The sequence below is a fragment of the Loxodonta africana genome, chromosome 26 (genome assembly GCF_030014295.1).
Source record: "Loxodonta africana isolate mLoxAfr1 chromosome 26, mLoxAfr1.hap2, whole genome shotgun sequence".
Lineage (NCBI taxonomy): Eukaryota > Metazoa > Chordata > Mammalia > Proboscidea > Elephantidae > Loxodonta > Loxodonta africana.
The window spans coordinates 7,683,792-7,972,149 of NC_087367.1; the positions used below are offsets into that span (position 1 = coordinate 7,683,792).

General features: G+C 41.6%; 2 protein-coding genes across 2 annotated transcripts; both read right to left on the reverse strand.

Annotated features, from left to right (window-relative positions):
* Positions 1-460: 460 nt before the first annotated feature.
* On the reverse strand, positions 461-32,811 carry C26H2orf73 (chromosome 26 C2orf73 homolog). The gene is made up of 5 exons (XM_064276969.1): positions 32,695-32,811; positions 26,380-26,610; positions 16,726-16,879; positions 1,919-2,034; positions 461-1,098 (listed from the first exon to the last, which is right to left on the reverse strand). Exons 1-5 carry the CDS (start codon positions 32,809-32,811, stop codon positions 733-735), a joined length of 984 nt encoding a protein of 327 aa, XP_064133039.1. The 3' UTR covers positions 461-732.
* Positions 32,812-62,391: 29,580 nt separating this feature from the next.
* ACYP2 (acylphosphatase 2) lies at positions 62,392-208,380 on the reverse strand. The gene is made up of 4 exons (XM_064277087.1): positions 208,095-208,380; positions 198,866-198,882; positions 196,915-197,024; positions 62,392-62,940 (listed from the first exon to the last, which is right to left on the reverse strand). The coding sequence occupies exons 1-4, from the start codon at positions 208,150-208,152 to the stop codon at positions 62,826-62,828; spliced, it is 300 nt and encodes a 99-aa protein (XP_064133157.1). The 5' UTR covers positions 208,153-208,380; the 3' UTR covers positions 62,392-62,825.
* Between the last annotated feature and the right edge of the window lie 79,978 nt (positions 208,381-288,358).

The window sequence follows — 288,358 nt, forward strand, 5'->3', positions numbered from 1 at the left end:
TAATAGGACAGAGGAGAACTGCCCCACAGAGTTTTCAAGGAATGCCTGGTGGATTCGAACTTCTGATCTTTTGGTTAGCACTGTAGCACTTAACCATTATGCCACCAGGGTTTCCGAATTAGATATAGAGGGGTTCAAAGTTTTTAGAATAAGGAGGAAAATTTAAGGTTATAGAACACTATCCTTAAATTGAAATTTTAATTACAGTGATAGTGGAGATGCGATTACACCCGTCATTGGTTGAATAATCATAATACGGCCAGTATTACACTAATCGCTCTAGATGCATAGTCTCACATTCAGTAACCTTATGAAGTTGCCATTACTCTAAGTTTACAGATGAGGACATTAAAGTCTCGAGAGGTTAAGCAACTTACCCAAGGTCACACAGCTCATATGTGATGGAGCCAAAATTCAAACTCCAGTTTGTTTGAGTACAGACTTTGTAATATGACCTCTCCTCTAAAAGTTTTACGATATTTATTTTGTTCATTATTCTTCAGAAGAAAGCAGCTTTGTTTATAAATATTATGACATAGAAATAATCCCTGATAATCCATCACTCACTGGAGACCGCTGTTAATATTTTGGTGTATTTTAATTGTCTTTTTTTCAGTTTTCGTAATGGTATGTTCTGAGATTATCAATAAAAAAGCAAACCCAGCGCTCTGTGTGGAGATTCTGAGATATCTCTATGTTCCAGGGACTCTGTTTTTATCTGAAGAAGGTAATTTATCCTGACTTATCCTGATTCTTCATTGGTGGGTTTAAAGGCTCCTGTCCACTGAGAAGGACACCCACTGCCGTTGTCTGGAAGACGCCTGCGACCTCCTCTCTCTCCGGACTTCTGGGGCGTGCCCTGGCTGCCTCTCTGGCGTCTGTTTCTGGTAAGTAAGCTGTAGACTCTAACGGCTCTTGTGAGTTTTGTGGGCAGAGACCTGGTGAGACCATCCTGCTTTCCGCTGAGTTTCCTTTCTCTGTTTTTCTGGACTGTTCTGACGAGCGTGACCCAGGAGCTTTTAGTACTACCTCTGTTCCCTTAGGCACTGTTGGCCTACTCCCTGGTTTTATCTGTGTCTGTACAAAAGCTCCATGTCGCTGGAAAGGAAAACAGAGTTGATGTTAACCAGGGGAACGTGAGCCGTCGGAAGATGCCGCTATGAGCTGAGGTCATGGATTAGCTCAAGTTCTGGTGATGCGGGCACTTAATTCCCTGCCTCTTCCCTGGTTGTCACCTTAGCCCAAAGCTAGGCAGTCACATGATAACTTACTCGGGGAGCCTTTCAATAAATTATAAAACGGGGTGCAACAGGAAATGAGCTGGACAGAAAAGCAGGAAGTCAAAGGAAAAGCATCTTATCGCCTGTTCTCAACTTTTCCATCACTTGGGTTGTGCAAGACCATTCATCTCAAATTTCATTCCTTCCTCTGTAGGTTGCTATGGATACAGTAGAAACTACAGTTTATAGACCTAACGAGGTATGATTGCATCCCAAATGTCTATTAGTTCCAACAAAAGGCTTAGTGATAATGAAATGTGAAAACAAACATCTGTGGTTGGAAAAAACCCAGTGGTTGTCAACATTTCTCTTTGGCTTTATACGCCTTACATGTATCCTCCCCACAGACACACGTTAAGCATGTCAGAAGGTTTGTCACACTGCTTTGACATTACCTTAAGTGAGTGATTTCAATAATTTAAGTAAACCAAATTCCAAGGACTGTGAGGCAAAATTATGACATCACTCCTTAGTTTTCACTATGGCATGTGGTTGAGATTTTCTTACTAATAACCATCCTGGTTTTATTTTAAAACAGACTTTTAGGAAGATGAATATAACTTGAAAAAGCTTAAAGTTCAACCATAAATCTATCTAGTCCTCAAATACTAAATAATTAATTCTAAATACTGTTTCACCTTTCCCCGGAGGGGTTCGCTGGGAGTTTTCCTGGCATCGTATTGATGTATAAAAGAGATGCGTTCTATAAAATTGCTTTGAGGTTCTGCTGATGCATCAGGAGAGGCAAGTGGAACTAAAAAAAAAAAAGATCTAGTGAAGTCAGGACAAAAATTAGGTTTGTGAATGGAAATATAAGCAGTATTCATAATAGTCATGTTTTATCAAAAATGCTAATGAAGCTAAACTCTTTAAGCACGTAAGGCTCACATACATGTAAAGATTAAATATAATGGATTCACCATTCTTTCTCTATGAAAAGAACCAAATCAAAATGACCAAATTAGGCCCACATGTGGAAATACTATTAACTTTAAAAACTAATATTAATGCAACAACGACTTAAAAATTCTACTGCTTAGGTATGTTTCTTACACAGACACCAACCAGTTTTAGGAAAAGCAAAAGTACAATTTATTATTTGACAACTTATTCTAGTAGTGAAACTAAAACCAAACCCATTGCCATCGAGTCAATTCCGACTCATAGAGACCTTACAGGACAGAGTAGAAATCCCCCATAAGGTTTCCAAGGAGCAGCTGGTAGATCTGAACTGCCAACATTTTGGTTAGCAGTCGAATACTTAACCACTGCACCACCAGGGCTACAATATAAATAGACCTAAAATAAACCTTCCTGGGATGGTTTGATTTTATTTACTTAAATTTTATTTACTTTATCATCTTTATGTTTAATCTCAAACCATCCTGGTAAAATTTGGGATTAAACATAGAGATGACAATGTAAATAAAATCAATGTTATAATGTGCTATTTAATATATCAGAAGCAAACCTGATATAATAGTTTGTTAGTGTTACCCTGATAATTTTAGGAAAATATGATCAAGTATACAGTGTTAGAATGTTTAAGATAACTGGATTTAGTATATTTATAAATTTAATTTGTTAGATTTAAAAGAATTGCTTAAGTGTTTGGGAAGGTTTGATTGCTAAAGTTTGAAGTTTTCCTTGTCAAGTATTCGAAGTGCTTAAGAGGAAAACAGACTATAATTAAATCAATGAAGTTGCAGTTTAAAATGTTCATAGAATTGAATTGACTTCCTTGTAAATGAGTCATTGTTAAAACGTATTTCATTTGTTCAACTTGAATTAATTAAACATCAAATACTAAGTGAAAATTACTATTTTTATTTTATATAATATTTAAAAAATTAAAGGCTTAAGGAAAGAACTTTTTTATTTATAAAGTTAAAACTGGAATATTAATTTAAATTGTAGGTAATTGTAAATCATTATACACAAAGGCCCCCTACAAAAAATCTTTCCTGAAACAGATTATTCTCAAAGACTTAACAACTGGACTACCTGCAGACTTGACAAAACAGTAGAATTCAGAGGACAATGGAATAATATCTTCAAAATATAAATAACTGAATGCAGCATTCTATAACCAACTATACTCTCATTGAAGAGTGCGGGCAATTTAAACACATTTGCAGACAAAGAAAAGTGGAGAGTTGGCCACTCCTAAACTTTCCCTGGAAGAATTATTTAAGGGCATTGTGGCAGTCTGTTACATTGTTGGCCCTGATGGATCAAGTCTCCTGGTATTCACATCCTTGCTGTCTTAGGCTGGGTTCTCAAGAGAAGCAAAACCAGTGAAGTATACACACACACACACACACACACACACGCACACGCACACGCACACACACACACATACACGCAGGGAGAGAGATTTATTTCCAGGAAATGGCTCACACAATTGTGGAAGCTGGCAAGTCCCAAATCTGTGGATCACGCATCAGGCTGGAGGCTTCTCCTGGCTCACATGGTTGCAGGGGCTAACGAACCCAAAATTGGCAGGTCAGATGGAAGGCTGCTGGCTCTTGGGGCTATGGGAGCTGGCAAATCCCCAGATCTGAAGGTCAGGTGTCAGGCTGCTGGCTCATGTCCCAAGAACCAGAGATCAGAGGATGACGAGTCAGAAGCAGGATCAAGAGAGGGTGAGCTTTGTCAGAACATCCATATATTGGATGCAGGCCACACCCCCAAGGAAACGCCCCTTTCAACTGATTGGCTGCTCACATCAGATCACAAAATGGAGGATGATTACATAATATCTGCCAGACCATTGAGAATCATGGCCTAGCCACATTGACATATAACCTTAACCATCACCGACCACCCTTTGTCAACTTGGTACCTGTACATATCTCCTAAAACCATATATAATGTCTAAATAAAGACAATTATAAAGTCATACTTATTCCTAAAACAATACAACTAACATGCATACAACCAAAAATGCACTAGCCCCATTTACATCTTATACTTTATAATAACTAATGGAATAAGGGAGGGAAGAAAACAAAGATATTTGACACACTCACACATATACACGTATAATAAAACAAGGAAGAAATATGCATAACAATTACAGTCCTCATTTCTGAAACTAGTCATGTGGTCATAGCTGGTATTTAGAACTACTTCCACCACCTATTCTGTATTCCCTTTGCCCTGAGCAAGCACCTCAGCTGGTCGCGGTTCTCTACCTAGTGGGGCGACCCAAACCTTCATTCCTGAAGGGTCTGGGCATTAGTAGTCATATCAGAATTGGGTTGCTGTAGTTTTCTATTGACTTATTCACAGGGTATGGTAGTACTAAGAGATGCCCTAAGGGATTTCCTGTATTCCAGAATACTCTTCTTTACCTCTATTATTTAATACCAATCTGACTTTCCCTTGGTAATCAGGATCAATCACACCAGCCAATATGGTAACTCCCTTCTTTGCCCGTTGATCCGGAGGCATGAGGAGCCCAAAGTGGCCAGGTGGCATTGTTAACTTCCAGTTCAATGGAATCACTGTTGTGTCCCTGGTGGGAGCATTCCTCCTTTGGAACTAAGACTTCTAGACCTGCAGAGCATAGTGCCACAGAAAAGGAAGCAAAAATTTTGCATGTGGGTCATGAGGGGTAATAGTGAATGGTGCCACTCTCATTTCCACCCTTGACTCCTGGGCCCATGAATCCTGGCTGTGGGAGAAATAGCACCATATATTAGATGTCAGTTTAGAGCATATACAGCCTCCTGGAGAACATTTCCCAGTATTGCCACCTAACTGGCCCTGTAACTGTGTCTTTAGAAGGCCATTCCATTGTTCTATCAAGCCAGTTGCTTCAGGACTACGGGGAGCATAGTAAGACCAGTGAATTTCATGAACATGGGCCCATTACTGCACTTCATTTGCTGTGAAGTGAGCCCTTTGTTCCAAGGCAATGCTGTATGGGATACCATGATGGTTGATAAGGCATTCAGTAAGTCCGCAGATGGTAGTTTTGGTAGAAGCATCACATACAGAGAAGGCAAATCTGTATCCAGAGTAAGTGCCTATCCCAGTAAAAACAAAATGCTGCCCTTTCCATGATGGAAGTGGTCCAGTGTAATCAACCTGTCACCAGGTTGCTGGCTGATTGCAACCAGCAATGGTGCCATATCGGGGACTCAGTATTGGTCTCTGCTGCTGGCAGATTGGGCACTCAGCAGTGGCTGTAGCTAAGTCAGCCTTGTTGAGTGGAAGTCCATGTTGCTGAGCCCATGCATAACCTCCATCCCTGCCACCATGGCCACTTTGTTCATGAGCCCATTGGGCAATGACAGGAGTCGCTGGGGAAAGAAGCTGACTGGTATCGGTAGGATGTGTCATCCTATCCGCTTGATTGTTAAAATCCTCCTCTGATGAGATTACCCTTTGGTAAGCATTCATGTGAGACACAAGTATCTTCACTTCTTTGGCCCATTCAGAGAGGCTTATCCATGTACCTCTTCCCCATACCTCCTTGTCACCAATTTTCCAATCATGTTCTAAGTCTCTGACCATGACCATGAATGTAGCCCATGAATCAGTATAAAATTGCACATCTGGCCATCTCTTCTTCCAAGTAAAATAAACAACCAGGTGCACTGCTTGAAGTTCTGCCCACTGGGAAGATTTCCCTTCATGACTGTCCTTCAGGGAGGTCCCTAAAAGGGGCTGCAGTGCTGCTGCTGTCCACTACTGAGTGGTGATATTTTTTTTATTTCTATTGTCACCTTATGCCATGGATCAGAGTGACCTCTTTATTACTGGAGGCAGAGTCATTAGCACCTTTAAGAATAATCAGACTTGAGAACCAATTTAGAAAACTCATCCTTACAATTTTGTTCTTCTAGAACCATTCTTGGTACCAAATGTCTTAGGCCAGGTTCTCTGGAGGAGCTCAACCAGTGAAGTGTATATATTATAAATATATATATAGAGAGAGAGGTTTATTTCCAGGAAAGGCTTATGCAGTTGTAGAGGCTGGCAAGTCCCAAATCCATGGGACAGGCATCAGGCTGGAGGCTTCTCCTCACTCATGTGGTTACAGGGGCTGATGAACTCCAAATCTGCAGGTCAGGTGGCAAGCTGCTGACTCATGTCCCAAGAACTGGAGGTCAGAGGATGACGAGTCAGATGCAGGATTGAAAGAGAGCGAGCTTTGCCAGAACATCCATATATATTGGATGCAGGCCACACCCCCAAGGAAATGCCCCTTTCAACAGATTGGCTGCTCACATCAGATCACAAAATGGGGGATGATTACATGATATCTACCAAGCCATTGAGAATCATGGCCTAGCCAAGTTGACACATACCTTAATCATCACACTTTCTTAGTCCCCTCAGTGTGAATCTAGACTGCCTTGTGATTAGCTTTTACCAGTAGAATGTGGCAGAAGGGATTCTGTGTCATTACAGTCATAAACCTTAAGAAAGCCTGGCAACTTCTGCTTTTGCATTCTTGGGATCCCTGAGCTGCCATGAAAGACGTCCAGCTACCTGCCAGAAGAACCACATGGAGAGACCACATGCGGAGGTAGAGGCCCGTTCATTCTAGCACCCCAGCTGAGTCCAGGCCTCAGACTACCAGCCAACTGAATGAACCCATGCAAGTCACCACCAGCGAGACCAGCTGATGATATACTCAGCTGAGCCCAGCACAGATTGCAGAGTCGTGTGCAAATAAAATGGCTCTTGTTTTAGGCAATTAAGTTTTGGGGTGGTTCGTTAATCAGACAGCTGAAACACAAATACTTCAGAAGGAAGTCAATTAAATCAATTAACATGAATCTTTTAAATAATGGCCTAGAATCTCAAAAAATAACAACTTAAAAAAAAGGTTCATTTCTTTGTGATGACTAATAAAGGGAGAAGAAAGATAACCTTAGCTATTATAGAGGAAAATTCCTTACCCAGACTTTATATGTATTGAAATTAGAAATAACAACTATATTCATTTATGCAAACATATGAGGCTTTTAAGGAAGTCCACAATAGTGAAACACCTCTAAGTGTAAAAACACCAAAGAAGATATTCAGGTTCTTGGCAGGTACTCTACTCAATAATTCAAATTAGACCCAATATAATTACTTGAAAGAAGCCTCGTTAGAAGAGAAATACAAAAAATAAGGCAAAGTCCGTGAAGAATGTCTAAAATCCACTCTCTGTCTCTTGGAAACTTGATCTAATTAAAATAAGAATTTTCTAAACAAGGACACACCAAACAAGTTGATGTCTAGCCGTCTATATTTTATCAACAAAGCCAGGATTTATTCAAGCACAGGACTCACTCCTCATAGTGGCAGGAACACAGCAGCTTTTACTTTGAGAAATTTTCTTGACTAACTTTTTGTTTGTGTCTGCTTAAAAAACATTCAACAATAACAATCTATTAGAAACTCCATGCTTCTCAGTAGTACTTGGGTGTTATATAAAAAGACTATTCATGTAAAAATAGTACATACTTTCAAAATACAGTTTAAAAAAAAAGAAAAGAAACTTGACTATAACAAGGAATCACTGTTACGTTATGCTTTGGTGTAAAAGCAGCAACACAAATGAAAACCTATTAGAAAATTAGTTCCCCGACTGCAGCTGAATTCGCAATTCCAAAGAACATTCACGTAACAAGCAGTTGATAAACAGCCCAGGTTTCATTTAAGGGTGAAATACGTCACCAATTAAATCAACCTCTCCGATTTGTAGTTTTATTTTATAAAATGAAAAGTGAACACTTTTTCTTTCGGGGACCCAGACGTGGAACACAGACATTTGTTGAACTGGTCGTGGATGGCAGCCAGGAAATCGTGTGGTGGCGCAGATATAAAGGGTGCTTTCACTGTCAGCACAGGACAACATTGCTGAAATGCCAAAGCCTGGGTGTGACGAAGTGGCTCATGGAACAGACTGGCTATGAGATGACCCTTAATTGGTGTTAATGGGCGTTTACAGCCGCATTTTTCTATGTTTATGTATATATATACACAAATATAAAATCTGGCATATAGAAACTTTTTGTTGTATACCATTGAGTCAATTCTGACTCACAGAGACCCTGCGTGACAGAGTAGAACTACCCCATAGGGTTTCCTAGGCTGAAATCTTTACTGGAGCAGATTGCTAGGTTTTTTCCCCTGCGGAGCTGCTGGTGGGTTCAAACTGCCAACCTTTCAGTTAGCAGCCGAGCACTTAAGCACCGTGCCACAAGGTCTCCGTGACAGACTGTGTGTATGTATACATATATACGGATATGAAGAATGTCTGAAATATATACATGTATGTTACATTAAAATACTTAAATTATTTTTATCATTTTCATCTAGAACCCAGATACTGTCTAAAATATGAATAAATGACAGGCCTAGATTGTGCTGTGTGTTAGTTTAGATCATACTATGACTTTAAATTAATCATTCAATACAACTCAGTACTCAGTGCCATCGAGTCGATTACACAATCATTCAATAGTGTGTAATTATTCATTAAATAAATCTGTAAAGTATTTATTGAGCTCCTGTTATATGCCTAGATGTTCTACTGGATCCTGGGGATACAACAGAGAACAAGACAGGCAAGATTCCACCGGGTACTTGATATTAAATCTGTGGAGAACAGCATAAGGAAAGACCAATAATAGGAGAGACGGACAGACGGGCAGACAGATACACTATGCCAGGTATTTAAAGCCAAATTGCAACCCAACACCTAACTTAGGACAATGCTACGATTAATAAAAAATCCAAAAAACCCATTGCCGATTCCGATTCATAGCGACCGTAAAGGATAGAGTAGAACTGTCCCATATGGCTTCCAAGGATTGGCTGGTGGATTCAAACTGCCAACCTTTTGGTTAGCAGCCGAAGCTCTTAACCACTGCGCCACCAGGACTCCAATAATAAGAATAGCTACCATTTATTGTCTACTACGTACCAAGCACTGTGGTAGGCACTTTACATGTTATTTCATTTATTCCTCATAACAATTCTGCAAAGCAGTTATTATTATACACATTTCATCAATTCAGTAGAACAGGATGATAAAATTTAAGTAATGGGCACAGGCTCAAACAGCTACAAGTGCTGAACTAATATTAAATTCTGAGGGGAGCAAGTTTGGTGGTGACAAGGTTACTGTGATTTCCAGTTTAAAGTGACAAATTAAACATGTTCTTTTTTCTCTATTCCCTCCCAGAACTCCACTAAAATGACAGTCAATAAAAGGGCTTGCATTCTTAAGGAAAAAAAAAAAAGAATAAAATGAGAGTGGAGGCATTAACAAATTTGGGAGCCAGGAAGCAGATGGATGAGTGGGACTGGCTTGAGTAGACTACAGAAAACTGGAAGCTGTAAGTGGCACAGGCCTGAGTAGACCACAGAAAACTGGAAGCTGTAAGTGGCACAGGCCTGAGTAGACTACAGAAAACTGGAAGCTGTAAGTGGCACAGGCCTGAGTAGACCACAGAAAACTGGAAGCTGTAAGTGGCACAGGCCTGAGTAGACTACAGAAAACTGGAAGCTGTAAGTGGCACAGGCCTGAGTAGACCACAGAAAACTGGAAGCTGTAAGTGGCACAGGCCTGAGTAGACTACAGAAAACTGGAAGCTGTAAGTGGCACAGGCCTGAGTAGACTACAGAAAACTGGAAGCTGTAAGTGGCACAGGCCTGAGTAGACTACAGAAAACTGGAAGCTGTAAGTGGCACAGGCCTGAGTAGACTACAGAAAACTGGAAGCTGTAAGTGGCATAGGCCTGAGTAGACTACAGAAAACTGGAAGCTGTAAGTGGCACAGGCCTGAGTAGACTACAGAAAACTGGAAGCTGTAAGTGGCACAGGCCTGAGTAGACTACAGAAAACTGGAAGCTGTAAGTGGCACAGGCCTGAGTAGACCACAGAAAACTGGAAGCTGTAAGTGGCACAGGCCTGAGTAGACCACAGAAAACTGGAAGCTGTAAGTGGCATAGGCCTGAGTAGACTACAGAAAACTGGAAGCTGTAAGTGGCACAGGCCTGAGTAGACTACAGAAAACTGGAAGCTGTAAGTGGCACAGGCCTGAGTAGACTACAGAAAACTGGAAGCTGTAAGTGGCACAGGCCTGAGTAGACCACAGAAAACTGGAAGCTGTAAGTGGCACAGGCCTGAGTAGACTACAGAAAACTGGAAGCTGTAAGTGGCACAGGCCTGAGTAGACCACAGAAAACTGGAAGCTGTAAGTGGCACAGGCCTGAGTAGACCACAGAAAACTGGAAGCTGTAAGTGGCACAGGCCTGAGTAGACTACAGAAAACTGGAAGCTGTAAGTGGCACAGGCCTGAGTAGACCACAGAAAACTGGAAGCTGTAAGTGGCACAGGCCTGAGTAGACTACAGAAAACTGGAAGCTGTAAGTGGCACAGGCCTGAGTAGACTACAGAAAACTGGAAGCTGTAAGTGGCACAGGCCTGAGTAGACTACAGAAAACTGGAAGCTGTAAGTGGCACAGGCCTGAGTAGACTACAGAAAACTGGAAGCTGTAAGTGGCACAGGCCTGAGTAGACCACAGAAAACTGGAAGCTGTAAGTGGCATAGGCCTGAGTAGACTACAGAAAACTGGAAGCTGTAAGTGGCATAGGCCTGAGTAGACCACAGAAAACTGGAAGCTGTAAGTGGCACAGGCCTGAGTAGACTACAGAAAACTGGAAGCTGTAAGTGGCACAGGCCTGAGTAGACCACAGAAAACTGGAAGCTGTAAGTGGCACAGGCCTGAGTAGACTACAGAAAACTGGAAGCTGTAAGTGGCACAGGCCTGAGTAGACCACAGAAAACTGGAAGCTGTAAGTGGCACAGGCCTGAGTAGACCACAGAAAACTGGAAGCTGTAAGTGGCACAGGCCTGAGTAGACTACAGAAAACCGGAAGCTGTAAGTGGCATAGGCCTGAGTAGACTACAGAAAACTGGAAGCTGTAAGTGGCATAGGCCTGAGTAGACTACAGAAAACTGGAAGCTGTAAGTGGCATACGCCTGAGTAGACCACAGAAAACTGGAAGCTAAGTGCTTGTGAGGAAGAAGGCACTGGTGAGAGAGCCAATAAGGGATTGAAGACAAAGCCATGCCCTCAGAAAAAGCAACTGATTTACTGCCACAGGATTCCAGGAAGGCTGGGAACTGGAGGCATCAGGTGCCTCTGAAGCAGGAGGCAAGGGGCAGGGGTAAAAGGTGGGGTTGAAAACGGGATTGTTTGAGGGTCTTCAAAAGGAGCAGTGGGACTCTCAGATTTCCCACCCCTATCCCAGGCAGTGGTCTGGAGGACGCTGACATTCTGAAATGCTTGGTCCCCTGCCTGGTCGCCCTAGAACAAAGCCTCCCTCCCTGGTCTCATCTCCCACCTCTATTTCCGCATCCCTTGTTGAACTAGAGAGGAAGCAGCTGCTCCTCATGCCAAGGGATTAGAACCTGATGGGTCAGTTAATCAAAATAAGTCAGTTAAAACAAAGAGAGAAAATGATCTACATCATACTTAGATATCTATTTTAACCAACTCATTCACCAAATTTTTGTTGGAGGACCAAGGTATTATTTTTGCAGAAGTGTCCGTTAATTGGAATTCCACTTTGTGTTTCTTGCACAAACCACACTCCTAATGCATCCTTCCCAGGTTTCATTTAACAAGGAATGAAAACTTAATGACACGTGTGAAGCAAAAGGAGTGCAGAATCCTTCAAGACCTTAAAAATTCATCCCCAGTTCATCTTCTATAGTTATTTTGCCCACACCTGTCAGTTTTTTTTTTTTTTTTTTTTAGTGATTGTCCTTTTATCAAGTCTTTCCAAACATTCAACTTTGGATATTTTATAGAAACAACTGTTTTCATATGCAGATTTTAGTTTATAAGAAGATGTAATTAAATTCTGAAATTACAATAAAAAGTACAGCAGGCATAAATTAGTTTGGAAACACGCATTTCCTACCTCCTTGGTCTGAGTTACACACCCCTTTTGTAAATCTCTACATCATGGTAGATTGAACAAAAGGAGGAGCAAAAGGAAACGAGGTGGATAGATTTCACCAATCAAATAGGGTCATGCAGGCAACGGGGAAGAATTTGAAATGTATCTTATAAGCAACGAGACATAACTGCAGAACCTAAAGAGTGTTATCATTTACGTTTTAAAAAGATCATTCTACCCATACATCTGGAAACCTTGGTGGCATAGTGGTTAAGCACTATGGCTATTAACCAAAAGGTCTGCAGTTCAAATCCACCAGGTGCTCCTGGGAAATTCTATGGGGCAGATCTACTCTGTCCTGTAGGGTCACTATGAGTCAGAATCAACTCGACGGCGAGAGGTTTTTTCTTTTTTTTTTTTTTTTTGGTTCACCTATATATCTATAGCTAGCTGATTTCTGACAAGGGCACTAAGTCCATCCAGTGGGTTAAGAACAGTCCCTTCAGTAAATGGTGCTGAAACAACTGGACCTCCATATGCAAAAGAATGAAGTTGGGCCCATAACCTCACACCATATATGAACATTAACTCAAACTGATCAAAGACCTAAATGTAAGAACTAAAGCCGTAAAACTCTTAGAACAAAACATAGGAGTAATGCTTCAGGACCTAGTTTTTGACAATGGATTCTTAGATGTGACACCAAAAGCACAAGCAACAAGAGAAACATAGATAAACTGGGCCTCATTAAAATTAAAAATTATATGCTTCAAAGGGCTTTATTAATAAGTCAAAGAGATGATCTACAGAATGGAAGGATCTGGTAACCACATATCAGGTAGCAGTTTAATATTCAAAATATATAAAGAACTCCTACAACTTAACAACAAAAAGACAAACAACCCAATCAAAAAATGGGCAGAAAACTTGGACAGACGTTTCACCACAGAAGGTAAACAAAGGCCAATAAGTACACGTAAAGATACTCAACATCATTAAACCAAACCAAACCCACTGCCATCAAGCTGATCCTAACTCAGAGCAACCCTACAGGACAGAGTAGAACTGCCCCACAGGCTTTCCAAGAAGCAGTTGGTAAATGTGAACCACTGTCCTTTGGGTTAGCGGCCAAGCACTTAACCACTGGGCCACCGGGGCTCCCCTCAATATCATTAGTCATTACCGCATCAGCTGCTGTTGAGTAGACTCTGAATTATGGCAACTCCGTGTGTGCCAGAGTACAACTGTGCCCCACGGGATTTTCAGTGGCTGATTTTTTGGAAGTAGATCACCAGGCCTTTTTTTCTGACGTGCCTCTAGGTGGACTCAAACTGCCAACCATTTGGTTAGCAGCCAGGCAAGTTAACTGTTGGCACCACCTAGGCACTTCCATTGGTCATTAGAGAAATCCAAATCAAAACCACAATGACATACCACTTTACCCTCACTAGGATGGCTATGATCAGAAAAATAGGAAAATAACAAGTGCTGACAAGGATATGGAGAAATGTGAACCTCATCCATTGTTGGTGGGGTTGTAAAATGGTACAGCTGGTATGGGAAAGAGTTTGGTGGTTCCTGAAAAAGTTAACTACAGAATTACCATATGACCCAGCAATTCCACCCCTAGGTATATACTCAAAAGAATTGAAAGCAGGGACTCAGAGACTTACACCAATGTTCACTGCAGCATGATTCACAATAGCCAAAAGGTGGAAACAACCCAAGTGTCTACCAATAGACGAATGGATAAATAAAATGCAGCATATACATACAATGGAATATTATTTAGTCATAAAGATAAATGAAGTCCTGATTCATGCTACAACATGGATAAACCTTGAAAACATTGAGTAGAATAAGTCAGACGCAAAAGGACAAATATTATATGATCCCACTTATATGAAATATCTGTAATAGGCAAATGAATAGAGATCAAAGTTTATTAGCGACAAGGGAGGTGGATAAAGGAAACAGGGAAGTATTCTTAAGGAGCACTGAGTTTCTGTGAAGGGTGATGAAAACATTTAGAAATGGATATTGGTGATGGCTGTACAATATGGTGAATGGGGTTAACGTCACTGAACTGTACACAGAAAACTGCTTATATATATTTCACTACAAAGTTTTTAAAAAGGATCCTTTTGACTATGATGTTATGGAGAAGAAAGAAATAGGATAATAGTGTCTACACTACCTTGGTAACAAAAACAAAACCCGTTGCCATGGAGTTGATTCCAACTCACAGTGACCCTATAAGACAGAGTAGAAGTGCCCCATAGGGTTTCCAAGGAGTGGCTGGTGGATTTGAACTGCCATCCTCTCGGTTAGCAACTGTAGCTCTTAACCACTGCGCCACCAAGTAACAGCAGAGATGGAAAAGAAGGAGATATGGATAGACATCAAGATTTGCTAATGGATTGGTTATAGATGAGGAGGGAAAGGGGGTTACGAATAACTTCTGGGTTACCAAAACTTGAACACTTGGGGGGCTGGAGGTGGCATTCACTGAGATGGGGAAGACAGGTGGAGGGACGGGTTTTCTAACCATATAGAGTTTGAAAACCCAACTAGATATCCAAGGAGCTGCTAAGTAGGTTGTTGGATCTGTGAGCTTGAAGCTCAGTGAGGAGGCCAGAGCTAGAGAGATAAATCGGGTTTTGAAACTGGTTCCTTTGACCTTTGGAGTCCTGGTGGCACAGTGGTTAAGAGCTCAGGTTGTTAACTAAAAAGTCAGCAGTTGGAATTCACCAGGAGCTCCTTGGAAACTCTATGGGGCAGTTCTACTCTGTCCTACAGGGTTGCTGTCAGTCGGAATTGACTTGACGGCAACGGGGTACCCTCTTCTACCTCCCATCTTCTGTCAACTCTTGTTTGCTTTTTTATGTTAAGGCTTATAACATATACTCCCTGTTCTGTAATCATATGTAAACTTTTTGTATTTTTTCTATAGATTAATCCCCAAATTTGAAAATTCCTAAATAGCATTTGTAATAAATACTGTTCACTGACGGGACATTGTGCTAGGATTACATTTCCTTTCAGTGGGTCCAAAGTCCCAGTGCCACTTGAAGGAAAATGATTCTAGTTTCCACGTCAAATAAATTCTCTTTTTTGGTTAAAAATTATTTCCTCTGAGAACCCTGAAGTCATCATCCCGTTGAGCCTTTGCATCAATGCTGTTGGCAAAAAGTCTGCTTCCAGATGGGCAGTTATTCCTTAGATGGTGACTTATTTTTCTTTCTCTCTCTGGAAGCTTTTAGATTCTTCTCTTTATGACTGGTGCTTGCAATTGCATGATGATGTGTAGGTGTGTGCCTTTTTTTTCCTTCATATTTGGAAGCACTCGGTGGGCCCTTCCAACGCCTCTCTTTGACATTGGGAAGCTTTCTTTTTATTATTCTTCTAGAAATGTAGGGTAGTGGTTATAAGTACAGGCATTGAGTCAGACTATCTGCGTTCAAGTATCAATTGTTCCCTGTATAGGACTGGGTAAGTTATTTAAATTCTGTGCTTGAAAAATGAGCATATTAATACTACTATACCTCATGAGGTTGGTGTGAAAATTAAACGAGTTAATGTTTAAAAAGCACCAGATAGTGTTGGTAAGTAGTATGTGCCATAGCACAGTGGCAAACAGTATGTACTCAGTAAATTTTATTTTATCTTCGTTTTCACTCTTTTTTGGGGCTCTGGAAAAGCTGCTCCTCCCAGACGGATTGTCCATGTTGCATTTCTTCTCTCATATTTTCTAGGTTTTTCTAGTTTGTTGTTTTGTGGCCTTGGATATTTCCTTGACTTTATCTTCCTAACATTAATAATAATAAATAATAATAATGTGGCATAATTCAGATCTTTGGTTGTCCATTCATAATTACAAACAGGATGCAGGACTGGCTTGATTTATTAAAATAAGTGGCGTAGCAGTTGATATCTAGCTAAGTTTGCCAGCGGATAACACACTGGGCCTCAGTGGTCTTCATGCTGGGATGGGTGGTAGGCTTATGACGAGAGGAGTTGTTTATGAGACAAAAGTTACCCTCTGATTTCCAGCCCCACCCTCATCCCTTTCCATTCCTGCCTTCTGCTGTGCCTGTGGACGGAGCCTGCAGCTACCCCAGGGTTTTATCGGGCAGACTGGCCTCTCCTTGCTACATCCCCTTCCAGGTATTCTCCCAGACCAGGTATTCTCCCAGACCAGGTATTCTCCCAGACCAGCTGCCATGGAGTCAGCTCCAACTCATGGCGGCCCCAGGAGTGTCAGAGTAGAACTATGCTCCACAGGGTTTTCAGTGGCTGATTTTTCCGAAGTAGATCGCCAGGCCTCTCTTCTGAGGTGTCTCTGGGTGGACTGGAACCCACAACGTTTCAGTTAGCAGCTGAGTCTGTTACTGCTTGTGCCACCCAGGGACTCCTCTAGGTGTTCTAGGCTACCGCTTCTCTGCTCTCTTTTATCTATGAACAGGCTTCCAATCTTTTCCACATTCCAGAGAAAGAGCTTAACCCCTGCTAACCTTACCTATTCCAGAAGAAGGCTTTTGCATCCTGCTGTGTTTCACTGGCAAAACCAAGGGGCATGTTGGTTTTTGGAAGTCACTCCTCTGTGTGCTCTTGGTGTCATACGGTGGTTGAAAGGAATGTTCCAGTACTTTACCATGTGACCACCAGTCACCCTTTATAGAAAAAAAGCGGAAACACAAAATTGGATACTGGGGACATTTTCATGTGTTGCTTGATATCTATAGGAGAATATACAGTAGGTATGTGCATAATCTAGTGCTAAAATGGAGTTCTGAAATAAAGAAATAAATACCTTTTTACAAGTCTTCTTTACAAAGATATTTATTCCTTGATTTTATATATTTTAAGGTACCTAAAATGAATTGTCATATATTTTTAGCTAACCTACAGCTGCTAGATTCTTAAACCACCTTCCAGCAACAGATAGAGTGGTAAAAATCAACAAAACAGTTATAATCCCATGTTTTGTATTCTAATTTTACAATATATATGTGCAAATGTGTATCTATATATACGTATATATTGTTCGGTACCGTAGAGTCAATTCCAACTCCTAGAGACTCCATATGACAAAGCAGAGCTGCCCCATAGGGTTTTCTAGGCTGTCATCTTTACTGTAGCAGATTGTTAGGTTTTCCTCCTTAGGAGCAGCTGGGTGGATTCGAACCACCAGCCTTTCGGTTAGCAGCCAAGCACTTAACCACTGCATCCTTGTGTATGTATTAAACATGATTTAATATAAAAAATTATGTTCTATATTTTTCATTACGGCAATACAAATGACTTTGTTATCATCTAATGTGTTTTTTGAAGTTTTTAGCTCTCACCATGAATACATGACATGTATTGTCATGCCTAGAGCACACAATGTATACACATACATAGAACTGAAACAACAGTTCACAAAACTATACTCTTACTACATGCAGGGCACTCTATTTTCATATTCTATTTGTTTTATTGCTTTTCTCTTCAATTTCATTTGACAAGGCTGATTGCAACCCACTAAACTGATTTATAACGTATTTAATGACTTTTGGAGCCCTGGGGGTGCACCGGTCAAGAGCTCAGGCTACTAACCAAAAGCTCACCAGTTCGAGTGCACCAGCCGCTCCTTGGAAGCCCCGTGGGGCAGTTCTACTCTGTCCTATAGGGTTGCTATGAGTCGGAATCGACTTGATGGCGATGGGTTTGGGTTTTGGGTTTAATGACTGTCAGAAAAGCTTTGTTCTAAGGGAAAGCATCCTCTCTGTGCCCGAATATTTTGGTCCTAAAGCTTGACCTAGGTACACAGGATAGGGAGAACTAACAGACTCTTCATCGGGAAGTATGAAAGTTTGTTGTCAATTCTGACTGAAAATTAAAAAAAGAACTGCCTGGTCATTTACAAGTAGGGAACCTTTGGAAAAGGCAACTGTGACATGAAGGAGCTCTTATGAAAGTCACATTGGGTATAACCCAAGGCCTACCTTGGGCTTTAATGAAACGAACAAGAAAACAGCGGCCGTCCAGTCAGCTCTGACTCAGGCTACCTCACGTGCGTCCGGGCAGAACTGTGCTGCACGGGGTTTTCAATCTCTCAGAAGTAGGTTGCCAGGCCTTTCTTCTGGGGCACCTCTGAGTGGATTAGAACCTCCAACCTTCCAGCTAGTAGCTGAGCACTTGTAAAATAAAATAAAATAAACCATGATTCCATAATCCACTGCTTTAAAAACATGATTTGGTGGGATGACTATGAGATTGTAATAGATTCTAAATAAACATGAGAATATAATTGAGGCTACATTGGTACAGAAGAGGCATCTAAAGAAACCTATGTGGCTGCAGAAAGAGTCAGCTCTCAAATGAGCTTAGGTTTAAAAAAGAGAGGCATCTATAAAAGATAACAGGTGCACACTGTCAAATCCAAAAAAAAAAACAATGTGAGTCAGCTTATCGGAACGTTGTCAAGAAGCTCAAAAACAAGAAATTGATGAGATATGCCAATGGCAACAAAAATAGTGCTTCCTAAACAACACCAGCAAAAAAATTAAAACATTCTTGTGTTTGTAAGCAAAAAATCAAGGAAAGGCTAAGAGTTCGGAGAAGGCAGTACACTGTTCATAGCTGAAAGTCAGAATGACTCAACTACTGTTTTGCTGTAGGCTCTGGGGTAAGGGAAACTATGGCCAAGCTGAAAAAGATGGGATGAGCATACAGAAGAGGGAAATAAGCCCTGAAGACGGAGTACTGCTGGTGCAGTGGGTAAGAGCTCAGGCTACTAACCAAAAGGTCGGCAGTTCAAATCCACCAGCCACTCCTTGGAAATGCTATGGGGCAGTTCTACTCTGTCCTGTAGGGTCGCTATGAGTTGGAATTGACTCCACAGCAATGGGTTTGGTTTTTATTTTATTTTTTTTAGTCAAGTAGAGTGTTAGACCTGACTTTGTTACTTTCAGTCAGCGCCCGCTTTTCAGGCCGAGGACAAAATCGTAACCAGGAGTAATGAATAAGTTTGCAGGTAGAATCAGGGTTTTGGAGACCAGAAGAGCTCAGCTAATGGGTCCCTTTAATTTTTGTAATTCAGTAAGAGGTGACGTACACAAATGAAGAGTACTTGATACAGATCCAGGAAAAGTCTAGAACAGATTACTAAGCAGATGGTGGCTTCTCACTATCTCGCTGAAAATAGTCTCGTCTTAACTGTTGTCAGAGTGCCTACTTCCTGCAGCTCTCCTTCGCTCTGCAGTTATAACAGGGCTTATCGTGCCCCAACTGCTAGGGTGGGCAGACCACATCTGGCTTTTTCTTGCCACCATTCTCCAAGGTTGGCACATCCATTTTGCAGATGAGAAAACTGCTGGGAGGTTAAGGAGCTTGCCCGATGCATTTGACTGGCAGGCAGCAGAGCTGTGGCAGGTCACACCCTGGCCTCTCTGTGTGAACCCCTCATTTCTGGGCTACGCTGCTATCTCAAACCTGCTGTGGACATCAAACCAGATAAGCCCAAGTTTAAATTACTCCAAAAGTAAAAATAAGGACGCCCCAAGTGTCCTGAGAAAGTGCTTTTAAACATATGAATATGACCATACACTTATATCACCAAATGCTTTATACGATCTACTTTTGTTGGTCAGAAACTTTTCTTTTGCTTGCACCCAGGCTACCGGAGAAGTAGCCCTGGGACAAGGATCGCTAGGAAATGCCTGGCGCATTTAATTTCTTCTGAAAGTGTAATGCAACTATTAGAAGTCTGCCATCGTGAAGGTGGAATCATCAATTCCCCTTTCAAACAGACTTATTTTGAATGGAGAAATTTAGGAAAACAGTTCCACAAATATAAAGGAAATACGGAACAATTTTTCCTAAAGAAAAGTGCCACTGATGGCTTGAAAGCCCTGTCGTCAGTCCAAGTGTTCTGTGTAGTGTAAACTGGGTGCATCCCCACTTCACCAGGACACGACCCTACAGCAGCTGGGAAAATCTTGTTTTAATTTTCCCTGTTTCTTAACTGACCACCCTGCCTGGAAAGGGAGCTTTGTCCCTGGAATAGTAAGAATGTACATAGCTCACGCACACATGCTTGCTCTCTGGGTCCGAGCATTTGCCCATTAAGAGATTACGAGATTAAAGAGACAGAGAGGGAGGCCTGTTTTTCTTCACTTTGCAGTGAAGGGAAAGGCTAAAAAAAAAAAAAAAAAAAAAAAGGACTGCTTTGCCTAACACCTTTTACACGGGGCTATAGGGTTTTACGTCACAGTTGTTTATGACTAAAGTCCTCTTTAAAGTATTAAAAAGCAAAGATGTCACCGTGAAGACTAAGGTGACCCAAACACATGAGGTGTTTTCAATCACCTCATATGCTTGCGAAATCTGGACAATGAATAAGCAAGACCGAAGACGAACTGGTACCTCTGAACCGTGGCGCTGGCGAAGAATATTGAATACGCCATGCATGGACTGCCAGAAGAGTGAAAAAATCCGTCTTGGAAAGAGTACAGTCAGAATGCTCATTAGAAGCAAGGATGGTGAGACTTTGTCTCATATACTTTGGACATGTTATCAGGAGGGACCAGTCCCTGGAGAAGAACATCATGCTCGGGTCAGTGAAAACGAAGAAGGTGCTCAACAAGACAGAATGACACGGTGGCTGCAATAATGGGCTCAAGCCTAATGATTGTTAGGATGGCACAGGACTGGGCAATATTTTGTTCTGTTGTACACAGGGTCCCTGTGAGTCAGAACTGACTCGAGGGCACCTAACAACAACAAGCCAGACTGGGGGTTGTCATCTACTGTGATTGCTTTGTTCAGGCTTTGGGGCTCAGATCACATCTTGTAGACTGTGGAGGGGGTTTTGTCTGAACAGAGAGTTGTCCCTAACTCACAACTTTGGACTCAGGGCAAGGACGAAGTCCTCTTTCCCAGCCCGAGTCCTGGCTCCTTTCAGGTTGACCATTGGCAGGCTGCTCCATGGTGGGAAGATGCCTCACGATGTGGCTCCCGCTAACCCTGCCGTGGGAAGGCATAAGGCTGAAGCACTATGAGCCCCTCGGCCATGCCTGGAAGCCAGTGTAAGGCATTCTGTATTATCCTTACGCCTTCAGACATTTGTTTCTTCAGTAAACATTTCTGTTTTTCCCTTCTTTGGGGAATTAAAGAGAATTTCCTGGGGAGAAGTGATGAAAGCAAAAGAGACGTCCTTGAGAAGGAGGAGGTTAAGAGAATGCAAGAGGTGTAAGCCAAGCTCCCGCACAGCAGCTGCAGGGACCTGGCTGCAACGGCTGGGGTGGTGTCACGTGTGGGGCATGAAACCAACCTTTAGGATTACCAAGAACATGCAGACTTTTGGCAACACCTTACACATAATCACATTTGATTACTGGCGCTCAATGGCTTTAAAAAATGGAAGTGCTGTCACAAACAGTAGGGTGATCAGGGTCCTATCAGGCGCGTCACGCCTAAGCTCATCCCTGTTTTGCTGTAAATATTTCAAGGAGCGCTGGAAAAAAAAATCTTTTTAGGAAATTCGCAATGTCCCTAAAAAAACCAAACCTTTGCCATCGAGGGGACTCCAACTCATGTGTTCTGTGCGACACGAGTTTCACAGCATATTCATAAGTGAAGGTTTCCAAATTAAATACATTTGGGAAATACCGAGATAAGCAAAGTTAAACGAATTTTTTTATCTCAGGATTTCTCAGAACTTTTACAAACTAATGCAAATTGTGAAGCTCTGGGAAAGGTATGCAAAAACGCAGCTGTTCCAAAACTCACTTCATTTTGAAACTTCATTTTATTGTGAAAAATATGTTTTGGAAAATGCTGACCTAGTATAATCTCTTTTGAAGTAAAATATTTAAAAATACAAAACAATCAAACTATTTTTCTTTGGAAGTGACCAAGCTCAAAGCTCATTCTTCCTTTTTTCTAGCACCTCCAATTTTAGGTAGAACTCTAAGCCCTGGCGGTATAACGGGTTAAGCGGTTGGGTGTCATCCCAAGGGCTGGTGGTTCGAAGCCACCCAGCAGCCCAGAAAGAGAAAGACCTGGAGATCTGCTTCCATAAAGATCACAGCCTAGAAAGCCCAAAAGGGCAGTTCTACTGTCACATGGGGTCGCTATCGGTCGGAATCGACTCGACAGCACCCAACAAGAACAGGTAATACTGTGCAAGTTATCATTTCATTTTAAAATCTTGTAAATAAATAAAACAAACCAATCTGGTGTTGGGTTCTAAAGATACTATCTTAGCAAAATACATAAAACAACAGGTATGTCATTTTAAATATTTAGGCAACTTTCTTTTCCTTACTCTTATTTTCAAAGCCAGCATTACTATAAACCAGTTAAATCTATTTAAACAAAAAACCTACCGTCTTAAGTAAAAGTACAAAGTTTACAAATATGTGAAATAAGCATTCTTTATTACCCCTTGTTGTTGTTGTTTTGTGCCATCAAGTCGATTATTACTCATAGCGACCCTACAGGACACAGTAGAACTGCCCCATAGGGTTTCCAAGGGGCGGCTGGTGGATTTGAACTGCTGACCTTTTGGTTCGCAACCTGAGCTCTAAACCACTTCGCCAGCAGAGCTGCACTTATTACTCCTGAAGTACTTGGAAATGGGTACACTTAATGTGGTTTTTGTTTTTTCAAATAAACACTCTCCTCCTTCCATCCCAAATGAAATACCGTTTTAACTGTGAGGCATCTTGGGTCCTTCTCTCTGCTAACTTCCTTCTTCCAATCTACTGCCAGCTTCTCCTTATCTGACCTCTGACTTGATTTCACACTTCCTTTCTTTATCTCTTAAAGGCCTCTGGCTCCTTTAGCCCTTAGCATAAGCAAACAACAACAATCTGCTGCTCCTGCCATCCAGTCTTGCTGACAGCAGCACCTAACACCTTTGTTCATTTCTTTTCTTAAATCGTTTATTTTTTAGTAGAAAATTAGTTGGGGCTAATTCTTGAAATCTGTATGTTTCACATTTCTATTCTCAAACCTGGAGCCCTGTGGCGCAGTGGTTAAGGGTTCGGCTACTAACCTTTTAAAAAGGCTGGGCAGTTCAACTCCACCAGCCGCTCTCTGGGAATGCTATGGGGCAGTTCTACTCTGTCCTCTAGGGTCGCTGAGTCAGAATCGACTGGATGGCAATAGGTTTGGTTTGGGTTTTATTCTCAAACCAGCTTCTTTTCCTTAGAGGAAGGGATGGGTTTCCCTCAAGGTAGGGATGGGTTTGGTTAACAGTTCGTTTTAGATTCAGCCCTGAACTAGAGCTAAGGAGGGTCGCTCTTAGCTTTTTTAAGAACGCTGAGAACTTTACTAACCTGGATTTCTGTGCTAGATTTTTTACCCAGTGTAGGCTTGGTCTAACAGTAAGGACGAATTTCTTTTAAATCACAAATAACTGATGCAAGAGCACCGGCAAGGGCAAGTTCAAGAAACAAAGGAGCCTTAAAACTGCTCTTGTAAAGGTTTAATATCACTAATTCCTGCCCCTGGGGAGATCTCACAGTCTCGCACAGTGCCCCAGTGCACTGTTTTATGACAGCCGATGTCATCAGTGTAAAGAGAGCTCACTGAAAGCAATCTCTATTTACATGTTGAATTAAAGCACAACTATACCTAACTGGGAGCCCTGGTGGTTCAGTGGTTAAGAGCTCAGCTGCTAACCAAAAGGCCCTGGGAAACCCAATTGGGCAGTTCTACTCTGTCTTACAGGGTTGCTGAGTCAGAATCAACCCTATGGCAATGGGTTTGGTTTGGCTTATATCTATCTCAGCTCATTGGCAGGGAGGAGAAAAGAAGGGGAGTAGGGCAAGGCCCACATTCCTGTGATTGTCTGAGGCCATCTAGATGGTATTGCAGGTTTCCTTTTCCAAATGTCAGGCTGAAAAATTATTCTCTCTGCTGTGGAATAATGTGAACCCATCCATGGAATACATACTGGGCCCAGCACTGCACTAGGCCTCTACCAGGGAATTCTGCTCTCAGCTGAAGATGGTGGTCCATCTGGTCACTGGGGTTATGAACTGTGCAGAGAGCAGTAGACCAGGATCCTACCGAGGCTAGGAGTTAATGTGGACTAGGGCTTCCTTTCACACATAACGAACCCTCTTCTCCCAGGTCACAACGTGGTCTCTCCCTCACCCTGTCAGGTCTTTACTCAAATGTCAGCTTCTTGCTGGACCCTCTCTGACCACCTATTTAAGACTGTCACTGTGCCTCCTTTATTCCTTATCCCTCCATTCCATGCTAGCATTTACTACCATCTAACATTCTATATGGAAACCCTGGTTGCACAGTGGTTAAGTGCCGCAGCTGCTAAACAAAAGGTCAGCAGTTTGAATCCACCAGGTGCTCCTTGGAAACTCTATGGGGCAGTTCTACTCTGTCCTATAGGGTTGCTATGAGTCGGAATCGACTTGTTGGCAAGGTTTTTTTTTTAACATTCTATATACATTTTACTTATTTATTCTAGCTATTCCCCCACTAAAATGTAAGCTACATGAGAAAAGGATTTTTTTTCCATTAGTTTTGCTCATCGTTCTATCCCTAGTGCCTAGAACAGTACCTGACATAGCTGTTTTATTTATTTTAATCCTTACAAAAATCCTATGAAGAAGACTGCTACTATCCTTACTCTACAGATAAGGAAACTGAAGCTTAGAAAGAGAAGTGGCTTGCCCAAGGTCACATAGCTTGCGTGTGTATCAACAAAAAAGAATGAACTAGGGTTACATGCAACAGCATGGATGGATCTCAAATGCTCCTGAGAGAAAGAAGCCAGAGTCAAAAAGCAACATACAGCCTGACTCAGTTTATGCGACTTTCTGGAAAAGGCAAGATTAAAGAAAACGGATGGTTTCCAGGGACTGGAGTGGAGGAGGGAATGACTACAAGAGGCACAGGGAAACTTTCTGGGGTGATGGAAATGTTCTCTGTCTTGATTGTGGTGGGGTGACATGACTGTATGCATTTGCCAAAACTCACAGAATTACACAGTAAAAACTGAATCTTACTGTATGTAAATGCGGTAGCAGAAGAATGCCTACCTCAAAGATGTTCACATCTGTGAAGATGCTACTTTACATAGCAAATGCGACTAAGGTCATGGAGATGGGAAGATTACCCTGGACTATCTGGGTGGGCCCAACGTAATCACAGTGGTCCTTGTAAGAGGAAGGCAGGAGGATGAGTCAGAGAGAGATCTGAAGATGCTACTCTCCCGGCTTTGAAGATGGAGCATGGGGCCACGAGCCAAGGAATGCAAGCAGCCTCTAGCAGCTGAAAAGGCACGGAAACGGACTAGAGCCTCCACAAGGCACTCAGCCCCTGCCAGCACCTAGATTTTAGCCAAGTGAGACAGATCTTGGGCTTCTGACCTTCTGAACTCTAAGCGAATCAATTTGTGTTGTTTTAAGCCACTATTTGCTGTAATTTGTAACAGAGGCAAGGAGAAACTAACACTGTAAATTATACCTCCACAAACCTGACTTAAAAGAAAAAAACAAATGACACACATTTTAGCATGACATAGTGAATGAGAGTGTGGCTGGACTAAACCAACAGCTCTCGGTTGGACACGTGGTCCCTCACTTGCTTACTAAGTAACCTTGGATAAGGTTGCTTAGTAAGTTTGTGTTACCATCTGTAAAATATTTCCAATAATACCTCCCAGAAGTCATTGTACAGGTTAAAGAATATACTTTATATAAGGCATTTAGCTCATTTCTTGCACTTTGTACGCTTTCAGTAAATGGTAGCTATTATTTTACAAAATGTATCTGAATATCATAGGAAGAACTACTGAGTACCATGGGAAATTTTAATATTAGAATGTGTCAGAAATACAATATTATAGAGGAAATTACTTCAATAACTCCCCAAGCACTACTTGGTGGCTATAAACTGACTCTGTCTAAGAAAGGAATTATTTGGTTTGGCTATATATATGGTTTGGCTATATATATGGTTTGGCTATATATATATGGCTTAGATGTACAAATTATCTTGAAGAATAGTTACAGATCACTGCTTTCAACTATTGGTTTATGAAGGTACTACTCTGGGATGTGTCACACCCTTTAAATAAGCTGTGACCAATTTACCCAGCAGAACAGCTTCTAAATCTAAATCTATATTTGTATATAATGAACATCCATCCAACCTGCTTTTCTGGCCCTCTTTTGGGATCTATGTAGGGAACTGGCTCATTGCATGTTCTTGCATTTGTGTGAATGAATTTAGCATAATATATACGTCCCCTCTTGACGCATGGTTTTGAACGCTGTAAGATTTTTCCAGGTTCTTTTTCATGTTTGATTTCTTCTTTTTGTTCAGTAATGTGGACAATAGTCGCATCTTCTATTTTACATTGTCTGAAAAATATAATTAAATACTAAATCATTTATCCCAATAAGCACTTCAGTACTGAGAGAGTCATAATTACATAAGATAAGATTTAAATATGTTTCACGCATCAGTCAGGACAATTTAGGCTTTATAAATAGCTAGAAGGAGCTTGTGTATTTTCTCATTCTAAATCATACAAACAATAAAGGGATCTTTGGCAACATCGTATCTGATAAGGGTCTCATCTCTGAAGCATACAGAAAACTTCAACAACAAAAAGACAAACAATCCAAATAAAAAAATGGGCAAAAGATATGAGCAGAACCCTCACCAAAGAGGACATTCAGTTGGCTAATAAACATATGAAAAGGTGCTCTGGGTCATTAGCCATCAGACAGATGCAAATCAAAACTATGAGATACCATCTCAGCCCTGCAAAAATGGCACTGATCAAAAAAAAAAAAAAAAAAAAACAAATGCTGAGGTTGTGGGGAGATTGGAACTCTTAATACAACGCTGGTGGGATTATAAAATGGTACAACCACTATGGAAAATGGTATGGCACTTTCTGAAAAGGCTAGAAATAGAAATCTCATGATCCAGCAATCCCACCCCTAGGAATATATCCTAAAGGTATACGGGCAGTGACATGAATAGACATTTGCATACCCATGTTCATTGCAGCATTATTCACAATAGCAAAAAGATGGAAACAACCAAAATGCCCATCAACGGATTAATGGATAAACAAATTGTGATACTTACATACGATGAAATACTACGCAACTATAAAGAATACTGATGAGCCCACGAAGCATTTTATAATAAGGATGAATCTCGAGGACATTATGCTGAATGAAATAAGTCAATCACAAAAAGACAAATATTGTATGGTCTAATTTTTATAAAAAGTCAAGAATAGGTGTTAAGGATTGAATTGTGTCCCCCCAAAATGTGTGCTAACTTGGCTAGGCTGTGATTCCCAGTATGTGCGACTGTCCACCATCGTGTCATCTGATGTAATTTTCCTATGCGCTGTAAATCCTACCTCTATGATGCTAATGAGGTGGGGTTAGAGGCAGTTATATGTTAATGAGGCAGGACTCAATCTACAAGATCAGGCTGTACCTTGAGTCAATCTTTTTTGAGATATAAAAGAGGGAAGTGAACAGAGAGAGGGGACCTTATACCACCAAGAAACAAGAGCCAAGAGAATAGCGTGTCCCTGGGCCCCCGATGTCCCTGTGCTGAGAAGCTCCTCAACCAGGAAAGATTGATGACAAAGACCTTCCTCCACAGCCAACAGAGAGACAAAGCTTTCCTCTGGAGCCAGCACCCTGAATTCGGACTTCTAGCCTCGTAGACTACGAGAGAATAAATTTCTCTTTGTTAAAGTCATCTACTTGTGGTATTTCTGTTACAGCAGCAGCAGATGACTAAGACAATAGGTATGCACACAGAAAAGCAACGTTCTTGGATGGTTACCAGAGATGGGAGGGGGACGGACAGGAAATCACTTTCTAGATAGTAGACACTCGTTATTATTAGTGCTAAGAAAGGCAATACCCAATATGGGTGAAGTCTGCACAACTTGTCCAAGGTAAATGAAGGCACCAAGGTACGCAAAAATAAGGGACAATTTTGGTAAATGCTATAACATACAACTTTGCAACAACAGTAATAACAACCAAAAAATGTGTGTGGTTACACAGAAAGACATGGATGTATAAATGTGTATAGGAAGGCATATGTGAGTACGTGCGTGTGCACGTATAGGTATATCTGTAGGCATATGAATATACATGTTTGTGTGTGCTGCATATATATTCATATATACTATAAAGCACATAGGGGACACAGTTATGGCGACTTCCTAGACATATCCAAACAACTTGCAGGATTGGTTTACTGGGTTAAAAGGCTTAGCACCATAGTCTTATGGTACAACTTGGTCAATTGGCATAACATAGTTCATGAAGATAATGTTCTACATCCTATTTTGGTGAGTAGCGCCTGGGGTCTTAAAAGCTTGTGGGCGGCCATCTAAGATACAACTATTAGTCTCTACTCTCCCGGAACAAAACAGAATGAAGGAAACCAAAGACTCAGAGAAGAAGCTAGTCTACAGGACTAACAGCCCACATGAGTCACAGCCTCATCTACCCTGAGACCAGAAAAACCAGATGGTGCCCAGCTACCACTACCGACCGTTCTGACCAGTGACATACTAGAAGGCCCTTGATAAGAGTTGGAGAAAAATGTGAACAAAACTCAAATTCCTAAAAAAGGCCAGACTTATTAGACTGATGGAGACTAGAGAAACCTCTGAGACTATCACCCTAAAAGCCCCTTTGAACTTGGAACTGAAGCCATTCCTGGAGGTCACCTTTCATCCGCATAATAGACTGGCTTATAAAATAGACAATATCACCCATGAGTACTGTGCTTCCTTAAATAATCAGCTATGTGAGACCAAATGGTCAACACTTACCCTAAAGCAAAGATAAGGAGGGGCAGGGAAGCTAGGTTGATGGAAACAGAACAAACAGAATAGAAAGGAGAATGCTGACACATTGTGAAAAATGTAACCAATGTCACAGAACAATTTGTGTAAAAATTGTTAAATGGGAACCTAATTCGCTGTGTAAACTTTCACCTAGAACACAATAAAGTTTTTTTTTTTTTTTAAAGGCACAAGGGGACTTGTGTTAACAGTGATGACTCATTACAATATATCAGTGCACTGTCAGTACAGTGTATAGACTGCCATTCACTTAAAATAATAGAAAGAGTAATGATTTGATCATATTATAAATCATGCTTGCAGTGGCTAAATCACAAAGCTAATTTCATCTCATCTTCTTTACGTTTTATTACCAAGACACTCCTCCCACTCCTTACCTAGTATGCTCAGCCATCTGGAAAAGGATAACTATTTAATATTAAAAGCTCATCTAAACTTATAAAACCTACGAAATGACCACCATTATTTATTTTTTAAGAAAAGACCACAATGTGGGCATTAGAACCAATTCAATCTCTTATCATTTATTGCTTCTAACAACTACACTTATGTAAAGATTATTAAAATGAAATGAACACTAAAGAAATGTTTAGAAAGAAATAGGTTAAACATTTTTTCTCCTTTTAAATAAGGAGTAATAGACATTATAAAAAATAGTATTTGAAATTTCATTTACTTGAAAAATAAAGAATATATGAATTTGAATACTTTTTACATAGAAGTTTTAAAAATCAAAGTTCTGACCCCAAGGAAAGTGAGTCAGTAAGATTCCAAATTTAGTGAGAAAGTGGGTAGTTCTGTTTAGCTGTTGTTATGGATTGAATTGTGTTCCCTAAAAATATGTGTTGTAAATCCTAACCTCTGTTTTTTTTATGCCTGTGGTTATAATCCTATTTGGGAATGGACTGTCTTTGTTATGTTAATGAGACAAGACTAGCGTAGGGTGTATCTTGAGTGAATCTCTTTTGAGATATAAAAGAGATTAAACAAGCCTGCAGGAGAGGCAGAGATGGGGGAAGAGAGGCGCCAAGTCACATGAAAGTCACCCAGGAGCAGAAGTTCAGAGAGACAAGTACCTTCCTGCAAGCCCACAGAATCAGAAGGCGTTCCCCCATAAGCAGCACCCTGAATTCAGACTTCTAGCTCCCTAAATTCTGAGAAAAGAAGCTTCTGTTTGTTAAAGCCACCCAACTGTGGTATTTCTGTTATAGCAGCACTAGATAACTAAGACAGAATTTGGTACCGGAAGAGTGGTGTGCTGCTTTAACAGATACATAAAATGTGGAAGCAGTTTTGGAATTGGGTAAAGAAGAGAGGCTGGAAGAGTTTTAGGGTGCCTAGTAGTCAGAGCCAAAAGGTTGGCAATTCAACTCCAACAGCCACGCCTTGGAAACCCTATGGAGCAGTTCTCCTCTGTCCTATAGGGTCACTATGAGGTCGAACTGACTCGACAGCACCTAACAACAACAGTAAAAGCCCAGATTGCCTTGAAGAGACTGATAGTAGAATTACGGACTTCAAATGCAATTCTAGTGAAGGCTCAGAAAGAAGTGAGAATTACAGAGGAAGTCCCTATTGTCTTAGAGAACACACGCGGCACCAGCCACAGAATGTCGTTAGAAATGCAGATGTTCAGTTTGCCTCTGGTGAGGCTTTAAAACAAAATGATGAACACGTGATTAGACAATGGAGAAAGGGCGATACTTTTTATGCAGTGGTAAAGAACTTGTTTGAATTATGTTCAAATGCTCGGTCAAAGGTAGAACTTGTAAGTGATTAACTTGAGTATTTGGCTGAGGAGACCTCTAAGCAAGATTAAACAGGTCGTGTGGCTTCTCCTTGCCACTGATACTAAAATGCAAGAGAAAAGAGATGGACTTAAAAATGAATTGTGTGATATAAAAACAAAACTTAAAAGATTTGGAAAATTCTGTTGTACAAACTAAGGACACGTGTCCTAGAATTTACACCAAGGACATGGACACACAATCTTTTGTTAAAGAAATTAAGCCTGTGACTTACAGATCTAACCAACTACCATAGCAGAAAACTCATCTGCTTGGACTGAAGGGGCCAGAGAAAGAACAAAAGGAAAGACACTGTCTGCCTCTTGGAACTCTAAAGGAAGAAAACAGGCCAAAGGAGCCACATCTGTTGTCCTCTAAGAAAAGGACTACCCCTGGAGCAGTTCGGAAATCAGCAGAGCTGTTGGAAGGAGCATGGCAAGCAGGGCCTTCTTGGTTTCAAAGGGTGGTGCCACGGTTTCCTGGATCTCAAAGGGTGGGGCCAGAGTCTCCTAGGTTTCAAAGAGTTAGATCTTTGCCAACTGCTGTTAAGGTGTGCCGGGAGATGGGGCTGCTGTCCAAAGCTGAGGGGCAGGGCTACCATGCCCAAGGGGTAGAGGAACAAGGCCTGCTGGGGTGGACAGCGTGGGGTTGTGATACAGATGGACAAGGAGAATGGGTTGCCTAAAGCTGAGGGAGCAGAGCTGCCATCCCAGTGGGCCTGGAAGACAGAGCTGAAGCCCAGGACTAAGGGGCTTCCACCCAGAATCCAGAGGGTGTGGTCAACACACAGTCTGGAGGGTGGGGCCATTGCCCAGATGGTCTCAGAGAACAGAGGATTATTTTCAAGCCTAGAGAACTAATTTAATTTGTTCTTTTGGGTTTTGGGATTGCTTGATGCCCATTATTCCCTTTTTCCCTCCGATTTCTCTCATTTGTAATGGAAATGTCTACCTTGTGCCTGTTCCACCCCCGTACTTTGGAAACAGATAACTTGTAGGCTAGATTTCACAAGTTCACAGAAGAACAGGAAATTTGCCCCAGGACGGAATATGCCTAAAGTCTCAACCATATTTGATTTAGATGATTCAGAAGATGAGATTTTAGACTTGGAGAGGATTTAAGACTTTTGGGATGACGTGATGGGGTGAATGTGTTTTGCGTGTGGCAAGGACAAGCATTTTAGAGGACCAAAGGGTGGGATATTATGGATTAAATTATGTTCCCTAAAAATGTGTTGTAAATTCTAACCACTATGCCTGTGGTTATAATCCCATTTGGAAATGGATTGTCTTTGTTATGTTAATGACACAAGATTAGTATAGGGTGTATCCTGAGTCAATCTCTTTTGAGATATAAAAGAGATCAAACAAGCTAGCATAAGGATAGATGTGGAAAAGAGATGCCAAACGACATGAAGATCACCCAGGGGCAGAAGCCTGAAGAGACAAGAACCTTCCTCCAATCCCACAGAGAGAGAAAGCCTTCCCCTAGATTCGGCATCCTGAATTCAGACATCTAGTCTCCTCAACTGTGAGAAAATAAACTTGTTTGTTAAAGCCACCAATTTGTGATATTTCTATTATAGCATCACTAGATAACTAAGACAGCAATGTACTCAGGCCTTAGAATATGACCCCTCCCCTACTGCAAACCAGAGCCATGTCTATCTCTTCCACGGTGCCATTTTTCAATTAAAACCTTCAAATGGCTTTCCATTGCATTTTCTGTAAAATACTGCCTCTTTACTGTAGCTCTAAGGCCCTACGTGATCCTGCTCCAGCTAACTTCTTCAGCCTTACTCAAGCCACTTTTCCCTCACTTCTCCAGCCGCTCCACCTCCTTTCAGTTCCATGAACATGTCAATCTCAGTGCTTTTGCACATGCTGTGCCCTCTGCCTGTAAGTCTCATCCCCAGCTCCTTATACAGCTGGCTCATTGTCATTTAAGTCTGAGCTGAAAGATCCTTTTCTTAGAAGATTTTCCTACATTTCCTTCTCCTTACCTATGTATGGGGCCCTGGTGGCCCAGTTGTTAAGAGCTTGGCTGCTAACCAAAAGGCTGGCAGTTCAAACCCACCAGCTGCTCCTTGGAAACCCTATGGGGCAGTTCTACTCTGTCCTATAGGGTCACTATGAGTCAGAATCAACTCGATGGCAATGGGTTTGGTTTTTGATTACCCCATGCATTCTCTATTATAGCACTTTGTTTCTCTTGTAACACTTACCACAATTTATAATTAAGTAGTTTTTGTTTACTTGTTTTTAGTAAGCACTATACACATCCCTTTTTGTCAATAAGGTCTATGAAGGTGGTGATTGTGTTGGATTCACTACTATGTACCCAACATCCAGACAACTGTCCTGTGCATCGTAGGTAGATGGACTGTCGTTATAATAGCGACACATTTCTGGCGAATCTGCTGGAACAGTTTTTTATTACGGCTTTGTTTTGGCGGTATACTTCTACTCCAACACACATACACATAACACTCAGCATCCTTGGATTCTAATTCCCTGTTTCACAGCAAAGTTTGCTTTTTCTAATGGATTTGAAAGAACCAATTAATAATAAAAGTAAGGGTTTTCCTACACCTTTCCATAGATGTTTAAGGGGTATGACTTTCTGGTCAATTATCATTGTAGACTTCTGCCATCTTTTTTCTCCACCTGCTTCTCAGAGTTGTGACCTAGCAATACACTTGTATAGGAATCAAGTCCTTGAAGGAAAGGACAGTAACTATTTGCTTACTGACTGATGCATTCATTTGATTCATTTCCTGTGGTGTGAATTAACTACCTATTGATACACAAATGTGAACGTGTAGTTTGGAATAATCTCTTACTAGAAGGAAAACACAGTGATGACTCTGACGTAAGCCAGACCTGGTTCAGAACCCCAGTTCTGCCCCTTAATATCTGTGCCTTGGTTTCCTCATTTGCATGAAAGGGACAATAATACCTATTGGGACAGATGTGAGAATTATATTTAATAATTCATTTTTTTCAATAAATATTTATTAAGAATCTATGTGGACTAGCCACTGTTCTAGGCCCTGAGGATACAACAGTGAGAAAACAAGCAAAAAATTCCTGCCCTCACAGAGCTTACATTCTATTGGGGTGAAGGAGATGAGAAACAAGGTAGGTAAAATACATAATCTATGTTGTTGTTGTTAGGTGCTGTCAAGTCAGTTCTGATTCATAGCGACCTTATGTACCACAGAACAAAACACCGCCCGGTCCTGTGCCATGCTCATAATCATTGTTATGCTTGAGCCCATTGTTGGAGCCACTGTGTCAATCCACCTCGTTCAGGGTCTTCCTCTTTTCCACTGATCCTGTACTTTACCAAGCATGATGTCCTTCTTCAGGGACTGAGCCCTCCTGACAACAGGTCCAAAGTACGCCAGGTGCAAACTCGCCATCCTTGCTTCTAAGGAACATTCTGGTTGTACTTCTTCTAAGACAGAGTTGTTCATTCTTTTGGCAGTCCACCATATATTCAATATTCTTCGCCGACACCACAATTCAAAGGCGCCAATTCTTCTTCGGTCTTCCTTATTCATTGTCCAGCTTTCACATGCATAGGATGTGACTGAAAATACCACGGCTTGGTTCAGGTGCACCTTAGTCTTCAGAGTGACATCTTTGCTTTTCAACATACAGTCTGTGAGATGGTGTTAAGTGTTAAGGGAAACCATTAAGCAGGGGATGGGGAAAGGAGTGTATGTATGGGAGGTAAGCTGCAATTTAGACAGGATTGAGGCTGCATTGTGGAGGTGGCATTTGAAGACAGACAGGGAAGAGGAAGAGAGAGGCAAATAGATAAATGTAAGGGAAGAGCACTCCAGCAGGGTGCATGGTAACTGCCAGAACTTTGCAGCACAAGTGTATCCATCCTTATTTAGAGCAGTGGTTTTCAAAGTGTGATACCTGGAGTGGCTGCCTTGGTATTTTTTGTGAGCTTGTTAGAAATACATATGCACAGCCCCATCCCAACCTATGACATCCTAATTTCTCTAGCTGGTTCCCAGGAAAATGTTTTAACCAGCTCTCAAGGTGACTCTTATGCACGTTAAACTTTGACAACCACTGTTACAGTGGAAAAAGTGGAGGCTTTGGAAGTAGATACCCTGGCTCCATTCTACTCTTAACTAGCTGTAATACTTTGAATTCAGTGGTTCTCAAACTTTAGGGGGCATCAGAGTCACCTGGAGGGTTTGTTTAAACCCCAAGTATTGGGCCCCACCCCCAGAGTTTCTGACTCAGTATGCCTGGGGTTGGGCCCTGGGAATCTGCATTTCTAACAAGTTCCCAGGTAGAGCTGGTGCTGGTCTGCGGACCACATGTTGAGAATCACTGGAGATAGAGTCCCTGGGAGGTACAAAGAGTTAAGCAACTACTAGCCAAAAGATTGGCAGTTCAAACCCACCCAGAGCACCTCAAAAGAAAGGCCTGGGCCTGTTGATCTACTTCCAAAAGGTCACAGCCATGAAAACTCTATGGAGTGTGTGATGGCAACTGGTTTTTTTTTTGTGTTTTGATTTGCAGACAGTGTGGGTAGAACGGAGTCCTCTGAGCCACAGGGAGGCAACCAGTAGCTAAGGCCAAGTAAGGGCAAAAAGCCACATGGTATTGGCCTCACAGGCTATCAGGGAAGCCTTGGCTTTCACTTACCTTTTTTTTTTTTTTTTTAACAATTTTATTGTGTTTTTGGTGAAAGTTTACACAGGAAATTAGGTTCTCACTTAACAATTTCTATACATATTGTTCAGTGACATTGGTTACATTCTTCACAAGGTATCAGCATTCTCCTTATTTCCATTTTGGTTGTTGTGTTTCCATTCATCTAGCTTCCCTGTCCCCACCTGCCTTCTCATCTTTGGTCTAGGGTAAATGTTTACCTTTTGGCTTCATCTAGATGATTATTTTGAAGACCACAGTACTCACAGGTGATATTATTTACTTTATGGGCCAGTTTGGCATTTGGCTGAAAGGTGACCTCTGGGAGTGGTCTGAGTTCCATGTTTAAAGAGTATTTCAGGGCGACAGTCTCAGGGGTTCATCTAGTCTCCACTGGTCCAGTAAGTCAGATTTACAGTTTAAAGACTCCTCCTCCTCCTCCGACAGACAGACAGACAGCTCTGTGGAGGAGGCTACAATGGGCAAGGTGTGCAGCAAAGACACCAGCTAGAAGGCTATTCCAAGCACCAGGAGAGAGAAGCTGGTAGTTGGGGCCAAGGTGAGGATGGTGGTGGAGATGACGGGTAGTGGTGGCCTGTGGATACATTTTAAAGGTAAAGCGTTCAGGGTTTGCTAATGGATTAAATATGGGGTGTGAGAAAGGGTGGATAATTTCAAGACGACTTCAAGATTTGGGGGCCAGGCAACGCATGAAGAGCGTCTGACGCCCAGTGTGTGCTCAGCTAACGGTGTTTAAACGACGGCTACTATTAGCGCTCAACCACCAGAAGGAAGAGGTGGGAAAAGGGGAGGAAGAGGCGAAGCCCTGAGGTCTGCCCGGCCCCGGCCTAAGGGTCCACCCCCACGCCCCGGGTGCCCCTGAACCCGCTCCCTGAAGAAGGAAGTTTTGTTCTGTTTTTTTGCAAGGGGAAATAATCGTCCAAAGCCCCGCACTTACTGCTGCTTTTCCTCCTTTTGCTCCATGAGGCCGCTGAGGCCCGACGCGAGGCAACGAGGTGCCTCCGGGAGGAGCAGGGAAGAAGCCCCGCCAGGCGGGGGGCGCGGGAGCGCGGCCACTGTGACTCCTGCGTTGCTAAGCGACGGCGGGCCCCGGGCGCATGGCCCGGCGTGAGGCGTGGGGGCGGGGCCGGGGCGCGCAGGCGCAGTGACGCCGCGGGGCTCCGCGGCTGCGCAGTGGGGCCGAGAGGGGGCGGCGGGCCGGGCTGCGCGCGTCTGGCTCTGTCTCGCCCCCGGCCCCTCGGCCTGCCTTTGACCTTGCCCTTCCCCCTTCCCCGGCCGGGCCGGTATCAGCGCGCCTCTGCCCTTGGCCGTTTCCGGAGCCTCCCCCGCGGGCCTCGGCTCCGGAGCCCGGGCAGCGCCGGCCACAGCCGCCCGAGCTGGCTGCAGAAAGGCGGGCGGGCGGGCAGGAGGGAAGCCTGTTGTTTCCCGTGACCCAGCAGATCCTGCCCAAGTCCCGGTTCTCCGCTCCCGGGTCGCCGAGCCTTGGCGTGGGAAAGCCTGGCTGTCGCTGTTCCCCACGGTTTCCGACCAGCCCTCCTTCCCGGCCCGGGGCGCCCATTAGCCGAGAGCAGGGGCGCGCTCATGCCCTGCCAACGAGGCTCCCCGCCGTGGGTGCATCTGCAGGCGAGCAGGGCGCAGCGTCGGGTGCAGGGGCTCAGGCAGAGGGCAGGGGCTCGGAGGGGAAGCACTGAGCCAAAATCAGCAAGCCCCGGCCAAAAGCCGTGGAGGCTTTATGTCCATCTTCTGGCCCTGGAATTTCTCACCTCGTTTCACCACCGCCTCCCAATTTCCACTGCCGGAGCCAAATGTTTTTGGCATCTGTCATGGTCATTTTTGTGCATTTCACTGGATAATGAGGGGGGGGGGCAGTCCTTATTGAGCTGAATTCTGGCTATGTGTGTGCATATGTTTTGTAACCGAGTCAGTATTAATAAGTCTGTATGTTCACATAGACCTTGAAGGAATATGGGGCGGCTGAGATTGGTCCTAGGGCTCGTTTTGCATATGTGAGCCTGTGCATAGAAATTTGGTATGTAGTTGCGCAGATACCGTAGTGTGGAAGTTGTAGATAAAAACACTGGGGGGTGTGTGTGTGTGGTTGTGTGTGTGTTTGGAGAGTGAGGAGTGGGTAAAAAAAAATATGGGGAAAGGAACCCATTGCCATGGAGACCATTGAAAACCCCAAAGCAGGGAAAACTAACATTTTTGGATCTGCAGCTTGAGAGCCCAGCATTTGCTAGGCACCGTATTAAACACCCTGGCAGCGCAGGGGTTAAGATTTCGGATGCTAACCGAAAGGTCAGCAGGCACTTCGAATCTACCAGGTGCTCCTTGGAAACCCTATGGGGGCAGTTCTACTCAGTCCTAATGGGTCACTAAGAGTCGGAATCTACTTGATGGCTACAGATATTAAACACCGTGTACGTACCTGTTTTTTTCCTAAGCATCAAGCTGTGTTAGGAGCGCCCACCTAGGAGCAGTCTGGATTTGAATCCTGGCTGCGCCACTCACTAACTGGCTCTTGGATAAATGATCCTCAATGTCTTCGTCTACAAGATGGGAAAAATACCTAATTCACAGAGTTGTTGTGAGATGTAAATAATTTAATACAGGCAGAATATTGAGAGTAGTGTCTGGGCTCGGTCATTGTTAGCTATTATTTTTTATTCAGCAATTTGATCTTTGTATGCTGCCCCGTGTCCTTAAGGCTTCGTCAACTCCTTCCTCATTCCCTCTAATTTTTATTTCAAGCCTTCATCAATCTCTTCAGGCTTTGAAACCCATTCACCTTCAGGGATAATCCCAAATGCTTGATTAAAAAGAAATAATTTTCTAAACTTTTTCCCTCTCAAACTTACAAAGTCACCTGCATCCATACAGAATGACAGTTGTCTGGCTCTATTTTAAGGAATATACTATTTGTCTAAAATATAAATAAATGTATGCCAGTCTCTTTACAACTGCTAAGCAGTTCGTGTATGTCTAAGAATTAAGGGCTGTGGGAAACAATAAAAAACAATTTAGTTGGGAACACAAACACAGGAAGAAATTGTGAACTAAACTACGATGATGCATAACCATATTATATAACTCAGTCACAAGGGTTAAGTTTCAGTGCGGATAACAATGGGTCAGTTACATATTCTTGATTACAACCTCTGCAGGCACTGCAAAATAATGTGGATTTTTAATAATTATTAACTTTTTATATGGAAAAAACACTGGACTTGTTATTAGTCTTTTCCTTTATTAGGTAAGCTATCTGAGCTAGCAGAGACACGTAAACCTCTCTGTGCCATAAATTTCTTGCTTGTAAAAAGAGGTAGCCAGAGAAGACAGTCTTTTAACATCCCCTCAGCTGTAAAATACAGTGATTCTATTGGAAAATGTGTGTCTGAAAATCAGTGAATGCACTAGCCTAAATAATAAAGTCATTTTCTCATTTGTGGTGGGTAGTTTGGGTAATCGTCTACGAAGACTATCTCGAAGTGATTTACTGATGTGGTCACCCAGTGATGTGGTACCAGTTAAAAATACCTGTGCTGTTTGAACGAGAACACCATATGTGAGGGAACACCAAAAAAACAGCAGAGTGGAAATTGCCCATCCAAAACGTTACAGATGTAGAAAATCGCCAACACTTCTTTTTGAACCACAGGAAAATGCCCAAAATAACTAACTGCGCAGTTGTTTAACCTGATAGGGAAGCAGGGCTCTGGAGATCCAGCTTCCTTTCCCTTCTTTTCTCACTGACGTACCTACGCAGGTGAGAGTCAAATTGTAGGGCATAAACCAAGCTATCCCGAATTCTGTTTTGTTTTGTTTTTTAAAAACAGGTAATTTATTTGCCTCATATATATGGGTTGTAAGGATTAAATGATGATACCTGTAGAGAATTTATCCTCACATAGTAAGCACTCATTAAAAGTTAAAATTGAATTGTGTCCCCCAAAATAGGTGTCGTCTTGGTTAGGCCATGATTCCCAGTATATTGTGTGGTTGTCCTCCATTTTGTGATTGTAATTTTATGTTAAAGAGAATTAGGGTGGGATCCTAACACCCTTACTAAGGTCACATTCCTGATCCAATGTAAAGGGAGTTTCCCTGGGGTGTGGCCTGTACCACCTTTTATCTTACACAAGATAAAAGGAAAGGGAAGGCAGCAGAGAGTGGAGGACCTCAAACCACCAAGGAAGTAGTGCTGGGAGCAGAGCACGGCCTTTGGACCCGAGGTCCCTGCTCGGAGACGATCCAAGACAAGGGGAAGATTGATGACAAGGACCTTCCACAGAACCGACATAGAAGAGAAAGCCCCCTCCCCTGGAGCTGATGCCCTGAATTTGGACTTGTAGACTACTAGACTGCGCGAGACTAAATTTCTGTTAAAGCCATCCACCTGTATTTCTGTTATAGCAGCACTAGGTGACTAAGACACTAACATTCCCACATTTATAATTAGTAAGGTAGAAGGTACAGCATGTACTGCATCATCTTTGTTTCATTATCTTAGATGAAAAGAATTTTATCAACCAAAAATATACATTAATTCCAGGGCAGTGGGAATGAGAAATGTCAGTGTTAACGTTTGTCTTTGAGGATGGTTATGTTCAAATGAAGCACAGATATAAAAGGGACCATGACCTAGCTCTTGAGCATCTAAGTTCAAAGCTAATAGATTTATATCTCACTTTTCGGAAAGAGAGATTACAAACTAAAACCAGAAGGCTGAAAAGCTCTAGTATAAATCATGTGGCTCACTTCTGATATAAATACCGCACTAGCTGCCATCGAGTCGATTCCACTTTATAGTGACCCTGTGGCTGGTAACCAAAAGATCAGCAGTTCGAATCCACCAGGCACTCCTTGGAAACCCTATAAGGCAGTTCTACTCTGTCCTACAGGGTTGTTATGAGTTGGAATCGACTCGACCACAACAGTTTTTTGTTTTTTTTAAATAGGGCAGAGTAGAACTGGCCCCTAAGGTTTCCGAGGGGCAGCTGGTGATTCCAACTGCCGACCTTTTGGCTAGCTGCCTAGCTCTTAATCATTACGCCACCAGGGCTCCAATATGAATGATCGGATCTGATATAAATGATCCTGGATGTATGCATGGGTATATTTATATTTATTCATGCAGATGTGTAAATAAAGATCTTGAGAAATTTATGAAATCTCTTGAAATAACAATTACAAACAGCCTGGACTACTGCAAAATCGTTGTTAGAAATCACGAGTTTGAAAATTCACCTCACTGAAGGAAAAGGCTGTATTTTAGGAATTTGGAGGTTTCTACCCACTTCTATGATTTAATGATTCAAGGTTTTTGAAATAATTCCAATGGCGCTTGCCCATACAGAAGCTGTATAACCAAAGGATGAATGGAAAGCTGAGTTTACGTAGGGAGAAAAGTAAAGGAAAAACAGTTGCTGTTAATTCTAACTCATGGTGACCCTATGTGTTGCAGAGTAGAACTGCACTCCATAGGGTTTTCAAGGCTGTGACCTTTCAGGAGTAGATTGCCGGGTCTTTCTTCCAAGGCAACCCAGGTAGGCTCAAGCCCCCGACCCATCAGTTAGTAATTGAGCCTTTAACCATTTGCACCACCCAGGGACTCCTTTGGTACCACTACAATGTCTTAAATAGAGTAATCATGCAGTAAAGATTGAATGGCTACAGGCACGTAGCCTTTTGAGGAAGGAACATTGCAAAATGAAATATGATTAAGGTGTTACCATAGCAAAAGGCTGGAGCTCTGGTGGCACAGTGGTTAAGAGCAACGGCCCGTGCTACAGCTGCTAACTAAAAAAAAAAGGTCGGCAATTTGAATCCACCAGCTGCTCCTTGGAAACCCTATGGGGCAGTTCTACTCTGTCCTATAGGGTCGCTATGAGTCAGAATTGACTTGACAGCCACAGGTTGGTTGGTTTATATATATGAAAACATAGAAAAAGAATAAAAATGGGCAGAAGGCAATAATCATAACATATAATATTCATCAGCATGTACTTTGGTAATAGCTTCCCCCAGAAAACTTTCACTTTCTTTTGTTTTGTGGACCCACTATTAATCCTCATCTTTAACTATATTTCATCTGTGTAAGACTCTGACGAGTCCACCCACCAGATAATCTGCTCCAAACTCGTATTTCTTTCACTAAAGATGGGCCTACATCGTGTACAAGATATGACCAAACATCTAATTTTCGACGTTTGCTTTAACTTGAGTATGAATTGATTTGCTTGAGTGAGAACAGAAAGCCTCATTAATGGGAAAATATAACGATTCTAACATGTTCTTTTCCTAATGAATGGTTGAGGTTACCTATAATAAAATATAGAGATAATGCTTAGTTTTGTCTTGGGCATACTTCATGGGATTATATTCCAAACGAATTATTCTCTTTATGTCACCTTCAATGTGAAGCTTATGGTTACTTCTGGCTCACTCGGTCCTCTAGGGTCGCTATGAGTCAGAATCGACTCGACAGCAACAGGTTTGGGCTTTGGTCTGGTTTCTCTGAACACTTTTTACAATTTTTTTTTTACCTATCATCGCCGTCTTTTTTTCTGAACTGAACATAGATCGAACTGAAATTTCACTTCCTACTTTAATATACTCTTTGCTTCTCATTCCAAAGTTCAGTATTTGAAGGAATACAGCATAATAATGGTTCAGAGCTGGGCTCTGGAGTCAGAGCCCCTTCCCAGTGGCATGACTTGGGGCGAATTTATCTTTCTGAACCTTAGTTTTCTCTTCTGTAAAACGGTAATAATTATAGTGCCTGCCTTCTGCATGGTGTTTTTGTGAGGATAAAGTAAGATGGTCCATAGTATACTGCCTGGCATATGCTAAGTGCTCAGTAACTTATTATCTATCTATTAGCATTATCAACATCAGAATATAAACGTCTTGAAAACTGAGGTAGGCTCATAGCTCTCTGTGAACCCAGCACCTGTGTACCCCTGGCAGATCCTCAGGAGGTGTTTCCTAAATGAATAAATGGCAAAAATATTCAGTAAGTTTTATACAGTCCTGTCTTTTCTCCAGCCTACTGGTTTCTCCCTGCTTCTGAAAGTTTTCACTGGTCGCTCAGGACACCCCTTGGCTGTACAGGCAAGAAAGTCTAGATTTTTGTTCAGACTGCATCTTTTTTCTCAGGTAGCTTTTCAATCCTCTTCTGGCTTTGGACTTTATACTCTCAAAAGGCACAGATCTCTGTCCTTCTAACCCTGGCCCTGTTTGTCTCACAGCCCCCAATTTGGATGCTTTGATCCATTCACTGTGTTTTTTCGCCACGAACCATCCTCATTTCTGCTTTATCCTGTTTGCTGACATAATTATACTTTTCCGGAAAGCTCTCCTATTTGGGGAAAGGAACTTATTTTCACCTGGGTTAATGGGTTAGAAAGGATGATTGCTACATTTTTGTTGTCCCTCTCTCCAACCGCTTTCACCCCACTGGAGAAAAAAGTTGCTAATCAGATTCTCAGAATTGGATGTTGATTGGGACTATTTTGCTAGGGAGTATGATTAAAGGTCAGTGCTCAGACACCGGGGACACACCCTTGGCCTTTCTTGCGCTTCCTCACTCCAGGATTGGACAAACCAGGCAGGACCCGCCATCTTATCTCTGTTCTACCTTCAGCTGTATGGAGCTGATGGACCATGCCATTGTTTGAACAGAGGGTATGGAATTCAAGTGAGAGGGGGCGGGAAGTAAGAGGCTTCACTCTGGCCTCCTAGCCTAAAGAAATTTCTGTCATCTAGCTTTTTACTTGAATTGTGCATTGTTGAGCTATGTCTTTGTCCAGTTAATGAAATCTGTGCTTTGCTCACTATTTGGCTCTCGTTTCTTAACTAGATGCTTCTTCAGCAGAGAACCCCAGAAGTAGGACCAAAGTCACATGCAGGACTGAACCCCTAACAGTGTTCTTCATCCGAACAAACTCAATTCACAAATCATTTTAGACAGCTGTTATAATGGTCTTTTTCTAAACCTGTACTTCTTACAGCATTGAGAGATACAGACTATTCATTGTTTATTACCTTAGAATTTTACTCTTGATGTGTGCTTGTGACTGTCTCGGTTTCCAGTCAAATTGTGGGCTCTTCAGGGACATCTTACACTTAACCAAAAAAATGCAGGTTATGGTTTGGAAAAACAGGATTGGCATTAGAATGGTCTGTGTTGTTACATCCCAAAGCAATGTTTCCACATTTGATTATTGGGACACCATTCAATATACCCCAATTTTGTGTTTGCAGATGGTTACTCACAAAAATGTAGTGAAATTTTTATTATTGAAAGATATGCTAGGTAGAGTTTAAACTTGTATCAGTACAAGTGTGCACAAGGCTGACAGCAAGCAATGCCCACGTATACACGTACTATTGAAGTAAAGCCTTATGATGTGCCAGGAATAGACCACTGTACACGCTTAGAGCTACTCCCGTCTGCTGACATTCGAAAACTGCTAATGTTTTCTTTTCTTTTTCTCATGCTGTTTTCAAATAATGGGTGGAACAATAAAATGAATGGGATGTTGGGCATTCTTTTCAAAATTAGAGTTAAGCTACAGTCTAAATACTGGAATGCTGATGCCTCAAATCTATTATTCAGATTGCATATCGTAAGCAATGGGGCTCACTAAGAGAAATCTTACCATTGCTGAATTCAAAGAAGTTGGTATGGGTGAGAGATGGTAAGGAGGTCATAGAAGGATTGGAAGAATTTACAACACATCTATTCCCCCGGTTTCTGAAAATCTAATATTAAATCTTTTCTTAATCTCAGTTTAGGTCCATTAAGCTGATTTGATTTTCTACTTTGTTAAAGTACTTGTTAAATTGTATGTAACCATAACTCAAATCTCTTTCCCTTTTCAAATTATGATATAAAATTACTCTATGAAAGAGAGAAAGTTTCAACATTTAACTTATTTTTATACTTTCAGAGTAATCCATTGTGTCTCTGAGATGAAATGTCTTTCCTCATTTACAAATAATCCTACCCCGATCCCCTCACAGTGCAAACAAAATACTGTTGTTGTAAAGAAACAACTGATCTCATTTTAACATGAAAACTGATTTATTTGAGTTAAAATGAGGTTCCATTGCCAGGCTCTTTGTTGGCATAGAAATTTCTATCCAGAGTTAAACCATACTTTTAAAGAAAAGAGGAAGAGCTAATTCAGTTTCTAAACTACTAGAATTTATTCTAGTAAGTTCCTGGTGGAATACCATTGATCATTCCAAATGAGATATAAGGATTTTAATGTATAAGTTTTATTCAAAAAGATTTCCCCCCCATTGTGTAAGAGGAACACATGCTTATTAGAGAAAACTTTAGTATAAAAAAGCAAACGTCTACCAAAAAGCAATAACCATTACTCAAGTTTAGTGTGTTTGGTTCCATTTTTCCTCCATCAGTCTAGAGCTGTGCTGTCTGTCCAATTTGGTAGCCATTTGCCACATGTCACTATTTTAATTTTAATTAATTAAAATGAAATGATACCAAAAATTTCGTTCATTGGTTGCATTAGCCACATTTCAAGTGCTCAATAACTACATGTGGCCAGTGCCTATGGTATTAGCACAAATATAGAATATTCCTATCATCACAGAAGTTCTAATGGACAGAGCTGTTTAGAGGTATAATTATACCTATACACAAAACTTAATTGGAACTATATATTTATACAGTATATAGGTATATATATATTTACCTACACACATCAGGCTTGGTAGAGTGTCAGCAAAAAAAGAGGAAGACCCTCAACGAGATGGATTAACACAGTGGCTGCAACAATGGGCTTAAGCATAACAACAATTGTGAGGATGGCGCAGCACTGGGCAGTGTTTTGTTCTACTGTACACAGGGTTGCTATGGTTGGAACCAACTCGACATCACCTTACAACAACAACATACATATACACACGCATACACACAAAACTACATATACATATAAAACTACATGGAGTGAAACTATATATACTTTTGTATCTATATAGTATAATACAAAACTATATATATACAAAAAAATTGAATATACAAAATTACATACAGAAAAACCATATATATGTGCATTTATGTGTATATATCTATAAAACAACCAACCAGTTGCCATCAAACTCTAAAAAAAAAAATGGTGTATAGTTTTCCGAAACTTGTTTTTCCACTCAACATTATGTTTCTAAGATTTATATAGCTATAGTTCATTCATTTTTATGCATAATATTCTACCTTTTTCATTCTCCAACTGATGGATATTTGGGGTGTTTCCATTCATTATTATTATTAGCAATGCTGCTAACAGTATCTTTACACGTCTCCTGGTGCAACATGTTAAAAGTTGCTCACAATGTTTTTTACATTTGTTTAATTGGAACCCTCAGTAATAAATGCATTTTATATGATGGTCCATAAATATATCCTTATGTATGTAGCCAAATGCATAAAATGATGTCCTTACCATATACAGTGTTCTCTAATAGTTTTCTTTTCTAATTAATTGTATTTTATTTAAAAAAAAAATGCTAGTCACAACCCATTACACTGAATTCACTATGAACTACGGGGTTGTGATTAGCAGTTTGAGAATCAGTACTCTAGAGAAAGTGTTTAGATTGCAGAGTACGCCAATATTCAGCTTTATGAGATAATGCCCATTATTTTTCAAAGTGGTGGTACCATTCTCCACCAGTGGTATGTAAGAGCTCCAATTGTGTGACTCCCCATCATCCCCATTGCTTGGTATTATCAGATATCTTAAGTCTTGCCAGTCTGATGGGTACAAAATGAAATGCATTCATGGTGTTAACCTCCATATCCCTGATGAATAACAAGATTGAGTTTTTTTTTTTTTTAATATTTATTCACTATTCATTTTCTTTATCTCTGAAACACCATATGCTTTGCCCATTTTTCTCTTGGGTTGTGTTTTTCTATTCGTAGGGTCACTGTGAGTTGGAATGAACTTGACGGCAACAGGAGGTTTTCCCTGTTTATTTGTAGGACATTTTAAAAGAATGCTTCCCGATTAATAATCCTTTTTCAATTATGTTTTGCAAATACACCTACCCTTCATTTATCAGCTAGCCCATTATCTGACATTTCCCATTTATGACAATGGTAAAAATATCTACTATCGAAGTGTTTTGCACACTAGTGACGGACAACTGGCAGTAACAAACACTGTGGTAGGAGGTGAGAGTAACACTGGCTGTGATGGTGAAGGTTATGTGTCAACCTCACAGGGCCCTGATTCTCAGTGATTTGGCAGTTATGTAATGATGTAATTTGGCATTTATGCAATGATGTAGTCATCCTCAATTTGTGATCTGATATCATCATCTTCTATTTTCGCATAATGCCTATTTTCACATTACAACCTGGTCTTTGGAACCTAGCCATGTTTGTAAGTGAGGAGTGGGTATCTTCTTCCAGTTTGTTTGACTTTTTCCTTTTTGAGGTCTTTTGAGCCTGAAGTTCACAATTTTAAAGAAGGCAAATAGATTTTTTTTTAGGGCTGTACCTTTTGTATCTTGTTTAAAAAATTCTTTTGTAAATATATTTTCGTATTTTTTTCTAACAGTTTTAATGTTTTACCTTTGTATTTTCTTGCTTTCTCCCCCTTCCTGTTCTCTGTAGTTAGCAATCTTTAAATTTTTAAAAATGGAAGTATCTTTTCAGTTTACTCACAAATTTCCATTTCCAGCACTCTTTATTTTTTTATGTAGATAGTTTGCATCTGGTATCAATTTCCTTCTTCTGGAAGAACTTCATTTAACATTTCTTATGGTACAGGTCTGCTGATGATGAATTCTCTCATCTTTGGTCTATCTGAAAAAATTTTTTGAATTTCACTGGATATACAATTCTAAGTGGACAGTTTTTTCCTTCAACTTTCATCTTTTAAATGCTGGACATTTTGAAAGTTAAGTCCTTTTGAGAATTTGGATATTTTGCTCTTTTCTTGAAGAGTATTATACTTTGTTTTGATCAAGTTATTTGCCAATCAGCTTGATCTCTTTGAGTGCTATTATTAAATCTTGCTAGGGTTGGTCATTGAACCCTTCCAATGCCTCATATGATTACTAAGAATTCTCCATCTTGAGTTGGTGGCTTGAACTTCTCCTAGCTCTGTGTGAGCTCCGGGGATTTCTCGTTTGTACAGAACTCTAGATGTTCCTTGCACAGCCCTGTAGGTTTTCACTCTACACGTGCATGACCTAGACCCAAGAAAAACTATACAGATTTCCGGAGTTTTTTTTTTCTTCTGTATAGCTCCCTCTTTCCAGAACTCTGCCCTCCGAGTCCAGCTGCCTTAAACCAAAAAAAACCAAACCCAGTGCCATCAATTCCGACTCATAGTGACCCTATAGGACAGAGTAAAACTGCCCCATAGAGTTTCCAAGGAGCGCCTGGTGGATTTGAACTGCTGACCCTTTGGTTAGCAGCCATAGCACTTAACCACTATACCACCAGGGTTTCCAGCTGCCCTAACCTCTCTAAACTCTATCTTCTGTCTCTTCACTTCAGCAAGGCCCCAGATATTGTTTGGATTCCTCTTTCCTGCTTGTGCCGTCTGGACATTGTCTGGAAATTGTCTCTAGGCAGGAAACTGGGACAGTTGTAGAGCTCGTCTAATTTGTTTACTTTCTCTCAGGGATCAAGGGTATCTCAGGCTTAAAGGCCCTTTGCATGTCTGGAAACAGCTTTCCATTTTTTTGTCCAGTTTTCTAGTTGTTTACCATGGGATGTTAGGCCTGGCCCTTGTCATTCCATCATGGCTGAGAGTGGAAGTTTTTGTCACTTTATTTTATGTGTCTCTTGTAATCAGCACATGGTTGGATTACATGAGGAATTTTTATAGGGAAGTTTAAGCCGTTTTTTATTTCTTGTCATAAATAAGTGGTTTTACTTCTGTCATCTTTGTTCAAGCTCTTGGGAGAGTTTCTTTTTTTTTTTTGTTATATTTAATTCCACAAATACGACTCAGCAATTACTATAGCCCTGCACTGTTTTAGGTGCTATGGATACACCAAACAAAACCAAACCTGCTGCCATTAAGTCAATTCCAACTCATAGCAACCCTAAAGGACAGAGTAGAACTGCCCCAAAGGGTTTCCAAGGAGTGGCTGGTGGATTCGAACTGCCGACCTTCTTGGTTAGCAGCCAAGCTCTTAACCACTCTTTTTTTTTAGCAGGGTATAAATTTACAAAAATCCCTAATGTAGCTTACATTCAGGTGAAAGACAATAAGTAAATATGTAAAATATAGAATGCTAGTTAGATGGTGGTAGGCAGCATGCGAAAAATAAAGGAGAGAAGTAGATAGGAAGTTTGAGGAGTGAGCGTTTGGGAATTTAAATAGGGTGATTAGGGAAGGACTCATTGATAAAGTGACTTTAGTGCAAAGACCAGAAGGAAGTGAGGGAGTGATATGAATGAACATCCAGAAGAATATCTGAGTCAGAGAAAATGGTAAGTGGAAAGGCCTGGGTACAGAGCATGCCTGGGGTATTCAGGAAGCAACAAGGAGTTTTCTGTGGTTGGAGCAGAATGAGAAGGATAACAGGAGAATGAGATCAAAACCTAAAGAGGGCAGATGGTATAGGGTGTATTAAGCCATGGTAATGATTCTGGCTTTTACTCTGAGTAAAATCGATTCCAATCAGGAGACTTTGAGCTGAGGAGTGACGTGATCTGACTTCCGTTTTAACAGTATTACACGGGATGCTGTGTTGAGAATGGCCTAAAGAAGGGCAAAGGCAGAAGCAGGAAGTCCAGATATGAAGCTGTGATAGTAACGATGGTGACTTGGATCAGGGCTGTGGCTTTAGAGGTAGTGAGATATGGTTGGATCCTGGGCATATCTTTTAAAATTTTTTATTATGGAAAATAAAAAACATATACAAGAGAATAATAAACTCTTACATATCCATTTCAGTGGTTGTCATTTTATGTTCAATCTTATTTCATCTATACCACTTTCTGTTCTCAAGCCATCCCTTCCTCTAAAGGATTATTTTGAAGCAAGTTCTGGATATTTTGAATATAAGGACAACAGAGACTTGAAATCAAGAGCCAAGTCAAAGATGACTCCAAGCCTTTTGACCTGAGCATCTCAAAGGCTGATGCTGCCATTTTCCAAAGTGGAGAATCTGTGGAAGGAGCCATCAGCTGAGATGATGAGGTGTTGATGGAAGAAGTAAGTTAGCAATGAGGCAGCACAGGAGGTCAGTTTGAGGCATTAAAATCTGAGATGCCTTTTAGATATACAATGGGGAGATGTCAAGTAGGCTGTTGGTTATATGGATCTATAGTTGAGGTAATAAGTCTGAGGGGGAGGTGTGAATTTTGGAGTTGTCAACAACAAACAAAAAAACCAAATCCATAGCCATCCTGTCGATTCCGACTTACAGCAACCCTATAGTACACAGTAGTACTGCCCCATAAATTTCCAGGGAGTGGCTAGTGGATTCGAACTGCTGAACTTTTGGTTAGCAGCCGAGCACTTAACCACTGCATCACCAGGGCTGGAGCTGTCAACATGTATGTGGTATTTAAAGTTACGTTTGGGAAGTAGATGGGTATAGAATTAGAAAGAGCAGATGTCCGAAGGCCTGAGCTCTGGGGCCCTCCAAAGTTAGGAGGTTGGGGAGATGAAAAGAAATCAGCAAAGGGAACTGAAAACACGTGAATAATGAGGTAAGAGGAAAACCAAGGAACTGTAATCTCCTGGAAGCCAAGTGAAAAAAGGTTTCAGTAAGATGAGGATAGAGAATTGGCCAGGGAACTTCACATTGAAATCATTACAACTAGGAAAAGCAGTGTTGGTAGACTGGTGGAATGATGGAGCAAAAGATGATGGGAAAAGGTTCGAGAAGAATGGGGAGACTGGATTACAGCAAGAATAGGCAACATTTTTTTTTTTTTTTTAGAAATTTAGCTGTAAAAGGAAGAAAGATGTGGCAGTAGCTGGAAGAGTCAAGAAAAGGAGAAATAATGTTTGTAAGCTGACGAAAAGATTCATTCAATAGAAAAGAAAAATCGACGCAGGACTGAGGGGAAAGAATAAAAAATCTAGGCATTGCCTTAGCTGGGATCATAGATGGTTCGTCTATGGTCATAGGCAAGAAGGCAGAGCAAGTGCTTGGGCTGATGACAGCCTGAACTGGGACATTAACCTCCAGAACTCTGAGACAACAAATTTCTATTCTCACAAGCCACACAGTTTGTGGTAATTTTTTTACCACAGCTCTAGACAACTGATTGGATTTTTTTGCTGGGTAGATGGGGGCTCGTGGGAGTTTTCTTTTGACACCATTTGTTTTCTCAGGGAAACAGAAGCAAGGTCACTGCTGCGAGTAGGGGAGGAGATATGGAGGCTTAAGGACCAAGGAGAAAGTATGGGATGGTTGTCTAGGAGGGTCATGGAGTGAACGGACTGGGATACAGAACAATCGCTGGGCAGCAGTTAGGATCCTCTTGAGGTTAGCAATCACCAATGCTAGTGGTTTTTGGTTTATCATTAAAATTATTTGTTGGGGGGGGAGGCTGTATGTATGGACCTCTTCTCAATAATTTTTGCTTAAAACCTACGTTTTTAGTAGTTGTATACCTAGATACTTTGCCTCAGGAAAGTTTTCTTCTATTATAACTTTGATTTTTCCTTCTGTTTCAATTATCATGGCTTACCCCACCGCCATGAACTCCTAAGATTGATTTATTGGTAAGTTGGGTATGTAATCTCTTTACTTCAAATTAATCATTCTCTCTCACGTTTCTTTCTTTCTTTCTTTTTGTTCTTCTTTCCCAATGAACTTTTCAGATTTGTTTTCCATAGCAGTGTTTTCTTAGTCTACCTAATTGCCAAAATCACCCAGAGACATTTCAAACATGCAGATTTAAGTACAAAAACCATGGAAGATTCTGATTCATCTTATGGAATGGAGCCTGGTAATCAGTATATTTAAAATCCTCCTCAGGTAATTTGAATAATCAGCAGAGTTTGGCAACCACAGTGATTGATGATAATTTGATAACGATAATTAAAATTTTTTTTTGTTGTGCTGTAGGTGAAAGTTAACAGTGCAGTTTAGTTTCTCATTCAAAAATTTATACACGAATTGTTTTGTAACATTGGTTGCAATCCCCACAGTGTGTCAGCACCCTCCCCCTTTCCCTGCCCATCCAGTGTTCCTGTCCCTTCCTGCCTTCTCCTCTTTGCTTTTGGACAGGTGTTGCCCATTTGCTCTCGAACACTTAATTGAACTAAGAAGCACATTTGTTCCTCACGTGTGTTATTGTTTGTTTAATAGGCTTGTCTAATCTTTGGCTGAAAGGTGGACTTCAGAGGTGGCTTCGGTACTGAGTTAGCAGGATTTCTGGGGGGTTATAATGATAACTTGCCAGTCACTCTCTCTAAAGCAGATCATAATTCACTTCCAGTTTTGCTTTTTGGGTTTCCTACAGTCTGTCCGTGTTTTAAGTATGTGTGTGTTTATGTGTGCATGATTTTCAAACTCTGCTCTTTACATCTCAGCTAATGTTCCTTAATTCACTTATTGTATTTTAATCTGCACGTATTCTTTCCGAAGGCCCCCGGCTTTTCTTTTACAGAGGTCAGCTTTCATTGTATGATACTGAGGACATCAGCAGATGTTTCCTGATTTTTTATTTTTCCCTACAACAAATAGTTTTTAGAGGAATGCCCTTCCCCTGATTATAAAGGATAATGCACGCTGTACCATGGACTGTAGTGTTTGTTGTGAACTCTGGGGCTGATTTTTTTTTCCTGTTTATTCATCTTCTCATGAGGAGAGTTTGGTTATATACTGGTATTTGCCAACAGACAAAGGGGACCCTTCTTGGGTCTAAAGCCTTAAAATCGTTGATGTGCCCTGTTGTTGTTTTGCTATGAGATTTCTAAGAGCCTTAAATTTTGTATTTGTGAACTATATCTTAAATATAAAAGGATGTGTAAAATATTCTATAGAGTTTAAATAATTAAAAAGTGAACACTTATGAAGTTACCACTCAAATTAAGAAATAAAACATCAGGAGCTGTCTCCGTATTCCTGTCCTGGATCACAACCCCATTCTTCTAACTTGGAGGTAACCACCGTCCGTGTTTTGTGGTAATCATTCCCTTGCTTTTGTTAATAGTTTTGTTATCTATATTAGTGTCACCGAACAATATGTTGTTCTGTTTGGCCTATTTCTGAATTTTATGCGGATGGAATTGTACCGCACATATTTTTTGTGACTTACTTTGCTTAATATTATGTAAGTGAAATTTACCCATGTTTATGTGTATATAACAGTATTTAGAACATTTTCACTTCTGTAGAAATTTTCTATTAAATGTATATATTAAAAACTTTTTATCCAGACTATTGTTGATAAACATTTCAGTTACTTTGAATATTTGAGTTGTTTCCAGTTTTTCACTATTATGAACAACACTGCTCAGAGCATGTGCACAAGAGTTTCTCTAGAGAATACACCCAGGAATAAAATCTCTAGGTTGTAGGGTCTGTGCGTGGCCACTAGGCAATGCCAAATTACCTTCCACTGATTTGCTGGAGAAACTAGGTTATTTGTCCTATATTCTATAGTCTATTCCGCAATCTGAATTTAATGTATTACTTCCTTTTGGTATTATTTAACTATTCCCGATATTTTCTGTAAACTAATAGGTGCGTGAAGGAGCCCTGGTGGCACAGTGGTTAAGCACTCAACTGCTAACTGAAAGGTCAGTGGTTTGAACCCACCAGTTGCTCCTCAAGAGAAAGATTATGGCAGTCTGTTTCCATAAAGATTTACTGCCTTGGAAACCCTATGGGGCAGCTCTACTCTGTCCTGTAGGGTCGCTAGGAGTTGGAATTGACTGGACAGCAATGCATTTGGTTTGGTTTGGGCTTAATACGTACATGCAGTGGCTCGATGAGATTCGAGTTCATTTTATAGAAAGAATATGTCATAGTTGGTACTGTGTATTTCCTAGTGCATCACGTAATGATGCTGGTGGTAAATTTTGTCAGTTTTTGTTTGTCGAAAATGTTTTTATTTTACTCTCATTTTGAAAAAAGATTTATGCTGAGTTTATTTTCTTTCATTACATTGAGGCTATCCACTGACTTTTCATTTCCATTGTGGCTGCTGAAAAGTCAGGAGTAAATCTGACCCTTCCTCTTTGAAGGTTTTTCTTTTCTTTTTCTCTGGCTGCTTTAAAGATTTTCTCCTTGTCTTTGAAGTTCTTCAGTTTCATTCTGATACGCCTTCACGTGTATTTCCCTTTATTTCTACTAATTTTAGACTGGACTTCTTGAATCAGTAAATTACTGTCTTCCATCAATTCTGGGAAGTTCCCATCCGTTATCTTTTCAAATATTACCTCTGATCCATTCTTTCTCCTCTGTCTTTTTGGAAGTCTAATTAGGTAGGCTAGAACATCTCACTATGTCCTTTGTATTTCTTAACCTCTTTAAAAATATATATATATTTCCATCTCATTGTCTCCATGCTGCATTTTAGATACTTTTTGTCTGACCTGGTTTTCAATTTACTTTAGCATGCTGTTCAACCTATTGATTAAGTTGTTTTTTAACTGTTTTGTTTTTGCATTTTTAGAAGTTCTATTTGGTCGTGTTTCATGTCTATTTAGTTAGTCTCTTTACTTTTTTATTCCCTGCACTTATTTTCAAGCTTATATTTTAGTTATTTAAACAAAATAAGCATAGTTGTTTTATATTCTATGTTACAGATTGAATTGTGTCCCTCCAAAATATGTGTTGTAAATCCTAACCTCTATGCCAGTGGTTATAATCCCATTCGGGGATGGGTTGTCTTTGTTAATGAGACAGAATTAGTGTAGCATGTGTCTTAAGTCAATCTCTTTTGAGATATAAAAGAGATTTAAAAACTAAGCAAAAGCAGCAGAGATGGGGGAAGACAGATGCCCAGCCACAGGAAGATTGCCCATGAGCAGAAGCTCAAAGAGACAAAGACCTTCCTCCAGAGCCAACAGAGAAAGAAAGCCTTCCTCTAGAGCTGGCACCATGAATTCAGACTCCTACTCTCCTAAACTGTGAGAAATAAATTTGTGTGTTAAAGCCGTCCACTTGTGGTATTTCTGTTATAGCAGCACTAGATAACTAAGACATTCTGTGTGTGATAATATCAATTTCTGATGTATCTGTCCTTTTGCTGTTTCTTCATGCTACTTCAGTTAGCAACTGAGCACTTAACCACCGCACCACCAGGGCTCTCTTATTCTTAAAACTTTGCTTACGTGTGTTTCATGGTTTTTAACTGTGAGCTGCTCTCTTTTCTTGGAAAGCAATTTTTAGGACTCTGAATCCTAGGATAAAGGTATTTTCTTCAAGAGACAATACCTTCAAATAAAAGATATTTACTACGAACTGATGTCTGGGAGCATTACTAGTCTAGGACCTCTCTAAATTAGTGTTTTGAAACTTTTGGACTTTCCAGATAACTGGGATTTGAGTTGCAAAGCCACAAGAGAATCAGTTTGTTGTTACAACTTCTTGGCGAAGAAATAACTTATTTCACCAATTATAATGTAAACCACAGCGTTTAGCATGCTTTGCTGCTAGAGCTCTTTTCTCTGCATTTACTTACGTGCATTATGGAGACTAGCCAGTGTGCTACCCCATTCCTTCTCTTTCCCATGCGCTGTGTTATCCCAACAGACGGAGAAGGGGATGTAGTTAGGATCAGACAAGAGAGAGAAGGGCTGGTTCTTCCTTTGCTGTCTCTGAAAATAGTACCTGAGAGACAGCAGAATTTCTCCTCCATTTTTGTTACCTGATGTAGATGCTACATCTCAGAATTAGTGGTGATCGTCGTCTACCCACTTCACGTCGTTTCCTGACGAAGCACGTGCCCCACTTTACGTCGTTTCCTGACGAAGCACGTGCCCCACTTCACGTCCACTTCCCGATGAAGCAGGTGCCCCACTTCACGTCCACTTCCCGACGAAGCACGTGCCCCACTTCACGTCCCTTTCCCGACGAAGCACGTGCCCCACTTCACGTCCCTTTCCCGAAGAAGCACGTGCCCCACTTCACGTCCGTTTCCCGACGAAGCACGTGCCCCACTTCACGTCCGTTTCCCGACGAAGCACGTGCCCCACTTCACGTCCCTTTCCCGACGAAGCACGTGCCCCACTTCACGTCCCTTTCCCGACGAAGCACGTGCCCCACTTCACGTCCCTTTCCCGACGAAGCACGTGCCCCACTTCACGTCCGTTTCCCGACGAAGCACGTGCCCCACTTCACGTCCGTTTCCCGACGAAGCACGTGCCCCACTTCACGTCCGTTTCCCGACGAAGCACGTGCCCCACTTCACGTCCGTTTCCCGACGAAGCACGTGCCCCACTTCACGTCCGTTTCCCGACGAAGCACGTGCCCCACTTCACGTCCGTTTCCCGACGAAGCACGTGCCCCACTTCACGTCCGTTTCCCGACGAAGCACGTGCCCCACTTCACGTCCGTTTCCCGACGAAGCACGTGCCCCACTTCACGTCCGTTTCCCGACGAAGCACGTGCCCCACTTCACGTCCACTTCCCGATGAAGCACGTGCCCCACTTCACGTCCGTTTCCCGATGAAGCACGTGCCCCACTTCACGTCCGTTTCCCGATGAAGCACGTGCCCCACTTCACGTCCGTTTCCCGACGAAGCACGTGCCCCACTTCACGTCCACTTCCCGATGAAGCACGTGCCCCACTTCACGTCCGTTTCCTGATGAAGCACCTGCATGCTGTGTTCTTAACCCAGATTGATCTGCACTGAATTCAGTATCATCAGTTTCTCTTGGATGCTTGCAAATCACTGACTATGATCCCTGCTTTTTAGAATTTTTTTGAAAGAGAAACTGGCATTTCCAACTCAACAAATTCCTTGCATCTTCTTACTCTTTGTGTCTTCTAGTATCTGAAAAATGAGAAAGGAATGAAAAGAAGAAGCCATATGTAGTTGGAGACCTAAAGAAGAATCTTGGAGACCCAACCAGATATATACTTATTTTCCAGCAGAGGAGAAAGCATAAATACTGCTTTCTGTCTAGCAGGGGAGAAAAACCACTTCCTATGGAAAAATCTGCTGATAACCCAGTAACTAGACTTTCTAATTAAAAAATTAATTTTTTTTTTATTAAACTTCAGTTTTATTCAAAATCATTTGAAACAGTGAAGAAAAGGAAAATCACCTCTGTGATTCTAAATGTTAGGTTAAAGTCTCCAAGATATGCTTAGAAAACGTTTTTTAATTAAGCCACTAATTGTATATTCCTATTTCCTCTTGCATATTTTTTTCATACTGGTAAAATAAAAATGGAAACAAAAGACAAACAAAAAATCAAATTTCAGAAATATTTTAACTGCTGTGGATCTTTACAGAAGTCACTACGAAAAATCAGAACCTGTTTCTGGTAGCACCAGAAGCGTAACTAGGGTATGGCAGGTCTGGCAGGTATTGCACTAGCCCTTGGTACGCGGCGCCACTGAGCAGTTTCTATTAACTCGGAATGGCCAGCGGTGTACCTATGTAAAATGGCACCCATGGCAAGTACTGAAACTCTGCCCCTGTCCGAACACCTGACACCCCTCTTTTACATAACTTTACCATAATATCAGTTCAAAAATACAAGTCAAGCTCATTAATCTTTCAACTAACACATTACCATGCTTGAGGAAGGACGTTCGGTGTACCGGGTTAACAGAAACTGCTCACTGTCGCCATGCACCCAGGGACAGTGCAATACCCTAGATACACCACCTTTCACGAATTGTGCACATTCTAATAGAATTGACTTAAAGTATCTATACCACGCTGGCTTGACAGAGGTAATTAAGAGAAGAGGAACTTGTGTTTGAATTAGCATTTATAGAAATTTAGAAGATCCCAGATAATACTTTTTTTTTTTTTTTTTTGCAGAATTCTTCACAAAAGATAATTACGGAGCATCCTAATATATGAAAGAGATGAGGGTAGGGCTGCTTTTATTGGGATGGGCATTCGGGTCCTGGGCCGAGATCAAACTTCCCATCTCTCTCTGCCTTTCTACTCTCCCTCTGTGGCTCTCCTGGTACCACTTCCTGGAAGTCCTCTGGCTCATGGAATCTTTTGAAAAGCTCTGACCCAGTCTAACTTGTTGACCTTGCAGCTGAAAATGCTGAGGTACACAGGTAATTCATGGGTGGACTGGGCCCAGGACGCAGGTCTTCTGATGCTTGAAGCACAGTATTCTCTACCATGTCATGCTGCCTATTTTTAGTGCCTGAAATTAGTTCCAGGGGTGAAAATCTCTTCCTGTTAACCAAGTTAAAAAATATATATATATATATATATATCCACACACACATAAACATATGCACACACGCATATATATATTTTTATGCACATACACACATATTTTTTTATGCACACACATATATCCACACACACACACATATATCCACACACACATATATATATTTTATATCTGTATCAACAGAGTTCAGGGAGGGCAACTGTATAAAATATATTGGTGGATTATATGCTTTCAAGTATATACATTCAAAAGGCATATACTTTGAAGTGAATTCTGTTTTTATATTGACTCTAATTATGAGTTTAGAAGTATATGGTTCTGAAAAATTGGTCAGTAGACGAAGTTGGAAATGTTTAGTCAGAAAGATGGTGACCAGCCTCCAGCCAAGTCAAACTACTGGGTGCCGTTGCCCTCTCCACCCCCACCCTGTGGTTCCTTCCTTCAGTGTTCCTCTGCCCTTTGCCACCGCAAGTCTCTACCCTGCATTCTTCAGGCCACAGAGTACTCCTCTATACTCAGAGATTCCCAGTCTCAGATAAAATTTGGATTGCTTCTTCTCAAGCTTAGAAGCCTTTACCCTTCTTGATAAATATAAAGATTTCATTAAAGGACCTAGTTTTACCCCAAGTGAGGTAGCCTTTGTCCTTGGGTCTGGAGAAATAACCGTTGGAGTAATTGGGATGCCTTGGTCTGGGACTTCCAGACCATACCTAAGGATTTGCTATAGCTTTTGGGTGCTGGCCAGACCAGAAAAGCCCATATCAACCAGCTTCAGGAGGCATGATTTAGCTTATCATGCAGGACTGGCCAATAAAAGCCCAGAACACCAAGGCTCTGGAGAGCTTCCTAGTCAGCCAAGGGAAGGTGTCTTAGGCTGGGTTCTCTATAGGAGCAAAATTGGTAAAGTGTATAAATAGAGAGAGATATATATGAAGGAAATGGCTCACGGTTGTAGAGGCTGGGAACGTCCTAAGTCTGTGTGTCAGGATAAAGGTGTCTCCTGATTCAAGTAGCCGCAGGGGCTGGTGAATCCAAGATTGGCAGGTCAGAGAGCAGGGTTCTTGCTCACAGGCTGTGAAGACCAACTAATCCCAAGATCGGCAGGTAAGATGGCAGGTAAACTGCTAGCTCAAGTTACCAAAAGTGAGGTCAGATGAGCAGGAGCCAGCTGCAGGATCCAGAGCAAGCAAAAGTCCACGAGCCTTGCCAGAATGTTCACTCATATTCGATGTAGGCCACACCCCGAAGGAAACTTTCTTTCAACTGACTGGCTACTCCCAGCAGATTCCATCATGGAGGTGATCACCTTGTATCAAACCTCCTCATGGAAGTGATCAGATCATATGCCCACCAAGCCACTGAGAATCAATACCCAGCCAAGTTGACACACAACCTTAATGATCACAGAGAGTGACAAGCCCTCTCTGAGATGGCAGCTCTGAGTTGAGAACCTTCTCAGACCTCTCCCGTGCATCTCTTCCTTATGATGACCTTGATTTACATCCTTTTACTATAATAAAACCAGTAGTTGCAAATATGATATCTTCCGTAAGTTCTGTGGGTCATTCCAGTGAATTACTGAACCCAAGGAAGATTCCCTTTGACTTGTAAGGTCTAACCTAGCCTGGGGTGACTAGGGACAGGGAAAGGGGGAGACTGCTGAGTGGGCGGTTGATGTCAGAAATGATGAAGAAATGGGAAAGTGAGGATATGTTTGATCTCCACCTTCTGAGAATTGACTTTGTGCTCATTCTCATCCACAAAGCTATCGTCCCAGTGCCCCACTGCATAAAGGGTTTATTTTTTTGCATATCCCTCCAGCCCTGATGATTCTATTAAGCTTTATTTCTTCAGTTAGCTTTTTAAGAAGATAGGCATTTTTGTATGAATATGAAAAATAATAGTAAACATGCTTTTACAAATTACCCCTCATTCTGGTATGTTGGGGGGATGGGGTATACAGGGAGTGGAGTGTTGAGGACCCCCCACCCCACTGACAGGCACTGAAGTAGATTACCATCTTTTATTTCTTTCTTGGTCTTTAAAATATCTAATTCTGACAAAAAATAAATTTACCAAGGTAGGTTGTCATCTAAAATATGATACGTAAATTAAAAATTTCCTGTGTAAGATCAAAATGAAATGTGATGTATTAAGTTTACAGCTAAGATGTGTTATCTGGTTTCTTTAACACATTTTTTATATTGTTTCACCTTTACTTCTCTTGCTCTCTACCCGTTCATGAACACCTATTTTTCAATCACTATATACAGCATTTTTTTCTATCCAGTAGAATTAAGTTATGTATTCATCATTAAGCAACCTTCACTAGTGTGGTTCACTTTGTGCACTTAGAAGATTGTGCCAGCGAACATGAGTGTGACTTTCTTATTCAAAGAGCCGGGAAGGGAACTACCAAAGGATATCAGGCTAATGAAAAGTGACATATTGGTGTCACTTCTGAGATGTACTATTCTAAATCTATTTAGCTCTAGTGGCACAGTGGTTAAGAGCTCGGCTGCTAACCAAAGGTCAGCAGTTCAAATCCACCAGTCGCTCCTTGGAAGCCTTATGGGGCCATTCTACTTTGTTGCTATAAGTCACAATTAACTCAATGGCAGCGGGTTAGATTTTGATTTCAAACATGGGTGTGCAAGAAACATCTGTTTTATTTGTTCTAAATAAAATTGTGCCTGGTTAAATCCCAGCCTCTCTGGGAACTTTGAAATTGAGTTTTTAATCGTCCCTGGTGTTTGCATCCTCTCCCAGAAGGATCACACGAAAGGCCTTCTGCAGAAAGAACATCCAGGAGAGACCCTTCTGGTTCCCAGGGCACGGAGTTCCCATGACTATCCCAAGCTGCCATGGTCCCTTGTGGTCAGGATGTTCTACAGCCCAAGTGGGGATGGGAATCCTGCTGGGGCCAAGCCCTCAGGCCTGGGATCCGGCTTCTCTGGGTGCCCCACAGATGCTCCCCTCTCAGCTTAGCCACACCCAGAGTTGTTGCTGGGGAAAAGGTGCAGGGCTCCATTACTTGGGAAATGCACAGCCTTTGGTCCCTTTCCAAGGACTCGGATAATCGCCTTGTCCCCTGGGGTCTCACCACTTACCACTTCTGCTTGCTGGAGACCACCAAAGGCCTGGTGTTTGTCTTTCTGCTCAACCCACAGCATAATGTCCTCTTTAAAATGAAGCCTTGGAAGAAAAGTTGTCATCAGGGGACTCTTAACCAAAACTCTCCCTGAGGCAAGGGAACACAAAGTCTTGTCCACTTGCTTTGAGCCGGGGGAGAAATACAAGGAGAGTAAAATCCAAATTAGTACCTCAATCAATCATCCTGTATAACACTTAACATGATGATGAAATTAAAGTGATAGAATTCCTTATTTTTTTACTTTAAGTGTATCTGAAAGAAAAAAAATTTTTTTAATCTGTTATTCCTTGATGTTGTGTTGCCTTCTACATACTTGGTATCAATATTATCTTCATCCAGTGAGTTAACTTTCCAGGTAAGCAGACTCAGCCCACCCTGCATCTCCTCCTTTCAATGCTAATCTCGAAGCAGGTAGGGAAGACAGGCCTGAGTTTTCTCTCCAGGCCATAGAGTACAGCAATGGAGACGTGTTCCACAGATGAAATGGCGGTTTCCAGCCTCCAGACCTGAGGGATTTGAAGTTTTCCAAGGAGCCCTGGTGGGACAGTGGTTAAGAGCTATGGATGCTAACCAAAAGGTTGGCAGTTCGAAACCACCAGCCACTCCTTGGAAAGCCTATGGGGGCAGTTCTGCTTTGTCCTATAGGGTCGCTATGAGTCGGAATTGACTCGAAGGCAATGGGCAAGGAAGACTAGATGCAGGAGAGAAAGGGAGACTAGTGTGCAGGGCTCCTGGGACCCCATCCCCAGTTCAGTCACACCACTTGTGTTTTTTTACTTCTTTTGTGTATTTGATTCCTTGTAAAATTTTGTTTAATAAAAGGTTCTATTGCTACAAAAATTTGGAAATCATTGGAGAACATATGCAAGTATATGCTTCCGATATTTGAAATTCCCCAATATTGTCATTTAAAGGTTTTTCTTTTTCCATAGTATAATTCTGTGGTAGAGAATCAAGCCTTCTCCACACACCTCTTTGTTGCTTAATTATCATTTACATGCGAAGAGCCCCAAGTGGTAGGCCAAGTTAGAGAACACTATGATTTGCTTTGGACTCTCAGTTCTTTTTGGGTTAGTTGGACGTCCATTGTGGTGGCAGTTGATACAAATCGTGTTGTACCATACTGAAACTGTGTGGCCCCCACAAAGCTGAATGTTCACTATCCAGAACAATGTGGTTCACAGAAGGTATCAAGGAGCTCCAACTAAAGTCCCAGAGTTCATGCCCACAGTTAACCAGAAATGTGAGTTAACTCTTTATTGATACTATTTTAAGGTTATATGAGTCATCACATACATTTATTTCTAACTGCTGATTCTTGTTTTAGACTTTAATAGCAAATCACTCAGCTTTAATAACAAATTACTCAAATTCTTACTCAGGAAGATGTAGAATTTAGTATGGACAGCATCACTTGAACATTGTTAAATGGTTAACCGTTACCTTACGTCTAGCCAAGTAACACGTATACTGCAACATGCACTGAAATCAAAGATTCCATGACACAAGTTTAGCTATTTTGTAATGATGTTTTCTTATTTCAGATTACTAAAATTTTGCCTGTTAAAAATATACTTGAGCAAAATTACTTCAGTGTCAGGCACTTTTAGTGACATTTATAATACTGTAGCTTTCAGAACAAAGTTCCCTTTTTTACACTACTCTGCTGCTATCATGCTGGTTTATACATTTAAGAATATATGGCATCTATTGTACAGTGTAAGCATTACAATTTTTATTCCTTTTCTATTAGTATCGAATACTAAAGTTAGTGTATTCCAGTTTAGAGATGGCTTTCTCGTTGGAAAAGTTCGTGCGGTCAATTCGAGAACTCGGACTCCCCACCCTGCTCAGCCAGGACTTCCTACAAAAAAGTAAAAAAAAAAAGTAAATTAGCATATAAAGTACACCTGGATCAGTAAAATATTCCCATAATAGGTATCAGTGGGATTTTACTTTTACTAAGCAACCTTCGCGTGTAACATGATATGTAAATTTTTGCGTTCTATATATTCGGCAGTTGGAATTCACCAGCCACTCATTGGAAACCCTATAGGGCAGCTCTACTCTGTCCTATAGGGTCACTATGAGTCGGAATCGATTCGATGGCAACAGGTTTTTATGTCCTTCTGAGAATATCAAGAGTATAATATATAATTAAATGCGGACAAGGGAAAGCTAATAACACATTAAGTATAATCAGCACCTGATAATTCCATATTGGGGTTACTTTTCCCTCTTAAAACACTCCAGGGCCGTCATTGCCTAGCTCTTGCATGCAAAAGGATAGAGAAGTCCAAGTGTCTACTTCGCACATTTGGGTGCTTGCCTGAGATGTTTCCTATGTAATGCAGGCCTACTGAATACTGCTGACACCTCAGATACTACTGTTGAGGGTTTTGCAATCTTTCTACCTATTAATAATCAGTTGGGATGATAGACTTAGTGGGATCGCACGTCGACAACTGAGGCCGTCGTTTCACACTGCTGTTGCAGAAACATCCTACAAGTTTCCGCATACCCGCAAAGTTATTTCGGGTAGTGCTATAAAGATAATGCTATATACAGTAGTGCAGGATCATACGAAACGATCACACACAACCTTGAATTACAAATGTTTTCTAGGCTAAAGCTTTCTGATTAGCTGAAAACTACTTTTACTCAGGCTAAAGAAGAATTCCAATGATTCAAATTCCCGTTGTGTTTTTTTAACTCTCTCTTTGGTTCTTTACTGGGTAACGTTAATTTTGACTTCTCTTTCAGAAGCTCAGCTATCGACACAATGACACATTTTATTTCCTGCAACCGATTTAGTTGGAATCTTGAAAATGGAAGTGGTGTGTGTTGAGGAATAAATGCAGTTTTTATGAAAAGGAGTTGATTGCTTCAATTTTGTTGGTCAGATCTCCTTGAGACCTTCTAGAAGAACAAAGGCCAGAAATAATAATAAATGCTAACATTCATCGAGCACTACCTGTTTGCTCAGCACTTTTCTAAGTACATATATTATTCCCTTTAATCACCAAGAAACTGAAGATAGGTAGAAAAGAGAAGAGGTCCAAGGACTGGGCCTTGGGATTCTTCAATGTTAGAAGTCCAGGAATTGAGGAAGGACCTGCAACGGGTACAAGGAAGAAAGCATCCAGTGAGGTAGGAGGAAAACTCAGGAATGATGTGTCCTGGGAGCCAGATGACGTCCTCCGGGAGCAGGGAGGGATCAACTGGGTTAAATGCCACTGGCAGGGCAAGTAAGGTGAGGACTGAGAATCCACCGTTGCAGTTATCGGTCAGAGGCTACTGGTGACCTTTATGGTCCGTGGGAATGGCAAACGGTTTGTGCACAGCTACTGACCTAAAGGTTAGCAGTTTGAACCCACCCAGCAGTGCTACGGAAGAAAGGCCTGGAAGAAAGACCTGCTGCCATAAATATCACAACCCTATGGTGCAGTTTTACTCTGGAACATGTGGGGTGCCACGAGTCGGAATTGACTCTACAGCAATGGGTTTTATTTTTCAGTGGTGACCTTGGCAAGAGGAATGTTGGCAGAGTGATAGCTTTATTTGAAGGGGCTCAGGAGAGAACATGAAGAGGGAAACTGGAGACAGTGAATCAAGGACTAGGACTAGTGAGTATAGAACTTGCAACGACTAGTCCACTGAGCTGGTAACTCAATATATTCAGCTAGTTGAGAGACTGACGACTACCTACCCAGATCTCGTCCCCAACGCACTCAAGGCCTTCTTTACCAGCCAAACCTATGGAGGAGTCTAGGCCACTGGTGGGGGCAGAACGAGCATGCTGTTGGGGGATTCGGCTCTGTTTCTGCTGTGGGGGGATGGCCTCCTGGTATCACAGCTCCACAAGTGCTACTCCTGTTTCTGGGAACCACCTTGCCTGACCTGCCTAACCACCTGGCAGTGCTGTGCCACCTGTCACTTGGCAAGCCCTAGAGCCCAGTCTTCGTGGGCTGCTCTTGCAGTCAGCCCCTGACAGGTGTGGCTTGGGCCTGGAGATGGTAAAACTCAAGAGCTGTCCTAGCCAAAGCAGAACCAGTCACAAAAGTCCACAAGAATTCATGCCTCATGAGGATGTGGGTGGGATGGGAGTCAAATATGGATCACTCACTCTTAGTGTGAAAGAGAACCACAGTAATCAAAATTACCAATAAATATTTAAGTAGCATTACCAGAAAAAAAAAAAACCAACCTAGATGCTGTTGATTCCAACTCATGGCGACCCTCACCGTGCATCAGAGTAGAACTGTGCTCGATGGGGTTTTCAGCAGTTGAATTTTGGGAAGTAGATCTCCAGGGCTTTCTGGATGGACTCAAACTGCCTTCAGATTAGCCACCCAGGGACTCAAAATAGCACTTTATGCAAGGTATTAGTCTAGATACTGGGGTTGATCCATAAAAAAAAATATATTATTATTTTTTTATTTTTTATGGAATTTGGTTTCTTCCGTAATTTACTATGTAATAAAAGAGTTTGGAGAATAATAAAAATAACTATAATAGAAGGAAGAACATGATCTGCAACACGAGTGATGTAGAGGGAGGGGATGGGGGGCTAGTTTCTGGTGAAGATATTCAGAGACATCTTTCTGGTAACACTTAAGCTAAGCTTTAACCCTGGTGGCGTAGTGGTTAAGTGCTACAGCTGCTAACCAAGGGCTCCACAGTTCGAATCCACCAGGTGCTCCTTGGAAACTCTATGAGGCAGTTCTACTCTGTCCTATAGGGTCGCCATGAGTTGGAATCGACTCGATGGCACTGGGTTTTGTTTTTTTTTTTTTTTGGTTTTAAAGAAAATATTAGTGAATTTTTCAGATCTTAGAATGGGAATGCTAATTTCACATGACAGAAGACCAAGAAGTACTAGGAAAAATACTGATATATTTATTCTACTAATTTTAGCATCATTTTATTCATTCCCTTCAAATCCCCTTTAAAATCTAAAGATTATCTGGCAAAAACTGATATCCTCACAACACTTAACCCTTTCATCCAACAACATCAATTTTCTCTATTTTTGTTCAAATCTTTATGTTCCTCACTACAATTTTCTAGTTTACTTAATTCAGGTCCTGTATATTTCTTGATAAGCTTATACATAAGCATATTCTTTGTTTTTGCTATTGTGAGCAAGATGGTCTGTAATCGTCATGTTTTTTAACTGGCGTGTAAGAAAACCTGTGACTTCCCAATACTGTGATCAGATGTCTTGTACTTCCTCAGTAGCACAGTTTTTCTGTTATTTTCTTTGGGGTTCCTAGGTAAACAACCCTATGTATTTTTCCCAGATTCATTCCTTTTATCAATTTTTATCACACTGACTGGGTAATTTCATACAGCTCTTTGCTTTAGGTTATCTAGGCAAACTGAAAGGAGCCCCGGTGGTGCAACAGTTAAACGCTTTGCTTCTAACCAAAAGGCTGGCGGTTCGAGCCCACCCTGTGGGAGAAAGGCCTGAGGATCTCCTTCTGTAAAGATTACAGCCGAGAAAACCCTGTGGTGCAGTTCTAGTCTGTCATAAGGGGTGGCTATGAGTCAAAATCGACTTGACAGCACCCAACAACAACAGTCCCTTATGAAATAACACAAGTAACAGCTATATTCATCCTCCCAGAGGACAACTGGGGGCCTGTGAATCTGATCTAACAACCTGGATATAAGCACATGTACCAAAGTTACTTGGTAATCGGTCCATCGATTTTTGCCTGAATTTTACTGAATTTCTTGTGACTTTACTTGTTATACAAATAAGCACGCCAGCGGCTTCGCTCAGAGTTCAGGGTGATTATTTCAACACCACGGGAGGGCAAGGTCCATCCTGTAAACCCAGGCACACCAAATCCAGTTCACAGTTACATAAACTCAGACGCATTGTGATTATGAAATAAAATCCTTAGACATTTTTTTCTTAATATCCCAAAGATGTACAAATACCTACTACTGTGTTTGTTGTATTAATCTAGGATCTTTATGCTTTTCCAAAAGAAAAATCCTTTCTTCAAACAGAAGTTGCATGAAAGCCTAATGCTTATAGCAGAACAAGTGAAGTTCTTCTCTGAAGCAAGGGAATGTTGGGGGGCTGCAGAGCCCCCCATCAGCCCTCTTCCTCCCCCAGCTGCCCCTCAAGCCCCTCTGGGGAAAGCCAAAGGCTCAGAGGAGCCTGGCTGAAAACAGCTCCATTGATCAATTGCTGAGCATAGAAGTGAGGGAGCATAAAGTGTGGCGAATCCATCATATGTAGGAGTGACAATCAAATAAGCCTCCTCTCTATAACTCAAGTCAGTCAGTGTTTCCCGTTAAATGTAATAAGTTCCTAGGGTGATATAAAAAAAAAAATTCCATTTAACGAATATCCTTCTCTGAAACAAGGAAATGAAATTAAAGCATTAGAAAGCCAACACTATTAATAATTCATTACGGTTCTATTTTCTGGGACTACAGTGAGGCAGTATAGTCCTTTCCGATATCATCTCTTCAGCAGCAGTATAAAACGCAGACCATAGCCAGGAAGCAGACAGTGGAAAGAGACAGCGAATGAATTAAAAGCTAACGTGGTGGCTGCCGGAAAATACTGAGTTGCTTTTTTTTAATAGTGGAAGGATAAAAAAAAAAAAAAAGGAAGGATAGCACATGATATTTTTGTTATTCTCCCTTCTTTGACAAGTTTTCTTATTCAATTACATGCAGACGGGTAATACTATATGCATCTTTATTATCAGATGAAAGACTTTAATAGTATTTTGATACAACATCTTTTAAAAATGATCAGATATTTAGCCTATGATTAGTGAAAAGTTCAGTGATTACCCAGAAACTCTGAGGACACCCACAATTAACCTGAGGTCCAGACTCCTCATCTTTAAAGTGGGGATAATAGTACTTACCTCACTGAGTTATGGAAAGGATTAAAGAGAACTTATGTAAATCACCTAAGGAAATGTCTGACATATCTAAAAAAACCCAAACCTGTTGCCGTTGAGTTGATTCCAACTCATAGCGACTTTATAGGACAGAGAACTGCCCCATAGGGTTTCCAAGGAGCAGCTGGTAGATTTGAACTGCCGACCTTTTGGTTAGCAGCCAAGCTCTTAACCACTGCACCACAGGGCTCTGTCTGACAGACAGTAGGCCCTTAATAACTGTTATTATAGTGGGATGGTCTTCCTCTGCCCAAGACGGTGCACAGAACGTTCATTGAGCTCCAAGCACATCAGAGGCACACACTCCTGGTGCAGTTCCTGGAGGAAGAGCTGTCTTGGCAGAGGTGCTTCTCAGTCCCGTGTGAGAAAGCCATTCAACCTTCTCAGGTGGGTGGGAGTCTGGACCAGCAACGTGGGAGTGAGCTACGCCCAGGGTTCTGAGAGCCAGCCAAGTGAACTGAAGGGCCAAGGAGCCGAGAAGGCAGACCAAGTGAGGGCTGAACAGGAGCCTCTAGCCTCCCCACCACATCACAGCTTCTAGGTCGCAGAGTGAGAGAAACACAGAGTGATGATGGAAGTGGACTTGGGGATCATTCTGCTTGGCTACCACTCCCTACCTCATCATCTTGGGCAAGTTTCTTGAACTCTTGATGCCTCAGTTTCCTCATCTGTAAAACAGAGTGGATATAGCCTGCCTCATAGGGTTGTTACAAGGGTTATATGAGGTAGTCCATGTAAAGTGCCTAACGCAGTATCTAGACAATAAACACTCAATAATCATTACCTATTGTACCAGTCTCGACAGCACTGGGTTTGTTTGTTTTTTTTTTTTTTTAATTGTACCAGTCAGGGTGCAGTCATGGATAATGAAGACACTTTAGCTATATTATTATTTTTTGCTCATTTTTTAAAATTGTGATTTAGGTGAAAGTTTACAGAACAAACTAGTTTCTCATTTCAAAAATTTATACACAGACTGTTCCCTGGCGCTGCCTGCAATCTGGCACTGGGTCAGCACTCCAGCCCCCCTTTTCCTTTCCACCCGGGGTTCCCCGGTGCCATTCATCCAGCCTTCCTGTCCCTTCCCACCTTCCCGTCTTTGTTTTTGGGCAGCTGTTGCTCATCTGATCTTGTATACTTGATTGGTCTAAGAAGCACGTTCCTCACGTGTGTTATTGCTTGTTTTAAAAAAAAAAATTTTTTTAAAGGCCTGCCTAATCTTTGGCTGAAAGGTGGATTTCGGGAATGGCTTCAGTTCTGAGTTAGCAGGGTATCTGGGGCATTTTAGCTATTTTAGAATGGAATGTAATATAGTTAGCTGCTTACAAAATTACTGGAAAGATTGGAGGAGATGTTTTAGATTGGGCCTGTCAGAGCAACTCTTCAGAACTGGCTGCTAACGTATAATCAGGTACAAGATTCTTGCAGCAAAGACTTTATTCAGTGCATTCCACAATGAGATAACCTATAAGATGTTAAGTCCTTTTTCAGAGGAGAATCAGTGCATGTGCATATGAGGAGCCTGGGTGGTGCAAGTGGTTTGTGATCAGCTGCTAACCTAAAGGTTGTCAGGTCAAAGCCACCTAGCAGCAAGAAGATAGCCTTGGCAAACTGCTTGCACAAAGATTACGGCTAAGAAAACACTATGGAGCAGTTCTATTCTGTAACATATGGGGTCGTCATGAGTTAGAACTGACTCAATGGCAACATACATACATAAATCCAATCAGGAATGCTAAAGCCAACTTGATAATAGATAAAAAAAACTGGTTAAAATTCTATGGGCAGTACTGTCCCCCAGGAGTATAATGTCAGCCTCATATAAAATGTAGAAATTTCTAGCAGCCATATTAAAATAGGAAAAAGAAATAGGTGAAATTAATTTTATAATATTTTATTTAACCCAACATGTAAAAATATTATTTGAAGATATACCCATTGACGTCAAGCCGATTCTAACTCATAGCAACTCTGTATAATGACTGAATGTTTAAAAAATTAATGAGACATTTTATCTATCTTTGTCCTACTGAGTCTTTGAAATCCGGTCTGTGTTTTGCACTTACAACACACCTCAATTCAGACTTGCCATATTACGGGCACTCAATAACCGCGTGTGGCCGCAGGCTCCTGTACTAGACAGCGTAGCTATACGCAATAAACTACACTCAATAACCACGTGTGGCCGCAGGCTCCCATACTAGACAGCGTAGCTATACGCAATAAACTACAATCCCCTCAGCATTAGGGGTATTTTTTCTTCAGAGCAAAAATTAATCTTTGTATCTACTAGAAAAAAAGCATTTGCGTTGCTATGGGCAAGGGTTGTTCGCATGTCTATAGTTCCTACGAAAACATCTACTTTACAGAGGTGTAAAATAGCCTAGTCAATAGACAGTTAAGCAGAAATGAACTTCTATAGAATCAGAAAGGAGCCCTGGTGATGCAGTGGTTAAGGGCTCAGCTACTAACTGCAAAGGTAGGCGGTTGGAACCCACCATCTGTTCTGTGGGTGAAAGATGTGTGGCAGTCAGCTTCCATAAAGATTACATACAGCCTTGGAAACTCTATGGGGCAGTTCTACCTTGTCCTATAGGGTCGCTATGAGTTGGAATGGACTCAACAGCAGTGGGTTTGTTTGTTTGTTTTTGGTATAGAATCAGAAAGCCCTTGGAAGTTCCACTATGCGATTTCCCTTGAAAGGACACCCACTAATCTCTTTCACTCATTTCCAAGCTTTGGTCAATTTTTCCTGACAGAGCCATCAAGGGAATTGCTGGGACTCAGGAGGCTACCACTGAAATCCCCTCATTTATGCACACACTACCCCAACTACAGTCTTCAGGAAGCCACCCCCAGAACTGTTACCCCCACAGCCATGTAACGTCCGCTAGATCCTCCCACCAGCTAAGTGACGGCTCAGACATTGCTGCCTCTCTCCCCACCTAACTCAGTTCCAAATTTAAGTTTCACGTGAGTGCCTTTGATTGATGGAACCTAAACCATGAACAAAACCCTGATTCCAAGGCAGTCGGGGAAAGATAGCTCTCCGCTCTCCAGCATCTGCAGTAAAGGCAAGACACCAGGAGAAGGCTGGAACGGATGTTGAGGAAGTGAGCACACCACATCTAACCACTGCTATTATTCCGTTAACAAGAACGTCACAAATTCCACGTGTCTAGAATTCATGACAACACTTATGCGGACCCTCTGGGCCTGGGACAGAATCCCACAGAACACCAGCACTGAATGGTTGCATGGAGAAGCAGGAGCAAAGGACATGTAGAATGACCTGAGAAGCAAGCGGGGATGACCTTGGAAGGGTGGTGCTATGGAAATTAAGGGGCAGAGTATTTCATGGAAGAGAGCGATCCACTTCCAAATAGTGCTGAGATACAAGGAAAATATGAACCGGAAAGTGCCACTGAGGGGGTGGGGGGCTGGGCTGAAATGTGCTTTGAGGGCTTTGGCAAGACCAGCTTCAGTGACATGCTGGGGATGGAAGCCAGGTTAGAATGGTTTTAGGAATGAGGGGGAAACGGAGATATGGAGAAAGCAAGAATAGATTAATCTTTTGAGATGTCTGACTGTGAAGAGACAGAAGACATAGAGAGGCTTTACACATCCTGAATGTCCTGTTCTTGGCAAGTCAAGCCTGCGTAGAGTTTGAACTTAATGCCTTCCGGTATTTATAAGTGCCTTGTCTCAGAAGAACAATATTTGAGGAGGATTGCTTTAAGGACACACCCTCCAGGACATTCGCTATTCCAGATATGTTAAAAATCACTCACATCAAGCCAAGTAAAGAGCCAGCTGGCCAGATGCCCCTGTATTTGCACCCCCTGACCTCTGCACCTCTCCCAGAAATGCTCATAAGCAAGCTGAGTTTTTTGGGGTGCTGCCATTAGCTGATAGAGGGCTGCTAGATCACTCAGAGCCAAGCTGGACCCACCCACAGCAGAGGTCATTATTTTAGGTACATTTCTAAAGCCTTGTCCCTGGCTCTATTTTATGGCCCCACCCTTGTTTTCCATCTTTTTTCATTTTAAATTTGTATGCTCTCTGGTTATAGTTTTAAATATCCTTGCAAATCACTTAAAAAATCCGTTTGGAACAAAGTGGGATTTAAACACACAAAGTTGGGAGTTTTTTTTTTTTTTTTCCCTTGCTGACGCTTTTTCTTTGGGTTCATATTGGGAATTACGGGGGAGTGGGGAGCGGGAGGGGTTTACTTACAGAATTTTGCTTCACAACCAGCTATGCTAGGTACTTTTTCCTTTAAAGTGGGGTATACAGTGCTTTCTGGTCATCAAAACACGTCTCTTCAGGGTGGCGGTCTTTGCGGTCACCAATCTGTGTCTGACGGCCATGAATTTAGGGATCCAGACCTTGCGCCTGGCCCAGGGCAGGGCAGCTTCCTGCGGGATCACTGCGCTAAGCGGCATCTGGGACCAACTGTGCAGGTGCTGTGTTGACAGGGCTTACCTTAGTGGAAGCCTCACAGGAAATGAATGCACTGGCTTGGAAGGGAAATTCATGAAGAGTCTCTGTGAACGACAGTCACTTTGAAAACGCCTTGTGCAGAAATGAAGCAAAAGAATATTCAGAAGGCAGGATGGAGAGGCAGTTAACGGCATAAGAACCACTGGAAAAACTGGGATTTGGAGATTTGATAGATGGATAATCAGAAGGAAAAATTAAATTTTAATGAAAGAAGATGGACAGACTGTGTTGAAAGGGATTGTCCGTGATGGAGCACATTGCACTACATGCTATTAACACCAAAGATTGATTATGTAATGCTACTGAGAAATGGGGGCTTTCAGAATGCCTTTGAATATACAAGACATCAAAAATAGTAATATCCTTCTTTATAGGCATGTCTCATAGTTATAGGAACGGCTTCTTTTTTGAAGCTCCCAGAATTATTTTCAAAAATTATTATTCCATTTAGATTGTCATTTTCCCCTAGGAGGGTGTTTTATTTTTTCTTTAAATCCAAGTATTTGACTCAGTTCACAGGGAGGCTCATGTAGGAGGTAAGAATGCCACAGTAATGCTTCAGCTGGTGTGAGGTGATTTAGGAGATAATATGGGAGCCATTCTCCCCTGTCCTTGAGTATAAAGAATGTGACCAGCTGGAGCTGGACTCCCAAGGGCTCCCAAGGACACATCAACCGGGCCCTGAGGTATAAAGACAATCCCTTGGACAATCTTGGAAAACATTTTTTAGGGAACCTTTTACATAAACTAATGCAACAGAGCCCAAAAGACCTACGTACCTTCTACCCTTTTCTTTTCCTGTTAGCGTTTAGTGAATGCTAAGATTTGTTGGACCGATGAAGACTCTCCTGACTGTAGTCACTGAAACCTGTGATTATGAAGAAGACAATTCATGATGGAGAATCACAGTGTTTTGGCGGTTTTTAGCCAACCTGTGAAAAGGTGAAGCTTTCAATGATTCTACCCATTTGTAACGTTTATACATATACTTATGGTCCTATAGCATTATTCCTTGGACTCGGGCAGACATGGCTCTGGCAGCATGTTTGTCCATTTTCCCACTTTTGCTGATTCCATAATATTCCTTGGACAGACACGGCTCTGGCGGCATGCTTGTCTGTTTCCTATTTTTGCCTCTTTGAACATATGCCAAATAAAACCTTTCTTTTTGCTTTACTATAGCTTTGTGGTTATTTTACCCTAGAACAGAGGATACTTTTGGCCTCCTGGAAAATGGCACTTTTATATAATAATGCCCTGAATATTCTTTCAGCACTACTTGTTAAATGCTTATGCCTTTCAGTCTTTTATATAAACACATATTGTCAGAAAATACTCATTTCCTGGAAAAATGTTTTCCTTTTTGTATTCATAAATACACGACAGGTTATTTCCTTCTTGAAAAAAATAAAGTATTAAATAAGAAGTGAGAAAACATATGTATCTCCCTAATATGAATGATTTTTTTGCAGTTTATAAAAAAAAAAAAAGAAGAAGAAAGAAATTGCTAAATCCCAATAAATATATTTCTGGCCTAACTTTGTAAACTAAAACTGAGTGTACTGTTGTAACCCTGGTAACAATAACATGTGCCTCTTGGATGACTTAAAACTGCCATATGTTTCACAAAGAAATCTAACTTATTAACAGCTTGAAAAATCTTTTGAAAAATAAAAGAGCATTGTTATGGATTGAATTCTGTCCTCCAGGAATATGTCTTGTAAATCCTAACCTGTACGCCTGTGGTTATAATCCCATTCGGGGAAGGGTTGTCTTTGTTATATTAATGAGACAGGATTAGCGTAGAGTGAATCTTGAGTCAATCTCTTGAGATATAAAAGAGATTAAACAAGCAAGCAGAGGAGAGATGGGACGAGACAGATGCCAAGACACATGGAGATCTTCAAGGAACCAGGAAGCAGAAGCTGAAGAGACACGGACGCTCCTCCTGAGCCGACAGAGAGAGAAAGCATTCCCCTAGAGCTGGCACTCTGAATTTGGGCTTCTGGGCACCTACACTGTGAGAAAATAAATTTGTTAACGCCATCCACTTGTGGTATTTCTGTTATAGCAGCTCTAGAAAGGCATCATCAATATATCCAAGCTGTCTATCTAACAGGAGGTTATCAAGTAGAAGAAGGAAAGATTAGAGGCTGAAAGGGAGAAAAGAAGAAAAGGTTAAGTGGAAGAGGTTCGGAGAAATATGTAATGATCCCTGTAAGATAAAGTTCTATGTAGTTTTAATATTTCATTTCCTTATCTGACACCATTAATAAAGTAGTCAAAGAATGTCTAGTCACCAGGATCAAAATGCAGTTTAAATTAATTGTATTACGCCTCCCACTTTTGGACTGAAATCTACTTAGATAGCAGATGGTCGCCATGTTTAGTTTTAGATGCGGCTGTTCAAACTAGGCATCCAAACCCAAACGCATCAGATTGTTGTCTTCACATCTGAATGGAATTAGCAGTCTGGGATTTCAGAAGTTATTGCCATAAAGCTACAGCCAGAAGATGGGTCCCGGTGTGAAAGGAACGGGTCTAGAAAGTGGCGTTTGGCCCTGCCAATCACCCAGGTGAGGACTCTGTGTTTGGAAACCTCTTCTAACTACACGATATTCCCTGTTACAGCTAAATTCACATCAAAGAAAGAAAGAAAACTAGCTGGTAGATTCTGTAGAATCCTACAAGGTATCGTTCATTACATTGGCGCAATCACCAAAGGTCTTCCGTCTAGGAAATTCTTCTTCAAAGCCTAGACTGAGATGATCAAGTTTGGAGAATCAAATTCATATGAGATCCATGTACAAAACAGAGTACAATGTATTTATATTTGGTGATGTATTTATTGTTGTTCACTTAACGCATCACTACCTCAGGCTGACGAGGCTAGAGCTTTCTCTACAGTTGCTTTCTTCTCGTCCTAAAGATGCTCTTAGTCACCTTGGTTATACTGAAAGGCATTCCAGTCTGTTACCGTTTCTAAGGCAGAGATGAGGGAAAACCCTCCTCTCATTGTACCCCACTGACTAACCACGTCCAACATAGTTTGCTTTGAAAGAGGTGATGTCATTTGTTCCATTTTCAGAGGGCAACCTTTCGGACAGCTTTCCTGGGTTTGGGAACGTGGAGGGAGGCAGACTTACTCCAGCTTTCTAACCAGTGGCCACAGCAGCAGTAGTAGTAATAGAAGGAGGACGACTGCAAGGATGCTGCTTTCCACAGAGAGAATCACCCAGAAAGGGAGTGAGCTTGAAGGGTCATAACGCTCTCTAACGCAGCCCAGGGGGCAGCTCTACAGAGTCAATGCACAAATGAGAGAATGTTCCTGTTACTTTGGCTGCTGTTGAGGCCACAAACCTAGAGGCTTAACACAACATTTCTTCCACTCATAAGTTTGCAATTTGCTCAGGGCTGGGCAAAGGTAGCTGGTCTCTGCTCCATTCAATTTCAGCCAACTGGGATAACTGGAGGGTTGGAGCTCTGGTGGTGCAGTGGTTTAAGTGCTTGGCCACCAACCAAAAGGTCAGCGTTCAAACCCACCAGGGCTCACGCTCCTTGGAGACCCTACAGGGCAGCTCTACTCTGTCCTATAGGGTCACGATGAGTCAGAATCAGCTGGTTTGGCTTGGGTTTTGGTTTAAGCACTAAATGATCTGACAGCTGATGCTGGGTCTGGAACAGCTGGGGCTCCTCAGGAGTCTCTCTCCACCCTTATGTGGCCTCTCAGCCTGGTGGCTTCAGAGCAGCCGGATGTCTTCCATGTTGACTCTGGGATCCAAAGGAATGTGTCTGAGAGAGAGCCAGATGGAAGACACTTGTCTCTTCCGCCGCATTCTATTCATCAGAAGCCAGTCACTAAGGCTGGCCCGTGTTCAAGGGGAGGGGACTTAGGGGCTCCTCCCCCCCTCAGTGAGAGGAATGTTAAAGAATTTTTGGGCATGTTTTAAAACCACCAGGGTAACTTTACAGAGTTGAAGAATCATAGGAGGCTACGCCATTTATTTATTCAGTTACGAAATTTTATGAGCCCAGCTTTGGTTCCTAATTAAAATACTCTGTACAAAGTCTGGAAACCCTGGTTGCATAGTGGTTAAGTGCTACAGCTGCTAAGCATGAAGTCAGCAGTTCAAATCCGCCAGGCGCTCCTTGGAAACCCTATGGGGCAGTTCTACCCTGTCCTATAGGGTCGCTATGAGGCGGAATTGACTCGACGGCAGTGGGTTTGGTTTGGTACAAAGTTTGGGTCATACTAAAAGTACTGCTAGAATCTTTTCTACTTAATAATATGGAGAGTGTTTCTTTTTATGCCAATAGAGAAATAGCTACACCATCATTTTAACTGTATCTCAAGTATTGCATTGCATCAATGGTTCCTATTTTACTTAATCAACTCCCTATTGTTGGAATTTTAAGTTGTTGTCATTTTAAAAATATACTTAAATATTTACTTGTAAAACTCCCCCTTCTAGATTACACTGGAAGGCACTATGAAATAGTGGTTGAAAAGCCATTACGGAATAGTGGTCTGCTGAGCCAGACCTCCAGGATTCAAATGACCCCTACTGCAGTTCCTACCTGTGCGGCCTTAGGCAAGTTACTGAATCTCTCTGTGTCTCTATCTTCATATCTAAAATGGCATTAATACTAATTCCTACCTTATGGGGCTGCTGTGAAGATGAACGGAACTGACACACGTAGAGTACTAAAAATGGTACCTGGGCAGAGGAAGGCTGCACTAAGGCGGGCCCACGTAGCTGAGGGAGGCTCACGTGGGGCTCGTTTTATCTCCAAGGCCCAGCCCAGGCCTGATAAGGGGAAGGGACTCAACGTGTGCTGCTAAAGCGACTGATTTGTACAAGATCTTTGGAAACGACACTAAATGTTTATAATCCTAGTCATAGAGACGGCACTCAATGTCATGTATCTGATCAGGATTCTGAGCCAAGATGCACAGAGGCCTGTATGTAATCATTTGGATAAACTTTCTGTTTTTATTTTCAGTCATTCATTCAGTAGGAGGACAAAAAGCAACAATAATTCATGAATCACTGAATTGAGAACACCACTGTGAGAAATATTAAAAAAAAAAAAAAGATTTCAAATCGGTGGTGGTGTTGGTTCACAAGGCTGCCATCTTAAATTTGTCAATGTTTGCTAGAAATAATCATTTTTTATGCCTTATCAACTACGGATTAAATAATTTTAATTTTTAATTAAAAGTGATATACCTGTTCATTGCAAAACTTCAGACAGTATGTAAGTGTAGAAACGGAAAGTAAAAGCCCCCTCACCATCACCTCCAGGCCCCACTCATGGAGCCTGGCCCTAGAGGTGTCTTCTTTCACACCTTTCTTACGCACATACAAACACAAGTGTACACATAACTACTGCAAATACAGGGAATACCGAAACCTGCACGTACAGAGAACACCAAGACCTGTTGCTGTCGAGCCGATTCCGGCTCAAAGCGGCCCTAGAGGACAGAGTAGAGCTGCCCCCACAGGGCCTCCAGGAAGCAGCTGGTAAATTTAAACTGCTGACCTTTTGGTTAGCAGCCAAACACTTAACTACTGGGCCACCAGGGCTCCCTATAGAAAATAAGCATCATTTAATTATAAGTCACAAAACACTGCTCTACTTTCATATTTAAACACATACTTACACACACACGAAAAAACATAATCAAACCAAACTTATCTACTTTCATCAGAAAAAACAGTCACCGGTCTGGTTTTCTTACCCACCAAGCCCTTATTTTCAGTGATGTCACCGTGGACTGGCTGGCCGAGTGCAGTCATTGAATCATTTAAGAACCAGTCAAGTACTTTGTCCTGATAATAAGGATGTGAGTTAAGTACTTACTTAGCGCATTTTCTTCAGCATTCACAGGAACAGGTGGGGCGAACACCTGAACTGAACTAAGACCAGCTCAAGCGGAATTGTGGCCCAGATCAGAATTAATTTATAGTACTCCAGGATCTTGAAAGTTGACCACAAATGGGGTGACCTGCTTACAGCAGCGTAAAATAAAGGCTGGCGCGGGGTGAGAGCTAGAGGAGGGATTGGGAATTGTCTGAAAATGCCAGTGCTGATTTTTAGTTTCCCATCATTCCCGATAGTAGGATTTGCTGGTCACTGATCGTTTTAGTCATTTTATTTAAAGTCCCTATAGGGTCACAGTGAGTTGAAATCGACTCGATAGCAATGGGTTTTTTGGACCTCCACTTTGGGTTTGAATCCATCTGGACGTGCCTGGGTGATCTGCTTCCAAAAGGTCACAGTCTTAAAAACTCTAGGGGACACAGTTCTACTCTGAGACACACGGGGTCGCCATGAGTAGCAATCGATTCTACGACAGCTGTATTTGCTGTTTGCACTTCCACTCCCAGGAAACACAGAAGCCTAATTCTTCTTGGGATTTAGACTTGTAGTCTTTGAAGGCTTTGGAGAATTTGTATATTCTTCTGTTGTTCTCAGATAAGAGATTATGATTTTCTACCCAAGGTCAAACTTTTGAGGCAAAAACACTCAAATTAACATAAATCTCATCTCCAAGAGAACTGGCGTCCCTGGGGTAATGAATTACGAATAACATCACATAAAATGAATAGCCACAGTCACTTCAGATCTTTTGTAAAGGACATGAGATATAAATAAGTAAACGTATAAACGCAAACATGAAAATAAACAGTAATGAAGTCTGCGCAATTGTGGCTTGCTTCTGTTATAACTCCTTCACTCTGAAGAAGAAAATAATGACCTGGTAGAGTATAATGACTATTTTTATAAGTTCGTTTTGTTCAAACAGATTTAATTGAATTTGTGTAATGGGGTAAAAAAGTGGAGCTTGGTGAAGCCTTCTCCATAATCATTGGGATTAATCATCTAGATTTATTTACAGTATTTATAAATATACTGTCTATATTTAACCCCTTTCTTGGAAAATGGTCCCACAATCAAGATCTCCTTCCTGGTTCTCTCACAAGGAACTGTAACCCTTTCATTCCCAAGAACACAGTTATGATTTTGGCTTTTTAATTTCAACTCCTAATACCAGAATCTACTTTTAGTTGCCATATCCCAAAGAATGGAGCGAAAGTGCTCGTCAAATTCTAGCTCTGGCAATTTTTGTTACGTGATGTCTTTGCTATTCTAGTCCCAAAGGGATGTGGAGTCCGACAGTGGTGCAGTGAATTACTTAATATGGCCCTTGTGTGTAACAGAAAAATAGTTCAAGCAATTTAAATGTCCCACAATCAGGAATAGGTTACACAGGTTATGCATAAAACGAGGGCAGCCATTAAAATTATGAGGCTGGATTTGGACTAATATGGCAAGATGTCTGTAACATGGCGTTAAGTATTTTAAAGGCAGGTCACAAACAAGATGTATGATTCGATCTTGCTTTTGTAAGAACATACACGTGGACAGAAACATATTTGGAAATATATGCATCAAAGTGATAATAGCAAATATCTCTTGGAATATTGATGGTTTCCTTTCTTTTGCTTATTTTCATATTTTCTCCAGTAAATATGTTGCTGTCGTTATTGTGTGCAGTCAAGTCTATTTCGACTAACAGCGACCCTATAGGATATAGTAGAGCTGCCCCACAGGGTGTCCTAGGCTGTAATCTTTACGGGAAATTTTGAATTAATAAAAAATTATTAAAGTGTTTGAGAAAATACCTAAGGGGATGAAAACGAATTTCCCTTTTTGTTTCCGTGTGAAAAAAGAGCAGGAATACAAGTGAGAGTCATTGCGATCAATGCTGACATTTCCTGATGAGTGACGTCTGTCTGCGCTGGGAGGTAATGGCGTCTAGAGTTAAGCATCATATACTATTTTACCAGTGGTTTCAAGTTCTTTCCATGGGTTTAGCAAGTCCATCATGGAAATGCAAGCAGAGATTTTCCCTCTGTGTGCAAGCGTTTCATAATATTGAGACCTGGTAGACCAACATATTTATGATGTGTAATTAATACAAGAGAATGGTCTCTAAAATACCTACATTAACAACATGGAGACACCAGAGAGTCTTACGAATTAAAATAGAATGCTGGGATTGTGGCTTCATGGTAAGGAGCCCTGGTGGCACAGTGGTTAAGCACTCGGCTGCTAACCGAAAGGTCAGAGGTTCGAATCGACCAGAAAGATGTGGCAGTCTGCTTCTGTAAAGATTTACAGCTCTGGAAACCCCACGGGGCAGTTCTACTCTGTCCTATAGGGTAGCTAATTAGTCAAAATAGACTCATTGGCAATAGGTTTTGGTTTGGCATAATGGTGAAGGGTTTTGTACAACTTGCTAAGGATTTGGATTTTTTTCTGTAGCCAGAAAAACACAGAGAGAGCTGTATTTCAGAATGAAAACTCTGAGGGGGTAAAAATTAAAGACAGTACACCTAAGACATTTATAAACCTAACTTCTTTAAAGGAATTTCCACTAACAGAGATAGAAAGGGTGAACGTGTGAACTATTTAAGCTTCAGCTATAGTTTTTTGTATAATACATAATTATAAATATTATAAAACTCATCACAGTTGCTCCATAATCTACTATAATATCTATAGTCAGAGATATGCTCGCTGTTGCATTTTATTGTTCGATTTTAATATTAACTAATGAGAAATTGCATTAAATGGAAACCTTTTTTATCTTATCAAATACTCTATCAGGCAAATCAAGCAGAGCTTGACTGTTCATTATAAAACATTACATGCTGACATTTCAATTTTACCCATATGAAATTCACTTAGTATGTTAGTGTCTATAAATCTGCTTAGTCTTTTCTCTGTGCTCTACAGCTTTCCACTTCTCCCCTGTGAAAGCCTTGGGAAGCCACATTCCTGGCGCCGCTGGAATAGATCACCGGAAGAGTTCCTCAATTCCTCTCTTATGCCATTTTAGGGAAAAGGTAAAAAAAAAAAAAAAAAAAATATATCCACCTAATATCACTCTCCCCCCGCAAAAATACCCACAGCCAAAGAGTTGATTCCGACTCATAGCAACCCCATAGGGTTTCTAAGGCTGTAAATCTCTATGGAGGCACGTCATCTTTCTCTGTGGAACCACTGGGGGTTTTGAACTGCCAAGCTCTCGGTTAGCAGTTGATAGCTTTAACCACTGTGCAACCAGAGCCCGTCTTATGTAACATTGAAAGCTACAAATAGTTACATGGTACTACTTTGAGGAAAATTTGTTGAAGAAGTATTAACGAGACTTTCACCTGTGTCAACTAGTCCAAGAGAGCCAGTCCCCAGTTCCCGGTGGTTGGAAGTGAGACAGGAAATAGAGGAAAGATAATGAGATCCAGAAAATCAGATGCTAGAGGAATAGCGTACCTGGATTTAGGTTCACCTTGGTCTGGCTTACTTTCAGAGAATATAGTCAAATCATACACTTAAAGGGTTTACCTGAAAATTTCACTTGAATAAATACAAAACAGCTTCATTACAGCCATCTAGTAGAGCGGGATCATTTTAGCTCAAGGTCAAAATAAATTCTATTCGGGCATTTTTTAGGGCAAAAGTTATTTAGGTGAGGATGATTCATTTTTTCTTCTTTCATATCTTACCTTGCACAGAACTTTAAAATAATATTAACCCAAAACCAAACCCATTGCCACTGAGTTGATTCCGACTCATAGCGACCCCATGGGACAGAATAGGGTTTCTAAGGAGCGGCTGGTGGATTCTAACTGCAGAACTTTTGGTTAGCAGCTGAGCTCTTAAGCACTGTGCCACCAGAGTTCCAAAAATATTAGGAAGTCTAAAACACGGGCTAGAGAATTCAGGATCATCTCAGTTCAGGTTGCCATGGTGTTTTTAAAGTAACTGAGTCAACAGTTTCTCCAGCCATCTAAAATAATATTGAGAATAGTCTCAATTATCCACACTAACATGATTTTTTTTCTGTTTCCCCTTCTAAACCCCATTACAAGGTCATACGTATATCTATGGGTGTACATACACACACATACGTTCGTTTGTTTGAAGTTAGGACATCTCTCTGTGACTTTACCGCCTGCCCGTCAGGGTGCAGTGAATGCAGATACCCACTTCAGTTAAAGGCTAGCGAGAGCACCACTGGCAGAGGGATCCTTCAGCAGGCAGAACAAACCTGCTGCTTCCATTACGTCATTCCCCTTTGTATCCCTGTGAAAGAAAGCCTTGGTTTATGTAACATTTTTTCTTAAAAACACTGTGGCTCAGAATAAACAGTCTGATTCCTGATGGCTTTCTCCCAATATGTTTCCTTTTATCTAAAAACGGAGTGAGAATTTTAGAGATTTAAGGTTAAATAATTTTTGACAAAAAAGGTTCCTTTCCCCCAAGTTTCCATTTAGAGAGCAACGATTTCAGAGTCTCAGTATCATGCTGGTCTTTGGGAGGCTCAAGAGACAAAACCAGACACTTGTGTATGCAGAAAATTCCTGTACGTGTTCCAAAAATAACTGTTGTAGCTGTTGGCTTTACAGGTCTTCCGCTGGCCCCCAATTTGGCGAGGGCTGGGGGAGGGCACACAGCAAGGGTGTTGGGATATTTGCTTAGAAGTACTCAGAAAGGTTTAGAAATGGTCATTAATGAGGTCAATGAGATTTTAAGATTAAAAACAATAATTGCACCCACCCCGTCTGGAGCAAGGGAGAATGAAGAAAACCAAAGACACAAGGAAAGATTAGTCCAAAGGACTAATGGACCACATCTACCACAGCCTCCACCAGACTGTGTCCAGCACAACCAGATGGTGCCCGGCTACCACCACTGACTGCTCTGACAGGGATCATAATAGAGGGTCTCAGACAGAACTGGAGAAACATGTAGAACAAAATTGTGACTCGCAAAAAACGACCAGACCTACTGGTTTGACAGAGATGGAAGAAACCTAGAGAGCATGGCCCCTGGATACCCTTTTAAGTCAGTACTGAAGTCACTCCTGAGGTTCACCCTTCAGCCAAAGATTAGACAGGCCCATTAAAAAAAAAAAAAAAAACAAGACTAAATGGGCCCACCGACCCAGCGGCAAGGATGAGAAGGCAGGAGGGGACAGGAAACCTGGCAACGGGGAACCAAGTCGAGAGGCAGAGAGCATTGAAACGTCGTGGGGTTGGCAACCAATGTCACAAAACAACATGTGTATTAATTGTTTAATAAGAAACTAATTTGCTCTGTAAACCTTCATCTAAAGCACAATTGAAAAAAAAAACAAAAACAGTAATTACAAAATCTACAGATTCTACGTCTCCCGGAGACCATATACCTTCCTTTGGATTCTTTTTGGTATAAAAAAGAATGCTCTATTAAATAACACACAAGTTATGTGTGTTATAATTTCTAAACCCATTGGCATCGAGTCAATTCTGACTCATAGCGACACAACAGGACAGGGTAGCACTGCCCCATAGGGTTTCCAAGAAGTGCCTGGTGGATTGGAACTGCCGACCTTTTGGTTAGCAGCCATAGCACTTAACCACTGAGCCACCTGGGTTTGCATATTTTCTAAAGCTACATTTACAACATTGTATGCTTAAATTACAAACAGGAACGTAAGACTTAGCTCCCTATCACCTGCCAGCTGAGAGATGGTAAGCCATGCTCCCCATAGTTACTTATTTCTTCAAAACTGGGTTTGGGCAGGCTCTTTGTTGTTATCGTTAGCGACTGTCCAGTTGGCTGCGATTCATGGAGACCTTATGTATAACAGAACAGAACAAAACGCTGCCCGGCCCTGTGCCATCTTCATGAGTTCTATTAAATTTGAATAGTCAGGTATTTGCTTTTTTTTTTTTGGTCCCATTGTTGCTATAACAACGGCACAAAGATAAAAGTAACCTAGTTTTGTGAGATAAAAGTCTGCCTACGACGACTCCCACCTCGATCCCTTCTAGGCTTCCTGCTTTCCTAACCTCAAGTCTTTGCTCTTTTTACATGAAAACAAACTGAAAAAACTCAGGAAAGTGCACTTGTTCCCGAAGATTCCACAGTCAGAATGTGAAAAGACAAGAGTTTAGAGGACTCCACAAAAAACCAAAAAACCAAACCTGTTGCCGTCGAGTCGGTTCTGACTCATAGCGACCCTACAGGACAGAGTAAACTGCCCCATCGGGTTTCCAAGGAGTGGCCGGTAGATTCAAACTGCCGACCTTTTGGTTAGCAGTCGAGGTTTTAACCACTGCGCCACCAGGTCTCCGTGGGAACTTGTATTCTAAACCACTGTGAGAAATCCTTAAAACTATTTTCTTTGTTTCCTTCCTTCCTCCCTTCATTCTTTCTACATCAACAAATATTTATTGAGCATTTATTATGGGCAAAGGTCCCTGTGTGGTACAAATGGTTTGCACTTGACTGCTAACCTAAAGGTTGGCAGTTAGAACCTACCCAGTAGCACTGTGGAAGAAAGGCCTGGCTATCGCTTCCGTAAAGACTAGAGGGAAAAAAACCCTACGGGGCACCATTCTACTCTGTAACGCACAGGGTTACCACGAGTCAGAGTCAACTCAGCAGCAACGGGTCTTTATTACTATTATTATTATGTGCAAAGCAACAGGTACAGTTCAAGGATGTGGAAAGTATACTCTCTGTCTTTTGAGAAAATTCCAGTCTTAAAGAGAAGAAAAGGGAGGGGGGTAATGCATATTCAACAACAGAGTCAGCCTGTCAAAACTGCACCGTCTTATCTGACTCTCTAATTGTAGAGCTAAGGGAATTACAGCAGAGAGAAGTGGAGTGACCCATGCAAACACCATCACTGCTGTGGATGTCAGTGGGAAGACGGAGACAACGCTGGCTGTGGAGCAGACCACTCACCCCATCACTCACTGCTTTTGTGATTCTGGACAGACCACTTAACCTGCTGAGCTGGGCAAGACTTCAAAGGGCTGATCTGGGCTGGAAGGCTGGTAAGAAGTGCATTTGGGACTGTATTCACTTAGATTTGCCATGACCCAGAAACATAAAGTGCAAAGCACATCTACAATACAGGGATGCAGGTGAGGTGGGGGGACATAGCTCCTCAGTGCACCCCTAGTTTCTCACAGATCTTTGGACAAAGTTCAGCAGTCAGTGCCTTGTTCAAGAGAGTGATAAACTGGCCAGGTCACAGGAGCCCAGTGTCATAGATGGAGTTGTGTTCCCCAAAATGTGTATCAACTTGGCCAAGCCATGATTCTGAGTATTGTGTAACTGTCCGCCATTTTGTCATCTGATGTGATCTTCCTGTGTGCTGTAAATCCTACCTCTATGATGTTAACCAGGCAGGATTAGAGGAGGTTATGTTAATGAGGAGTGACCCAACCTACAAGATTAGATTGTGTCTTAAGCCAATCTCTTTTGAGATATAAAAGACAGAAATGAGCAGAGAGACAATAGGACCTTGTACCACCAAGAAAGCAGTGCCGGGAGCAGAGTACATCCTTTGGACCCAGGGTTCCTGTGCGGAGAAGCTTCTAGACCAGGGGACGATCAATGACATGGACCTTCCCCCAGTGCGAAAGAGAGAGAAAAAGCCTTCCCCTTGAAATGGCACCCTGAATTTGAACTTCCAGCCTCCTAGACTGTGAGAGACTAAATTTCTCTGTTAAAGCCATCTACTTGCGGCATTTCTGTTATAGCATAAGAGCCACAGGCCTTGGCCCTTCATACACAGAACTCCACAGTTAGGAACTTCAGTGCTCTATTTCTTATTGCTGGCCTAGTACAGGCCAGCCTTGACCAACTACACCCATCAAGCTACAGTTTCCTCCATACGATATTTAATAATATGTAATACAGTTTATGTTCTACTGCTAACCTGACAGTTGGTGGTTCAAAGCCAGCCAGCAGCACTGTGGAAGAAAAGTCCTGGCAATCTGCTTCTGTTAAGATGACAGCCAAGAAAACCCTATGGAGCAGTTCTACTCTGTAACACGTGGGGTCGCCATGAGTTGGAATCAACTCGATGGCAACTAACAACAACAACCTTCTTTGTAGGCTTGTTTTACACCTGTGTGAGATGGCCTATATAAAGTGCCTAGCATGGAGCCTGACCCTGGGTGCATAAAGTGGGGCTTCACAGATGGCTTCCTTAGCTGAGGAACTGAAACTGGGACTCAAGTTTCCCGATGGTCCAGTCTAATGCTCTGTCCAACACACAATACACGCTTATTGGGCCTTCAATTTGTGCCAACGAAAGGGAAGATTAAAGGGTAAGATGAAACGATGATCATTTACAGAAGATCCAGCATATCTAGAAATCCTAAAATTGGTTTACGTTCATTAGCCTATATGAGCTTATCAAAGTGGATGGGTTTATAATCAATTTACTATAAACCGGGACTTTTCTTTTGTCCTGGTAACCACCAGTTCAGTGATACAATAAAAAGAGAAGAAATTCCATTCAAAATAGGACCAAAGGGAAAAGGAGGAAAAAACTTATCAGAATTGTCTATGGTATTTATAAAGAAAATTATGAAGTATCATGTGTGCCATCTGTAAGGACAATTGCAAAACTTTATTGGACTATATAAAATAAATCAATTGAAATGTATACCCCTTTTTTTGCATAGGAAAACATGTGCCAAGTAAATCTTTTTGCTATTTGTTAAATATTAAAATTCCAGACTAACAAAGACACTGTGAGTCATGATGCTGATCCAGCCCTGAGGAAACCTTAAAACATAAAGTATACTAACTAGACTATTATGGTAATTAGGTAATGAAAGCGGTTTAGGGCCTCTAGAAATAAATTTAATGTATAATACACAAAGCATTACAAAAATCAGGAAAAGAATAACTTTTTAATAATTGCTGAAATGTACTTTACTAACTGCAAGGATAAATGGCTCACAGTGAAACTCAAAACAAAAAGGGACTCAGGTCAGCACTTAGGCCACATACCAGAGCAAACCCCCAGTGGATCAAAGAGTTAAATATTTGCTTTACTTCTTATCAAAGCCAGGAGAAAGCAGAATCAAATATTTATGAAATCTTTAGGGAGACAGTATCTTTGAAAAGCTTATGGCAATAACAGAAACCACAAGGAAAAAAATAAATAGCTCAAAGGCATCAAAAAATGATGTAACAAAATTAAAAGAAGATAAACACAATTGGGAAAACATTTGTACTGAATATGACAGAAAGAGAATGTGTATATATATATATATAATAAAGAATGTCTTCAAATCTACAAAGTATTAAAACCTCAAGACATAAGTGGTCAAAGGACGTGAACATATAATTCCCATATAAAGAAATACCAGTAAATGATACACACAAATAATCTTGGAAGAATAGTTGTAACTATGAAAAAACTGGAAACAAACTAAATGCCCAATATTAAAAAGAGTATGTCAACTCAGTAAACTATTATGTAGTCGTAAGAATTATAATTATGAAACCCGGAAAAAGTTGTTACTAATTAATGGTAGGGGGTAGCCCAATAATAATAATGTTGATTCTATATACAGAAAAGACAAAAAAAGAAACAAGAAAATCACTACTGATATGTTGTTGTGAGGTGCTGTTGAATCAGTTCTGACTCATAGCAACCCTACGTATAACGGAACAAAACTGCCGGGTCTTACGCCATCCTCACAATCCCTGCTATTTTTGAGCCCACTGCTGCAGCCACTATGTCAATCCATCTCTTGGAGAGTTTTCCTCATTTTCGCTGACCCTCTACTTTACCAAGCATGATGTCCTTCTCCAGGGACTGATCCCTCCTGATAACATGTCCAAAGTACACGAGACTAAGTCTCACCATCCCCTCTCTACGAAGGGGCATTCTGGCTGTACTTCTTCCAAGACAGATTTATTTGTTCTTCTGGAAGTCCATGGTAGAGTCAGTATTCTTCGCCAACACCATAATTCAAAGGCATCAATTCTTCAGTCTTATTCATTGTCCAGCTTTCACATGTATGTGAGGCAATTGAAAACACCATGGCTTAGTCCTCAAAGTGACATATTTGCTTTTTAACACTTTAAAAAGGTCTTTTCAGCAGATTTGCCCAATGCAATTCGTCCTTGAATTTCCTGACCGCTGCTTCCATGGGCGTTGATTATGGATCCAAGTAAAATGAAACCCTTGACAACTTCAATCTTTTCTCTGGTTACTATGATGTTGCTTATTGGTCCAGTTGTGAAGATTTTTGTTTTCTTTATGTTGAGGGCTGTGGTCTTTGATCATCAATAAGTGCTTCAAGTCCTTTTCACTTTCTGCAAGCAAGTTTGTGTCATCTGCATATTGCAGGTTATTAATGAGTCTTCCTCCAATCCTGATGCCCCGTTCTTCTTCATATACTCCAGCTTCTCAGATTATTTGCTCGGCATGCCGACTGAGTAAGTGTGGTGAAAGGATACAACACTGACACACACCTTTCCTAATCTTAAACCACACAGAGTGTCTCCTTGTTCTGTTCGAAGGACCGCCTCTTGTTTTATGTACAGGTTCCTCAAAGGCACAATTAAGTGCTTGGGAATTCCTATTCTTCTCAATGTTATCCATAATTTGTTATGATCCACACAGTCAAATGCCTTTGCATAGTCAATAAAACACAGGTAAACATCTTTCTGGTATTCTCTGCTTTCAGCCAAGGTCCATTGGACATGATATCCCTTGTTCCATGTCCTCTTCTGAATCCGGCTTGAATTTCTGGCAGTTCCCTGTCAATGCACTGCTGTAAGTGTTTCTGAATTCCCTTCAGCAAAATTTTACTTGTATCGTCGCCATTTATGTTGTTGAAAAAGGTATTCCAAGTGAATAGGTCGTTGGTCTCGCAAAATTCTATCATGTGATCTCTGGGACAGTTTCTATCACCAAGGTCATATGTTCTAACAACCAACCCTTCGTTTCTAACTTTCGCATGCCAATCACCAGTAAATATCAATGCATCCTGATTGCATGTTTGATCAATTTCAGACTGCAAAAATTGGTAAAAACCTTCAATTTCTTCATCTTTGGCCTTAAGAGTTGGTGCGTAAATTTGAATAATACTCATGTTAACTGGTTTTCCTTGCTGGCGTATGGATTTTATCCTATCCCTGACAGCATTGTACCTCAGGATAGATCTTGAAATGTTCTGACAATGAATGTGGGGCCATTCCTCTTCAATTTGCCATAGTAGAGCATATAATTGTCCAATTCACAAAATGGCCAATACCACTCTATTTCAGCTCACTAATGCCTAGGATATCTATCTTTAAGTGTTCCATTTCATTTTTGACAACTTCCAATTTTCTTAGAGTCATACTTTGTACAATCCACATTTTGATTATTGATGGCTGTTCACAGCTGTTTCTTCTCATTTTGAGTCCTGTTCCATCAGCAAAGAAGGTCCCAAAAGCTTTACTCCATCTACGTCGTTTAGGTCAAGTCTACTTTGAGGAGGCACCTTCATGAATTTAATGATCTGACAAACTCCCTTCAACAACCAAAGGTGGCGGAACGGTCAAGACCAAAATACAGAGCTATGTGATACAGTTCACATTTAAACTTTTGAAAACGAAAATGAATCTCAGTTGAAAAGTTCAGGTAGGGAGGAAGGGGCATTTTAGGAAGGAATTAAACGCCATGACTCAGGTTCAAAGCAACTATGTTTGGGCAGAAAATCAAGGTTTCCCATGTTCTGTTTTAGGCTGTGTCAGAGACTGGGGTGGAGGCTTTGTATATGTGTGCTTTCTAAAGGGCTCCTTGAAATCGATAAGTGTAATGTGAGCATTACTTGGACTTTATTTGAATTTATTTGAATTCCAATAGCTACCAACAGATGTGCTTAGAATGAATAAGCCCAGATTCCCAAATAGCACAGTTTTTCAAATCTATTTTCGACTCTGAAACAAGAGCTGATTCCAGGAAGCCAGCTCTGAACCCTGTTCCCAGCTGCAGAAATAACTCTTCTTGCCCCTCTGACCTACACCAAGGGAGGATGCTTGAAAAGATGCTCTTTTGCCCAACAATCATTTTACCATTGGAACTGACAAATGGAAAAAATAAACTGTTAATTCCTCTTCGGAAATCCTATTCTCATGTCCCCCAGAACCAGGCAGATCAAAAGAAAAGAAAGCCATAGTGTTCTTTTCATTTCTCATTCTCCTAATTGATCTTGATTTTTTTTGTTACCTCAGTGGGGCCCATTTGGCTCATGGAACTTACAAAATGGGCTTACCTACCAACGATTAGTCCCTACTGTTGTTGTTGTTAGTTATAGTTAGTTGCCTTCCACTTGGCTCAGAGTCATGGCGGCCTTGTGTGTAGCACAACAAGATGTTGCCAAGGCCCTCCGCCATCTTCATAGTCACTAATAGCCTTCCCCCAATTAATTCACCCATGGAGTGTATTGTTTGGGACTTTGCTCCGTTGATTGTAATTCCCACTTGCTGCCACAACTCCCTCTCTCTCCTGCTGGCTCCTACCTCTCACTTGAGGTTGTATAAGCCCCTCTCATTGGAGAGATAAAATCTCTAGCCTGAATTCTCTAGTGAATGTCCTATCTTAGTTCTTCCCCTCACACTCAAGCTTCCTGAGTTTAGGAATTCCTATCAAGTCAAATGGTAGCTCTGCCTTCACGTTCAGGTATAATAATGACAACTTGTGGGTTCCTCTCTGTGCCAAGCCTTTAAAAACCACTTTCTTGACGAAAACAAAACATGAGTAATACATGTTTCATTATAACAAGTCAAACAATACAGAAACAGAGAAAGACAGCATCAAACTCCCCCTTTCACCCTAGGCCCTGTATCTTATTTAATTGTTACAACCACTACAAGACAGGAATTATTAACCCAGCTTTATAGACGAGAAGGAAACCCTGGTGGCGTAGTGGTTAAGTGCTACGGCTGCTAACCAAAGGGTTGGCAGTTTGAATCCGCCAGGTGCTCCCTGGAAACTCTATGGGGCAGTTCTACTGTGTCCTATAGGGTCGCTGTGAGTTGGAATCGACTCGACGGCACTGGGTTTTGGTTTATAGATGAGAAAACTGAGGCCAAGAGAGGCTCGGAGTACTCTGAGCAGTGTTTAAAAGGAGATTTGGGGTCAGATTCCCAGGGTTCATTTCTTGGCTTTGTCATTTACTATGTATCCACAGGAAAATTACTCAGTATTTTATTTTTTTATTTTCTCATCTGTAAAATGGGGCTAATGATAGTACCTTGTTCATAGGGTTGTGGTGAGTATGTAATAAGCTAAAACAAAATTCTTGGAACAAGCCCCACTAGGTTATGGCAAATATTTTTTTTAGTGTGTTGCTAAATCTGTTTTCTTAAAATGTATCAATATTTACCAGTAAGAATAAACAGTCCTTTAGTTGTGAACTGTAGGTTCTAGTATGTGAGGTTTCCATTATTATTATTTCATGAATATTCTGTTGTTTATTTATTTTTTTAAATTTCCTTCTTGACCTAAGTTGGTCAAGAGATTTCTGTATAATAATTTTTTTTTCTTTCTAGTTTTGTTATTAATATCTTGTATTATAGAGTCATTCGCCGAAAATGTTGCCCACAACATTTCTACTTTTTGCAGTGTATTGAGGCTTTTTTATGTAGCCTAATTTTTGTGAATGTTCAATGGGTACATGAAAAGAAAGGGTATTCCCTGTTTTCAGGGTATTGAGTCCCATTCAGAAAAAAATAATTATGTTGTTGGGTGCCATTGAGTCAGTTCTGACTCATAGTGATCCTACGTACAACAGAACAAAACACTGCCCGGTCCTGTGCCATCTTCATAATCATTGTTATGCTTGAGCCCGTGGTTGCAGCCACTGTGTCAATCCATCTCATTGAAAGTTTCCTCTTTTCCATTGACCCTCTAATCTACCGAGCATGACGTCCTTCTCCAGGAACTGATCCCTCCTGACAACATGTCCAAGTATGTGAGATGAAGTTTCACCTTCCTCCCGTCTAATAAGCATTCTGGCTCTACTTCTGTCAAGACAGATTTGGCTGTTCTTCTGGCAGGCCATGGTATATTCAATATTCTTCACCAAAACCATAATTCAAAGGCATCAATTCTTCTTCGGTCTTCCTTATTCATTCATTGTCCAGCTTTCACATGCATATGAGGCAATTGAAAACACCATGGCTTGGGTCAGGTGCACCTTAGTCCTTAGAGTGACATCTTTGCTTTTTAACACTTGCAGAAGATTTGCCCAATGCCCAAAGCCCTATCCATACATACGTACATAAAAAATTAAATTATATTTGTCCAATGCAATGTGTCATTTCTTGACTGCTGCTTCCATGGGCGTTGAAAGTGGATCCAAAAGGAAATCCTTGACAACTTCAATCTTTTCTCTGTCTATCATGATGTGGTTATTGGCCCAGTTGTGAGGATTTTTATTTTCTTTATGTTGAGGTGTAATCCATACTGAAGGCTGGGGTCTTTGATCTTCATTAGTAAGTGCTTCAAGTCCTCTTCACTTTCAGCAAGCAAGGTTGTGTTATCTGCATAACGCAGGTTGTTAATGAGTCTTCCTCCAATCCTGATGCCCCGCTCTTCTTCATATAGTCCAGCTTCTCAGATTACTTGCTCAGCATACAGATTGAATAGGTACGGTGAAACGATACAACCCTTATGCACACCTTTCCTGACTTTAAACCATGCAGTACCCCCTTGTTCTGTTTGAACGACTGCCTCTTGGTGTAAGTACAGGTTCCTCATGAGCACAATTAAGTGTTCCGGAATACCCATTCGTCACAATGTCATCCATAATTTGTATGATCCACACAGTTGAATGCCTTTGCATAGTCAATAAAACACAGGTAAACATCCTTCTGGTATTCTCTGCTTTCAGCCAGGATCCATATGACATCAGCAATGATATCCCTCGTTCCACATCCTCTTCTAAATCCAGCTTGAGTTTCTGGCAGTTCCCTGTCGCTGTACTGCTGCAACCGCTTTTGAATGATGTTCAGCAAAATTTTACTTGTGTGTGATATTAATGACATTGTTTGATAATTTCCCCATGCTATTGGATCACCTTTCTTTGAACTTGCATATGAGCAATTGATGGTCTGTCCCACAGTCGGCCCCTGGCCTTGTTCTGACTGATGATACGGAGCATTTCCAGCATCCCTTTCCTCAGATGTATTTGATTTGATTTGTCTGTTCTGTCTGGCGAGGTCCACGTGTACAGTTGCCATTTATGTTGTTGAAAAATAATGATAGCTAATATTCATTAAGAGGCCCTGGCGGCACAGTGATTAAGTGTTTGGCTGCTAACCAAAAGGTTGGCAGTTCAAATCCACCAGCTGCTCTTTGGAAGCCCTGTGGGGCAGTTCTACTCTGTCCTATAGGGTTGCTACAGGGTCGCTGTGAGTTGGAATCAACTCAATGGCAAGGGGTCTGGTTTTGTTTTTTTAATATTCATTAAATGCTTACGAGGTGCTAAGCTTTGTTCTAAGTGCTTTACAACAATTCTGTGAGGTAGATCCCTGTTGTACTGATCAGGAAGTTGAGGTACAAAAGTAAGTTTCCTAAGGCCATACGGCTAATTTAGTGCTGTCTGGGATTTGGACCAGACAGTCTTAACGATTACCTTTTACTGTCTCTCACTGACGTACATCAAAATCATCAACCTCATTAACACTTCTTACGTGTTTTATATTTGGTTAATTTTTGACACTCTGTCTGTCATACACTAAGAGAGGTAAATTAAATCACCCTTCTACTAATAGAGTTTCTATTCTCCTTGTATTTTCTGTAGTTGTTTTTAAAATTATACTGTGTGGTGGTCTACTTTATGGGACAATCTGGCTAAGCTGATGCCCAGTTGTTTGGTCAAACACCAGTCTAGATGTTGCTATAAAGGTGTTTTGTTGCTGTGATTAACATTTACAATCAATTGGCTCTAAGTAAAGGAGATGATAGAGAGTCCTGGTAGCGCAGTGGTTAATCACTCTGCTGCTAACCAAAAGGTCGGAGGTTCAAACCCACTAGCTGTTCCACAGGAGAAAGCTGTGGCAGTCTGCTTCTGGAAATCCTTGGGGCAGTACTACTCTGTCCTATAGGGTTGCTATGAGTCAAAATTGACTTGATGGCAGTGGATTTTGGTTTAGTTTTTTGGGGGGTGGTGATTTATAGATGATTACCCTCAATTTAATCAGTTGAAGGCCTTAAGATACATATGTATACGTGTGTATATATATGTGTGTGTGTAACTATATCTCCTATTGGTTGTTTCTCTGGAGAACCCTCATATATATTGTTTCTCACAGGAAACTAACAGCAATCCTGTGAGGCAGATATTATTACCCTCTTTTTACAAAGGAGATGGAGATGCAGGAAGTTACTGGGGGCGCCCAGCTCTCAGTGGCAGAGCTGGCAAGCAAACCAGATCGTTTTCCTCTCAGCTACAGGGGCCCCTGCACCTACTGGCAGGAACATCTTCACCCAGCAGCACGTGATGCACGTGAATGTAGCCCTACACTGCACCATGAAAGAAAGGTCGTATTGTATGTATGTGGTTCAAGTCGGCACATTTTTGAGGAACTCCGGTTTTAGCATCCGCAGCCTTGTGTCTGGATGCCGGAGGGCGTTTTAGTAGCCAGTAGACCTGGAGGAAATCAATCTCTGTTCACCTCAAGGTCTCCATCTACAAAACGGATAGAACCACCCTCTTTCACAGGGTTATCAAGAGCACTAAATGGGGTAAAACATGCAAACAGGCTAAGCACACACCTGGATTATTATAGGCATTCAGGAAATACCCATTAAAAATTACTAATCAGGTTCACATAAGTGTGATATACACCAAAATAAATGCATATGTACATACACACAGACAAAAATTAAATAAAATAAAAAATTAAATGCAAAAAGAAAAAATAAACTAAAAGAAAATAAAAGTAAATCTGGGGTTATATAAAGACTTACTCAGCATAGGACTGATGAGATTACAAAGGAAAAGATTAATTTCACTACATAAATATTTAGAATTTCTGTATATCAAAACTACTGTAAATAAATACAACTTAAGGGGAAAAGATAAACCAGGGAGAAAAAACACAACCCTGACACAATCACGACTGATAAAATGTTCCAAAAACCAAATCATCGTCATCAAGTCGATTCCAACTTGTAGCAACCCTATAAGACGGAGTAGAACTGCCCTGTAGGGTTTCCAAGGTTGTAATCCTTACGGAAGCCGACTGTCACATCTTTCTCCCTCGAAGCAGGCGGTGAATTCGAACCACCGACGTTTGGGTTAGCAGCTGAGCCCTTAATCACTGCACCACCAGGCCCTTTGATAGCAAGTTACCATCCTAAATACATTTCATGTTTTTATAAATCAGTAAGAAAAACACCAGCAACTCAATTTTAAAGAGAGAAACAGACGAAAACAAAGAAGAAATAAAAATGGTAGATAAGCATTAAAATGAAAAGGTTGAGCCTCAGGAAAAATCAAAGAAATACAAAGTAATTCAGTGAGCTTCCGCTTTCCATTCGTCAAGCCGACAAAGACTTCACATACACAGTACCGCCGGAGAACGTGACGAGTTACGTTACACTCTCACATATTAACACAAGTCTGTTGTCGTTGAGTTGATTCCTAGTCACATACGCAGAGCAGAAACACAGGGTTTTCAAGGCTGTGACCTTTTAGAAGCTGATCGCCAGACCTGTGTTCCCTTCCAAAGTGCCCCTGGGTGAGTTCAAACTGCCAGTTTTTTGGCTAATAGTCTAGCACTTAACCTTTTGTGCCACTCAAACCAAAACTAAACACACTGCTGTGGACTCACAGTAACCCCAAAGGTTTTCCAAGGCTGTAAACCTTTATGGGAGCAGACTGCCACATCTTTCTCCCTCGAAGCAGCTGGTAGGTTCGAACTGCCGACCATTTGGTTAGCAGCTGAGCACTTTAACCAATGCACCACTAGGGCACCCAGAGACTCCTTAATATAAGTTTGGTGGGTCTATATTAATACATTTCTGAAAAAAAAAAAACTGTCAAAATGTATCAAGAATATTTAAAAATATTTATATCCCCCAGCCAAGTATTTCTCATTTTTAGGGTCTATTTTAAGAAGATAATTAAAAATGATGCCCCAAGTTTGTGATTTTTTCTGGATAATGGCATTACGAATAATTTTTACTTTTCTTTTTCTGTTTATTTACTTTTATTTCCTTATCGTTAGTGAATGAAAATTTCTTTCACATGCAACAAAAAAGAAATTAACATGGACTGAGGTGGAGTTTGGAAACCCTGGTGCTAAAAAAAAAAAAGGGGGTTAAAAGCTATGGCTGCTATCCAAAAGGCTGGCAGTTCTAATCCACCAGCCACTCCTTGGAAACCCTATGGGGCAGTTCTACTCTGTCCTATAGGGTCACTGTGAGTCGGAATCAACTCAACAGCAATGGGTTTTTGGAGGTGGAGTTTTATGCTTTAAAAAATTTTTGTCAATGGTTATGTAACTATAACAACCAAAAAAAGGGGTGGGGTGGATCTAATTAGGCATAAGCAATCACCTCATGGCATTCGTTCTCTTGGTTTGGGGGCTTGAAACGTTCTACTGTGCTGCATCGTCTACCTGGCTCCTGCTCTTCTTGGCTTGTCTCCTGTTTCCGACTTCTTCATTCTAAGCCCTGTGAGTGCAGGAGCCATGCCTCTTCCATTCATCACTAAGCACCCATCCTCTTTTGCCCCACAGAAGGCAGTCAGTCAATAAAAGTGTGCTCACCATTTGGATTTAATGATAGAGTCTAGCTTCCCTGTTTTTAACTAGTGACTGCAATATTTTTTCTCAGTATTCTGGTATTCCAATATACAGTGTATGTTTAAATTACAAAATTGTAACATTTTAATTTTACTACTCTTGGGGACTCTTGGCAGTACCCAGGACACAGCTCCAGTCACCAGCCCCTGGCTCTGTCAACCCCTGGTTGAGTCACCCCTGCTATCTGGATGTAGCACCCTGGAGCCAGTACGCCAGGCCAGCACCCTACATAAGCCTTTAAGCTGAAAATTCCTAAATTGTCATCATACAGCATACCCGAAGACTTGGATACTGCACTGAATTTGCAATAAACCAAGGAGCATCACACTTGTATAGAAACGTTTTCTCTACCTTCATATTCCTCAAAAGGAAAAAAAAAAAACAAAACACTAATAGTTGACAACACAAAGCTTCCATCACCAGAATGGATCTTAGCCCCTAGTTCAACGGCCGTTCAGGAAGGCAGAATACGAACACGATGGTCACTAGGTTGACAGAGCCTATCTGCAGCCTAATCTATATCCAAGGAGGATAAAACTAAAGAAGATGAAGATAAAACTAGAAATGCTTAATTTGAAACAAAAATTCCAGCTTGCCACCCATAAAAATACTACTGTTTCTAGAGGGAAAAAAAAACAAAAAGAGAGATTATTTTAAAATGACAGCTCAGAAGAAAACCGTAGGAGTTAGGGCAAAACAATGTCTTCACCGTTTCGCCCCTAGAGTCGAGTCAGAAAGCTTTCACAGCAAGTGGAAAAATTTGCTCAGAAGACACAGTTCTATCTAAATGATGACACCACCAGGGCACTTTGTAAGAGCACATTATTTTTAATAAACCCAGTATTTCATTTTCAATTTGTGTATCATTGAATTTTACTCACTCGATACAGTGTCAATTTTAGCGTTTTCATACTTTAATACATTCGATTTATTTTATCTCAATTTAGACTGGAATTACATATGTTTAACCGTTATTTTTTAAACGTATTTTATGTTTTATAACATATTCTTAAATTTTACTATTTGAAAAGTATTAGGTCTTTAGTTTCATCTTGTTTCTATTTTATGAATTCTAAGTACTTCTAAAATAAAAGTCTGGTATCAGTGCTGGTGTTTTGGCACTGTGTGACATGTCATTTTGCTCCTCTATGGAGGTCCCTGGGGGCCCTGGTGGCGCAGTGGTTAAGAGCTTGGCTGCTAACCAAAGGGCAGCAGGTAGAATCCACCAGCTGCTCCTTGGAAACCCTATGGGGCAGTACTACACTGTCCTATAGGGTTGCTATGATTTGGAATCAACTTGATAGCAATGGGTTTGGGTGTTTTTTTTTTTTGTATTGAGGTCATTAAGTCCCTAGATGGTGCAAACAACTGGTAAGCTAATGTCCACTTAAAGGTTGGTACTTTGAACCCACCCAGTGGTACTGTGGAAGAAAAGGCCTGGCAATCTTTTTCCATTAAGATTACAGCCAAGAAAACTCTATGGAGCAGTTCTACTCTGTAACGCTTTAGGTCTTCATGGGTTGAGATGGTCTCAGCAGCAACTAGCAACAATTGAGACCACTGATGGGGGCTCTTGGCATTACCCAGGACACACCTCTGGTCACCCAGCCCCGGGATCTGTCAACCACTGGCTGATCTGAATCACGCCAGCCATCTAGCTGTCGCATCCTGGAGCAGGTGTGCCAGGCCAGCACCCTACACAAGCCTTTATCATCTTCTTATAGTATCACAGCACGCTGTAATGTTTACTTGCTCTCTGTGAGTGCGATAGCAGTAGATATCGATTAAATCATAATCATTAACTTTCCCCGGGCAAATCATCACCCACACCCTAGTAACTCACATATTTTCTCCCCACTCCTCTATATTTCTATGCTATTTCTAAGAGGTAATGGAGACAACTGCAGCTGTAAAGCTGGCCATTCTTTTTGCAAACACAAATTGATGTACTTTCTACTGGAAGCCGAGGAAATTAACAAAGTGTACCTCTCCTTCTCTTGTCTACCAACATTCTTTTGGTCTTAAGAAAGTAGCACATTGTATTGAGGCCCTCAAAAAAACAAAACCCATTGCCATCAAGTCGATTCTAACTCATAGCAACCCTACAGCGACCCTACAGGACAGGGTAGAAATGCTCCATAGAGTTTCCAAGGAGCTCCTGGTGGATTCAAACTGCCGGCCTTTTGGTTAGCAGCCGTAGCTCTTAACCACTACGCCACCAGGGTTTCCATTGAGGCCCTCAGCTTTCCAAATTGGGTGGCCTAGCCCTAAGAGCAACGGGTCTGCGTGTTAAAACACTATGCAAACAAGGCTGCTTCAAGAATTTCAGTCAACAGTGAGAGGTGCCTTTCAAAACACGGACTGAATAACAATATTTGAGGATTCAAAGGAAAACAAGACATACAATTCATAGGCTCTCTTCATTCATCTTGTATTAAGTTTATCTTTTAAAGCATTACTCTTTTTCTGTTTCCCTGAGAGTTTAAACACCCCACAATTCTGTGGCATGCCAATTTGTGGCTGAACTGCACTCTTCCCAAGAAGCCAGCCATCTTACCTCTCTTACCCATTTTTCTTTAAAAAAAATTATAGCCAGGATATTTCAATCCCTAAAGTTGATACTGTATTTCGTCCTTTTCAACAGTTTCTATTCCATACCTTGGGGCACACACACAGAATAGAAGACTCCAAAAGAAAACACTTCACATTGGATCCAAAGGATATTACCACTACTCAGTTTCCAATTAAGAAAAAAGAAATATATGCTACCTATTTTGGAGCATGGTTAAAAGCTCATCTGCTAACCAAAAGGCTGGCAGTTCGAATCCACCAGCTACTCCTTGGAAATCCTAGAGGGCAGTTCTACTGTCCTATAGAGTGTTTTTATAGGGTTGCTATGAGTCAGAATTAACTCAAAGGCAATGGGTTTTTGATTACCCCGCATCATTGCTCCCCCCAGGTCATCCCTTCACTACCCCCCAATTTCTCCAGGGTTTTAGGTCCTGACCACTTCTCTTTGATCTTACCTTCCAGTGTTTTCAATAGACACATAGGCCATCCTTCCTATACCCTGGCTTCCCAATTCCTTGACGTCTGCCCAGCACTGACCTTGTCCTCCATCAGCCTCATTAGAGTCCAACTTTGACAGATGAGTAAGATAATCACCAATCTCCTGCCGTCACTCTGACAACCATCTCTCATCCTTCTCCCTCACTCTCTCTGCTACTCGACCCTAAACCAAAAATAAATAAACGCATTGCCGTCGAGTTGGTTCTGACTCCTAGCAGCCCTAGAAGACAGAGGAGAACAGCCCCGTGGGGTTTCCAAGGAGCGACTGATGGATTCGAACTGCCAACCTTTTGATTAGCAGCTGTAACTCTTAACCACTTGACCCTATTAACCTTCGCTCCTGAGGCTTCCAGTCCATCGAGCGGATGGCCTTTTCACTAAGCTCACCCTACAGGGCCTCTATCCTCCAGCTTATGTTCTAAGATCAATTATTGTCATCCTTCTCTTGCCCTTCTTGCCTCAGCTCTGACTAATTTCAAACTTGTGCTGCAGCTGAACAACTGGCTGTGACTGTGGAGACACTCCCAGCCTCGCTGACGGGCCTCACCTCGAATTCATGACCTGATGCTGACAATCAAACCCTCTGTCATGGTCCAGTCACCCACTCTTCCCCTCTCTAGACAGTTGCTTCAGGCCTCTTCTCCGTCCTCAGGCTCCCACTGCCTCTGCCATCCTCACTCCTACTTGACAAGCTTGCTTTCCACTTCCCTGGGAGTTCTGAGGCAATCAGGAGATCCGTCATCACACCTACCTGCCTGAGCGCACACGCACCTACCTGCCTGAGCGCACACACCTACCTGCCTGAGCGCACACACCTACCTGCCTGAGCGCACACGAACCTACCTGCCTGAGCGCACACGCACCTACCTGCCTGAGCACACACACCTACCTGCGTGAGCGCACACACCTACCTGCCTGAGCACACACACCCACGTGCTCTGCCCTCCGGCCTGCTACTATAAGGAGTGGGAGGCACTGTCTAAATCTAAGGCTGTTCGCTATACAAATAACCTTGAAAAGACACTCTGGAACAAAGGCAGTTGGTGCCTCTGCTTGCAAAATGTGCAGAAATGGGAGAGACCCATGGAGAATTGTCCCCTGACAGTTAACTTTGTGTTGCAAGGTAGGGACCAGAAAGGAGCCTGAGGCTGAATTCTGAGAGCCTGATAATACCGTTTCTTGATCTGGGTTCTGGGTACGTGGGTGTATTTAATTTGTGAAACTCTATCAAGTTGTACACTTGTGATACCTCTTTTCTATATGCACACTGGAGCCCTGGTGGCGCAGCGGTTAAAGCTCAGCTGCTAACCAAAAGCTTGGCAGTTCAATCCACCAGCCACTCCTTGGAAACCCTACGGGGCAGTTCTGCTCTGTCCTATAGGATCCCCATGAGCTGGAATCGACTTGACAGCAACAGGTTGTATATACAGTATGCTTTAATAAAATATGCTTGCTTAAGAAAAACAAAGCAAAAGAAAAGAAACCTAAAGTAAGGAAAGAAAAGCTTAAAAGAGAAAAAAGATCTTTTTCTGAAGCCTCTATGTTAGAAAGTGATTGGCCAATTAAAAATAATGTTTCAGGTATTTTCAGGTAGGCCCCAAGTCCATATATGAGAATTCTAACAGGGTCTTTTACTATGTCACATTCAAATGGCTAAAATCCATTTTCTAAGACGACTCATTTATCTGGGCATGGGCCATCAGCTTTAGCACTTACGGCGCGCCTGCTCACTCTACCAACTGACCTTCATCAGAGGTTTCAGATGTCAAAATTTCGTTAATCACAGCTTGTGAGGGTTCATTTTCAAAGCTCACTTCTTCCAGCCAAAGAAATGATAAAAATCACGTATTATTTTTGTGGCTCTGTTGTTCAGCAAGGATGATACTATTCTGACAACTGGCCCCATGGTAGCCTTGCTTTTTAAGATGGTCTATAGCTCGAAGTAAAGGAGCCCTGGTGGCACAGTGGTTAAGGGCTTGGCTACGAACCAAAAAGGCCAGCAGTTCGAATCCACCAGCTGCTCCTTGGAAACCCTATGGTTCTACTCTATCCTATAGGGTTGCTATGAGTCAGAATTGACTCAACAGTAATGGGTTTGGTTTTGTTGGTTGTGGTATAGCTCAAAGCAAAGAAGCCATGGCGGAACAGTGGTTAAGTACTCGGCTACTGACTAAAAGGTCAGCGGTTCAAACCCCCCAGAGGATCTGTGGGAGAAAGATGTGGCAGTCTGCTTCTGTAAAGATTACAGTCTTGGAAACCCCAGGGGGCAGTTCTACTCTGTCTATACGGTTTCTATGAGTTGGAATCATCTGGACGGCAATGGGTATGATTTGGTTTATAGTTCAAAGTTTCACGTCCTTTCTTTTCAGGCCTCCCTCTTTGTGGCATGTTTCACTTGATAATTAAGAGTTAAAAACAGAATTTCAAACCACACCTTTGGCACATGTGGTGGAGGACTGCAGTATGAATAGCAACAAAATCTGCTGTAAAACTGTAATGAAATCATTTGGTTTGGCTTCTTTGAGCAAACTCTTTCCATTTCTGTATATAGAAAGGTATTTGAATTAATGCAATTTGAATTAATAAGGATAGTTCAGTGTTGAAAGTGATAATTTTGTTTTTTTTTTTAACATATAGGATATAAAAACAGCTTGAAATGCATAAGACTAACTTATATTGCCTTTGCTCACCTTAGTTTCTCTTCGCCACCTCCTCACCTATGGGAATCCTCCCATTTCTTCCAAATACAACTCGAATGCCATCTCCTCTAAATTCTCTCTAAAACCCTCCCACCTGGTATAGCCTGGACTTTGTAGCATCAAACGTAAACCTATTTCACTCCAGAGTTTGATGACAATACAAACCAAAAAAACCAAACCCAGTGCCGTCGAGTCGATTCCGACTCATAGCGACCCTACAGGACAGGGTAGAACTCTCCCATAGGGTTTCCAAGGAGCACCTGGCAGACTCGAACTGCCGACCCTTTGGTTAGCAGCCCTAGCACTTAACCACTACGCCACCAGGGTTTCCCAATGACAATATAGTGAGGAAAAATCCTATCTTTTGTTTTGCAGTAAAAATTAATCAAAATAATTTTGACAGTTTAGTACTTTCTTCCCACTTGTCAATAATTTTTCTTAGCATATTCACTAATTTTGATATCTACTAATGAAAGTGGAGCCCTGGTGGCACAGCGGTTAACACCTTGACTGCTAACCAAAAGGCTGACAGTTCCAATCCACCAGCTATTCCTTGGAAACCGTATGGGGCAGTTCTACTCTGTCTTACAGGGTTGCTATGAGTTGGAATCGACTCGATGGCAACGGGTTTGGTTTTTTTAATTTATAAAAGTTATTGAGACACAAAGAATTAGCACAAAATTAGAAATATGGTACTAATAATACATAATTGTTTATGTTTTTATTTAAATATTGTAAACATGTTATATTATTTCCTATCAGACCTGAATACCACATAACAGACTGTGGTCCACAAATGAATACAAGACACAATGGCACTTAACAACACATCTACCACTTGTTAAAATCACCTTGCTAAAGGGACCATCGCAGCTGAAGCATTTTTTCAGGCATTCAGTGGCTCCAACTGGCTTTCAGCTTTAATTCCAAAAGTAACCAGCAGCCCTTGGAAGACAATGCACTTTGTCCAGGAAGAGCAAATAGCAAAAAGGTCCTTTTGGGTGGGGAAGGGATTATGTCACTGTCTAGAAATCTCCTTTGATAAACTTGGCTCCCAGCAATGGCAGACTGGGGCAGAAGGCACAGCCAAGCAGCACATGTGAGGTCCCAGAGATGTGGATGGAAAGGGAAGGATAAAACAGGAAAAGCTCAGGAAGAAAGCATAATGGAAGAGAAAATAGTCGTATGAGAAAGTTTCGGTGTTAGTCTCATATACCCAAAGGAATATTGGTGTGAGACCTAAAAGACAGCGATTTTTAGTTTGTCTTCTCCTCTAATTTTGAATTGCAGGTAATTGCAACCTCCCTGTGCTTGGAATATATTACCCATGTTGGGGAAGGTGGACTAGACGATCTTAGGGTGCCTTCCAGAGCTTTGATCCTCTCACATTAGAGAGGCCTCAGATACCCACCCCTGCGACTGTATTATTATTTAGCAATACAGTTAAACCCAATGAAGGAGAAAAAGATAAAGCAGGAGTACAGTAAAAGAAATAATCTTCTTAACTTGACAGAATACACTTCGGTCTCAAAGCCACCATCATGCTTATTGAGGCAGCCCAAGAGGCATGCTCACTCAAGTCAGAAGCAAAGAGAAATGCCCACTTGTTACCACTATTACTTAACAACACTTGGTGATAAACCACACAGTTGATAAGAGAAAAAAAAAAAATTAAAGGTATAAAAATTTAGAGAAGGCAGTAAAACTGTCACGACTGTGAGTGATAACAGAAAACCTACCATGTTCCACTGAAAAAGTACCATAAAAATAAGAAATTTTAGTAAGGCAGCAGGATATAGAATAGAAGATGAAATGGGGGAAAGGTTCCATTCACAAAACCAAAAGGAAAAGATGGAGTATGCAAGAAAAACCTGAGAAATACGTGTTAGGGATTGAACTGTGTCCCCCCCCAAAACGTGTATCCACCTGGCGAGGCCATGATTCCCAGGACTGTGTGGCTGTCCACCATTTTGTCATCTGATGTGATTTTCCTATGTGTTGTAATGGGGGAAGTAGACTAGACCTCTATGACGTTAACGAGGCAGGACTCAATCTACAGGGTTAGATTGTATCTTGAGTCAATCTCTTTTGAGACATAAAAGAGAGAAGCCATCAAAGAGGAGAGGGACCTCATGCCACCAAAAATGAAGAATCAGGAGTAAAAATTTAAAACATTCCAGAAGGACACAAATGAAGACTTGTATAATGTATACCAAATTCTTAGACAGAAAGATGCAACCTCATAAAGCTGTAAATTCTAAGTACTTTACAAATTTATTGTAATTACAATAACAAGGTCAAAACTTGGTGGGAGGGTATCAAACAATCTAATTCTAAAGTATGTACTACTTCAGATAATAACAAATTATCTAAAATTTTAAATCTAAGTTATCTTATTTAATCTAAATTATCTAAACCCAAAGTAAACAAAACAATAATTTTAAGGAAAACTTTGAGAAAGAATAGAAATGAGCGAGACTATTCCTAGCTTTTCCTAGCACTTTCTGATATTATTTAAAAATTGGAGGCATAATGGAAAAGTATGATAAATAACTACATGAATTTTTTTCTTTAATCTACATGGCAAAAAAAAAAAAATCACAAGAAGGTAAAAAAAAAAAAATCACAAGAAGGTTAAAAAAAAAAAAAAAAAGACAAACTGAGGAAAAAAATACTGTTATCCCATACCAGACAGCTAATCTCCCTAAGGTAGAGAGCACTTCAAATCACTTTCATTTAACACATAAATTCATAGCAAGCAAATGCTTAGAATGGTAGAAAAGGATGTATAGCAAAGGGTTGTGAATTATTGATCCAGAGATTTGCCAAAGAAGGGTGCTTAACTTCAGGTTACATATTTATTTTGCCTGGAAACATAGAAACACCAAGTGTATGTTTACTCCGTCAAACACCATCCTAGTTCCCATTTTAAAAGAGGAAACTAATAATAACCACAATGCCACTAGGGCAAAACGAGTTAAGCCAAGCCTGCAAATATCTCACTGGACATCAGCGATGAGCAAGGTCACCACGGAATCACTGAATTCCGGAAAGATATTCTATCTACCGAGTCTGGTTGTTTCCCTCTCGCTTGACGCTGTGTAGGTAACAAAACTGCCATTACTGTAGACTGTGCCGTGAACTTCACTTCAGGAGTGGGGGGCATGGGTTTGGACAGATGAACTCCAACGTTATGGGCAGGGCAGATCCACCATTATCTCCACCAAGCACGCAGCACAGCGTCTGCACTTCTATCGGGCATGTTGTGAACACATGGCTAACTTCTCCCACGTGTTACTTCATCTGAAATGCTTTCAGGCTCTTAACAGCAGCACGTTCGATGAATAAACCTGGAAATAATGAAATGTGATTTCGCTCTTAAACCAGAACTTTATTTGCTGATTCAAGAGAAGAATATGGCTACCTTTGCTTTTCCTGACATAAATAACTATCTTACAGAGGGGGAAAAATAAAAACCAAGAACAGAAACCTTTTTTTCCGCGATAGCTTCCACCATGGGACTTCAGATAGAAAAAACACAACAATATCACAGGGCTCGCTTACAGAGGTCTGTGGAAAAGCCCAAGATATTGCGCCTTGAGTCTTTTCAAAGATTTTTGCAAGTTAAGCTTACCTCCTTAGCACCTGAGTACACATTTCAAATGCATTTTGTTAGTAGAAGGTTTCCTTTTCGGGTTCAATATCACACTTAAAGCAGCTGGAAATTTGAGAACAGTCCAAGAACATGCTGTATTATAAGATTGCTACTTTGATGGAAATTTGGATGAGGATCAGCTGGCATGTTCTATTCTAAGTAGTTTCCCAGGATATCCCTAAATTAGGGATTAATTCAATTTATAATAATTGAATTCACTTAATTAAAAACTGTGTTTTCATGGCTCGTCAGACACAGGCATTTCTGTGAAGCACCTCTGACACTCTATATTCCAAGGGTGAAAAGAATGCTCCCCTTTGACCGTGTCAACAGAACTTGCTTGCTCTCCAGCCAGCCAAGGAAAGAGAAAAGAACACAGATCAAGGCTGTCGAATTAAAAGCCAAGACTTTTACAAAGAAAAAGAAAATGGTACTAAATCTCCTTATCTCAATAACAACGGAGATTTGTCCCTTCAGCCTAAACATTTCCTTTCCAGAATTACTAAGGTAAGATAAAGACCTAGATCTGGGGTCACATGCCAAGGGTGAAAGGGACCTTATTTTGCAGCTTAAGCCACTGAAGCCAAAACAATGTACTCAAGGCCACACGGTTTGGTAATGGAAGCCCCAGGTGTGAACCCCAGGTTTGCTGAGGCCTGCTTCACACGCTTACCACCCCATCTGCTGGAAACCTGCTCAGCTCACCAGATGGCTGCTCTCAATCTTACCAGATTGCACCCTTTGTCATATAAGCCTCAGTCCTAGAAATTTCAACCTGTCACAGCAGCGTATGTTGCAATGACAGAAAGTTCTGAGGACCAAGAAAAATGGGATCATGGTTCTCATGAGATCATGGTGCCCCCCAAAACCCTAAGCCACTGACCCCATGGGCACTCTCAGTTCTACCTACTTTCATGACAGTAACCCTGGATTGCCGGGATCTCAAACACTTGGTCGGTAGTATAGGGAGGTTCACACCTCTAATTCATTCTGAGAAATTGCCACCTCTGATGACGGAACTCTGAGCTCCTGAGCACCTGAGTCGCAATACCTTCTAGGGGATGCTCTAAAATTTTAATTGGTAAGTTCATGTATAATTTTTGTTGTAAATACTTTAAATTGGGATCTATCTTTAAAGCACTTAGTTCTCAAGAGAGAATTCTAAAAATAAAGAAATGAATAAATTCATATGCAAACACACGCCTTTTAGAAATATTTTCCAACTTCTTCCCCTCTGTGCCATCATATAAACAGTACGTTTGGCTTTTTGGTGAGCTACGACTGGGCCCCTCTATTTACAGTTTGCCACACCACCTCTTAGGACACCATGGGTGGTAAAGCAAGAACCACATTAAATTTTAGTTCAGCTGTGATAACGCTGTGCCCTTTATAACCTTGGTGGCTTAGACAACCCCCTGGAGCTTCTTAGTCATTATGAGCTCAGTGCTTCTAACAGGGACATATGGCACAGCCCCAAATACTTCCCTAGCTCACATCAGATGTTAGCGATCCTATTTTAGGGAAGCGGGAGTGGGCGGGCCAATGGCGTGGTGGATGCTTTCTCCTTAACCTTTCTAAGAAGCATTTGTTTACACTGTTAGCTTCATTCTGGACTAGAAAATACATGGGCAGGTAGGGGGAGGTTTTGAGTTGATGACTTTATCAGTTCCATTTCTGTTTTTAAGCTGCCTAAGCACAGGCATGGGCCATCCCTCTTCTCTTTAGAAGCAGTAAATGTCACAGTATGGCATCTTTTCTCTCAGGTAGGATCCCTTGGAGACATTCCTGGAAAAGCACCACAGTTCATGAACATCAGAAAGGCATGCTGACCTCAGGAAATCTGGCAAAATACTGTAGGCGCCAGTGAGGTGGAAACCTTATTACCAGTGGAGTTTAGTCTCTCCAGTCAAGTAGCTTTGGCCTGGAATATAGATTCCTTCTGAGTAGCTATAATGAATGCATACTAGGTGAAGGTCTAGGCATTAGAGGTAGATTTATGATTTTATATAAGGAAGAAATTCACAAAACATACTTAGAGTTAATACTTTGAAGCCCAGAGTTAGGTTTTTTGCCCATAAAAAATGATGCATTTCAGTGAGTCTCTACATAGTTACACAATAAATAGATATTTCTAAAAACCAAAAAAGAAATAATAGGGGTGATCAGATGAGCACACTCCTCCTCCCCCCACCCTCCTGGTGATTAATGGCAAGAAATCCCCCATCCCTGCAGCCCCAGCCACCATGGACCGTAGTACAACCCTCTACTCCCACCCCCACCCTGCCCCATTCACCACCACCCCTATCTGCTGACCCGCCAAGTGGCAGGAGAGTGCTCCTGTGCTCCCTGTTGCCTGTCCCACCCCCACCCACCAACTCGTTGAGTGCTGGGAGAGTGCTCCTGCACTCCTGGCTGCCCACCCTGTCCCCTGCCCATAGACGTGCTCACCTGGCGAGTGGTAGACAGTGCACCAACGCTGCTAGTCAGTCAGCACCCGCCAAGCTCACCCTCTGCCATCTTGTACACCCAGTGTACAACGACACAGGCTTGCCCTGTCTGCTGTTGCCCCGCCCACCCAGAGGGACAGGTAGTGAGTGCTCCCATGTTGCCAGATAAGTGATTAGCGAAGCACACCCAACCTGCCTACCCTGATAAATCAAAACAAAACAAAAATCAGGATGAAACAAACAAATATACCATCAATCAATCAATAAAATAGTACCTTAATGCTTTGGAGACAACAGATGGTATCTCCAAAATAGAAAGGGGGAATAAAAGATGTGGTTATAGAACTTCCAGATGAGGAGTTAGTCAAGGCAATTTCAAGCCATAACAGACTTTTAGTTTTAAGAGAATGAATATAAACTTCAGGGTAACCGCAAAGAAAAGTAATAAATCTACTCACCAAAATAAAGAAGAAAACCAAAAGACCCAGTAAACACAGAAACGACAACTGATAGGAAAAGAAAATCCACATACAAAAAGAACACAGAACAGAAAATTAAAACAAACTGTTAACATTACCAAAAAAGTATAACAAAATGACAGCAATGAATCCATACCTATCAATAATCACACTGAATGTAAATGGATTAAATGCACCAATCAAGAGACAGAGAGCAGCAGAATGGATTAAAAAAACTTGACCCAACAGTTTGTTGCCTACAAGAGACACACCTTAGACGAAAAGACATATGCAAGTTAAAAATCAAAGGATGGAAGAAAAAAAAAATCAAGCAAACACTATCCAAAAGAGAGACAGAGCTCCAAAATACATAAAACAAACTCTAACAGAATTAAAACGACAGTTCTGCAATAATAGTAGAAGACTTTAACACATCACTTATGACTACTGACAGAACAACTAGAAAGACACTCCATAAAGGCATATAAGATATAACGAACACAATCAACTAACTTGACCTCATAGCCATATACAGATCACACCACCCAACAGCAGCACTGTATACGTTCTTCTCAAACGCACATGGATCATTCTCCAGAATAGACCATATTCTAGGCCACAAAGAAAGCCTCAATAAATACAAAAACATCGACATAACACAAAGCATCTTCCCTGACCATATCCCCGTAAAACTAGAAATCAACAACAGAGAGAGCAAGGGGGAAAAAATTAAATACATGGAAACTGAGTATCAACTTACTTAAAAACTACCGGGTCACAGAAGAAATTAAAAAATTCTTAGAATGAAAACGCAACATACCAAAACCTCTGGGACAGAGCAAAAGCAGTGCTCAAAGGAAAATTTATAGCAATAAATACACATATCAGAAAAGGAGAGAGATCCAAAATCTGTAATTTAACCTGACAACTTGAACAGAATAATAATAGTAAAAGATGTCCACAGTCACCAGAAGAAAGGAAATTATAAAGATCAGAGCAGAAATAAATGAAATAGAAAACAGAAAAATAATAGAAAGAATCTCTAAAACTGGAAGTTGATTCTTTGAGAGGATCAATAAAATTGACAAACCACTGGCCAAAGTGACAAAGGAAAAAAATGAGAAGATGCAAATAAACAAAATAAGAAATGAAATGGGCAACATTATAACAGAACCAACTGAGGTAAAGATACAGAATATTATGAAAAATTATACTCTAACAAATTTGAAAAACAAGAAAAAATGAAATTTCTAGAAAAACACAACCTACCTAAACACAGTAGATAGAAGAAAACCTAAACAAACACATACGAAAAGAAGAAATTGAAGATGTCATTAAAAAAAAAAACAAAACTCCCAACAAAAAAAAGCCCTGACCCAGATGGATTCACTGGAGAGTTCTACCAAATATTCACAGAAGAGTTGACACCAATTCTGCTCAAACTATTTCTGAATGTAGAAAATAAAGGAATACTCCCTAATTCATTCTATGAAGCCAGCATAGCCCTGATACCAAAGTCAGGCAAAGATACAGCAAAAAAAGAAAATTACAGACCAATCCATATTCCTCATGAAAATAGATGCAAAATCTCAACAAAATTGTAACCAACGGAATACAACAGCATATCAAAAAAATAATTACTTTATCAGGTAGGATTTATACCAGGGATACAAGAGGTGGTCCAACATTAGAAAGACATCAATGTAATTTGCCACATAAATAAAACAAAGTAAAAGAATCATGTGATCAGTTCAATAGAAGCAGAAAAGGCATTTGATAAAATCCAACACCCTTTCCTGATAAAAACTCTCCACAAAATAGGAATAGAAGGGAAATTCCTCAACATAATTAAGGGCATATATACAAAACCAACAGCCAACATTATTCTCAACGGAGAGAGAGAGACTGAAAGCGTTCCCCTTGAAAACAGGAACAAGACAAGGATGTCCATTATCACCACTCTTATTCAATATTGTACTGGAAGTCTTAGTCAGAGCAATAATGTAAGAAAGGGAAATAAAAGGAATCCAAACTGGTAAGGAAGAAGTAAAACCATCCCTATTTACAGATGACATGATCTTATACATAGAAAATTCTGAATATTAGTTACTGGAACTAATAGAAGGCTTCAGCAAAATGGCAGGGTACAAGACAAACATACAAAAATCAATTGAGTTCCTGTACCCTAACAAGGAGAACTCCGAAAAGGAAACCAAGGAAACAATAGCATTTACAATAGCCCCCAAAAGCATAATATATCTAGGAATAAATCTAACCGGGAATGTAAAAGACTTACACAAGGAAAAGTGCAAAACACTACTGCAAGAAACCAAAAGAGACCTACATAAATGGAAAAATATACCACACTCAAGAATTGAAGACTTAACATTGTGAAAATGTCAATACTACCCAAAGCGATCTATAATGCAATCCTGATCCAAATCCCAACAACATTCTTTAAAGAAATGGAAAAACTAATCTCCAACTTTATATGGAAAAGAAAGAGGCCCCAAATAGCTAAAGCAATACTGAAGAAGAACAAAGTAGAAGGCCTTACATGTCCCAATCTCAGAACTTACTATACAGCCACAGTAATCAACACAGCCTGTTACCGGCACAATGACAGACGCATAGACCAATGAAACAGAATTGAGATCCAGAATTAAGTTCATCCATCTATGGACAGCTGATCTTTGACAAAGGGTTGAAGTCCATTCAATGGGGAAGAGACAATCTCTTTAACAAATGGTGCTGGCAACACTAGATATCCACTCCCAGAAAAACAAAACAGGATCCATACCTCACTTTATACACAAAAACGAGCTCAAAATGGACCAAAGACCTAAATGTTAAACCTAAATCAATAAAATTCCTGGAAGATAACACAGGGACAAAGCTAGGGGTCCTAATTTATATCATAAATAACTAAAAATGCACAAACAACAGAAGATAAACTAGACAACTGGGACTTCCTAAAAATTAAATATATATGCTCATCAAAAAGCTTTCCCAAAACAGTGAACAGAACCTACAGACTGGGAAAAAATCTTTGTCAATGACATATCTGACAAAGCTCTAATCTCTGAAATGCATAGAAAACTTCAAGAACTCAAAAATGAAAAAACAATCTAACCAAAAAACGGGCAAAGGACATGAACGGACACTTCACCAAAGAAGATATGTTGTTGTTGAAAACAACAAATGTTGTTGAGGTTGTAAATGGCTGGTAGGACTGTAAAATGCTACAACCACTATGGAAAATGGTATGGCACTTCCTCGAAAAGCTAGAAATAGAATTATCTTATGATCCAGCAACCCACTCTTAGGTATATACTCTAGACATATAAGAGCAGTGACATGAATAGACCTAAGCATACCCATGTTCACTGCAGTATTATTCACAACAGCAAAAAGATGGAAACAACCTAAGTGCCCATCAATAAATGAATGGATATACAAATTGTAGTACGTACACACAATGGAATACTAAGGAATGATAAAGAATAATGACGGGTCTGTGAAACACCTTACGGATGAATCTGGAGGACACTATGCTGAATGAAATGTCAGTCACAAAAGGACAAATACTGTACAATACCACTTTTATAAAAAAGTCAAGAATAGGTATACACACAGAAAGCAACCTTCTTTGGTGGTTACCAGGGATGGGAGGGGGAGGGAGGGAGAATCACTTACTAGATAGTGTTGTTGTTGTTGTTAGGTGCCATTGAGTCAGTTCTGACTCATAGTGACCCTATAGGACAGAGTAGAACTGCCCTATAGGATTTCCAAGGAGTGGCCGGTAGATTTGAACCGCCGACCTTCTGCTTAGCAGCCAAGCTCTTAACTACTACTACATAGTAGACACTTGTTAATTCTGGTGAAGGGAAAGGGAATACACAATATGGAGGAAGTCAGCACAACATGACCAACGTAAATGAAGACACTGAGAGGTAGGCAAGAATAAAGGACAACTATAGTGAATGCTGTAACATATACAATTCTGCAATAACAGTAACAGCAACCAAAAATGTGTGAGTAGTTACACAGGTAGATATGTGTGCTATATAGGCATGGGAGGGTGTAAAGGAGTACATGTGTGTGTATACACATATTTCAGTGTTCTGCATATATATTCATATATATAATAAAGAACATAAGGGATACAGTTATGGAAACTTCTTAGACATACCCAAACACCTTGTGGGACTAAGTTACTGGGCTTGAAGTCTAAGGACCATAGTCTCGGGAGACATATAGGTCAACTGGTATAACATAGTTCACAAAGACAATGTTCTACATCCTAGTTTGGTGAGTAAGGTCTGGGGTCTTAAAAGCTTGTGAGTGGCCATCTGAGATACAACTACTGGTCTCTTCCCATCTGGAACAAAGGAGAGTGAAGGAAACCAAAGACTCAATGAAGTAATTAGTCCAAAAGTCTAATGGTCCACATGAACCACAGCCTCCTCTAGCCTGAGACAAGAAGACCTAGATGGTGCCTAGCCACCACTCCCGACCACTCTCATCAGGGACACAGTAGATAGTCCTGGTTAGAATGGGAGAAAAAATGTAGAACAAAACTCAAATTCATAATGAAGACCAGACTTACTGTAATGATGGAGATGGGAGGAACCCCTGGGACCATCACCCTAAGAAAGTCTTTTAACATGGAACTGAAGCCACTCCTGGAGGCCACTTTTCAGCCAAATAATAGATTGGCCTATAAAGAACACCTGTGAAGAATGGGCTCTTTAGAACAAATAACTATACAAGACCAAACGGGCAACATTTGCCCAAAAGCAAAGAGGAGAAAGCAAAGAGGGGCAGAGAAACTAGAGGGATGGAAACAGGGAAGGCGGGGTGGAAATGGGAAGAGTGCTGACACATTGCAGGGACAGTAACTAATGTCACGGAAAAATCTGTGTATGAATTGTTGGATGGGAAACTAACTTGCTGTGTAAACTTTCACCTAACCTAGAAAAAACACAATAAAATGCTTTAAAAAAAGAAAGGACATGGGCCAGCCATTACTCAGGTTCTGGCCAATTTATTAGCCTTTGTACCTAAAAGCATTCATAATATTTTGCCAAAATCTCTTAATAAATTTTATGTGCTATCGCAATGATTTCACACTACGGAAAACGCTCCAAGTGTCTTTACTTATTCATTAATTCATTGGAAATTAATTTATCTTTATTTGGTAGTTTTAATTAAAAAACACTAAAATTTGTAAATTTTTTGTCTTTGTAAATTTGTGAAGCACATGCCTCAACTAAATTATGAAATACCAATTAATATAAACCAATAAAAGCAATATTTTCAAGTAGATTAACTTTTTTGTTGCTATTTTAGGTAGCAGTCATGGATAGACATACGGTCAATGATACTGTCCTTAAATATTATTTATATTTATACATATATATGTATGTATAGTATGATCGCTATGAGTTGAAATCAACGGCACTGGGTCAGGGTTTTTTTTTGTTCTTAGAAAGAGAGAGAAATTAAAGGCCTTACTTAGTTTGTTGTTTCCCCTTGTCTCTTTTCTTTGGTTTCTATAGAGAGCTCTACTTCTTATATCCATTATCTATTAATCATTCATTCACCCAACAAATATTTATTGAACACCTTCTCTATTCCAAGTACTATTTCATGGGTTGAGGATACAGTTGTGAGATACATCTCTGTTTTGGAGTTTATACTCTAGTGAAAGGATACAGAGAATGAGCAAATAAGTGGAAATATATAATGTGTCATGTTGTAATAAGTGCTATGAAGAAACACAAAACCAGACGAAGGATTAGAAAGTCACATGAGGGAGGAGGGATTTGGATGATAATCTAGAGAAGGTGATTAGGGAAAGCCTCCCTGACAAAGCCACATTTGAGCAGAGACCTGACTCCTGTGAGGGAAGGAGCCATGGGCATGTCTGGAAAAGGGTTTCAGGATGAGGGAACGACGATATTGTCAAAAGCCATGAGGCAGGAGCATGCTTGGCTTGTTAGAAAACCTGCAAGGTCGTTAGAAAAGCGTGAGGGGACAAGGCAGAGTGTGGCAGGGGATGGGGTCAGAAAGGTTGCCAGGGGTCATATCACACATGCTCCAAAAGATGGATAAGTGTGCTGTGAGAAGGCCCTCAGAAGAGAAGGAAGAGAGAATGGGAAAGAAGCAATATTTAAGAAGAGAGAGTCCGAGGATTTTCTAAAACTGACAAAAAGTCACCATTGAAGAAGTCCTCTGAACCCAAAGCAGGATAAACACAAAGAAGGGCCCACCCAGGCACATCACGGTAAAAACGCTGAAAACCAAAATTAAAGAAAAAATATTAAAAGCAACCTGAGCAATGGAGCAGATATTAGTCTGACAGCTGATGTTTCCAAAAAATCCACGGAGACTGGAAGATAATGGGGTGGTATCTCCAAAGTTATGAAAGAATATAACTAAACCTAGACTTCCCTATCAATGAGATGATCTCTCAATAATGAAATGGGTGAGGAAAAAACAACAAAAAAATATTTTTGAAGGAAAAAAATGTAGAGTGTTTTCTTTTGTTTTTTTAAACCAGCAGTCTATTCTAAAGGAAATACTAATGGGTGTATTCGGCTCCCAGATGGGAGCTCAGAGATGCTGAAAAGAATAAAGAACAATAAAAAGAGCAAGCATGTGAATAAATCTAAGTGAATTTTAACAGAACACAGCAATCATTATAATAATATACTCAGGGGTTTTAACTATATATATGGAATGAAAATATATGACAACAGTAGCACATAAGCTGTATTTACATCAGAGAAAGTAGACTGTAAGACAAAAAGCATTACAAGAAGTAAACAGGTATACTTCAAAATGATCGCTGGTTAATTCAGACCGAATACTTAAGGAAGAAATAACACCTATCTTACAAAAACTCTTCCAGAGAATAGAATAATGGGGAAAAGAAAACACATTCCCCCCTCCTCCTATTTTAAGAGGGCAGCATAACCTAGATACTAAAGCTTGACAAGGGCATTAATAGAAAGAAAAATGACATCCCAATGTCATTCATAAACACAGATGCAAAAATCCCAAACAAAACATTAGACAAATGAATCCAGAAATTTCTAAGAAAGCAAGCGAATCCCCCATGATTAAGTTGTGATGATTTCAGAAACGGCAGATTCGATTAACATTCAAAAATCAATCAGTAAATGCAACCCTGACAAATGACATGCATAGACAATGACAGAGATCAGGTCAGAGGTTGCCTGGGGCTGGTGTCGGGGAGGGAAATCAGGGCTGAGAGGCTGAGAGAGGGATCAGAGAGCAGCAGTAGGAAACGTTGGGGAGGAGAGTGATAGATCTGTTCATTAGTTTTATTTTGGTGATGGTTTTATGGGTCAAAAAGGACACATGTCAAAACTTATCAAATTGTACAATATGTGCAATTTACTGTATGTCAATTATACCTCATTAAAGTTGCAAAAAAAGTCAACTCGGGTGATTTATCACATTAGCAGAATAAAGAATCTACAGAATCATCTCAGCAAATTTTAAAAAAGCATTTAAATTCAATTTCCATTCATGATTTAAAAAATCTTAGCAAATTGTGAAGAATTTCCTTAAATGGATAAAGAATGCCTATCCAAAACAACAAGAAAAACCTATAGGAAATCATAGCTAAAGGTGCAATGCTGAAAGCTTTCCTTCCCTTAGAGATTGAGAACAAGGCAAAGGCACCTTCAAGACGTGTACTTCGCCTGCTCCACTGTAGCACTCTGTGACTTGGATGACACTGGTCTCAGCCACAGCTCTAGGTTTGAACTGAGCACTCTAACACCATTCTCCTCGTCCAGTGATGGCTTCCGGGAAGGGTAATCAATACACGTCACTCCTCTGGCCACAGTGATTGTGTCAGACGACAGCGCAGGACCGAAACTGGTCCAGCCAAAAGAAGCCAAGAGTTTTTGTTGGGGGAATAAAAGCTCTCCGTTCTTATGGACAGCATAGTGTAAAGACGCCATGTCAGCAGCCACTTCTCCCACAATGACGAAAGACAGAGTGAAAGAGTCACAGGGAAATCGAGCTTAGTGCAACATCATTCGGTTGAGCGTGTGAAAAAATTCCCTTTGTTTCGGAAGCCAGGTCGAGTCTAGCTCTCTGTTATTTGCATCCCAAAACATCCTGACAGATATAGTTTGGTTACGGAAAGTACCATAATTAGTGCAAAGCAGTGGATAAAATCAGACAGATGGAAGTCAGAAAAACATATATTTCAAAAGAAAACGGACATAGTCCAAAGGCATGGTAGAAAGTCAGAAGCCAAAATTTGCCTCAGAGGGTTACTGTCATGGTTAAACGAAATAATATATGTGAATCACTTGGCACAGCGACGGGTGCACGCCAAGCTGTCATCATCAACTGCAAATAGAAACCACGGCAACAACAGGCTGTGGTGGGGTGCCCACGAAGGCAGGAAACAAACAGGCTCTCCTATCAAAAGCATTTTCTTATAACTTGAAATTATGTAACTCTCTTGAATGGCATAGTCTTAAAGCTCAGGCTCCAATGAGTGATAAACTGGCTTTTACTGAATACCTACATTTGCAACTCTATATAGTAAATTTGTTTTCTCCTCAGGACCTTGCAGGTCGGTGGTATTCCCAATTCGTATCAGGAAACAAGCTCAGAGAAGTGAAATGACTGCCCTCAAGTCTCAGCTCACGCTGAAGGATACCAGCTTTTATCGCAGGTCCCAGCTCCAGGTCCCGGGCTGTTTCTCCAAGTCAGGCTGCCTCTCTGATGCGAGGTGAGGGGCAAAGGTGGACACGAATTATATCAATTTAGAGAGTTTATGCAACAGCCTATTTTGTGGACTCACTCTATATTTTAGCTTTTTTTTTTTTTTTTTCCTCTCTCTTCTGTATATTTCAGAATAGCAAAGCTATTTACTGGGCTGAACATTAAGCGAGTGAAACTTTTCTCTGGATAACAACCCTATATAATGTCAGTCACCTGGAAAGCAGCTTCTTAACACAAATGAAACTAAGCCGTGTTCTTAAAAAGGAAGTTTGGGAGGCTTTTAACAGTACTAACAACTAGACCTAGGAAACCATGAGCCTTAGAGAGAACAGATTATCGTAGTCTTTGGAGCTGATAGATGATAAAATATGAAGGCAGCTGGATAGATGCTACATAAAAGGAAACAAAATAAAATTGTTTACATATTTTTCTTCCACAGAATAGAGGGTGGGACTAGCAAATAAAAACGATTTATGCAACACTAAGTGCTGCTATCTTGAATGTTTACTCAATTTTTTTAAGGACACCAACAAGCGCTCCCCAAATCATGGTGTACATTCCACAAAAGTTGTTGTAAGACAGAATAAACAAGTGATATGAATAATTAAATAAAAATTCCATATCTAATTACTCTCCCTGATAATTTCCCAGATGGCTTAGTGAACACTACATTCAATAAACTCTATCACATAACATTATGTTTTCGTTAAAAGAATAAGAGAGTAACAACTCAGATTGGGCCATAAAATATACGTGAAAGGATGCTATTAAATTTTATAATTATGGTATGAAAATTCATCTCCCTATTCAACAGTCTTTGGATATCTGATGGCGCCGCTACCTGGGTCATCTCCCACAGAAGCAGGGGCTGCCGTGGTAGAGAAATAATGCGAGGAAAATTAGTCTCTTGCCTGGAACTCTAATGCAGCTGGGCCAGGCTGTAATGGCTTACCTGGACTGGTGCCCTTGCTTCTCTCTCACTATGAGCTGCATCTATTCAATCAGGCCTGCCCTGTGGCTACACATCTGACTCTGGAGCCAACTCCCACCCTCGGAGGCGGAGGTGATAACATAAGAAATTCTTTGTCAAGGTCTCCACGTCTCTGCCCTGAATTAATGGTCTCCTGGTTTTGCTCTAAATTTACTGCAGTATACTGTGACTGGAAACCCTGGTGGCATAGCGGTTAAGTGCTATAGCTGCTAACCAAAGGGTCGGCAGTTCAAATCCATGAGGCGCTCCTTGGAAACTCTACGGGGCAGTTCTACCCTGTCCTATAGGGTCGCTATGAGTCGGAATCGACTCAAGGGCAATGGGTTTATACTGTGACTGGGTCCTTGTCTTGTACCCCAGTTTCCAACGCCTGGGTTTCTGACTATGAAGTCTTAATCTCCTTGTTATGGGTCCCTAATACTTAATGGGCACATCCCACAATGTCCAGTGTTTATTGGCATGGACCCCCTTTTTTTTTTTTTTAAAGAATTATCCTGTTATTTTGGCCACTTATTAAACAATTTGGAACTAGGCCTCTGTCAGTTAATACCCACTGGTGGCATTTGAATCTGCTTTGCAAATTCATGAAAGGCAGAGTTTCAGAGTGTGGTTTCTGCAGTCAGGTTTCCTGGGCCTGAAATCTGGCACAGCTCTGTGTGACCGTGAGTTAGTTTTTTAACCTGTGTGTTGTATACCTCTTTATCTCCGAAATGGCTGGGTGATAATAGCACCTACCCCACACATGAATAATCTGTGTATAATACATAATGCTGTGTCCAGTAAATAATAAGCACACAATAAATGTTAGCAGTTGTGTTGTTGTGGTTCCTGTACATGCATCTATAGAATTACAAGCTGCATTGCTATCTTTAGACCTTTGCTCAATGCTGAGGGTCTGCCCGATCCCATATGTCTGCTCATTTCTGGTCTGCTTCCATACTCAGAAGTAAATTCCTCCTTCCTAATGTAAAAAAAAAAAAGTAGTTTATACTAAATGTGGTCACTTTTCACCAAGGAAAGTCATCAGGAATTGAAGTCTATTACTTGCAGCTATCTTCCATGTTTTTTCTCTCCTTTCATTCAACCAACTCAAACCCGTTGGTACTTCTGTCTATTAGATGCTACTTTTATGGCCACTCTGCCATTGTGGCTTATCTTGAAGAAGAGCTGGGGTTTAATGTTCTGAGCAGATGATTTGGAAGTTCTGCGAAATAGTGGTAGCCATGAGTACTGCCCCAGTCCATTCCTACAAGGCCACCTGGATCCTCAATCCTGGAATTTTTTAGCTGTGACCTGAGATGTAGTGTCTGAAAATGGACATACATGGACCTTTGTGTCTCATTTCGTAGCACCAAATACTTGTGGAATTTTTATTAAATACGAATAAATGTCGATCTTTGTTAAGTATGAATAAATTACATATTTATTAAATATGAATAAGAAGAAAGATGATATGGTATACTATTCATTTACATGATTCTGTTCTTATTTTTGCAGTGTATGTACCACTATTCATACACATAACAACATCTTGCATTGCTAAAGCCTTAAAATATCAACATCCATTTCTGCTATTTTAAGGCTTTATCACAGAGAGTGTTACACGTGTGATAGCTTCAGAGGCAGGAAACTCAGAATTAGGGTGCATATTTCATAACTGGAGTGAAAGAAATGAGAGATAAAATGAGTGACTTACTCCAAACTTCTAAAAAGAAGAGCTGAACAGGAACCCTAGTCCCTGAACAGCTAATAATTAAAGTGCCTTTGGAAAAGTAAAAATTTGTTCCTCATTCTTTGAAAAAAAGATATTCTAAACAAAAGAGTATTAAGGCTGGATTTAACGCTGCATAGACCCTACAACTAATGGCTCAATTTGGAAGCTTGAGGCCATCAACTTCCAAATTCAGCTCACGTGCAAGATCTGTGCTCCGTGGCTTGCAGGCAGATACGTGTTCAGAATACATGTACCTTCTCCAAAATATCAAGTTCTAACACCATTCCACAGGCTCAGGCAGCTTTTCATTACACCAGCCAAGTGCCTTGATAAAAATTCTGAGTGGGTTTAGAAAAATTATACTAGGTTTCTTTAAGCATCAAAATGGGTGGGTTACCAAGAGCTGGTCTGGATACTAGAACACGGTATAATTTTCCAAGTCGTTTCCCAAACTCTGATTTGAGAGAAATTTTGTTACTGTACTGTCACAGTTACTGATAAATGTTGATTCACTGAGAGGGAGTGGAGGGAGCTTAAAGGAGGGAAGGAGCTGCTGCCAAAGCTAAACCTGGGCAAGAACATCAAATCATAAAAGACTCCGTGTTCCACTCCCAGGGCTGAACTCTGTTAACGCTTCCAATATTTACTTTTCCTCTCTTTGGTTTCACTTAGGGATTGATTACTCAAATTCATCTTGTGACCCGGCCTACGAATTGCCCTGCTCTTTCTTTCCAGGGGTTGATCCCAGACAGCACATTCACAGCTGTTTAAAATTAACGCTTCTTTCTTATCAGAAAAGGCTCCGCTCTTTCCCGGACATCAACACGTTATTGAAAGTTCTGTAGTGTAAATTCTTTGTCCTTCCTGACTCTGCCCTTTCGGGCTTGCCTACAGCCAGCAATAACAATGCATTGTGTGTCAGAGGAAACCGAGGCCTCACAAATGGACATAAAAATTCCAGATGCTAAACGTCTTTGAGAGATGGGCCCAGACTCACCCAGGACAATCGGTACTTACTTACTCGACAGGAGTAAATATTAAATATTTGTTGTTCTGAATTTTGACTGTGGGGTTGGCTACCACTCCCAAAGCATCCAGTAAACCACATGAACATCTAGTAATATGGTGAGTATTTGGGCCATGCTGGTGCCACTCTGCGATTCCTGCAGTAAATACAAACAATTAAGCCCAAGGTGCTTACACATGACATCGTTTTCTCACAAACTTTCCCATATTTATTTTCTCTAAATATTTAAGCTAAAGTAGGCTAAACTTTACCAGAGTAGCACCTCTACTGGAGGAAAGCATCAGTTAGGTACCAAAAAAACGAAAACCGGACCCGTTGCCGTCGAGTCAATTCTGGCTCACAGTAACCCTACAGGACAGAGCAGAACTGCCCCGTAGGATTTTCAAGGAGACGCTGGTGGACTTGAACTGCCAACCCTTTGGTTAACAGCCAAGCTCTTAACCACTGCGACACCAGGGCTCCTTAGGTAGAGAACATAACTCAACACTGGCATAGTCCCTCCACCCCGGGATTTTCTGCAGTTTTTTTTTTTTCTCATCAAATGTGTAGTACACATACAGTTTTATGGCATTGGTTAACAACCCCACAACATGTCAACACTCTCTCTTCCCGACCTTGAGTTCCCTATTACTAGCTTTCCTGTCCCTTCCTACCTTCTGGTCCTTGCCCCTAGGCTGGTGTGTCCCTTTAGTCTCATTTTGTTTTCTGGGCCTGTCTAATCCTTGCCTGAAGGCTAAGCCTCAGGAATGGCTTCATTACTGAGTTAAAAGGGCGTCCAGGGGCCATGCTCTTGGGGCTTTTCCAGTCTCTGTCAGGCCAGCAAGTCTGCTCTTTTTTGTGTGTGTGTGAGTTAGACTCTTGTTCTACGTTTTTCTCCAGCTCTGTCCAGGACCCTCTATTGTGATCACTGTCAGATGAGTCAATGGTGGTAGCCAGGCACCATCTAGTAGTACTGGACTCAGTCTGGTGGAGTCCGTGGTAGTTGGCGTCCATTAGTTCTTTGGACTAATCTTTCCCTTGTGTCTTTAGTTTTCTTCATTCTCCCTTGCTCCCGAAGGGGTGAGACCAGGGGAGTGCCTTAGATAGCTATCACAGGCTTTTCAGACCCCAGATGCTACTCACTAAAGTAGAATGTAGAACATTTTCTTTATAAACTACGTTATGCCAGCTGAGCTGGATGTTCCTCAAGACCGTGGTTCCCACAGCCCTCCGCTCAGTAATTCTGTCCCTCAGGGAGTTTGGATGTGTCTGTGGCGTGTCCACGACCTTGACTTGTACAAGTTGTGCAGGCTTCCCCAGTACTGTGTACTGTCTGACCCTTCACCAGAGTTACCACGTATCTATTGCCTCTGTAGTGTTCTTCCTCCCATTCCTCGCTTCCCTTGTAAACATCGAGTTTTTACAGTAGTGCTTTCCTACAATTTGTCCTTTTGTGACTGGCGTATTTCACTCAGCATAATGCCCTCCAGATTTATCCACGTTGTGAGATGCTCCGCAGATGCATAGTTGTTCTTTATCTTTGCTCCATCGTGTGTATTTGTACCATAGTTTGTTCATCCATTCATCTGTTGACGGGCATCTAGGTTGTTTCCGTCTTTTTGCTATTGTGAACAATGCTGCAGTGAACATGGGTGTGCATATGTCTATACATGTGACGACTCTTATTCCTCTAGGTTATATTCCTAGGAGTGGGATTACTGGATCCTATGGTATTTCTATTTCTAGCTTCCTAAGGAAGTGCCGTATCATTTTCAGAAATGATTATACCATTTTGCATTCCCACCAGCCGTGCATAAGAGTTCCAATCTCCCTCCAGCTCTCCAACATTTGTTTTTTTTTTTTTTGTGCCAGTAATGCTGGTGTGAGATGGTATCTCGTTGCGGTTTTGATTTGCAGTTCTCTAATGGCTTTAATGGCTAGTGATCAAGAGCATTTCCTCACATGTCCGTTAGCCCCTTAAATGCCTTCTTTGGTGAAGTTGTCTGTTCATATCCTTTGCCCATTTTTTAATTGGAGTATTTGCCTTTTTGTTGTAGAGGTATTGGATTTTCCTGTAGATTTCAGAGATTAGAACTTTGTTGGATTTGTCATAGCCAAAATTCTTTTCCCAGCCTGTAGGCTCTCTTGTTACTCTTTTGGTGAAGTCTTTTGATGAGCGTAAGTGTTTGATCTTTAGAAAATCCATCTCTTTCCAGAACGTTGTTGGTATCTGGATCGAGACTGCACTGTGTTTTTAGACTGCTTTGGGTAGAATAGACATTTTTACAATGTTAAGTCTTCCTATCCATGAGCAAGGTATGTTTTCCAGTTTATGTAGATCTGTTTTGGTTTCCCGCAGTAGTGTTTGGTAGTTTTCTTTGTATAGGTCTTTTATATCCCTGCTTAGATTTATTCCTAAGTATTTTATTTTTTTCTAAGGAATACTATAATGGTATTGTTTTGCTGATTTCCTTTTTGCTGTTCTCTTTATTAGTATTAGGAATCCAACTGATTTTTGTACGCTTAGCGTGTGTCCTGCGACTCTGCTGAATCTTTCGAGTGGCTCTGGCAGTTCTCTCACGGGGTCTTTTGGGTTTTCTGTGCACAGCGTCGTATCACCCACTGGCAGGGAGTTTTTAGGGTTTTCTGTGCACAGCATTGTATCACCCACTGGCGGTGAGTTTTTAATCCCAGGTTAAACCACGTGCCATTGAGTTGGTTCCAGTTCATGGCAATCCCACGTGTGGCAGCGCAGAACTGTGCCCCGTGTGACAGCGCAGAACCGTGCCCCGTGTGACAGTGCAGAACCATGCCCTGTGTGACAGCGCAGAACTGTGCCCCGTGTGACAGCGCAGAACTGTGCCCCGTGTGACAGCGCAGAACTGTGCCCCGTAGCATTTTGATGGCTGATTTTTCCAAAGTAGGTCACCAGGCCTTTCTTCCGAGGAGTATCTGAGTGGACTCAAACCTCCGACCTCTTGGTTAGCGGCTGAGTGCGTCAACTGTTTGCACCACAATCCTAGGTCAGCTTCCTTATATAATTTGGCATCCTTGTTATTGTATATTCAGAAACTGAAAGCTTCCTTTAACATTTGTCTGAGGAATAAATAAGTACAAAAGAAATCCCTAACCCATTTCAGAGCCCAAAATGATCACCACTGTTGGGAGCAGTATTTGTGAATGGGTTCACCCATTAGTATGGGTAATAAATAATATTATCCACTAACGCCCCTTAAAAGCTGTCAGAGACAAAGATCACTGGCAATTTAACTTGTGAATGCAAAAGATGAAGAATAATGCCCACAAGGTTGCCGTGCCCCAATCAGAACACAAACAAGCAGGAGAGTAGGGCCTCACTGTGACAGCCGTGCCCCCGAAACCTAAAGAGCACTTAAAAAACCTGACACATGACGAAACTGTAAAGCCCCGCCCCGTCTCCTCTGTCAAAATTAAAAAAAAAAAAGTCATTACCCAATTTTGTGTGTAATTAACCCTTTTAAAACCCTCTTAAGATGTTTTTCTTTTCTGTATGATTTAAATGGTGAAACAATATAGGGAATTTGTTTTATTCACTAATTTTTTCTTCTTTTTTCATTTTATATATATATATATATATTTGTGTTTTAGATGAAGGTTTACAGAGCAAATTAGTTTCTTATTAAACAATTAATACACATATTGTTTTGCGACACTGGCTGCCAGCCCCGAAACGTGTCAGCTCTCTCCTCTTCTCGACTTTGGGTTCCCCATTTCCATTCGTCCAGCTTTCCTGTCCCCTCCTGCCTTCTAGTCTTTGCCCCTGGACTGGTGTGCCCATTTAGTCTTGTATACACGGTCGAGCTACATGTATTACTGTTTGTTTTACAGGCCTGTCTAATCTTTGACTGAAGGGTGAACTACAGGAGTGGCTTTAGTGCTGAGTGAAGAGGATGTCTGGGGACCATACTCTTGGGGGTTTCTTCAGTCTGTCAGACCAGTAAGTTTGATCTGTTTTTGTGAGTTACAATTTTGTCCTACATTTTTCTCCATCTCTGTCTGGGACCCTCTATCGTGATCCCTGTCAGAGCAATCAGTGATGGTAGCCAGGCACCATCTAGTTTTACTGGGCTCAGCCTGGTGTGGTGGATTTGTTTTAAATCACCCTATTTAATGATGGGAAAAATATCTAAGACTCAGTCACAATAACCAGCTCCTTTTTGCTCAACCACCATCTGCCAAGCCTGTCATATTCAGGTGCCCCCTGCTTGGGACACACGCCCCGCTGTCCACTGCTGAACTGGGAACTGCTTGTGTCCAAGCAGACTGGGAACTGCCTGGGGGCAAAGGCTCAAGCCCTGTGACTTTTTGTATCTTTGGTAACTAACATGGCATCCAGCACACTGTAGACACTCAAATATTACTTGAAATGATTGGAATTGGCATTAATTAGGGCCAGCTGCCATTGAGTCAACTTCAACTCATGGGGACCCATGTGTGTCAGAGGAAAACTGTGCTCCACAGGATTTTCAGTGGCTAATTTTTCAGAAGTAGATCGCCAGGCCTTTTTTCTAAGGTGCTTCTGGGTGGGCCTGAACCTCCAACCTTTTGGTTAGCAACTGGGAGCATTAACCATTGCACCACCCAGGGACTCCTGGTATTAGAAACAAACAAAAACTCAATACTGTCAAGTCAATTCCGACTCATGGCAACCCCATGTGTTACGTTACAGAATGTAAGCGAGCTCCATAGGGTTTTCTTGGCTGAAAATTTTATGAAAGCAGATCTCCAGGCCTTTCTTCCGGGGCACCCCGGGTGGCTTCAAACTGCTAACCTTTCAGTTAGTAGTCTAGTCAGAAACCAAAGCCATTGCCATCGAGTCAACTCACAGTGGCCCCACAGGATTTCCAAGGAGCAGCTGGTGGATTCAAACTGTTGACCTTTTGGTTAGCAGCTGAGCTCTTGACCACTGCACCACCAGGGCTCCTTGGTACTAACTAGTGCCAGTTAAAGGGCCCTGTCTTTGTTTTGCCCGCAGTCTCGTAGCTTCTTCCCTGCCGTCTTTCAACAGTTCAGGATTTGAGAAGCATGCAGCAGGAACGGGAGCCCTTGTGGCGCTGCAGTTAAGAGCTCTTGTGCTAACCAAAAGCTTGGCAGTTTGAATCCACCGGTTGCTCCTTGGAAGCCCTGTGGGGCAGTTCTACTCTGTCCTAGTCACAACTGATTGGACAGCAATGGGTTTGGTTTGGGTTGTTTTGGCAGCAGGAATAGATTTAAGAGTAACCATCCTTCCCCTCCTCTATACTGCCTACTTTTTTGCCTCACAAACATAGTCACTAACATCCGTGGTGATTTCACAGGCTGTAACTTTCGCAAACATTGTTTTCATCTGACCCTTACAACAACCTTTCCAGGTAGGTGAGGCAGGCACAATCCTCATTTAACAGATAAGGAATGAAGTTTAGGAAGGTTAAAGAGTTCGGTCAAGGTCTCACAAAGACAAAATGTTTTTTGTATATGATACATGAAGACTGGATTCCCAGTAACAGATACAGTAACAACCACGTTCCAGTGTGGAGTCTGGAGCCATCCCACTTCTAAACTCATCTCACATTCGGCATTTGCCCCCCATCTTCCACTCACTCTCTTCTATTGTTTGCTAATATATTTGGGTTATTCCCAGTGCAATTTTTGTTTAATAAATAAAATAATGTTTCATTAAATAAAGAACAGTGCCACTACACCTCATGGAATAGTAGAAAACACGAGTCCCTCAAAAAAGCATTAAGGCAGTATCTTTAGTAAGGTTTTACTTAAACAGCTGATGTCTGAAAAATTACTAGGAAAATTGCTTCTTAAATTAAAAATGAACCAATTAAAATTATATTAGAAACGAATGAGAACTAAAGTTCTTTTGATCAATTGGTTTTCAGCTTCCTCCCATTAAAAATAATTCAGACAGGAATTAAAATTTTAGTGCCAAATCATGCAAGACAAGACAGTCATCTGGGTTTGCCCGGAAGCTGAAAGCAGGTCTCTATTTCTGATATAGTATTATCATATAATCAAGTGCTTCAGGCTATTTAAATTTATACCACCGTCTATATCCTGGACTTATAAACCAAGCTCCAAAACTCCTGAGATTCACTCTGAATGGCTAATAGGAAAAACGATCTGGAAAAAACTACATAAAAAGCTTGCACCTAAATTTATTCTGTAATTATTGTAAATCACTCTTTGGAAAGAGGCGAAAAACATCTAAAACTCTAAAGATAGGCTTTTTCTTAGTTATCTAAAGTTAAGGATTTTATTCCTACTCTAAGAGAAAAAAAGTAGCACTTAGATGTTTTCAGTTCTTACCATTTAAGGCTAGTTGTACAAAATTGTGATGTTGAGAATGAAGAAAACCAAAGACACAAGGAAAATATTAGTCCAAAGGACTAACGGACCACCTGAACCACAGCATCTACCAACCTGAGCCCAGAACAACTAGACGGTGCCCTGCTAAAACCACCAACAGCTCTGACAGGGATCACAATACAAAGTCCTAGACACGGTGGGAGAAAAATGTAGAACAAAATTTAAATTCACAGAAAAAGACCAGACTTACTGGTCTGACAGAGACTGAAGGAACCCCCAAGACTATGCCCCAAACACCCTGCTAACTCAGAAATGAAGCCACTCCCAAAGTCTACTTTTCAGCCAAAGGTCAGACAGGCCTATAAAACAAATAACACACATGAGGAACGTGCTTCTGATTTCAGTCAAGCATACAAGACCAAATGGGCAACACCTGCCTGAAAGCAAAGACAAGAAGGCAGGAAGGGACAGGAAAACTGGACAAATGTACTCAGGAAACCCTGCATGTAAAGGGAATGGGGAAGAGTGCTGACACATTGTCACAAAACAATTTGTGTATAAATTTTTGAATAAGAAACTAATTTGTGCAGTAAACTAAACTTTCACCTAAAGCATAATAAAATTAAAAAACAAAACAAAAAAAATTTCAATGTTGAAAATTCAATGAAATTAAAAAAAAAAAACAAAACCTGTTGCGGTTGAGTTGATTCCAACCCATAATGATGCCATAGGACAGAGCAGAACTGCCCCATAGGGTTTCCAAGGAGCAGCTGGTAGATTTGAACTGCAGACCCTTTTCGGTTAGCAGCTGAGCTCTTAACCACTGAGCTACCAGTGGCTCTCAATGAAATTAGATTTTTTAAAAAATTAAGCTAAATGGGGGCTCTCAGACTGATGGTACTAATACCAACTTTTGCTATTTCCTAAGAGAATCTCACTATTTGTGCTTTTAAGAGACACCAGTTACCCGTTGCCACGCAGTCAAGTCCAACCGATGGTGACCCTACGTGTGTCAGAGTAGTCTATGCTTCACAGGGTTTTCAATGGCTGATCTTTCAATGGCCAGACCTTTCTTCCGAGGCACCTCTGGGTGGATTCCAACCGCCAACCTCTAGTTAGCAGCCACGAATGTCAACCGGTTGCTTCACCTAGGGACTCCTTTAATGAGATAGAGACAGTTGTACCCCCCGGAGTTCCTCCTAGGAAGAGCGCTCTGTTGCTTTGAAGGGACACATTGACACAGCAGCTTGAGGGTAGAGATGTGACCCCCAAGGCAGTCAATGTCTGGGCTATCAAGGCTGCAAAGGAAGGGGAAAGAAGAATTTGGCAAGGGGCGGGGTGGTGGCTGCAGAGGTGGTTAGCAGGAGCTGGCAATCTACAGAAGCAGAGTTGAGAGGAAAGAATGGTGGGAGACCTTGTGTTCTGCAAGGGGAATCCATACTAAAACTCATAAAATGCTTAGTGAAGCGGTGTTCTTTAAAAACTGGAAGGGGTGGAGCTTTACACCCAGACTGACGTGGGGCAAACCAAGGTAGCCTCCAAGGGCACAGGAGCTGAACCCATTAACATCAAGTCGATTCCTACTCAAAGCGACCCTATAGGACAGAGTAGAACTGCCCCATAGGGTTTCCAAGGAGCAGCTGGTGGATTTGAACTGCTGACCTTTTGGTAAGCAGCTGAGCTCTTAACCACTGTGCCACCAAGGCTCCACAAGAGTGTAAGACCTTGGAATCAGCAGAAACTGTAGGGAGAGCTTCAAACTCTCACGTGACATCTAGGTTACAAGGCCAAGGGTTAAGGATATCACACCAAAACATCTTAGGTGGATTAATTTTCAGATTCTATTTTTTTCTCCTGCTCCCATGCTTCCAAACATGAAGTGTGCAAAGATGATAACAGCGTGGTGTTTGAAGTTGGACAGCCCTCAGGTCAAACCCGAACTCTGCCCTTTCCTAGCGGTGAGGTTTAAGCTAGTTAACTTTTGTGAACATGTTTCTTCATTCAACAATACAAATGGGATCATACATACCTTGCAACACCAGCCCGATGCCTGACCCACTGACTTGGGACTTGCCAGCCGATACAACCACATAGACCCTTTCCCTTGAGATAAAGCTCTCTCTCCTTCGCCATACACACACACACACACACACACATATACACACACACACACACGTCACTGGTTTTGCTTCTCTAGAGAATCCAGCCTAAGACAGATGGTACTGAAGGAAGAAGTCCAAGCTGCACTAAGACACGGGTGAAAAACAAGGCTCCAGGCATTGATGGAATATCAGTTGAGAAGTTTCAACAAACAAATGCAATGCTTTGAAGTGCTCAGTCCTCTATGCCAAGAAGTTTGGAAGACAGCTACCTGGCCAACTGACTGGAAGAAATCCGTGTTTGTGTCCATTCCAAAGAAATGTGATCCAACAGAATGTGGAAATTATAGAAATTTACAGATGAATAATATCTGTCACTAAAAAACTCCATAAACATAACTGGGGAAAGCGCTAATACACCTCAGTTATTTAAAAGGAAATTTTGTAAAATGTATTAAGATTGATTTTAAAAGGAAAATAAAACATTAGATTAACATAAGTGCTTTGAAGTCCAAACATTTTCAATGAACTTATAATTCTACACTGAGAAAGTAACAGTCGACACAAGGACATCTAGTCAAAAGGGCACCAATCTGTTTCCAACCAACATTTTATAAATTATTCAGTGCAAGCTTAGCGAAATGCTCTTAATCAAGATTACTGTTGGATATTAATAGGATAAAATATTCTGACATAATATTTGAAATCTATGCTGTGATGATAACAGATACAAAGAATCCCTTGGCAATATTAAAAAAAAAAAAGTAACTTTAACAGAACTTTTCATTTTTAGAGCTCTATTGTTCTGTAACTCAAGGCCCCAAACGTACCAATGTCGAATATCTATCTTAGGTATAGGATATCCCTTAGAACCAATTGCTTTGGTCAAAAGTGTTATGAACCATCTTAACTAATCGGTAGGAAGTGCCACATTATATAAAGTTATTCTAATGAATTAATCTGTGAGTTATTGTTTCAACTCTCATATGTATCCTTTTTATCCTACGTCGTCGTTGTTGTATGCCGTCCAGTCGATTCTGAGTCACGGCTACTCTAAGAGTTGAGTATGAGCTTTATCCTATATCTTCATATTATTCTTCTCTGTAAGAACCTCCAATAGATCTGCATTACCACAAGAAAAAGCCTTAAATCCAAACTCCGTAAAGTGGTGTTCAAAATACTCATCACCTTGCTCCAACTAACTTTTCCAACCTTAACTTTCCATTGCTCCACAATGTGAGTACATTACTCCTGCTAAGCTAGTCTAGTACTTAAAAAATATATCTGGAGCATGCTGTTGCTCTCTTGCAAAGCAGCCATCCGATGCCTCGTATAACACTTGGCCCATCTTTAAAGGTTCCCAATGCCTCGTATAACACTTGGCCCTTCTTTTCAGGCTCTGCTCAAGTCTCATCTCTTACATTGAAGATTTCTGGTTGATTCCATCTTCCAAAGAGTTCTTCTACCTCTAATCTTCAACAGCATTTAATGTCTGACTGTGCATATGGGACTTATCACATAATTGTCTTGAATTGTTGAACGTCTCCCATGTATCTTATCTCCCCCTGGAAGACTCCATCAGCTTTTAGTAGAAATTGCATACCTGAGATACATACTCCACGTCGCCCATCCAGGATTCATTCTCCCTTTCTTTCTTATGAATAGAATCATCCCAATTTTGCTTGGATGGCAATGTGCTTGGTTAAAATGACTCACTGTACAAAATTTCCTGCCAGCCAGGCATGTCTGTGTGACCCTAGTTCTGACTAAACTAAATAATAAACTAGATAGCACAAAAGTCTGTTTTTGTAGAGACCTCCAGAAAAGCTACTGGGGCACTGATGACATCATGGAGCCCCTGTTACTGCCACAGACTGTCTACCTCCAGACTTTTTGTTGTGAAAAATAACTTCTGTTTGGTTAAGCTATTCTAAATGGGTTCCCATTACACGCAGTCAAAAGTAACACTACCAAATGCCTGTGCTCAGCCAAAGACTTCACCAAAAGAGTAAAAAGACCACCTACAGACCGGGAAAAAGTTTTTAGCTGGGACATTTCTGATCAGCGCCTGATCTCTGAAATCTACATGATACTGCAAGAACTCAACTGCAAAAAGACAAATAACCCAATTAAAAAAAGGGCAAAAGATATGAACAGACACTTCACTAAAGATGACATTCAGGTAGCTAACAGATACATGAGGAAATGCTCATGATCATTAGCCATTACAGAAATGCAAATCAAAACTACAATGAGATTTCATCTCACTCCAACAAGGCTGGCATTAACCCAAAAAACACAAAACAATAAATGTTGGAGAGATTGGAACACTTGTACACTGCTGGTGGGAATGTAAAATGGTACAACCACTTTGGAAATTGATTTGGCACTTCCTTAAAAAGCTAGAAATAGAACTACCATACGATCCAGCAATCCCACTCCTTGAAATATATCCTAGAAAAATAAGACCCTTTACACGAACAGATAAATGCACACCCATGTTCACTGCAGTAGTTTACAATAGCAAAAAGATGGAAGCAACCAAGGTACCCATCAACGGATGAATGGATAAATTATGGTATAGTCACAGAATGGAATACTATGCATCGATAAAGAACAGTGAGGAATCTGTGAAACATTTCATAACATGGAGGAATCTGGAAGGCATTATGCTGAGTGAAATGAGTCAGCTGCAAAAGGACAAATATTATATAAAACCACTATTATAAGAACTCGAGAAATAGTTTAAACAGAGAAGAAAATATTCTTTGATGGTTACGAAAGGGGGGAGGGAGGGAGGGTGGGAGAGGGGTATCCACTAATTAGATAGTAGATAAGAACTACTTTAGGTGATGGGAAAGACAACACACAATACAGGCAAGGTCAGCACAACTGAACTAAACAAAAAGCAAAGAAATTTCCTGAATAAACTGAATGCTTCGAAGGCCAGCGTAGCAGAGGCAGGCGTTTGGAGACCATAGTTTAAGGGGACATCTGACTCAACTGGCATAATGAAATCTATTGAGAAAACATTCTGCATCCCACTTTGGAGAGTGGTGCCTGGGGTCTTTAATGCTAGCAAGCAGCTATCCAAGATGCATCAACTGGTCTCAACCCACCTGGATCAAAATGGAGAATGAAGAACACCAAGGACACAAGGTAATTATGAGCCCAAGAGACAGAACGGGCCACATAAACCAGAGACTACATCATCCTGAGACCAGAAGAACTAGATGGTGCCTGGCTACAACCAATGAAGGCCCTGACAGGGAACACAACAGAGAACCCCTGAGGGAGCAGGAGAGCTGTGGGATGCAGACCCTAAATTCTGGTAAAAAGATCAGATTTAATAGTCTGACTGAGACTAGAAGGACCCCGGTAGTCATGGCCCCCAGACCTGTTGGCCCAGGACAGGAACCATTCCCATAGCCAACTCTTCAGACAGGGATTGGACTAGACAATGCGTTGGAGAGGGATGCCGGTGAGGACTGAGCTTCTTGGATCAGGTGGACGCTTGAGACTATGTTGGCATCTCCTGTCTGGAGGGGAGATGAGAGGGTAGAGGGAGTTAGAAGCTGGTGAAATGGACGTGAAAAGAGAGAGTGGAGGGAAGGAGCAGGCTGTGTCATTAGCGGGAGAGCAATTGGGAGTATGTAGGAAGGTGTATATAAGTTTTTAGGTGAGAGACTGACTTGATTTGTAAACTTTCACTTAAAGCACAATAAAAATTAAAAAAAAAAAAAGAAAGTAACACTAAGTGGTATGTCTAAACACTATTTTTATGAATAATTTTTTAATTACCAAACAACCGTCTAATGGTTAGCATTGGGCTAGTACACAAAAAAACACAAAAATAAATTAAATAGGGTCCTTGCTGTCCAAAAGCTATTGATGAAAAAAAAGAAAGACACACAAAAACATAAAAAATTAACAAGTTGGATTGCTATTCATTTGATAGTTACTGAGCAAAAAAAGAAAACCCTGGTGGTCTAGTGGTTAAGAGCTACGGCTGCTAACCAAAAGGTCGGCAGTTTGAATCCACCAGGTGCTCCTTGGAAAGCCTATGGGGCAGTTCTACTCTGTCCTATAGGGTCACTATGAGTTGGAATTGACTTGATGGCAATGACTTTGGTTTTTTGTTTGAGAAAAAAAAAAAAAGAGCCAAACCTGTTGCCACCAAGTCAACTCGAACTCATAGTGACCATATAGGATGGAGCAGAACTGCCCCAAAGGGTTTCCAAGGAGCGGCCAACGGATTCCAGCTGCCGACCTTCTGGTTAGCAGCCAAGCTCTTAGCCGCTGTGCTACCAGGGCTCCAGTTACTGAGCACACGTACACGAATGCGTCAACCAGCAGAGGGACCGTGGAGGACAGAAAGTAAACCAGCCAGGGATTAGGCCTCCAGGAGCTTACAGTCTAATAGCCTTGTTCGTAAATAGCTATAAAACAATGTGCAGGACTAAGTGCTATAGAAAAGGCACAGATTAAGTACTAGTTTCAGTGAAGACAAAATTCCTTTTTTTTTTTTAGTTGTTGTTGAAAGCATACGCAGCAAAATATACTTTATTCCCTCAATTTAGGGAACCTTGCTAGATGGTACCAAAAAAAAAAAAAAAAAAAACCAAAACCTCATAGCAACCCTACAGGACAGAGTAGAGCTGCCCCATAGAGTTTCCAAGGAGCGCCTGGTGTATTCAAACTGCTGACCTTTTGGTTAGCAGACATAGCTCTTAACCATTACACCACCAGGGTTCCCACTAGGTGGTACACATTAGTTTTATCCAGAATTTAAGAGAAAAGGAGCATAATACCATAGTTCTCTGTTGACAACTTACATTTTACTTCCTGATTGCAAAAGTAAGCTCCTCTGTGTCCTTGCTTCTGCTTTACTCCCCAACTTCAAGGCTCAGAGTGGCAGGAATAAGATGGAGACGGTCAGAATGACAGGATACAATCAGGAAAAGGAGTCCCTTTTCTAACAGTTGCTGTCCTGAATTACAATTGCTTTCGTTTTGTCTCGCACTACACTGTCAGCTCCTGGGGAGATGGGACAACATCAACGGCTGCCACACTGGGAGGTGCCCTAAATGTTTGTTGAATGAAGATCATTTTCTTGACTCATCTTATTCCAGTCTTGTTCTGAGAAAATGTGTCAGAGCAATGCCACAATAGTTATTTAACTGTATAAGAAATCCTCTCCAAGAAATGTGTTTATTATTGACTGAGCCAACAGTCACAATAGATTATTAAGTATTGATATCCTTGGAGAACAACCTCTGGAAGCGGCCGTCTGGGGAAGGATGGAGACTGAGTGATTAGAAACAGTTCTAAGATGGCAGGAACAGTACATTCAAAACTTAAAAATAAAAAAACAAATTTTATCCCCTCTCCATAAAAGTCATCAGCTATAACATAATGAGTACATCAACCCAAAACAAAGATAAAAAAGTTGGCAGAATTCAAATGAGCAGCACATTTACAAAGCTGTAGTAAAAATGTGTAATTTAACATTTTTGAAAAATTTAATAGTTTGCAAAAATGAAAAGATTCCCTACCTTCCACCAAATATTTTAGTTTAAGAAAATATGTTTTTTTCTTTTTTTTCAGTTTCTGGGTGGTACTCGCCTAGAAGCCAGGAAACATTCCCGGCTTCATTCTTAAGAACTGATGAAATACATCTGCAAAAATAAACAGCTTGAAAAAGATGCGTTTGCCAAAACAAACAAAAAATTAAAAGCAAAAAATTGTTTTTGTCAGATCCTCAATACTTTTCTTTAATAAAGAAGAGATCAAAGTAAAAACCAATGAAGTTTGTATTAGGGGTTGCGTCAGTGAGCATAAATGCTATAAACCTACACATGACACACACAGTCACACAATAGGATGTGAGGGTACAATTTGACAAATGACTAAATTGCTAAAATTTGATTTACGATGCAGAATATTGCTCAGTACTATACGCAAATAACAATGTTTCTGCTTACTTGTCTCTATAACTGAGACCTACACAGAGCGTTGGGGGCGGGGGCGGGGGGGGGAGGCTCCATTTTCTTCCAAAGTCTAAACATAAACTCTTATCAATAGGCTGTCTAATGAGTTAAGTCAATCACTAAGTCCCTATATCAATGTGTGCATCTGCAGCAAACAGGCTTTGGAGCTAAGAAAACCATTTCTGTGGTATCCTGCTATTCTGGACAAAAACTAATTTCCTGCCCAGCCCTAGGGGTCACATGATACCAAGTTAATGGGAAAGACACGTAGAGCTGCGGCTCCAACAATTAAACACACACACCCTCCACTCATTATTCTAGGGATTTAAAAAGTAAACTATAACAACCTTAAAAAGAAAAACATAGATAAGACTGTCACATAAGATGAAAATAAGAAACCCAAGGCTCAGAACTGAGAGAGAAAAAAACACTTCAGGACTGTAGCCAGAAAGATAACTGAAAAGATCTTTTTAATGTGAATTGAAATACAAAAGACAAAAATTTGGAGATTAAAAAAAAAAAAAATTACAGGGTGAGTGCAGCTAGAAGACCTCCAACTGGATCATGTGGGGCCAAAAGAAAAGCAAGCTTGACATGGCTTTGAGCTGGAAGTATACATAAACCACAGGAGGAATGTAACTCAAAATTACATTTTACAGATCTGTGTGAGGTCCTGGAACATTCTGTGTTGGGACATTTTCGGATTTCAGAAATTCCACACAACAGCAAGTTGGTAAGCCTTTCTCCCTAATCCACATTTTGGCCCCTATCCTAATTATGTATCTGAAAGTGTCCAATACTGAATATACACACAGGATTCAAAAGCTAAATTTCAAAGAACAAACTGGAATAATACCATTATAAGAGACTGACCCCAACAAAATGTTATGGAAAAAATCCAAACTGATAAAAAGTATGGTTTATGGCTTATAAATTTTGTGCCCCATCCACTCAACTTTGGAGTAGTATCTTACTTCCCAAATTTGTTTACAACAAAATAAACACATATTCTCAAATTACCAGGAAAACGAACCTGTTTTTGGTTAAGCATGTGTGTCAACTCAGCAGGGCCATGATTCTCAATGGTTTGGCAGTTATGTAGTTTGGCAGTTGTATAATGATGTAATCATCTCCATGATGATGTCTGATATAATGTCATCATCTCCATAATGAGATCTGCTATAAGTAGGCAATCAGTTGGAAGGGAGTTTCCTTGGGGGTGTGGCCTGCATCCAATATAGGTAGACTTTCCGGTAAAGCTCACTGACTTTCGCTCTGCTCTGGATCCTGCATTTGACTCGTCAACATCTGACCTCTGGTTCTGGGGACTTGAGCCAGCGGCCTGCCATCTGACCTGTGGATCTTGGATTCGTCAGCCCCTGCAGCTACATGAGTGAAGAGGAGCCTCCAGCCTGACATCACACCCATGCACTTGGGACTTTCAGCCTCTACAACCATGTGAACATTTCCTTGAGATAAATCTCTGTTTCTCTCTCTCTCTCTCTCTAAATACACACACACTTTACTGGTTTTGCTTCTCTGGAGAACCCAGACTACAACAGAACCTAAACTAAAACTAAGTAGGAATAAATTAGCATCTTTACTACTGCAGATTATACTTAAATATTTAACCCAAGTTAAAAAAAAAAAACAAAACCCTAGCTACCATTATCTTTAATCTTGGTTTATACCTACGTTGACAAAAATACATGCTCCTACCAAGACCAAACTACCAAGATGAACAGAACACACCAAAAAATAAATTTATTGCTTTTATCCTAACATTATACAAATCTTATAGCTTGTAAAAATATTGACTATCATCAAATTAACAATGTTTCCAGACCACTTAAAGAATCTGTTTTTAAAAATGTGGTATTAAAAACTCAACACCCCAAGAACAAAAAGACAAACAATCCAATCAAAAATATGGGCAAAGGGCATGAACAAACACTTTGCCAAAGAAGACGCTGAGGTGGCTGACAAACACATGAAGAGATGCTTGCAATCATTAGACATTAAACCACAACCACACCCAGTGCCGTCAAGTCGATCCCGACTCCTAGCGACCCTACAGGACAGAGTAGAACTGCTCCATAGAGTTTCCAAGGAGCGCCTGGCAGATTTGAACTGCCGACCTTTTGGTTAGCAGCCATAGCACTTAACCACTAGGCCACCAGGGTTTTCAAAATCATAATGAGATACGATCTGATCCCTGCAGGGATGGCAATAATCAAAAAAATAGAAAACAACAAACGCTGGTGAGGTTGTGGGGAGACTGGAATTCTTACACATTGCTGGTAGGATGTAAAATGTTACAACCACTATTGAAAACAGTATGGCACTTTCTCAAAAAGCTAGAAATAGAAATACCATATGATCCAGCAATCCCACTTCTAGGTATATACCCTACAGGTATAAGAGCAGTGACACGAAAAGACATATTTACACCTATGTTCACTGCAGCATTACTCACTACAGCAAAAAGATGGAAACAGCCTAAGTGCCCATCAATGGATGAACAGATAAACAAAATGTGGTACCTATGTACAATGGAATATTATTCAACAATAAAGAATAATGGGGAGTCTGTGTAACATCTTATAACATGGACGAATCTGGAGGACATTCTGCTGAGTGAAATAAGTCAATCACAAAAAGACGAACATTGTATGATACCACTTTTATAAAAAGTCAAGAACAGGTTTACACACAGAAAGCAACATTCTTTGATGGTTACTAGGGGTGAGAAGGGGAGGGAGGGGCAATCACTTACTAGATAGTGTTGTTGTTGTTACATGCTGTCAAGTCTGTTCTGACTCATAGCGACCCTATGCACAACAGAAAAAAACACTGCCCGGTCCTGCGCCATCCTTACAATCCTTGTTATGCTTGAGCTCATTGTTGCAGCCACTGTGTTAATCCACCTCATTGACGGTCTTCCTCTTTTCCACTGACCCTGTACTTTGCCAAGCATGATGTCCTTCTACATGGACTGATTCCTCCTGACATGCCCAAAGTACGTAAGATGTAGTCTTGCCACCCTTGCTTCCAAGGAGCATTCTGGTTGTACTTCTTCCAAGAGAGATTTGTTCGTTCTTTTGGCAGTCCATGGTATATTTAATATTCTTCGCCAACACCACAATTCAAAGGTGTCAATTTTTCTTCAGTCTTTCTTATTCATTGTCCAGCTTTCACATGCATATGATGCAACTGAAAATACCATGGCTTGGGCCAGGCACACCTTAGTCTTCAGGGTGACATCTTTGCTCTTCAAAACTTTAAAGAGGTCCTTTGCAGCAGATTTACCCAATGCAATGTGTCGTTTGATTTCTTGACTGCTGCTTCCATGGCTGTTGATTGTGGATCCAAGTAAAATGAAATCCTTGACAACCTCAATGTTTTCTCCGTTTATCATGATGTTGCTTATTGGTCCAGTTGTGAGGATTTTTGTTTTCTTTATGTTGAGGGGAAACCCTGGTGGCGTAGTGGTTAAGTGCTACAGCTGATAATCAAAGGGTCAGCAGTTCAAATCCACCAGGCGCTCCTTGGAAACTCTATGGGGCAGTTCTACTCTGTCCTATAGGGTCACTATGAGTTGGAATCGACTCGACGGCACTGGGTTTGGTTTTGGGTGTTGGTTATGTTGAGGTGCAATCCATATTGAAGGCTGTGGTCTTTGATCTTCATCAATAAGTGCTTCCAGTCCTTTTCACTTGCAGCAAGCACGGTTGTGTCATCTGCATAACACAGGTTGTTAATGAGTCTTCCTCCAATCTTGATGCCCCGTTCTTCTTCGTACAGTCCAGCTTCTCGGATTATTTGCTCAGCACACAGATTTAATAGGTATGGTGAAAGGATACAATCCTGAAGTACACCTTTCCTGACTTTAAACCAATCAGTATCCCCTTGTTCTGTCCAAACAACTGCCTTTTGATCCATGTAAAGGTTCCTTAGGAGCACAATTAAGTGCTCTGAATTCCCATTCTTCGCAATGTTGTCCATAATTTATTATGATCCACACAGTCAAATGCCTTTGCATAGTCAATAAAACACAGGTAAACATCCTTCTGGTATTCTCTGCTTTCAGCCAGGATCCATCTGACATCAGCAGTGATATCTCTGGTTCCATGTCCTCTTCTGTCAGTTTGTCATGCTGTGGGGGCTTGTGTGTTGCTGTGATGCTGGAAGCTATGTCACCGGTATTCAGATACCAGCAGGGTCACCCATGCAGGACAGGTTTCAGCTGAGCTTCTAGACTAAGACAGACTAGGAAGAAGGACCCGGCAATCTACTTCTGAAAAGCATTAGCCAGCAAAAGCCTTACAATAGCAGTGGAACGCTGTCTGATACTAGATAGTGCACATGTGTTAATTCTCATGATGGGAAAGAGAATACACAATATGGGGGAAGTTGGCACAACATGATCAAGGCAAAGGAAGACACCGAGAGGTACACAAGAATAAAGGACCACTGTAGTGAATGCTGTAACATATACAATTCTGCTACAACAGTAACACCAACCAAAAATTTGTGAGTGGTTACATAGATATATGCGTGTGCTATACAGCTGTGGGGGGGCATATGGGAGTACATGCGTGTGCATATATAGGTATAGCTGAGGATGTCTGTATACACATGTTTGTATGTACTGCATATATATTCATATATATAATAAAGCACATAGGGGGCACAGTTGTGGAAACTTCTTAGACATACTCAAACACCTCGGACTTGAAGGCTAAGGATCATGGTCTCAGGGGACATATAGGTCAATTGACATAACAAAGTTCCTAAAGACAATGTTCTACAGCCTAGTTTGGTATGTAGGGTATGGGGTTTTAAAAGCTTGCGAGTGGCCATCTAAGATACAACTATTGTTCACTTCCCATTTGGAGCAAAGGAGAGTGAAGAAAACCAAAGGCTCACGGAAGCAATTAGCCCACAGGACTAATGGCCCACGTGAACCACAGCCTCCTCTAGCCTGAGACAAGAACTAGAAGACTGCTCTGACCAGGGACACAATAGAAGTCCTAGTTAGAATGGGAGAAAAATGTAGAACAAAACTCAAGTTCATAAAAACATCCAGACGTACTGGACCGATAAAAATTGGAGGAACCCCGACTATGGTCCTAAAACACCCTTTTAACCTGGAACTGAAGCCACTCCCAAAGGTCACCTTTTAGCCAAATAATAGATTGGCCTATAAAATAAACAATAACACCTGTAAGGAATGTGCTTCTTTGAACAGTCAAGTAGATGAGGCTAAACAAGCAACACTTGCCCAAAAGCAATGACGGGAAGTCAAGGAGGGGCAGGGAAACTGGAGGGATGGAAACGGGGGAGGCAGGGTGGAAACAGGGAAAGTGCTGACATATTGCAGGGATGGCAACCAGCGTCACAGAACAATCTGTGTGCATCGTTGGATGGGAAACTAATTTGCTGTGTAAAGTTTCACCTCAAACACAATAAAATGTTTTTTAAAAATGTAGCTAATAACCCTACAAAGTAGACATCATTTATGACCATTTTATAGATAATAAAAGTGATATTCAGGAAGGTAAAAAAAAAAAAAAAATGTAGTATATACACAGAATGGAATATGATTCTGCCATAAAGAGAAATGAAGTCCTGAAACATGTGACAATACAGGTGAACCCTGAAAACACGCTGAGCGAAATAAGTCAATCACAAGAAGATAAAGAACGTCTAATCTCACTAATATAAAACACTTACTAGGCAAAGGCCTGGAGATCAGAGTCTAACAGCGGTTACCAGAGGTGGGGGAAGGGGAGACGGGGAGAGAGGGCAATCATGGTCCAGCCAGCACTGAGTTTCTGGGGATGGAAAATACGGTAATGCATGTTGGTGATGGTTGTACAATGGGATTGACGTAACTGGTTTCACTGAATTGTGTAAGTGAAAAAGGTTGGATTGGCAAACGCTGTGCTACCTATCAAGCTGTGCGCATAAACACACAGTGGTTGCCTCAAAACTACAAGCAGCGATCAGGCTGCTAGAACGAGGGCTCCACTATCTGATCGGGTTGGCCTGCGCACACAAAGATACCTTACAATGTGTTGGCAACTGAAAACTGTTATTGTTATTTATAGAAGGTGAAACAGTAAACAACAGCAACAGATTTGAGGTGAACTGGTCTCCTTCACCCCTACAAGCACACCAATTAGCATTGTAGGAGAGGAGCCCATTTATGTCTAAAAGGGGACCTGCTCAGCCTTCCCAAATTACACGTGCCCATTACTGTGTCACTGGGCAGGCACACTGTGGAGCAGGTGTATCAGCAGGTGTGTGTGATATCCACTCAGGCCAGGGGCAATGTGGCTGTGTTTGTTCTCTCTCTGCCTCTCTCCACTGCTTTTCTTACTGGACCAGTGCCTACTGGTCCAGCTCTCAACCAGCAGCTTTGGGACAACCCTGGGCTAGTGTCAGGGTTAGGCAGGCATTATGACAGCTCTCAAGGCAATACTGTCTTATGGGCAATGCCTGTAAGTTATATGCCCACGCATCTTCAGGAACCTCTACACCCTTCAGACAGGCCTCCTCTCGACCCCTACAAGACAGGCTCCTCTCGGCCCCCTTAGGAGAGGCCTCCTCTTGGCCTCATCAGGACAGGCTCCTTCGGCCCCCTCAGGACGGGTTCCTCTCGGCCTCCTGAGGACAGGTTCCTCTCAGTCCCCTCAGGACAGGCTCCTCTCAGCCCGCTCAGGACAGGTTCCTCTCAGCCCCCTCAGGATAGGCCTCCTCTCAGCCTTAGGGTTACAGCTGTCAGCACAGCTGGGGCATCTGCCACTGCTAAAGGCAGGCCAGCTTGGTTCCCACGCTGCCACTTGCTCTGCTCAGGGGTCCGCCTGCGTGGGCCCAGACTGTGGCTACTTTCTTTTTATGGGGTGCCCACCTCTGCTGGGAATTTCCTGTCCACAGCTGCCCAGCTCCACTCTGTGGGCTGACTCTGCCCACCGCCATTCTCTCTGTGGGCCGACTCGCCCACCACTGCCGTCTGCTGGTCTCTTGGTTCCCACAGCTCGCACCACTGCTGCTGTTTCTCTCCTGTGCTTGCAGCCATTTCTCTTGGTCTTTAGTGTTTATCAGCTCAGTACAGCCCTTTTGCTTGGATCTACGAGGTTCTCAGTGTAGGGACCCTGGGTCCAAAGGACATGCTCCTCTCCAGGTTCCTGCTGATCAGGAGGTTCCCCCAAAAACCTCTGTGGGATTGGGCGATTACACAGGAAAATTCCTTATTAATTTCAAGGTGTGGCTTTCCTAGCAGAACCATAAACCAACCAATCCATTTGGGTGGATTGCAAGCCTTTTATGAGAATAGTAAACCAGCCAATCCTTGCAAGGCTGCTTATGCAGAAAGCAAACCAACCAATAATCCTTGCAAGCCACTTGTGCAGCCAGCAAACTGACTGATCTTTTGGCAGATTGCAGCCCAACCAATCATTCTGGGAGAATTCCAAACCCAGAGCCAGAAAGGTCACATAAGAGAAACCCCATTGCACCACATCTATATTTTTATGGCAATTAAAAAAAAAAATCTAAAATAAAGAACCTGAACTTGTGTCAAACAACATGGAAAGAGCCTACAAATGTTCCCCGTATGATTTATGGGGATCCCTGGTGGCGCAGTGGTTAAAAGCTTGGCTGCTAACCTAAAGGTTGGCAGTTCGAATCTACCAGCTGCTCCTTGGAAACGCTATGGGGTATTTCTACTCTGTCCTGTAGGGTCACTATGAGTCAGAATTGACTTGACAGCAACAGGTCGGTTTATGGTTTATAGCTGTTATAAATATATTTAAAACAGATTGCACCCCCTACAGGGGAATGTTTAGTTTGCACTAAGTAAGTTAATTTTAATTTTGGAGCAAGTAAGTTTATTTCATTTACAGTTATGGCTTAGACAATAGAGAAGATGAGAGTGAGCTACCGTGAGAATGAGTTGGTACACTTGTTTCCTGGAAACAAAGAAAAGACACAATTCCATGGAGAATTTACAAAAGGCTAATAGGCACCTGGTATAAACAAAGGGTGTCATTTGTGAAAACAAGAGAGTGTGAACTCTGTCCAAGCATAAAGGATAAGTTATCTTACTTTTAAAAGTGCCTTCTAGTACACTGGTTTTGTATCAAACACAATACAGATATTGTTTACTAACTATACCCTGGGCTTAGAGACAGACAACCTAATTAAGCAAAAACATACATGACAACATGCTTTGGATAGGAACATGTTAGAAATATCATAGAACTTATAAACAAATATTTAAGATTGGACAGGAAAACAATTCAAAGTAGTTTTCTAAGCACAACCAGTAATGACATCAAATAACACACCTAAACTCTAATTTAGGGCACAGGCTTCCGATTCACAGCAGTGTCCATCAGAAACATTTACGACAACTATCTGCAAGCCAATAAACTACAGTGACATGCGGACCTGTAACATGTCCTGGGAGACCACTTTTCCTTCAACCTCAAGGTCCCTAAACTTAAAACCCAAATGCCTTCAAGGCCAGAGGAATTAAATGTGGGAAGTGACAGGTTTAGAAGAAGTGGGAGGCAGGGTTTGGCAAGCCCAAGCCTCTTGCCATCGAGTTGATTCCAACTCATAGTGACCCTATAGGACGGAGTAGAACTGCCCCATAGGGCTTCCAAGGAGCAGCTGGTAGATATGAACTGCTGACCTTTTGGTTAGCAGTCGTAGCTCTCAAGCACTGCGCCACCAGGGCTCCAAGCCCCAACAAAAGGAAAGCTTACACTGAAGCAAAACAGTAACAACTTTATTCCATCCCAACAGAACATTTGAGTGCCGAATTCAGCCCCAGGTAGAATTCAATCCACAACTGCCAGTTTGTGATTTTAGGATTAGACAACAGAAGCAAATTAGAACAGTAAATACATGAATTAATAAAAGAGGATCTAGACATAAATATCTAGGAATACGTAGACTCTAAAAAGGGGGATTTCTGTTTGATAAGTACATTATTCACAGTTACTGATACATATTTAGCCCTAAAACAATGCTTGTATCATGTGAAAAGTGCAAAATTAGCTGTGGCTCCATTATGTGAGACACTTTGGTAAATCTGTGTAAATTATAGGTTCTAAGAAGAGAGTTAACATTGTGGAGCAGGGAGGGTTTCAGGAAAACAGATTGAGAAAAGGAATGAAGTTATTTGGAAGAGACTACTAAAACAGGGATACCTGCTGAGGTCCATCTAATCACCATAGAAAGAAAGTTGAGAGGGGTTTCCCACCACCTCTACCACCACCATCTTCAGAGCCCCATGTGGAGAAGATGAAGGCTTCAAGGTAACCGGAAACCTTCATCTAAGGCACAATATTAAAAAAAAGATTATTTCAAAAAAACAAAAAGCAGCAAAATAAAAACAGTTGAGTTCTCTTTGTGCTGCATTTCCACCGTTCTGGTAAGAACAAAATACTTACACGCTCTGAATATGAACTGGGCAATTTCAGGGATTTCACAAACGAGTGAAGTGCTCTTACATTTGTGCTTAATGCTGGCGTTGCACAATATAAAGAGAAATGGTAAAATCCAGGCTCATAATTTTAAGTGACCTGGAGGATGGAGTCTGGGATCCTGGTGAGCACAGAAGGGCCAAGCGAGCCTTGCTTCTGGCTTTCTCTTGCACAAGAGAAAAACAAACTTCTACTTTATTTCAGCCAATATTACTTGGGTTTTCTGTGACATATAGCTAAATCTAATCCTAAAATTTAAGAGATTAAAATCTAGAAACCATAGTCATAAAAGGTGACTGATATCAAAGAAAACCTAAAATATCATCTGTGGGTTAATTATCACAGCAAACAAAGCCGCCTGGGAATCTGGGAAGGTCTGCTGAGGTACAGGAACCTGGCTGAATAGGTCTGTGGCCTGTCTGCCCTCCGTGCTGGAAACACGACCGGAATCTAACACTCTGCTCCCTCATGAAAGCAACATTTCCACAAGAGTTAACACAGAAAGAAGGTAATGGTGTTCTAAACCTTGTATCAGCCAACCATTTTCACCGAAAATGATGACACAGAAGGGAAGAGAAAGACAGGGCAATATAAGGTAAGGCTAGCAGAAGAGAACTGCCAAACTGTTGACAGACAGACAACATCGGTGAAGATCAAAACCTACCCTTAAAAATCTAAAGAAAAAGAAGAGAGTGGAGAATTTTAGCCTCTGAGTTTTGGGGTCTCTATTCTGACCTACAGAAACCCTGGTGGTGTAGTAGTTAAGTGTTACGGCTGCTAACAAAGGGTCAGCAGTTCGAATCTGCCAGGCGCTCCTCAGAAACTCTATGGGACAGTTCTACTCTGTCCTGTAGGGTCGCTATGAGTCGGAATCGACTCGACGGCACTGGGTTTTGTTTTTCTGACCTAACTTGGGGAGGTTCCAAATACAAGCTAATGCATATATGGTTCTTTCCTTTCCTACGTCCACTTCAGTGTTCATCATCCAAAAGCAAAGCATCCTAAAACAGCTCCTAGATTTCTTCACTAATGATATCAACTCTCAAAACATACATTTTAAGTAATACAGTATCTAGTCAATCAATCAACATTGACTGGCCTGTGTGGGTAGCATTTTAGTAAGGTGTGAAGGTTTATAAAAGGAAAAGATAGTTCACTCCTAAACTTCAGTTTTCATGTCTGGATAGGGATGACAGACATTACATTTGCAAAGAAATTGACTCTAACATTACGAAGGAACAAAAAAAGAGGGGAAAACGTTAGCAAAATTGTAAATAGGTTAACTATAGAAAAAAAGAAATAAAATGAATTAAATGTTGAAGAGAATAAAAGAATCATTGAAGCTGATGGTACTTTATATATGATTTATATTATATGTTCATATTATATTATAATAACATAGACTTCCTGATAAATGAAAAAAAAATCAACCTACAAGTACATTTAAAGTTTGAATACTGTGCCCCGTGGATGAAAAGCTAGGTTGTACAAAAGCTTTAACTCAATAAAAGTATGCACTTAATTTTTTTCATTTCCATTTATTGATGTCTTACTTCCTCTAGAACTTGCTAAAAGCCCTTATACAGTGTTCTGAAAAGAAAAGGCGGATGAAGTAAAAGATGATGAGTCTTGAGGTTTCATACATCATGTTTATTTGAAATTCTTGCTTTTAATCTTTTTGAACATACTCGTACCCCCTGAGCCGATTCCGACTCCTAGCGACCCTATAGGACAGCCCCATAGGGTTTCCAGTGAGCTGCCGGTGGATTCAAACTGCCGACCATTTCGTTAGCAGTCATAGCTCTTAACCATTACACCACCAGGGCTCCCCTTTTGAACACAGTACAATTAAAATCAAACAAACGGGAGATTTTACTCTTTAGTGTAACTTTCTAACAAATTTTAAGTGAATCATAAATGGAAATTCTCTCAATTCACAGTGTCAAGTATTTTCTTATATATTGCTACTTGTTGTTAGGTATCGTCGAGTCAATTCTGAGTAGTACTGCCCCACAGGATGCCCTAGGCTGTAATATTTACAGAGCTGCTAGTGGGTTTGACCCATCAAGCCCATAACCATTGTGCTCCTTATTGATACTTAGCACTTGTAAATATAAAGACAACAATAATATTCTAATTACAGAATATGCAGAATTTCCGCTATTATTTCACAAAAATGTGCAAATGTGTAATTATAGCTGTAGTTCATTCCAAGCTAAAAATATGGGGTTGATATTTATCATCAGACAGATTATGGATAAGATGAAGAACTGGAATTCCAGAACACTTAACTGTGCTCGTGAGGAACCTGTACATAGACCAAGAGGAGATCGTTGGAACAGAACAAGGGGATACTGCATAGCTTAAAGTCAGGAAAAGTGTGTGTCAGGCTGCATCCTTTCACCATGCTTATTCAGTCTGTATGCTGAGCAAATAAACTGAGAAACTGGATTATATGAAGAACACGGCATTAGGATTGGATGAAGACTCATTAACAACCTGTGATATGCAGATGACACAACTTTGCTTGTAGAAAGTGAAGAGGATTTGAAGCACTCACAGATGAAGATCAAAAACCAAAGCCTTCCATATGGATTACACCTCAACATAAAGAAACCAAAAATCCTCACAACTGGACCAATAAACAACATCATGATAAACAGAAAAAATATAGAAGTTGTGAAGAATTTCATTTTACTTGGATCCACAACCAACACCTATAGGAGCAGCAGTCAAGACATCAAACAATGCATTGAACTGGGCAAATCGGCTGCAAAAGACCTCTTTAAAGTGTTAAAAAAAAAAAACTAAGATGTCACCTTGAAGACTAAGGTGTGCCTGACCCAAGCCATGGTATTTTCAATCGCCTCATACTCACACAAAAGCTGGACATTGAATAAGGAAGACTGAAGAAGAATTGATGTCTTTGAATTATGGTGTCGACTAAGAATATTAAATATACCAAGGACTGTCAAAAGAACAAACAAATCTGTCTTGGAAGAAGTACAGCCAGAATGCTCCTTAGAAGCAAGGATGGAGAGGCTATGTCTCACATCCTTTGGACATGTTATCAGGAGGGATCAATCCCTGGAGAAAGGACACCATGTTTGGTAAAACAGAGGGTTGGCAAAAAAGAGGAAGACTCTCAACAAGATGGATCGACACAGTGGCTGCAACAATGGGCTCAAGCATAACAACTGTGGGAATGGCGCAGGATCATGCAGTGTTTCGTTCTGTTGTACATAAGGTCGCTATGGGTTGGAACTAACTCGACAGCACTTAACGACAATAGAGAAATATAAAAATATCATCTATCAACTAAAGCATTTCATTAAAGAATGGATATTTTAACACTAGAAGAGGAAGGACAAATTTTCAGATTAAGAAACAAAAAATTTCTCAAGATGGGAAGTCAGAACTGGGCTAAACCAAAAGCTAAGAAGTTTCCTGAACACAACCAAACCCTTTGAGGGACAGAGTAGCAGGGGCGGGGGTCTGGGGGCCATGGTTTTGGGGGACATCTAGGTCGACTGGCAAAACAAAGCTTATTAAGAAAATGTTCTGCATCCCACTTCGGTCAGTGGTGTCTGGGGTCTTAAAAGCTAGCAAGTGGCCATCTAAGATACAGCAATTGGTCCCAACCTACCCGGAGCAACGGAGAATGAAGAACACCAAAGACACAAAGAAAAATATTAGCCCAAGAGACAAAAAGGGACACATAAACCAGAGACTTCATCAGCCTGAGACCAGAAGCATTAGATGGTGCCCGGCTACCACCAATGATGACCCTGCCAAGGAATATAACAGAGTTCTGACGGAGCAGGAGAAAAGTGTGGTGCGGAACTCAAATTCATGTAAAAAGACCAGATTTAATGGTCTGACTGAGAACAGAGGAACCCCCAGAAGCCATGGCCCCTGGACTCTCTGTTAACTCAGAACTAAAACCACCCCAGAAGCCAACCCCTCAGACTGAGATTAGACTGGACTATAAAACATAAAATAATACTTGTGAAGTGTATCTTCTTAGTTCAAGGAGCTACATGAGACTAAATGGGCAGCTCCTGTCCGGAAGCGAGATGAGAAGGCAGAAAGGGACAGGAACTGGTTGAATAGACACGGGAAATCCAGGGTGGAAAGGGGGAGTAGGCTATCACATTATAAGGACAGCAACTAGGATTATATAACAATATCTGCATAAATTTTTGTATGAGAAACTAACTTCAACTGTAAACTTTCACTTAAAGCACAATAAATAAAATAAAACTTTATGGATCACACACACAAAAAAAATTCCCCAAGATGGGATGGCTGGCCTCCCTACACTGACGTATATGTGCTCTGCGTTCAGATCCTACTTTTTCTCATTTCTCCGTGGATTAGTGCTTGGATTTAAATTTGGGGATCTTCAATTCAGGCACAAACAAGATTTAGCCGATTTAAGACTGTATATAATTTATTACATTTACCACTTACTGAGGAAAGGAAACATACTATTCAGAAATTCATTCCATAAATATTTACCAGGCACCTACTATGTGCCAGACACTGTGAACGAGACAAAGTCCCTACTTTCACTGAAGCCCACATTCGAGTGGGCAGAAATGATAATAAGCGAATTAACACACGTATGTTCATGTACCGATCCATGTGAAGCGTGAAAAAAGGAAGTAAGGTGGGGGAAGGACACAGGGAGAGAGACAGTGTTCAGAGGAGTCCTCTCTAACCAAGGGACATCTGAGCAGAGACCTGAATGAAGGGAGGGACTGAGTTATTTAGATACCCCCAGGAATAATAAGGGTTAATAGTTACATAGCATTTACTCCTGTGCCAGGCACTATTATAAAAGCTTATCTCATTCAATTCTTATAACTACTCTGAGTACTGTATTTTTATGCAAATAACACGTGCCTTCTCCATTTGTTTGCCAGCCGCTCCCTCCCCCCATGAGGAATTTTCATAAATGCCTCTACGCCAATCTTTTTTGACATGTTGCTGTGAACAAAAACATTAGCATAGTGGACTTACAAAAATACCTTGAGGAGGAAGGGAACGGCTGGCAAACAAACTTAGAAGGCATGCGTTATTCTTGTAAAATTATGGTAGGTACTATTACTATCCTCATTTTACAGATGAGGAAACTGAGGATCAGAGAGGCTGAGCAACTTACCCAAGGTCACACAGCTAGTAAATTGCAGAGCTGCAATTTAAACTCAGAGGGTGTGGATGATACAGCGGGAAGCAGGAGGCAGCTCACATGGGGCTTCAAACAGCATGGTAAGGTCTACATGTTTTATTGCGAGCAAGACAGGGAGCCAATAAGCATTGTCGGCAGAGAAGGGTCATGATCTGCCTCGCATTTTGAAGCCTCACTCTGGCTGCTGCACAGAGAATAGGCTATCTGTGGCCCAGGTGAAAACAGGGAAACCAGTCTGATGGCTGCTGGAATAGTCCCAGGAGAGAGATGACGGTGGTTCAGATCCAAGAGCTGAGCAATGGGGGTGGAGGGAAGAGAAGTGGTCAGATTCTGGGTATGTTCTGAAAATAGAACGAAGTTTAGTGATGAACGGGAGGCGGGAAGAAAAGAAACAGGAGAGTAATAGATGACGTGAAGGTTGTGGCCAGAGCAAGTGCAAGTACGAAGCTGCCACTTGCTGGAATAAGGAACACTGGGTAAGGAACAGGCTGGGGGGGAAAATCGGAAGTTTGGTTTTGGATGCTCTAGGTTTAATATGCCTGTTAGACGCCTAAGTGAAGTGCCTGGACATGTGAGTCTGGAGTTGGGGTCTAGATACACACATTTGGGATATATCAGTTTGTAGATGAGATGTAAAGCCTTGGAACCACAGATGGAGAAGAGGGCCCAGGACCAAGACCTGGGGCACTGCTATATGTACAGACAGAGGTGAGGGGGAACCAAGAATGGAGACTCTGCAGGGCTGTCAGTTAAGGCAAGAGGAAAACCATAAGCGTGAGGTGTCCTGGAAGCCGAGGAGGAGAGATTTCAAGAAGTGAGGCATCAACTGTGCAAATGTTGCTGAGAAATAGGGTGAGATGTGGGGGCAGACAACTGGGCGCTGGACTTAACGCTTGGAGGTCATAGGTGAGTTCAGCAAAGGCAGTGGCAGTGGACTGGAGCAAAGCGGAGACAGTGAGCAAGAAACAAGTCCTTCAGGGAGTTTTCCCATAAACAGAAAGTACAGAAAATGGGGTAATATCTGTAAGGAGTAAGAGATCTAAAAGTGTTTAGTTTTTTTAAGATGGGAGATACTGCACCATGTTTGTTTGCTGATGGACAGACATGACCTAAGAGGCAAGTTAGAGGATAACTGCTGGAGGAAAGCCCTTGAGTAGGCAGGTGGGGTGAGGATCCAGAGCACATGTGGAGGGGCTGGTCTTGGAGACAAGCACAGGTTGTTTGTCCACCGAGCAGGAGAAGCCAGGAAGTTCAGGTACGGTCACAGGTGGGCTGGGAATGGGAGCGTGACGTCTATGCCAGTGCTTTCAGTACACAGGTATCACCTGGGAACCCAGTTAAAAAGCAGTCTGGAGGTCTGGGTGGGGTCTGAGGGTCTGCAGCTCTAATCTGTTCCCAGGTGATATTGATACCGCTGGTCCACGGACTACACTTGTAAGTAGCAAGGCTCTATGCTTTGTTTTTTAAATAATAATTTCTTTCTGACTATAAAAAGAGATATATATTTGTTGTATAAATACAGAAAATACAGGATATAAAAATTCTACACTCAGAAGTCATCACTGTTACTATTTAAACGTATAGATTTCCAGGGTTTTTCTGTGTTTACATGTGTATGTAATAACGATCATTTTTAGAAAGGTCGAATCTCACAAGCTACTTATCTGCTTGTTGTTTTTTTAACAATATAGTGAGCATCTTCTAACTTCCTTAAACTTTTTTTTAATATTATTTCAATGAGATCAAAATATATAAACTCAGATACGGAAAAATATATTACAGCGGAATATTATTTGGCCATAGGGAGAAATGAAGTTGTAATACATGCTAGGGCACGGATAAACCCTGGAAACATTATGTTGAGTGAAGGAAGTCAGACGCCAAAGGACAACTATTGCATGATACCACTTCTATGAAATATCTACAACAGGCAACTGCAGAGACAAAAGTCTGTTAGTGGTTCCCAGGGCCTGTGCAGGAGCAGGGAGGTTATTGTTTAGGGGGGCACTGAGTTTCTGTTCAGGGTGATGAAAACTTTTGGGGTGATCGTTGTAAAACACTGCAGATGTAACTAATGTCACTGAATTAACATGTAAAAGTGGTTTAAATGGCAATTTTTTTTTAATTGTGCTGTATGTGAAAGTTTACAGAGCAAATTAGTTTCTCATTAAACTGCTCATACACAAATGTTTTGTGGCATTGGTTGCCAACCCTGCAATGTGTCAACATTCTCCCCTTCTCCACCTCAGGTACCTTGCTTCCATTCATTCAGTTTTCCTGTCCCTTCCTGCCTTATTGTCTTTGCTTTGGGGCTGGTGTGCCCATTGGCTCTCACATACATGATTGAACTATGAAGCACATTCCTCACGTATGTTATTGTTGACCCTATAGACCTGCCTGATCTTTGGCTGAATTCAGGGTGAACCTCAAGAGTGACCTCAATATGGAGGTAAAAGGGTGTCTGGGGTAAATGTTTTGTTTTGTATAGTTTCACCTCAATAAAATTGAGGAAAAACTTTAGTGTACTGGAGGAGAAGAATTCCTGCAGGGACAGCAGCTAAACATACACAAAGCATTGTAAACAAACAAACAATTTCCCTCCAGCAACACCGCCCAGCCATTCCAGAACCACAAATGCTGTGGCAGGGAAGCGGAGCACCACCCTAGGCTTCTCAGATCTTCCAGGACCTACCTGGGTAATTTCATGCCAACCACCATCAACCTGTCTTGGAAGAAATGCAATCAGAATGCTCTTAGAAGCAAAGATGGTGAGACTATGTCTCACATACTTTGGACATGTTATCAGGAGGGGGCAGTCCCTGGAGAAGGACACCATGCTTGGTAAAGTAAAGGATCAGTGAAAAAGAGGAAGGCGCTCAATGAGATGGATTGACACAGTGGCCACAACAATGGGCTCAAGCATAACAACGATTGTGAGGATGGTGCAGGACCGGGCAGTGTTTCATTCTGTTGTACATAGGGTCTATGTACAAGAACGGACTCTATGATACGTAACGACAACAGCCACCATCAACCTCAAGGTTTTTAACCCCCAGAGGGCAACAGAGACACTTCAATGTCAACTCCCACTCCTCTCTGTCCCAGGCTTCCCCCAGAGGAACCTGAAGTACTTTCCTCCTTCCTTAGGAAGGAACCCTGGTGGCGCAGTGGTTAAGGTCCTGGACTACTAACCAAAAGGTCAACGGTTTGAAACCAACAGTTGCTCTGAGGGAGAAAGAGGTGGCAGTCTACTTCTGTAGAGACTGATAGCCTTGGAAACCCTACGGGGTGGCTATGAGTTGAAATCAACCCAACAGCCGTGGGTCTGGTGGTTCTTTAGGAAGGAGAGTGGTACCTTCCTACCTCAGATCTCAGATTCTCGCTACATTCTAGCTTACAGTAAAAGTGTACACGGACAGCCAAATTTTCCTCCACACGTACAAAAGAGGAACTTTTCAATATAGAAACAAAGGCTAGCTTTGTTTCCCCATGGATTAAGAAAAAAATCTAATTTGAAACTTAAAGCAAAATCATGTCCCTTTGTCCTAGGCTATATCCACCTTTCCCTCCTCCATGGTGAAGTATCTCAAAAATTATTACTCGGTTATGTGATTTTTAATGAGTGCACAATATTACATTGTATGAATACATTATAATTTATTTAACCAGTTCACTATAAGTGAACACTGTAATTACTTGTGGTACAGTGGCTAAGAGTTCGGTTGCTAACCAAAAGGTCGGCAGTTGGAATCTACCAGGTGCTCCTTAGAAACCCTGTGGGGCAGTTCTGCTCTGTCCTGTAGGGTCACAATGAGTCACAATCGACTCGATGACAACAGGGTTAATTACTGTAGTTTCACTATTATAAACAACTGTACTGACACATGGATCTACGCGTGTCTGACTGTTTCCCGGGAGTATACTCCTATACGTGGAATCACAGAGTGAAAGGAAAGGGCCTGAGTATTTGCTTGGATTAACAGAGGGCCCCTACAGACCTGGCATGGAACAGATGTTTGGGAGACAATCACAGTTTCCACCACAATTAGAAGTGCTTTAAATGTATTCATTAATTTCAAATGAATTGATATCTTTATGATATCAAGTCTTGTCATCCAAAAAAAATAACACCTCTCTCCATTTATTCAAGATTTCTGCTTTTCTTATTTTAGTGAGGGCTTGTAGTTTTCTTCACATATATTTTGCACACATGTGTGCAATTCAGAGCCCTGGCAGTGCAGTGGTTAAGCGCTGTAGTTGCTGACTAAAAGGTCGGCAGTTCGAATCCACCAGCCGCTCCTTGGAAACCCTATGGGGCAGTTCTACTCTGTCCTACAGAGTCACTATGAGTCAGAATCGACTCAACAGCAACGGGTTTGGTTTTTTGGTCTGTATTGTTTAAGTTTCTCTCTCTCTTTTTAATTTAAACTAGATTAAGCATGAAAGAAGGATTATTTTATTTATGTAACTAGGAAGTTCTAGGCAGTACTGTCCTTAGACCTAAGCAAAAAGCCGTTGCCCTGTACCCACATTTTATAGGACCCCCCACATAGATGCCACAAAACCATGAATTTATTTAGGAATGCATGACTGTCCTTGTGACTCAAGATGTGGCACTTGGAACTGGTGAACACCACCCTCCACGCTAAACGTTCACTCTCATGGTTGACACCGTTCAGGTTCCCGTTTCTCCACATCTCTTGCCCTGTGTCCTCAAAACAAAAACCAACTCTCTGTGAATGCTGTACCACCGGGACCTTGGAGACTGGGCCTGCTTCCAACACCTGGGAGCACCTAAGTGGTGGAAGTACTTCGGTAATGGCTAATTGCTAATTACCTTGCCAAATTCCTTCTCTTCCACGGCATGGATGCAATAGCTTCTTGCATAAATGAAGCATCTTTCTGGTAACGCTGAGCATCTACAGTCGTGCTTCTCTGTTACCAATTTGTGGTTCTACAGGAGTAATTCACAGTACTCTTAAATTTGTAAAGTTTTAGGTGTAGTTGTTACATGCTTGAAGCATACCATTTCTTTACAGTGTCTTAGTTATCTAGTACTGCTGTAACAGAGATGCCACAAATGGATGGCTTTAACAGAGTTTTATTTTCTTAGAGTTCAGGAGGCTAGAAGTCTGAATTCAGGGTGGACACGCAGGGGGAAGGCCCTCTCTCTCTGTTGGCTCTGGAGGAAGGTCATAGTCTCTTTGAGCTTCTGCTCCTGGGCTGCTCTGACGTGGCTTGGCATCTCTCTTCCCCCATCTCTGCCTCTCTTGCATGCTCATTAATCTCTATTATATCTCAAAAGATACTGACTCAAGATACACCCTACACTAATTTTGTCTCATTAACATAACAAAGACTGATCCATTCCCAAATGAGATTATAACCCCAGGCACAGAAGCTAGGATTTACAACATATATTTTGGAGGTACATAATTCAATTCATAACACATTAACTACATGAATATTTAACACTAAAATTAGGAATAGTTTTATGTATGTGAAAATATTTAATACAATTAAATAGTCAAAAGATTAAATTTTAAAATGTCAGCTTTATCTTAATTTTATTAAAACACTTGATATTAATTAATTATAATCTGTAGTCTATCTTTTAATATCAGTACATGATTTTAAATATTTTAGAGGATAAATGACATTTTTGGAAAACATATGGGAAAGTTTAATTTTTCAAAATTTGCATTTGCTTTAATTTACATTTTTGATAAAAATACACGCAAATTGGCTAATTTTCAGTTACATTTTATTTTTTAATCTTTTAGATCGATCATTACTGCAACTAGAACAAAAATTAAGTGAATATCTTGATTACAGTAAAGTTAGTGATTTGGCTGAAATGAAAGCAAGGAAAATAAATCTGATGGGATAAATTATGATTCATGTCTGATTTTATAATACCACTCATCCAAAAATGCTGGCCCATCATCAGAGCTCCCAAACAGGCACGATGATTAATACATCCAATCATTTTTTATATTTAGCCAACTTGCTGTTGTGGTTAGGTGCCATCGAGTTGGCTCCAACTCATAGCAACCCCGTGTACAACAGAACAAAACACTGCCCCGTCCTGCGCCGTCCTCACCATTGCTGTTATGTCTGAGCCCATTGTTACAGTCGTCGTGTCAACCCATCTCGCCGAGGGTCTTCCTCTTTTCGTGAAGAATATTAGCCAACTTAGGGTCAAAGAAAAGCCATAGCTTTATAATTTTGATTTATATTTTTGATTTTGTTGTCATGGAAGGTTTAGTTATCAAGGTAGAGGGATACAACTTACATTATTTAACAGCTTTTTGGCTTGATTTAAAACTCAAGAAGTTGTCAAGGATTTCATTTTTACTTGGGTCACATTCAACGCCCATGGAAGCAGCAGTCCAGAAATGAAATGATGTATTGCATTGGGCAAATCTGCTACAAAAGACCTCTTTAAAGTGTTGAAAAGCAAAGATGTCACTCTGAGGACTAAGGTGTGCCTGACTCAACCCATGATATTTTCAACCGCCTCCTATGTGTGTGAAAGATGGATAATGAATAAGGAAGACCAAAGAAGAACTGATGCCTTTGAATTATGATGTTGGTGAAGAATATTGAATATACCATGAACTGCCAGAAGAATGAACAAGTCTGTCTTAGAAGAAGTACAGCTAGAGTGCTCGCTGGAAGCGAGGATGGCAAAACTTCATCTCACATACTTGGGACATGTTATTAGGAGGGACAAGTCCCTGGAGAAGGACATCGTCCTTGGTAAAGTACAGGGTCAGCGAAAAAGAGGAAGACCCTTAATGAGATAGATTGACACAGTGGCTGCAACAATGGGCTCAAACAAAGCAATGACTGTGAGGATGGCACAGGACCAGGCAGTGTCTCTTTCTGTTGTACACGGGGTCACTACGAGTTGTACCTGACTCATCAGCACCTAACAACAACAACAAAAAAGTCTATATTTAAACATATCCATATATTTAAACAACCAGAATGCTCCTCAGAAGCAAGGATGGCGAGAGTGCGTCTTACATACTTTGGACATGTTGTCAGGGGGGATCAGTCCCTGGAGAAGGACATCATGCTTGGCAGAGTACAGAGTCAGCGGAAAAGAGGAAGACCTCAACGAGGTGGATTGACACAGTGGCTGCAACAATGAGCTCAAGCATAACAACGATTGTAAGGATGGCTCAGGACTGGGCAGTGTTTCCTTCTGTTGTGCATTGGATCTCTATGAGTTGGAACAGACTCGACGGCACCTAACAACAACAACAACAACATACCATGCAAATATTAGGGGAGGGTCAGTCCTGGGTTATCTGTGACCTCACCCATGCCTGAATCCAAGGATCAAATGATGTCATCAGGGTACAATGACTGCTGATAGTCTAGTCTTATATTCCAACTCAGCAAACTCAGCAGAAAGTGGGCTTCCATATCCCAATGTTTCTTTTTAGTCCTGCTTGACTCACACTCTCATCCCCCAGGCTAATCACGGTCCCCACACTCTCATCCCCCGGGCTAATCACAGTCCCCACACTCTCATCCCCCAGGCTAATCACAGTCCCCACACTCTCATCCCCCAGGCTGATCACGGTCCCCACACTCTCATGCTCCAGGCTGATCACGGTCCCCACACTCTCATGCCCCAGGCTGATCACGGTCCCCACACTCTCATCCCCCAGGCTGATCACGGTCCCCACACTCTCATCCCCCAGGCTGATCACGGTCCCCACACTCTCATCCCCCAGGCTGATCACGGTCCCCACACTCTCATCCCCCAGGCTAATCACGGTACCCAGGAATGTGGTGCCATGGCCAGATCACCAGAATCCTGGAGTGCAGAAGGAGTAGTTCTCCAGAGAGAGGGACTGGCGGTTAATAAAATTAAGTCCATCACATTGGAACCTAAGGTAGCTACTTAATTTTGCAAATTTATTTTTTCCCCTTATTGAACTCTTATGAGAACTAAGAGTTTACAGTTGTTTTTTCGTGTTTCTCTAGGTAGGCAGTGCTTTAAAATGCAGACGATGATAGTCCTGTCTCCTATTTTACATTTATTTGTTAGTATTATTTCTTTTGCTTTTCTAGTTGTACAGTTTTGAACTCTCAAAGTGATGTTAAGTGGTGCTGATGGCAGATATCCCATCTTCTTCCTGGCTGAGCTGGATTTGCCCTTAGCATTTCATCATTAAGTATTATTCCGATGTTGGCTTACTACAGATATTCTTTATCATTTCCACGAGAGGTCTTTCCAGAGCTATGCGGCCAGGCGTCCCCGGTAAATTTTGCACCAATGCAGGCACTGCCACTTACACAAACAATAAGCCAACAACAACCAAAAAACAACTTCAAATTGGGTAAACCAACTGTTCAAAATTCAGAGAGGCTACCTCTTTTGTGACTTTGCCTGACAGAATTGCAGCTTTGTTCCTCCAAGCCAAGGGACCATCCAGCAGCTGGGCTGTGCAGACGCCAAATGGGGGTCATAAATCTAACCTCCTATTTGTCTGTTTCCTTTGTTATTTCTCGTGGGGGAATGGTATCAGTTTGTCATAAGCATATAGACCAGCACTTAAGGCTCTGTGGAAGAGCGTCCATCAGGTTGATAGCTTATGTTTGATGCACTTTTTGGCACTTTTTTTTTATTTCACAACTAAACACGTTTAAAATAAAGTGTGCATACAAAGGAGGTAAAGACCCCTTACTACCAGTAGAGAGAATCCTTGAGAAAGGGCTTCGTGAGTCACAGCCAAATCAAGACCGACAAGTGACCTCTGACGAGGTAGGGACAGGGTCTATTTTACTCACCATTTTAACACCAGGGGCTGGCGCGTAGTAAGTGCTTGGTAAGTATTTGATAAATTAATTTAAAGATGCAGACGATAATTTCCTAAAGTCAGGTCATTGGAAAAATCATAATTACAGATTTCAAGTTGTATATAATTTTAAGCGAGGTGAACAAGGATATTAATATTTATTTGGGGCCTGGCAAAAACTAATCTTGTGGTGCTAGGAATTTTCTCTAAGTCCACAACTACAACTGGTGTTGTTGTTAGGTGCTGTCGAGTCGGCTCCGACTCATAGTGATCCCGTGCACAACAGAACGCAACACTGCTGCCAGGTCCCGCGCCGTCCTCACAATCATTGTTCCACTTGAGCCCACTGTGGCAGCCACTCCGCCAGTCCATCTCATCGAGGGGCTTCCTCTTTTTCACCAACCCTCTAGGTTACTGAGCTCGATGTGCTTCTCCAGGGACAGATCCCTCCTGCTAACTAGTAAGCATTATTACCCATTATAAGCCTCTCGGGCTGTTCACAGAGGTTACGGAACTTACACAAGGTCATCAAGCCAGGATTCAAATCCAGTTCTCTCTCACTACACTCTAGCACGCTACCCTCCAAACACGTAAATGAGGTACATACTTATGCCTGACCTTCCGATCTAAGGTGGCCTTCCCCCTTTACCCCTTCATCATCCTGTTTATTTCCTCCAGGGCTTGTCATGTGTCGTAATTATCTTGTTTATTTATTTGGTTACTACAGGTTTCCCTGGAGAAATGTTAGCTCTACGGGAGTAGGTAATTGTTCCAGCTTGTTGTACACAGGGTCACTATGAATCAGAATCGACTCAACGGCATCTAACAACAACTGCCAAATGCTGGCACCTAGAACGAACAAATGATCTGAATGAATGCATGATCAACCAATCAACTGAAGTGCCGTCTGTTACACTAAAAGAAGGCTAACCTCAGTGAGGAGATCCTATACAGAGGCAGCCCTAGCTACCTAGAATTTAAAAGTTGGTGTTTATTTTGTTTCATTCATGCTTTGTCCTTAGAACCCTTCTCTTAGTGCTTCCAGTTATGGCGCTATTCTTATGCAAGCTACGTGGTGTTCAAACTATATTCTCTTCCAAATCCTTCCCACTAAATGTTCTGTATTTTTTCTAGAATTGAAAGCACATAAGGAATATAAAAGGCCCTAGTCTATTCTCTGGCATCCAGGCAAAGCCTGGCCCCCAAAGCACAAAAAGGTCTCACACTCAAATGAAAGTGTAGTTTACACAAGTTAGTTGAGCTGTTTTAAGAGCCTAGAACTAAGAACTTAAAGACAAGGGTTTGTGTTCCAGCCTTGCTTTATTTTGTAGTAGCTTTTTTTTTCAGAGTGGAGCTGGCCAACCATCTTGAAAACATATTTCCTTAATCATTATACATACTGTTGTTAGGTGCCCTGAGTAGATTTTCAACTCATGGTGACCCCATATGACAGAGCAGAACTGCCCCATTAAGGTTTTGTAGACTGTAATCTTTAAGGGAGCAGATCCCTAAATCTTTCTCCCACAGAGCGGCTGGGTGGGTGCAAACTGCCAACCTTTTGGTTAGCAGCCGAGCACTCAACCATTGCTCCACCAGGGCTCCTTATTTTATACATTACTCAAGGTAAATCAGATGGATTAGAACAAATCTCTTGTCACTATTGAATAAACAACTCAAGGTATATGGTCTACCATAATGGAGCAGTCATTAAAAAAGGTGTTTACTGGGAGTTCTCAATAGCATTGAAAAAGTGTTTTGATATGTCAAGCAATAAAAATCAGTGTAAAAATTGTATATTTACTCCAAAAATACGGAATTAGTTAAAGAAACCCTAGCAAGTCTATATAATGAAATTTTACGTGGCCAATAAAAACCATGGTTTAGAAGGATAGTTAGTAAATGGGGAAATGCTTTTAGTTTATATTTGTTCAGTCATGGTCTTGCCAAGAAATAAATGACCCTTAACTTATTAATCAGCACGATAATTGTTCAAAATGGATTATCATTGGTGAAGTTAAAAGTATTCAGGCAATGTGGGTTGGCTCATAGGTCTTAGAGACAGCCTTCATATTTGCACAAAGTATAAGAACCCAGCGATGCTTGTAACATTTACCCTTAAAGATGACACCAGGGCTTGATTCGCTCCTTGGACCTACATCCACCCACTGGTTTCAGAGGCGTTCTAACTGCAGCATCTTTCTTGCCTTTAGAACATCATGTCTGTCTTTGTTGAACTCTGTGTACAAGGTGAGGTCAAAGCACTTAAAAGGACAGAGCACAGGAACTCCGATGAATTTGCAGAAAGTGTGAATGAACATTTTGGGCCACTTGCTGATGGATGCTTGATGAACAAACACTTCCGTGTGTGCCTGAATTTTGCCTGAAACCTGTTTTTATTATTATTTGATGGCAAGGTTATGGAGAGTAGCTAACCATCCTACCTCAAGTCTTTGGGTAGCTATTATTACTTACCAAAAATAACCTGAGTCATGCATGTCTAAACTGGCTTAGGCTCGATTTACAACACACACTCTGCTAACCCAAAAAACCCACTGCCATCGAGTCGATTCTGACTCATAGAGACCCTATAGGACAGAGTAGAACTGCCCCACAGAGTTTCCAAGGAGCGCCTGGTGGATATGAACTGCCGACCTCTTGGTTAGCAGCCATAGTACTTAACCACTACACCAACAGGGTTTCCAGACACTCTGCTAGTCCAACCAAATCAGAGGATATCAAAAGACAGAATATGGTCTTCCCCTTCCAGGACAGTCTAGTTATTCAGAATGGACTTATAGGAATATCTTCCCATTCTATATATTCATTTCCTTATGTGAAAATCTCCTTTTGCTCTACTTTATTCATTCATTCATTAGCACAGAGTTTTAGTAAGTGCCAGTCAATCCAAATTCTCCATCAGAGGGCAGAAAACTAGGGCCACAGACCAAATCCAGCCTGCCACCTGTTTTGTAGATAGCCCACAAGCTAAGAACGATTTTTACAAATTTAAATGGTCAGAAAAAAAAGCAAATGAAGAATAACATTTTGTGACATGCGAAAATTATGGGAAATTCACATTTCAGAGCCCATAAATGAAGGAGGGGACACACAGCTTCACTTATGTGTTTACAAATTGTAGGGCTACTTCTGTGCCACAAAAGCAGAGCTAAGCAGTTGAGACAGAGACCATATGGCCCACGAAGCCTAAAATATTTGCTATTTGGTCCTTTACACAAAAAGTTTGCTGGCCCCTGCTCTTGCTAATGGGACTATGCCACTGAACAAAACAAAAGAAAGGCCCAGTGCTCCTGTAGCTTAGATTCTGGAGGGAGACAAACAACAAGGAAAGATCCAATGGTAATAAAGGCTATGATGAGAATAAAACTGACGTGGTGGGGAGTGACACTAGAGACTACTTAGATCAAGTGGCCAGCAGAGGCCTCTGAGGAAGTGATATCTGAGCTGAGACCTGGATGACAGGAAGGAGGCAGCCACTTGAAGACACCTAAGAAGAATGTTCTAGGCAGAGGCCCTAAGGGGACACAAGCTTGGAGAGTCTGTGGAGTAGGAGGACGTCCAATGCGGCAGGTACATGGAAAACAGTGGGGAGCAGACATACTCCTCACACCACCTTGGACCATCAGGGGCAAAAAGAAGCTTTCAGGAACTTCGTGACAGCAGCTCGAGTCATTAATGACTCCTCGGTGGATATAAAAGACGGAGCCTCAGAAGGGGAGACAGGCTGAGAGATCACAGCGTTTTCCTCCATTACATCACCAGGAGAGGCAGCAACCAACCTCCAAAACGCCCCTCTCTCCACCCACTTCTCATTCCTCAAGTGTCTGAGAAAAGGTGTAACTCAGGGCAAATGAGTCCAGGGACTGTGTAAACCTTGTACCATGCAAGGCCCATGAGCTACAAGCTGGAGACTCATGTCCTGGGAGACCACTGCACTTCAGCTCCCTCCCTCCCCACTCCTCCCCATACCTCCACACCCCGGCCTCTGCCCTCCACCTCTCCTGCCCCCAGCCAGGTGTGGAAGCTCATGGAGTCTCCCCACAAACTGAATTCAGTGCTGTGAAACAGCCTGCCCGGTTGGTGATTTGGGGTGATGAAGCCAAGGTCAACCCAAGTCGTCACCGGAGCTGCTACAAGCGTGTTCGGTGATCACACTAAATAACTGCTGTACCAAGAGCTTTGTCCTACACACTTGCTTTTCTGTTATCCGTTCGCAACACGTTTATATATATTTTTAATGACTATGGTTGGAGGGGGAAATCCTGGTGGCTTAATGGTTAAGAGCCACGGCTGCTAACCAAAAGGTCAGCAGTTCAAATCCACCAGGCACTCCTTGGAAACTGTATGGGGCAGTTCTACTCTATAGGGTCGCTGTGAGTTGGAATCAACTTGATGGCAACAGGTATGGTTGGAGGGAATATGAATTTTTAAAACCAATATTCCAATTAGTACAGGCAAAGAACCCAGCGCCTTTTTAAAGAAAAACAAATCTCTCAAAAGAGGAGAAGGAAATGTAATTAGACATGTATTAAGGACGAAGAAGCTGTTTTTAACTCGTTTCCTAAGGAACCAAAAATAGAACTGACAAATACAACTTCCAAAGAAGCTCAGATCTACTTACTCTATTATTAAATTTTCCAGTTCAAAATTTTTAGAATCACTAAGGAGTGAAAACAAAGCTCTAGCATGAAATAAAGTTAAATTCCTGCAGTTAATTTTCTTGGTGATGCTTCTACTAGAGAAAACTGCCCTTCCTGAACAAAGAAAATGCCAGGGCTGCTCTCAAACAGGTTAGTCATGTATTTAGCAACAAACAGCACATTGTAACTCTTATATAACCACAATGACAGGGAGAGAGTCTGCTACATTTGTAGAAAGAACAGCTTTTTGGCAGCTAAATTTAGTTAATAAAAACGATGTAAATTCAGTCATCAGGATTAGAAGTCTTAGTAGATAGATCACGGTTAACTAGTTCTGGATGGCTTTTACTTATCCCCCTCTAGAAGGCTATCTGGGTGGCACAAATGGTGAAACATCCAACTACTTACTGAAAGGTTGGTGGTTCGAACCCACCTGGGAGGCACCTCAGAACAAATGCCCGGCCATCTGCTTCCAAAAGATCACAGCCTTGGATACCCTATGGAGCACAGTTCTACTGTGACACACATGGGGTCACCATGAATCGGAGTGAACTCAATGGCAACTGGTTTAGTTTCTTGGTTTATCCCAAACTATAGGAGTGCCAGAATGGTGGAAAGGGTTAATGTGCTCAGATGCTAACCGAAAGGCTGAAGGTTTGAGTCCATCCAGAGGTGCCTCAGAAGAACGGCCTGGTAATCTACTTCTGAAAAGCCAGCCATAGAAAACCCTACAGAGCACAGTTTTACTCTGACACCTGTGGGGTCTCCATAAGCTGGAATCGACTTCACGACAACTGGGTGGGTTTTGGATCCCAATGAATACCTCTGGTGCTGGGAGGAAACGTGTGACTGCAAACTGAGCGCACGTATTTCTTTTTAAAGTGCTTCTGAGTCGTTCTATGAGACTGAAATGCCCACACATTGGGCTGGACAGTGCAGACATGCAGGAAGGCCAGCACGAATCCTGGAAAATGTACGCCCAGCCCATAAGCCTCAGAAGCCAGCATGCTTAGCCTGACACACTTCCCCACTGACGAGCTAGAGGAAGAGGGTCAATAAAAGATTAACCATGGGAAAGACTCCAGCTTAGAAGTACCGGCCCCGGATCAGGGACTACTATCCAAGGGAGGTAAACCAAAAAATACGAAATACTCAAAGGTCCAGGGCTCCAGAGTCTTGCCCACCTCCTCCCAGGGTAGATACCCAAAAACCCCAGTGCCGTCAAGTCGATTCCTGTATGTAGGGTAGATACACGCCCTGGTAAAAGAAAAAAAGCGACCCCCAAGTCCCGTCCCCCCCCCCCCGCCCGTGGCCGGTCACATGATTGCCCTGGACTGAGCTGCATGGAAGAGGTGGCTGGGCCAGGCCTGGAGCACTACTGAGAGGTTCAGCAGTGTGGGCAGGCTGTGAAACAGGATGCTAGAAGACCATCCTCCCACATTTGACTGCACAACTGTACTGCGTTCCGGGAGTGCCACACCACCGCACTCTGTTCGGGGAGTACCAGGTGGCAGATCCAGAGGCTTCCTTTCGTCTGTCCAAACCCTAATCTTTCCTCCCCAGATTCCCTACTGTTCATGCAGCCATAACCATAATCCTTGCCCGTAAGACTGTTCACAGTCTAGCGGGAGATATGAACTACCTAAGAGATTACCTATGTCCATTCTGTGACGACAGCCCCTGTGGCTTAGTGGTTAAGAACTCAGCTGCTAACCAAAAGATTGGCTGTTCAAATCTACCAGTCGCTTCTTGGAAACCCCATGGGCCAGTTCTACTCTGTCCTCTAGGGTTGCTATGAGTCAGACTCGCTGGCAATGGGCTTGGTTTTAGTTTTTATTCTGTTTTAAAATGGCAGTGGGTTTGGTTTTTATTCTGTCATTTAAAAATAAAAAAAGGTGTTTTAATACAGTGTAACAGGATTTTGGGTAAATGTTTCCTATTACCTAGAATTGACAACTAAGTATCATTAAATATTACCAGGTTCTAACAGGAGAAATTAACAATTGGAGCCAGGAACCCCCTTGGGGCTTGAAAAGAATCTGGGGAGAGGGAGGCCAGCCATAGGCACCCCCAGGGGCAGCTTTGAGTGCAGTGTTCTTGGGGACTGTCCACCAGTTGTCGTCCAGTCGATTCCGACTCATGGCAACCCCAGGAGTGTCAGAGTAGAATTGTGCTCCACAGGGCTTTCAATTGCTGGTTTTTCAGAAGTAGATCCCCAGGCCTTTCTTCTGAAGTGCCTCTGGGTGGATTCGAACCTCCAACCTTTCAGTTAGGAGCTAAGTGTGTTAACCGCGTGCCTGACCCAGGGATTCCTTGGGGACTGTTCTACCTCGATTAGCAATGAACAGGATTTGCACAGTTCTAAAAATATGAAAACTGACTGCTGATGGTTTTAGCCAAAAGCCAGATAAGACCTCACTGCAGAAATGAGGGGAAGATGGCGGGCAGTAATGTCATCTAGTGTAAGAGACGGTCAACAGACCAGGGAAAACAACCAACGAAATAGCTAAAACTGTCACTGAGGAGTGGGAGGGGGTGGCTGCTGGCTTTCTTTGTTTGTATTTTTAGTGCTGTTTGAGTTTTTAAATATGTGCAGGTATTAAAAATCAAAATTAATTTATAAAAAGAGAAGGCAATAGTTTTCTTTAAAAAAGAAATTCAGTAATTTTTGCAGACCTTTTCTTTGTTGTTTTGTCAAAAAATGTTGACTAGAGCAACATGGATATAGCTGGTAGATGGTGGCTGGTCTTAAATTCCTACAGGTTGATGGCTGTTCCACCACTTGTTCTTGTTTGGGAGCCAAATAAAGGTGAGTATGTGTGTTATTGATTTCAGTAACGTCCATAGATTAGTAATTGAAACAGGAGAAGTGGAAGGCTGTCACGGATGTGCCCCAAAGGACACAGAAACAGATTCTTTCTCAAAAATCCAGACCCAATAAAGTAGAGAAGAAGAACACAGACAGATGCAAGAATTTAAGTACATGGTGTCCGTTTGGTGTTGGCACAAATGGCTCCACACATGCAGACTGGCCCTGAAAGATTCACTGTTGAAACTAAAGACTGGAGTCGCCGAGAAAAGGTTGTTGTTGTTGTCGTCGTTAGCTGCCTTCAAGTCGCCCCCCCATACCCCCACCCCCGACTCTTGAACAAAGGAAGAAAACACTGCCTGGTCCTGAGCCATCCCTGGGAACGGTTGCAGGTTGGCCCATTGTGAGCCATGGGATTTTCATGGGCAGATTTTTGGAAGGTCTTTCTTCCTAGTGTGTCTGAGCCTGGAGGCTCTGCTGAAACCTGTTCAGAATCAGAGTAACACACAAGCCACCACTAACAGATGGGTAGTGGCTCACTTAAGGTGTGCTGGCTGGGAATCGAACCCAGATCTCCCACATGGAAGGCAAGAGTGCTACCACTGAGCCACCAACGTCCTCAAGAAAAGCTTAACCTCTGCTAAACAGTTTCAAGTTAAAAAAAAAAAAAGGGGGATGAAGGGATGAGTGTAACATACTTTACAAAGAATACAAAAAAAAAAAAAAACCCATTGCCATCAAGTCGATTCCAACCCATAGCGCCCCAAAGGACAGGGGAGAACTGCCCCATAGGGTTTCCGAGGAGCAGCTGGTGGATTTGATCTGCCGGCCTTTTGGTCAGCAGCTCAGCTCTTAACCACTGCGCCACCAGGGCTCCTTACAGAGCATACTACCTTTAAAAAAAATAGTTTAAGTAAAAAAAAATCCTTCTGCAACATTCCTAATCGGCTCCTCAGGTCGTGAAATCAAGCCTTTCAAGTCCCACCAAGTTTAGGAATGACAATGTGCCCGAAATACAGCTCTGGCTCGTCTTGCCAGGACCTCACCTTGATGGCCCATTTTATCCACTACTTAAGTGGAATGAAAATTTTCCCTCTGTCATCCTCAGCGATCCAGAAAATGGCTATACTGAAAATGCGATTTCTGATCATTATAGACACTGACACACTATGGTTAATTCATTCTCTGTAACAGTACAGCCTCTGCGGTGCTGTTGTTGCTAGCCGTTGTCAAGTCTCACAGCAACCTTGTAAACAGAATAAAAGGCTGCCCACTTCTGCGCCGTCCTCACAGTCGTTGCTATGCTTGAGTCCATTGTGGCATCTAGTGTGTCAGTTCATCTCGCTGAGGTTTCCCTCCTTTTCCCTGACCCCCTACTTTTCAGACACGTCCTTTTCTAGCAATTGGTCTTCCCTGACGACACCCAAACTAAGCCAGACGAAGTCTTGCCATCTTCACTTCTAAGGAGCATTCCGCCTGTACATCTAAGGCTGATTTAGTATCTCCTTTGTTCTAGTGTCTTATCATCCATTTTACATTTTCCCAAGAGATATTTCATATTCATTTTCACAGCTCTTCCTCTTTATTAGATTCTTGGAGTTTCTTAGCTTAATTCAATGATTACCACCTTATGTATTTTAAAATAACTCAGCAGATATATACCATAATTGACCTACTATATCTGTCTAAATATTATACTATCAATGAATCTAAAATAATATTAGTAACGCTCCCCTTGGCAATATCAAATTACTTTTTACAGTTCCTAATTCACCATCGGAACCCTGGTGGCATAATAGTTAAGAGCTCACGCTGCTAACCAAAGGGTCAGCAGTTTGAATCCACCAGCCACTCCTTGGAAACCCTACGGGGCAGTTCTACTCTGTCCTACAGGGTCGCTGTGAGTCACCATCAGCGAGGTAGCAACGGGCTTGGCTTTTATTGTTGTTAATTCACCATTCGTTTTGCTTTTTGGCTTTGGTGGACATTCTGATGCCGCAGATTTGACAGTGTTTTTCTCTGGGGGATGTTTTTGATGGAGCCAACAGAGTGGGTATTGTGACAAATTAGTTTTGAGAAGTCTACATGAAAATAAATGGTTTTTATTATAAATTACAGTAGTATCACACTTGGGTGGGGAAATGGGATGGAAAGAGGCCCTGGGATGGCAGGGGGCCCAGAGACAGGATGAGGATTTCTGTTTTGCATATTTTCATGGATTGAATCGTGTCCCCCCCAGCCCCCCCCCAAAAAAAATGTGTCAACTTGATTAGGCCATGGTTCCCACATTGTGTGGTTGTCCTCCATTTGTGATTGTAATTTTATGTTGAGAGGATTAGGGTGGGATTGTAAACACCACCCTTACTCAGGTCACCTCCCTGATCTAAGATAAGGGGAGTTTCCCTGGGGTGTGGCCTGTACCACCTTTTATCTCTCAAGAAATAAAAGGAAAAGGAAGCAAGCAGAGAGTTGGGGACCTCATACCACCAAGAATGCAGCACCAGGAGCAAAGAGCATCCTTTAGACAGGGGGTCCCTGCACCTGAGAAGCTCCTCAACCAGGTGAAGACTGAGGACAATGGGCTGCTTCTAGAGCTGACAGAGAAAGCCTTCCCCTGGAGCCGATGCCCTGAATTTGGACTTGTAACATACTAGACTGTGATAAAATAAATTTCTCTTTGCTAAGGCCATCCACTTGTGGTATTCATTAAATGACTAAGACACATATTATGTGGTAATTCTTAAAAGCCACCTTGCTATTTGTTGTTGTTGGGTGCCGTCAAGCCAATTCCAACTCACAGCGACCCTATGTACAACAGAACGAAACACTGCCCAGTCCTGTGCCATCCTCACAGTCATTGCTATGCTTGAGCCCGTTGTTGCAGCCGCTGTGTCAATCCATCTTGTTGAGGGCCTTCCTCTTTTTCACTGACACTCTACTTTACCAAGCATGATGTCCTTCTCCAGGGACTGGTCCCTCCTGATAACATGTCCACAGTGTGTAAGACACAGTCTTGCCATCCTTGCTTCTAAAGAGCATTCTGGTTGTACTTCTTCCAAGACAGATTTATTATTTAGACCTTGTCATCGGAAGATTGGCAGTTCTAACCCACCAGGCGCTCCTTGGAAACTCTATGAGTCAGTTCTGCTCTGCTCTACAGGGTCGCTATGAGTCAGAATTGACTCAATGGCAACAGGTTTGTTTTTTTGATTTATTTGGACCTTATTAAAATATTTCATAGTCAAAACACTTGCATCTGTATAAACTGACAAAAGCCCATTTAGCCATTAGCTCCAACTCTCTTTAGGTATTTCAGACCCGACTCTCTTCACATTGGATTATTCTTTATGACAGTCTGAAGTATTCGAAACAAAATTATGGACATTATGACATTTTACCCCAATACTTTAATATAAAAAAATATATATATATCTGTAAAATATAAAGACATTTTCCTACATATCCACAATGCTAACAGACGTAACACCAATTCCTAATATTCTTTTAATATTTAGGTCATATTCAAATGTTCCCAATTGTCCCCCAGAATGTCTTTTACTACTGGCTTCTCCAAATCAGGGAAAAGAGGTGGCATAGAAAAACATTAGCAACTGTTAAATCTAGATGATGGACATGTGTGGGTGTTCCTCATGCTGCTCCCTCATTTTTCCGTGTATCTGGGAAGTTTTATAATATAAAAGAATCACATCATTACATCTTTGCAGATATGTCTACACTCATGTAAGAGGAGGAAGTTTCTAGAGCACGCTGCTGGCCCCGTCCTGTTCAACATTGTTATCAATTATTTTGGCAATGATATAAAAGGGATGTTTACCAAATCTGTCATTTGATAAACTGGGAGGGACAATGAACGTATTAGATAACAGAATCAAGACCCAAGCAATGTTTGACAAACTAAACTTAACAGGGACTGATGAGGAGAGGAGTGGTGAGACACTGGATATATTTTCATGTTTCACAAGGACTGGAGGCAGAAATCACAGGCTGACAGATGCAGTAATGAAGAAGGGTCGTAAAGATTATCATCTAGCTTTTGTGATGGCTAGGTCAAACGCAACTGTCAGAACCATTAACAAAACTAAAAAAGCGTCCCTACCCAGAAGGGTCACTTCCCTCCCTGCCCGTCTACTTGGGCTGCTCCAAGCTTAGTGAGACAGCACTTACCACAGGCACTGGGATGGTAATTAAATGTGGAAACAGGAAGGGGGAGAGGTGTGGTGTGGAAGGTGGGCACAAACAGCAAAACGCTGTCCGATCCTGATTGCTAGGCTTTCTTTGTGTGGGAAACTTCACTGTGAGCAGCAATGAAGCCTAAGCATCTTGCTTGTGAGAGGCTGTCTCAGTTGCTTAATGCTGCTATAACAAATACCACAGGTGGGTCGTCTGAAAGAAGAGAAAGTTATTTTCTCACAGTTCAGGAGGCTAGAAGTTGAGCGTGTGTGGCTCAGGGAGGAGGTCCTTCCTTGTTTACTTTAGCTCCACACTTCTTGGAGCTCCTGGGCTCCTAGATAGATCTGCCTCCCACAGTGTCTGTTTAACCTGTTTCTGCTTGCTTCTGAGCCTAATCTGCTCGGACACCCTACGCTGACATGGCCCCATTAACATAACAAAGGAAACCCTATTCCCAAACGTGATTACAGGCATAGGGGTTAGAATTCCAACACATATTTTGGGGGGACACAACAATCCAATCCAAACCAGAGGGTGCGTGCTGTTCAGGCACCAACTCAGGCCCTTGATCTGGCCCATGGTCAGAGATTGCAAAGTCTCTGGCAGATTTCACAAGAACAGAAGCGCCTGCAAAACTGGAGATGGGGGCATGGTTTGGGCAATATAAAATGTCACAGCATAAGAATGGAGGTCACCATGGCACACTGGTGTTGACAAAAGCAGCAGCAGGGAAGAATGAAGAAAACTAAAGATACAAGGGGAAGATTAGTCCAAAGGACTAACGGACCACAGCCTCCACCAGGCTGAGGCTAGTAAGTACAACTAGATGGTGCCCAGCTACCACCACTGACTGCTCTGACGGGGATCACAATAGAGGGTCCCAGACAGAGCTGGGACCCTTTGTAGAACAAAATTCTAACTCAAAAAGAAAGACCAGGCTTGCTAGCCTGACAGAGACTAGAGAAACCCTGAGAGTATAGCCCCCAGACACCCTTTCAGCTCAGTAATGAAGTCACTCCTGAGGTTCACCCTTCAGCCAAAGACTGAACAGGCCCGTAAAACAAAACAAGACTAAAGGGGCACACCAGCCCTGGGGCAAGGACTAAAAGGCACGAGGGAACAGGAAAGCTGGTAACAGGGAACCCAAGGTCGAGAAGGTAGAGTGTTGGCATGTCGTGGGGTTGTTAACCAATGTCATAAAACAATATGTATACTAACTGCTTAATGAGAAGCTAGTTCATTCTGCAAACCTTCATCTAAAGTACAATTAAAAAAATAATAAAAACATGCAGCAATCTCAGTTTCCAAGGAGCACAAAGTCCTTCCACAGTTTCAAAGGCCCTCCTGGATCAAATCTTTGGGTCTTGCTTCATCCTGTACACATCATCTTCTCTGTTTATCCATCCATCTCCCCTCCAGTTCTTGAAGGCAAAGACTGTATTACTTACTTTTGTATCCACTCTGCCTGACACATGGTAGGCACTTCATAAATGATTGAGGAATGAATGAATGCTTGCCCAGGGGATACAGGTAATAACTAAAATGGCACAGCTCACGCTATATCTGAGACTTTACACAGCCCTCTCACAACACCATGGCCAACTGGAGAATACACACTTTGGTCTCCTTGGCTGGCCTACTACATAGCACGATGTCAATAATTGAGTTTACACCCAGGTAAGAACCACAACAACAAGGCACCACTGGACCAGTGAACAGGGTTTTAATTTTGCCCAGATGATTGTTGACTGTCTAAAATGAGATATAAACCTGTGGGCCTTTCAAAATAGAGGGCCGCATGAGTGAGTTTTGGTGTAGTAAGGCACTGTGATTTCTGCAGTAAATCAGAGGCTGAATGCTTATGACTTGATACCCTTACATGGGTTCTGAGGATTTCTGGCAAAACAGTCTTCTGTGAAATGGCCAGTTCTTGTTGCTAAAGAGCCACCTGGATTTCCTGCCAGAAAATTCCTTCAACAAGGGTCCAAAGGCACTGACTTTCCCTTGGGGTGGGAGTAGGGAGGAAAACTCATGAGAGTTGGCTCGGAGTTCTCTCCCAGTACCAAGCCTCCTCTCCAGTCAGATACACTGGTGATCTGACAGGACACAGCTCTGCGAACCATCTTTTCATGAATGGGGCCTGGTGACACTTGGTATTGCCTTCAAGTATAATTTCCTTCTGCCTCAAGTCCTAAGGCAATTTTGTTGACTCTAATGTATGTGCGTGTGTGTGTCACACTATCTGACTTCTCAGGTCCCTTTTATATCTAAAATTTTAAGCTGCTGTCCTGAAAATACTAGGATTGCCGGCTTTGAAATTTGTCACTAACGTATTTCAAAGCATATTCCTGACTGCAAGAAATAAGTCAGAGGACCCCAAAGGGAGATACAAAACCAAAAAGGTAAAAGGTGAGTGAAATAGTATATAAAGTTCAAACCATTAGAAAAGCAGTAACACTTAACCCAACCAGTCTATCCAGTGTCTCCAAGGTGGTTGGTTGAAAAGCAAGGCTGTCTGCCATGAGGGGATGCCCCTGGCTTTCGTTATATGGATTAATTTATCTTAACTTCCCCTCAATCCATTTTTATTTTAAGTTTATATTGCCTCTTTGCCAAATTTCTTCCTTACTGTCTTTTCTGCAGTCATCTCTCATCCCTACTATCCAGGTCACCCAAAGCAGTGGCCTTCCAACGCATACTTCTGCCTCCAGTCTTTGTTATTTCAAGAAACAATATGAAAGACATGAAAGCTGCCTTCTCTGTTTTAACCCAAAATCCAGGCCCACTCTCCAGTCGTGACTGTAGTTATCGGGGTGGATGGAAAGCCTAAGGAACTTTACTTCCCTTTCCTGTGAATTGGGCCAGAGAATGTAAAGATAAAACACTACGAGATTTAGAAACAAAAGAAGGGAAAGGCCTCTGGCTGTGCGGGTTGCTGATGGGCAGAGAATAAAAGGCATTCATGGAGAAAGACAGATGTTATGTGTACAGGCAACGTGTAAAGTTCCTATCTGCTATTTACAACAATTTCAGGCCAAGCTCCTGGTCATGTAAGACTACCAACTGATTCCCCAAGAAGGGGTACTGATAGTAACTTAAATGAGGTAGCAAGAGACTTTACTTGGTTAGGCAAGAACAACGCCCCAGTCCAGTACGAAGAAGTTACAGAAACAGAGACCTCCAAGCACATTCCCATAAAGATTTATGGGGTTGAAGTCTCTCAGGGGGGAGTAAGACAGGGAGCAAAGGCCCTGAGATCGGAGGATGCCTGTTTGAGAAATACCGAAGAGACTGCTGTGGTTAGAGGAGAAACAATTAAAAGAGAAATAGACTATACTATTAGGGAGGTAATGGGGGTTGAGGGTGGAACCTAGAGACTTAGTAAGACAGAGAACAGAGGGGCCCCCAAATCTGCAAACAAAGTAACAGAAATGGGCCAGGGTACAGAAACAAAGCCATTCCCCAGAATAATGGGCAGGGTATCTAAAAATAGCCCACAAACTTCTTTAAAGTTGCGTTTCAGGAGCAGCTGGAGAAAACCAGGCCCAGGGACATGTGCAGAACATCCACCTGTGACCACTGTGTGACCTTCCACCGGGGTAGTGAGGGAATACAGCCCCAGCTGGTGAATTGAACCCCAGGAGCGGGAGACTGGGCAGGCGTGACACCCCATAATAAGTCCTGCCACGAATCCCAGAGGCCTCCAGAACAGGAGACATCTTGGAAAGCAGCTGCGTGCACCTTAGTTAACATATCCCCGCCTGTGTCTATGAATAAACGTGAATCTTTTCCCGCCCAAGAACCTTTAAAAACTCGGCCCATCCTTTGTTCTGTGAGATGAGGGTAAGCGTTGCTCTCGGCCCTCTACGTCTCCGCTTGCAAGCCTCTTCAATAAAGCTTTGCTCATGTGGAAAACTCTGTGCCTTACCTGCTCATTCTTGACTAGTGAGAGGCAAGAACCTTACTCCGGTACCACAGGGGCCAGGAGCTTGTTAGAAGAAATGAAGAATATGAGGCCCCACATCAAACCTACTGAAAGAGAATCCTGCCTTTTAACAAAACTCCTGAGTGACCTAAAAAGCAGTGGATAACCTAACGGTGGGCATGGCTGATTCCACAACAGTCTTCATGATGCAGGTGCCAGTGAGTATAGGGTTTCTATCCATCAAAGTGACCCACACCGGTGGTTCAGCACGGCGTGCTGGGCCTGCCCCCAGAGTCTCTGATTCAGTAGGTCTGTGGTGGGGCACCAGAATCTACATTTCTAACAAGTTCTCAGGGATGCTGATGCTGCTAGTCCAGGGACCACATCTGAGCCCGTGGCTTATACCATCTAAAAATAACATGGGGATTTTGCTCCAAGTGCACTCCCGATAAACCAAACCAAACCCATTGCCATCGAGTCGATTCTGACTCATGGAAGAGAGAATACTTGGCTAGTAAAGTGGGATGAGAAAAAGTAGCAGCAAAATGTTTCATTTACATTACAGGAAAGTAGCTGTTAAAGCTCCTTTGTATACAAGGGGGTAAAAACAGCAGAAAGAATTAGGATAGCCACAGCTGCATTGTCCACAAGGGCTTTCTCTACTGGCCCTATTCGAAAAAAAGAAACCCATCCTATAGGAAATTCTACTTCAACACCAAGACTCATCAGAAACAAACATGGGAAGCATATCCTACCTGTTAAACACTACACGATAACAACACAGATTTAAGATGGATTTGAAAATGACTCTCTGAGGCCTTGATTTGGAGTCTTTGGTCCAGCAATGAAATAATGAGTTTTTATCAATATGGCTCTAAAGCAAGAAAAAAAGGAGAACTCAAAAACGTTGAGAATACTTATCATAAAATTTTAGATTTTTTTAAATCCCAAAATAACTAATTTTTTTTAAAACAAAGACTCAAAAAATTATAAATACAACAATATATCTAAAAATCAAAGAGCTCCATCTAGAGTTTGGGAAAAAAAAAGGGGGGGTTCTTAAAATAACAAAGCACTATTTACGCATAAGGTATCTTTCTACCTTTCATTGATGCTGAAAATATTTTTACAAAACCCTCTCAAAAAGTGTAAATTTCTAAAGTGTGAAATACTGTTAACCTAAAGGAAGATTGGATATAAATGGATTTTTTATAATGCTCTCTGTAACCTATATTTCTTCTCAAAATTTGGCAGCTATATTTATCACTGTAAACCATTTAGAAGCCATTACCTCACCGCAAGATATTAAAAAGTGAGGCTAGTGTTTAAAGCATCACGGGAAGACAGCTTATAAGATTGACTCAAGAGACCCAGTGCCGATCCTAACTTGCTGTATGACCTTGAGCAACTCATCTTCTTGTCCTGAGTTTTCTCATCAATAGGAATGTCTAGTTACCTGGTGCTGCTTTAACAGGAATGCCACAGCTAGGTGAGTTTACCAAACAGAAATTTATTTTCTCATAGTTCGGGCGGCTAGAAGTCCAAATTCAGGGTGCTGGCTTTAGGGGAAGGCTTTCACTCTCTGGTGGCTCTGGAGGAAGGTCCCTGTCTCTTCTGAGCTTCTGCTCCTGGGTGATCTTCATGTGGCTTGGCATCTCTCTTCCCCTGTCTCTGCTCTGCTGGCTTGTTTAATCTCTTTTATATCTCAAAAGAGATTGATTTAAAACACATCCTACACTAATTCTGTTTAATGAACCTAACAAAGACAACCAACTCCCAAATGGGATTATAACCACAGGCATAGAAGTCGGGATTCACAACATATTTTGAGGGGACACAATTCAATTCATAACAAGGAGTTAAGACAGGGTCAGTAGTCCTCAGTTCTGGAGGCACACACAGGAACCACCTGGGAGCATTCTGATGGAACTGCTCTGCTTTACGGCCCAAACACTCTGTAAAAGCTCCCCCAGTGATTGTAATCTGCAGCCAGCACTGAGAATCACCAGACTGGACCATCTTCAAGCTCTCTTCCATCCCTGACTGTCTATTGCTCTAGTTCGCTGGTTCTCAACCTTTTGTGTGCATCAGTCACCTGGAGGGCTTGCTAGAACACAGGTTTCTGGGACCCACCCTCAGAATTTCTGACTTAGTAGGCCTGGGGTTGGGTGGAAGAATTTGCATTTCTAACAAGCTGCCAGGTGATGGTGATGCTGCTGGTCCAGGGTCATACTTTGAGAATGACTATTCTAGATGATGGTTTTTAAATTATATTTTCTAAGATCCCCAAATTATTTGTACTCTACTTTCTCAAACCATGATATGACATTTGTTCTGTTTCCAATCTCTCTCCTTCCAGTTCTCAGTTCACACCACAAAGAGGGTTCATATCCTAACCCACAAATCTCCTGTGTCATTCCCTGTCCTGAAACTCTTCAGTGGCTCTCCACTGCAGACAGAAGGAGGCACAAACTACCATGACATGCAAGGCTCTTCACAGTTGGACCCCAAACTACCTTTCCAGCCTCAATTTCCAACAGTCGCTGCCATCTGCCTGTGTTCCAGTCACTGATCCTTGAACACACAACTGAGATTCTTTCAACTTACTGCCTTTGTACCTGATATCCTCTTCTCCTGAAATATCCTTACACCAGCTTCTCTTTCTGACACATGTCACCATCCATTCTGTGCGTTGGACATTAGGAATTCCAGAAAGAACAGGACAGACAATCCCTTCCCTTAAGGTATTTTCAATCTTAAGAGGTGTGGCAGACACTGTTGAATGGCCAACCCAACTCCAGTCTTAACCTCCCCTTCTCCCTCACCTTCCTTACCAGTGGCTGGGAAAGCTGACTACAGCTAGGGATGGCCAATGGAATGAACATGGAAGTGTGGTGCAGGACTCTGGGAAAGAGTATCCTTTGCAGACAAAAGGATTAGACCCAAAGCCATCCCTTCCTCCAGCCTTGAGCGTGGGTTTGATGCTTGAAGCTAGGACAGTCATCTGACAACCAGGGGGGTAAGGACAAGAGAATTGGATAGACAGAGTCCTTACAGTGATGAGCAGCTGAGTCAGCACCAACAGCCACTGACCTCCAGCTTCTTTTGATCTGAGAAAGATAAACTCCTATTTGTTGGAGCCACCAGCTTATCAGGTGGTGTTGTCGAGAATATACAGAGCAAAACACACACCAGTTCAACAGTTCCTACCATTAGTGACACTGATCACACTTTTTTCAGTCATGCAGCCATTCTTACCCTCCTTTTCTGAGTTCCTCCACCATTAACATAAACTCACCAGCCGCTAAGCCGACCAGGAGAGGCTCTGCTGTAAGCTACAGTACACGCCTGGAAGAATATCAAATACAGTTTCACTTAGCTGACCCTCAACCTCTCGAGACAGAAATGAAAAAACTTCATGGTGCATCAAAATATTGTTCCTATTTGTTTTAGAAAATAAGTTTATGGTTTATTTTATTTAATTTCCTTGTCCTGATTTTCTAATTGGCTTGATTCACTTAAATTACCTAAATCAATACTTTTTTTTTTTACCTAAAAAGTGCACAGCACAAACCAAAACTCTCTGCACCCATGAATTGAATCCTTAGTATTTATTTGAAAAATACTTCAAAATTTTTATAACTAAAATTTTATCACCATTAAATTTAAATTTAAAATGCACATATCCTTGGACCCATACCAGGAACCAACACTTAAAAAATATTAGCAAAAGCACACCCTTAACGGCAGCGGCTTGGTGCGGGGAGGGTGGCAGGAAGTGCGGTATTTTATTGGTTAGAATTGCCCACACATGGTGCTAAAAAGGAAACCCTGGTGGCGGAGTGGTTAAGAACTACAGCTGCTTAACCAAAAGGTCAGCAGTTTGATTCCACCAGGCAATCCTTAGAAACCGTATGGGGCAGTTCTACTGTCCTATAGGGTTGCTATGAGTCGGAATTGACTCAACGGTAACGGGTTTGGTGGTAATAAAAAGCAGACTGACTTTTCAATGGTTTTCTTGCTCTTTTCAGGTTCTCAACAGACAGTGACAGAGCCCTATGAATGTGTAAGGAAGGTGCAGTGCTTAGAGTGCTCAGCTGCTAACCAAAAGATCAGCGGCGGTTGAAACCCACCAGTCTCTCTGTGGGAGAAAGATGTGGCAGTCAGCTCCCATAAAGATTTACAGCCTTGGAAACCCTATGCGGCAGTTCTACTCTGTCCTGTAGGGTCATTATGAGTTGGAATCGACCTGATGGCAGTGAGTGTGTGGTTTGGTTTTGGACAGACAATGCACCTTGATTGCCTGCACCTGGGCAGATGTCCCTCCTGCCCCACCAGGTACACTGTTGCTGTGTCGCTGCTAGCTGTGCTCTGCTCAGAGTGCTGGCCCCACGCTCTGCAGTGTCAGCTGCCTTCCCTTCCCCAGGCAGCTCTCAGCTAAAAGGTCGCCTCCACAGAAAGCCCTTTCCTGGCCCTCCTGTCTAAAGTTGGAAAGCCACCACTCTCTTTCACAAGACCCTACTCACTTCCTCCGTGGCACCTGCCACTATCTGAAAATGTCTAGTTTATTTATAGTTTGTTTATTGTGGGTCTCACCTGAGAAATTCAGCCTTATCTCTTGCTCACTGCTGTATCCAGGCACCTAGAACAGTGCCTGGCATACATAAAACACCAAAACCCGGGTTACGTGTTGGCACTCTCACCATTTCCACCCCGCCTGGCCCGTTTCCATCCCTGGTTTCAGTCCATCGTTTCCCCGCCCCTCCTTGCCTTCTCTGCTTTGTGTAAATGTGACCGTTTGGATTCTCACAGTTGACTGTTTACGGAAGCACTTTCCTCACAGGTGTTACTGTTTATTTTGTAGGCCAATCTATTATTTGGCCAAAAGTGATCTCTGGGAGTGGTTTCAGTTCGAGTTTAGAAGGGTATCGTAGGGTGATAGTCTAGGGGGTTACTCTAGTCTCTATTGGTCCAGTAAGTCTGGTCTTTTTTAATGAACTTGGCTTTTGTTCTACATTTTTCTCCCATTCTAACTGGGACCTTCTATCGTGTCCCTGGTCAGAGCAGTTGGTAGTGGCAGCCGGGCACCATCTAGTTCTTCTGGTCTCAGGCTAGAAGAGGCTGTGGTTCGCATCGGCCGCTAGTCCTGTAGACTCGTTTCTTCCTTGAGTCTTTGGCTTCCGTCACTCTCCTTTGCTCCAGATGGGAAGAGACCAATAGTTGTGTTATATCTTACGTGGCTACTCGAACGCTTTTAAGCACCCAAATGCTACTCACCAAACTAGGATGTAGAACATTATCTTTATGAACCAAGTTATACCAATTGACGTAGTTGTCCCACGAGACTATGCTCGTAAGCCTTCAAACCAGTTAATCAATCCCACGAGATGTATGAGAATGTCTAGAAGTATCCATACCTGTGCCTCCTATGTGCTTTATTGTTTATATATAAATATATATACACACACACGCCCACAAATGTACCCATATAACCACATACGTATACTCCCATACACCTTCCCACACCCATATAGCATACATATCTATGTACCCACTCACATATTTTTTGCTTGCTATTACTGTTGCAACATTGTGTATGTTATGGCATGTACCTTAGCTGTCCTTTATTGTTGCCTACCTCTTGATGGCTTCATTTACCTTGGTCAAGTTGTACTGACTTCACCTATACCGCCCATTTCTTCTAGGTTTTCAAATTTGTTAGGGTATAATTTTTCATAACAACATTCTGCTATGACCCTCTTTATCTCAGTTTGTTGTAATGTCACCCGTTTCATCTTTTATTTTGGTTATCTGTGTCTTCTCATTTTTTTCCTTGCAAATTTGGCCCGTGGTTTCTCAATTTTATTGATCCTCTCAAAGAACCAACTTCTGGTTTTGTTGATTCTTTCTACTGTTTTTCTATTTTCTGTTTCATTTATTTCTGCTCTGATCTTTACTGTTTCCTTTCTTCTGATGACTGTAGACTTCTTTTGCTTTACCTGCTCTATTTGTTCAAGTTGCTGGGTTCTCTTAGTCATCTAGTGCTGCTATAACAGAAGTACCACAAATGGATGGCTTTAACAAACAGGTTATTCTCTCAGCCTAGGAGGCTAGAAGTCTGAATTCAGGGCGCCAGCTCCAGAAGGCTTTCCCTCTCTCTGATGGGGGGAGGATCCTTGTCATGAATTTTCCCCTGGGTCTAGGAGCTTCTCAGCACAGGGACCCCAGGTCTAAAGGATGCACTCTGCTCCTGGTTGTTCTTGCCTGGTAGTAATGAGGTCCCTCTCCTCTCTGCTGCATTCTCTCTTTTATATCTCAAAAGAGACTGACTCAAGATACAACCTAATCCTGTAGACTGAATCCCACCTCATTAACATAACTGCCTCTAATCCTGCCTCATTAACATCATAGAAGTTGGGATTTACAACACACAGGATAATCACATCAGATCACAAAACGGTGGACAATAAAACAATACTGGGAATCATGGCCTAGCCAAGTTGGCACACATTTTGGGGGGACACAATTCAACCCATAACATGGTTTAACCTATTGATTTTGGTCCCCCCACCCTTTTTTTTTTTTTTTTTTGACATGTGCATTTATTGCTATAAATTTTTCTCTAAGTACTGCTTTTGCTCTGTCCCAGAAGTTTTGGTATATTGTGTCTTCATTCTCATTTGATTCTAAAATTTTTTTTAATTTCATTTTTAAATTTTTCAGTGACCCAATAGTTTCTAAGTAAAGTGTTATTCGGTTTTCACATATTTAATTTTTTTCCTTGCTCTTTCTGTTACTGATTTCTAGTTTTATAACATCATGGTCAGAGGAGATGCTTTATTATGTTGATGCTTTCGAATTTATTGAAGCTATCTTCACGTCCTAGAATATGATTTCTTCTGGAGGACGATCCATGTGTGTTGGAGAAAAATGTGTACTGTGCTGCTGCTGGGTTGTGTGTTGCGTATACGTCTATGAGCCGGTAGACTGTGATGTGTTGCGTATACGTCGTCTATGAGCTGGTAGACCGTGGTGTGTTGTGTATACGTCTATGAGCCGGTAGACTGTGGTGTGTTCTGAATACGTCTATGAGCCGGTAGACTGTGATGTGTTGCGTATACGTCGTCTATGAGCTGGTAGACCGTGGTGTGTTGTGTATACGTCTATGAGCCGGTAGACTGTGGTGTGTTCTGAATACGTCTATGAGCCGGTAGACTGTGGTGTGTTGCGTATACGTCTATGAGCCGGTAGACTGTGGTGTGTTGTGTATACGTCTATGAGCCGGTAGACTGTGGTGTGTTCTGAATACGTCTATGAGCCGGTAGACTCTGGTGTGTTGTGTATATGTCTATGAGCCGGTAGACTGTGGTGTGTTGTGTATACGTCGTCTATGAGCTGGTAGACTATGGTGTGTTGTATATACATCTATGAGCTGGTTGACTGTGGAGGAGGGTGTCATGCCGCTGGTTACCACCGAGAGGGCAGGGGAGGGGAGAAGGAGTGTGCTCCTCTGGTCAATGGCAGTGGACGACAGGGCACACCTGCAGGCTGCAGCCAGCAATCAGGACCTGGCCCTGACCAAATGTCCTTTCCCTTCTTAGACCTGGTTCATGTTCTGCTCACCTTGCTTCACCCTGGGTTTGTCTACACAGTTTCTCTGCCTCTTAGCGGGAATGCTGTGAAGTTGCCTTCCTGTGCTCCCTCCCCGGGGTCACTGATTGTTTTGTCCCAACATGGCCATGCTGCGCCAGGCTGGCTCGGTGGGGGGCACCTCTGATCTGTAATTCTCCTTGCTCACTGTTTTCATTCTGCTTCCTCGTCCAGTGTTTGATCTCATTCTTTGTCCCCTCTTTTGATGCTCAGGCTTCCGGGATTGTCATCTGTATCTGTTTCACTTGGTTTCTCGGGTCTTTGCTGTAGGACAAAGGCATGATGTGTCTGACTAAGCCACCATCTTAGGCTGTCTCACAGTTATTTTGCAGCAGGTAAGCTGACATCAGTTGAAAGCTTCCGAAAAATTGAGATCTTTTAAAAAAAATTTCTTTTTAATAATTTTTATTGTGCTTTAAGTGAAAGTTTACAAATCAAGTCAGTCTCTCACATAAAAACTTATATACACCTTGCTACACACTCCGAATTACTCTCCCCCTAATGATGCAGCCCACTCCTTCCCTCCACTCTCTGTTTACGTGTCCATTTCGCCAACTTCTAACCCCCTCCACTCTCTCATCTCCCCTCCAGGCAGAAGATGCCAACATAGTCTCAAGTGTCTACCTGATCCAAGAAGCTCACTCCTCACCAGCATCCCTCTCCAACCCATTGTCCAGTTCAATCCACGTCTGAAGAGTTGGCTTCGGGAATGGTTCCTGTCCTGGGCCAACAGAAGGTCTGGGGGCCATGACCACGGGGGTCCTTCCAGTCTCAGTCAGACCATTAAGTCTGATCTTATAAGAATTTGGGATCTGCATCCCACTGCTCTCCTGCTCCCTCAGGGGTTCTCTGTTGTGTTTTAAAAATATATTTTATGCTCATATTTTATATTGTAAACCCACTGCCGTCCAGTTGAGTCTGACTTACAGCTACCCCACAGGACAGAGTAGAACTGCCCCATAGGGTTTCCAAGGAGTGCCTGGTAGATTCATACTGCTGACCTTTTGGTTAGCAGCTGTAGTTCTTAACCACTATGCCACCAGGATTTCCATTTTATATTGTAGGTTAACTTTAAGATTATATAAAAACAAATACTAAAAATTATATTTGATTTACTATACTGACTTTTCAGAAGGTAATTAGTGCTGTATTATGCATTTTCTTTTATTAAGTATGATCATCTTACTAAATGCACATACTTAAAATGTAAATTTAAAGACTAAGCATTTAAGCTATTTACTAAAGTTCTGTTACATTCCAAAGGAAAACAAACGACTTAGTGTTGAGGGCTAAAACCTGGTCTATTGTTAGAACTCCAGCTCTACTGTAGACATTTTTCGTGTTTCTTAGCTTCCCATTAATTTATATCAATTAGGTTACACTAAATTTTTTTTCCAAAATTACAGCTTCTCAATGAATTTTTGTTCTCCTAAAAAATGCGCAAGTCATCTGTATTTCATAGAAAATCCAATGGAACCTTTCTGAACAACCCCATCTTTCTATTTGTGTAAGAAGTATCTTGATGATTTAAGTACAAAAATGTCAGCAAAGTGCTTTGAAAGCCTCAGATTGAAAGTCAGGGAAAGCTAGCAACTCTGGTTATATAGAAATTCACGCCAGAGAAATTTTTTTCTAAATTAACATTAAATAACTTTGAATCTGACACTGCCTACTTGTTCACAAAATCCACTGCTCCATTCTAATCCACTGCTGTCACAACAGGAAATCCAAAATAATGGTACTTCATTAAAAAAAAAACTTTGCCATCGAGTCAATTTCAACTCATAGTGACCCTGCAGGACAAAGCAGAACTGTCCCATAGGGTTTCTCCAAGGATCGTCTGGTGGATTTCAACTGCCGACCTTCTGGCTGGCAGCCATAGCTCTTAACCACTGCGCCACCAGGGCTCTAGCAGATGCTGTTTCTTAAAATGTCACACAAATGCTAGATATCTGTGCAAGTGATAAATACAATTATACTGGTGAATACAACTATTCTAATTCCAGCTCTCAACTGTGAACGTTTTAAGCACATTGGAAACCCTATGGGGCAATTCTACTGTGTCCTATAGGGTCGCTATGGGTCGGAACCGACTCAACGGCAGTGGGTTTTATGTCATCGGCTCTGCTGAGAAGCACAGACTCTTATTTGGACAGCATCTTGGAGACCACCAAGTCTAATGTACTATGCAATAAGCTAGACCTTCTACAAAACCCTTGACTTTGATATCTATGCCAGGGGTCAGCAAACTTTCTGTAAAGGACCAGATAGTATTTTAGGGCTTGTGGGTCATCTGGTTTCTGTCACAACCACTTAACTTTGCCATTGGAGCATGAAAACAGTCAAAGACAGCACATAAATGAATGGGCATGGTTGTGTTCCAATAAAGCTTTATTTACCAAACAGGCAGGCAGTGGGCCAGATTCGGCTCGGAGGCCATAGTTTGCTGACCCCCTAATCTAGACTCTTCCTAGTTATTAATAATGTCTGCCTTCAAGGATCAATCCATTTTACCATTAGATAAGTTAGATGCCTTCAAAGGAAAATTCTTCTCAGAGCGAGCTGAAATGAACAACTTTCACCCACCGTTACAACCAGAATTTGTAGCAACAACAGAGAACATCCATCTTTTCCCATCTGTTAATCCTTCAAATATTTGAAGTTGATTATCCTGATTCCTGGAAATATTCTTCTTTCCTGTCTAAATATCTCCAGTGTCTTCAAGCATTCCTTATATCATGACATAGTTTCCCAGGCAACTTAACTCTTAGGATCATCACAGAGTGCACACACTCCAGTCTGGAATGATCCTTTCAAGTGCAGACTGCAGATATATGTCATATTTTTTTTTTTTTAAAGTAGCAATCAAGGTGCAATTTTAATTTTAGAACTGGCTCGACTGTCTCCAAATAATGCACTTACAAATAGTTTTAGTTTTTTTGTTTTGTTTTGTTTAGAAAATTACCGTTTAGTCTTTAAGTCTAACATACTATGCAATGAGCTAGACCTTCTACAACACCCTTGACTTTGGTATCTGTGCCAGGGGTCAGCAAACTTTTCCTGTAAAGGATCAGACAGTAAATATTTTAGGGCTTGTGGGTCATCTGCTTTCTGTCACAACCACTTAACTTTGCCACTGGAGCATGACAGCAGTCAGAGACAATATACGTAAAAGAATATTTTGTGTAGATACAGTGAAAGCCCTATGTCCACTGTCATAGCTGTGTACATTAATTCACAATGATTACCAAGAAACAGAAAACATTGTTTAATTTTGCAAAAAAAAAAAAGCAGAGCTGTGGTTTAACGCAACAATAGATTTAAAATGGTTCCTAAGCATCAAAAAATGTTGGCAGAACTTACCTCTAAAATTGGAATCATATAGTGCAATTTGCAAAAGAAAGCCATCAGTCATTCTTTCCAAGAAAATGAAACTCAGAAGGGGAAGAAAAGGAATGCACACATGTGCACCGTGCCCTGGGATGCTGCGGGCTTGTCCACAATACCAGAGAGGGGCTGCTGTGCTCAAAGCCAGGCCACCCCTAAATGAGGGTCCCGTTGTATGCCACATGGCCACAACTTGGGAAGAAATCACACCTGTGTTTTTAAAGACAATTTAACTCTGATTTCCACCCTTTGATATCGTAGCATTCTTTAGACGAAAAAAATAGAAGAAAATAAGGCAATATTTCTATAGCTACAAATGCACCACGTTGAGCCCAGTCTTACAGCCTATTTCTGTACACCTCCTATTATGGTTTAATTTTCTGATAACTCAGTACCTTAAATAGTATACTGCATAGAATCGATGCTAAAGGAAGAACAGGTTCGTTCTTTAAAATGTAAATATTTATTTGTAATAGCTGTCATAATTTTACAATGTTTGCTTAGCTTAATTTACATTTTCCAGTGTCCTATCTTCTTTGTCTGACTTGCTTCTCACGGTGCAAGCCCTCCCTGGATAATCCCATCCATGCTCACGGCTTCAAACACCATCCACATACCGATGACAACCAAATTCACTTCTCTAGCCCAATGTCTCCGCAGAGATAACCCCTATAGCTAAGAACCTACAGCATTTCCACCTAGACAGTCCACCTGCCAGTGAAAGATGGCTCACCACTGGCTATATGATGATAAACCAAAAAACCGATTGCCATTGAATCAATTCTGACTCACAGCGACCTTAGAGGACAGAGTAGAACTACCTCATAGGTCAATTTCCAAGGCTGTAATCTACACAGGAAGAGTCCTGGTAGTGCAGTGGTTAATGCAATTGACTGCAAATGGATAGATTGGCAGTTCGGACCTACCAGCAGCACCACGGGAGAAAGTGTGGCAGCTGGCTTCTGGAGAGACGTACAGCCTTAGAAACCCTGTGGGGTCGTTATGTAAAGATTAACCCACTGCCACGTCTTTCTTCCGCATACAGTGATAGGTAACAAGAACAAGACGCTATGAAATAGGAACAAAACACAGCAGCAGAAACCAAACATTCAAAGGAAGGTTGGACATCAAAGTTGAGGCAATGTTCCTGATAATTAAGTCTGGAATACCGGTAAGAAAAGTTGAAAATCAGAGGATCAGATCCACGTAGGGGGCAGAAGAAAAAGAGAACTGTGGGAAGGAAACTGTCAAAGACAGACCATTCTCCTCCAAGACCCCAGCATCTAACGTGAAATTAAAGCACACACGAAGGCAGAAGATTGTGAAAATACGCAACAAGAGGGGTAAATTGAACACCAAAAAAGCTTTCTGAGAGAAGAAAAAAAAAACGTTTTAACTTGCAGTCGCTTGCATGTGAGTGACACCGAATCTCTCAACTGCAACCCTAGCCGCTATGGAACCACGCCTTCAAACTTCTGAGGGGGAGATTATTTTTAATCCAGGATTTTATACTCCAACCGTCAATCAGGAAGAAGGGCAAATGAGGGAATGTAAGGATGAAAGCTTTTTTCCTCTGTGCCCCGTTCCTAAGGAAACCAATGGAGAATTGCGCTTCAGCAAAGCCAGGGAATAAGCCAGTGAAGATGAAAACATAGGACTGAGGAAACAAAAACCTCCTCAACAGGAAACGGGCACCGGGACGTGCAGAACGATGGCCGTGCTGTGACCGAGAAGGAGGCTGGAGAGGAAGACAGGCCTCCCAGGAAAAGTGCAGCTCACGGTTACGTGATGCACTTTGACATTTGAAAGTAGATGGGTTGTGGGGTTTAGAAAACCGTATGCATATGGATACAGAGTTGCTGTTAGAGAAACATACTAAACTACTGGACTGAAAAACATGAAATTGTTATTTTGTAGGTCAAAAAAAATCAGTAAGGGTTTTGAAAAATATGATTTAGCAAACTTGATGTAATGGACATACACAGAACACTACGCCTGACAAGTACAGAACAGACTTTCTTCACAAGACATACAGAACTTTTATAAAAATCAGAAACCAGACAGGGATGCCCCCTATTGCTATTATTATTCAACATTGTTTTGAAAGGTCTAGCAAATGAAATAAACAATGGGGAAGAAAAAGATACATTATTTTTGCTGATGACATAATTGTATACTTAGATACCACCATCCGTCTGTCTGTCGTACTGTGGTGGCTTGCCTGTTGGCAGTGATGCCACCCATGTTTGAAATACCAGCTGCGTCACCCATGGTGGACAGATTTCAGCGGAGCTTTGGTGGAAAGGTCTGGTTATCTACTTCCAAAAATTAGCCCATGAAAACCTTATGGGCCACAATATAGTACCGTGTAATACAGTGCTGAAAGGTGGGACCCCAAAGTCGGAAGGCAGTCAAAACACACAGCCATTACAACAATGTACTTGAACACGCCACCAATGGTGGAAACGGTGCAGGACCCACAGTGTTTTGTTTTATTGTACATGGAGTCACCCTGAATTGGTGACTGCTTGACGGCAGCTAACAACAACATACCTAGAAAATCTAGGGGACCATAGTTTAAAAAAAAAAAAAACTAGTTCAATGAAGATATTGGTAACTCTATAAGATAAACATACAAAAGTCATTCGGCTTTCTCTGTTCTAGCATAAGCACCTAGAGACAGAAATAAGAAAAATATTCCATGTGCCATCTCGTTAGCAGGAGAGCAGCCAGGAGTACACAGCAAGGTGTACACAACTTTTTGTATGAGACACTGAATTGATTTGTAAACTTTCCCTTAAAGCACAATAAACCAAAAAAGACAAGAAAAATATTCCATACACAATAATGAAAAAGGCAATAAAATGCTGAGAAGTAAACTTTGCAAGAAAAGCACAAACCTATATGAACAAACCAAAAAGTCACATTTAAGAATAAATATTAAAATCCAAGTAAATGAAAAGATACCTACATTCTTAATACCATTAAAAAGTCGATTCCCTTAATATCATAAAAATGCCCAATAGAGAAGCAAAAATAATCATGGGATCCTAGAAGAGAAAAAGAACCGGAGGTAAAAACTGAGGCAACCTGAATGAAACACAGAGGTTAATCGGAACATACCAGTACCGGTTCATCAGCTCCAACAACCATATCACACCAATGTCGTTGTTGTTGTTGTTAGGTGCCTTCAAATTGGTTCGAACGCAAGGCGACCCTATGCACAACAGAACGAAACGGTGCCCGGTCCTGTGCCATCCTTACAATCATTGTTATGTTTGAGCTCATTGTTGCAGCCACTGTGTCAATCCACCTCATTGAGGGTCTTCCTCTTTTCCACTCACCCTGTACTCTGCCAAGCATGATGTCCTTCTCCAGGGACTGATCCCTCCTGACAACATGTCCAAAGTATGTAAGATGTACTCTTGCCATCCTTGCCTCTAAGGAGCATTCTGGCCGTACTTCTTCCAAGACAGATTTGTTCGCTCTTTTGGCAGTCCATGGTATATTCAATATTCTTTGCCAACACCACAATTCAAAGGTGTCAATTCTTCTTCAGTCTTTCTTATTCATTGTCCAGCCTTCACATGCATATGGTGCAATACAAAATATCATGGCTGGGGTCAGGCGCACCTTAGTCCTCAAGGTGACATCTTTGCTCGTCAACACTTTAAAGAGGTCCTTTGCAGCAGATGTGCCCAATGTAATGCGTCTTTTGCTTTCTTGACTGCTGCTTCCGTGGCTGTTGATTGTGGATCCAAGTAAAACGAAATCCTTGAAAACTTCAATCTTTTCTCTGTTTATCATGATGTTGCTCATTGGTCCAGTTGTGAGGATTTTTGTTTTCTTTATGTTGAGGCGAAACCCTGGTGGCGTAGTGGTTAAGTGCTACAGCTGCTAACCAAAGGGTCGGCAGTTCGAATCCGCCAGGTGCTCCTTGGAAACTCTATGGGGCAGTTCTACTCTGCCCTATAGGGTCGCTATGAGTTGGAATCGACTCAATGGCACTGGGTTTGGTTTTGGTTATGTTGAGGTGCAATCCATATTGAAGACTGTGGTCTTTGATCTTCATTAGTAAGTGCTTCCAGTCCTTTTCACTTTCAGCAAGCAAGGCTGTATCATCTGCATAACGCAGGTTGTTAATGAGTCTTCCTCCAATCCTGATGCTGAGTTCTTCTTCATATAGTCCAGCTTCTCGAATTATTTCCTCAGCATACAGATTGAATAGGTATGGTGAAAGGATACAACCCTGATGTACACCTTTCCAGACTTTAAACCAATCAGTATCCCCTTGTTCTGTCCAAACAACTGCCTCTTGATCTATGTAAAGGTTCCTCATGAGCACAATTATGTGTTCTGGAATTCCCGTTCTTTGCAATGTTATCCATAGTTTGTTATGATCCACACAGTTGAATGCCTTTGCATAGTCAATAAAACACAGGTAAACATCCTTCTGGTATTCTCTGCTTTCAGCCAGGATCCATCTGACATCAGCAATGATATCCCTGGTTCCATGTCCTCTTCTGAAACTGGCCTGAATTTCTGGCAGTTCCCTGTCAATATACTGCTGCAGCCATTTCTGAATGATCTTCAGCAAAATTTTGCTTGCGTGTGATCTTAATGATATTGTTCTATAATTTCCACATTCAGTTGGATCACCTTTTTTGGGAGTAGGCGTACATATGGATCTCTTCTAGTCAGTTGGCCAGGAAGCTGTCTTCCATATTTCTTGGCATAGACGAGTGAGCACCTCCAGCACTGCATCTGTTTGTTGAAACATCTCAATTGGTATTCCATCAATTCCTGGAGCCTTGTTTTTCGCCAATGCCTTCAGAGCAGCTTGGACTTCTTCCTTCAGTACCATTGGTTCCTGATCATATGACACCTCTTGAAATGGTTGAATATCGACTAATTCTTTTTGGTATAATGACTCTGTGTATTCCTTCCATCTTCTTTTGATGCTTCCTGCATCATTTAATATTTTCCCCACAGAATCCTTCACTATTTCAACTCGAGGCTTGAATTTTTTCTTCAGTTCTTTCAGCTTGAGAAACGCCAAGTGTGTTCTTCCCTTTTGATTTTCCATCTCCAGCTCTTTGGACATGTCATTATAATACTTTACTTTGTCTTCTTGAGATGCCCTTTGAAATCTTCTGTTCAGTTCTTTTACTTCATCAGTTCTTCCTTTTGCTTTAGCTGCTCAACGTTCTAAAGCAAGTTTCAGAGTCTCCTCTGACATTCACCTTGGTCTTTTCTTTCTTTCCTGTCTTTTCAATGACCTCTTGCTTTCTTCATGTATAGGGTCACTATGAGTCGGAATCAACTCGATGGAAATGGGTTCACACTAATGTAGACCCTCAGTAATGGGGGACACTGGGTGAGAACTACATCACAGTAACGTAGACCCTAAGTAACGGCGGACACTGGGTGAGAACTACACCACACTAACGTAGACCCTCAGTAATGGGGGACACTGGGTGAGAACTACATCACAGTAACATAGACCCTAAGCAATGGTGGACACTGGGTGAGAACTACACCACACTAACGTAGACCCTCAGTAATGGGCGACACTGGGTGAGAACTACATCACACTAACATAGACTCTCAGTAATGGGGGACACTGGATGAGGAGTACATGGGAACTCTCTCTACTATCTTAAAAAAATTTTTTGTAAAACTATAACTGCTCTCAAAGAAAAAACAAAGTTTACTTTAAAAAAAATGTATTTGTGAGATTATCAAGGAGTTTCTTTAAAAAACACAAACATAATGTAATATAATTCCAGTTAAATGGATAAAATTATCTTAAAGTTTATAGAGAAAGTAAGTGCCTAGGAAAGAAGATAAATGACTGAAGAAGAATTGTGAGAAGAAATATACTACAAAACCACTGTAATTTAGTCAACATAGGGTACTGGAATAGGACTAGATAAACACATCAATCCGTGGAACGCAATAGGGAATCCAGAAGTCATATCCTGTTTATATGAGATGTTACTATATGACAAAAGTATACTTTGATTCAATGGGAAGAAGAGCAATTATTTAATAAATGGTGCTGGCAGAACTGGCTATGCACCTGGTCGAACACAGTCAGTCCCTTATCACATATTATAAATAAAAACCAAATTCTAGATGGAGTAAATGCTTAAATGTAATAAATAAAGCATCATAAAGTTAGAAGGAAACCTAGGGGACAGCACTTACATCTGTTTCTTAACCAGAAAGAAAAGATAGCCATATGTGTGTTTATAAAAATTAAAAATAATTCACATTACAAAAGCTATTATAAACAAAATTGACAGGCTAATTATAGATCTGTGAAAACATGTGCAGAGAGATAAGAGATAATGGGTTAATAATCGTCACTAATATACAAAGAGCTCTTAAAAATTGGCAAGAGACCAGCAATCCAATGGAAAAATGGATAAAAGATGTGAAAAAGAGCTTCTCGAGAATAGGTCCATAGCCACAAACACGAGATGCTCCAACTAACTAGTAATTAGAGAAATGCAAATTATAGTAAAAAACAATGTCATTCTACATCCAGTGAGGTGAAAAAAAAAAAAATAAAGAGCAATAATTCCAATTGCTGATCATATACAGAAAAAAAATGTACATGGTTCAGAGCTGTTTTGGAAAGCGGTCTGATATTTCTAAGTTCAGGATAAGGAGATACTTCAACCAATAAATCACACTTCTTGGAATCTATCCCACAAAGATAAAATCACCAATAAAATTTTTATTGCAGCATTGCTCTTACTGCAAAAAACAAGAAACGAACTGAATTCTCAGCAATAAGGTAATAAATAAAGGTATGTCCACACTGTGGAATATTAAAAAAAACAAATTAGAGCGATACCATTTGACGCAGAGGGACGTCCCTGGGGGTATTTTTGAACGGTAAAAATCAGATGCACACAGCAATTCGACCGTTTCTACGCCAGCTATTTAGTGACACTGATTACATTCTTTGGGTTGTGCAACCATTCTCATCCTCTTTTGCTGAGTTGTTCCTCCCCCATTAACATAAATTCACTCCGCCTAAGGTTCCTATCTAAGTTGCTGTTGTCAATTTGATCCCAGATAGATAGTATGTTTTGCTGTGTATATTCTCAATGACAACAAAATAAATGAAACTTACCAAAAAAAAAGGTAAGATGCAGAGAAGTGAATACACAGTGATTCCATGTTTACAAAGCAAGTCTTACTTTGGTGAAGGGTAAGATAGTCGACAATACTGGGGAAGTCAGTACAACCTGACCAAGGCAAAATCAGAGAAGCTTCATAGACACATCCAGACTCCCTTGAGGGACCAAATTACTGGGCTGAGGACTGGAGACCATGGTCTCGGAAGACATCTAGCTCAATTGGCAGAACATAGTTTATAAAGAAAACGTTCTACATCCTACTTTGAGTAGCGTCTGGGGTCTTAAGAGTTTGTGAGTGGCCATCTAAGATACTCCACTGGTCCCACCCCATCTGAAGCAAGACAGAATGAAGAAAACCAAAGACACAAGGGAAAGATTAGCCCAAGGAACTAATGGACCACAACTACGACAGCCTCCACCAGACTGAGTCCAACACAACTAGATGGTGCCCGGCTACCTCCACCGGCTGCTCTGACAAGGATCACAATAGAGGGTCCCAGATAGAGCCAGAGAAAAATGTAGAACAAAATTCTAACCCACAAAAAAAACCCCAGTTTCTGATCTGACAGAGGCTAGTGAAATCCCAAGAGGATGGCCCCTGGGCACCCTTTTAACTCAGTACTGATGTCACTCCTGAGGTTCACCCTTCAGCCAAAGATCAGACAGGCCCATAAAACAAACAATAATACCCGTAGCTCAACCATGTATATGAGACTAAATGAGCACACCAGTCGGCCAGTGGGAAGGACGAGAAGGCAGGAGGAGACAGGAAAGCTGGACCATGGAAATGGGGAACCCAAGGTTGAGAAGGGGAGAGAGCTGACACATCACGGGGTTGGCAGCCAAGGTCACAAAACAATATGTGAATTAATTGTTTAATGAGAAGCTAATTTGCTCTGTAAACCTGCACCTAAAGCAGAATAAAAAAATAAATAAAAAGCAAACATTGATCAAAAACCCTGTAAATGTACATGTGCACTTCAGTGAGTTTGTGTGTGTGTGCACGTGTGTGTGTGTGTCTGTGAATAAGGGAACATAAACACAAACACGAAAAGATGCATACCAGGTTATTTAGGATAGATTACTGGGAGGCAGGAGAATGCAGGAGTTGAAAGGAAAAAATGAGCAGTATGTATAAGGAGCCCTGGTGGTACAGTGGTTAAGCACTCAGCTAGCTGCTAACTGAAAGGTCTGTGGTTCGAACCTGCCAGCCACTCCACGGAAGAAAGATGTGGCAGTCTGGTTCTATAAAGACTTACAACCTTGGAAACCCTATGGGGCAGTTCTACTCTGTCCTATAGGGTCGCGATGAGTCGGAATTCACTCAATTGCAAAGGGTTTCGTATGGCATGATGCCATTAAGGTTCAGTAAATTAATCTAAACCCTGCTATAATGTGGATAAGAATATAACATGAGTGGCACAGGCACCACCCTCCACATAGTCCCTGTGTTCAGACGGCCTCATAATCATTCCATGCTTCCTCTATCAAAGGATCAGTTCTGCACAAGTTCAGCTTCACAAGCTTTTCTTCTGTGTGTTTTGTGACAATCCTCCTGAAAAATAGTATTTTTCATGAACTGTGACCCACGTTTTATGAAATTAAATTGTGTACCCCACTTTTTGAGTTCAGGTGTGGTTTTAACACACATACACACAAGTATGTACCTAACATAAAGAACTTAGAAAAAATAAGGCGTTGTTGGGATGTCCGTAAAATGAAGAAAAAAAAAAATCATGTTATAGAAAAATATGCATGAAATGTTCTATTGCAGTAAAAATAAGTGAAACTCTAATTCTGGATAAATATTTTTAAGTGCAAGAGAAAACTGTGGAAAGTATTCACGGAGTCATTTGCACAGATTACATACAGGGCAGGGGGCAGAGAGGAAGGGGAAGATTACTAACTATCCCTTTATATCTCTCTGTATTATATTGCCTCACTTATTACCAAAAAGCAAAAAAGTATTACTTGTGAAATCTGAAAACTTTCAGTAATGAAAACCAAACCCATTGCCATCAAGTCGATGCCAACTCAAAGCGACTCCATAGAACAGAGCAGAACTGCCCCACAGAGTTTCCAAGTAGCGCCTGGTGGATTCGAACTGCCGACCTTTTGCTTAGCAACTGTAGCTCTTAACCACTACGCCATCAGGGTTTCCTAAGTAATGAAAATCAAGATAAATTCATCAATAATACAAAATACATTGGGTATAAAAATTAGTACCTCCCTCACAGGATCGGTTGTGAAGATCAAATGAGATAACTGAGGTAAAGCGCTTAGCATACTATCCAATACATTGTAAATGCTCAATGAATGTTAGCTGTTTTTATTTAAAAAAAAAAAAAAAAAGGCTACAGAGAGCAGTAGAAATTACAAAGCTGAAAATACAAGGTCTTTGAAAACGATGTCATGTACACAGGGCACTTTTTTCGTAAATACTACTGAATCTGGTCTCCTTGGGCTGCAAGGACACATATTATGTAACTGTAGAGCTCATTAAACACACTTTGATTGACAGTAAAAATCAAATTAAAACGAGTTGCCACCATTGAGTTGACCCTGACTCATGGTGGCCCTCTGTGTGTCAGAATAGAACGGTGCTCCACAAGGTTTTCAATGACTGATTTTTTCAGAAGTAGATCACCAGGCCCTTCTTCCAAAGCATCTCTGGGTGGACTCAAACCTCCAACCTTTTGCTTAGCCATCAAAGGCATTAACCGTTCGCATCACCCAGGGACTTCAAAAATAAAATTACAACTAAGCAAATACGGCGCTTAATCAAAAGGAAATAGCTATTTTTTTTTGCCTTGAAGGCTACCTTAACAACTTCAAGACCCACCCTAAGGGACTGTGGTTCTCATCATGACCACTTCTGATGAGAAATACCTGGGCCCCGAGCACTTCTCCACGTTGGAGGAGACTTAACAGGACACAACGTGTATAGACTAGAAAGTGATGCTAGCTGCTCTTCTTGAGGGCCTGGTCAAGTGGGAAATCCATTCCTAAAAGTAGAAATTCCGCTGCCAACTCTGAGAATTTCTGTGCTGGCCTGCCTTCAAAGATGCTGGTTTAGTTGTACTCCCCAAACTGAATATGGCCCATCAGTGGAATTCTTACTGCTCAACAAAACGTTACAGTAATTCATACACTGCGTGCGTGTGTTGTTAGTCTTACTACTTACATGGAATTGACCTTCTCTTCGGGGCCTTGCACCTGGCCTATCACAGTGCCTTTGCCGGTGTTCTTCACCCAACCAACCACTCCTATTTTCTTCGCTTCACTTTCCGCATACTGATTTCAGGAGAAAACAAGAGAGACGAGGCCCATCCTCAAAAGTCTGAATTCATAACATAGTCAATTTTCACATTCAAAGAATTCTCATCTAATAGCCATTTCTTTTTCTAAAATATAGTCTATGCCAAAAATTGTGCGCCTGGTCTACGATATCGCCTCTATTTACAAGAACCTTCAATTAAATGGAGCCCTGGCGGCACAGTGGGTAAGAACTTGGCTGCTAACCAAAAGGTCAGCAGTTTATATCCACCAGCCACTCCATCGAAACCCTATGGGGCAGTTCTACTGCGCCCTATAGGATTTTGTTGTTCTTCTTCTTAAATTACACTATCAGTAAAGACAAGCAAATTATGAGAAAATAAACTGATAGTGGGAATTAGTTCAGAAAATGGCTCCCATGATGTGTTTTGAGAACCGGAAATTCGACTGCACTGCCCTCACGCCAGCCAACACTAAATTACACTATTAACCTGGGTTCCAAATGATCACTTCAAGATTCTCAATGACTGAGGAGAAAATCCAAAATGATCAATACAAAGTATTGATAGGCAGAAACACAGACTAAAACATTCTGAAATTTGTAACAAAAATGAGAGAAAATCATTTTAATTAAAAAATTAAACTAGCCAGAACATCAGCCTAGACATGTTCCCGTATACAGTGATTTTAAGATTTAAAAAATTCTGATGTTTTCTGTTGGTTCTGGACTTGCCGCAGAAATGTTATAACCGACTATGGGTAAATTTATTTATCTTATTACCCTTAAAAGTTTTTTTTTTTTAATTCTTTTTCTTGGTTCCAAATTCAGTTATGCTGCTTGAAAATGAAAAATGAGCAACATTTTTATTTTTATAACTACATTATGCTAAGATTATTGTTGATCTAGTCTGTTGTTAGGTGCTGTTGAGTCGCTTCTGACTCATAGTGACCCTATAGGACAGAGCAGAACTGTCCACAGGGTTTCCAAGGTGCGCCTGGTAGATATGAACTGTTGACCTTTTGGTTAGCAGCCAACTCTTAACCACTGTGCCATCAGGGCTCCGATCTAGTCTAGTAGAGCTTTTTTAAGATATGCTCTTCTCCTGTTTGGAGACCAGAATGATCAAGTTCTCTGTAATCCGTATCCCAAACTGAATGAAGCAACGCAAATCCAAATGGTTACAGCTAAAAATGACATAGAGTTGGTTCTGAAGATAATTCGGATATTAATGAAAAAGGAGATATCTGAATTGCAGTGGTGCACGTGGACTGGTTCAAAACACGGAGACCTTACTGGTGGCAACATGTTATAACTCTCAGAGGTTGGGAACCATAGGCCCAATCTACTAACTCCCAACTCAGATAGCAGGTGAGAACATATGACACAATTAACTTTTAGGAAGGGGGTATATCAAAAAATAAAAGCTAAAAACATAACAGGGAATTTGAATATCTAAAACCCCAGGAACCACTTCCTTAGTCAACACTAGCATTTTCTGATTTGCAACGTGATGTACAGATCCTCGCCTGGAGGATTTGTGCCCCACAGCATATGTGGAAGATTCCACACTTTGTACTCAACACACCTAATCAAAGTGTTGGTTTGAACCACCCCAAGAGAAGTACTTTTGAAATTCATAGAAAAAAACTAGGAAGACTATCATGTTCTCAATAAACTATCTTTTAAAGGTAGTTTTAATAAAAATCTCAGTCAGTAAATTGAAAGAAATACATGCATTTCTTCATTTACTATCAGGGAAAGAAAATAAGCGGTAGTCTAGCGCTAAGTAGAAAACTGCTCTGTCATTACCATTGGAACTAACCGTGAAAAAACAAAAAAGAATAGAGTATTGACTTACCATTCTGAAGCAAACACCTGCAAGAAAGATAAAAAAAAGAAATGTCAGCTTATCTACCTTTAAAAAAATATGTTTCCTGACTTAACTTTCATCTGATTTACTAAATAGTAAGTAAATAAAATGAACAAAACTTCTAATATCAGAATGTTTTCAGAAGAGGTTTTTTTTGTTAGTTTGTTTTTTAAAATTATGTTCTTTTAAAATGAAAAGAGAAATGGAAGGCTTTTTTGGAAAAAAATAGTAACATTCTGAAACCAATCTTTAATGAAATGCTGAACTATATATTCATTGTTTTAAAGTGCTAAATAAAACAAAATGCTTGTTATAAAGATGCTGAGTGTATTTGACATAAAGTTTACCAATACTCAGCTTTTAGAATTTCTTCTTTAAATTTAAATTTAAATGTAAAAAGCATTTCTGTTTTTATCTTATTTTAGTTATAGAATCCATAAAGCACACATTGTGAAATGATCTGCTTGACCTCAACTTGGTTTCTGAAGCCTCGATACTAATGGGAATTGTTTAACTAAAATGGAAATGACTTTTGGAATCTCTACAGTGTCGATTTCATTATGTTCACGCTTAGAACCGTACAGGTCGGGTAGCATTGTTGGGTCGTCCTCATGTTTCCTCTCTCTGGACTGCGGTAGCCCGGGCTGTTGCCTACTGGCCAACTGCCAGGGTATCTAACACCTTGGTAACCCAACCTGCAAAATCATGGAAGCTCTATCTTAGAAGAAGTCAAGAGTGCTATGGGATTTCATATCCTGGGTTGTTTGTGACCTCACACTGACACAGAGAGAAGTGGGCTTAAAGGTAGGGATAAAGCAAGTGCAAAGCTGGCTGCAAACGCAAGTATCAGAAATGTGTGTTTATGATGCGGATTCTTTCAGGCAAAGGGAAGTCCCCCCTGCATCTCCCCTGGGAACTGCAGCAATGACCCTGAATAACAGACCTCAGGTCATTTCCAAAAATTGCGATTTGAAAAACTCTTGACCCAAAAGGATGCATAGAACAGGCTTCTTTGCAATGGAGATGCCCAACCTGTGTTCCTACCCAAGGGTATGTTAAAATGGGCCTAAGTAAAGAGACATCAGGAACGGGGCAGCTGCAGAAATACAGAGCCCATCAGTACCTACTGCAACTTAGCTCTTGTTCCCATCCAGACCACTAAGGAAACATGGAAATTTGCTTTCTACTGCCCAACAAGCCAAATGACAAGTCAAAAAAAAAAAAAAGAAATCAATTTAGAGGACTGGATGTAGCAATTAAAAATACATTGCAAATGGATAAGCAACTGCGGTAGGCCCATACAACGGAGTTCTACTCAGCAATAAAAAGGCATGAGGCAACAACATCCATGAACCACAGGTGCCCTATGCCCCGTGAAAGAAGCCAGACTCGCATATAATGTGTCATTCCATGTTCTGGATAAGGAAGAACTTCGGGACCAGAGTTCTGATCAGCGGTTGCCAGGAGCTGGAAGTGGGGAGCAAGGACTGACGCGGCAAAGAGACATGAAGAAGGTTTTTGGGGTGATGGGAATACCTTGATTGTTGTAGTGATTACACAGCTGTATACATCGTTCAAAACTCACTGAATAGACACTAAAAAGGGTAACTATTACAAAATGTACATTAAACCTCATTTTTTTTTAATTAGAAAAGAAAAATAATAAATAACCGCTGGAAAAATCACAAGGGATAGATCGAAACCATCTCCAGAGAGACCAAAATATATCTGCTTCTACAAACAGCAATTGAGCCTAGTTAAGAAAACACAGAAAGAATAATTTTATGTTGTTTTATCAAATAAGAGATGTCATTTGTTTCCTAATGATAGTGTGTTGTGGTACCAAAGGAATATGAAGAAAAAGAGCAGTAATGCAATCAAGACAGGACAGTATCACAAATGGAATCTTTATAGGGCTATAAAAATATTTTAAAAGAGACATGTAAAATGTGGAGGAATGATAAGTGGGAAGTACTGATCTGAAGGGGAATCAGAAAGGCGATCTGTTATATAGATGGAGGGAAAGATACTAGCTAGTAGGTATAAAAGGAATTGTCAGAAAATGTAAGGTCAACCAGGCCATGCAGAAGAGAGAACCATAGAAAAGTCTGCAGTCTTCCTAGGTTAAAAGAGAGGGGATCCCAGGCAACAGTAAGACACTAACCAAGCAGGGTTGAAGACGCTGGTCAAAACTTTATTGTGCATATTCCCTTCTAGGCTACTCAACAGTGAATGCTCCCGTAGGATATTAGCCCTATGAGAAGAAAGCACAAACAACTGAAGTGAGCAGAAATTAGAAGTGGGGCCATATGTGGTCAAGCCCCTTCCTCTTCAAAGAGGGGTCTACAGACTGACAACACCAGCATCCAGAGAGTTCGCTACCAGATCCTTGGGTCCCATCACAGTTCTACTGAACAGAAGCTCTAGACGCAGGGTCCATGACAGCAGTGGTGGGTCAGTGGTAAAACATCTGCCTTCCACACAGGAGACCCAGGATCGGTTCCTGGCCAGCGCACCTCATGTGCAGTCACCACGCATCTGTCAGCGAGGCTTGGGTGTTGCTATGATGCTGAAAAGCTTTCAGGGAAGCTTCCAGGCTACGATGGACTAGGAAGAAAGGCCTGGCGTCTGCTTCCAAAATTCAACCAATGAAAACCCTGCAGACCACAACAGAAGGGTCAGCAGCTAACAGCAGCAGATGGGGTCCCGGGACCTGGTTTTAACATGCTCTCCAGGTGATTCTTAATGCTCACTGAGGTTTAGAACCTTAGAAGGAGATCAGGGAGAGGTTTGGAAACGGGCTTGTATTTCAGGCCAAGAATTACACCTCAAAGGGGAAAACTAAAATCTTGTAGAACACTGCAGATCTGTGCATTTCCCATTGACACTGGTCAAACTGCTGTTGGAAATAAATGGCGTATTTTCATATCAATATTGCCTCTCCTTCTTTACAAGCCTACACCACTACATGGAGGATGCCATGGACAATGAAATGGCAAAAGCCCCCTCTCCTGCATCTGAGGTAGGCCTGGTGTGGCAGCAGCCGAGGCAGCCTGTCAGACTGCTCTCTCTTCCCTTACTACTCAATGCCAGAAATATAGGAACTGCCTAGAGGCAGAACATGCTCCCCAAGGTGGAGAACATTCTCCCCAAGGAAGAGCAAGGCACAGTTCAGGTCCCTTCAACATTCATGAACCCCAAGCAGCCCTTCCACCGTCTAGTTGTTCTGAAGACACCAGCCCAGGGGCAAGGACGAGAAGGCAGGAGGGGACAGGAAAGCTGGTAATAGGGAACCCAAGGTCGAGAAGAGGGAATGCTGACATGTTGTGGAGTTGGCGACCAATGTCACAAAACGATATGTGTATTAATAGTTCAATGAGAAACTAATTTAATCTGCAAACCTTCATCTAAAGCATAATTTTAAAAAATGGGTAAAGTTAACACAACTTGACTAAGGTAAATAAAGACATTAAGAAGTACACAAGATCCCACTCCTAGGAATATATCCTAGAGAAATAAGAGCCATCACACAAATAGGCACATGCACGCCTGTGTTCACTGCAGCATTACTCACAATAAGGAAAAGATGGAAACAACCTAACTGCCCATCAACAAATAAACTGATAAACAAATCATGGTCCATACACACAATGGGATACAACGTAACAATAAAGAACAACGATCAATCTGCGAGACATCCAAGACATCTGGATGTGCAGGGCATCATGCTGAGTGAAGTCAGTCAATCACAAAAAGACAAATACCATATGAGACCACTACTACAAAAAGTCATGAAAAGGTTTACACACAGAAAAAAACAATCTTTGATGGTTACAAGGGAGGGGAGAGGAGGGGAAATCACTAACTAAATAGTAGACAAGTGTTAACTTTGGTAAAGGGAAGAACAATACACAGTGTAGGGGAAGTCAGCACAACTTGACCAAGGCAAATCATAAAAACTCCCTAGGCACATCCAAGCACATTGAGGGACCGAGTTACTGGGGTTGAGGGTTGGGAACCATGGTCTTGGGGGACATCTAGGTCAACTGGCATACCACAGCTCATTAAACAAAAACAAAATTCTACATCCTACTTTGGTGGCGTCTAGGGTCTTAAGAGCTTGTGAACGGCCATCTAAGATACATCTATTGGTCCCATCCCATCCAGAGCAAAGGAAAAGAAAATAAGAGACACGAAGAAAATATTAGTTCAAAGGATTAATGGACCACATGACCCACTGCCTCCACCAGCCTGAGCCCAGAAGAACTAGATAGTGCCCGGCTACCACCACCAACCATTCTGACAAGAATCACAGTAGAGGGTCCTGGACAGAGCAGGAGAAAAACGTAGAACAAAATTCAAATTTACAAAAAAAGACCAGACTTACTGGTCTGACAGAGACTGGAGGAACCCCCCAAGATTATGGCCCCCAGACACCATGCTAATTCAGAACTGAAGCCACTCCCAAAGTCCACGTTTCAGTCAAAGATTAGACAGGCCTATAAAACAAACAATAACACAGGTGTGGAAGGTGCTTCTTAGTTCATTTAAGTATACAAGACCAAATGGGCAACACCTGCCCAAAGACAAAGACAAGAAGGCAGGATGGAACAGGAAAACTGGATGAATGGGCATGGGGAACCCAGGGTGGAAAGGGAAAGGGGGAGAGTGCTGACACATTGCAGGGATTGCAACCAATGTCACAAAACAATTTGTGTATAAAGTTTTGAATGAGAAACTAATTTATACTGCAAACGTTTACCTAAAAAAAAAAAAAAAGCACAACAAAATTCAAAAAAACAAGAAGCATAACAGAACTACAGATGAAATGCTATGGGAACAAAGATGAGAGAAGGAATCAGAGTTAGCCATATTGATGTCCCTTGACTTAAACATACTAAAATTTTCAACCTATAAAAAACACAGCTCTTTCATTTACCTTTCCACATAAGAAAAAAAAGTGTATGCCTAAATAATGTGATGGCTGACAAAGCCATTTAATAACTTATCCTTAAATTTTAAGCAAATCTTTAAAAAAAAAATTTGTCATTTATTTCTGTACTCCTGTAAACTACTCTTATTCTAAAACTGAGTTAAGCCAAAAACAAACTGCCGAATTTCTAAAGCACGTGTAAACTGACAGTTTGCCAAAGTCTACCTCCAGAGGTATCCTTAGTATTCACCTAAGGGCAAGTAGACCATCAAAGCCTTTAGACACAGCCTAATCGATTTCCCTTATTGAAACCTAGCTGGATTTTCAGATTTTTTGATTCTAGATGTAAAGGCAATTACACATTTACAGAAACATATTAGCCGTTCCACAGTTACAAAACCTCTAATGCCCAGAGGGTCAGTCCCCTGCTCTGAAGACCCCAGATGCAAAAGAAGCTGGAGGGGGAAAAATGAGAATATGGAGATAACAAAGCAGAGGATGGAAAGGCAGGGGAAAAAATGGGAGAAACCTGACTGACTACCTCAGCCAGGCATCAAGGTAAACAGGGACAGTGTCAAGTTGTGTTGATAGCACGTACCCTTGGTATGACGTGACATGGTAAGAATGCTACTTCCCCTCCGAGGTCTTCCTCCAAAAACTCATAAATACAGCATAAAACTAAAAAACCAAACCAAACCCATCCAGTCGATTCCGACTCATAGTGACCCTATAGGACCGAGTAGAACTGCCCCATAGGTTTCCAGGGAGCAGCTGGGGGATTCTAACTGCCAATCTTTTGCTTAACACCTGAGCACTTAAGCACTGTGCCACCAGGGCTCCTACACCCAGCATAATCATGGGAAAAACATCTGACAAATCCCAAAGGAGGGACATTCTACAAAATCCCTGACCACTATACCTCAAAAAGTCAAGGTCACCAAGACCTTGAAGTCCAAGAAACTGTCATAGCCAAGAGAAGACTAGGGAGACACGACTACTAAACATAATCTGATATCCTGAATGGGATCCTGAAACACAAAAAGGACGTGAGGTAAAAACTAAGGAAATGTGAATACATGAACAATATTGGTTCATTAGTTATGGCAAATGCACCATATTAATGTAATATGATAACCACAGGAGAAACCAGGTATGGGTATACGGGAACTTCCTATACTGTCCTCACAACTTTTCTATAAATCTAAAGCTATTCTAGAATAAAAAATGTATTAAAAAAGAAAAAAAAAGGTAGCGGATGGGAAGAAGCTATGGAAGCAGCAGCAGCCTAAGGCTCTATATGGCTTGCAGGTTGCCACGAGGCTAACCCACTACAGAAATAGTGACAACAGATAGTGCCAGCGAGTGACAGAGAAACATGAAGACAGCAGAGACAGAGGCCGCAGGCTTTCTGGTGTGCTAACTGCTTACCAACCAGGTCAAACTTCCCTGGGGTCAAAACGTCCTCGGGGTCATACGGAATGCCACTTGGATGGCAGGGTCCAAATGTCCTGCTTCGGTCCATATATGTGTTCAATGAGTAAGTTAGGAGGAAGGCAAAATAAAGGCGGAAAGGGTACTGAGAGGAGAATATAGTGATTAAGAAAATACTGACGGAGGGCATGGCCTCTGGCATCGGACTTGTTATTGCTGGGTACCGCTGAGCTGATTTTGTACTCACAGCGACCCCATGTGACAGCAGAACTGCCCCATAGGGTTTTCCAAGCTATAATCTTTATGGAAGCAGATTGACAGTTCTTTCTTCCGTGGAGCTGCTGGGCGCGTTTGAACCATGAGCCTTTCAGTTAGTAACCGAACCCCAACCCTTACACCACCGGTGCTGCCAAAGTTCAGATCTCAGCCCCACCCCCTAACCAGCTGTGTAACTTGGGAAGGTTTTTTTAATCTATTCTAGGAGCAATAACGTTGAGGTTACAGGGTTGAGGATTATTTTACATGGGATAATACATGTAAAATAACACATGTAAAATGTTGAGCACAGAGCTTGGCACGTCATAAATACTCAGTGAATGTTAGTGTACATGTGTGAATTGACTCAACAACAATGGGTTTGGCTTATTTACATACAAGGAGTCCTGATGGTGCAGGGGTTGAGGGGTCGGCTGCTTACTGAAAGGTCAGCAGTTCAAACCCACCAGCCGCCCCAAGGGAGAAAGATGTAGCAGTCTGCTCCTGTAAAGATTTACAGCCTTGGAAACCCTACAGGGCTTGGAAACCCTACTCTGTCCTGTAAGTTTGCTATAAATTGAAATAGACTCGACAGCAATGGGAGGGTATTTATGTACAGTCTCTTTCTCATATCTGTACTACTGCCCAAAATTGATCTTCATATACCATGTAATCACGATACGCACAAAAGTTCAATTGTATAGTTCAAAATCAATAAAAATACATTATGCATTAATAGAAAACATTGTATAACGAAAAAGTACAAGTTTTAGAATCAAAGAGATACCGGGTTAAATCCCCTTTGTCAACTTTTGCTTGCCCAAATTACTGAACCTCCCAGTGACTATCTTCTCAGCGTTAAAACAATGACAAGGCATGTATCTCACAAAATTACGAGGATTCAGGGAACAATAGCGAAATGCTCGGCAGATGCATCACCAGCAAACACCACACATGTGAATACACACACGTGTGCGAGCATGCGCACACACACACGCCCTTAACTACTGTCATCTCTGACAAGTGGACCCAATATTCTGTCAGATAACTTTTGCCATTATTTTCATATTTTTTGTCTTTTGTTTCAGTGATTTGTTGTGGTGATTTTCAAGCCGGGGTATCACACTCCTGGGTATACCCAAAGACTTTCTAAAGGGTACGAAAACAAAAACCTGTTCCCATTGAGTCAATTCTGACTCGCAGTGACCCTACAGGACAGAGTGCAACTGCCCCCACACGGTTTCCAAGGAGTGGCTGGTGGATGTGAACTGCAGACGTCTTGGTTAGCAGCCGAGCTCTTATCCACTGTGTCACCAGGGCTCCAAATGGTAATTTTAAGGGAATCAGTTTCCGGGTCTTCAGCTTCCATATGTACCCCCCCCAAAATGTGACCTGTCTGAGAAAGCACCTGAGGTGTGCGGCAGTTCTCCTCCACTATCTCCCTTCTGGCAATCACCCTTTGACAGACAGGCCCTTCTCTTCACCCACCCTTAATCTTACTGTGGTACTCTGGTCCCGAAGGGTGAAAACCTCTAGGGTGCCAAACACAAGGATAATCCGCCCTTTCCTTTAATCTAGATACCAGAAACACCCCCAGCCTTCTCATTGAGAAATACATTTCCAATAAAAATTTGCCTTTTCAAGTTAATGTTTATCATAATTTGAAATATATTTATATTATAGTCATCAACTGTGTCCTAGCCGTAATCATAACAGTAACTCAACTCACAAGGAAAATTTCTAATAGAGACTTATGGTCAAAAGAAATTAATAAAAAAATTATATGTGCACACACACGTGTACACACACACACACTGCAGAAAAGTTTAACAGGGTTATCAGTAACAAACTCTCAAACATACCCACTGGATAAAATTCGGTGGAGGAAGTTAAACGGAAAGCAAATTCAAGGAGGAAAATTCAAAGAAACGATGAAAATTTCCCACTGTGAAAAAGCTTTGTTTTAAAGAGCTATGGCACATACCTAACCACTACAGCATTGATGCGGCAGCGGGTAAATCTCAAGGAGCGACTTAGCATTTTAATTTACAAATATCGATGTTGACAACATTACATCCTTCAGAACTATTTAAACTTACAATTTTAAAAATTAGATAATAATTCTTTGAAGGGCTACACAGGGAAAAAAAATTGATCTCTCTGACAAAGGGAGCTCTCAGACATCATCCAGATGTCCTCCCTAAAATTGAAGGTGCTTTCAGCGGCAAATAAAGGGGGCCACCAGCTGATCGGCCCTCCCTTCTCTCCCTACCCCACTCCACTCATTCCCTCTGGGGTGGGCCTTCCCCGCCCCCGCGCCCGCCGGCGCCCCTCCTCCCCCTCCCCCTCTCCCCCCGCCCGCCCCTCCCCTCCCCCTCCTCCCCTCCCCTCCCCTCCCCTCCTGCCCCGCCCGCCCCAGCCCTCCGGCGCATGCGCGCTCCCCTCCGTCCCGCCCACCGCAGCTGCTGTGTCATGGCCGAGCGGAAGTCGCGGGCCGAGCGGGCAGGGCACGGCCAGGAGGGGAGGCGCCCCGGGCAGCCTTCTCCCCTCGCCCCCTAACGCTTCTCGCGCCGTCTCCCACCGCGGCGGGCTCCCTACCCTGCACGTATCCGAACACCTCGTAGTCCACGGACTTGAGCGCCCGGGCGGCGGACATGGCGGGGGCGAGCGCTGTGCCGGGGCGCGCGGTGCCGGGGAGCGCGGTGCCGGGGCGCGCGGTGCCGGGGAGCCGGAGCGGGGCTCGGGCGCGGCGACTGCGGCGGCGGCGGTGGCGGCTGCGGCGGGGAGGAGGGCAGGGAGGGCGCGCCTGGGGCCGCGGGGACGCCAGCGCGGGGTCACGCGGCGGAGGGCGCGCGCCCAGAGTCCCCGGGCGCCGGCCGGTGTCAGTGCGCTGCGGGCGCTGCTCCACAGGCCGGTGCTGTAGGGACGGAACGGGTGGCTTTTCGGGGGAAGGACCTTGCTGGCTGAGGGTTCGGTGGGTTGGATTTTAGGAGCTGTCTAGACAGCTGCCGAATCTGTCAGGCAGTACTGACCCGGCTCTGAAAACGGTGACCGTCTCCATCCTCGTCAGCTGCCTGTTGACTTCAGAAAGGCTTTGGGCCTGAATCCCTATTCTCAATGGATTGTGACATTTTCTGGAACAAGAGATTTTTAAAAAATCTGAACCCTCTTATGCTGATACCAAAACCAAAGCCACTGCTCTTGCGAGGATTCCGACTCATAGTGACCTTACAGGACACTAGAATTGCCCCACAGCCTTTCCGAGGAGGGTTGGTGGATTTGAACTACTGACCTTTTGGTTAGCAGCCAAATGCTTAACCACTGTACCACCAAGAGAAACCAAAAAAATTGTGGTCATTTTGTCCTTATTGCTCAGAAGGTTAGGGCGGTTACACTTTTTTTTTTTGCTTCGTGAAACCAAATCATTGCTGTCTAGTTGATTCAAACTCACAGTGGCCCTACAGGACAGAGCAGAACTGCCCCATAGGGTTTCCAAGATTTTAATCTTTAAGGAAACAGGCTGCCACCTCTTTCTCCCACAGAGCAGCTGGTGGGCTCTATGATCGACCTTTCCATTAGCAGCGGAGAGCTTAACCACTGTGCCACCAAGGCTCCCTTTTAGATCATAGTGAGCGATTTTAAAGTCTTAATTTAAAGCAATCTTCCACTCCAAAGCATCTGGATACAACTATTGATAATCTACCTTTTTCAAAATTCCAAATTCTTTTGCTTGTGAGAACGCATTTCTCGACATACATTGTTGGCTTCATTACTTCTACATATTCCTCAGCGTCTGACCACAGTTGAAATAATTGGCTGCAGTCTGGTTAATATGACATGCCACTTCTATTAGGGAATACCAACACTCACCTAAAACTTGGTTAGAATGTGATTAAATCATCATTTTAAAGTAAAATATACAATATTCTGGAGGTGCTACTCCAGACCAGTCTATGTCAGAAACAGTGAACGTCCTGGGTTATTGCAGAGACCTTTTATCTCCAATTTCATTCCATGTAGAATCTAGAATCAACAGAAATCTTAAGTCATTCTCAAATACCTTCTGAGTCTCTCCACTGTGTTCAGAATGAACTTAAGCTCTTAAGCCTTCACGAGCCTCTTAGTACCTGTCTACCCACACCTTGCAGGTGGCCTGTAGTCAAGACACTTCTGGTCTCTAAACGCACCCCTGACCTTTTCCAAAAATCTTCATGCTCAGGTGCATACCTCCTCCCGCACCAGAATCTTTCCCTGAACTGCTCAGTCGCCTTAGCAAGACCTTCCTAGATTGAATCCTAGTTACATAGAAGTGCCTTCCCCACTACTACTGTCCCTTCCACAAAGTAGGTGTCTTAGTTTCCCGGTGCTGCTGTAACAAATACCCCAAGTGGATGGCTTTAAAGAACAGAAATTAATTTTTTCCCAGTCCTGGAAGCTAAAAGTCCAAATCAGGGTCTCAGCCGTGTGGATTCCTTCTTCATTGGTAGACCTGAGCATTCCTTGGTTCTTGGCGATCCTCACGTAACATCTGTCTATCCTAGTATGTGTTAGCCTCTGTGTCTAATCTGCTCTTCTTGTAGCTCAGAAGTGATTAGGGTTAGGACATGCCCAACACTAATACTGGTCATTAACATAACAAACTTCTTCCGAAATACAGTTATATCCACAGGTATGTTGTGTATCACTGAGTCAACCCCAACTCATAGCGACCCTATATGACAGAGTAGAACTGCCCCCATAGGGTTTCCTAGGCTGTAATCTTTGTAAGAGCATATGGCCAGGTCTTTTCTCCCTCGGAGCCACTGCTGGGTTTGGATTGCTGACCTTACCAATAGCAGCCAAGCACTTAACCACTGAGCTACTGGGACTCCCATCCACAGGTATAGGAATTAGGATTCCACACATATTATGGGAGGACACAGTTCAATTCATAAAAGCAGGGTCTCAGCCTATGTTGAGATCCTGTCCCAGACTAGGGAGGTTGACATTTTCCTTTTCTTATTGGATCTTTGACTTTTCTCCATGTTTACTCAAGAATACTACTGCCAGTATGTAGCTGTGTTTTAATTTTTGAAGTGCTATGGCAACAACTGACATTTGCTTAGCTAGAAAACTTACTGTCTGCCAACAGCAGAACATTAGGAAACAAATTTTGTGTACCATTTCAGCATGGACTGCCAATATGATTCTAAGACTTCAGAAATTTTAAGCAAATGTTTCTTATATTTGGAAACCCTGGTGGCACAGTGGTTAAGAGCTATGGCTGCTAACCAGAAGGTTGGCAGTTCAAACCCACCAGGTACTCCTTGGAATCTCTATGGAGCAGTTCTACACTGTCCTGTAGAGTTGCTGCAAGTCAGAATCAACTTGATGGCAGTGGGTTTGGTTTTTTTTTTTTTTCCTCATATTTAAGCTAATTTTAAATGATAGAAACTTTATGCATAATCAAGGAAACTTTTGAAAATAGAAGGAAAAAATCACTCATAACCCTGTATCATCATCATCATTTTGTATGCTCTCCTTTTATATCCATGTTTTAAGTAGCTACAGTATGAATTCAAACTTTATCTTAATTTTTTCTGTGTTGTTATAGTATTCCCAATGGGCAACGGTTTTATCTTAATAATTTCATGATATCCATTCAGTGGGTATAACCATAAATTTACACAAAAAGTCCCCTGTTGTTACATATTCAGGTTGCTTCTAATTTTTTACTACCATAAAAATATGAAGCAAGGAGGTGAGGCCAAGATGGCATAGTAGTCAGATGCATCCGGTGATCCCTCTTACAACAAAGACCTGAAAAAAAGTGAAACGATTATATTTACGATAAGCTAGGAGCCCTGAACATCAAAGGCAAAGTTAGAAAATGGACGAAGTGACAGAGGGTGGAAGAGATGGTTCAGAAGTGGAGGGGAGTTGCCGGACTTGAATTGCCAGGAACCCTCAGGTACCATTCCTGGGAGCGACTGCAGTGGGCTGGTGGTAGCGATCGACCTCAGTTTCCTCAGGGAGAAGCAGCCAGCCACACAGCCTAGTCACCCCTCTGGAACCAGAGAAGAACGGCACTCTTAGCAAAAGCTAAGTACTTGCATATATTTTACCGTGCGCCCAGCCCCCAAGCCAGCTTCAGTGGCTGTTGATTTCCCTGGGCCTGAGATAGGTCCTGCTAAGCACTCCAAGCCATTCTCCCAGCCCTGGAGAGGAATAAATTCATAACGGAGGGAAAAGATAATCTGCCAGATCCACTAAACTGGGGAGCTCAGGACAGAAGCGGCTCCTGTCCAGGCATAAACAGTTCATGCACTTTGAATTTCTTTTCCCCCTGCATGGACCTGTGTGGACCCATTTCAGGAAAATAGGCCCTTGTGGGCAGACTGCCACTGTTTCAGCTGTGTGGTGGAGAGGTAGGTGTTTGATGTTTGACACTGCTTTGCCTATTAAACAGAGTCCTCACATACCCACATCAGGGGGCTAAGGACTGGTGGCTCTACTCAGGTCACCCAGCCACATGTGACAGGGGTTCAAGGATAACTGGTACCTCCCAGTCCTTACAGCCAAAAGCACTGGGTGCCCATGGTCCATCTGCAGAACCACCCACCTGTGTGCTGTAGGGAATAGGGACACGCATTCCTCACAGACACTCGGGACAATTGTCAGCCCCCTGCCTTGTTCAGAGCATGACCCCCTGCTGCAACCAAATACCAGTACGTACACCAGTCACCCCTGCCCCTCTAAGACTGTAGGACAGACCCTATACCACACACTTGATGACCAGCTACCTGGACACCTGAGCTGAATCCATACAAGAAAAGTGAATGGACTCCTAGGCTCATATACCTGAAAACAGCTCTAGCCACCTGGTGACAGGACTTTAGAGCTTCAAAGGTGAAAATAAGCTAGCTGACTCAAGCAACCTATTTGGGCATATCAAAACAAAACAAAGAAAGGAGCTAGGATACAGTAAGCAAACATAAATTAATACAATAACTTATAGATGGCCCAGAGGCAACAGTCAATATCAAATCACATAAAGAAGCAGACCATGATCGTGTCAACAAGCTCTCAAAACAAAGAATCAAGAGATCTTCTGGATGAAGGTGCCTTCCTGGAATTACTGGATGCAGAATTCTAAAGATTAATATACAGAACTCTTCAAGACATCAGGAATGAGATCAGGAAGATCAGGCAATGCACAGAACAAGCCAAGGAACACACAGATAAAGCAGTTGAAGAAATTAAAAAGGTTATTCAAGAACATAATGAAAAATTTAATAAGCTGCAAGAATCCATAGAGTGACAGCAATCAGAAATTCAGAAGATTAACAATAAAATTATATAACTAGACAACTCAATAGGAAGTCAGAGGAGCAGGATAGAGCCAGTGGAAGGCAGAATTAGTGAGACTGAAGATAAAGCACTTGGCACCAATATATTTAAAGAAAAATCAGGTAAAAGAATTTTTTAAAAAATGAAGAAACCCTAAGAATCATGTGGGACTCTATCAAGAGAAACAACCTATGAGTGATTGGAGTACCAGAACAGGGAGGGATAACAGAAAATACAGAGAGAATTGTTGAAGATTTGTTGGCAGAAAACTTCCCTGATACTGTGAAAGATGAGAAGATATCTATCCAAGATGCTCATCAAACTCCATATAAGGTAAATCTTAAAAGAAGGTCACCAAGACATATCATAATCACACTTGCCAAAACCAAAGATAAAAAGTGAATTTTAAGAGCACCTAGGGATAAATGAAAAGTCACCTACAAAAGAGACTCAATAAGCTCGGACTAGCCGACAGAAACCACGCAGGCAAGAAGGCAATGGGATGATTTATATAAAGCATTGAAGGAAAAAAATTGCTAGCCAAGAATCATATCCAGCAAAACTGTCTCTCAAATATGAAGGCAAAATTAGGACATTTCCAGAAAAATAGAAGTTTAGGGAATTCGTAAAAACCAAACCAAAACTACAAGAAATACTAAAGGGAGTTTTCTGGTTAGAAAATCAATAATATCAGATGTCAACCCAAGACCAGAACACTGGACAGAGCAATCAGATGTCAACCCAGACAGGGAAATTTCACAAAAATAAATCAAGATTAAAAAACGCTCACAACGGAAACAGCGACATCATTATGTAAAAGAAGACAACATTAAAACACTAAAGAGGGACTAAGAAATGTCATAGAACTTTCATATGCAGAGGAAGACAAGGTGATATAAAGAAATAAAAGTTAGGTTTAAACTTAGAAAAATAGGGGTAAATATTAAGGTAACCCCAAGGGAGACTAACAATCCTACTCATCAAAATAAAATACAAGAAAAAAAAAATAGAGACTCAGCAGAAACAAAATCAACTGCAACAAATAAGAAGACAATATATAAACTACTCAGCACAAAAAATTAAGTGGGAAAAAGAAACTGTCAACAACACACAAAGACATCAAAATGACAGCAGTAAACTCATACCTTTCCATAACTATGCTGGATGTAAATGGACTAAATGCACCAATAAACAGAGAGTGGCAGAATGGATTAAAAAAAAAAAAAACAAGATCCATCTATATGCTGCCTACAAGAGACACACCTCAGACTCAGAGACACAAACAAAACTCAAAAGATGGAAAAAAATATATCAAGAAAACAACAATCAAAAAAGAGCAGGAGTGGCAATATCAGTTTCTGACAAAACAGACTTTAAAGTTAAATCCACCACAAAGGATAAGGAAGGACACTATATAACGATTAAACGGACAATATACCAGGAAGATATAACCATATTAAATATTTATGCACCCAATGACAGGGCAGCAAGATACATAAAACAAACTCTAATGGCATTGAAAAGTGAGATAGACAGCTCCACAATTATAGTAAGAGACTAAAACACACCACTTTTGGTGAAGGAGAGAACATCCAGAAAGATGCTCAATAAAAACACTGAAGACCTAAATGCCATAATCAACCAACTTGACCTCATAGACGTATACAGAACACTCCACGAACAGCAGCCAAGTATACTTTTTTTCCTAGTGTACACGGAACATTCTCTAGAATAGACCACATGTTAGGTCATATAGCAAGTCTTAGCAGAATCCAAAACATTGAAATACTACAAAGCATCTTCTCTGACCACAAGGCCATAAAAGTAGAAATCAATAACAGAAAAAGCAGGGAAAAGAAATCAAACACTTGGAAACTGAACAATGCCCTGCTGAAAAACGACTGGGTTATAGAAGACATTAAGGATGGAATAAAGAAATTCAGAGAATCCGATGAGAATGAAAACACTTCCTATCAGAACCTTTGGGACACAGTGAAAGCACTGCTCAGAGGTCAATTTATATCAATAAATGCACATATACAAAAAGAAGAAAGGGCCAAAATCAAAGAATTATCCCTACAACTTGAACAAATAGAAAGAGAGCAACAAAAGAAACCCTAAGGCACCAGAAGAAAGCAAATAATAAAAATTAGAGCAGAATTAAATGAAATAGATAACAGAAAAACAACTGAAAGAGTTAACAAAACCAAAAGCTGGTTCTTTAAAAAAATTAACAAAATTGATAAACCATTGGCCAAATTGACAAAAGAAAACAGGAGAGGAAGCAAACAATATGATTGAGAAAGATGGGCGAAATTACAACAGACCCAACTGAAATTAAAAGAATCATATCAGATTACTACGAAAAATTGTACTCTAACAAATTCGAAAACCTAGAAGAAATGGATGAATTCCTAGAAACACACTACCTACCTAAACTAACACAAACAGAAGTAGAACAACTAAATAGATCCACAACAAAAAAAGAGATTGAAAAGGTAATCAAAAAACTCCCAACAAATAAAGCCCTGGCCCAGATGGCTTCACCACAGAGTTCTACCAAACTTTCGGAGAAGAGTTAACACCACTGCTACTAAAGGTATTTCAGAGCATAGTAAAGGACGAAATACCCCCAAACTCATTCTATGAAACCAGCATATCCCTTATACCAAAACCAGGTAAGGACACCACAAAAAAAGAAAATTACAGACCTATGTCGCTCATGAACTTAGATGCAAAAATCCTCAACAAAATTCTAGCCAAAAGCATTCAACAACATATCAAAAAAATAATTCACCATGAACACGTGGGACTTATACCAGGTATGCAGGGATGGTTCAACATTAGAAAAACAATGAATGTAATCCATCATATAAATAAAACAAAAGACAAGAACCACATGATTTTATCAATTGATGCAGAAAAGACATCTGACAAAGTCCAACAACCACTCATGATAAAAACTCTCAGCAAAATAGGAATAGAAGGAAAATTCCTCAACATAATAAAGGCATTTATACAAAGCCAACAGCCAACATCATCCTAAATGGAGAGAATCTGAAAGCATTCCCCTTGAGATTGGGAACCAGACAAGGATCCCCTTTATCACCACTCTCATTCAACTTCGTGCTGGAGGTCCTGGCCAGAGCAATTAGGCTAGATAAAGAAAACAAGGTCATCTGGATTGGTAAGGAAGAAGTCAAAGTATCTCTATTTGCAGATGACAAGATCTTATACACAGAAAACCCTAAAGAATCCTCTAGAAAACTACTGAAACTAATAGAAGAGTTCAGCAAAGTATCACGATACAAGATAAACATACAAAAATCGGTTGGATTCCTTTACACCAACAAAAAGAACATTGAAGAGAGAATCACCAAATCAATACCAAGATAAGATAAAATACTTAGGAATAAATCTTACCAGAGACGTAAAAGACCTATACAAAGAAAACTACAAGACCCTACTGCAAGAAACCAAAAGAGACCTACATAAGTGGAAAAACATACCTTGCTCATGGATAGGAAGACCTAACATTGTCAAAATGTCTATTCTACCAAAAGCGATCTATAGATACAACACAATTCCGATTCAAATTCCAAAGACATTTTTTAATGAGATGGAGAAATAAATCACCAATTTCATATGGAAGGGAAAGAGGCCCCAGATAAGTAAAGCATTACTGAAAAAGAACAAAGTAGGAGGCCTCACTCTACCTGATTTTAGAACCTCTTATTTTTTATACCGCCACAGTAGTCAAAACAGCCTGGTACTGGTACAATAACAGATATATAGACCAATGGAACAGAATTGAGAACTCAGACATAAATCCATCCACATATGAGCAGCTGATATTTGATAAAGGCCCAAAGTCAGTTAACTCGGGAAAAGACAGCCTTTTTAACAAATGGTGCTGGCATAACTTGATATCCATCTGCAAAAAAATGAAACAAGACCCATACCTCACACCGTGCACAAAAATGAACTCAAAATGGATCAAAGACCTAAAAATAAAATCTAAAACGATAAAGATCATGGAAGAAAAAATAGGGACAATGCTAGGAGCCCTAATACATGTCATAAACAGTATACAAAACATTACTAACAATGCAGAAGAGAAACTAGATAACTGGGAGCTCCTAAAAATCAAACACCTATGCTCATCCAAAGAGTAAAAAGATTACCTACAGACTAGGAAAAAGTTTTTAGCTATGACATTTCTGATCAGCGTCTCTAAAATTTACATGATACTGCAAAAACTCAACTACAAAAAGACAAACAACCCAATTAAAAAATGGGCAAAGGATATGAACAGGCACTTCACTAAAGAAGACATTCAGGTAGCTAACAGTTACATGAGGAAATGCTCACCATCATTAGCCATTAGAGAAATGCAAATCAAAACTACAATGAGATTCCATCTCACTCCAACAAGACTTGCATTAATCCAAAAAACAGAAAATAATAAATGTTGGAGAGGTTGTGGAGAGACTGGAACACTTATACACTGCTGGCGGGAATGTAAAATGGTAGAACCACTTTGGAAATCGACTTGGCGCTTCCTTAAAAAGCTAGAAATAGAACTACCATACGATCCAGCAATCCCACTCCTTGGAATATATCCTAGAGAAATAAGAGCCTTTACACGAACAGATATATGCACACCCATGTTCACTGCAACATTGTTTACAATAGCAAAAAGATGGAAGCAACCAAGGTGCCCATCAATGGATGAATGGATAAATAAATTATGGTATATTCACACAATGTAATACTACACACCGATAAAGAACAATGATGAATCTGTGAAACACTTCATAACACGGAGGAATCTGGAAGGTATTATGCTGAGTGAAATTAGTCAGTCACAAAAGGACAAATATTGTATGAGACCACTATTATAAGAACTCAAGAAATCGTTTAAACAGAGAAGAAAATATTCTTTGATGTTTACGAGAGTGGGGAGGGAGGGAGAGGGGTTTCCACCAGTTAGATAGTAGATAAGAACTATTTTAGGTGAAGGGAAAGACAACACACAATTCAGGAGAGGTCAGCACAAATGGACTAAACCAAAAGCAAAGAAGCTTCCTGAATAAACTGAACGCTTCGAAGGCCAGCGTAGCAGGGGTCGGGGTTTGGGGACCGTGGTTTGAGGGGACATCTAAGTCAGTTGGCATAATAAAATCTATTAAGAAAACATTCTGCATCCCACTTTGGAGAGTGGTGTCTGAGGTCTTGAATGCTAGCAAGCAGCCATCTAAGATACATCAATTGGTCTTAACCCACCTGGAGCAAAGGAGAATAAAGAACACCAAGGACACAAAGGTGATTATGAGCCCAAGAGGCAGAAAAGCCCACATAAACCAGAGACTACATCAGCCTGAGACCAGAAGAACTAGATGGTACCTGGCTATAACTGATGACTGCCCTGACAGGGAACACAACAGAGAACCCCTGAGGGAGCTGGAGAGCAGTGGGATGCAGACCTCAAATTCTGGTAAAAAGACCAGACTTAATGGTCTGACTGAGATTAGAAGGACCCCAGTGGTCATGGTCCTCAGACCTTCTGTTAGCCCAAGACAGGAACCATTCCCAAAGCCAACTCTTCAGACAGGGGTTGAACTGGACTATGGGATAGAAAATGATACCGGTGAAGAGTGAGCTTCTTGGATCAAGTAGATGCATAAGACTATGTGGGCAGCTCCTGTCTGGAGGGGAGATGAGAAAGCAGAGGGGGTCAGAAGCTGGCCGAAAGGACATGAAAATAGAGAGCAGAGGGAAGGAGTGTGCTGTCTTATTAGGGGGAGAGCAGCTAGGAGTATATAGCAAGGCATATATAAATTTTTATATGAGAGACCGACTTGATTTGTAAACTTTCACTTAAAGCACAACAAAAATTAAAAAAAAATTTTTTTTTGGTTTTTGACATAACTAGATTCTGTTACTGCTAGTTGAAACTTAAACAGGGTCAAATTATTCCCTCCCTTGAATGCTTTAAGACTATTTGTGTGTGATGTAGGATCATATTTGAGGTAGTACATAAAAAAGGAAAATCCTGCCTATAAAATATGAGTGTGAAGAATGACCAGGCACCAGGACCTGTGAACAGGAACACAGGCAACACAGTCTCTGAGCTTAGGTAGTAAAAATCTGTTGCCATTGAGTTGATTCCAACCTATGGCTTTTTTTTTTTTTTTTTATGGCAACCGCATGGATTACACAATAGAACTCCATAGGGATTGTGTGTGTGTGTTTATAATTTATTTCATTGGTGTTGTTGAGAATATACGCAGCAGAATATACACCAATTCAACAGTTTCTACATGTGCAATTCAGTGACATTGGTTACATTCTTCAAGTTGTGCAACCATTCTCACCCTCCTTTTCTGAGTTGTTCCTCCCTCATTAACGTAACTTCCTGCCCCCTAAATTTCCTATCTAATCTTTTGAGTTGCTGTTGTCAATTTGATCCCATAGAGATAGATCTCAATGTTCAAGGCAGGCATTCTTTACTAGTTAAGCTGAACTACTGTTTGGTTTTAGGAAGACTTCAGGGGATATTTTTGGTTTAAGGTTTAAAGATTATCTCAGGGCAATAGTTTCAGGGGCTCCTCCAGCCACTGTGACTCCAGAAAGTATGGATTCCATGACAATTTGACATTCTGTTTTGCATTTTTCCCTTTTTGTTCAGGATTCTTTGATAGAATCTTTAATCAAAAACGTTCAATAATGGTAGCCGGGCACCATCGACTTCTTCTGGTCTCATGGCAAAGGCGGCAGTTGTTCATGGAGGCAACTAGCCACACATTCTATTTCCTCCTCCTATTCCTTACTCTCCTTCTTCCTCTGTTGCTCCAGGCGAATAAAGACCAATTGTTGTGTCTTGGATGGCTGCTTGCAAGCTTTTAAGACTCCAGGCACTACATAGGGAACTAGGATATAGGACAAAAGTGCCGAACACGTTACTAGGCCAATTAACTAGAATGTCCCATGAACCATGACCCTAAACCCCTAAACCAAGGAACCAAATCCTATGAGGTGTTTAGTTGTACAAGTGGCCTCAGCAGGTAGCTTTCTTTTTTTTTTTTTTGTCCTTGTAAATGTATCTGCTCCATAGGGTTTTCATGGCTATATATATATTTTTTATTATTATTGTACTTTAGATGAAGGTTTACAGAGCAAACTAGCTTCTCATTAAACGATTAATACACAAATTGCTTTGTGACATTGGTTGCCAGCCCTATGACATGTCAACACTCTCCTCTTCTTGACCCTGCGTTCCCTATTATCGGCTTTGCTGTCCCCTCCTGCCTTCTTGTCCTTGCCCCTGGGCTGGTGTGCCCATTTAGTCTTGTTTTATTTTATGGACCTGTCTAATTTTTGGCTGAAGGGTGAACCTCAGGAGTGACTTCATTACTGAGCTATAAGGGTGTCTGGGGGCCATACACTCAGGGTTTTCTGCAGTCCCTGTCAGACCAGTAAGTCTGGCCTTTTTTGTGAGTTGGAATTTTTTTCTACACTTTTCTCCAGCTCTGCCTGGGACCCTCTATTGTGATCACTGTCAGAGCAGTCAGTGGTGGTAGGTGGGCACTATCTAGCTGTGCTAGACTCAGTCCAGTGGAGGCTGTGGTAGTTGTGGCCCACTAGACCTTTGGAGTAATCTTTCCCATGTGTCTTGGTTCTCTTCACTCTCCCTTGCTCCAGACAGGGTGGGACCAATGGAGTGTCTTAGATGGCCACTTACTAGATTTTAAGACCCCAGATGCTACTCACCAAAGCAGAATGTAGAATATTTTCTTTATAAACTATGTTATGCCAATTGAGCTAGATGTTCCCCGAGACCATGGTCCCCCGCCCCAGACCATGGTCCCCACAGCCCTCAGCCCGGTAATTTGGTCCCTCAGGGAGCTTTTGGTGTGTCTACAGAGCTTCCATGACTTTGTCATGGCTGTAATCGTTACAGAAGAAGATAACCAGGCCTTTCTTCCATGGCGCCATTGGGTGGGCTCAAACCACCAACTTTTAGGGCAGTAGCTAATTTGTCACCACAAAGGATCAGCTGAGCCTGATTCTTAAAGTGAATTCTCAGAAATTGGATATTAAGTTATAACTGATTTCAAAGACAACCAAAATTACTTTATCTATTTACATTTCTATCACTGAAATATATCTTTAATTGTTGTGTTGGAAGAGCTGTGTGCAACAAAATACAAATTGTTACCTGTCCACAAGGAAAGAAGCCTAAGAAAGCCAATTCAAAGATTCCTTCATGGAAGGAATACTTTGTAGGGAAAGAAATAGATAATTATTACTAAACTGGATTCAAGAGCATTAGACACCAAGCTGTTAGCTGTATAAGTAGTTTCTAGAAGAGATTTTAATCTCATTTGCAAAGTATCAGAAAATTGCTTAAACATTTTTATCAGGAAACCACACTTCTTTCCAGAAGGAGATTCTGTCCCAGGGTTTGAAACAATTTCTCTTTATCACAGTCCAATTTAAGATTCAAAACTCAGAACTACGTTTAAAGTTGCAGCTTCTTCTGTCCTCCAGATTGTAACCGCTTAGGCTAAGTAGGGTAGCTGGGCACGCATGGCTGATCCCTCCCCTTGCCTTAGTTGCCCCCTAGCTGGCTGAGGAGGGCAGAAACTGGTACTCTGGGGATCTAGTTTGGACTCTCTGGGGTTGCAGATATCAAAGCTGATTAGTTTTCTGCAGGATGCTTTTTGGGAGGACTCAGAGCTTTTCGCCACTAAAAACCCAAACCCGTTGCCATTGAGTCAAATCTGCCTCGTGGCAGCTTCATGTGTTACAGAGTAGAACTGCTCCATAGGGTTTTCTTGGCTGTAATTTTTACAGAAGTGAATTGCCAGGCCTTTCTTCTGCAGCACCGCTGGGTGAGTTCAAACCGCAGACCTCTAGGTTAGTCAAGTGAAAACCATTTGCACCACCCGGGGGAGAGTTCCCACTAGAAACCGCTAACTAGAGCTCCTTTGACAATGCGTTGCTCTGGCTGGGCACTCACAGCCCCACCGCCATCCCACCTTCTGTATTAAACGCTATACCTCCAACCTTTTTCTGCTGAGAGTCTGTTGTTGTTGGGTGCTGTTGGGTAGATTCCAACTCATGGCGACCCCGGGCACAAAAGAACAAAACACTGCCAGTCCTGCACCACCCTCATGATCATTGTTATGCTTGAGCCCATTGTTGCGGCCACTGCGTCAATCCATCTTGTCTAGAGTCTTCCTCTTTTTCACTGACCCTCTACTCTACCAAGCATGATGTCCTTCTCCAGGGGCTGATCCCTCCTGATAACATGTCCCAAATATGTAAGATGAAGTCTTGCCATCCTCCTTTCTAAGGAGCATTCTGGCTGTGCTTCTTCCAAGACAGATTTGTTCATTCTTTTAGCAGTCCATGGTATATTCAACATTCTTAACCAACACCATAACTCAGAGGCATCAATTCTTCTTCAGTCTTCCTTATCCATCGTCCAGCTTTCACATGCATAGCAATTGGAAACACCATGGCTTCGATCAGGCACACCGTAGTTCTTGAAGTGATATCTTTGCTTTTCAACACTTTAAAGAAGTCTTTTGTGGCAGATTTGCCCAATGCAATGCATCATTTGATTTCTTGACTGCTGCTTCCATGGGCGTTGATTGTGGATCCAAGCAAAATTAAGGACATAAGGAATTCTTAAGTTAGGATTCCTTTTGTGGCAGAGGTCCCACCGTCAGAGTACCAGGCTGGAGTGGAGGGCGGGTGTCAGGCAGAGTCTATCTGCTGCTGTCGTGACAAACACAGTCATGGAGGGCTTACTGTTTTGGTGGTGTTTTAACTGAGGTCCCAGCAACTGTTCACCAGCTTCTTGGGCACCAAAAGGCAGCGTGTGGGGCATCCATTTTACCACTTCATATCATAACAGGTGTGGCAGGCTCCAGAGTGACAGCTTCCTGGATGGGACAGTTTCCAGACCATGCAACTTCCTGATGGTGGCAGGGGAAGCATAGTTCAGAAGCCAGCAGCTCTAGCAGCAACTTTCCAATTCAGCCCATGGTTTCCTGGCTGCAGACGAATCAGTAGTTCCCTCGGTGTCCGGGTTCTATGGCGAGAGTTGATCCTGAAACCTCAAAGTGGCTCTCAACCCTGGTGTACATTAGAATCATCAAAGGAGCTTGTTGATTGCACACACACAGACACACGTGCCCAAAGGTTTTGATTCAGTAGGTCTGCAGTGGATTCCGGAATCTGTATTCTTAAAAAATAACCTCGGTAAACCAGGTTACTGGAAGCCAAACATCCAGAAGAGAATTAAGGAGAATGTTAACACACTGTAAAAAATGTAACCAATGTCTCTGAACAATTTGTGTAGAAATTGTTATATGGCAACCTAATTTTCTGGGTAAACTTTCACCGAAAATGCAATAAAATATTAAAAAAAAAAAAAGCAATGTAGACGCTTCTAATATGAAGCTAAGGATGAGAACCTTACAGAACCTGAACATTCTTTTATTAGCCACCTCCCAACAACTCCATAAGCCATTTAATACCCATTGTTAACCCATTTCTATATAATCCGTCCAGAATGGATTATTTTTTCTGTAACTGAACCTGGACGAATGCAATGCCTACAGGTAAAACCTTCACACCGGGAACAGATCAAAGGTTCAGCAGAATGAAAGTTCAAATAGGCCATCGCCCCCACTCAATAAAGGAGCATTAAAAATGTCGGTGCTTACCAAGAGAAGAAATAAAGATTGTAAGAAAAGATAAGCCAAGAATGGTAGTGAAACTAAGCCTAGGGCTTTTGAAAAATAAGTTGCTGTTGAAAGACCGCAGCATAAAGGCTTGGGTAAGCTATCTTCTGTAAATTATTGATGTTCTCATTGTTTTTACTGTCTGCTTGCTTGTCCAGCTATACTGTTTAATTCTGAAAAAAAAAAAAATAATAATGAAACAATAAAGCCAAAGCCAAATCAAACCCACTGCTGTCAAGTCGATTCCAAATCACAGCGACCCTATAGGACAGAGGAGAACTGCCCCGTAGAGTTTCCAAGGAGCAGCTGGTGGATTCAAACTGCTGACCTCTTGGTTAGCACTTAACTACTACGCCACCAGGGTTTCCACACTCCTGAAGTCCGATAAGTTTAAAGCAGCCACAATTTCTGGTCCTTTGCTACCACCTACCAACTATCCAAGGTAAGGCAGCTCATGTGGGTGTGATCTATTCCAGTCTTTCAGGAATGTTAAACAAAACAAAAAAACCCACCAAAACCACTGCCATCAAGTTCATTCTGACCCCTAGTGCCCCTATAGGACAGAGTAGAAATGCCCCACAGGGCTTCCTAGGCTGTAAGCTTTACAGGAGCAGGTCACCAGGTCTTTTCTTCCAAGGAGGCTCTGGTGGGTTCCTACCACCGACCTTTTGGTTAGCAGCCAGGCGTCTGGCCACTGTACCACCACGGCTCCTTATAATCCTTTTAATCCATTCATCCATTGCCATCGATTCCAACTCATAGCGATCCTATAGGACAGAGTAGAACTGCCCCATAGGGTTTCCAAGGAATGCCTGGTGGATTTGAACTGCTGACCTTTTGGTTAACAGCCGTAGTAGCTCTGAACCACTGCACCACCCACCAGGTCCCTAAACCCTTAAATGATGATCAGTTTAAGTGCCCTTTGGGTTCTTCACTCAACAGGCCACTTAAATATTAAAGTATCTTGCCCATGAATTACTCCTGGATATTGATGTTTACAGGAAAAGCAAAATTTACAAGAAAACTCATTTAGTAAATATTGTTTGAACTCCTTCTATATCCTAGGCTTTATGGTTCACAATATTCTCATCTACTGCATCCTTTAAAAATTAGCCTTTTAGAAGGACCCTGTGTTTCAGATATTTTGTTATGTGAATAAGATGGGGTTTACCTGAACACAGAAAAGTTTTTGCAATATGGAAAGACTTCGTCTAGAATTATTTACCTTTTTTTTTTTTTTAACATCTATAAGGAGCCCTGGTGGCACAGTGGTTAAAAGCTCAGCTGTTAACCAAAAAGTCAGCAGTTCAAATCCACAAGCCACTCCTTGGAAACTCTGTGGGGCAGTTCTACTCTGTCCTATAGAGTCACTATGAGTCGGAATCTACTTGTCAGTACGCAGTACAACAACAACATATACCAGATGCCATTTGATATTTACGGAAACGCTGGGAACTAAGTAATGCAGGTACTGTCTCTATTTTATGAGATGAAGAAATAGTCTCAGAACATCTGGGGGATTGTCCAGGAACCAGAACCCATCCAGAACCTGGTCTTCTGAGGTAAAATTCAGAGTTCTTTCTATCATACCACACTGCCTCCAAGCAGTCTTTCACTCACTTGTTCAACAAATATTTCTTGAGGACCTACTGGGTGCCAGAAATGGGTGCTGGGGTGAAGGTGGGCATAGAGAAGAGCCGAGAGGGATGGAGTGGAAGTCTCTGAGAAAGTGACACCTGATGGATGCGCCAAAGTGTCAGGAAGAGAAGTGGGAGAATTCAATCCAGGCAGAAGGAACAGCATGGTGGGTAGGGGGAAACTGAAAGAAGGTCAGTGAGGCTGAAGCATTACAAAAAAGGGGGGAGGTGGCATTAACTGTGGCTGCCGGTTCAGGCAAGGAGAAACCATACCAGGCCAGGCTTTGTAGGCCATGGTAAAAGAGTCTGGTTTCTGTTCTGAGATCAAAGGGAAGTCAGCCAAGGGTGCTCAGTCTCTATGCCCCAAGCTGCAGACCAGAAAATCTCCTGACGAAGAAAGATCAGCATAAACCGCAGCGCATTTATTTTCTCCCCCAGATCTTGGTGCAGGACATCCTGGCTGCTTTAGTTCCTTCCCCCACTCTCCCCGCCCCCCCCCCAAAAAATTTTGCAATGGAGTCGATTCCCAGTATCTACAAACAGCGAGGATTATGTTTTCTGTTGTTTTTTAATCCAGTTTTGATGGTTACTCTCTTGAGACAGATAGGGTTAACTGTGCCTGCAGCTGAACAAAAGAGATATTAAAAGATTACCATCTAGAAGGTGGGTAAACAGGAACCCACCCTGTCAACATGAGATTGAAACAACCCTTGAATTTACTATCTCTTTCTTAGTGTTTTTCTAGTCCCCGCCTGCTTTACGGGCTCCGCATGCGCAGAAGAACAAAGTGTGACCGCTGTTTAACCTTCCTTTGCCCTCTGAATATGGTGATGCAGTGGCGAAGATCAAGTGCGCTTATGCTATATCCCATAATAAGTGATGCCAAGGGCTGCCGAGAGGACTCCATCTTGAATATCAGCGGGTTCCATCCTAGATTCCAGATGCACGCGCAACCCAATTAACATGCACCGCCATTCTGAGAAGTACCCATCCCTTGAAAGAGGCCCACTAAATATGCATTACTCTGTTGTCTCCACTGAACCCATATAAGCCCTAGCCTTGCTTCCCTTTTTGAGTCAGTCTTTTGGAGAGGCTTAGATCCCCACTGACTCCTTTTGCTTGACTCAAGCAAAATAAAGCTTGCTGAAGATAAAGTTTGTCTTTCACGTGTATTCTTACTTGGGAAAAGACAAGGACCCTTTGTGTCAGATTGGCAATTGGTAACAGTCTGATCCAAGCTAACTGGAAGCAAGAGTTTTCTTTTACTTTCTCTGAAGACTATTTCATTCCTTCTTCAGTTGCCTCCTTTATTCTCAGCTAACAACCTTGCCTGATCCCTCAAGGATAAAATAAAACCCACGAAACCTACTGCTGGAGTCTGTCGGTGGTGCGAACGGTTAACGCACTCGACTGCTAACCTAAAGGTTGGAAGCTCAAGTCCACCCAGAGTAAGTCTGATGATCTACTTCCGAAAAACCAACCATTGAAAACCCTATACAGCACACTTCTTCAGTGACCCACACAGGGTCTCCATGAGTTGGAATCGACTCTGGCAAACTGGCTTTTAATTTGCAGCAGATGTAGCAGAGCAAACTCTTGGCAGTCCCAGGAATCCAGCAAAACAGAAACTGGAGTTCAGGACAACGAAGGCCACCAGGACTTCAGAACTGAGCCCTACATTTTATGCGACTTTTACCTTAGGACATTTGCCAAACATTAAGCTCTACAATTGTGGGAAAGCAAGAAACCAAGCAAAAACCATCTGCTAAAAGATTAAAAAGATAAGGAGAGCTTTTGGCAGTTTCAAGATACTGGGCAGAGACAAATTGTAGTTCAGTGCCTGCCAAGGAGCAGGGGCCCTGATAAATTCCCCAGCTTTCTGCTGATACTCCTGAGGACATCTTTAGTAAGGGCAAGCTGGAAGGAGACCATGTCTCACATAAGACATAAGCCTAGAATTATAAGAATTATAATTGAGATAAGCCTAGAATTATCTCAGACCTGGATAACATCAAAATGATCTGACCCTGCTCTGCTGACAAGAAGAAAGTTAAATCCTTTCTGGAAGAAGACAACATAAACCAGATACTGCCCCCCACCCTAATTAAAAATAATTCCAGGCATACCAGGACAAAAGACAGAAAAGCAAGAGAAAAACAAGCAATAGAAACAGACCACAAAGAATCCAACTTGGCAGTTTATAAACAGTGGGAGCATAAGCTATGAGAAAAACATCATGGGATTATCCGCTCTTTTACGTGGTCCTTTGAGGCTAAAAATAATGAAATTACATTGACATGAGTCTGCTCAGTGGTGTGATTCCTACCTGCCACCTCCCACAATGCTATTACATACCCTGGACTTTAAATGTGCCCGCTTCTAACATTCAAATATCCAGCTCTATGCTTAAGAGCTCTTTATCCCAGAACTGTGGCAAGGTTAACAACAGGACAGAAGCGCTTCAGTTAACAATTACCAGGAGTTGGTGTATAAAGACCAAAGTAAGATAATTCTGAGGTGTGTGTTTTGCACCGTTTCCCAGAGTTTACACATGGAAACTACTGTAGTGGCTGGCTTAACAGTGTATCCTCCATCGAATGCATTCCTTTCTCTTTATTACTCCCTATTTCTCTACGTTTTTTTTTTTATTTCTCTACCAGAGCCCTGCTGGTGCAGTGGTTAAGAGCTCAGCTGCTAACTGAAAGATTGGCAGTTTGAATCCACCACCTGCTCCAAGGGAGAAAGATGTGAAGATCTGCTTCCATAAAGATTATGGCCCTTAGACAGGCCCATAAAACAAAATGAGACTAACGGCCACACCAACCCAGGGGCAAGGATGAGAAGGAAGGAGGGGACAGGAAAGCTGGCAATGGGGAACCCAAAGTTGAAAAGAGGAGGGTGTTGACACGTTTTGGAGTTGGCAATCAATGTCACAAAACAATATGTGTTTTAATTGTTTAATGAGAAACTAATTTGCTCTGTAAACCTTCATCTAAAGCACAATAATAATAATAATAAATTACAGCCTTGGGAACATGTGGGACAGTTCTACTCTGTCCTGTAGGGTTGCTGTGAGCCAGAATCGACTTGATGGCAACAGGTTGGTTTTTTATTTCTCTACCAGTGTAACGAGCAATTCCCAAATAAACTACTTTTACACGAACCTTTTTTTCAATGTCTGCTTCTGGGGGAACCAAAACAAAGAATGTTGGTTGTGCAGGTACAAACGTGGAGAAATATCTCCAGAGTTGGGATTTTGGGCAATTAAATAAAACAGAGGGAGGGAGACCCAAGGAGCATTCTTATGAATTTAACATTGGAGATACTTGATTTCTAAGTGAATTCTTCACCTTTATTAACAATTCAGATCACCTCAACAGCTGCAAAATACCTGAATAATTCAAAGAAAAAAACATAACATGCTGAAAAATGTGTGGTTTTGGACGGCAATACTTGAGTTATACACCATGCCTCAGCCTGGCACGTTCCACTGTGTGTGCAGCCGTCTTCTAAGACCTGACTTTAGACCTCGCTTTTCATGCAGTGCCACCTCAGCCATTTTTATCAAGTTGCACGTTATACAGGAGCCCTGGTGGCCCAGTGGGTAAGAACCTGGCTGCTAACCAAAAGGTCGGCAGTTCAAATCTACCAGCAGCTTCTTGGAAACCCTATGGGGCAGTTCTACTCTCTGTCCTGTAGGCTCCATATGAGTCGGAGTTGACTCAGTGGCACTGGGCTTTTGCACATTGTAACCACTTCAGGGGTGTTTTTTTAAATTAATGTGGGGTTGGGCCCAGACAGGAGTATATTTAAAAGACGCCTCAGATAATTCTAATATTTAGCCAGGGTTGACCACTACTGATCTGATGCATTGGGATAAATGATTCTTATGGAAAGTTTTGTCCTTTTTGAAGTGATTTTTATAAAGTGTAGCATGCCTAGACTTAAAGCCTAAGACAGCTGTCTGCAAGGGGAACTGCTTTATTCTTTTGTCATTCTGGCACCAAAATATTATAGCTAATAGCCTGGCAGGATGTAATTGCTTCAAAAATCTCTGCGCAATAATATCTGGAAAAGTTTTTTACAAAAATGACAAAAGAACTTGTGGAATCCCTGATGGCGCAAGGGTTAACAGCTCGGCTGCTAACTAAAAGGTTGGCGGTTCGAATCCACCAGCCGCTCCTTGCAAACCCTATGGAGTAGTTCTTCTCTGTCCTGCAGGGTCAACTTGATATGGCTATGGGTAACAACTAATATCAAATAACTCAGCACACAAATAAAATGGCTAGAAGAATATTAATTCTAAAGTCAAATAACAAGTATGTAAACAAAATAATTACAATTTGGTTGGCAACCAACGTCACAAAACAATTTGTGTATTAATTGTTTAGTGAGAAACTAATTTGCTCTGTAAACTTTCACCTAAAGCACAGTTAAAAAAAAAGAACTTGTGGAGCATGACTCAGGGGCCCTCGTGGTGCAGTGGTTAAAGTGATCAACTGCTAACTGAAGGGCTGGTGGTTTGAAACCACCAGCAATCCTGAGAGAGAAAGATAGGACGGTCTGCTTCTATAGAGATTTATAGCCTTGGAAACTCTATGAGGTCGCTATGAGTCGGAATCAACTCCATGGCAGTGGGTTTGGTTTGGTTTTGGTTTGGGGCATGACTAAGTTCACACTTTTGTGCTATGTATTTTTTACTATGTATTAATTTAAATGTATGTGTATGTGATAACAACCACCCATCTGTTAGCTTATCATCCGGTGGTGGCCTGCATGTTGCCGTGATGCTGTAAGCTACGGCTCCAGTATGTCATACACCAGCAGGTTCACCCATGGTGGGCAGGTTTCAGCGGAGCTTCTAGACTAAGACAGATTGGAAACAGGGGTCTGATGATCTCTCCCAAAAATGAGCCAAAGAAAACCCTACGGATCACTACAAAATATTCTCTGATACAGGGCTGGAAGGAGCCCTGGTGGTGCAGTGGTTAAGAGCTCGGCCACTAACCAAATGGTCAGCAGTTCAAATCCACCAGCTGCTCCTTGGAAACCCTACTCTATCTTATAGGGTCGCTATAGGTCGGAATCGATTTGATGGCAACGGGTTTTTTTGTTTTTTTTACAGTGCTGGAAGATAAGCCTCTAGGTTAGAAGGCACTGAAAACACACTCTGGCCACAACAATGGGCCCAAGCACACCAACAATCATAAAGATGGAGCGGGACTGGCCAGTGTTTCGTTCGGTTGTACATGGGGTTGCCATGAGCTGGAGTTGACTCCGTGGCAACTAACAACAACGTGTGGAAACCACCAAGGTGCACAGCGTAGGTCTGAGATAATGTCTGAGATAATTCCCAGGAAGCCCTTCAGCCGTGTTGTCCGAGGAATGGTTTCTGTTCTCATCCCATCTTGATTCTGTGTTCCAAGACTCTGCTGACCCTCCAGCATGCATCAAACTACTCTCGTCCCACATGGGACTTCACAAGGACACCTTTTACAACCCAAGTGTGAACAATCAGAATCCTAACCCTACGTGCACCATGTTCTTTGTTTGTACATTCGGAAATGCTCAAAGTTCATTTTGAGGGCCAAGTCTTTACCACCAATACAGGCTGTTCTCACAATTATACTCAGCAAAACCTGTTGTCCTTGTTCAACCCGGGGCTGGCGTTGGTCTGTTTAAGCTGACCTCCTAGGTCTCTCCTAACCTGAGGACTCTGGCTGGCCTGGTGTTCTCCGTAGCTGTCAGCATCTCCTCTGCTTGCGGCACGTCCCAGCGGGCTGGGGCAAAGGAAGAAGTGTTATTCTGCTCTATCTGGCAGGAAGGGTAACTTCATGCTGTGAGTGGATCATTCATGGTCTTTCCTGTGGGATACCATTGAATGTCCTCTGGTAGCTTTAGCTCAGGGTATTATTCTCTTAATATTTCCTATCTACGATCTTGAGGTATACACTTGGATATAAATTAATCTTATTTGATAGTCACAAAAATGCTCTAAGCATAGGCAGAAGAGAGCCTCTTTTACTTTACAGGTGAGGAAAACAGGCCCCACAAGTCAAATCAGAATAATTAAGTCATAAAAGTATTTAGGAGTGCTAGAATTAGGATGAGTAAAAGCACGGATCTGTGTGCAATCTACAAGTGTATTCTCTGTAACTAGATGGTGCCCGGTGACCCCCACCGACTGCTCTGACAGGGATCACAATAAAGGGTCCCGGACAGAGCTGGAGAGAAATGTAGAACAAATCCTAACTCACAAAAAAAGACCAGACTTACTGGCCTGACAGAGACTGGTGAAAAACCCCGAGGGGTATGGCCTCTAGATACCCTTTTAGCCCAGTAATGAAGTCACTCCTGAGGTTCACCCTTTAATCAAAGATTACACAAACCCATAAAACAAAACGAGACTTAATGTGCACACCAGCCCAGGGGCAAGGACAAGAAGGCAGGAGGGGACAGGAAAGCTGGTAATAGGGAACCCAAGGTTAGGAACGGGAGAGTATTGACATGTCATGGGGTTGTTAACCAAAGTTACAAAATAATGTGTACTAATTGTTTAATAAGAAACTAGCTTGTTCTGTAAACCTTCAACTAAGGTAAAAAAAAAAAAACCCAAAATAAAAATAAAATTGTATTCTTTGTGAAAAAAGAGACAGAAAAAGTTAAGAAGCAAATGACAACCTGGGAAGAATATTTGCAGCATGCATAATTTTAATAATTTCAATATATTAAGAACTCTTGCAAGTCAATAATATCAAAGTAAAAAAAAAAATTTTTTTTTTTTTTTTTACTATCAAAGCACCGCCCTAATAGGGAAATGGACAGAAAACTCATAAAAGAACAAATTCAAGTGGCCAACAATTGTATGAAATAATATTTATTAGTGAACATAAATTAAAACTATGATTTGGTGGACATTTGTTGCTCTTATCTGCACATTATCCCTCGCCCCTTCTTTTGATAATGGTACCCCCTTTTCTTGGAGAACTCTTTTCTCCTGCCCTCCAACCATGAGCTTCCGGAGGGCTGATGATACTTGTAACAGACACCTATTCTTTCTGCCGGTACAGTAGCCATTCTCCTTTATCCTTTTCACAAATCATCTTCCTTCCCTGAGTCCGTGTGGTTGTGGTGGGGCTAATAACTTCTTCCCCCTTCCAGGGGTGGCACATGACCCAAGTGGGACCAATCAGATTACCTCATCCAATGATTGGCTCAGGGATGAACACATAACGCAGGCCAGGCCAACCAAAGCCTTCCCCAGACCCTTTGCTGGCATCATCACAAATGTGGCACTCCCTTTGGGACATGGGAGACTGCTGAGTCATTTAAGCCTAGAGCTGCTAGGAACCATTTTGCCAGCAGGCAGACAAAGCCAACAAAGAAAAGAGCCAGGCAAAAGAGAAAAAGGCAAGTCCTGATGACGTTGTTGGAGCTCCTGGATCTAACTGAGCCTGAAAGGAGAGCTCACCTCTAGACTTCTCATGAGTTACATGAGCCTATATGTTCACGTTTTTTGCTTAAGCCAGTTTAAATTGGGTTTCTATCATGGCAATCAAAGGAACTCTGATTAATGTAGGACTAAATCAAAGAGAGCAAAGATGTCTCTTTCCTCTGTAGCTTTGGCTTCAGATGATATATAAGCCTAGAGCTGCCTGCAACCATCTTTCTCCTCAGAAAAAGCCCATCTGTGATAGAAGAGGAATGATGACAACACATTCGCTGACAACATCATTGAATTCCTCAATGTTGACTTGGCCTGAGGCCGGTGCCCAGATGCATGAGGCAATAAATCCCAGTTTTTGCTTAAGTTGGCTTATATTGCGTCTCTTTCATTTTAACCAAGAGTCCTAACCCAATGATACCTTATTTGTATTTGCCTTGATATAAATGAGACATTACTTCCCTAACACTAAAAATAATAACACCCAGGGGCTCTCACACACTGTTGATGTTTGAATGCAAACATTTTGTAGTGTAATTTGACTATAGATCTCAAAAGCCTTAAAAATTACACATGCTTTTTATCTAGCAGTTCTTGAGTTATAAATTTCTCCCAAGGAAAACATCGGGCTAGGATGCAAAAATATAAATAAAAAGACTGTCACTGCAAAGTTGTTGGAAACTACTCAAATGGCTATCAGTTTAAAAAAAGTAAACGATGATTTGTATGCCATCTTGGAGGAGGGTGATGTAGACCAGGAGTTCTTACCTAAGGTCCCTTGGTGAGCTTCAGGGCTTTAATGTTGGTGCTCTCATATGCAGCATTCGTGGCTTCTTGGAGGCCTTGTGAGACCTTCTGACCGCATAGCTTCCCGATGGGATTTGCACTATTAGGACAACCAGGGTACTCCCCATAGCTGCCAAATGCTTTGCGCTGGCTAATTATCCTCTTTGGTGGTTGTTTTCAAGAAGGTTTAAGCCCAAGGATGCATTCTTTAGAAAGCCTCAGGGGCTTCCTAGGACCCACAAAGCGAAAATTTCTCATCATGATATTCAAGGCCCTCCACTACGTGGCTTGAATTGACTTCCAGTTTCATTTCCTGATTCATGCCACTGTTGTTATTTGCCACCAAGTCAGCTCCAACTCATGGCAACCTTATGTACAACAGAACAAATTGCTGCCCTGTCCTGTGGTGTCTTCATGATCCTTGGTATGTTTGAGACCATTGTTGTGGCTGTTAACGCCAATCCATCTCACTGAGGGTTTCCCTCATTTTCACTGACCTTCTACTTTATCAAACATGATGTCTTTTTCTAGGAATTGGTCTTCCTGATGATGTGCCCAAAGTAAGCAAGCTGAAGCCTTATCATCTTCGCTTCTAAGAAGCACTCTGGTTGTATTTCTCTTAAGAATGATTTGTTCTTCTGGCAGTTCACCATATATTCAATATTCTTTGCCAATACAACAATTTGCATGCGTCATTTCTTCTGTCTTCCTTTTTCATTGTCCAGATTTCACAAGCATATGAGGCAATTAAAAGACCTTGGCCGTAGTCAGGCACACCTTAGTCATCTAGGTGACAGTTCTTTTTTTTTTTTTTTTTAACTTTAAAGAGGTCTTTTGCAGTAGATTTTCCCAATGCAATACATTGCTGCCTCCATGGACAATGATTGTTGGTCCAAGAAGAATAAAGTTGTCAAGTTTTTGAAGATACCAGGTATTTCCTCTCTTCTGTCATTGCCAAATCCTTCCATCTCAGATAGCCTTCCCCGCACGGCCCAGCTATGAAGCAAGTCAAAACACGGCATGATATTGTGGAGTGTAAAAAAGGTGAATCCATTTTAATGTGACACTAGAAACATTCTTCTTTGAGTGTTACGGATGTTTTAAAATTGACTCCATCAAGAGGAAATCAAATACATTTTGGCTCCATTAAAAAAAAAAAAAAGTTGCCATCGAGTCGATTCTGACTCATAGCAACCCCATAGGACAGAGTAGAAGTGCCCCTATAGGGTTTCCAAGTAGCAGCTGGTGGATTCGAACTGCCAACCTTTTGGGTAGCAGCCATGCTTTTAGTCACTGTGCCACCCGGCCTCTACAGTAAACTAAATTTGAAAGGCCAAAACTATGTAAGTGCTCGTTTAATTTTTTTACGATTTTAGAATCAACTCATAGACAAGTCACAGAAGATGAAATCACAGTCACAGAAAATACTACACACATGATCCACCTGTAAATCTTAAAACTAAAGGTGCGGCTGACAGAGGATGGAAGTAGAAAGAAAGAAGAAAAGATGAGAGAATCTATTATCTACTGCGGCAGAAATGCCCTCAACAAAAGACATACTCTTGGTTGATGGAATAGAAGATGGAAGATCAAGGATATTATCTGAAATCAGAGAGGTGGAGAGACAGAAAAGAGTGACAAAATTCTATGGGAAGGAGGGAGGTAAGGGAAGAGAGAAGCTGGCAAGGGAGCTACATTGCATCCATCATGGTATCTAAATCAAGAGATAGCACATTTAGAGATATTGAGGTAATCACGCAGAGAGCTAAAAACAGAAACTGTTAAAGTAGCTGCCTCTGGAGAACAAGCTGAAGTACACCACAAGGAAGCAATCAGCCAAATTCGGAATATGGGACATTCCACAGGATGACTGGTCTTTTTTCTCTAGCAATTCAGTGGCATGTGGGGGGAAAGCAGGTTATAGAATAAATGAAACTTCGTAAGAAAAACAACCAAATTCAATGCGAGGATTTCATTTGGGATCCTGATGAGAACAATGTTGAGACAATCAGAGAAATCGGATTATGAACTGGATATAAGATGATGTTAAGGAATTATTGTTCATTTTGTTAGGTATAATGATGGCATGGTGGTTAGGTTTAAAAATATCTTTTGTACACAGAGGCACAGTGAAATATTCCAGATAAAATAACACGATGTCTAGGATTTGCTTTAAAATATTTCAGCACTAATCCACCCTCCCCCCAAATTATAGGGGGATACCTGTTACCAAACCCGTTGCCGTCTAGTTGATTCCAGCTCATGGCAACCCTATAGGATAGGGTAGAACTGCCCCATAGAGTTTCCAAGCAGCGCCTGGTGGATTTGAAATGCTGAGCTTTAGGTTAGCAGCCATAGCACTTAACCACTACGCCACTAGGTTTTCCCGGGATACCAAACCCACCCAGTGCCATCGAGTCGATTCCCGGGATAGAAAGGGAAAAAAACGCCAAATGTTAGTAACTGTAGAAGCTGGTTAGGGCTCACTGTAGCATTCTCTCTACTTTTATGTATTTTAAAAAACATGGATACTTCTGGGGTATAGGAGGGGGTTTAGGGAGGGCTGGAGCAGGAAAGATTGTTTTATATTTTTCGTTTATACAGTGAATATTTATTGAGCCCTTGTGTCTTAGGCTGGGTTCTCCAGAGAAGCAAAATCAGTAAACCATATAAATATCTATGTAGAGAGATTTATATCAAGAAATGGCTCACACATTTGAAGGGGTTGAAATGTCCCAAATCCATGGCTCAGACTGGAGACTTCTCCCGATACACATAGCCACAGGGGCTGGTGAACCCAAGATCGGCAGGTCAGACAGCAGGACTCTTGCTCACAGGCTGCGCAAAGTCTGACAAATTCCAAGATAGGCAGGCAAGACCGCAGGTAAGCTGCTAGCTCAAGTCCCAGGAACCAGAGGTCAGACAAATAGGAGGCAGCTGCAGGATCCAGAGTGAGCAAAAGCCCACGAGCCATGCCAGAGAATCCACTTATATTTGATGCAGGCCACACGCCCAAGGAAACTCCCTTTGAACTGCTTGGGGCTCAAAGCAGATCCCATCATGGAGGTGATCACATCATCATACAACTGCCAAAGTACATCATAACTGTCAAACCACTGAGAATCATGGCCCAGCCAAGTTAATGCACAACTTTAACAACTACACTTTGCAATGTGGGAGCCACCGTTTAGGCACTTGGGATTTGAAGAGAACCAATTAAAATCCCCGTCCTTGTGGAGCTCACATCCTAGATGAGGGAAAGAGACATAAACCACAGACACAATAAGTTAAAACGTGTTAAAAGAGAGTAGGTGCTATGGGAAAAGAACAAGGCAGGACAAGAGCAATCAGGAATCGGCCTGGGGTTGCAGTGTTAAATGGTGTCATCAGAGAAGTCCTCATTGGGAAATGTGACAGCTGAACAAAGACTTAAAGAATGTGAGGGATGTAATAAGCCCTTCTGAGTTGCTGCTTTTTTTAATCATGTCCATGGGTGACTGTGATAAAAAGAATTGAAGAAAGATTAACTTAAAAATAAAATAAGATCTCCCTCCTCCTCACCCCACTTTCTCTGCCTATCAAAATCTTACTTGATACTTCTCAGCCAACTCCGCATGACTGCCTTCATGAAATCTTTCTCATCCACAGCCAGGATTCATTGCTTTTTGTATGTGTGTTCTTGTACGTTGCTAGCACCTTGAACGTCTTTCTTTCTCTCATACAGTACAGCTCTTTATAGCTTTTATAAGCATTTTCCATTTCATTATTTCATTTATATCTCACACGAATCTTGAGTGGTTTTTATGTCAATATAACTATTATTCCCACTTGACAGATGAGAAAACTAAGGCTCTGAGAGAGCAAGTGACCTACAGTAGATTATTTAAGAGCCAGTATCTGAATTCTAGGCTAGATCCTCTGAATATAAATATTATTACTCATGTACCTCACTCCACTACCTCCCCGTAGTTAGTTTTTTTCAAGGGTCTTTTTTACGATAAAATTTGATTTGAATCAACATACTCTTTGCATATTGTATTAAATCAGGTAGTTCAAAAAAATCTGAGGAAGGAAAGCAAGTCTCCCACCTCATCCCCAGTCACACTTTACAAAGGCAATCTTCTTTTTAATAATTTCTGTTTTCATTTCTTCTAGTGGTTGTTTGTGTGATTCTAGATGATATACAGGCAGTCCCCAAGTTACCAACATCCGACTTACATAGAACCCAGGGTTCCGAACCAACCCCCGGAAAGCCTATTAAAAATTCGAGGTATATACAATAGTTCATAATAACAAACAGGTGCTATTTTGCAATGTGCATCAAAACATTATTACTGTGTCATTATGTTAAAGATGTTTTCGTGTATCTGGAAGTGTTTCTTTAATTTTTTTATGCATAGAAAGGTACACTATACACTGTATACTAAGACAAACATTTGACTAACTGACGTTAGAAACAAATTGTACCTAATTGTTCTGACTATGTACAAGTTTGACGTAAAGACAGACTTAGGAACAGAACTTGTTTGTAATCCAAGGACTGCCTGTACCTTTACATATTGATTTGATTGCTTTTCGATATTATCTGTTGACTTTCTCCCATAAAGGGGAAGGATCCAGCTCATTTGTATTACTGTAATGTCTGGGGTAAGGAGCCCTGGTGGTTAAGTGCTCGGCTGCTTGCCAAATGATTGGAAGTTCGAACATTCCCAGCAGCTCTGCGGGGGCAAGATCTGGTGACCTGCTTCTGTAACGATTACAGCCTAGGAAACCCTACGGGGCAGTTCTACTTTGTCACGTGCGGTCGCTATGAGTCAGAATCAACTCAACACCACTCAACAACAGCAACGTCTTAGGTTAAGTTCCCCATGACACTGACTCTGAGACACAGCCTTGAATTAGGAGGTTTTGGGGGGTGACACCTGGAAGGGCCAAGGTAGCAGGATTTATCTGTCGGAGAAGTGGACCTGCAGCGCAGTTGCAACAGAGGCCTCAGCCCATCCTAAGGGGAGCTCTGGATGGCCCTGCGGAGATGTTGGAATTGAGACAAGGGGATGGGGCTTCATGTCCCACCATCAACCAGCCATTGGAATGTGGGCTAGGAGATGTAAAATTAGGCAAGGCATGTCCCTTGGCTAAGGAAAATTCCAGAAGAAAAACTCAGAGGTCAGTTGTCAGTAACCAGTACTTCTGGCACCTGGAGAAGGAGCGTTCTGATCCTGACATGGGGATCTGGGCAGAGCACCATGTCATCCACTACAGCCCCCACTATACCGCTCAGATCCACAAGCTTCTAAGAGTAAATTCACCCTATTTAGGATTAGCTGCTCCAGATTTTTGGTTGGCTCCTTTGTTTGGAGAACCATATAAGAAGGGTAGGGGACAAACTACAGTTTTCGCCTCTGCATCTACTCTCAAGCCACATCCGAGACCCACCATTTCCCTCATCTCCTGCTCATCCTAGATTTCCGCACACTCAGCTAGTACTTCTGCTGGTCTAGGTGGCTTAGCCTGTGAGTGACCCTGATCTTGATCCATGAGGGGTCAGAGCCCATGATTCCCAAGCTCCACTGAGGCTAAGTCTGATACATTGTCCATTTACCATCAAAATTGGGCAGTGGAGAAAGGTAAGATTTCCTGTGGATCACCTGGGTGTTCTTCTCTGCCCTACATGCAGCAGTAGTCCCATCCTTTCCTGATGCTCAGGGTCCATCATTCTTGCCAGGATGTGGCTACTTTCCCTATTCTTCCCTCTTTCACATCCCACGTGCTTACACATGCCTATAAGACAATTCAACTCCGTTGTCCCCCAGCACCACAACTTCACATCTTCAAAACTGAACTGACATTTTCTTCATCCATACACGTGCTCTTCTTTGTCCATCCAGTCCTGGTGCTGGAAACTTGATTTATCTTTGGGTCCTCCAACTCCCTCACCTTATATGGCTACCATGTTCTGTAAATTCTACCTTCTAAATCCATCCTCATTCTCCCTCCCCACAGTCACTATCCTGGTTCAGGGACTCATCGTTTCTCATCTAGACTAATAAAACTTTCCCAACTGGTTTTCCACCACTCATCTGTTAGCTTGTCATGGAGTTTGGTGGCTTGTGTGTTGCTGTGATACGGGAAGCTACACCACTAGTATTTCAAATTCTAGCAGGGTCACCCAGGTATACACGTTTCAGCAGAGCTTCCAGACTAAGACAGACTAGGAAGAAGGACCTGGTGATCTACTTCTAAAAAAAAAAAAAAATAGGCCAGTGAAAACCTGGTGAACAGCAGCAGAACACTGTCTGATCTAACAACAACAAAAAAAACCAAACCCAGTGCCATTGAGTCAATTCCGACTCATAGCGACCCTATAGGACAGAATAGAACTGCCCCATAGAGTTTCCAAGGAGTGCCTGGTGGATTCAAACTGCCAACTCTTTGGTTAGCAGCTGTAGCACTTAACCACTACGCCACCAGGGTTTTTGTCTGATCCAGTGCCTGAAAATGAGCCCCTCAGGTTGGAAAGCACTCTCCTCTAAGTAGAATCCATCTTAATGACATGGATAGAGTAATGCTCACTTGATGGGAATGGGTTGGGTTTGGTTTTTGGATGCAGTAAAGCTTTCAGGACCTTCATTTGCTGATGTGGCTTGACTCAAAATGAGAGGAACCAGCTGTAAACATTCATTAGTCATTGGAAAGTGGAATGTACAAAGTATGATTCAAGGAAAATTGGAAGTTGTCAAAAATGAAATGGAATGCTTTAAGATCAATATCCTAGGCATTGGTGAGCTGAAATGGACAGGTATTGGCCATTTTGAATTGGACAGTCATATGCTCTATTATGTCAGCAATGACAGATTGAAGAGGAACTGTGTCACATTTCTTGTCAAAAAAACATTTCAAGATCTATCCTGAAATACAATGCTGTCAGTGATAGGATAATGGCCATTCACCTACAAGGAAGGCCAGTTAATTTAATACAATTATTATTCAAATTTATACACCAACCGCTAATGCCAAAGATGAAGAAATTGAAGATTTTTACCAACTTCTGCAGTCTGAAATTGATAAAACATGCAATCAAGATATGTTGGTAATTACTGGTCATTGGAATGTGAAAATTGGAAACAAAGAAAGATCAGCAGTTGGAAAATATGGCCCTGGTAATAGAACCGACACCAGAGACTGCATAAGACCAATGACTTATTCATTGCCAATACCTTTTTTCAACAACATAAATGGCGACTATACACGTGAACCTTGCCAGATGGAATACACAGGAATCAAATTGACTGTGTCTGTGGAAAGAGACGATGAAGAAACTCAATATCATCAGTCAGAACAAGGCTAGGGACTGACTGTGGAACAGACCATAAATTACTCATAATGCAAGTTCAAGATGAAAATTAAAACAAGTCCACAAGCACCAAAGAACAACCTTGAGTATATCCCACTTGAATTTAGAGACCATCTGAAGAATAGATTTGACACTAATTGAACACTAATGATGGAAGACCAGACGGGTTGTGGGATGACATCAAGGACATCATACATGAAGAAAGTAAAACGTCATTAAAGAGAAAGAAAATACTCGACAGTATATAACAACAACAAGGGTCTACTGAGGCAACAATTCTTTTTTTTAGTTCTTCTGTTGTTTACCTTTGTGTTTCTAAATATGTTTATATTGCTATTTTGTTGAATTTTTTTCCATTTTAGAAATGGTATATTGACTTCTCACAACTTCCTACTATTACGGAAGATGAAGATTTAGCTTTCTTCTTGTCCAGTATATGCATTCTACCGTCCATTCTCCCACACAGTCATATTACAAATATATTAAATCAATATTCAGTGTTTGCTTTATTTATCTATGTATTTGATAAACACTCTGTTGAATCTGTTGAATCGCTCTGAAAATTAAATTAGGGCATACAGTAACAGACCCTATACTTCCAGTCATTTCAGGCAGGCTCTTCTGCATATAACTTTTTGAGAAGCCATAGGACAGTTTCTTGATCTTAAAACAGAAAAAATTTGCGTCAAATCAATTAACAAATTAAATCCATGCTTGCTATGTTTGAGGTAATGTTAGGGCAACAAAGATGTCGCAAACAGAATCCCTGCCCTCAGAACACACACGGTCTAGATGCTGAAATAATGCAAATACATACATGAAGTTAACAAATCTACGAAAGTGCCGCCTAGATGAGGTAGCCTGGCAGGTCCCACAAGAGACAGAGGAAGAAGCTGCTGTACAGTGGCCTGGCCCAGGAGGTGGAAGGGGGACAGGGTTGCCAGGGATTGGTTTAGATGCAAGGGTGGGTAGGGCAAAGAGGAAGAACATTCCTTAAGGGAGGGAATCACATTAGCAAAGACACGAAGGAAAAGAAACACTGGGCTTTTAGGGATGCCAAGTAGCCTAGCTTGACTGTTGGAAGAGCTTCATGGAGAAGAATGGTGGGAAATAAGGGGGCAAGGCAGGGTGTTCTGGTTGAAATCTCAATTTTATCATCCTGTTACCTATTCATCCATCAGACCCCTGGTGGTGCAGCGGTTAAGAGCTATGGCTACTAACCAAAGATCGGCAGTTCAAATCCACCAGCTGATCCTTGGAAACTCTATGAGGGCAGTTCTACTCCCTCCTACAGGGTTGCTATAAGTCAGAATTGACTCAATGGCAATGGGCTTTTTTTTTTAATTCATCTATCTGTCCACCCATTTGTCCCTCTATTCGCCCATCTGACCACCCTTAAAAGTAACACTTTTTTAAAAAAATTTTATTGTGCTTTAAGTGAAAGTTTACAAATCAAGTCAGTCTCATACAAAAATTTATATACACCTTGCTATCTAGTTGCTCTCCCCCTAATGAGACAGCACACTCCTTCCTTCTACTCCCTATTTTTGTGTCCATTCGGCCAGCTTCTTACCCTCTCTGCCCTCTCATCTCCAGTCCAGACAGGAGCTGCCCACATAGTCTCATGTGTCTATTTGATCCAAGAAGCTCACGCTTCACCAGTATCATTTTCTATCCCATAGTCCAGTCCAATCCCTGTCTGAAGAAAAGTAACACTTTTAAGAAGAGTTGGGAGCAATAATGAAGTGAGAGAAAAGAGAAATACTAAAGAATCAAATTAGCATGTCAACTCCAATAAGATTAGAAATATTTAGCATCAGGAAATAACTGAAGCGTGCTTTGTGTCTTAGAATGCATGTAAGTGTGTGTTCTTAAGTCAGCTTTTCACATTGATTAACATAAATTTTTAAATTCTCATCTTCACTGAAGGTTTATATTCAAGTCACAGTGGCTCTCAGAAACTCTAATTGGTTATTCCTACCCTGCAGCTTGTGTATTAGAGAGTGTACAAAATCTGCTCCTGAGAAAATAATTTTTTATAGATTGTCATTTAATGGCAATACCATCTGGTGGAAAACATTATTACGTCATTGTTTTAAATAGCTGCCCTGTTGCATTTACACTGCGTATCATGAGGTACAATATTCTATAGGTACTCTAGTGAGTCTGGAAAACTCTGTGCTAAATCATTTCCATGGGCTTTTTTTGGTGGGACTTCTCAGCATTCTTAATATGCTAATGTGTATTTTTAATCTCAAGAAGATAATATAATATGCAGTGTTCCCAAACTTATTTGAACACAAATTTTTAAAAATAGGAACATAGTTTAGGGAACACTGATAAATCCATTTGCCTGTACTTGCTTCCAATGCCTAGCAAATGTGCACACATACACACACACACACACACACACACACACAACTTGGCTTTCACATCAGAAAACTCCTGGGATGGTACTTCCCACTCTTTGGTGTAACAAATTGCTGTTTGAAATCAGGGAAATAGTCCTGGTTCTCAGATCACACTAATAATAAAATAATAATAATAATAAATGATGCCACAAAATATAAAAAAGAAAAATACAATAATCTAAATACGTTTTTTTTTTTTTTGAGAAATTCTTTATGCTTAACCACCCACTTCCCATGCCCACTTGTGAGACTAATGAGCCAATGGAAGAGCCATCCCGGACTCCTTCTACTACCTAAAGTCTACCCCTGGCTGACTCTCTCCTGCACCCTTACCCGTTGCCATAGAGTACATTCCAACTCATACTGACCCCATAGGACAGAGTAGAACTGCCCATAGGGTTTGAAGGAGTGGCTGGTGGATTTGAACTGCCGATCTTTCGGTTTGCAGCTGTAGCTCTTAATCACCGTGCCACTAGGGCTCTTCCTGCCCCCTTACTTTCTAGTCTTTAGGGGAACAGTGCCTGATGTGTCAGTCTTCCAGTTCTCCAGAAAATACAAACGTGACTCAGAGAAACTGCTAGAGTCACCAGAGGTCAGGTACTACATATTCTTTTATCTTCTTTCTTTTCCAACATTTTATTTTGAAAAATTTCAAACCTTCAGAAAAATTGAAAGAATGGTACAATCAATACCCATATATTTTTCACAGACAGCAAATAATTATTAACTTCTCTCTCTCTTTGTCTCTCTGTATATACACATGTTGTTGTGTGCCATCAATTTCATTCTGACTCAGAACAACCCTGTATGACAGAGCAGAGCTGCCCCCTAAGAGTTTCCTAGGGTCCTTTCTCCTGAGGAGTCACTAAGTGGATTCGAATCGCCAACCTTTCATACAGTAGCTGAGTGCTTAACCATTGCTCCAACAGGGCTCCTTCCTCTCTCTCTCTCTTCTCTGTCTACCCATCCATCCATCCATTCATCCATCCTCCCATCCGTCCGTCCATCCGTCCGTCCGCCCATCCATGCATCTACCTACCTATCTATATGCAAGTTGCTGTAAGTTGCAGACATCAGAAAATTTCACCCCTGAATATCCACAATTCTCACCTAGGAATAAGAACGCTCACCTGCATAATCACAATGCCATTATCACATGTAAGAAAATGAACCTAAATTCAGTAGAGCCATCTAATATACAGCCTCTATTTAACTTTCCCAGTGAGGGATTCTCAGAGTACTAACCTCTGCGGTCTGTTCCTCTCCGGCTGGCGCGATGGCAGGAAGAGGGCACTGTGAGGCAAGTTACTCGCTGTGTGAGCCCCTCGAGCTGGGGCCCGCTCCTGCCCTCTAGTACAGTAATTCTTTTCTAACAAGTAATAATACTATTAAACAGTTAAAAATAATCAAACTTCTTGCTTAAATGATTGTGATTATTGTTGCTGATATTTTCAGCAAACCCATAAGAGAAAAATCAAATTTGCATTATTTAGAAGCAAGAGATAAATCAAATATTAAGATGTGGGCTGAGTGTTTGAGAAGACGTTCCTTAAATGGATTCACACATTCTATAGGCACTTACAGATGCTGGCATATAAGCGATCCTTGCACTTTGGGAGTAAACCCAGGAAACCAAACCCATTGCTGTCAAGTTGATTCTGACTTACAGCTACCCTACAGGACAGAGTAGAACTGCACCATAGGGTTTCCAAGAAGCACCTGGTGGATTTGAACTGCTGACCTTTTGGTTAGCAACTATAGTTCTTAACCACTGTGCCACCAGGGTTTCCAGCTTTTAGAGTAGGGGAACCTTATTTATCAGGTCCACCCTTCACTTGTGTATAATTTGTTTTTTGGTTTTGTTTTTCTTTTTTAAGATAGGGGAGCATTTTCGCTTCAGGCTCTCCAGGGGTATGAGAGCATATTCTGTCTAGGTTGTCCCTTCTTCGGGGGCTATGATCATCAACAGGGCTCCGGACTCTCTCACCGTCCTTCCCCATGGCAGACCTGCCTCTCCTGACAAGTCTAGCAGCCTATCATTCTCCCAGTTTCAATGTTCTTTCCTTCCTACCATTCCATTTACTACTGACCACTCCACCAGTGACTGTTCTTTGTAAAACTTAGCACTTTGATTTCTCTTGAAGGTAACACCCGTTTGGGATTTGTCGCAGTCAAACATTCTGGGTCTGTTGTTGGAATTAAAATCTTTACAGCTCACAAATAAATGTAACTGCACAAAGAAAGACGGGCATGCTGCCATCAGAGCTTCACATAAAATTGGAAATTAAAGGTAATCTGTCAGTTTTGCATGGCTTGCCGTTGCTGTGGTCTTTGTCTGGGAAGCTAATGTATTTATTGATTAGCCCTCAAGAGAGACATCACTCACAAACTGACCCTTGGCTTGTGGCAGTGAACAAACATTTGTGCTAGCTTCACTAAACATACTAATAGATCCTGTTGCTGAGGAGACACGGGCAGCTGTTACCCTGACAACAAAGCAAGCAAGTCTCTAATTTCCTCCGTAATTTCCCTAAGAGGATAATGATTACTTATGAGTCCTACCTATGAACTTGTTTTTTTCCTACAAAATCGTAGATATTAACTTGTTACTCAATTACTGCAAGCTTCTCAGTACCAGAAAATTTGGTCTAGATTTGAGTTCCAAATTATATAAAACAAGCTAAAAGACATGAAAAGCCATGATAATGCAGAATTCTAGGTTTAGAACTTCATTATCAGGCAGGGGAGGGGGAAGAAGGGTATCTTATGTCTACTAAGAAAGAACTTTTACTGTAAAAGAACTATAACCCAAAACCAGTGAAAAGAACTATGTACGTGTACAAACTGTATATTCTGATATAAAACGGGAATTACAAAAATTGATTTATGTTTTAAAATTCAGCTCCATCATTACAGACCCTTTAAGGTCCTATCCCCAAAACAAAACAAATCCATTGTCATTGAGTCGATTCTGACTGACAGTGACCCTGTAGGACAGAGTAGAACTGCCCCATCAGGTTTCCATGGATAGCTGGTAGATTTGAACTGCTGACCTTGTGGTTAGCAGCCAAGCTCTTAACCACTGTGCCACCAGGGTGCCCGTCCCAGCAGGGAACTATTGTGATGCACCTGTTGGATTAGGCTTTGACTTCAAGGAAGGCAGTTTCAGGCCAACCAGGGCAGGGGTCAAGTGTTGGGAAGGGTTTTTGAGGCTCTTGGGCTCCCTTGCATGAAGCAAGCAGAGACTGGAGAAGTGCTTGTGCACTGGAGCTTGCTCTCTCTCATGGCTCCTGGAACTGTGACTGCCCTATGCAGAAGCCCAAGCTAGCTTCCTGGAAGAGGAGAGGCATGTGACCTAATCACCCCTGTTGCCTTGCTGACAGCTAGCCAACCACCAGTTCTGAGAGAGCAGCCATTCCAGGTCACCTAGGGGTCCTCGACCCACCAATTGACCACATATGGATAAGTGAAATCAGCTGAGCTGATTCAGACCAGGAGAGCCAGCCAGCTGGTCAGATCATCAGATGAGTAAAAATGTAAGCAGACACCTCCTCAGAACAGAAGTTCTCTTCTTTCACACATACATGGTTACATCGATGATGCAACGTATACCGTTATAAATGCACCATACTTTCCTCTCTTTTGTTTGATGGGAATCAGTTCAAACAGAAATGATCAGAAGTCCTGTGCTTATAGGACACAAACTGTAACAGCACTACAAACAGAACTGAGGGAACCCACCTATTAGATACAGCCCCCACCACCCAAATACTGATATCAACAAGGATAACATAAAATTCATCACCTGCCACTATAGAGAGGACATTGAGGACAATTGGTAACTGAGTTTGGTCAACTCAAAGAGTATTGAAGATTATCATTGTGCAAGAAAAATGTAAACATCCTGAAATCATGTGAAGTGTGATAGAGATTTTCCCAAATTTGACTATCATATAATATGCATGACATTACAAATAATGATGTGAAATGGATAAAAACTTTTTAAAGCTATCAAAGCAAATTTTGATCACCTAGGAAAGAGGAAACACTAGATTCCATTTCTATTCTAAGATTACAAAACTTCTCTAACGCTATTATAAAACCCTAAGGAGGAGGACACCAAACAACACGCATCCCAAAAAGTAGGAGAAAAAGTACCACAGCGTTGTGTCAGGCAGGTGACTAAACAATAAAAATATTGTTTGTTTGCTTCAGGTTTGGGAACACTTGTGGCATTTGCCAGCTTTTTAAAATTTGTGATTTGGTGTGGGTTTTTTTTTTTTTTTTTTTCTCATTCTAACAGAATATTCTGTATTTTGCATCTATAATTTTATGTTCTTTTTCTGGTGGTGCAGTTGTTAAGAGCTCGGCTGCTAACCGTAAAGGTCGACAGTTCGAATCCACCAGCTGCTCCTTGGAAACCCTATGGGGCAGTTCTACTCTGATCCATGGGGTCACTATAAGTCAGACTCAACTCTATGGCAATGGGTTTTTGGGTTTTTTTTTTTTTTAAGAGAATTCTTAAAATTGTATAAGCGTCAGACCAATAAAAACCTAAACCTGGATCTACAGTTGGTCAGATTTCAAGGTTAATTTGATGGGAATTAATTAAACGATTCCCTTTCTTTCCATCTCCCTGTTCTGACATCTCTGGTATCAGCATCATCCTCTGAGGGGCAAAGTGACTGCAGCAGTTCCAGGCTTCCATCTGCGGTGTTCCACTCCATCCAGGAGCGAGACAGTTGGCTTCCTGTTGTTCTCTTGGAGGAATGAGAAGCCTTCTTTAACAGAAGCCCTCATTTCCTGGCCTGGATTGACTGCGTGCTCTTTCCTGAAGCACTGATTAGCTTAGGTTTGGACTACCTGAACAATTCACACTGCAGCACAGTGGACAGGATTACTGGAACGCAGTCAACTCTCTCAGAAAACTTCCTGGCTGGTGCACAGTAAGGGCGAAGAAATGCTGAGAGACCATCAGATATCCAGTGGTGGGAACACCCGAAAAGGGTGAGATGGCCATTTATCCAACAACCATCTCCCTAGTACATACCATGGACCTAATTCTATGTCAGGTGTCAGATTTTAGGGAGACACAGATGAATAAGAACTAGACACTCGCCAGCTGTTCCTCATTGGGGCAGGCTCTTCATTTTTAAAGACTATTTTGAGTTTGGGATCTTTGACTCTAATGCTACTAAAAAATGAATACAGAAACTGCAATTAATCTCACTTGAAGTCTTCGTTCATTCCATAAGTAATTAACACATGCCTTTAAAGCATACCCCAGAAACCCTGGTGGCATGGTGGTTAAGTGCGATGGCTGCTAACCAAAGGTTCGGAAGTTCGAATCTGCCAGGGGCTCCTTGGGGCAGTTCTACTCTGTCCTATAGGGTCGCTATGAGTCAGAATCGACTCGACGGCAGTGGGTTTGGTCTGGTTTTGGTTAAAGCATACTCCGTGGTGATCGTAAGTGTTACAGAGTAGAACTGCTCCATGGGTTTTCTTAGCTCTAATCTTTATGGAAGCAGATTGCTGTGCCTTTCTTCTGTGGCTCCACTGGGGAAGTTGGAACTGCCAACCTTTAGGTTAGTAGTTGAGCACCATGAGTTAGAACTGACGCAATGGCAATGGGTTTGGTTTTTGGTCTTTCATTTTTAATGCACACCCATCATGAAGTAGGACATAAAACGCAGTTTCTGATATGACATTACCAGTTAAAAAGCTTGTTGAAATGTCTTATATAAGTGAAAAATTAAAAATGATAAAATGTTTCAATAGGTGAAAGAAATAAATAGTTGTTCAAGATGGCAATAGAAAAGAGAAGCCAAGATGCTACAAGAAAAACATCTGATGAGTTGTACAGATAATAATAGTTACAGACTTTTTTTAGGGTATGTCTCTGTGTGTGTGTGCATGAGTGTGTATTTAAAGAAAGCTATTGCTTTTTACTGGAAACCCTGGTGGCGCAGTGGTTAAGAGCTTGGCTGCTAACCAAAAGATCAGCAGTTTAAATCCACCAGGCGCTCCTTGGAAACTCTAGGGGGCAGTTCTACTCTGTCCTATAGGGTGGCTATGGGTCGAAATCGACTCGACAGCAATGGTTTGGTTTGGTTTTATTACCTTTTACTGGGAACAAAGTAGACAGCTGGCATTGTCCTAAAGTGAATTCTTGAACTTTTCTCTTTCATTCAGGGTTTATCAGAGATTACTTTCTACATGAGTGATAAACAGGAAGCGGATACAAGTATGTGTGTTGATCTTGTTATGGACTGAACTGTGTTCCCCAAAAATATGTGTTGTAAATCCTAATCTCTACCTCTGTAGTTATAACCGGTGATGGGCTGTCTTTGTTATGTTAATGAGACAGGATTAGTGTAGGGTGTATCTTGAGTCAATCTCTTTTGAGATATAAAAGCGCTAACAAGATAGCAAGCAGTAGTTCACACAGAACAAGGGAATACCGCACGGTTTAAAATCAGGAAACGTGTGTGTCAGGGTTGTATCATTTCACCATACCTATTCAGTCTGTATGCTGAGCACATAATCTGAGAAAGTGGACTATGTAAGGAAGAACGTGGTATCAGAATTGGAGGAAGACTCATTAACAACCTGTGATATGCAGATGAAAAGTCCTGCTTGCTGAAATAAAGGAGGACTTGAAGCACTTACTAACGAAGATCAACGCCTGCAGCCTTCAGTATGGATTGTGCCTCAACATAAAGAAAACAAAAATCCTCACAACTGGACAGATAAGTAACATCATGATAAATGGAGAAAATATTGGAGTTGTCAAGGATTTTATTTTACTTGGATCCACAATCAATACCCATGGAAACATCAGTTAAGAAATCAAAGTACATCTTGCATTGGGAAATCTGCTGCAAAAGACCTCTTTAAAGTGTTGTAAAGCAAAGGTGTCACCTTGAGAACTAAGGTGAGCCTGACCCAAGCCAAGGTATTTTCAATCACCTCATATGTATGTGAAAGCTGGACGATGAATAAGGAAGACCGAAGAATTGGTGCCTTTGAATTAGGGTGTTGGGAAAGAATATTCAATATACCACGGACTGCCAGAAGAACAAACAAATCTGTCTGGGAAGAAGTCAGCCAGAGTGCTCCTTAGAAGCAAGAATGGTGAGACTTCGTCTCACGTACTTTGGACATGTTATCAGGAGGGATCGATTCCTGGAGAAGGACACCATGCATGGTTAAGTAGAGAGTCAACGAAAAAGAGGAAGACTGTCAAGGAGATGGATTGACACAGTGGCTGTGACAATGGGCTCAAGCACAACAACAATTGTGAGGATGGCGCAGGACTGGGCAGTGTTTCATTCTGCTGTACAGTGGGGTCACTATGAATTGGAACCAACTCAATGGCACCTAAAGTAAGCAGAGACAGGGGAAGAGAGACACCACGTCATATGAAGATCACCAAGAAGCCAAGGAAAAAGGACCTTCCCCCAGGGCCAACAGACAGAAAGCCTTCCCCTAGAACCAGTGCCCTGAATTTGAACTTCTAGCCTCCTGAGAATATAAAGCCACCTGCTTGTGGGGTTCCTATTATAGCAGCAACCAGGACAGTCCTGAAGTATTAACTCTCAGTACTCAGTTCTCTTGTGAGTCCATATACTTTCCTGTGTCAGACATCAGACAGGAAGTACCATAGTTGCTGCTTCAGTAGTCTGACAGAGCCTTGCTTAGAAGAGAGTCCTAGTCCAGCATTTCACAACTTTGTCTTAGTTTCTACAGAAGGTGAAGTGGTACAATGGAAACAGAAACAGTCCAAGAGGCAGAAGTCTTGGTGTCTACCCTCAATCCTGCTATGAATTTACCTGATACCTAGGGGAAGTCACAACCTTTCTAAGCCCTAGTTTGCACGTGACATAGACCAATCCCCTATTCTACATTGCCTGGGCTCCTTGAAGGGCTGCTTGTCCCCAGGACCATTTTGCTGGACACTCTGACACTCACTCTGTCCTCACAAGGCATTTGTCCCTGCAGTTGACACCTCCTCTGCTGGGAAGGCTCTCTTCCTTGTACTGTTTTTGTCCTTCTTGAAAACACCTGCCCACTCCAGCAGCCACGCCGCACTATTTCATGTGCGAGGATTTTTAAAATTCCGTCACTAGCTCTACATTTATCTTTGGTTTCATTCATTGCACAAAAATTTATTGAGCTCTTATCATGTGATAGGCACAGTCTTAGGGATGAAATGTTGAGCAAAGAAAAATAAATTGCCCTCACGGAACTTGCAGTGGTAGAGGGAAGACATAAACCCAGGTCTTTTCCCCAGCTGTGAGAGCTTGTTGTTAGCCCTTCCCCACCCAAGTACAACTGATCTGTGGAAATAGATCACCAGTCCTTTCTTCCTAGTCTCTTTTAGTCTGGAAGTTCTGTTGAAATCTGTCACTTTTGACAGATGGTTGGACTCCTGCATGGAAGCAGAGAATTCCACCACTGAACCACCAATGTCTCTCCTAACTCATTGCCGTGGAGTTGACTCCAGCTCCTGGCGACCCCATGTGTGTCGCAGTAGAACTGTGCACCATAGGGTTTTCAATGGTTGGTTTTTTGGAAGTAGACTGCCAGGCATTTCTTCCAAGGCACCTTTGGGTAGACTTGTGGCATATCCCTGAGGACAATAGAGGCCCCATGCTGGGAACTCTCCCCGATACTGCCTGACGCATCTCTTCGCTGTATCTTTTCTGGTTTTAATGGATAACTGCGAGTATGTATGGCAGCGCAGTGGTTAAGAGCTAGGCTGCTAACCAAAAAGGTCAGCAGTTCGAATCCACCAACCGCTCCATAGAAACCTTATGGGGCAGTTCTAGTCTGTCTTATAAGGTTGCTATGAGTCGGAATCAACTCAACAGCAGTGGGTTTTTTTCTTGGTAACTACAGGTAATAGTCTGTGGATTTTGTCTGTGATAGCCTGTGGCTTGTACGAGCCATTTTGTCAATCTGCAAGGGCACTGGGATGCTGACTTCTTAGCTCAGGGTGGCTAATTCAGGGGGGGTGTGCAGGCAGTCGTAAGAACAGGGTCCTTTTGGGGTGACATAATTCAACCATGACAAGTTTGATGTCCCTTTGGACCTCCCCCCGCCGTTTTCACAACATCAGTGCCCTTCTCACCTCCCCATTATTACCAGTGCAATATATCTTCTTCCAGAACACTTTCCTTGCGTTTACATAAACTCCCTACCAGATTTAATATTTTAAATATAAAAAACCAAACAGCCTTTGAACAAAGAAATAATAGTTTAACTTATGTTGAAGCGTATGATTTTCCAGATGGGAACATTCTCATTTTTCAGACTTAATGAGTCTTTAAGAGGCAATGTCAGTCAAATCTAAAATCAAAACACTTTCTAAAATGCAAAACTCGTAATATCTGCTACCAGGAACTCACAAGATACAAATATTAATAAAGAGGAGAAATGTCAACATGAGACTGAGATAGAGATACATGTACACCCACTCCTCACCTACTGACATGGTTGGATTCCAAAGACCAGGTCATTATGCGAAAATTGGTGTTACGCGAAAATGAAGGAGGATCCCGCCAGATCACATAATGGAGGATGACTACATCATTGCATAACCGCCAAATTACATCATTACATAACTGCCAGACCACTGAGGATCATGACCCAGGCAAAGGGACACACAACCTTAACCATCACAGCCAGTGTTACTCTCACTTTGCACCTTGGCATTTGCTACTGCCAGGCACACGTCATTCATGCACAGAATAGTTGTATAGTAGATTTTTTACTATTGTTGTAAATGTGAAATGTCAGATAATGAGATAATTGACAAGTGAGGAGTAGGTGTTTTGTGTGTGTGTGTGTGTATATATAAAACGTGTTGTCAATTCCAACTCATAGCAACCCTATACGAGAGAGCAGAACTGCCCCATAGTGTTTCCAAGGAGTGGCTGGTGGATTCGAACTGCTGGCTTTTTGGTTAGCAGTGGCACAGTGGTTAAGTGGTCAAGGTCAGCATTTCAAATCCATCAGCCACTCCTTGGAAATCCTATGGGGCACTTCTACTGTGTTCTATAGAGTCTTTATGAGTAGGAATCAACTAGATGGCAATGGGTTTTTTATATATAGTCACTTTGGGTTGAAATCGACTAGATAGCACCTAACAACAACATATATATTTCTTTTTTTTTCATGTTTTGTCTAGGAGACGTCTATGCTTTTGCTTTGGTCTGGTTGTACTGGCTTTCCCTGTATTGTGTGTTGTCCTTCCCTTCACCAAAGTCGATACTTGTCTACTATCTAGTTAGTGATTTCCCCTCCCTTGCCCTCCCCACCCTCGTAGCCATCAAAAATGCTTTTTCCCGTGGTAAACTTTTTTTTTTCGTTGTACTTTAGGCAAAGGTTTACAGAGCAAACTAGTTTCTCACTAAACATTTAATATACATACTGTTTTGTGACATTGGTTGCCACCCCCACAACATGTCAACACTCTCCCTTTCTTGACCTTGGGTTCCCCATTACCAGTGTTCCTGTCTCCTCTTGCCTTCTATCCCTTGCCCCTGGGCTGGTGCACCCATTTAGTCTTGTTTTGTTTTATGGGCCTGTCTAATCTTGGTAAAGTTGAGAGTCAGCAAAAAAGAGGAAGAGCCTCAAGGAGATGAACTGACACAGTGGCTGCAACAATGGGCTCAAGCATAACGATTGTGAGCATGGTGCAGGACGGGGCAGTGTTTTGTTCTGTAGTACACAGGGTCGCTATAAGTCGGAACCCACTCGAGGGCACCTAACAACAACAACAACAATCTTTGGCTGAAGGGTGAACCTCAGGAGTTCAGTACTGAGTTAAAAGGGTATCCGGGGGCCATACTCTCAGGATTTCTCCAGTCTCTGCCAGACAAAAAAGTCTGGTCTTTTTTTTTTGTGAGTTAGAATTTTGCTCTACATTTTTCTCCAGCTCTGTCTGGGACCCTCTATTGTCATCCCTGTCAGAGCAGTCAGTGGGTGTAGGCGGGCACTATCTAGTTGTGCTGAACTCAGTCTGGTGGAGGCTGTGGTAGTGGTAGTCCATTAGTTGTTTGAACTAATCTTTCCCTTTTGTCTTTGGTTTTCTTTGTTCTCCCTTGCTTCAGATGGGGTGGGACCAGTGGAGTATCTTAGATGGCTGCTCATAAGCTTTTAAGACCCCAGATATTACTCACCAAAGTAGGATGTAGAATATTTTCTTTATAAAGTATGTTATGCAAATTGAGCTGGATGGCCCCCGAGACCATGGTCTCCAGTCCTTAGTCCAGTAATTGGGTCCCTCAGGGAGCCCGAATGCTATGAAACTTCTCTGACTTTGCCTTTGTCAAGTTGTGGTGACTTCCCCAGTATTGTGTGCTATTTTAGCCTTGACCAAAGTAACGCTTGCTTTTTAAACACGGGATCACTGTGTATTCACTTCTCTGCATTTCATTTTTTTTTTAAGTTTTATTTATTTTGTTGTTGTTGAGAATATACACAGCCAAACATACTATCTATATGGGATCAAATTGACAACAGCAACTTGAAAGATTAGATAAACCCACTGCCGATAGTAACCTTAAAAAAATAATAATAATTATAAAATAATAAAAATAATAATAAGATAGTAACCTTAGGGGGCAGTAAATTTTTGTTCTGAGGTGCTGCTGGATGGGTTCAAACTGCCAACCTTTAGGTTAGTAGTTGTGCCACCCATGTTGTTGTTGCTGTTAGGTGGTGTCAAGTTGATTTCAACTCACGGCAACCCCACATGACAGAGCAGAGATGCCCCATAGGGCTTTCTTGGCCAGAAGCAGATCACCAGGTTTTCTCCTGTGTGTGTTAAACAATGCTGGGGTTGAAGAAACACAAAAGAGCTAAATAAGCGGAAAAAGATTCTACTTTCCAGAAGCCAGATACGTAATACAGAAGGGCAACAGCTAGTGTGTTATGTATAGTTCAGTGTAAAATTCAGTCTCATGAAACCACTTGACCCAGGTCTGACTTCAATTTCAATCCCTGCAATGATTCTATCAACTTAGGATTTCAGGATCCTCACTGAAGACAGATTCCAAATGTGTTTTTTCTTAAGTAAAACATCCTGAGCTTTAAGTTACTCCATAGAAGTATTCTAAATTAATTACTCCCCAGCACAATATGCTCTGTCTTCTATTACTCATCTGCATATTTTAGTGGCTACTGTTTGAAAACACACAGAGCATGGTAGCTACAATTATGCCAGATTCAAAATTTCCTGGCCCACTGGCATTTGTATCACCTGGTCACCCTCCCTGTGCTTCTGAATATGGCAGCAACACATTCATCTTTCCAGCTGTGGCATGTTCTGCTTTGTGTGGACATCAGGAGGTGCTCATGCAGGTTCTCGGGAAAGCGAGCGTGGTAGGGAAGGGCAAGTAAATTATCCTCTTACGGGACAAAACCAAATCGCATTATCTCCTAGTTCAGTTATATGAATACCTCACCCCTCTGATTACTGCCATTGGGCATATTATGATGCCGACCATTCAGTATCAGGGATCCTATAGGCTGCCAGTGGCAAATATAACTAAATGGAAACTGAGTTACCTCAAATCAGAACTCAGCTGATTTCCAGTTTCTGATACTCCATGTGACCAGGAGCAGAGACTGTGTTAAGGCATGCATAGGCAAAAATCACCTAATTGTTTATAACATAAAAATAAATTCTGTTGTTGACTCAGTAAGAATTGCCATTTTGCATAAAGTCATAAAACCAAAAAAACCAAACCCATTGCTGTCAAGTTGGTTCTGACTCACGGCAACCCTTAAGGACAGTGTACAACTGTCCCATAGAGTTTCCAAGCAGCGCCTGGTGGATTCAAACTGCTGACCTTTTGGTTAGGAGCTGCAGCTCTTAACCACTATGTCACCAGGCTTTCCATGCTAAAAAAAAAAAAAAAAAAAACTATTACAGGCCATATTTAATTCCTTATGTTAAGTATTCCATAAACATGCCTGACAACGTTGAAGAGATTACTACTGATCCCCAGTGTGCGCCATCTATCAGTATTTGGTTCATTGTTCTCACTAACTCAATTTTAAAAAAATTTACACACACATACCCCTTCAGTAAGCGCTCCGACCTACTGAAACTGTCCAGGTCTGCTCAAGAATGCCCCCCCACCCACGTGACCATATTTTATGCTTTCTATATGCAACACAGGAGCCCTGGTGGCACAGTGGTTAAGAGCTTGGCTGCTAACCAAAAGGTTTGCAGTTCAAATCCAACAGCCACTCCTTGGAAACTCTATGGGGGTGTTCTACCCTGTCCTATAGGGTTGCTGTGAGTCGGAATCAGCTTGACAGCAACGGATTTGGTTTCTGCTCATTGTTTTGAACATAATATAGGAACCCTGGTGGTACAGTGGTTAAGCGCTTGGCTGCTAACCAAAAGGCTGGTGGTTTGAACACACTATGGGGGAATTCTACTCTGTCCTACAGGGTCGCTATGAGTTAGAATCAACTCAATGGCAACAGGCTTTTGGTTTTTGGTACAAAATATGAATAATGGTTTGAAAACTAAGCCAAACAAAGATATTTAAAATAAAATGTCATTACACCATCTAAAATGGCCATACCAATAAATGCACTTACCAGCAGCCTCTTTCTCAAACCACCCACTTAAGGTTATTGGTTTTACTAAAAACCAACTAAATAGTCTACCAGTTAAGCTGCTTTAGGCATATGTAACAGAAAACAGCTAGTGCTACCTTTAGCAAAAACAAAAATTCGGATTTATTATAAGCACACGGGTGTCTCATAGAACCCAATGTCAAGAATCCAACCAGGCCCCAAAGAAACTGAAAGTCAGACCTGAAAACCACCAGAACCGAGGCAGCTCCCCATTTAAAAACAATGGCCATCCCCAGACTCCTGGGGTTAAGGCATTTGACTCCTAACTGAAAGGTTGGCAGGCGGTTCAAATCTACCAGGTGCTCCTTGGAAACTCTAAGGGGCAGTTCTACTCTGTCCTATAGGGTCACTATGAGTCAGAATCGACTCTACAACACTGGGTTTGGGTTTTTTTTGTTTGAGTCCTAAATTCAAGTCCCTGGAGAGAAAATCTGACTGAGTGAGTTTGGATCAGGTGACTACCTGTGGCCAGAGGTGGGCACACAGTTCATCCTATTGCCTGTGCCCATCCATGTGAGTAAGAAGGTAGGCAGGGGGTTCTGTGTAAGCTAGGAAGACACCAAGCAGTGTCTACTACAAATGGATTTACAAAAAAAAAAAATCCATTGCCGTTGAATTGATTCGGGCTCATAGAGTAGAACTGCCCCATAGGGTTTCCAAGAAGCGGCTGGTGGATTCCAACTGCCAATCTTTGGGTTAATAGCCAAGCTCTTAAACGCTGACTAGGCAAGCCCAGTTCCTCTCTCAAACTCAACCAAATGACAAGTCATCCCTCCTCTCTGGGGATAGAGGATTAAAATAGCAGAGAAAGGCCCAAGAGTGTTGTAGATGTCAATGACCATCCACATAGAAATATCAATGATAATGTAAGAATAAGCTGAGTGGTTTCATCGGTGACACATTTCACTGGACAACTTCCATGTCAAAACAACCCTGTGAAATAAAATATTCACTTTTCCTCCTTTGGCGTTTTGCTTAAACCCTGTGGGTTATATAAACAGAGCTAAAAATATTTCCAGCTTAAGATAACCAAGGCACTTGGCCTAATAATAAAGCAATGTGTGCTTGCTTCCTCTATTTAGAAAAGGCAAACAATTTAAATGCTAGGTTTAAGAAGTCACTGAACCGATCATTGTGTGTGGTTAAGTTTTGTTTTCCTCTGAGAGTTTGTTGGTCCACTGTGTAGACATACCAGTAAGTATGGAACATCTTATGCTGGAAAACACAAATTACTTTCACATATAAATTCAAAGTTGAAATGTTTAATAAAGAATCTTAGATACCGTTACCACATTCTCCCAAAGATGAATAATTTGCTAGAATGAGTTCTAGGAATACCCGAAATCCATTTCTCCCCCAGCAGATCACAATTCATGTTAAGTAAGCACTTTCTCTAAATGTATTCTCCTAGTCTCATCTTCCAACATTATCTGCTAAATTTAACCACGGAGGCTTAAGGAACATTTTTTTCCCATAAATGGTGTTAAGCAAAGGTATTCTAAAGAAGGGAAGTGCACAGTACAAGGTAGAAATAAATCCTGATTTTATTTCTGATTCTCTCTCTCCTCTGACACTTCTTGCTCTATAAATTATATACAATGGTCATGCCTCACAGAGGCTTCGTGAGAAAAAAACAAGACATGAAGATTGATTTAGGAAATAATATTGGAGTCATTATTGCCTGTCCTTGAGCATAGAGAATGTGACCCAGCTGGAGCTGGGCTCACAAGGGCTCATCAACTGGGCCCTGAGGTATAAAGACAATCCTGGAAATTATCTTTTAGGGAAGAAAAATACCTTCTAGGGAAACTTTCACATAAGGCACAACACAAAAGACTTTCCACTTTTACCTTTTTCTGTTAACATTTACTGAATAGAAATTTGCTGGACCAATGAAGACCCTCCTGACTGCTGTTACTGATTGTCGAGAAGGACAATTCAAAATGCAGAATCACAGTTTCTAGCCAATCTGTGAAATGGTGAAGGTTTCGGTGGTTTTGCCCATTGTGTAATGTTAATACAGACTGATGACTCTAATATTCCCTGGACTTGGACAGACAGGGCTGCGGCAGCAAGCTTGTCTGTTTTCCCATTCTTGCTAATTCTGTAATATTTCCTTGGATTCGGGAAGACATTACCTTTGGTAGCATGCTTGTCTGCTTCCCACTTTTGTCTTTTTGAATATATGCTGAATAAAACTTTCTTTTTCTTTACTAAACTTTGTGATGTTTTTTAACCCTACAACAAGATTTAGCAAATGTAAAAAATTGCCACAATGGTTGGTATTTGTATCGATGATATTGCTCCGCTTCTAAAAATCGGCAAACGCAGACATCATTTGCCTTTGCTTGACTTTCAGAAATACAACTTTAGGGCCTCACATAAGTTAACAATATCTACATTTGTATAGTGTTTTATAGGTCATAAATAATTTTTGTAAATGTTATTTGTTTTTAAATAATCAACTATATGAGACCAAATGGTCAACATTTACCCTAAAGCAAAGATGGGAAGGAAAGGAGGTACAGGGAAGCTAGATTAATGGAAACAGAACAAACAGAATGGAAACAATGAGAATGCTGACACATCGTAGAAGAGATAACCAATGTTACGGAATAATTTGTATAAAAATCATTAAATGGAAACCTAATTTGCTGTGTAAACTTTCACATAAAACACACTAAAATATTACTTTTAAAAAATGTTATTCATTTAATTCTCACAAACATTGTATGACAAAGATGCTACCGTTCTCATGATATAAATGAGTAGCCAAAGGCTCTGGGATATCAAGTGACTTTTCCAAGGTCATGCAACAGATAGTAGATTGAGGATGGAAAGCCAAGATTCAAACCCCATCTTTTGAGCAAAGTCAGAGGATTGATACTACCCAACTTCAAGACTTACTATGTTGTTGTGTGCCACTGAATGGATTCCGATTCATAGCGACCCTATAAGACTGTGTAGAACTGCCCAATGGGATTTACTAGGCTTTAATCTTTACAGGAGCAGATTGTCAGGTCTTTTCTCCTGCAGAACCACTGGTGGATCCAACCCACCAACCTTTCATTTAGCAGTCAAGTGCTTAACCATTGCACCACCAGATCTCCTTAAGACTTACTATAAAGCTACAGAAATCAAGACAGTGGTGTGGTATTGGCAAAAGAATAGACACATAGATCAGTGGAACAGAACAAAGTTCCCCAAAACAAACCCACACAAATATAGTAAGCTGGTCTTTGACGCTCACCATCTACAGGGTCGCTATGAGATGGAATCAACGTGACACCAACGAGTTTGGTTTTCTTTGGTTGGTCTTTGACAAAGGAGCAATGACAATTCAATGAAGAAGGACAGTCTTCAACAAGTGGTGCTGGGATGACTGGATGTCCACATGCAAGAAAGTGAATCTACATACCAACCCTACACCTTTCACAAAAATTAACTCAAAATAAATCATAAACCTAAATGTAAAACGCAAAACTATAAAGCTGTTAGAAGGTAACATAGGAGAAAATCTAGGGGACCTCTGGTTTGGCAATGAGAGTTTAGACACAACACCAAAAGCACAACCCATGAAAGAAAAAATTGATAAGTTGTTGGACTTCATTAAAATGAAAAATTTCTGCTCTAGGAAAGACATTGTTAAAACAATGACAAGACAAGCCACAGACTGGGAGGAAATATTTGGAAAGCACACACCTGATAAAGGAATTGTATCCAAAATATACAAAGAACTCTTAAAACTCAACAATACAACCCAATAATAAAAATGGGCAAAAGATCTGAACAGAAACCTAACCAAAGAAGATATACAGATGGCACATGAACACATGAAAAGATGCTCAACATCATATGTCAATCCCACCAGCTGCCACCCATTGGATTCCGCCTCATATATATATCAACCCTATACGACAGAGTACAACTGCCCCATAGGGTTTTCAAGGCTGTAATCTTTATGGAAGCAGGCTGCCACATCTTTCTTCCACAGAGTGGCTGGTGGGTTTGAACTTTCCACAATTTGCCCAGTACTTAACAGCTATGCCACCAGGGTTCCTTTCATATGTCGTTACCAGTTACCAATTCTCATCGAGTTAATTCAGAGTCATGGCAACCCCATGTGTTGCACGGTAGAACCATGCTCCATACAGACTTCAAGGCTGTGACCAGGCCTTTCTTCTGAGGCACATCTGGGTGGGTTCAAACCACCAACCTTTCAGTTAGTAGTCAAGTGATTAATCATTTGCGCCACCTGAGTATTGTGTATATGTCATTGTGGCTGTTGTTATTGTCACTGGGGGTCATTGGGTGATTCCAACTCACAGAAACCCTATATAACAGAATAGAACTGCCCCATAGGGTTTCCTAGGCTGTAATCTTTACAGGAGCAGAACACCAGGTCTTTTCTATTGAGAAGCAGCTGGTGGGTTCGAACTGTCAACTTTAACCAACGTGCCAATGGGGTTCCTTATATGTATCATTCCAAAACCAAATCCCTGTCTGTCATTAGGGAACTGCAAATTAAAACAATATTATACCACTGCATACCTATTAAAATGGCTAGAATAAAAAATACTTACAGCATTCTTTGTCACATGGGGTTGCTATGAGTTGAAATCAACACAGAAACAAAAAACAATGATGAACGGTGAAAGGCGAAATAAAAGACAGACGCTCAGCTTGGGTTTAGGCTCAGGGCAAAAAAGAAGGTGATGAAGAGGAAACATTGGGTCACAGAAATCCCCCACCTCTCCAGCAAGTGTAGTCCTGGCCCTGGGGCCTTAGTTATCACATGGCAGGCTGGAGCAGCAATTGGGGAGGGGGATGAAGGGACTCCTGGGCAGAAGGGAGGTGAGTATACAGGTGGCATCCGTGTGCAATAGAAGGGAGAAACTTGAAAGCGTTCATGCAATCAACAACCTCTTTATTAAGCACCTACTATTTTTTTTATGTGCCAGACTGATCTACGTCCAAAAATTAGCCAATGAAAACATTATGAAAAAACATCACTGGACTTGCTTTGTACACATCATCAGGAGGGCAATCGCTGGAGGAGGACATCGTGTTTGGCGGAGCAGAGGGCCAGAGAGGGTGAGGGGGGCCCCCGGTGAGATGGACTGGCACAACGGTAGCAATGATGGGCCTGAACATCCCGGCCATTACGAGGATGATGCAGGATACGGCAACGTTCTGTTACAGTCCATGGGGTCGCCATGAGTCAGAGTTGACTAACAGCAGCTGTCTAGCTGCCTCTCTGTGTGCCAGACACTGTGCTGAGCACCAGAGATACGAATATCACCTCGTCCCTGCTATCAAGAGACTCACCCTCCCCAAGGAATGAGAGCTCTCATTTCACTTCCATCTCCCCACACACGGTTCGTGGAATTGTACTCTGCATACAACGGGCAAATTGCGATTATTATTGATTAATAATTAAAGAAATGAAGCATTTTATGTTTAGATTTTTTACCAAAATGGTACATCTGAAATGTAGAGTTGTGACTTATTTAAAGTTAACAATACAGACAAAAGAGAAAGTGAAAAAATCTTTTTCCAACATTAAAAATTTACATATTTACACTGACATCAACAAGAGGCTTTTGTTTTGTTTTGTTTTGTACCCATAAAGAGTATCTACATACTTTGGGACTGCAACTGTTTAACAAAACGAGGGAATGATGAAAAGGCTTTGGAAACAGACAGTGGTGACGGCTGTGAATGTAATTGATACCACTGAAAAGTACACTCAAAAACTACTAAAATGGCAAGTTTTATGTTAAAAATAAATACTGACAACACCTAACCCCATCTTTTGATTTCATGGCCAGTGCTTTGTCTTTATGTAGTGGACCTTCTCCGATGTTTGAAAATGCTTCTGCTCCTGTCTTAGTCATCTGTTGCTGTCAGGTGCCGTCAAGTCGGTTCTGACTCATAGCGACCCTGTGCACAACAGAACGAAACATTGCCTGGTCCTGTGCCATCCCACAGTTGTTGCTACGCTTGAACCCATTGTTGCAGCCACTGTGTCAATCCATCTCGTTGAGGGTCTTCCTCTTTTTTCGCTGACCCTCTACCAAGCATGGTGTCCTTCTCCAAGGACTGATCCCTCCTGATAACATGTCCAAAGTATGTGAGACGTAGTCTTGCCATCCTTGCTTCTAAGGAGCGTTCTGGTTGTACTTCTTCCAAGATAGATTTGTTCATTCTTCTGGTAGTCCATGGTATATTCAATATTCTTCACCAACGCCACAATTCAAAGGCATCAATTCTTCTTCTGGGTTCTTTATTCATCATCCAGCTTTCGCATGCATATGAGGTGATTGAAAACACCATGGCTTGGGTCAGGCGCACCTTAGTTCTCAAGGTGACATCCTCGTTTTTCAATACTTTAAAGAGGTCTTTTGCAGCCAATTTGCCCAATAGTGTGTGTCTTTTGATCTCTTGACTGCTGCTTCCATGGCACATAGAGAGGCAGATAGATAGCTGTTCCTAGTCAACACCCATGGCAGTCTTAGTCATCTAAGACTAAGAAATACCACAAGTGGGTGGCTTTAACAAACAGAAGTTTATTCTCTCTCAGTCCAGGAGGCTAGAAGTCCAAATTCAGGGTGCCAGCTGCAGGGGGAAGGCTTTCTCTCTCTGTCAACTCTAGAGGAAGGCTCTTGTCATCAATCTTCCCTTGTCAAGGAGCTTTTCAGTTCAGGAACCCCAGAACCAAAGGACATGCTGTTCTTCCGGCTCTTCTTTCTTGGTGGTATGAGGTCCGCCCCTTCCCTCTGCCCCACTTCTCTCTTCTATATGTCAAAAGAGATTGACTCAACACACAACCTAATCTTGTAGATTGAATCCTGCCTTGTTAATGTAACTTGCCTCTACTCCCACCTCGTTAACATTATAGAAGCAGGATTTACACACATAGGAAAATCACATCAGATGACAAAATGGTGGACAGTCATACAATACTGGGAATCATGGCCTAGCCAAGTTGACATACATTTTTGGGGGACATAATTCAATCCATAACAGGTCCTATTTCTTACCCTGACTTATAAAATAGAAGAATCTATTGCAGAGAGTTTGGCCAGCTTTCCTGGATGGATCAGAGATTTTAATGCTTCAACACTTAAATTCCTTTAACTACTTCTTTAACTTTTCACCCTAACAAAAACCCATTGCCATGGAGTTGATTCCAACGTATAGTGACCCTACAAGGCAGAATAGAGATGCCCCATAGGGTTTCCAAGGCTGTAATCTTTACGGAAGCAGACTGCCTTATCTTTCTCCCGTGGAGCGGCTAGTGGGTTCGAACCGCCAGCTTTTGGTTTGCTTCTGAGTGCTTAACCATTGTGCCACTGGAGCTCCTTCTTCTCACCCTACTTAACTCATTAATCTATTTGCCTATGCTTTTATCTCAATTTCAGAATAATATAATGCAAACTGGATTGATAGCAGTTGAGGGATCACAGAATAAAGGAGAGGAACGAATGATAAATAAAGGGTTTTGTAGCACAGTGGCTTGGCATAGGCCTAGTAATACATAAAAAAAACAAATCCATTGCCGTCAAGTCAATTCTGACTCATAGTGACCCTATAGGACAGAGTAGAACTGCCCCATTGGGTTTCCAAGGAGTGCCTGGTGAATTTGAGCTGTTGACCTTTTGGTTAGCAGCTGTAGCACTTAACCACTGCGCCACCAGGGTTTCCTAGTAATACATACCTAAGTTCAAATTCAGATTCTAACTGTGGGCCTCATTTCCCTTATGTGTAAAATGGGATCAGCAATACCTATTTCACTTGGGTAGAGTGAGAATTCAATAAAGTGTGGGGTGTGTGTATAAATATGCATTTATTAGTAGTTGGGAGAGTAATTGGTACAAAATAAGCCCACAATAAATAGAAATATTAAGAGTTTCATTGGGGAAGTTGCAACTAAGTCAAGTTTCAAAGAAATTTAGACATGGCTTGATTCACAGTGAGAAGGCCATGAACACCAGTGTTATGGGTTGAATTGTGTCCCCCCAAAATATGTGTTGTAAATCCTAACCCCTATAACTGTGGTTGGACCCCTGAATTCAACAGAAGTCCCCAGGTTGTGGAAAACACCACTGCTTCAAGCAGCATGCTTGGGACACCCTGTAGCTTTACATTAAAATCCTGGTTCCTTTGCTTGGCATGCCGCATAGCTTTACATTAAAATCTTGGTTCCTCTCTCCTTAACTGCTGCCTCAAATTAGAGGAAATTGGCAGAAACCAGTTTAGGCACCATGTTGACATTCAGGATAACCTTTTAGTTCATTAAATACCTCATACATAGTAACCTCCCCACCTCTGGGTGGAGTTTAACCACCATTTTCTGAACATGCAATGCATGAAGTTACATGTAAACCCCATTGCACCTGTGTAGTATGATTAAGAATGTTGCTGATGTAACTCGTAGGAACTTCCTACTTGTAAGCCCCTTAAAAGTAACCTTCCCCCTCGCCCTTGCTGAGCAGTCAGTCTTGGTGGCAGCAGCCCTGACTGTTCCTTTCCTTGTACGACGAAATAAAGGTACTTTTTCACTCTCCCACCTTGGTCTCTCATTAATTGGGTGAGACAAATTGCACAGAGCAGAACCTGGGGTTTCCACCTGGCAAAATGGTGGTGTAGTGTTTGAGAGCTCAAGCTACTAACCAAAAGGTCAGCAGTTCAAATCTACCAAGCGCTCATTGGAAACTCTATGGGGAAGTTCTACTCTGTCCTACAGGGCCACTAATGAATCAGAATCTACTGGATGGCAACAGGTTATATCTGTGGTTATAATTCCATTTGGGAATGGATATTCTTTGTTATGTTAATGAATCATTATTAATCTAAGATGTGTTTTAAATCACTCTCTTTTGAGACATTAAAGTGCAGATTAAGAGATCAGGTACAAACAGAAGGAAAGATACATGCCACGTGATCGCCAAAGATCCTAGGAATAGAAGCTGATAAGAGACAAGGACCATCCCCCAGAGTGGGCAGAGAGAGAGGGACTTCACCTAGAATTTGGACTTATAGCTGCCTAAACTGTGAGAAAATAAATTTCTGTTTGTTGAAGCCACCCACCTGCATATTTCTGGTATAGCAACAATGGATAACTAAGACAATCAGTAGGCAACAAAGATCGATTTCATGATTTCCTGGTGCTAGGACCTGATGTAAGTGCGGGTGACACTGGGCTTTAGGCAATAATTCATCCAACCAAGGATACCTAAACACAGCCCTGAAGGACACGTTCCGATTATAAAATTTAGAGTTTTCTCATGAATGGAAATGCTGTATACCACTTTCCAGCTACAGCCTGTTAAATGTTTTATTCATCAGTTATGTGTAAGAAGCAAAGCCCATGCAAGACAGATGGCAGCCCAATGCTGGCTTCTCTAAAGTGATTCTCCTCCTACTCGATTCCAGCCCAAAGACATGTTGGGGTGAGCTTTGTCGATGGATCCTCAGCACTGAATACGACTTCACGCTGTGACTCAGAGACCACTGTGTTTCTCCTCACTGGTGACAGCTAAGCACAGAAATGTGGTCTGATTCAGAGTCTGGACCTGAAGAAAATTTATGTGCAATCTGCCACCCAACTCCAACACATTTATGCCAGTATATAAAAGCATGTTGTTGTGTGCCGTCAAGTTGATTCCTACTCATAGCAACCCTATACGACAGAGTAGAACTGCCCCATAGGGTTTCCAAGGAGCAGTTGGTGGATTTGAACTCCCAACCTTTTGGTTAGCAGCTGAGCTCTTAACCATTGTGCCACCAGGGCTCCATGGCAACCTTATATGTCTTAATAAAACTTTCTCATAGGATTTCCTGGGCTGTAACCTTTAAGGAAGCAGATGGCCACGTCTTTTTTCCTGCAGAGCGGCTGAGCGGGTTCGAACCACCAACCTTTTGGTTAGCAGCCTAGAGCTTAACCATTGTGCCACGAGAGCTCCTTATAAAAGCATACCTGTTGCCATCAAGTCAATTCTGACTCATGGCAAACCTATAAAAGTATAAAAAGATGGAAAAATCATTTTGGTCAGCCATTAAGTCTCTGGTAGCAAACAAGGCCTTAAACAAAGTAACAGGACTTCATGTGGCCTACACCCAGTTCAGGAAGCAAAAAACAGTTTTGACTTTTCAGAAATAGATCACTGTGGCACACAGTAGGCACTTAATAAAGAGGTTGTTGATTGAATGAAAGCTTTCAAGTTTCTCCCTTCTATTGCACACAGATGCCACCTGTACACTCACCTCCATTCTGCCCAGGAGTCCCTTCATCCCACTCCCCAGTTGCTGCTCCAGCCTGCCATGTGTTAACCAAGCCCCCAGGGCCAGGACTCCAGTTGTTGGAGAAGTCAGGGATTTACATGACCTAATGTTTTCTCCTTCTCAACTTCTTTCTTCCCCTGAATCTATACCCACACTGAGCTTCCCCCTTTTATTTTGCCTTTACTACTCATTGTTTTTGTTAGGTCTTGTTGAGTTGATTTCAATTCATAGCGACCCCATGTGACAGAGCACGGTGTCAGTATTTTTTATTTTAGCCATTTTAAGAGGTATGTAGTAGTATATCATTGTTTTAATTTGCAATCGCATTCAATCATATCAACTTCACTTGCTAAATAACCCTTCAATACTTGTATTCCTGCTTCTATTGTCACCCCCTAGTCTAAGCCAACATCATCTATTTCTTAGGGTCCCTACATTTAATCTAGACCTTCCTCATTATACTCTGAGAGGTCTCTCCAAAATGCAGTTTTGGCCCAGTCACCACCACCACTCCATTCCCGCTGCTTAAAAGTCTTGAGTTGCTTCCCTTTGTTCCTATGATAAAGGCCCAAACACAACGTGGTCTATAAGGCACGAGTAAATCTCGGGGACCTTAGTTACCAACAACAGATATTGACTCTGGCTGATTTAAAGAGCAAATACATTTGTTAAAAGCATTTTTCCACTAGGAAGAAATTGACTCTGGCCAAGTCAGACAAGAAAGAAATTTATAAAAGGCTCTCAGCCACTAGGAAGGCAGGGGGCCAAGCTAATGGATGCCACAATTTACCCTGCCAACACCCTGGAAACCACTGCATGAGCCACTGCTATACCTGCCAAGACCAGAAGAGAGTTCTTCACTGTTCTGCTTCGGTTCCAGATGCAGACACTGGGTGGGTGCATTTTGGCTGCTAACTGAAAGGTTGGCAGTTTGAACCCACTCATCAGTTCTGAGGGAAAAAGAACCTGGAGATCTGCTCCTGCAAAGATTACAGCCCAGGAGACCACGGTCTCAGGGGACATTTAAGCTCCTGTGGTATAACATAGTCTATAAAGAAAATGTTGTACATCCAACTGTGATGAGTAGCTTCTGGGGTCTTGAAAGCCTATGAGCAGCCATCCACTGGTCCCATCTCAGCTGGAGCAAAGGAGAATGAAGAAAACCAAAGACACAAGGGAAAGATTAGTCCAAAGGACTAATGGACCACATCTACCACAGCCTCCACCAGACTGAGTCCGGCACAACTAGATGGTGCCTGGCTGCCACCACTAATGGCTCTGACAGGGATCACAATAGAGGGTCCCAGACAGAGCTGGAGAAAAATGTAGAACAAAGTTCAAATACACCAAAAAAAAAGAAAAAAAATAGACCAGGCTTGCTGGTCTGACAGAGGCTGGAGTAAACCCTGAGAGTATGGCCCTGGACACGCTTTTTAACTCAGTAATGAAGTCACTGCTGAAGTTCACCCTTCGGCCAAAGAGTAGACAGGTCTATAGAGTCAACAGTAACACACATTAGGGGCATGCTTCGTAGTTCAATCACGTATACAAGACTAATGGGCATACCAGCCCAAATGCAAAGATGCGAAGACAGGAAGGGACAGGAAAACTGGACAAATGGAGGGCAAGTCGGAGTAGAGAAGGGGAGAGTATTGACATGACACTAGGGTTGGGAACCAATGTCACAAAACAATTTGTGTATTTAACTACTTAATGAGAAACTAATTTGCTCTGTTAACTTTCACTAAAGCACAAACAAACAAACAAACAAAAAAAAACAGAAAGAAAAGACTACAGCCTTGGAAACCTTATGGGGCAGTTCTAGTCTGTCCCCAAGGGTGGCTATGAGTTGGAGTCTACTGGATGGCCCACAGCCATAACAAGTCATGTGCCCATGCCTAGCTACCTGGGGAGCTGAGCTTCTGCAACAGGAGGCTAACTTACCTCATGTCATCAGGGGGGACCAGTCCCTGGAGAAGGACATCATGCTTGGTAAAGGAGAGGGTCAATGAAAAAGAGGAAGACCCTCAAGGGGATGGACTGACGCAGTGGCTGCAACAATGGACTCGAGCATAACAATGATTGTGAGGATGGCACAGAACGGGGCAGTGTTTTTTCTGTTGTACATGGGGTCGCTGTGAGTCGGAGCCAACTGGACGGCATCAAACAAGAACTCACCTCTCACTGAGATTCCTTAGGTGGGGGGGGGTTGCCCCCAAACACAAGAAAAGATTTCAAATGCTGAGCAGCCAAAAAAAGGAGAAATACAGAAAAGAAAAAACAAGAAATAAAAATGTCTACTAAATCCTGTGATCTATGGTCTGGCCCTTGCCTCCCTCTCCACGCTCCAGCCATGCTGGCCTTCCCTCAGATGTTTCCACTACTCTGTCTAGAAGTTTCCCTTCGCTACCAGCAGCCCCCACCCACTCTAGGCTAATGTGTCAGGGTACTGGAACGAAAAAGATGGCACGCTCCTGGGATGAGTTCAATGAGACGATTTACAAAGGTGTAGGTAAGGTTAAAGGAAGCCAATTAGTAGGTAAGGTTAAAGGAAGCCAGTTAGCAGTAATGAGGTGTCCTGTGGCTAGCAACAGCAGGAAGCCCTTGTCACCCTAGGCTTAAAGGGATAAGGTATGGGCGATTCCTGGAATCCAGAAAGAATAGCTGTGGCCCTCAGTAAAGAAAATGAGCCAATCTGTAGCCAACCATAGCTAACAGGAGGTGGAGAAAATAGCCTGAGTTCAATCTCCTGCTGATGCCAAATCCAACCTGAGGCAGAGGGACAGCTTGCCTGCTGATGGAGGCCACTGAGGTAGCCGCTGTGGAGAGCAGAGCAGAGAAAGACCAGGGTGGACTCAAGAAGACAACGGAAAAAGGCGTAGTGGTTAAGTGCTACGGCTGCTAACCAAAGGGTCGGCAGTTCGAATCTGCCAGGCGCTACTTGGAAACTCAATGGGGCAGTTCTACTCTGTCCTATAGGGTCGCTAGGAGTCGGGATCGACTCGAGGGTACTGGGTTAGTCAGTTTCCTTCCTTTTCAGTTCCTTTCCTTATTAGTAGAGTCTCTGGGTGGTGCGGATGTTTAATGCACTTGGCTGCTACCCAATAAGGCTGGAGGTTCAGGTCTACCCAGAGATGTCCCGGAAGAAAGGTCTGGTAATCTCTGTCCAAAAAGTCAGCCCTTTGAAAACCCTATGGAACACAATTCTCTGCACACGGGGCTGCCATGGGCTGGAGCGGACGCAACAGAAACTGGTATTTTCACTTCCATTAACAGTGCTCATCTCCGTTTGTAACTATGTGGTCATAAGGGTTTTCTGTTTGTTTGTTTTTCTTTTTTTAATTAATGTCAATCTGACCCATGGGATTATAAAGTCCCTGAGGACAGGGACTGTGCCTGTATTTGCTCATTCTTGTTTTCCCAGGGCCTAGATAGTACCTGACACATGGAAGGACCTCAACAAGTATTTCTTGAATTAATGAAGGCATATTAACTATGGGATATTGTGCTTTAAATAACCTAATTGTTGAAACTTTAATAGCTAGAAGTAGGGACATCACGGCTTCCTACTTCCTTGACAACCGGGCTTTGTTTCCCAGCTTCTTCTTTTGTCGACTTGGTGAAATGCTTTGTATCACAAAATCTCTAAGACTCTGCCAAAATTGAGCTAAATTCTAACAATTTACTTTTATTTTGTCCAAAGTTTCTCTTGCTCAGTAAACCTTAGCTAATTTACTGAGAGCTCGTTCTACAGCATACGTGTAGGAAGCTAACTTACTCAGCACAGCAAACATTTCAGTTTAAACCTCTGCGATCTTTGTGCTATATTCAAATATGCCTTGAAGAGGGCATAGTGCCTTATGGCAAATAACATATGGTGCGTGACAGTCCACATTCATATGGAAAATATGCTAATGCATCCAGTTTAGGAAGTAAAAATGGAACCAAATTTACTTTTTCTATATAGGTTCATCTGCTTTCAGCATCTAAAAATACTAATTTCCAATGTCAAGGACGAAATGGCATGGAGGCTGAACAGAGGTGGCTAGTGCAAACGGTTAGTTACAAAATCATCCACCAGAGGAAGACAGGTGTGATCCTTGATCTGAGCAGTCAGAGTCAAGGTCCTGTTGAAGGCTGATAAGAGAAGCTAAGGGTAACTCTGAGCCTTAAGAGAGTTCTTGAAGGCTCAACTCTGCCCCCGAACAAAAAAACCCATTGCTGTCAAGTCAATTCTGACGGATGGTGGCCCTACAGGACACAGTAGAACTTCCCCTTAGGGCTTCCAAGGAGTGGCTGGTGGATTTGAAGTGCCGACCTTTTGGTTAGTAGCCAAGCTCCTAACCACTGCGCCACCAGCTCTGCCCCAGGCCCACAAACTCCTGCCTACCTGCTGGAGCAGACCCAGCATCCCCCAGACGTACTGCCTCTAGCTTTGTGGATTGTGTTCATTTTTATTGGCTCCATCAAACCCAATGTTTTCCTTTTATATTTTGTAATGCCTCTCTTCCTCTCCTAAAATGGAATTCATAGGTAATCTAATTTGTACAAATCATTTTTAAAATCAGTATAATGACCTATGTAAAAAAAGGATAAAGAAAACACATTTATAATAAAGTAATACGTATCTCGAAATACAAACTCTTCGGCACGATATAATGAGGTACTCAGAGGCTCACACCTATGGGTACAACCACTGTGGATGCAACAACCACAAATGCAGGACAATGTAAGTGTCTTCCACTGGAGACTTAAACACTAGGAGCAGTGTTGCTGTCAGTGACGGGATTTTTCAAAATAGCAAACAACTCCTGGTAATGTTCCCCACCAAACGACGTATAATCTGCCCTTGGTTTACACAGTAGTTACAGCCCTGGAAAATTCATTGATCTTAAAAATTTGCAAAAACTACTCTTAAGCATTATATAAAACAGGGTTGGGTGCAAGGAGCCCTGGTAGTGCCGTGGTTAAGAGATCAGCAGCTAACCAAAAGGCCAGCAGTTGGAATAGACCAGCCTCTCTGTGGGAGAAAGATGTGGCGTCCTGCTGCCGTAAAGATTACAGCCTTGGAAACCCTGTGGGGCAGTTCTACTCTCCCTGGCTATGAGTCGGAATCAACTCACTGGCAGTGGGTTTGGCTTCTTTGGTGGAGGGATTTGGATGCTAGGCTCAGATGAGTATAAATAAGTTTTACACCTAAGTGAAAACCGTGTAGGATGTTGGAAAGTCTCATTCAAGATACAACAATTTTTTGGTGTGTGGGTTTGTCTTGTACATTGTAGAACATCCAGCATCTCTCACCCTTGAATATTAAGTGCCAGACATTCTCCAACCATTTCGTGTACATACATGCATGTGTGGTAAGTATACATGTAACAAAACATTTGGTCTTTCAACAATCTTCACATGTACAGTTGGCAACGTCAAGTAGGCCCACCATGTTGTTCATCTATCATCCCATCTATTCCTAAAGCCTTCCAAAACTTTAACAGAAACTCAGTGTCCCCTCCCCACACCTTCCCCCAAGCATTGAGTTCCCCTTCTCCAATCATTTGAACAAGCCAAAATGACTCCACAAGTTTCCAAAATGCCTCCAAGTACAAACAGTATCTCCCTTGTTAAGAATCACAGGGCTGGAGGACTCAATATTTGGTTTTCTGACTATAATAGTATCACTGTGATGCTATTAATATGTGATATTCTAAACCTTCCTTTGGCTGGTACAATTCTGTGAAGCAACCCCAGAAACAAAATCCTTTTAACTTAAGAAAGAAAAAAAAAAAAAAAATTATGAGAAGGATACTGGAACAGCTCACCCAATTGAAGGAAAAGCCAAACAAACAAGCCTTGGTGTATGATTTAGGATTAAAGTCCATTAAAAAATGATATAAAGGCCACCTAAGACACAACTATTGGTCTTTATTCATCTGGGAACAAGAGAAAGAAGGAAATCCAACAATCAAAGAGGGAACTGGACTACAGGGCTAATTGTCTACATGAACCACTGCCTCCTCCACTTTGAGACCAGAAGAACTAAATGGTGCCCAGCTACCACTACTGAACGTTCTGATCAAAAACACAATAGATGAATCCTGATGAAAAAAAAAAAAGTACAGATATGTGGAACAAAGCTTCAAATTCATAAAGAATTCAGACTTCCTGGACCTACTGAGGCTGGGGGAATCCCCAAGACTATGACCCTGAGTTGCTCTTCAAACCTTGACTTGAAACTACACCCTGAAGTCACCTTTAAACTAACAGTTTAGCCCAAAGAGTAAATATTGTCACCCTTGAGTACTGTGTTGAAAAAAAAAATCATCTGTATAAGACCAAAGGGTCAACAGCCATTTTAAAGCATAGATGAGAAGGTTGGGGGGCAGGGAGATTAAGTAAATGGAAGTGAAAAAACTAGAATGGAAATAAGGAGAATATTGACACAATGTGAAGAATATAACCAATGTCATTGATCATTTTGTCTACAAACTGTGGAATGGGAGGTTTTGCTGTGTATATTTTCACCAAAAATAAAATTAAAAAAAAAGATAGAAAACCAAAAATAACAATGATTTAAACAAGACAGAATTTTAATTCTTTCTCACATAAACTGAGCCTGGAGGTGAGAAGTCCAGAGTTGGTATAACAGCTCAGCTCCATGAAGCCCACAATGACTCAGGCTCATTCTACTCATTGCTCCACCATCCTTAGCTTGTTGCCCTCGTTCTCATGGTCCAAGATGGCAGCCGAATACAAGAAGGGGTGAAAAACCAGGCAAAGGGTGCATCTCAGATATCTTCTAAAGAAGGTTCTCAGAAACTGTCACAAGACAAATCTATTGCTGTTGAGTCAATTCTGACTCATAGCAACTGTCATGGATTGAATTGCGTCCCCCCAAAATACGTATCAACTTGGCTAGGTCATGATTCCCAGTATTGTACGATTGTCTACCATTTTGTCATCTGAAGTGATTTTCCTATATGTTGTAAATCCTATCGTTATAATGTAATGGGGTATAGGGCCGCTATGAGTCGGAATCAACTTGACGGCAACAGGTTTGGTTGGTTTTTTTTTTTTTTTTTTTTTTGGTTTTTGATGTAATGAGATGGATTAGTGGTAGTTATATTGATGAGAGCTACAAGATTAGATAGTGTCTTAAGCCAATCTCTTTTGAGATCTAGAAAAGAGAAGGCAGCAGAGAGACAGGGGGATCTCATACCACAAAGAAGGCAGTGTCAGGAACAGAGTATGTCCTTTGGACTTGAGGTTCCTGTGCAGAGAAGCTCCTTGACCAGGGGGAAGACTGATGACAAGGACCTTCCTCCAGAGCCGACAGAGGAGAAAGCCTTCCCCTGGAGCTGATGCCCTAAATTTGGATTTGTAGCCTACTAGACTGTGAGAGAATAAGTGTCTCTTTGTTAAAACCATTCACTTGTGGTATTTCCGTTATAGAAGCACTAGATGACTAAGAAAGCAACCCTATAGGACAAAGTAGAACTGCCCCATAGGGTTCCCAAGGAGCAGCTGGTGGATTTGAACTGCCAACCTTTTGGTTAGTAGCCAAGCTCTTAACCACTGCACCACTAGGGCTCCAGTCACAAGACAATCCTACATATCTCATTACTTACTTACATGGCCATACTTAACTGCAGAAAGGCTGGGAAATGTAGTGTTTATTCTGGTGGACATGTGCCCCACTGAAAATTCCATTACTAAAGAAGAGAAGAGAGTGCATATTGGATGACAAACTAATAATCTCTGCACTCAAGGAGGACAGGAATCAAGGTAGGTAGCTTTGGGGATCTTAGCTGATATCGCTGTTTGTACATATTCAACATTGGTAGTATCAGGGACTTAAAACTGTGCTGTGTTGTGATCCAGCTGTGCTTTTAGCTGTTTAGCCTTCCTTGGTGTGGTAGGCTGAACAATGGCCCCCAAAGATGTCCACATCCTAATCCTTGAAGCCTGTGAATATTTACATATTAAATGGGTGGCAAAACAAAAATCATATTAAGCCAATAATAGAAAATGATTGATGCTTGTTTAATATACAATTTGCAAATTGGGGTAGTTTTGACTAAAACCAAAAACCAAACTTGTCGCCACTAAGTCAATTCCAACTCACAGCAACCCTATAGGACAGAGTAGAACGGCCCCACAGGGTTTCCAGGGAGTGGCTGGTGGATTCAAACTGCTGACATTTTGGTTAGCAGCCCAGCTCTTAACCACTGCACCACCAGGGCTCCAACATTTTGACCAGAGAGTCAAAAATGTTCCAAAGAGAGAATCTTCAAAGAGTCTTATACCGCATGTTATGGACATTGCCATGGAGATGGGGTCAGAACAGTGCTTACATAATAACAATTGACCCTAATACCCAGCTCCTAGTCTGACCTTGGAGTTTCTGTTTCTCAAAACCAACTGCACATAGCCAAGACCAGACTTAATGGTCTGACTGAGACTAGAAGCACTCCAGTGGCCATGGTCCCCAGACCTTCTCTTAGCCCAAGACAGGAACCATCCCCAAAGCCAACTCTTCAGACAGGGATTGGACTGGACAATGGGATAGAAAATGATACCGGTGAAGAATGAGCTTCAACGATCAAGTAGACAAATGAGACTATGCTGGCATCTCCTGTCTGGAGGGGAGATGAGAGGCAGAGGAGGTCAGAAGCTGGCTGAATGGACACGAAAATAGAGTGGAGGGAAGGAGTAGGCTAGCTCATTAGGGGGAGAGCAATTAGGAGTATATAGCAAGGTAGATGTAAATTTTTGTATGAGAGACTGACTTGATTTGTAAACTTTCACTTAAAGCACAATTAAAAAAAAAAGAGCCCAATGCCCAGTGCCTTAGTCTTTACTAAGCTACTTACTGGGCTGCTGCTTGACTGAAAGGTAACTTTAGCAACCAGTTCTCTCAAAGCTCAAGGTTCAGAAGAGTACCTCAGGGCAATGGCCTGGGTGGGTCACCCCAACTGCACGGACCCCAGACATCTGGGTACTAGGAGAATTAAACTCTGTTCTTCAACTTTGTAGATGTGATTTACTTAAGGATCTTGACATGGTGAGATCATCCAGGTGGCCCTACGTAATCTGGAGGATGTTTACGAAACGGGAGGTCAGAGAGAGGGAAGATGTGATAATGGGAGCGAGAGGAAGGAGCAGCATCTAGAAACTGAAAAGTCAAGGAACTAGATTCTCCCTGCAGCCTCCGGAAGGAACACCACCCTACCAACACCTTGATTTTACATTTCTGACCTCCAGAAGTGGAAGATAATACGTCTGTGTTGCTTTAAACCACTAAATTTGTACTAATTTGTTATCGCAGCAGGAGGAAACTCATATACTTGGTAACTGCCTATGTTTTGAACCTGATTCTAAAGCCTTCCTGTAAATGTCATGAACTACCCAGCGTGCTCTGAATACACCCCTTTTCTGCTGATGTCAATCAGAGCTGCTTTCTGTTATGTCCCACAAAGGACTCAGGCTGGTATAGTCATGGACCATCTCTCCTTGTTGTTGTAGCTGTTAAGTTGCCATCGAGTCACTTTCAACTCATGGTGACCCCGAGTGTGTAGAGCAGAACTGTCCCCTGGGGTGTTTCAGGCCGTGACCTTTCCGTAGCAGATCTCCAGGCCCTACTTCCAAGGCATCTGGAGTTCACCAACGTGAGACTTAGCACCACCGGAACCTTCAGTCTGTTCGTTTTTTAATATAAGCTTTGCAATACTATTTAATATTTTATATAACTCTGTACTACTTTGATAAAAATTTTATACCTCCCTAAAAACAGAACCAGCGAGAGCAAAACTAAATCATGTTTTAGCTGGTGTCACGATTAATGCCAATATTCCACGTAAAGTAAGTGCTCTTCAGAGACCCAGCCTTGGCAGAATTTAGGAATAAATCATTATTCCATGTGTCCTGTCTCCCCCAGCAATCAGTATTTAAATTTCCAAAGACTTACTTACAAAGTGAAAAACATTCTCTCCTATTTCCTGTGTGTCATGAGCGAATACCCCAAAGCATGAAATATCATTTAAAAATATCTGTTTTCCAAATCTGCATGTATTCTCCTTATTTACTACACCACATCTGTTTGGAATTTGGTAACCAAATGAAAAAGGCTCACTTGATCTGTTCCTCCTCAACAGACCCTCACTCGATCTCTTCCAAGGTAGCACTTCATCACACGTCATCCAGGGCCTTCTCGGCTCTGACTCTTCATTTCTGTAATTCCACCTTATAAATTGCCAAACATTTATAAACAACAATACTTTATGTATTTTGTTAATACTAAAGTGAAGACGTTTATAAACAGAGAGCACATTAATGACCTAGCATAAACACACATTTGTCGTTGTTGTTGTTACCTGTGGTTGAGTCTGCCCTGACTCATGGTGACCCCACGTACAAAGAAAGGAAATGCTGCCCAGTCCTGTGCCAGCTCCACGGTCTGTTACGGATTGGACCGTTGTGATTCGTAGGGTTTTCAATGGCTGGTTTTCAGAAGGAGATCACCAGGCCTTTCTTCCTAGCTCATCTTAATCTGGAAGTTCCACTGAAACCTGTTCAGCGTCCAAGCAATACACGAGCCTCCAGTGACAGACAGGTGGTGGCCGCACATGAGGTGCGTTGGCTGGCAATGGAACCTGGGTCTCCTGCACGGAGGCTGAGAATTCTACCATGGAACCACCACTGCCTCACACACTCATATTTAGCATGTTTCTAATAAAATATACTTTTCTGGTGGATGGACCAAAGTCTGTCAGCAACTACTACTACTCTGATTCTATCTTAGAAATGAATTAACCAAACATGGAATCAATAGTAATGGGATTTTCTTGTCACAATGTTTCTAACTGATAAATTCTGCCACACTGAGTATACTCTTACATACAAAAGTCTTCTGATGAACTGTAAAGGGTCATCAAACTAAAACCAAACCCAGTGCCATCGAGTCGATTCCGACTCATAGTGACCCTATAGGACAGAGTAGAGCTGCCCCATAGAGTTTCCAAGGAGCACCTAGCAGATTCGAACTGCCGACCCTTTGATTAGCAGCCATAGCACTTAACCACTACGCCACCAGGGTTTCCAAAGGGGTCATAGTCATTAAAATTCAGTGTTTACTTTGAAGGCTCACTTTAACAAATCTAGCTACTGCAAGAAAGCTGTTGAAGAACAAATAAAATAAAGGGCAAATGAAATGTTCTCCTTCCATGGTTCTTCACTCAAGTTTATGACTTCATCAAAAACCAACTCTGGTACTAGTGTTGGAGCCCTGGTGGCGCAGTGGTTAAGCGTTCAGCTGCTAACCAAAAGGTCAGCAGTTTGAATCCACCAGCTGCTCCTGAGAAACTCTATGGGGAAGTTCCACTCTGTCCTATAGGGTCGCTATGAGTTGGAATCAACTCCATGGCAGTGGTTTGGTTTTTTTTGCTTTGGTACTAGTGTGTATTCATTGCTGGGAAAATTAAATATGTGAGAACAACAAGAAAAAGTACATCACGAGACAACCCCAAGGGGTAGATTGCATTAATCCAAATGGTTTAATTAATGGTTCAACCCAAAATTCAGATCTGTTGCCTGTCAACACACATACTTGGGGAGAGAGGGGACACTAGAAAGCCATTTTACCTGAATTATTTGGATAGTAATTTTTCAGTATAGGCTAGGTTTCTGGTAAATTATGTCATATGCTGCTTCTTTGTATTCTTAACATAGCAAGTAACAGATAATATAGTAGACAGCTGTAAAAGCACTGGTGACAGATGGCAACTGAAATGCCTCAGGCACAACTTGCAATATACTTACTATTTTCTGAATAAAATATCAAGACCCAGATAAGCAGACATACTTGTATGGGGAAAATGAGAAATAATCTGAAATCAGAACTGTCCGAGAAAAGCCAGGATGTGTTGTCACTGAAAACACACATCATTATGAACGCTGGGAGAGACACCACTCCATCAAAGAATACAATGAGGTTGCATTTCATGCACATTGTCTTGGTTGCTGTAACAGAAATACCACAAGTGGGTGGCTTTAACAAACAAAAATTTATTCTCTCACATTCTAGGAAGCTGGAAGTCCGAATTCAGGGCGCCAACTCCAGGAGGAAGGCTTTCTCTCTCTGTCGGTTCTTGGGGAAGGTCGCTGTCATCAATCTTCTCCTGGTCAAGGGATTTGTCATTGCAGGGATCCCAGGTCCAAAGGACGTACTCCGTTCCTGGCTCTTCTTTCTTGGTGTCATGAGGTCCCTCTCCTTTCTGCTCGCTTCTCTCTTTTATATCTCAAAAGAGATTGACTCAAGATACAACTTGCCTCATTAATGTAACTGCCCCTAATCCGGCCTCACTAACATCATAGAAGTTAGGATTTACAACACACAGGATAATCATATCAGATCACAAAATGGTGGACAACCACACAATACTGGTAATCGTGACCCAGCCAAGTTGACACACATTTTGTGGGGACAAAACTCAATCTATGATTCACATCTAACCTTCAAGAATTCAACTGCATGTCTTAGCAACTTTTAAAAAAAAAAACAGAAATAGAAATGTCAGCAGTGTAGGCAACTGAGCTTCTGTTCACTTACTGAACATGTACCCTAGCCAACGAATATGATCAAATCTAAATTGGTCTATTCATATTGACAAACCTGCAGAAAGAATGTATGATTTTATTTGAATCACATCCTTGACCATGGGCAAAGATGTCAGCAGCGTTGCCCAAATGGCCAGGTCAGGAGTGATGTCTTCTTTGCTGCCTGCCACCTCCACAGATGTCCTCAGGATGTCCTTCCTGCTTGGATGGTTGCCCGAGTAGTTCCACCAGTGGCTTGCCTGGTTCCACTGACTAGTAATGTACTAATTTCACCCAGGCTGGTCTTCAGCCTATGGCCCAGATGATGGGAGAGGGCCACCTCTTTTTTCACTTAACCTTCCCCCGTAGATACCTCTCTTCGAGTCAACTTCATTAATCCCGAAAAAGCATGCATTTTAGAATCAAAGGAATCTGGGTTTAGACAATTTACTTAACTTGTCTGAGCTTCAGTTTCTACCCATCTACCTACCTACCTATCTATCTATAAAATGAGGGTACTAGTATCTTCATGGAGCCCTGAGTAGTGCAAACAATTAACCAATCAGTGGCTATCTTAGTTATCTAGTGCTGCTATAACAGAAATACCACAACCATATGGTTGGCGGTTCGAATCCACCAGGTGCTCCTTGGAAACTTTATGGAGCAGTTCTACTCTGTCCTGTAGGGTTGCTATGAGTCTGAATCGACTCGATGGCAAAGGGTTTCTTTTTTGGGGGATGGCTTTAACAACAAGAAATTTATTCTCTCACAGTTTAGGAGGCTAGAATTTGGAATTCAGGGTGTCATCAGCTCTAAGGGAAGGCTTTCTCTCTGTGTCAGTTCTAGGGGAATGTCCTTGTCATCAAACTTCCCCTGGTCTGGGAGCTTCTCATCACAGGAACCCTGGGTCCAAAGGATGCACTCTGCTCCCAGCATTGCTTTCTTGATGGTAAGAGGTCCCCCTGTCTCTATGCTCGTTTCTTTCTTCTATATCTCAAAAGAGATTGACTCAAGATACAACCTAATCCTGTAGATTGAGTCCTGCCTCGTTAACATAACTGCTTCTGTCCTGCCTCATTAACATCATGGAGGTTAGGATTTACAACACAAAGGAAAATCTCATCAGATCACAAAATGGTGGACAATCACAATACTGGGAATCGTGGCCTAGCCAAGTTGGCAAACATTTTGGGGGGATACAATTCAACTCATGACAGTGGATAACAGAAATGTTGGAGGTTCGAGCTCACCCAGAGGCACCTCAGAAGAAAGGCCTGGTGACCTTCTGAAAAAAACAGCCATTTAAAAACTTGTGGAGCCCAGTTCTACTCTGACACACATATAGGGTCACCACGAGTTGGAATCCACTCAAGGGCACCTGGCATTGGTAATATCGATTAATAAAACTGTGTCTTTATCATAATACAGTATCTGTTATAGAATAGATGCTTAATTTCAGTTTGTGCCTGTTCTTTCCCTGCCTGATTTCAGAATTAGGATCATGTCTGAAATGCTAAGCAGCTTTGTTCTGCTTCCAGATTAGACCTCCCGGTGCACATAATTTGCTGAACAATACATGTGCCTTTGGCTCTTCGGTATTATATGGAGGGGTAATGATTAAGAGAATAGGTTTTGTAGTCAGACACCCTGGATTCAAATTCAACCTTCACTCTGTACTAATTTTGTGACCTTGGAAAAGTCAATAACCTCTCTGAGCCTCTGGTTTTATTTGTAAAAAAGGAAAATAATACTTTTTCTCTCCTCACAAGGATTTTTGTGGATAATTTATGTCAGACGTTTTATACACAATGGAGTGCCATGCAAATGTAAGTTGTTTTTATTATCATTACTATTAGTGTGAGTAATGGCATTATAATAAATAATACTTACTTTGTATTACTTCTTACAGATGATTTAGAAAAAAGAAATTGTCTCATCCAAGAAAATCTAGTTATTGCCAAGCCAGTTCATTCTTATACCAAATGAAAGATAAAGTTAATAAAAGTTAATAAACAAATGTTTAAATAAAGAGGCCTAGCCAGAGAATTAAAATACAACTTCCCAGTCTAAGTACAAACGCTGACAATTTCTTGGACAAGTCTCCCTAATTCATTTAGTTTGGTTTCCTTATCTCTGAAGTAATTGCTACCTCGCTTGATTATTATAAGGGCAAATACAGAAAACAATGGGGAGATGTCAAATCCTTTAAAAAGAAGGCTGCTAACGGAATTTCAAATTCTCGTGGACTCCAGACTTTCTGGAGCCATGGAGACTAGACAAACCCCTGAAACTACTGCCCTGAGATAATCTTTAAACTTTAAACCAAAAATATTCCCTGAAGTCTTCTTAAAACCTAAGAACAGTTTAGCTTAACTCCTAAAAAGGTTCTGCCTTGAGCATTATGCTGTTTTAAGATTTATCTACGTGGGATCAAATTGAAAACAGCAACTCTAAAGATTAGATAGGAACCTTAGGGGGCCGTGAGTTTACCTGAATGGGGGAACAACAGCTCAGAAAAAGAGTGAGAACGGTTGTACACGTCAAAGAATGTAATCAGCGTCACTGAATTGTACATGTAGAAACTGTTGAATTGTACGTTTTGCTGTGTATATTCTCAACAAAGACAACCAAATAAAAATAAAAAAAAGAAGGCTGCTATATTCAGAGGAGTTATTTGTTTCTCCTTTCTTTAAGTATACGATTGTGGGCAGTTATCTCGCCTCAGTTACGTACCTTCTTTTACGAGCAAGACTACCACAGATCTAATCAGCAGGGGTTTACAGGTGTGTAGTTAACTAAGGAAATCTCTGAGGAACATGAAGGAACTTAGCTTCACTCTTTAATTAGAACACAGTGAATATATTGTACCGTTATATTAAGAAAGTTTTAAACCATCTCCATGTAAAATCTAGAAACTAAGATGTCCCATTACCTCAGTGTGCAGAACAGGAAAAAACACAAAATAAGATCAGTCTGCCTGTCAGCAGAATCTCACAAGAACGTCAAACTTCCTTTTCAGACCCAGAAAATTTTCCTTTAAAGAGAAACTTAGAAATGCTTTGTTGGCAGAATGAGAAAGAAGCAACAGAACCACCTTTCCTTTGTATATCAAAACCTTGTGCCTAATCTAGAAAATACCTGGCTGGCTACTACGCCATTTTTAAAAGTCCGAACTGACTTGATGGCACCTAACAACAAGAACAAATTGGATAATAGTATTTGAATCGATGTTAATTTCTTGATTTTGGGAACCGTACTATTTAGCTATATGAGAAAATTTTTTGATTTTAGGAAACATAAACCGAAATATTTGAAGATAAATGAGCACCTTGTCTGCAACTTACTGTCAAATGGCTTAGATGGGGAATCTGAATGAAAGATATATGAGAATTCTTTGTTTCATTTTTAAAACTTTTCTATAAGTCTGAAATCGTGTCCAAATAAAAAGTTAAGAGAAAAAGGTAACGCCTAGAACAGAAAACTAAAAAGTAACAGTACAACAAGCATGCTATGCTGAGATGCGGAAATGAATTTTCTCTAAAAATCAGTTAAAAGAATGGACAGTGGTTGTTTTTGGGGAGTAAAAGCGCAGGAACAGGCTGCTGTTTTTTGTAAAAGGCCTTGGAAAATGGTTTGACATTTTAAACATGTCTGTGTATGGTTTGTATAGCTTCGAAAGAAAAAAAAACTACATTAAAAAAAAAGAACGTGAGGCTAACAACAGAAGGTTTTGTTTGTTTGGTTTAGTTTCTTTGTCTTATTAAAATGGGAAATACTTATCATGTTTACATGTGGCTAGGAAGCCAGTAGAGAGAGGAAAAGATAAAAGTACAGGAAAAAGAAACACCTGGTTGAGGCAGGTGCTTGAGGAGGCAAGACAATCCTATATTCTGTTGGGAGGATTTACCGGGGCCAGGGAGGGCCCTAGTCAGTTCATCATTTCCCAGGACAGAGATTGACACATGGCAGACTCTCAGAAAATATCTATCCTCACCCCTTCTTGTTGCCTTTTTTTTTTTTAAATAATATTTTGTTTCAGGCCAAAGTTTATACAGCAGATTAGATTCCCCTTTAACAATTTTTATACAACTTGTTCCGTGCCTTTGGTTTCAATGTATACAGTGTGTCAGCATTGTCACTGTCATGGGTTGAATTATGTCCCCCCAAAATACGCGTCAACTTGGTTAGGCCATGATTCCCAGTATTGTGTGGCTGTCCTCCATTTTGTGATTGTAATTTTATGTTAAAGAGGATTAGGGTATGATTGTAAGGCGCTTGCTAAGGTCACATCCCTGATCCAATGGAAACAGTTTCCCTGGGGTGTGGCCTCACAAGAGCTAAAAGGAATGAGAAGCAAGCAGAGAGTGGGGACCTCAGACCACCAAGAAAGCAGTGCTGGGAGTAGAGCAAGTCCTTTGGACGTGGGGTCCCTGCGTGGAGAAGCTCCTAGTCCAGGGGAAGATTGATGAGAAGGCCGACAGAGAGAGAAAGCCTTGCCCTGGAGCTGACACCTTGAATTTGGACTTTTAGCCTACTTTACTACGAAGAAATAAATTTCTCTTTGTTAAAGCCATCCACTTGTGGTGTTTCTGTTATAGCAGCACTAGATGACTAAGACCATCATTACTTCTATTCTGTTTGTTCTCTTTCCACTGATCTAGCTTCCCTTCTTGTCCTTGGCTTCTCTTCTTTGCTTTTGGGTAAAATGTTGACCACTTGGTCTCATGTAGCTAATTATTTAAGGGAGCACAATACTCACAGGTGATATTATTTATTTTATAAGCCAATCTATTACTTGGCTGAAAGGCAACCTATAGAAATATATACATATAGATAGATGGATAGTTGCATAGTATTTCATTGTACATATATATTTTTTTATGTACCACAGTTTGCTTATCCATTAATCGTTGATGGGCACTGAGGTTGTTTCTATCTTTTTGCTATTGTGAATAACACAGCAATTAACATAGGGGTGCATGTGTCTATTTGTGTCACTGCTCTTATATAGCTAGGCTCTATATCTAGGAGGGGTGCTGCCATACTTTAAGATATTTCTAGCTTTTTGAGGAAGCGCCATACTGTTTTCCATAGTAGTTGTACCATTTTACTATTCCACCAGCAATGTATAAGAGCTCCAATCCCCCACAACCTCGCCAGCAGTTGTTTTTTTTTTTTTTTTTTATCATTGTCACTTTTGCAGGGGTGAGATGGTATCTTGTTGTTTTCATTTGCATCTCTCTGATGGTTAATGATCACGAGCATCTTTTCATGCATTTGTTGGCCACCTGAATGTCCTCTTTGGTGAAATGTCTGTTCATGTCCTTTACCCCTGTTTTGATTGGATTATTTGTCTTTTTTTGTTGAACTGCTGACATATTCTATGTGTTTTAGAAATTAGACCCTTATCAGATATGTCGTTACCAAAGATTTTTTTCCTAGTCTATAGGTTCTCTTTTTACTCTTGGTAAATTCTTTTGATGACTATAAATATTTAATTTTTAGAAGGCCCCATTTATCTAATTTATCTTCTGTTGTTCACGTATTTTTAGTTTTGTTTGATAGGCTATTTATGCAGAAAATTAGGTTCCTTAGTTTTGACCCTATGTTATCTTCCAGGAACTTTACGGTTTTAGCTTTAACATTTAGGTCTTTGAACCATTTTGAGTTAGCTTTTTTGCATGGTGTAAGATATTGATCCTGCTTCATTTCTCTGCAATGGATATCCAATTTTATCAGCACCACTAGTTAAGGAGACTGTTTCTTCCCCATTGGATGGACTTTGATTCTTGGTTGAATATCAGCTGCCTGTAGATGGGTGGATTCACTTCTGGGTTCTCAATTCTATTCGGTTAGTCTATGTATCCGTCATTCAACCAGTGCCAGGCTGTTTTGATTACTGTGGCTGGATAGTAAGTTTTGAGACTGCAAAGTGTGAGGCCTTCTAGTTTGCTCTTCTTCTTCAATATTGCTTTAGCTACTTGGGGCCTCCTTCCTTTCCGTATACAGTTGGAGATTAGTTTTTCCATTAAAAAGGTTGTTGGGATTTGGATTGGGACTGTATTATATCTATGGATTACTTTTGGTAGTATTGACATTTTCACAGTGTTAAGTCTTCCAATTCACGAGCGTGGAATGTTTTTCCATTTATGTAGATCTCTCTTAGTTTCTTGTGGTAGTGTTTTATAGTTTTCCTTGCATAAGTCTTTTACCTCGATGGTTAGGTTTATTCCTAGGTATTTTATCCTTTTGGGGGCTATTGTAAATGGTATTGCTTTCTTGATTTCCCTTTCAGAATCCTCCTTGTTATTGTAGAGGAACCCCATTGGTTTTTGTGTGTTGATCTTGTACCCTGCCACTTTGCCAAATCCTTCTGTTATTTCCAGTAACTTTCTTGTGGAGTCTCTGGGATTTTTGATGTATAGGATCATGTCATCTATGAATAAGGATAGTTTTACTTCTTCCTTTCCAATTTGGATTCTCTGTATTTCCCTTTCCTGTCTTATTGCTCTAGTTAGGGCTTCCAACACAATATTGAGTAAGAGTGGTGATAAAGGGAATCCTTGTCTTGTTCCCATCCTTAACGGAATGCTATCAGTCTTTCTCTGTTAAGGACAATGTTGGCAGTTGGTTTTGCATTTATGCCCTTAATTATGTTGAGGAACTTCCCTTCTATTCCTATTTTGCTGAGAGCTCTTCAGGAAAGGTTGTTGAATTTTATCAAATGCTTTTTCTGTGTCAGTTGAGATGGTCATGTGGTTCTTTTCCTTTATTTAAGTGGTGAATTACGTTGATTTATTTTCTAATGTTGAATCATCCTTGCATCCCTGGTATGAATCCCACTTGATCATGATGTATTATTTTTTTGATATGCTATTTAATTCTGTTGGCTAGAATTTTGTTGAAAATTTTTGCATCTATGAGGGATATTGGTCTCTAATTTTCTTTTTTAGTGGTGCCTTTGCCTGGTTTTGGTATCAGGGTTATGATGGATTCGTACAATGAATTAGGGAGTATTCCTTCCTTTTCTATGTTCTGGAATAGTTTGAATAGAATGGGTGTCAACTCTTCTCTGAATGTTCGATAGAATTCTCCAGTGAAGTCATCTGAGCTGGGCTTTTTTGGTTGAGAGCTTTTTTTTTTATGACCTCTTCAACTTCTTCTTTTGTTATGGGTCTGTTCAAATTTTCAACTTCTGTTTGTGTTAGTTTAGGTAGGTAGTATATTTCTAGAAAATTGTCCATTTCTTCTAGATTTTTTAATTTGTTGGAGTACAATTTTTCATAATATTCTATTATGATCCTTTTTATCTCAGCTGGTTCTGTTGTAATGTTACCCATCTCATTTGTTATTTTGGATATTTACATCTTCTCATTTTTTTTCCTTTGTCAATCTGGCCAGTGGTTTGTCAATTTTATTGATTCTCTCAAAGAACCAACTTCTAGTCTTGTTGATTCCTTCTATTGTTTTTCTAATTCATTTATTTCTGCTCTGATCTTTATTACTTCCTTTCTTCTGGTGATTGTGGGCTTTTACTGCTGGTCCTTTTCTATTTTTTTGAGTTGTAGGGTTAAGTTATTGATTTTGACCCTTTCTTCTTTTTTCATGTGTGCTTTTATTGCCGTAAATTCTCCACTGCTTTTGCTGTGTCTCAAGGGTTTTGGTATGTTGTATTTTTGTTCTCATTTGAATCTAGGAATTTTTCAATTTTTTTTTTTTTTTTATTATTTCTTGTATTAACCAGTAGTTTTAAAGTAAGGTGTTATTCAGTTTCCATGTATTTAATTTCTTTCCTTGTTCTTTCTGTTATTAATTTCTAGTTTTATAGCATTACAATCAGAGAAGATGCTTTCTATTATTTTGTTGTTTTTTAAATTTTTTGAGGCTCGCTTTGTAGCCGAAATTATGGTCTATTCTGGAGAATGATCCATGTGCACTGGAGAAGAATGTGTACTGTGCTGCTGGGTGCTGTGTTCTGTATATGTCTATGAAGGCGGTTGGTTGATTGTGTTATTTAGATCTTCTGTATCATTGTTGAGTTTTTTTCTAGTTGTTTTGTCCATCATCGAAAGTGGTATGTTAAAGTCTCCTACTATTACTGTAGAACTGTCTACTTCTCTTTTCTTTTCTGTTAGGGTTTTTTTTTTTTTTATGTATTTTGGATCTCTGTCATTGGGTGAATAAATATCTATTATGGTTATACTTTCTTGATGGACTGACCCTTTAATCATTATATAGTGCCCTTCCTTGTCTCTTATAATGGATTTTGACTTAAAGTCTATTTTATCAGAGATTATTATTGACACACCTGCTCTCTTTTGGTTAGTGTCTTAGTCATCTAGTGTTGCTATAACAGAAATGCCACAGGTGGATGGCTTTAACAAACTGAAGCTTATTCTCTCGCAGTCCACTAGGCTATAAGTCCAAATTCAAGGAGCCTGCTCCAGGGGACGGTTTTCTGTCTCTGTTGGCTCTGGAGGAAGGTCTTTGTCATCAGTCTTCCCTTGGCCTGGAAGCAGCTCAGGAACCTCACATCCAAAGGATGCACCCTACTCCCAGCACTGCCTTCTTGGTGGCATGTGGTCCCCATGTCTCTCTGCTCAC

What these genes read in the sequence shown, in the direction of transcription:
- C26H2orf73 (XM_064276969.1), bottom strand. Translation starts at nt 32,811, where the DNA reads ATGAGCCAGCTGTATAAGGAGCTGGGGATGAGACTTACAGGCAGAGGG. An exon ending in GAGGTGGAGCGGCTGGAGAA is followed by an intron (nt 26,611 to 32,694) that starts GTGAGGGAAAAG and finishes TAAATGATTTAG; the next exon opens with TATTTAATTATATTTTTCAG. An exon ending in GCGAACCCCTCCGGGGAAAG is followed by an intron (nt 1,099 to 1,918) that starts GTGAAACAGTAT and finishes TTTCCTTTCCAG; the next exon opens with CGACATGGAGCTTTTGTACA.
- ACYP2 (XM_064277087.1), bottom strand. Translation starts at nt 208,152, where the DNA reads ATGTCCGCCGCCCGGGCGCTCAAGTCCGTGGACTACGAGGTGTTCGGA. An exon ending in GAAGAGAAGGTCAATTCCAT is followed by an intron (nt 62,941 to 196,914) that starts GTAAGTAGTAAG and finishes ACTTTTTTGTAG; the next exon opens with GAAGTCCTGGCTGAGCAGGG.